General features: G+C 44.9%; 4 protein-coding genes and 1 long non-coding RNA gene across 9 annotated transcripts in view; 3 read left to right on the top strand and 2 right to left on the bottom strand.

The window, feature by feature from the left end:
* The window catches only part of RLIM (ring finger protein, LIM domain interacting), a 22,220-nt gene extending 12,734 nt beyond the window's left edge, over positions 1-9,486 (top strand). For all 5 annotated transcript variants that reach the window (XM_006136180.2, XM_006136179.2, XM_006136178.2 and 2 more), the window contains 2 exons: positions 162-245; positions 2,473-9,486. In XM_006136180.2, coding sequence (XP_006136242.1) covers positions 162-245; positions 2,473-4,013 — 1,625 coding nt within the window. In that variant the 3' untranslated portion in view covers positions 4,014-9,486. The remainder of the gene's footprint in view (positions 1-161; positions 246-2,472) is intronic.
* Positions 9,487-31,113: 21,627 nt separating this feature from the next.
* Positions 31,114-148,857, bottom strand: SLC16A2 (solute carrier family 16 member 2). The gene is made up of 6 exons (XM_006136177.3): positions 148,356-148,857; positions 54,580-54,724; positions 46,772-47,234; positions 45,254-45,397; positions 43,611-43,839; positions 31,114-42,152 (listed from the first exon to the last, which is right to left on the bottom strand). Exons 1-6 carry the CDS (start codon positions 148,840-148,842, stop codon positions 41,932-41,934), a joined length of 1,689 nt encoding a protein of 562 aa, XP_006136239.2. The 5' UTR covers positions 148,843-148,857; the 3' UTR covers positions 31,114-41,931.
* On the bottom strand, positions 96,053-108,418 carry LOC142831229 (uncharacterized). Its single transcript, XM_075940871.1, has 2 exons — positions 97,183-108,418; positions 96,053-96,926 (listed from the first exon to the last, which is right to left on the bottom strand). The coding sequence occupies exons 1-2, from the start codon at positions 97,654-97,656 to the stop codon at positions 96,762-96,764; spliced, it is 639 nt and encodes a 212-aa protein (XP_075796986.1). The 5' UTR covers positions 97,657-108,418; the 3' UTR covers positions 96,053-96,761.
* Positions 148,858-158,275: 9,418 nt separating the features above from the next.
* Positions 158,276-164,546, top strand: LOC112543568 (uncharacterized). The gene is made up of 3 exons (XR_003086796.2): positions 158,276-158,342; positions 162,015-162,142; positions 163,395-164,546. It is a non-coding gene; the product is annotated as an uncharacterized LOC112543568 (long non-coding RNA).
* Positions 164,547-186,887: 22,341 nt separating this feature from the next.
* On the top strand, positions 186,888-242,348 carry LOC102449094 (actin-binding protein WASF3-like). Its single transcript, XM_075940869.1, has 9 exons — positions 186,888-187,193; positions 219,656-219,815; positions 225,100-225,234; positions 231,012-231,165; positions 232,566-232,683; positions 235,329-235,504; positions 236,089-236,352; positions 239,659-240,050; positions 240,771-242,348. The coding sequence occupies exons 2-9, from the start codon at positions 219,683-219,685 to the stop codon at positions 240,926-240,928; spliced, it is 1,530 nt and encodes a 509-aa protein (XP_075796984.1). The 5' UTR covers positions 186,888-187,193; positions 219,656-219,682; the 3' UTR covers positions 240,929-242,348.
* The last annotated feature ends 30,440 nt before the right edge of the window (positions 242,349-272,788 follow it).

Genomic DNA, 272,788 nt, shown 5'->3' with positions numbered 1-272,788 from the left:
GAATTTCAACAAAGAACACTTAGAAATGGTCAGTATCTTGTTAGTACAGTATTTGCAGTTTAAAAAGAATGTAGGTTTAAGAACCATTAGGTTATGGATTGTTCTTGCCTTCACATATCTGCTTTGAAAATAGTTTTGGAAATCTTTGCTTGCTTCCTAAGGTGAAATTACTGAAGAAGAATTGATGAGAAGGCTACATCAAGTTAAAGAAGGACCACCACAGCAAAACGGTGATGAGAATAGAGGTATATACTGTGTTTGTGGATGCTCTTAACTTTAGCAACTTGTATAGATCTTAACTTGAATGCAGTAATTGATCAAGTTTAAGTCTAGGCAGGTGCAAGATGAGCTGTATTTGAGAGTTAAGATTTATCTGGTATGTGCCAGAGGTCAAAGTTTTGAAGAGATTTCAGTTTGAACACATCACTGCTTGATTGTGCTGCACTCAGATCACTTCTGCATTTCTCTTTGTTCATTTTTTTCTCCATTCTCTTCCCCTTTAAGGTTGTTCCCTCACATTTTCTCATCTTTTTCCCTTTTCCTCTCAAGATTGCCACATTGCCTCCCTTACATAGAAGGTTTACACACAGGTCCCACTGAATCCTGTCATTGTTCATTGTTTTTTAAATGATTTTACTAGACTAGAGAGCCAGGAACTCCAGGCCACTAAGGCTATGTCTACATTAGCACCTATGTCTGTTAAACAGTTATTGGTCAGAGTTCAAAAAAGGTCCTTTAGCGATGTAAGTTTTTTGCTTGCTCATGGTATTGGTGGGCATCTCCCACTGACATCACTACCCCTTCTCATTTAGCTGATTTTATTAAGTCACCAGGAGAGCTCACTCCTGTTGGCATAACATAACTTATGAGTGCTCTTACAGCAGCCCAGCTGAGTAGGTACAGCTGTGCCTCTGTAAGTTGTAAGTGTAGACACGTTTGTGATTTAACCGCTGGTATGCAAGACTATTGAACTGAGCTAGTCAAACATCTAGGCTGTGTCTACATTGGTGCGATCTTGCGCAAAAGCAGCCACTTTTGCACCAAAACTTGCTGCCTGTCTACACTGGCCATGAGTTCTTGCGCAAGAACACTGACGTTCTAATATATGAAATCAGTGCTTCTTGCACAAGAACTATGATGCTCCTGCTCAGGAATAAGCCCTCTTGTGCAACTGTTCTTGCGCAAGAGGCCAGTGTAGACAGGCAACATGAATTTCTTGCGCAAGAAAGCTCAATGGTTAAAATGGCCATCAGAGCTTTCTTGCGCAAGAGAGCGTCTACACTGGCAAGGATGCTCTTGCGCAGAAGCACATTTCTTGCGCAAAGGCACATGCCAGTGTAGACGCTCTCTTCTGGAAGTGTTTTTGCACAAGAACTCTTCCGCAAAAGAGTTCTTGTGCAAAATCATGCCAGTGTAGACGTAGCGCATATCCAATGTGGGGATTGGGGTGTTTTTTTTTTTTTTTTTTTTTTTTTTTTTTTTATAATTCTATTTTAACTGACTTTCCATTTAGTTGTTACAAGAAATAACTTTAAAAGGTTCAGAGGGGTAGCCAAGCTAGTCTATACAGGATAAACTTAAAAAACAACAAATAGTCTGGTAGCACTTTAAAGATTAAAAAGAACGCGTAAATGATATCATGAGCTTTTGTGGGCACAGGCCACTTCTTCAGATGACTGGAGTGTTGTGTGTCCAGAACCAAAAATAAATGGGGAAGGGGTGGGAGGGAAAAAATAGAAGGGGGGAGGAGAGAGGCAATGGATATATAAATATCAAAGGGAAAGCTGAGCTAGTATGTAACAGGTAAAATTGATGGTCTGTAAGCATGTGAAGACTGGATATTTAAAAGAAGCAGATAAGAACCATTAGTTAGCAATTAGAGAGGAAGAGTACTAACACCAGATTCTACACAGACAACCATTGGCACCTTAATTGTTAGGTTGGTTGTTAATGTCCCAGCTATGTTACTAGAATGGGAATTAAACTTGTGAATGAAATTCATAAGTTTAATTCGCATTCCAGTAGTGTGACTCGAGATACCGGATGGCTGGGACATTATCAGCCAAACAAACAACTAAGGTGCCAATGGTTCTTTGTCTGTGTAGAATCTGGTGTTAGTACTCTTCCTCTCTAATTGCTAACTAATGGTTCTTATCTGCTTCTTTTAAATATCCAGTCTTCACGAGCTTATAGAAATAACTTTAGCTTGTTTTGTTTGTTGTTTGGCTGCAATTTCTGAAGAAGCAGAATTATTGGTAGGTTAGAAAAATATCCACGCCTCCTCCCTCAGAGAAAAAGCTTCTATAGGTATAACTCTTATCAAGTTGTTCAGAATGAAAACATTATGGTGTTTAAGAGGCTTAAATATTTTAAAATTGTAACTTGCTTAATTAAGGAGTTGTATTGTTGGAAAATTTAATCCCAAAATTACCTCAATTCTCTAATTTTGGTAGTTCCCTTTTCTTTTGACAGGTGCAGAAGCCACAGAAGATGTTTCTAATAGAGATTCCATAATAGACTGGCTTAATTCAGTACGACAGACTGGAAATACCACACGGAGCGGGCAAAGAGGAAACCAGTCTTGGAGGGCAGTGAGCCGGACTAACCCTAACAGTGGTGATTTCAGATTCAGTTTGGAAATAAATGTCAACCGAAATAATGGGAACCCAAATCCAGAAGCTGAAAATGAGCCACCTGTAGAGCCCTCCAATGGTGAGGATTTGGAAAATAGCCAAAGTGACACTGAAACTCCAAGGTCTGAATCACCATCTGTAAGACAGCCTGGATCAGACAGAAGTACCTCTGAGGAGTTAGTAACGGAGGAAGAGTCTCCTCTCAGAGGCCAGAGAAGAGCAAGAAGCAGGAGCCCAGAACAACGAAGAACCCGGGCTAGGACTGATAGAAGTAGGTCACCTATTAATCCAGCAAGTGAGACTCCTCGCAGGTCTCCTAACAATATGCCATCTCAGACACTTGATCATTCCCTGGTAAATGAATCTGAGGGAAGTTCTAGAACTAGACAGCATGTGACATTAAGGCAACATATGACGACAACAGAGATGGCAAGTGAAAATGCAGTTCTGTTTTCAACCCCAGAAACAAGACCAGCTCCTCCCGCATTAGGTTCTCCAGAAACAAATGGCAGCAGTGAATCTGCAGCTCCTGGACAGAGGCCACCTACTATAGTTCTTGATCTTCAAGTGCGAAGAGTCCGTCCAGGAGAATATCGGCAGAGAGACAGCATAGCCAACCGAACCCGATCCAGGTCCCAGACACCAAACAATACAGTCACTTATGAAAGTGAACGTGGAGGGCTTAGGCGCACATTTTCACGTTCAGAACGAGCTGGAGTGAGAACTTATGTCAGTACCATTAGGATTCCTATTCGTAGAATCATAAACACGGGTTTTAATGAGACCACATCGGTTGCAATTCAGACCATTTTAAGGCAGATAATGACAGGTTTTGGAGAGTTAAACTACTATATGTACAGTGATGGTGATACAGATCCTAGTGGCCCAGTCCCAAGTCAAAATGTAGATGCTCCTGAGGTACAGAGTGGAGGTGATAGTGGTAGTACTAGTTCACGCAGTGAAAATACTGAAGGTAGCTCAGGAGAGGTATATGAAAGTAGTAATGAAGGAGGTTCAGCATCTGCTAGGCGAGAAGGGCGGAATGCTAGAGGATCAGTCACTTTTGAAGAAAGTGGCTCTTTACCATTCCTTAGCCTAGCACAGTTTTTTCTACTAAATGAGGATGATGATGACCAGCCAAGAGGACTCACCAAAGAACAAATTGACAACTTAGCATGGAGGAATTTTGGTGAAAGCGATGCTCTGAAAACCTGTAGTGTCTGTATTACAGAATACACAGAAGGCAACAAGCTTCGTAAACTGCCTTGTTCCCATGAATACCATGTCCACTGCATTGATCGCTGGTTATCAGAAAATTCCACTTGTCCTATTTGTCGTAGAGCAGTTTTAGCGTCTGGTAACAGAGAAAGTGTTGTCTAAACGAGATCTGAATTTGTGGCTGAACAGCTGGTGTAATAGTGATGGGCAACAAAGTCACTTTCATTATGGCCACTTTTTGAGTGGTGCTTCAATGTATAGTAATGAGTTTGACTGCTTCTTGCCTCCATGAAAACATTTTCTCAGATTTTAAAATGGGAATATCTTTAAACTAGCGTCTTCAAATTTATTCAGTTTCAGAGTCTGGAATTTAAAACTATTTTGTTTCCCCAAAGATATCTGTTATAAATTTCTAATTTCTTCATCCACAAGACTGCTAAGCTCCTTGCCCATCCTCTCTTCTTCCCAATGCATTGTTAATCTTGAAGACCTCAGCGCTCAGATCATCCCTATAAGGAACTTATTGGAGAAGTCATTCAAGCTACAGCAGATGTTTCATAGTGGATTTTTAAAAGCCTAGCTATCCCACTGAATATGAAATTAATTCAACTGCACCCTTAAATATAATTTTAGTTAATTTTTATATTGGGTATTTTTGGACACAAGTGCAAATAACACTAATGTTAGCCCTTTTCCCATTGTACACCTGTCTCCAGCCCATCACTATGGCACGCTGTGGAGTGAACTGATACCTTAATCAGGATATTTATCTTGTGGAAATATAAAAATTGCCTATGCTTGTTTAAATAAAAAAATCACAAGTTTTGTTTTACAATTGTAAAGCTTTTTTGTAGAAACGCAGTACTTTTCCAGTGCACTGTTGTACTAATGCATTAAGAATTAAAATTGTACCATGCTTAGAAATGAAGAGAATGCTTTTCATACGAGACCCACCACACAGTAAACTAAATACAACTGAGCTGCTTTTGTAAATGTTATTGTCAAGAGCAGTGCATATCTGTACTATTTAATTTATGTGAATAGCTACTGTAACAAGAATTAGACATCTTAATTGCATTAAAACTGATGGAAATTGAATGTTATAATTGCAATGTCTTGGCTCAGTAATGCCACCAAAAAGATGATAAAAAAAAAAGAAACCTGCTCTGAAGACTGGTTTTTTTCCTTTGTATGGTTACTGCTGTGTAATGATACAAACTTTCACATGTACCAGTTTCATTTGGTGAGGATTTTGCCCACACTTTGTATTAAACTGTATTTTAATCACTGAGGAAGCTGTATGTAAATTTCAGCAGTCAGATGTTAGCAAATTAATTTTTCTTCTCCCACCAAAGTGGCACAGTGGTCTCTGTAACATTTAGTGATCTAACACACTGGCCTCCTAAATCAATGGCAGTTACACGTGACCCATGGTAAAGAAATTAACATTTAGATGTAACCAAGAATAATCTTTTAACAGTTTCTCAAATAAGTTGTCCATCTTAAATTATTGGTTATTGGAACATATTTAAAAAATGAAATTTCAAGTTGGTTGAATTTGCAACTTATTTTCCTTCAAGTAAAATGTTAGGCATGTCTCTTTACTGTTAAAACTATCAGTTGCATTTTGAATTAAGTTAGTATGGACGTATCAATATTCAAATCTTTTAAATGCATTTATATAATTTTAAATCTGCTTTGGAAATGTTCGTACATCAGCTATCTTCACATTTGTGGGAAACCTCCTCTTCCCCTTCTCCAATTCCCAAAAGAACTTCCTTGTATCTACTCTTTAGTAGCTTTGCCTGTGCTACAAGTTTTATCAAGGAAAGCAAAGTTCTATTTCAAGTAAAAAACGTAGTAGTAGTTAACTAGGGATATGAACTGCTCTTGCTGGCTAAGTCAAAATGTTGCTTGATACTCAAATGACAAAACCAAACCTGACCTATGTTTTTTTACATTGACATCTCCAGTGCTTGAGTAGTGGTTACATAGAACATCATCTTAGCTGTTAAGCCATTCTAATTGAACTATCATCCAGTTAATTGCTGGAACCTTTTCTTTTTCTAACAGTGCATTTTCCTGTCAGTCTCAGGTCAGTGGAGAATCCTGACTGGCTGGCAAGTTCATTTTCCTCCTGGTGGAACACTCCATCACTGGAGGAGTATTCCTTACCATATATTTTTAAAGCAAAAGCATTTATAAACAAATATATGCTCTCATATGTACTCTGAGATGTGTTCATCTATAAAATTGGAGGTTAGAGATTAATGTTATTTCTTGGACTTTGATTCATGAATGTAGATAATGAATCTTAAGCCAACTCGACTTCTCAAGCATTGGACACGATGATTTTGAATCTTTTCTGTAGTGTGCACATAAGTGTATGCAATTGCTCACATTTTTCAGTAATACTCTTTGCTGACTTGGACTGCAGAATTAAAATAAATATTTTATAGTGGTATTTGCTACTGATTTCTAAATACACTTTTAGCTTTTTAAAAATAGGTTGTCTTATGAGGACTAAGGACAGTAATGCGAATAGTATGAACCCATTAGCAACAAGTGCTACACAGTGGAGCAAGGCTGTATTACCTCATTGAGCAGTTATTCTTTTGCTAATTTAAATTATAGTTCTTGGAAACCAAGAACAATACAGTTCTTTGTAGTTTTATTATGATTGCCTTAATTGTAACAACAGTTAACGTGTCCGAGGTTTCCAGAAAGTACCAGAAACCAGTATTTCACCTCAATTTAGAATGAACCCTTTGAATGTTTTAATTATAATGAAATTTATTTCAAAACATACACCAGTAGCACTAGTTTCCTTTTTTTTTACTTCAAACAGTTGACAAGATTAATATAGCTGTGAGGGCACGGCTAGACTGTGGGGTTTTTTGGGATACCAGAGAGATCCTGAAAAAACTCTGCTGTGTCCAGGGAACGCCTTTGCTCTTTTGCAGAAGAGCAAATGCACACTTTTGGAAGCCCCTATATTCCTCATTCTACGAGGATGAAGGGGACTTTTGAAAGAGGGTTTTTTCTGAAATTTGGCCCAGTCTGGACAGAAAAAGCCTCTTCCGACAAAATCGGAAAAAGGTATGCAAAATGCGGAGCATATTATGCGTATCTTTTTCTGATAGCTCCTCGCAGTCTAATCATACCTTTAGTGAGGCACTCTTAAGTAGATAAGGCATTTACCAACACAACAGTCCTAGAAATGAGCAATGGTATAATTGTGCCCTGTGCTACATCCAGTAACTCAATGGAGTTTATAAATTACTTTTGTATTTTGTGCAAAACAAATTTGTGGAAAACTATTGGCCTCATCCAGGAGCAGGAATTCTTATCTGAATAAGGTTGCTGGATCAGGCCCAGGTATTATAAGGAAATATAGTTCATTCCTATATAGTACAAGAAATTTGTGGTTGTCATTCTTTCCTTTAAAGTTATAGTAAGCTTTAGAAGCCAATATTAATTCTTCAATTTTTAATTAAATTGCAAGCTTTATAGGTATAGAAGTGTCTCTAGTGAGGTGCTCAGAATTTGCTGAAGTTAATCTCTCGAGTCAATTTATTTGAAAGTATATGAATCCTTTTGGTGCCAAGCATTCTTAATGTATTTGCATCTCTAGCTTTCGTAAGCTTAAACCTATTTCTTTCAGCATTGGAATTGTAGATGGATGTGCACTGTTTTTATCGCCACTTTACTGGATGCCTCTGGCCATTGAGAGGGTTAAAATACAGCTGTTATCTTTTTTGTGGGGGAGGGGTTATGCCAATGTCTACATAGATTCATACATTTAAAAGATTCTGGTAGCCTTGTGATACATTTGCTGCTCTCCTTAATTTACAGTGCCATCTTGTGGAAGTTTCTCTTACCCTTTTTCTGAGTTGGGGCAAATACACATCTTTGCCTCCATTATTCATTTAAACATTAATTTCTTTGCTGTTTAAGCTTTTGTGTTTGAAGGAGCTACCCTGCTAGAGCTTGTATAAAGCAAGCTGATATTAAAAACACACACAACTGCACACTGTGGACAGCTATCCTTCTGCTGGTTGGGATTACCTCCAAGGTATTTCCTGTGAACAAATCCCAAATGTGTGCATACTAAAATACTCCAGGTTAAAACATAGAAGAGTACACAATCTTTTGAAGAGTGCAGTATATAGTTCTAATCACTTGCAAATTTGTAGACATTTTTAATGGGTTTTATCCATTAAGTGAAAGAATGGTGAAACATAGTGACTGGTTTTTATTGGGTTTCTTCTTTTACTTGCACTTTTGTAAAATAAACAGCTTTTTGCAAATAGTATTTTGCAGGCAGTTAATTCATTTATGATAACTGATCCTTGTTTGGAAAATAGTGTTTGACATAGGGTAGTTGCTGCACTGCATGCATATAGAAACTACTCAAAGTTTCTTAAGGACTTTCTGTAGGAAGTATTAGTTGCATGCATAGCAGCTGCACTGACATATTGTACAAATTTTGAAGATGCCATGATTGGCCATTGTGCCAACTTGCAGATTGATTGTATCCATTAATGTTGACACAATGGGCGATAATGGCTATCAGCTATCCATGGATTATGCAAATATGTCGTGTCCAAAGGACCATTTCACTAATATAATTTCAGCAAGAAATGTATTTTACAATGTTTGCCAACACTTTGAGGTAATTCACTTTGTGATGCATTATAGTAACTAGGGTCTAATTTTAAGGTGAGGAAAAGAGCTTTCATTAAAGCTGACCATTGGTTTCCATTTTCTACCAGCGTGCCTAGGTAGTCCATAGGTCTTCCAACAGTGTGTGTGCTTAATCAGCACCTATATTGCAATATCACGGTTCAGCTGGCTGGGCTTAGCTGTTTAGCTGCAGCCTTAACTTTTATTTGCATTTTTAGTTTGAGACCCTTAATATAATTGTGATGTATTCTGTGTAAATATCTGGTGTTTCCATTCATTGTCAGTATGACTTGCTTGATTTAGGGTTACGTAATCAGAATTTTGAGTTGATTAGGTTCACAGTTCTCATGGAAATGCCTGTGCCAGATTATCTGGCTTCTCCCTGGAAGCGTTAACTTGGAGCCATGATAAGAGAATTGAGCAACATATTTTGAAATATTTCAAATTTTCACCTACAAGAAATCTTTTTATGGTTGGGTTGGGTTGGTGAGGGGAAGGAAACAGAAGCAAATCTAATGGTAATGTAATTTACTTAAAGCACATTAAATTATGTTGTGTAAAAACTAGTTTCAATCTGTTATACCAGGGCTTCCCAACCTCTTTTGTACCAAGATTTTCCTTTTTCTTGTAGGCGAATCCATTATTGAACCGTATTTGGGTTCAATATGTGGTTTTCGTCATTTAAATTAAAATCTGAAGAGTCCTTCCCGAGTCCCTATATCTGTTAGGCTATTGGATGGGAAGCCCTGTATTAAGCTGAGAATGTAACAATTTTCCTTTTTGTACAGTGCTTTAAATTGTTTATATTGGACTTTAGTACAAAATGGTACTCTTAAAGGTCATAAAACAGTTTGATCATATTTGATAGCTAACATTTAGGAGGAGTTTGTTTCCTATGTAAGATGTCATAATGCAAATTTAAATAGACTCAATAAAATGCATGAAGTGATTATTTTTGTTCTTTATCATCTCTCCTTGGGGGAGGGGGGACATTCATTCTGTAGTGGGAAAGTAATTGAAGCTATCGAGGTTAACAGCTCATGATAAATGTGATAGGAATCCATTTTTTCCTCATTTCCTGTTGTTTGAAGTGAGAGACCAGGAGAGGTATTGAAACAACCTCTGGCTTTTTGTCAAAAGAATTTCTCTTTGTATGCTAAACTGAAGGAATAAATCTCACTATATACTAGAGTTAGTAGCTGTGATTTATGGGTGTCATTTAGTAATTGAAATCAGTGACCTGGCCTCAGCAATGAAAAACAAACTAGAGACATGCCTTAAAAACACTGATTAGATTTTGTTTGCATAAATTCATGTATGGCCAGAGGCTTCCTTTTAAAATTAATCTCTGACCTGACATGAATGAGAAGGAATCTAAATACCTTTTGGAGGATGTGAGAAACTTAACACTTCACCATGCATGTTCTATGAGTATGAAGCAACAACCAATCCTTGACACAAGGGATGATCTCTGAAGCAAAGAGGGGGAGGGAGGGCTCTAATTGTATTTATTAAGAGAGTCAACAAGATGTAACAAAAAAATGGAAGGGAGGAGTAGGAGAACAACAGGTGGGATAATACAAAGGCTTATATAGACATGCAGGCTATAGGAAGAGTTGTGTGTGGGAGGATTGATGGATTGAACTGCTTTGTGCTATTTTCCTAACTTAGTTATGAAGATATTTCTTAACAAGTGGTGCCTTGTGTCAGAAACTTATCAGTATTGAGTTCAGTTTGGACCAAAAGTGGCACTCTTTGTACTGCAAAGCAAAATGGAAGCATCCTCTGAAGATGCCTTCAAGGTGATTTATCTGTTTAATTAGGGACATAATTTAATGTTTCTGAAGGTAAGGGGTTGGGAATTGGGAAGTCTTGAGTTATAATCCTGGCTCCAACACAGTGTTTATTGTTTTGGGCAAGTACCTTTGCTTCTCTCAATTGCCCTGTTTCAACAGATGAGGATCATGATCAACTGGTTCAAATATGCCTCCAGTAGGTGCCGACATTCATTATATGGAGTGTGTTGGTCTCTCTTGGGAAGTGGCAATAGCCACATTGTTAAAGGCCACCACTACAATAGGAACTCTTGCATAGAATGACCACTGAAAATGATCTCATGTCCTCAGTATTGATGTGATTGTGCTGTACCTACTCTGTAGAGGGCAGACTTCATTTTCTAAGGTGCCTTTTTACCAGTGTCAAAGTCCTAAAATATCCTCTGTATTCTAATTCTTATCTATCTTGAGTTTTTGTACCAGAACCCATCACTATAGTATTCAAGCATTTTCCATGTAAAATCAATAGTGATATCCTGGAGTCTTTGGATCTCTTTGCTTTTGGGGATTCAAAACTCTGCTTCGCTTTCGCTTGTTTGGTTTGTTGTATGCTCTTTTTTAATTGGGCAAGTGTGGGGGAGGTTTTTTGTTCATTTGTTTTTAGGATGGTATAGTCAATGTTGCGAATGATATACTTGCTATGGTGGAAAGAAGAAGGGTTTGCAGTGTTTTCTAAAGGATAGTTCAGTTCTGGATCTGTATAATGTCTGGAATTCTATTTCTAGTCAGATCTTGCCTAAGGAGTGCTTTATTCTCATCTCTCATACACTTGCTTCATCCTGTGTTTTGGGATTGGTGTTGTACCAGAGGGACACCACTATTTTAGAGGTTCACAGATTGAAATTTGATCTTTAATATTGCTGGGCTTTGATCCATGGGTTTGTGTGATTTTTCTTTTTTTGTTTAAGTCCAATGAGCTCCTCAACCTTCTCTGTAGCAGGACCTCTCCCCCACATAGTTGCTACCATAACCCTCAAGGTGGGGTGGATGTAACCCTCAGTTTGAGCAATTCTGACCTATTCCTTAGCAATCTCTTATCAAATTCATGCAAACCGTACACACTTAATTTATTTTTCAGCCCTATCTCTGCAACAATTTTGAGCTCCTTTTTCTGGTATTCAAACCCTCATGTAATGTAGCATCTCCCTGTCCATGTTCAGGCAATTACCTTAAATTTTGTCCTGTCCTTCATGTTCTCACCTTCAGGCTTGCTTCCATGTAGTCCTGCATACCTTGCAGTCTAGGTCCCCTGTACTGTAGTGAAGGAATCAACATACAGAACCATCTCTCCCTGTTCCTCTATAAGCAGGATCAGATCAGAAGTAGTGCAATTGCTATACATTTCTTGTGGTTGGAGCTACACTTAAATTTATCTACCATAAATTCCAGCATCTTTGCAAGTGACATGAAAATGTTCCTTTCAGGTATGTATGTTGTTGGTTATTTATCCATGGGCCAGTAAAAGGAGCTGAAAATCTTGTGGCGGAAATTGTGACTGCTGGGAAGGTGCACTTGTGGTTCTAAAGTGCTTTCGCCTGGCTATAGAGCATAAGGAAGGAAGCTGCTCATAGGTTTGGTAGGTGCTTTAACTGAAGACCACGTGTGAACTGAGACAGATTATCTAGGCTCTTGAGTCTGTTCATCCTTGCAGCAGAACTGTAACTTGCTTCAAAATGAAGATCTACATACAATGTTTTCTTGTAACTTCTCTAATGCAGGGCTTTCTTGAAGTGCTTCCCTTCTAAATGGAGTTTTGACTTTTAATGAGGGACTGAAAGGCATTCTGACATGCCACCTTTACTTCCAAGAGCAGTAGACTCGATGCATTCAATGATCTAACCCTAACAAACTCTGAAGAGCAAAATGATTTCTGCATTTATGCATCAGAGCAACACAAAACATCCTTGTGGAATGGGGAATAGGCATGGGGAAAAGTGAATGTTCTTTTTCCTCAGCCTGCCTGCCTCTTTGATATTATATAACATCTTTGACAAGTTCACAAACACATAGAAAATCATAGAAGGAAAGTATTTCGTATGCTTCTGCTTTTCGTGCCATTTATAACTTGGAAATAGAGCTAAGGTGAACTCTTGTCACTTGCAAGCTGTCACTCAACTAATTGCAAGGACTGGACCACAGCTAGGAATCTGCTGTATTGAAATTAAACTTAGGGTAGACATGCCATGAGATGGGTGGACACACAATATAGTATCAGATCAGTCTGTGAAAGAACAGGCATGGCTTTTAATTACAGCAGCCTCCTACCACTTTTCTTTCCAATCAATTTTGCGGGAGACTCCACTATTTACCACTTGTAGGAGAACACAGTGTGATGGGACACTTTCACACTTAATCATCCAGAGAGGGTTAGATAAGTTATTCAAGCAGCTCTCTAACTTACAGGAACCTAGAAGCAAAATTGCTACCTTCCCAACATGAAATTCTAGAATGGAAACACTTCTGACTCCTATGATAGGTAATGGCCATTCTGTCATTTAAAAACATTCGTGTGTGTGTCTGTGTGTGTCTGTGTGTGTGCAATATTGCCACTTCTAGCCACACAAATATTTGAGTCCTGCTGTGGAAAACCATGAGACATGCTTAAAAATCATAACATTAGGGCATTTTGTGTGGGTCTTTTAGGTATCACTGGGTTATGGCTTCAGAGTTTTCTTAATAGCCAGAAAGGCTAGGAACTTAAACAAAGGTTTGACTATTTTATATGCCTCCAGGAGCTGGGGTTTAAGAACAAACATCAACTACAATGAAATTCATAGTAAGATTTTGCAAGTTGGCAATGCTTTACACAGTGTGAAGCAGTTTTATAGTGATAGTGCCCTGCTACGGGTTGGATCATAAGGTTGGAAGAAAGACCTCAGGATGTCACTGAATCCTACCTCCTGCCCAAAGCAAGATCAACCCCAACTAAATCATCCCAGTGAGGGCTTTGTCAAGCTGGGACTTAAAAACCTAGGGATGGAGATTCTACCACTTTCCTAGGTAACCCATTCCAGTGCTTCACCACCCTCCTAGTGAAATAGTTTTTTTTTTTCCCTAATCTCCAACCTAGACCTCCCGCACTGCAACTTGAGACCACTGCTCCTAGTTCTGCCATCTGCCACTACTGAAAACAGCCTCTCTCCATCCTCCTTCACGTAGTCAAAGGCTGCTATGAAATCCTCCCTCACTCTTCTCTTCTGTATACTAAACAAGCCCGAATCCCTCAGCCTCTCCTCATAAGTCATGTGCTCCAGCCCTCTAATCCTTTTTATTGCCTTCCACTAGACTTTCTCCAGTGCATCCACATCCTTTCTATAATGGGGAGCCCAGAACTGGATGCAGTACTCCGGGTTTGGCCTCACCAGTGCTGAATAAAGGGGAATAATCACTTCTCTAGATCTGCTGGCAATGCTCCTAATGCACCCTAATATACGGTTAAGCCTTCTGGTCTACAAGGGCACACTGTTACCTCCTACCTAGCTTCTCATCCATCCACTGTAATCCTCAGGTCTTTTTCTGCTGAACTGTTACTTAGCCAGTTGGTCCCCTGCCCATAACAGTGCCTCGGAGTCTTTCATCTCAAGTGCAGGGCTCTGCATTTGTCCTTGTTGAACCTCATCAGATTTCTTTTGGCCCAATCCTCCAATTTGTCTAGGTCATTCTGGACCCTATTCTTACCTTACATTATATCTACCTCTCCCCCTAGCTTGGTGTCATCTGTGAACTTGCTGCGGGTACTATCTATCCCTTCATCCAAGTCATTAATAAAGATTTTGAACAAAACCATCCCTAGAACCGACTCTTGGGGCACTCTGCTTGAAACCAGCCAGACGTTGAGCCGTTAATCACTACCCATTGAGCCTGACAAGCTAGCCAGTTTTCTCTCTACCTTGCAGTCCGTTCATCCAATCCCCACTTCCTTAACTTGCGGGCAAGAATACTGTGGGAGATGATATCAAAACTGTGCTAAAGTTAAGGCTTCTCACATCCATAATCTTCCCTATGTCCACAGAGCCGGTCACCATGTCATAGAAGGCAGTTAGATTGGTCAGGCATGACTTGCTCTTGGTGGATCCATGTTGACTATTCCTGATCACTTTCCTCTCTTCCAAGTGCTTTAAAATGGATTCCTTGAAGAGCCCCTCCATGATTTTTCTAGGTCTGAGGTGAGGCTGACCAGTCTGTACTTCCCTGGTTTGTCCTCCCCTTTTTTTAAAGATGGGCAATACGTTTGCCTTTTTCAATCAACTGGGATCTCTCCTGATCGCCACGAGTTTTCAAAGATAATGGCCCAAGGCTCTGCAATCACATCAGCCAACACCCTCAGATGCATTAGATCTGGCCCCATAGATTTGCATATGTCATACTTTTCTAAATAGTTCTTACCTGGCTGCCCACCTCCTTCCCATACTGTGTTGCCTAGTACAGTAATCTGGGAGCTGACCTTGTCATGTACCCAGAGGGCCCCACAGTATGCCAACACTTATTTGGCTTACTCAGAACAACATTTTCTCAGCTCTTGTCCACAATTGTCCCTCCTCTACCTGGATTACATTGATGAAATCATCATCTGGACCTACAGGAAGAAGGCCCTTGAAGAATTCCACTGGACTGAGATCCACTTCTTGGATACTATAGTGCAAATAAGTGACGGTCACACAAACACCAGTTTATACCAGAAGCCTTCTGACTGCTATACTTACCTATATGCCTCCAGCTTTCATGCAGAACACATCACACAATCCATTATCTACAGCCAAGCCCTAAAATACAACTGGATTTGCTCCAATCCCTCAGACAAACACCTACAAGCTCTCTAACAAGCATTCTTAAATCGACAGTACCTACCTGAGGAAGTGAAGAAACAAGTTGACACAGCCAGGCAGGTACCCAGAAGTCACCTACTACAGGACAGACCCAACAAAGAAAACAATGTCCCTGGCCACTACCTACAGCCTCCAGCTAAAACCTCTCCAACACCTCATTAAATATCTACAGCCTCTCTTAGATGATGATCCTTCATTCTTATAGACCTTGGGAGGCAGGCCAGTCCTCACAAGTCAGCTGCCCAACCTGAAACACATACTCAGCACCAATCACACGCCCCACAATAGAAACATTAACCCAGGAACCAATCCCTGCAACAAACTCTGTTGTCAACTCTATCCACACATCTACCCTAGTGATGCCATTATAGGATTTAACCATATTAGCCATACTACTCTGATTATATGCCATCCTGTGCCAGCAATGCTCCTTTGCCATGTACACTGGGCAAACTGTACTATCTCTATGCAACAGAATAAATGGACACAAATCAGATATCAAGAATGGCAATGTACAGAAACCAGTGGGAGAAATGTGGACACAGTTATAGACTTGAAAATTGCCATTCTCTAGCGAAAACATTTCAAAAACAGGCTGAGAAGTAAAACTGCTGAACTGGAATTTATATGCAAATTTGATACCATCAAAATGGTTCTGAATAGGGACTGGGAATGGCTCTCATTACAAGAAGTTATTTTTCCATGTTAAGTATTCTCACCTTCTCATCCACTCTGAATTAGCTTTGATGTAACTCTCCCATCTCTGTATCCCTACTACTACTACTATTTCTTTCACTATATGCACTTGAAACTCTCAAAAGCTTAACAGAGTGTTAGTCTTTAAGGTACCACTAGACTCCTTGCTGTTTTGCTGAAACAGGCTAGCATAGCTACCTGTGAAACCTGAAGTAATAAATTGTATAACATGTGTTGTTGCAAGTGTCAGCCATTAGGGGGATGACTTGTGCAACTGTAAAAGAGATGTCACTATAATTTATTACTGATGTTGAAAATCCACTGGTTTTAACAGGGAAGATTTTTGTTGCCTTAGGACAAGTTTTCAGACACTGTGTTTCAGGCCAGCATTTTGAGATCTCAGATAGCCAAACTGGGATTCTTCTAATTTCCCATAGCAGCATAAGCACCTTTTATGAATGCCTGAATTATAAAAAAAAAAAAAAATGTTTCTGGATTGTCAAATATAAACTTAATGGAGCAAAGAGGCTGCAGTGTGAAACCTTTAAATATACAAACATTTCCAGCATTAACATCCTGCTTTTAGTTAGCTTTAATGAGTGGATGCATTGGTGTTGAATATGTTGTTTGGCAAGCTGCACTCAAATATTTTGGCTTCTGTAGTGTGCAGTATATGAAATGTTGAAAAAAATGCCCTTGTTTTGAGTTGCTTTTTGGACCCTAGAGCAGGATTAATTCTTGTGGTGTATTCTTTACTTATGGAAGCCTCCTGTTTCTCATTCTCTCATTAAAGCAACAAAATCTAGTCCTTAACAAAACAAAACCAGCACCATCTCAGCTGCAGGGTTCTGGATAGTGAGAGAGATGCCCTATACCATGTACATGAAAAAATTCATATTTGAGCTGTCTACAAACCAAAATCTCTGCTATGAGATCCAGAGGCATTCTCCAAGGCACCTAACCTAGTTTTGTCAGTCCTTTTGAACCTCAAGATGCTGTAGGAGCACAAGTTTCTACCTCCTGAGTCCAAGCAAGGATGCAGGCCAAGATCTTATTAATGGTAATAGAGCATCTGAGTGCTTTAGGGATGCTGGAGTGACTCCATAGTCCTGTTGCTGAAAATATTTGCCACCTAACGATGTTGGATAAATGACAATATAATGGCAAATGAAATGTAAAGGGAATGTCTATTGGAATAATTTGACCTTTTTGTGAGATATGGTTAGCTGATCTCTGCTCAATTTTCAATGCCAGTGAAAGTAGTAAAAGAAACACTAAGAATGGACTAGAAAGTACTACTGAAAATATATTTATGAATTGAATATACCCTTTCACTTGGCAGGTTATGTTTAGCAATGGTAACCCACCTTCCTGACACAGAGCACAATGAAAAGGGCTATAGGCAAAGGAAGGCAAACAGCAACGGCTAGGGGAAGAGAGAGGATGAAAAGAGGTCTGGTTACTTTAGGGAGGAGATGAATAAAAGGGAAATAAAAATAAATGTGTGTCTAATAGCAAAGAACAGTGACTGCAGCTTGAGTAAACAAGTTTCCATACATATAAACCAAGAGCAAGGCAGACCATTTAAAACTGGTAAACATAGAATCATAGGGCTGGAAGAGACCTCAAGAGGTCATGGAGTCCAAGGCCCTGCTAAAAGCAGGACCAACCCCAACCCCAACCAAATTATCCCAGCACTCAGAATCTCCATCCCTACAGCTTTTTACCACCTCCTTAGGTAACCCACTCCAGTATTTCACTACATTCCTAATCAAAAAGTTTTTCCTAATATCCAACTTAGACCTCCCTACACTGTAACTTGAGACCATTGTTCCTCATTTTGCCATTTGTCACTACTGAGAACAGCCTCTCTCCATCGTCTTTTGAAGGCCCCGTCCAATCCCCCATCACTCATCTCTAATCCCCTAATCGTTTTTGTTCCCCTCTGCTGGACTCTCCCCAATGTGTCCACATCCTTTCTGTAATGGGGGCCCAGAATTGGAGGCAATAGTCCAGATGTCTTCTCACAAGTGCTGGGAATAATCACTTCCTTGGATCTGTTGGTGATGCTCCTGTTAATACACCCCAATATGCCATTAGGTTACCGGGGCACGCTGTTGACTCATCCAGCTTCCCATCCACTGAACTTTCTTACACAGCATTTTACAAAGGTCAGGATCATCATCTGCATTTTTCATATGGGGAAACTGAGGCATGGATCAGTGACATAACTTGGCCATTGTCATGTCAAGGGAAGGGCCAGGTACAGTGACGAGGTCTCCTGAGCCACAAGCTAGAGTTCCAGTTAGCTACATGGAAATACTTTTTGACATAAAACCACCATTAGCCTACATAGCTGCAATATATTACTGAGATCACGAGTCTGGCATGACTTAAGGTTTGGATGTGTGCAGCCACAACAGGAAAGCCTGAGTGCAACAAGAGTTCTGGAAGGGATGGTTTTTGTGGACATGTCTATACTAGCAAATTATTTCAAAATAACTTAGTTATTTTGCGAGTTATTTTGAAGTATTTTAAAATAAGCTTATTCCCCAAGGAAAGCAGGAATTGTTATTTTGAAATAACTATCCCATTAGGTTGAAATAACGGGCATGGCAGTGTGAACACTCTGCTTGTGATTTCATAGTAAGGGGAGTTATTTCAAAAAACTCCTTAGTATAGACCAGGACTCAGGGGGTCTATAACCATCTTCTGCAAGGGTTTTGCTTGGTCTTCTAAAGCTTTTGATTGGTTACTGGAAAGATGACTGGTCTACCCCAGCATGACGATTGCTATTTGACCCAAAGGCCAGGAAACTGTTCCAAGCACAGAGGGTGAGGAGAAGAGGTAAGGAAAGTAAAAGACAGGTGCAGGCGAGCATGTAGAGGACACAAATTCCAAGCTAAAGGTGCACATTGTTCATGGAGTCTCTGAAGCATTTGGCAATAGCCACTGTAAAAAACAAGCTACTGGACTAAGAGTCTGAAGTGACTTGGCAGTTCCGATGTCGCATGATGAGCAATAGAGACGTGTTTCCTTGAAGCTTTAACTGCGTTATAGGGGGAGTGTGGGGAAAAGCAGAACACAGGAAACATCCACCACCAATTGTGATGATGTTCCTGTATCCACAACAAGCGGCAACATTTGCAAATAGTGGGAGTTGCGGCTCCTGGCCCAGGCAGTGAACTCCTTGCAGCTCCCAATCTCACTCTGGCTCGTTGCTGGGAGCTGCTGGCTGCTGCCGCCCCCTACTCCCAAGCCAGGACAGGAGATCCATGAACACGTGGAACTGCGAATCGCGTGGGTCTCCTGTAACACAGTTCGGTCTTTTGAATGACATTCAGTGGACTGAAATCCTTAACCAAGAACACAGGGGCTGTGTCTAGACTGGCCACTTTTTCTGGAAAAGCAGCCACTTTTGCGGAAAAACTTGCCAGCTGTCTACACTAGCCGCTTGAATTTCCGCAAAAGCACTGACGATCTCATGTAAGATTGTCAGTGCTTTTGCAGAAATACTGTGCTGCTCCTGTTCGGGCAAAAGTCTTTTTCCGAAAAACTTTTGCGCAAAAGGGCCAGTGTAGACAGAGAGGTGTTTTCTGCAAAAAAGCCCCGATCGCGAAAATGGCCACGGACGCTTTTGCTTTTGCGGAAAAGCGTCCTGCCAATCTAGACATGCTTTTCCGAAAATGCTTTTAACGGAAAACTTTTCCGTTAAAAGCATTTCCGGAAAATCATGCCAGTCTAGACGTAGCCAGGCAGTCAGAATTCAGACAGTAATGAAGGCATCCTCAGCTCAGCAATTTTCTGAGAGCTTGCAGGGGCAATGGCCAGGTCCAGAGGCAAATTGACTTTTAGGCACAGCAGACTCCACTATGTTTGGAAGGCTTGTTGGGACGCTGCAGGACTGGTGATATGTGTGACAGTTGAGAAGAGACAGGCCATAGGCATAGGTAGTGATAAAGCTAAGGCACTAAACTAAGCAACCTCTGTTCACTCCAGAACAATGAATGAAGATAGTATGTGCTGCTATGGCAACCTTTGCTACTCTTGTAGCAGCTAATACTACCTGGGGATTTGTTTACATCAGATTAGTGAGTGGCTAGGCAAGCTGGCAGCATACAAATCTGATGGTCTGGAGGCGGGGGGTGTTATAAAAGATGCAGATTAGAAGGGTATTTTAAGCTTGTATTGACTAAATTAGAGATGAGCATGAGTGGGGAGGCAGAGACCCTCCTGTAGTGGAGAGGTGGGACTTTATGAAAGTGAAGCAAAAATGAGCGTGTCCCTTCACGGCTGAGGGAACGACGAGGGCTGTGACTAGACAGACTTGATTTGTCTTTCAAACATCCTGAGGCCTAATTCACTATAAAACACACAAATGTAAATGAAAATTAAAAGACTCAGGACTCATCAGCCCTCCCTGCTGTCACTGCAGTCCTCAGGGTCACTCTCCATGACTTGAGTTTCTGGCTGAGATAGGAAGCGCTGGCCAGAATGGCTTCTGTCCGCTGGATCAGGCTCAGGCCAGGCTTCAGCTTTATTTTCTCCGTCCTACGTGTGTGTCTATGGCTGGTGTAATTCTGCACCCATGCTAGGTGACTAAGGCTACGTCTAGACTACATGCCTCTGGCAACAGAGGCATGTAGATGAGGCTACCAGGCGTAGGAAAATGAAGCGGCGATTTAAATAATCGCCGCTTCATTTAAATTTACATGGCTGCCGCGCTGAGCCAACAAACAGCTGATCAGCTGTTTGTCGGCTCAGCGCTATAGTCTGGACACGCGGGTGTCGACATCAAAGGCATTTGTCGACCACCCAGGTATGCCTCCTGGGATGAGGTTTACCTGGGTGGTCGACAAATGCCTTTGATGTCGACACCCGCGCGTCCAGACTACAGCGCTGAGCTGACAAACAGCTGATCAGCTGTTTGTCGGCTCAGCGCGGCAGCCATGTAAATTTAAATGAAGCGGCGATTATTTAAATCGCCGTTTCATTTTCCTACGCCTGGTAGCCTCATCTACATGTCTCTGTTGCCAGAGGCATGTAGTCTAGACGTAGCCTAAGTAACCCCAATCAGCTGATTGCAGCAGAGTCAAAACACAGCCTGCTTCCTTCTGACTGTGGAAGTAGCAGCCAGAGAGCTGCTCCTTTAAGTAAAATGTCTTCATCCTGCCGTGTCTGCGTCTTCAGTGGACCTCTTTGCTCACTTGAATTCCAAGGGCCTAATCCTTCCCTGCACTGCTTGTGAATTGTTGTTTTAAACCTGTGCAGCGTGATGGTGTGGGGTGTTTGTTTTTTAAAGCACATCAGCAAGGCAGCCTCTACCCCAAAGAGTGACCAAGCAAAATATAAGCTGAGCGTGAACACCTCGGTTCAATCAATGGGGCGGGGGAGCACAAGGGAACACTGCGAGTACTGTGGTGGGCACAGAGCGTAGCTGTGCATGGCCTTGTGCTTTCTGTTCAACCTGCAGGATGCAATTCCTTGTCTACATTCACAAAGCAACAGAATGCAGCAGCCATGAAAATAAAGAAAAACCTCATCTCATTGCCTCTTGCAGGGAAGAGCGCCCCTGATCACAGATGCTGGCCACGTCACTTACCTCATGTCTGGAAAGGACTTGGATGCTAGAGTAACTCCTTCCAAGCATGGCATCATCAGACCTGATCAGTATAGCGAGGGCAGACCTTGCAGAGCCTGGCACTGCAGGGGTGTGTGTGTTTGGGCTGGGCGGGGAGGGGGAGCAAATAGGAGGTGCAGCCATTACATAATGGTTACCGCAGAACATGTGGTCGTGTGGGGGATGCTGATGGAGGTGCAGCTGTTAACATGACAGCAAAGGACATTAAAACTACATGCTATATCTGTAAAGGCTCATCATGCTCACAAAGGAGTGAGGGTCACATTTGGTGGGTTATAATTAGAGCCACCAGGGGTATTTCACTTGCAGGCTGCAGCTGATCTGAACATACTGTGGGTAGCTGGCATGCCTCTAGCATGGTGTAATGAACCAAGGAGTAGTGCCTGTGCCCATCTGCTTATACTCCAGCCAGTAGTACTTTGGGGAGAAGGGTTCATGCACACTCCAGTTCAATCCCCTGGTGCCTCTCAGGAGACAAACCAGGGAGCTGCACAGAGACATCTTTGCTGCAGAAAATCCTTGCCTTCGGGGCTGGTCAATCACCACAGATGAAGGCATCTGTTCAGTCCTTGCTTTAAGGTGGGCTGTGATACATCTTCCAGTTGCAGCAGCATATTTAACTGCACAGGCTGAACCTCTCTAGCCAGGCACCCTCAGGACCTGGCTTGTGCCAAACCAAGAATTTGCTGAACCTCATTAGGTCAACATTGTCTAGCAGCATTAGCACTTCCCTTGCTTGCTGAGCTCGTAGAAGACATGCGTGGGTAAATTAGAGCTAAATCGCAGCACAGATCACAGAGAGCCAGAACTGATGGCTGTAAATAAACTTTATTGGACTGCAGGAAACTTGGCCACACCCATGGTAAGCAGACATCCGGGTAACTAAAAACAAGCCGGACCATGCTGCTCCAGAGATTAGACTAGACAGGTTCAACTTGTACAAAGCATTTGTTTGGCTTAAACTCAGCAGGCTGTTGTGGATGCAGTGACGTGGTTCTACAGCAAGGAAAAGAGGTTAAATGGGGAGCCTGGTATCCTTGACAGTGTCCTGTTCTAGGACAGCTTTCTTTAAATATTTAATGTTACATATGAATTAATTGAAACTAAACTAATACCAGGGCAATTTGGCATCAGTGCTACTTAAAAGGTTGGGTACCATACCAAACCTGCTGAGAGGAGGTGACAGGGGAGGTAGTTGCCCCAGGGCCCAGTGATTCAAAGGGTCTGAGGCTTCCTGCTGCTGCTACTGTGGCAGTGGCAGGCACCCCAGGCCCTTACAATCACCACTGAAGCTCCATGCTGCATGTGGCTCTCAGGGAGGTGGGGTGGGGGACTGTATTCTCTAGCCCTACGCCTTCCAAGATCATGGAGCTGCCTGCTCACCTAGCCGAGGTGCCCATGCAAGCTGTTGGCTCCCCTGTATCACACAAGTTCTTTGAATCGGCAGGGGCAGTTCTGAAAAGCCATGTGCAAGGAGGAGGGGGTTGAATCTCCCAGCTTCCGTGTTTGCTAAACACAGGGGCTACATCTAGACTGGCATGATTTTCTGGAAATGCTTTTAATGGAAAAGTTTTCCGTTAAAAGCATTTTCGGAAAAGAGCGTCTAGATTGGCACGAACGCTTTTCCGCAAAAGCACTTTTTGTGGAAAAGCGTCCATGCCAATCTAGATGCGCTTTTGTGCAAAAAAACCCCGATTGCCATTTTTGCGATTGGGGCTTTTTTGTGGAAAACAAATCTCTGCTGTCTACACTGGCCCTTTTGTGCAAAAGTTTTGCGCAAAAGGACTTTTGCCCGAACGAGAGCAGCATAGTATTTCTGCAAAAAGCACTGATTTCTTACAATAGGAAGTCAGTGCTTTTGCAGAAATTCAAGTGGCCAGTGTAGACAGCTGTCAAGTTTTTCTGGAAAAGCGGCTGATTTTCCGGAAAAACTGGCCAGTCTAGACCCAGCCAGGCCTGTGTAGACAGGCATCTTTCCAGCACACACCCGATATTCAACCCTCAGTCACACTTCTCGGCAGGAAATGTTTTTCCCCTTATTCCCCAGGATGCATGGCCCCAGCACAGCTTCTGGGGTAGAAAACTACCTGGGTGTTTGTGTGGCAGTGCATATTGTAGAGAGACTGGATGTTTTTAGCTTTCACAGTTCACAGAGATGGCTGAAAGCTGCTCATTTGATACACCCGAATTTAACGTGGAGGGGGAGGCAAACTAGCTCCTATAGGTAGGTTGACCTCAATTGTAGGCAAGGTCTTGGAACAAATTTTGAAAGGGACAGTAGTTAAGGACATAGAGGTTAACAGTAATTAGAATAAAAGACAAGCTTGTTTTACAAAAGGTAGGCCATGCCAGATTAACGTCTTGCTTGGGATGCTGAGTTTTTTAGACAAAGAGGCTGTGGTAAATCTAATCAGATTTCAATAAGGAAATTGATATAATTCCACGTGGAAATTGAGAAAGTAGTAGAAATGGGATGAAATTTAATAGTGCAAGGCTATGTGTTTAGGGACTAACATTGAGAATTCTGGCTATATACTGGGAATGTATCAGTTTGAAGTGACAGAGAAGGCAAAAGGCTGCATGATTGATCACAGGATGCCTTTGAGCTGCTACTGTGCTGCAACTGTGAAAAAGGCTAATACAGTCCTAAGATGCATCATGCAATGTATTTCCAGTAGAGACCAAGTTGTTAGAACCATTATACAAGGCACTGGCAAGACCTCCACTGGAATGCTGTGTGCAGTTCTTGTATCCCGTGTTTAAGATGACCTCAAACTGGAACTGGTGCAGAGAAAGGCTACTAAGATGGAAAACTTATGAGGGAAGACTCAAAGAATTTTGCTTGTATAGCCTAACCCAAAGGGAGGGGAGGAGTTGGAGAAATATGATTGCTCTCTATAAAGACGTCAGAGGGCTAACTTACATAATAAACTGGTGAGCAACAAGTTTAGACTCGAACTTATACGGTGGTTTTCAACCACCCAAGGAGTGATGTTCTGTAACAGCCCTATAAAGGGAACAGTGAGGGGGCAAAAAAAAAACAAAAAACCTTTAACCTGCTTCAAGACTGAGCTTGATGAGGTTATGTTAGGGACGGTGTGATGAGATTGCCTATAATGGCAGGCAGGTGCCCCTGTGGCAGCTAGTTGCAAATATTGCTACTGACCAGTGAGGGACCGGTAGCTGCAGGAGGTCTCTGTGTTACTATGGCGAAGTCTTTCCCAGGTGTCACCTGGTGGGGCTTGACACCTTGCTCAGGAGGCATTTGGGACAGGGAAGGAATTTTCCCCAAGTTAGTGTGGCAGAGGCGCTGGGGCTTTTTCATCGTCCTCTGCAACATGGGGCAGATTCAATTTAAACTAGTGTAAATGGCGACTTAGCTGCACCTTGGAAGTCTTTAAACAATGATTTGGTGACTTCAGTAACTCAGCCAGAAGTTAGGCGAGTGGGTGAGGGAGATTCCATGACCTGCAATTTTCAGGCAGGCAGATTAGATGATAATGATGGTCTCTTCGCCCCTTAAAGTTTTTGAGTCAAACATCTGGAGCTAGTCCAACCTCAGCAATAGCCCAAGGTCAATGATGTAACATAAGCTGCACCCTTTGGCAAACAGAGGCAGACTAATTTTGAATTTACTAGGCAGGGGGATTAGCTAGCTAGGGGATTACAAATACCATGTAATTCATGACCAAATGCTAGCATGTGGTTCTGGGCTCTCATGGCATGCACAGGCATTGGGCTGGGCCTAGGCTAAAGCTGAGTCACTTTGGTATCTTAATATGAGACTACACTGCTAGTAAATGTGTCATCTCCTAGTGCTTGTATAATGCCTAGTGACCTTGAAGACAGAACAAGCCCTTGCTGGGCCAAAATAAATGATAATCAGTGGCACACCTAAATGATGAATGCGTGGCTCAGTCACAATCTAGCCAGCTGGAAGACAGCACTAGGCTTTTGGCTTGCTTCACCTACCTGGCAACCGGTGCAGTCTGGCAAACCTGCCAGCGAGGAAGATGTTTGCCTCATGAATAAGGATACAATTTAGGCACACTCAGAGATTCCGTGGCTTTACCAGATCTCTGTGACTTCTTCATGGCTGCTGTGACCAGAGTGGGCATGGGGGTGGGGCTGGCATGTGGTGGGCCCCCTCCTTGCCTCCCTGCTGTGCTTCCTTCTGTGTCCTGCCTTTAGCCCCACTTACTAGTAGTGAAAGTCCTAGAGTGGTGAGAAGCTTCTGTTTATTGCCTCGACCTATCCATGCTGTTTGCTAAAAGCAACTGTGATAAAAATGTTAACCTTCCTCATGGAGAAACCCTGCTGTTGTATAGATGAGAAACAATGCTGTAGCCAGGTTCAACGCATTACAAAATCAGTCCCCTCACAGCTGGTACTCACAGGTCTCCTTTCTGATAACTTCACCAGAGGGGCTTGCAATGGGACCCTTTTGCCCCTCAGCCACAGAGGTGACCGTTCCAGGTCAAAGCACAGCTTGTTGATGGTAAGTGTGTGCAGCTGCTAGCCCTGCTGCTAGACACTTTTGTTTTCCAGCACATCCACTGAGGTAGCATAGTACAGCCACCCTGAAGTTTCTGCCAGAGGCCTAGGCATGTGAGCTGAGTTATAACAGGCTTATGGTCTTCCTCATTAGCATTTTTCTACTGTGATAATGGAGGCCCTAATTCAGGGGTGGCCAACCCATTACAGACAAAGCGCCAAACTAGTGGTGGATATAGTACAAAGAGCCAAGAAAAAAAAGTCATTGAGCAAAAAAAAAAAAAAAATTAAAAAAAGCCCCAGCCACTGCCCTTTTAAGAACAGAGCAGGCATTGCACTTTTAAGGCAGCCATTTTTAACTCTGGATGGGACACCATGACTCTGGCTCTTTCAGACAGAAACACGCTGTCCCTTTCAGAGCTGCAGGAGCTGCAATTTTTTCTTTGAAGAGCTGCCTGCAGCTCATGAGCCGTGGGTTGGCCACCCCTGCCCTAATTGCACACAAGTGACTTAGCACTACCAATGTGTGCCCCTAGGTGGTTGTTGGCTCACCTTCTCTACACCCACCATGTGTAGAACCAGCAGCAAACTTGCCTATTGCGAGCTCCACTAGCCAGCAATTTCTTTCTTGTGATCTATGTTCCACATTTTCCTAAGCTGATGCACAGATCACTGGGGTCCTGAGCCCAGATGTGGCGGGTCTAGCTTGGCCTGCTGGGTCCCCTGGCATTGCAGTTCCTGCATAACAGCAGCAGCAAAAAATTAGAGCTGCCCAACAAAGAAAGCGCTTATAAGTCACATGGGACAAGCAGGCCCGTTGGTTCAGCAAAGGATGCCAATAATTAAAACAGCAAAATAAAAGCAAGGGGGCATTATATGACAATTCTGTTCAGGAATTAAGTAACCTTCTAGGAGGGGCACAGCAGTGCACAGTGAGGCCCATAGTCCAGTCACCCATCCCTCGGGGGATGGGTAGGGAGCACCACCTAGGCCTGCGCTGTGCCCAGTTCTAACTCCAGTTGTGGCTCCTGACACCTGGCTGTGAATCTGTTTTTGGACTCAGGCCCCCAAACTGCAGCCTCAGACTTGTCTTCCCACCTTACTCTTACCTCCCTCCTCCCTGGAGGGGACAGAGATGGGAGGGAAGCATGACCCGGAAAAATCTGGGGACCACTGCCCCTTGCTGATTAAATGGTGTCACAACTTGGAGCCCAGAACAGAGATATGGTGACAATACCACTGTGGGCATGAACGTTAGCTGAGTGTGTAATGCAGCTCCGGGGTGGGTGTGTGTGTCCTCAGAAACGTAGGGTCTGGCTCTTGCTCTGCCACAGGGTTTGGTCAATCACTTAGGCCCAGGCTATCCGCACTAATTTACGAGCTTTGGGCTAGGTACTGCTTCCTGATAGCATTAGTTAGGTGCTCAGATGCCCCAGGCATTATGTGAGGAACAGGAGGCCCATAAGTGAAAGTAACTTAATTCTCTGACTAGTATAGTCATATCACAAACCCCCTCCCCCTTAAGAGAGGGGGACTCAGGGCAGGGGGTTGCACTATAACAAAACCTGTAAGAAATTTTAAGTGTTGGGTGGAATGTGGGGGGGGGGGTCTAAGGGCACGGGATTGTGGTATGTGTGCATATGCGGGGGGGCTCAGGGCAGAAAATGGGTTGGGAGTCAGGACAGGGGCTTGTGGGGATGGGGGCTCAGGGCAGCGTGTGTATGAGGGAGCAGGAATCAGGGTTGAGGTGTGAGGAGAGGTTCAGGGAGGGGTTTGGACTATATGTGGGGGCAAGGTGCTATAGGGGGCTGAAACCCCCCTAGATTCGTACCAGAATGCTGCTTGCTGTTCCCCTTCATCACTGTCAGGGAGTGAGAGGAAAGCTCACAGCATGGGTCACTCACTCATCTGCCAGGAGGACGGGAATGTAGGCACGTTGTGTGTACTTTTGTCTCAGCACCCAGAAAAACCTCATGGTTATCTCCCTCATAGTTGGAAAAACTTAAAAAACAATTAATAGTCTTGCAGCACCTTAAAGACTAACATGAACACAACCCACTTCTTCAGATGAATGGAGATATTAAAAGGTCCAATTTCGAAATAAATAGGGGATGAGGGGATAGAAGGGGAGAAAAAGGTAAAGAAATAGTCAATTAGAATCTCCATGCTACATGAAGCTGTTAGAAAAGTTGCAAATTGTTCATAAGTACCCATTATTATTTTTTTATGTCATTAGGGTGTGGAATGTAGGGGGCCATCCAGCCAATGTCTTTATTTGTACCTTTGTGTTAGGAATCAAACCTGTAAATGAAGTTAAGTTCCAAGGCTTTCCTATGTATTTGGCTTGTGGAATTGGCCTAAAATAGTACAGTGACTTTGGGATCCATGAATGAGTGTCCGGGCAAGTTTAAATGTTCCTCAACAGGTTTCTGTGTGTTACCTTTTTGGATATCTGATTTGTGTCCATTACTTCTTTCCTGTAGCGACTGTTCAGTTTGGCCAAAATACATGGCAGAGGGGCACTGCTGGCATTTGATGGCATAGATCACATCGGTGGATGTGCAGTTAAATGAGCCTCTGATGCAGAGGCTAGTGTAGTTAAGTCCTGTGATGATGTCGCTTGTGTAGATGTGTGGACAAAGTTGGCATCAGGGTTGATTGCTGGGGTGCGTTCCTGGATGAGTATGATGGAGGTGTGCTGCATAGTTACTAGAAAGAATTTGGTTGGCTGTAGGCAAGACAACTTTTTTCCTCCCTCCAACCTCCTCCACAAAACTTCTTTTGATCTATGGATAGATAAAATCTGACCCCAAATGGAAGGGTTTTCATGGGTGCAGGATTCAAAAATAACCAGACTGATTTCTCTAAAACACTGTAATATCCATTAGTGTTAATAAACCATGTACCAGCTTTCACCTGCTGCCACCTAAAACCTAGGACCCAGCAGAATAATTACAATGTTACTATATTTATTTTCCTTTCAAGATTAACATCAGGCATCTCACAAATTTAATGTTCTGCTCTTGTTACAACAGCCCCCAACAGCTTCTACTATGTTTAATCTCCCAACCCCCAGGAAAAACTCATTGAATTCTGCAATCTAGTTTGTGGCAGGAGGTAATTCAGACACACTTTCTGACCCCACCCTGCACAACAGTACAAACCCTTGGGAGGCTTTACCATACCTCAAGTTAATGCCAACGGGAAAGAAAAAGAGCACTGTCCCACATCGAGCAAGACAGGACATGTTTACTATGCATTGTTCTTAAACGACAGGAGTGGCTCTTGCAGATAGGCTGTTTGCACTTCCTTAGTTCCTCACACCAATCCAAACCCACAGTGTGTTGCTCCAGCATTTCCACATGGGTCTAACTGCCAACATTAGCTGATTCACCTATAGTTTTGGCTTCTGAAGAGATCCCAGCCCTACTCTGGTTAGACTTGCTGGGTCACTCTGTTGACATTCTGTTTAGCTGTCACAAAATTAAAGCTGAGGAAAGAGGAAATGCTAGTGTGGACACAAAATTATTTACATTGTTCTATTGGTTTTGTCTCTCCAATGCCTTTGAATTTTCCACAGGGCCATGCAAGCAGACTTGTGCAATTGTGCCAGCAGGGGGCACTGGTGGTATGGCATGGACACAGTAGAAGGGAGAAATTCTCCTCTCTTACCCACCTGATCTTCTGTGGAAATGGCAGGGGACACAGAAGTAATGGCCAGATTGCCCAGTTTGATTTTTGCAACAAATTCTCCCTCCTTTTCCCACCGCCTATCACTAAAAAGTGCTCCATTTTTCATCCATGAGTTAGCAGGCAAATCATGAAGCAGAAATTTTAGCCATTAATGCTGCTGCCTACACCCTCTGAGCTCTGCCATGGACTTGGTATGTCACATAGTTATTGACTCTGGCCTAGGTTTGGACAAGAATCCATTCATTAAGTAAGTGCCTGAGTATGCAAGTGCTCAAGGTAAGCATTGGACCCCTTTTCAACATATAGACTGTAATCTCTCTGCAGCTGAACTATTTACTAAACAGGGCTGTTGCCAGGCTTAATTCAGCTAATGGTTTGTAAGATTTGCAGAACTGTGCATAAAAATCACTCTAAATGTACAGTTAAGGGGGTAAATTCTCTGGCCTGTTCCATTCCCTTTGCACCACTCAGCCTGTGAAAAAGGGAGTGAAAGCAGCCCACATCTTCCCTGCACAGGGAGAAGCAATTGATATGCTAAGAGAAGTAGAGTAGGAGTAAAGCTTCAGTTCTGTGCTCTACAGGACAGATACAGAACAAAGAAATAATATGTGCAATCAAGGAAATGCTAGCAATTGATAGAGCAAAACAGATCACAATTGTTGGATCTTTAGCCAGAAATTCAGAAAGGCCAGTACTCAGAACCCCATGAATCCCTCTTTCCCCACCTTCACCCTCTTTTTGGTGTTGGTGGTTGAGATAGTATTTGACAGCTGCAGCATAAAAGCTGCCAAAAGGGGAGCGCAGTCACTGTCTAGTTTAAAGTCAACCTCCAAAAACGTGCTAATGCATCCGATCATCCAGAAAAGTTCTTTAGCAGTTAATGGCTGTTCTATAGCAGTGAAATCACTGTGGTGTTCCATACACATTTTAAAAGCCTAGAAAATATAATTGGGATGGAAAACTTTCCTACGGGATTTTTTTTTAAATTGTAACTCCATTCATTGCCTACCATCTGCCACCTCTTCTGAGTTGGAGTGGGAGCCTTCTCTGCATCTCCTATCATCTTAAGAAGACTTCTTGTTGACTTAGCTTTCCAAAACTGTATTTGAAACACTTTCTCCCTCTCTGCTATTACTATTGAATTTGCCAGTAAAATTATCTCTGCAAAGTGCTCTGTGTTGTTTAGTGTATATAAAAGGGTCTAGAAAATAAAAGCTGGGTAACACTGTGATCTCTGCAGTTCCTTATATTTGAAAATTCCACAATGGAATGCAGACATGTTTTGAGATCACTTTCAGGGGCAGACGCTCACTTGGTTCAGGGACCAATGGAAGGTACAAAAGAGCTATGGGTGCAGATCAGGAGGGCAAGGGAAATACCACGAGGGAAAAAAAAAGTTTTTTGCCTCTTTTAATTCTACACTTCTTTAAAACATTAATAAACATTTACAAAAATGTGCTTTATATCAACAATCAGAAGTTTACATCTGAAAAGGACAGTCATATTTTAACACACTCCCAAATACTTCACTACCAAATACAAAATATAAAACCTTTATCTGGAGGAGACCTCAAACTCTGGCCTTTAGCTTTCCTGATTTTTTTTTTTTAATTTGAATCTTATGATCTTGTAAAGGCCCAATTCTGTCAAATACTAATCACCCACTATATGGCTCTGATTCAACGAAGTACTTAAGTGCTTGTTTTAAGTTAAGCATATGTTTAAAATCCAGACATATAGGCTGCGTCTAGAGTGGCATGATTTAGCGCAAATACTTTTAACGGAAAAGTTCTTCTGTTAAAAGTATTTCTGCAAAAGAGCGTCTAGATTGGCACAGATGCTTTTGCGCAAAAAGTGCTTTTGCGCAAAAGCATCTGTGCCCAGTATAGACGCGCTTTTGTGCAGGAAAGCTCCAATGGCCATTTTAGCCATCGGGCTTTCTTGCGCAAAAAATTAAGGTGCCTGTCTACACTGGCCCTCTTGCGCAAGTATTCTTGTGCAAGAGGGCTTATCCCTGAGCGGGAGCGTCAAAGTATTTGCGCAAGAAGCGCTGAATTCTTACATTAGAACGTCACTGCTCTTGCACAAATTCAAGCGGCCAGTGTAGACAGCTGGCAAGTTTTTGCGCAAAAGCAGGTGCTTTTGCGCAAAATCTTGCCAGTCTAGAAGCACCCATACAGCAAGAGTGCATAGCACTAATTCAGCAACGCAGCTCTGTTTTGGACAGAATCGACTTCAATATTAAGTTAAGCACATACATAAGAGCTCTAATGCACAGTGATGGACTTAAGTACATGCTTAAGTATTTTGCCAAATTGGGGTCTAAGTGCCCTCTGTTTCCATTGACCTGAAGCAATTTAAATGGGTGTTTTGAATGCTCAGTGCGTTACAGATGGCACCCTTCAGATGATGAGCTGGATCCCCCAGAAAGTGAAACTCGGAGGATTTGTAAAGCATCCCTAGGACAAATAAGCATTTTATCCACTCTCCTTTCTGGTGCCGACTGCTGGTCACCACCTTCAAAGCAAGTTTTACCAGCACATTAGCATGAAAAGCTGGCTAAAGCAATTGACTCCAGCCTCCAAACTGCAAAACAGGGATGCTGAAGAGCACATCTCCCATCACCTGGCTGAGGCCTAAAAGACATTCCCATGCACATAATAACCTGAACCACCCTTTAATCGAACAGACTCATCGGATCCCACAGGGAGAGTGCCAGGGGCCATCAGTTATAGATACGGTTATGAAAATCTTCACAATGGGTTCAGAAACCCAGCTTTAACATGACCAGTCTCATCTGTGGGATAACAGTATCAATTCATCCTCTGGTATTCACACCCAGAGGAGCCTTGAAGGTGGCTGGCTTTCTATGCTAATGTTTATTTTTCCTGGATTTCAAGAGAGGAGAAGCAGCACTGGATCATTTCCAAATTGCCCAACATCATCTCCTAAGAAAAATCCCATCTCCTGTGTTGATGAATTCCACTATGTGAAACTCCTTGGTCTGGTGAAATAGGATATGCTGGGAAAGTGCAGTGCAATTTGATTTGATGTGCTCGCAAGCCAAGAAAACAACAAAACCAAATGTGTTTAAACTCCAGAAAGACCAATGGGATCTGCTGGAAAGCAGAAAACCGTTTCAAGAGCAAAAGTTCACACACAGATTGAGGAAAGGCTGGAAATCCTACAAAAAAAGAGAGTTTGGAGTCTTTCTGGGTGTGATCAATGCAAAGCTGTGTATTAAATCCAAGCAGAAATCTTACTCCAGTAAACAATCAGCCAACACAACATTTATTACAAAAACTACATCCCCCCCCAAAAAAAAAACTGTACAAAAAGTTTCATTCCTTACTAAAACAGAATGGTTAACTCTAGAGACTAGCAATACACTTAATGCTTTATATTTGTGATTGTCTTGGTAGTTGGAACTGAAAGTAGCAAAAAGCATAAACTTTGGAAAGTTCATTATAAAATGAATATAGAAAACATAATTCAAAAGCAAATTTTTCACATACTAAAACAATGTCTTTTTTTATATACTCCCCTTGCATTTGGCAAGGACTAGAGCACTGAGCACACTCTATAGGTCCTGCATTTGCAATTAGTAATGCAGATGTTTTGTCTACAGCTACATACCCTTGAAGGGAAAAGCACTTTGATTCAGAAAACTCTTTGTGAGTCAGAGGTAAATGGAGCTGGTGGGCTACTATTAGGTTACTGAATGGTAAACAAAGAGCACAGAGTATCTTTTTAAAAACATTTATTTCACAGATGACTCCATTTCATAAGACTGACTAGAAGGCTGCAAAATCTTCAAAGCAAAGGACAAAGTGTGGTTAGAGTTTGTGTTTCTGCTGTTTGGAGACTCAGAGTACATGTCGGTAACAGTAAAACAATTTCAACATTATTTACAAAAAATTACATGGGTCATGAGGGATTATTTCAATGTCACTAGAACAAAAGGCATTGGGGTACTGTTTTGCAACTCATAATACCATTTGCACAAATGCCACCCAATGAAAAGAGTGGCGTCTGACACCAACTTGGAACAGGTGAGACTCCACAAGGAGAAACACACTGCAGAAGCATGACTGCTGTTTCAAGAACACAAATGCCATCAGGACAGCATGTCAGCGATGCTAATTAATGGGAGGCAAATCCATTAACTCAATAAAAGATGAACCTAACACAGTGATAGGCAACCTAGACAAGGAGGGCCACTCATGTGGCCAAATCTCATCTCAGGGGGCCACAAGATTGTTGTAATCAAGGCAGTCTCCCTGGATAGCGTAGTTTTGCTAACTGTGATTGCATACCTAGAATTTGCAGGGTATGCCGAATGAACCACAGCAGCACTCTTATTGGATACAGAGGGAGCTCACAGCTCTCTGTCAGAGTGCAATCAGTGCGTGCCTCACTTCATGTGCATGTCACTTTAGTAATACCAGTAGGGAAACCAGATAGAAACCAGCAGAATTTGGCAACCCTGTTTATAGGCAACGGTAAACATCTCATAGGCCACACATAGAACCCTAATGGGCCACATGTAGCCTGCAGGTTGCCCACCACTGAGCTAAAAGAATGCTCTGCTCCCAAAGATGTGCTGGGATGTCCATGTACGAAGGTAATTCCTCAAGGCAGGATGCAAACCATGTCACAGGCTCTGGTTGATTAATTAGAGAGGCACTTTCTGATACTCAAAATCTTTTCTCCACTGCATAATGTCACTATAGAGCAGGGCTACTCAAAACGTGACCCGTTTGTTTGCGGCCCACAGTACAGTTTGGGTTTACGTGGGGCTCAACATGCAGCCTGCAGTTGGGATTCTTTGAACATGACCTCCATTGGGAGCATGCTCCACAATGGTGAGGTCTCTCCAGGGGCGGTGAGGATTGAAAGGCGGCAAGCGGAAGGGCTGGCTGGAACAGACGGGTACAGAGTGTCCGCGTTTCTAGCCCTCACAGAGGAGGTGCCAGGGCATTGTGGGAAGTGCTGGCTGCTTAGCCTTGTGGGCAGAGCCTGAGAGGTTCACACTGGCCACATTTGGATCTGGCACCACAGTTTAAGGCTTAATCTTTGTATTCATGCCTGTCACTGGGAAAGAAGCTATTTGCATATATTTGCCTATATATTTGTATGTTTACACAACCACATTTAAGTTGTGGCCCTCAGCATGTGTTGTATCATTGTGGACCCCGGGGCTTCTAAAATTGAGTAGCCCTGCTATAGAGGAATGTTTGCTCTATTATGCACTGGGATAATTTAAGATTGTCCTTTTGGTTTTTTTTTATAAATGAAGTTTCCCTGTAACCCAATTCTGAGTGGGCTTCTCTGGAAATAATGTATGAAACCACCTTATATGGTTTAATTGTCATGGTCTAGTACTGTTCTGTCCTTGGAAGTTTAAAAAGAGAGAGAGAGAGAGAGAGGGAAGGAAGGAAGGAAGGAAGGAAGGAACTTTCTCTTAGCAGGCAGCTGGCCTGTCACAAAATGTCTGTACCTACTGCAGGTGGAATTGTGGTTCCAGGCTCCAAATGTAAATCGATGGTAGAGATCATCCTCGAATAAGGGATTACCAAAGAGTGAATGTGTGCTCTCTGGTCTGTTGGCTCAGGGACTCAGCAACTGGCATTTCTGAAATCAAGTGTTTTTGAGGGAAATGCAAGAGCTCCAGTGAATGAATGCTGATAAGATGGGGGAAAAGACAGGAGGGGCTGATTTGCTTGAGGAATGTCTTCAGCTTTTTAAGCCCATTCATATTTTCCATTTCCAGTTAGACGAGGAAAGTTTACTCTGCCCCAGTGAAAACTAGTGAAGCTAAGAATCAAGTAATGCAATACAAAGTATTAATTTTGGTTCTGAACTGTTCCTAAGTTAGTGTTATGGTTTTGTCCAAGAGAGATTACAGGCCAAAAATGAAGTGCCGAACTCCTAGTTCAGAGGTTTTAGCTTAGCACATGGTTATTCTGAGGCACGTCAGTGGCAACGTTCAGTCTGACCAAGTCAGGCAGAGCGCAGAGCAGCAAGAATCAAACTGCATCCTCGGGGTAAATTTGTCAAACTCCAAGTACACAAGCCACAACATAGGCAGCTTGACAGGTTTGTATAAGATACTGATACGTAAATCAGGCAGCTGTAAGCACCATTATGTACTTGACACTTACCAAGATAGACTGATTGGATCCTTTTCTGCTTTGTTGTTATGATCCAATCTTAGGGTAGGCTAGACTACAAAAGTTTTTCCAGGATACCAGAGGTATCCCAGAAAAACTCTTCTGCGTCCAGGGACGCGTTTGCTCTTCCATTTTTTTTTCCAGAAGAGCAAATCTGCTTTTTCGGTAGCCCCTGTATTCCTCGTTCTATGAGGAATAAGGGGGCTTTCGAAAGAGGTTTTTTCCCTAGACGGGCCAAATGTTGGAAAAGCCTCTTCTGACAAAAAGATTAAAATAAAGCGGCATTGTAGCCATACCCCTCGTGACTCACTTTCACACTCGTAACACCACAGCAGTAACTGAGAGCAGAATTTGACTCCTTCATGAAACAACTGTAGTGTGGATGCTCCACTGCTGCTAATTTCGAAATAACTACTCACCAGAATCATTCAAAATAATTACTCCTCAGTGCTTCCTGGGGCTCTAAGTCGAGGCAGTGTATCCACATTACAGGAGCCTGCCTCAGACTAATTTCGAGGTTTCCCTGTCATGGGGACAGGCTATTTTGAAATAGTTATTTTGGGAGTTATTATTTCAAAATAATTTATTTTGAAATAATTTCCCAGTGTAGACATGCCCAAGGGTAGCCGTGTTAGTCTGTATCTGTTAGTACAGAAGGTGCCACAGGACACCTTGTTGTTTCGGAAATGAGATGGCTCTAAAAACTTCATGAAGGGTTATTGTAGGATGGCGACATTTGTACCCACTGGTTCACACTGAAGATGAAATCCAGCCCAGCACAGAAGGCCTTTGGAAGACTTCATACATTCTAAAGCTCTTATATGAAGTGTCAATGGCTTTTAGTTCCCCCCCCCCCCACACAGATCCTGTAATCCAATGGTTCCCAAACTTTTTGGCATCACACCCCCCTTTTAGATTTTTGAAAAACTCTCATGCCCCCCCTTCCAAATAGCAGCAAAACTGAACAGGGCAGCAAAACTTAATGGGGGGGGAGGCTGGGTTGCCTCACGCCCCCCCCCGGAATTTCGGCACGTCCCCCCAGGGGGGCACGTCCCCCCAATTTGGGAACCCATGCAGTGTAATGGATAGATTTCACCCCCAGGCAGTTTTCAAAAAGCGGCTTATTGAACTGAATTTTTTAATTTGTGCTTTGCGTAAATTAAGCTTCAAAAACATCTGAATGAACATAACACCTCAATATCATTGATGCTGAAATGGTTTCTCTTATGTAGAAACCTTTATTCAAGATTTATCAGTTCTAAAAATAACTGCTTTTTAATTATGGATTTCAGCAAACCAGGACAGACAAGTCACATACAAATGGTAAACCCCCAGATTTTAAAAAGAAAACTTGAGCCTTCCCATTCATGGGCCTGGTTCTATTCTGACATACAGTAATTCAGGCTTATGAAGTGGCCTTCATCTCTTTCTCTCTCTTTGTTGTGACACATGATTCAGCCTCCTCCCCCCACCACTTGATTTTCCCATGGTCTTATCTCTGAAAGAGAAGATAATTTCATTAACTGCAGCCTGAGCACTATCACTTAATACTCAAAGGTCAATACTGCTTTGGTGCTAGAGAGACTTTCACAAGCAAACTCCTCACCCCAAAGGGAACAGGAAATAGATACTTCAAGCTGTCATGGCGATGGCCTCTACTCTCACACTGACATGACCCGATTCACGTATCTGATTCAGACACAAAGTAATTGAATACAAGTATCTACTGATGAGAAAAAATAAACAGGGAGGCACACTTGCTGCCACTCTTGCAGAGTAATGACTGCAGAACAACTGACAGGCCAGGATCAAGTCTTTGCTGTCAGCTGGAGTATGACTTCACCCTGAAAAAGAGGATCCATCAAGTCATACTGCATCCTATAGTTTTTACTGTGGCAAGTCTGACTTCAAACAGGAATTCTGTCCCACTAGGAATTCCAGAACCTGGTAGTACTTCGGAGAAACCACAAAATTAGCTCCCCAGACAATGCCCTGGGGAGAGTAACTTCTTGAAGTGGGTCTGGCCCACGAAAGCTCATCATCTAATAAACCATCTTGTTAGTCTTTAAAGTGCTACATTGTCCTGCATTTTGCTTCAGCTACCCCAGACTAACACAGCTACATTTCTATCACTATTCTTGAAGAAATGAATCATAATGTCATAGTCCTGTTACATTCTAGCACATAAGCACCCCTATGCTTTAAGAGTTTTCAGAAAGTAGATTATCCCCCAGTGGGACACATTTACACATAAGAAGAGCACTGGGGCATTCAACTCTGAGACAATTCTGGATTTATTTGTAATTGGTCGCCTAGGAGTTAGAAAAGTATTACTATTTAGAATTAATCTGCAGAAACAGTGTGTCTTATTGTTTGATATCAGTATGTCTAGTCAATTGCTTATGAACATGCATCTGTTTCAGAACTGGTGTTGAGACAGCACTGCTTGTCTTACTGAGCATCAGTTACAGACTCTTTTTTAAATTAACCCCCTCCTCCCCTTCCACAGAAAAGCCTCCAAATTGAGAATCAGCTAATTTAGAGACATCATGCCCACACACACACACACAAATCACAGGACATAAAGGGAGTTGCAATACAAAGTCCTCTTCACCTCTGCTCCTAAATAGGGAGATTTACAATCAGATTGTGATGCTTTTACTCGCTTGGTAGCACCGCACTCTGTGAAGGGCCCCTTTGACTTCAATGGAATAAAGTATAAAATCCCACTGAGTTTGATGGGACTATTAGTAGAGCAAGGTCATCACAATCTGGCCCATATCAAGGCACTGATACGAAGTACAACCTGTTCAACAAACATTTATCCAGGTGATGTAACTTCCCTTGGCTCTGATATGTGACCAGTCTTGCTGTGTTGCCTGCTTCAGATGCCACAAAATAAGAAATCAGTTTAGCACATTTGTTTCATATGTTAGAATCTGTGAGTTGAATAACAGTAAAAAAGGTCACAGAAAAGCATGCATCTCTTTTGAGGAAAGGGGGCAAAGACACACATCTTGTTTAGGTTAAGTCATAAGTGCTACAAAATACCATTTACTTCTCCAGATATTACAGGGACTGAAATTTCCAAAGGATCAGAACACACGACTTTAGCTTATATAGGCAACACTGGTAAAAGCAAACAGAGCTGTCAGTCCAATGCCAAACTCCCACCAATGCAAACATCAACAGGACTTGTAGGCATGGATTGGGAATAAGTTTATGGCTCAGTTTTCGTCATGGGATTACACATATCTGCATTCACAATAAGAAACAAGAAAGGTTATCATAAGACGTCTATCTGTTAAGTTTTCACTGTTAACATTTTTAATAGTAGCTTTTTATTAAGTCCATAGCTTGTAAAAATGTTTTAGATGTACAATCACTTCATGTGTAGGACTCAATTTATCCATTTTTGGCCAGCAATTTCTCTATCTCTCTACTGAATTACTGTATTGTGGACATAGAAACTTAGAAAAATCATTTTTGCCCCACAGATTTCCTAGGAGATAATCAGGGTTCCCACTGGAGGTAGATCTGCAGGGAACCTCAGTACTCTGGCTTAACAAGCAGCTTACTGGTTTCATAAGCCTGGAGTTGCGAAAGCTCACTTTCTTTCCAGCCACATACTATATTTACCACCCATGCCTGGTGAGAACTTGCTTCTGGCAACACCCGTGCTGAGTTTTACCTTCATTCGATGCTCTGAATTTGCTTCTACCACATTTATTTTTATTGACCTTTCTCTCTGAGATCAAGATGTACTGAAGGCTTTGATTTAATGAACTCGATTCAATGCAATCCGAGTTCTTTATTTCTGCATATTTTCTCTATTTTGCTTTCTCTCTGTTGGCTCATAGGGGGACAGAAGTCACCGAGGCCTTGCAGGTGACTTTGATTTGCAATGATCCAGCTGGATAGCTGACACTACTCTTCCTACATCAAACAGAGAGCAGTTCACAGCACACAAATACTGCATCAGTGGCGTCAAGAGAGAACTCTTCCCTCTCACAATGGAAATCCTTTGGAAATACACCCAGCCAGCTCAACCACTGGCCTCTGCACAATCCTTGCTCCTCCTTAGCTGACCTCTCGTTGTGGCCCACTGCAGGGCTCCTGCATAGACACAGAGTTAAATACTGCAGCAGACTGTTTTTTTATTTTAAAAAAGGAACCATGTGGCTTTTACAAAAAATGTTCAGCCTTTTCCCACAGCTCCTGTAACATTGACACGTTGATTATTGATGAAAATACAGCGCTGGCACATGAGGGTTCATCTGCATGGCTGTGCATTACCCCTCTGCTCACATGGCACATGTTGGGACAGCCCTAGGGGTACATTAGGGAATTCAGAATTCAGAGCAAAAACCAGCCCACATTCTGCAGAGAAGTTAACCAGCTGGAATGGCTCAGGTCAATGCTGACTTGTGTAAACGTCAGGACTCCGCTCCAACTAACTGTTCCTCTTTGGAGGAGTCAATGTTTGTAATTTCATTGCCTTGCAAATTTAGCATTTTAATGATTATAGCATCCTAAGTTAGCCATTGTTTATTCACCTTACAATGGATGGCTTGGACGCCTACTAATTTAAGGACTAGTCGATAAAACACAGATGAATGACAGAGGAACCACTGGATTTCAGAACAGTAACCGTGAAGGAATGGCCATTACTGTTTCCTCTAAGCTGCAGGGCAGCAGAGCTTCACAGGTGATTAATCATCCCCACCCCCTCAGAGGTTCAAGGCTCCTGCATGGAGCTGACTGACATGGCGGGGCTGCTTAATCACCTGTGAAGCTGTGATGCCCCACAGCTTAGAGGGAACACTGCTGGCCATCAGTAGTAGCTGAGCAAAGCCAATTATTATTATTTTTTCTTCCCTTTTCCGTTCTTCTGTTTTCTCTGCCCCCTCTTTTTTCTGCAGTGACCCAATGCCCTAACCATTGGTGGGGGATCAGTGACACACTGAGCCATAGCCAGTGGTGAGAAGCACTTTTCCATTGCAATGAAGCGTTCTCCAAGAAGAGATGGAAAGGTGGGAGTACTGAGACCAGTGAAACTCATATCTGAAGTAGCCAATGCATTAACTTACCTTCACTGTCTACAGCTAATTTGGGTATCAGATTAGATAGCAAGGGGCTGTTCCCCTCTTGATGTACATTAACATGGGACATTGAGGGGAGAGTGGCAGGAATGTGAGTCTGTTGGCAGACCGTGCTACCACGATGAACTGGTAGTCCATAAAAGCATACCAACAGCTTCAGGAATAGATTCTTTGGAGGACAGGGAAACACAGAACACTCTTACAAAAGAGACAAAGGTTACCCCCACTGGAATTCTTTTGCCTTCACATGGGATCCAAAAGCAGGCTAAGAATTTGTGAATTGCCGATTACACAGTGGGGGCATGGAGCGGAATCCCCCTCCAAGGCAACACATTCAAGCATCACTGACAATCCTGCGTGATGGGATGGATCTGAAACTACAATCAAAAGGTTAACATGTTCCACCAGCAGCCTAATCAGCGGTCAACCACTGCTGTGACAAACAGAAAATTGGGGGAGGGGCAAACGGGAGTTGGAGTTCTAGTGAGAATTCTTGTTAGAAAAATGCTGGTGAAAGACACAACTTTCAATTCAAAACATTCTGAAAAATGGCGCCGGTAGCTAATGCTTGGAACTAGAACTTTCTTCGTTATCCATTTGGTGCCACTCATCTGCAGTTTGGGAGGATCCCGCTCAATGTTTCCTGTAAGCTGTGCACTTGTGTGGCCACTCAGAAGAGAGTCATGTGCCATCCAGCTGATTAACAGAATGCCCATAGATAGGTTTTTTGTTTCTATTGGTGGTACACATTTGGTACATGCCTCAGTGCACAGTGCACATACACATTTATTCTACACAAGATTGAAAAGATTAGAGGGAACACTGGCTCCTGCTCCATTTTTAAAAAGGCCCATGCTTAGTCAGGGGAGAAGATGCTGGTGGTGATAACACATATGTGTGTATTGGTGTGTGTATGGCTGAACGGGAAAAGGCTTTATACGTGTGCCTCAGTGGAAGGACAGCCCGGAAGAAGCTCTCCGTTTATGACTGTATCTAAGACCAACATCTTGTCTTTGCCAGAATCCATCTGCTGCTTCTTGAGCATTCTTTGATGGATCAGAGGAACAACAGACAGGACCAGACCCCCAATAATTGGGGGAACTCCAGCAAGGTAAAAGGCAAGGTAGTAATTCCCAAAATAATTATGGAGGTATCCTGAAAAACAGAAAGACATTGAGTATTGCTTCAGTCTGATGGCTAATCTAAGCTTCCTAAATCAAAAGAGGAGACAACTTAGTTTCTCTCCAATTCCAACCTAAATTAGACTTGGAGTGATTTGATTTTAAAGCATAGAATAATATAAATATTTAGTTCCTCAGAATGGAATCTTCCTCACTGGGATTTTAATTTTTATCAGAATGAAATTTTCAATCAAGTCTCAAAATCTCAAATGCTCATTGTTATTTAAATCAGAGTTGAACGCAGAATCTCAGATTCGCCCCCAAAATATAATAAAGGTATTCAATAATCAGACATTTCAGGTGAATTTCCTACAGTCTTGATGGACAAACAAATATGACAAGCAAAGAGCGTAACAACAATCTATAAGTACAATTACTTTGTTCTTAACTTCCTCCCTCTGCAATATTTGGATTGGTGAGGCATGTTTTAGTTATGTTTTTGGTTGGGAAGGAAATGAGCAATTACTGACATTTACCAATTATAAATGAATCCCTCCAACCCCAGTCACAAATCTGCACTTCTATTAGTTCAAAGAGCTCTGGAATGGGCAGGTTTCTGCGATTGATGCATTTACTGCCAGTCTAATTCTAGGGCTGTTGGGAATTTTCCTACATAGGAATTGCATAAATGAAAGATACCTAGTCCTGTGTTTGATAAACTCAGTACAGGATGCTTCTCATGTATGAGCGCTATAAGGCTTATAATTCTGCAGTAGCTTGTGGTTTCTGCCCGACATGAGACGATAATCAGTTTATGTGCAGTAGCCTACGAACTGACAGTGTTCATATTTTTTATTTTATTTTAGCTAGTACAACTCCAGAAGCTCTTCTTGTTCAATGGCCTGCCCTGCAGAAGTCTTAAACACATTCATCAATTTAAGACCTTGCTTAAACATGTGTCCAACTCTTTCTAGGATCAGGACCCAACTATACAATCTTCATGATTGACTTAATGGAAGGCAGGCAAACTCCAACCCTAAATTTTGGTATTAGAGCAGATTACAAGTGTTACATACAAAACTCTAAGTCCAGCTCTCTGCCAGGTTACTGGAAAGTTTACTAACAATGGTCAATTTTGTTATTAATTTGCATTGTTCAAATCTCTCTTGTGCTCAGAAAGTTAGTGATTCAATTGCATTCAAACAAATCATCCTCTGCTATTTTTTTTTCAATTATTCAGCTGCCAGATGTGAAAACCGTTGACAATCCAATAATAGAAAAAAAAAGGATTAATTGTAGATGTATTTCAGCCAAAATCAAAGTGGATACAGAATCCAATAAATGTAAAAAACTGCATCATACAACAGGTGAAGGTGACAACCCTACTCCTCTAACACTGCAACATCCCTCTCCCCTTCAATAATTTAATGCAGAACTTAAGATAGAATTCTAACTAAATCCTGGGGCCCTACCATCTGGTGGTGCTACTGACCTGCTATTGGTGGGCCAGCTGTCATTGGAATGGCCATAAGTCCCAGGAGATAGCCAATGGCTTGAGAAGCTTGCATGGGTCCAACCAGCTCAAAGGCTATGGGGGCCATGATGGTAATAAAGAATCCATCACAAAGTCCGAGAAACAGGCAGACGACAATGACGCCCTCAAACGCTTGGCATTGAGGGATCATCATGCACATGAGGCCCAGAAGCATAAAGGAGGCAACCTGGAGAGGCCAAGTAGAAGCATTACTAAGATAACTGTGACTGATGACAAAATCATGTCTTCCTAATGGAAGTTCAAGAGCTGCAGGGACATCCCCGTGCTCTTTTGTGTGAGCTTGCCTACAGGGGCCTGATCGGGTAAGCGGGCTCTGCACATACACGTTAGATTGGGCCCTGCATGTGAAACAGGTGGAGGAATGCCCCCCTCCCCTCAGTTCGTGCACTGTTCTGCAACACATATAGGCAGAGACAGAAACATAGGGGCTCAGGGCGCTTTTACTGCACAATTTCAGATGCCAAGAAAGTTCAGGTGCCTACAGGGTTCAGTGGCAGCTGAGTGGGGGTTTAATGATTACCATTTGGGCCTGTTTGTGGGATTTAGGCACCTCATTCATTTTGTGACTAGCCCATGCTGCTTCGATGGGCTCAGTTCTGCCCAAGTACAAGTGGGAGCAACACCTTTGAAATCAAGGGAATTGCTCCTCTTAGACCAAGGCCGAATCTGACCCTGAAAGAGGAGAATATACTTTTGTGTATGATCTCTTGTACTCTAGTTATCCCAAAGAACCAGTGAAGTACGGTGAAGGCAAACCTAGCAACAGCTCATAGTCATTTACAGCGCTTATCTACACAGTGTGGAAGTGCACACTACAGAGGTGTGATTTCTAAAGTGTTCTAGTGTGTTGTGCACTAATTGGGTCCATGGAGATCATGCTGACAGTGCTTTTTAAAGAGCAGTAAGGACTCTAAGTGAGCACCAGCAGGATCTCCACAAACCAATTAGCACTCAACACTATAAAAAATCACACCCGTGTAGCACTATAGAAATCACACCCCTGTGGTGCACATTGTCACACTGTGCAGACAAGTCCTTCACTATCAAAACCAGGGTTATTGGGTTTTGTTTTAATTATGAAAAGGAATACAGAACACTAGTGACACCTTCTACTGTCAACCCAATAATGCTATGAGATCCTGTTTTTCCTTGGAGAGCCACTAGATCCAAACTTTGAGAAGGACCTTTGAAGAAGGGCTATCTAATGGATCAACTACTTGATTTCAGCTGTCTGCTCACAAAAATGTAACAAGGAAGGCAGCGTATCTAGTGGTCAGGGCAAGAGACTAGGATTTAGGATTTTCTGAGTTCTAGTCCTAGGTCTGTCAGAGAGGTGCTGCAATATCTTGAGTAAATCATGTAACTTCTCTATGCCTCATCTGACCCTTCTGTAAAATGGATTTAATAATATTTTGCTATCTCTCAAGAGGTTGGGAGGTTTAATTGTTTGTAAATCACTCTGAGATCACTGATGAAAGGTGTTATGTCCAGAGTACTGATATTTGTAAAGACAAATCATCCCATGGTAGTAAAACTGTCACTCTTAGCATGCACTTCTGTGAGGAACAGGCACAGCATACCTGCAAGAAAATCTTTTTCAATCCAGGAATGCAGTCTCCAATCCGGCCAGAAACCAACCGTCCGAGCCCCGACGTGGCTCCAAGACAAACCAAGAGAACCCATTCCTTTTTGTTTTCCTTAAACTCCTCCTCCACATACTTTACCTAGTGTGGAAAATAAGGACATTATTCTCTATAACCTTATTCATTGTACACACCAAAAATGGACTGTCTGGGACAGTCGTTCATTAAAACAGGAATTTCTAAGAGGAATATCTATTTTTAGGTACTAATTATAATCATGTATAGAATTCCCCTCAGGGGACTAATTGGTGTTAGAGAACGACTGTAGAACGCTGAACCATACATAATGGCAGCCCTTACGTAACGCAGTACCACCACTGCCCACCTCAACAGTAATGTTCAGTAACTGCACAGACCTATTTTCCTCACCACTTGTTATGGCATCAGTTCCACAAAGGCCCCAGCATGATCCTAAGTTATGAATTACATGGTGGCTCTTACATGTCCTAGAATGGTTGTCTGCTTGAGCCAGATGTGTCAGTTTGATAATAACCTATTTTTATAAACTGCAGCAAGTGCTCTAACCTCAGCAGTGAAGGGGTTAAGTGAAGGCAGCCTCACACCTCCCGTGGCCCTGGCAATTATCCTGCCTGCCATGACTTACTATACAGATGAATTCCATGGGGAAGCTCAGCCAATCAGAATGTTCCATTAGTGAAACACTCCAAAGCTGGTTCCTTCCTCTTGCTTTTTCTGTTCATCGAAAAGCTTCTGCATCACATTCTACCCTCTCGTCATCAACATGCTCTGCAGCTCCATCAGTTCCTGTTTCCTTCTCATCCTGTGTCCTCCTTCACCTCTCACCTCCCTGCTCTTTCAGCCCCTCAGTTCTCAGCATGGCCAATCCCTCCCATGTTTGAACAATCATGCCACTTCTCATATGTTCTCCCACTCCTCTAAATCCCTCCACATAACCCATTTCTTCTACAAAGTCTTCCTGTGCTGACCTTCTCACCCTTAAAGCCTCCCCCTAGATTCCCAGGCCTGAGCTCCTGTTCCATTTTAAGTCATCTATTGGAGTTCCCTAAAGTCAGGCGAAAGCTCTCTGTAGCAGGGATCAGGAACCATCAGCGGCTTTGTGAAGCACTATAAGCAATGATGGCACTTTAATTAATGGGACTTTTTATCTGGAAACATGCTTGGGGGTGATTGTTCACACTTCATGGGGTTAACAAGCCATCCATCTGAGTTGTGGATTGTACCACCACCTTAGAATCTCTAGGAAGAAGCCATATCCTTAGGCTCAGCCCTCACTCCCTTGCATCTCCCACACATTTTGGTGATGCACCTTCCTGCTAAGAAAAAGCTAGAGAAAAAGCTCCTGCTGGAGCCCATCAAAAGCATTCAGAGCATAGCCAAGATATGAGGAAGAGACCAGCTACAAAAAGAGAGCGATACAAGTCATTCTCCCCTCCCCGCATGCGGTCACCTCTATCTCCCCTAGAACGTTCTCACCAGATGCACGTAAGGTACAAAGTATCCCAGGACGGCTGTAGCAATGCCAAAAGCCCAAATTCGGTATGTCTTTCTCTGGAAAACCCTCATGTTGAAATATTTCCGCATCTGAGACCAGCACTGCTGTTTCATGCTCCGACTGCCCAGTTTGTCTTGTCTATCATGGTGAGAGTCACAAGAAGGCGGCAAGATGGGCCGGAAAGTCAGAGACAAGAGAATCTGGATGAACATGAAGGCGCTGAGGACTTGGAAAGTGTGAGCTAGCCCAATGGTGCTCCCGATTGTTTTCAAAAAGAAGGGAAGGGACATTGAGAAGAGGCAGCTCCCTCCAGCCACGATGCCATTCGCCAAGCCTAGACGGCGTTTGAAGTAGTGGCCGAGGATAACCAGGGAGGGCTGGAAAGCAAAGGAACTGCCACATCCAAAGAGGATTCCATAGGTGAAATAGCGGACTTCAAGGGACCTATTGGAGGGAAAAAACAACAACAATAAAAAAGACACCCTGGTTAAAACCGCAAAGGATAAAACTGTGTATTGCTTATATTCCAACAGAGTAAAATTAGTCTCCATTCAAGATCACGACTCATTTTGTGCTGGGCGTAATACAGATACATGGGAACAGAGCTGCCATGAAGAGTTTATAATCCAGATAGACAAAGCAAAGTTTATCTCCGTTTTACCGCCAGCCCATTATATCTCATGGGAAATGAAGTCTGGCTTTGAGGGAGAATGGTTCCGTGAAGCAACTGAATTACAACTCCCTCGAGGCACTGTGGCAGCATATCTGAATTGGAATATCATGGTTTTCAGGCATCTGTTTTTTATATTTAAAAAAAATATTTTGTGTGTGAAAAGTAGAAACTTTGCAAAAAAATTTCAGTTTTCCATAAAGAAAATCCAGTTTCAATTGAAAATTTTCAACCAGCCCCATTTTAAAAATAGGAGGCCCTGACCTTGCGTGGTTAAATAATTTCTGGCACTTGCTTCAAGAACAGAATATGAGCACTACTGCTCAAATACCAGTTTGGTAATTACGTTTTGCTTCTCTAAAATCCCCTGGTAATTTCAACTGAATATTGTTTTCTTCAGTTCTGTCCTGAAGTTTTATTTTGTGCTATTAAACAGCTGCTTGTAACCCTCTCCAGAGGTGGCTACACATTAGTAGAGAATGAAATGACTGCTCAACAGACTGTGTGTCACTTCCTTTGAGATATTCTGGGATGAACGTTTATTACATTTTTTAAAACTTCAATTGCTAGTGATAAAGCAGGTGAGGTGACTCCTGCGCAGAAGAAAAGCGAACAACAGGAAATGAGAAAATGTTTACAAAAATATCATGAATTCCATTACAAGTCAGTCTCCTCAGCTACGGCAGCGGAATGTGGACTGTTATACTGTACTAACTTACCCAAAGACAAACCACCCACCGTTCACAAAAACCAAACAAGCTCCTCCAAAACCAAACCGCATCAGAGAAACCTCAGGAGAAATAGGGTGCACTGATGACCAAGAATTTCATAGCTGTTCCATAACCTTTCACACAACTGTTTCAGGGAAAAGCTCTGACAAAACACATAAATACTGCTGCAGTCTGAGACTGAGCCATTTAAAGTGGAATACAGACATTAGAAGAATATCTGGTTTCCCTATCACTCTTATAACCCAAAATTATCCATTGCTGGCAGTCTTAGCGAAGATAAAATGGTTTCCAGCTCTGGAGCAAGCTGTGTGTTTGGAAGGAATGGAGACGTAAAAACCACAGATTCTGCACAGGTATTAAAATATCCCGTGGAATGATTTGTAAGAGCAGGGGCTTGTCTCGGGATCCTTGTCCAGGACTTTCCTTTCCAACTCCTTGCAGTAAGCTGGCTTTTATCTTCCTCAGAAGTGGTTGCATTTTAGTGATGGTGTATATTTTACCAGCTTCGTATTTACAATAACCTCTCTCTAGTGATTGCCCCAGGCTCCCAACTGAAAGTGTTCTTCTTTAGCTCATGTGGTTGAGGATTGGAATTTTGGTGCCAAAGACTATTTCTATTCCTGCAGAGAAGAGTCTGGCTCTGCAGGTGGTTCTTGGAAGGTACAGTGTGTGCTTCTGGGGTCCTTTGGGATGGAAGGCACTAATGGAAAAATGATATTACCAAGAGGATACACCAATGACAACATATGACACTTGCATTCACCCTGTGTCAGAAACCTGCCTAATGACCCAATAAGAAAACATTTTAGAAAGAAAAGCAGCAGCCACAGAAAGCAAGAGAGAATCCCATTTCTTGACAAAAAAATTGGAAGCACTAAAGAAAATACTCTGCAGTTACCATAGCAACAGTAAAAAAAAATCCTCTAAAATAAAACCCGTCAACCATGATATAATCGCTCACTGGATTATTAATATTTATGATGAAAGGGAACATTAAGAGCATAAAGCAAAAATTCCATTTCTAAAGCACACAAGTAGAGGAGAAAACACTGGTGATGAAAGACTTTGATGCAGACATTGCATGAATATTTCACAATGCACACACTAGGTAGTGGATGAAGGGGACAGGAGGGGAAAGGCTGGTGACCCTGGTGGGAATGAAGTGCTCCTGGGCAACACATCTGGGTGTTAATTGAAGGCTCATTCCCTGGGCTGAGAGCAATGCAGCAGTACTGTGTAAAGAAAGCTGTTCACATGGCCCAGGAGAGATCTTCCTGTCTGATACAGCAATGATGTAATGTTGACAACCCACCCCCTGTACAAGAAGGATGACTGAAACGTAGAAGCCTAAGGGGAAGAGAAGAGGTACAGGTTTTATAGAAAAAGGATTCTCTCTGTAGGGAACTTGGTCCCTTCCAGAAAACCTCCAAACCAAACAGCCCATAGAAGGGCAGAAATTAGGGACAGAAGCATTTGCAGGTGAGGCCTGATACAGTATATGGAAGAGAAAGGAAAACCTCACTGGAATATTAAATGTTTCTCATTCGATTGTTTCCTGCCTTTGCTTTAAAAAAATCCAGCTGCGATTGAATAAAAAAAGATTAAAACACAGCTGATGTTTATCTTGTCTTGAGAGTCCATTAGAGCTGCAGCAGCCTCCCACTAATTAATAGTGTAACAATACTTGTTGAAAGACATAATTGAAAGTCTCCACTACTCTTGCTGCCACAAGGTATGCCAGGCTACTGGGCTAGAACAGGGAAGAAAATTCGGCAATTAAGACAACCACACAAAGCTTTTCTTTTAAATCACTGTTTATTTAACAGTTTTCATGAGAATTTCCAAGATTTCATGAGTATGTGGCCCTGGACACAAATAGACTCAAGCAGCAAACACCTTACAATTCAGGGATATTTGGATTTGGCATTTTAGATGAGTTCAGGTAGGGGCACTTGTAAAATTTGGATGGCTGAATTGCCATCACATTCATAGGTATTCAGAACTGGGACGCTAGTTGAGGGCCAAGCCTATCCCTAATGTTGAAATTCTTGTGTCAGCTCTGATATTTCATTGGAAGGAAGGAGAAAATGTAGAAATCCATCGATATGGGGGAGGACAAAAAAGAAGGGAACACAATGTTCCTTAAATATTAGCAAGTTCTGGCTCAAGGCATGGACCAAGGTTTGAATAAATACCTCTCTGATCCTATCCATCTGCCTGTCCCTCGTTACGATCTGATTGTGAGGACTGTCTTCTCTCCTTCCCTCTTGTACAGCTTGACAGACACATCACAGAATTAAAACTTATTGCAGAAAAATTTCAGCTTGTTCAGCAGGAAGGTGTGATAGCAAGTGACTGGTACATTTATTCCCTAGGGCAGGTAAAGGGAAGAGGAATGGCTCCTCTTTCCACACAGATAACAAAAACCTGCAAAAGGGGAGGTATGAATTGGATTTATAAAATCAACTGAATCCTGATTCTCCTCTCTGCTTTGAGAACCAAAACAAAATTAAAACCAAGCTAGAACTCCACAGGTATGTGCATTAGAGTCTTTAAACACCTTCTTCAGAACTAACATAGGACACTGCCCACAATGACACTGCTATAGGCAGTGATGGATGCCATACCCTCTTACACTTTGACCAGGATGAGGCAGGGGCTTGGGGTTCAGTGAGGGGTGCTGGCTCTGGGATGGGGTTGAAGTATTTGCAGTGTGGGAGGGGCTCCAAGATGAATCTGGGACAGAGGGTAGGGGTATGGATGCAAGCTCTGGGAGAGAGTTTGAGTGCAGAAGAGGGCTCTCATCTCAGGTAGAGTATTGGGGTGCAGGAGGAAGTATGGAGTGCTGGCTCTGGGAGGAGGCTGGGGCAAGAGACTGCGGTACAAGGGGAGGATCTCGGAGCTGGCTTGGGGGTGGAAGGCTTAGTGCTGGGTTTCTGTGTTTCTACAGCTTCAATATAGTAACTGATATGTGCAGATAATAATCTATATCACGTGTCACTTGAAACCGTGCAGTGTGGCTATATTTAAAAAAATCACATTGTTATGAAGAGTAGAATCTGGAAGTTCCACATTTCAGAACTGGACTTTACAATCCTGATTGAGCACATGGAAACTGCTTTGCTTTGCCACTCTTCCCCTGACTTCTGTCAGACTTTGCCTAAGGCAGTCCAATAAAAAGGGCTCCCTCCCCGTGACACAGCTGTAGGAAGCTTTAATTTTATCCTTACAAGATATCTGAAAGAATTTAAATCATGAGTGAGAAAGCAGGAAATATGGATTTTACCTTTGAAGTGCTCCTCATGGAAAGAACCTTTTTGTTTTTCCTTAAAACCCTTAAAAAATGGGCAGGATTTGTGGAATATCAACAAATGGGTAAAATTCAGGTCAAAATTCCTCTGTGTCCTGATCTGGGACCAACCAGCAACTGAACTTTTGGCAACATGTGGTGCCTGGATTCCATTGTCTGGTTCTGTTTAGGAAGCCAGCAATGCATGCCTCCACTTACACATCCAATGCCTACCTGAACACCACACGACCCATAGATGAAATTAGAGAGTGTGGCAGAATTTCCCATAGAGATTTCTGTCCTCTTTTAAAATGTCTGCTTCCAGGGTCTCCTTGGGGAAACCTCTGAGCCATTTCCCATACCAAAGCAGAAAGGAGACTGCAGAGTTGGGCACTAAAGCAGTTGCTGTGAGCCCCAGCTGTTTCATTGCCCTCTCCTGTCCGGGTTCTCACTCAGGCTATATCTAGACTGCAAGCCTCTTTCGAAAGAGAGCGTCTAGACTGCACGCGGAACTTTCGAAAGAGCAAGCCGCTTTTTTGAAAGAAAGCACCCAGTGAGTCTGGATGCTCTCTTTCGAAGAAGCCCTATTTACATTCAAGAACGCCTTCTTTCGAAAAAGCACTTTCGAAAGAAGGCGTTCTTCCTCGTGAAATGAGGTTTACCGCCGTCGAAAGAAAAGCCACGTTCTTTCGATTTAATTTCGAAAGAACGCGGCTGCAGTCTAGACGCAGGTGAAGTTTTTTCGAAAAAAGGCTACTTTTTTCGAAAAAACCCCTGAGTCTGGACACAGCCTCAGGGAGTGGTGAAGTGGCATGTTACAGACAAGTCACCTTCTTTGAGTGTTTTAATTTAAACTAACACCAAACCAGTTCAAAAATTGTTTATATCTATACAATCAATCCCCCCCCCCCAATTTTCAGTCTTAGATACTAAAGAGATAGGTTAGGAATAGGTGACCTTTAAGACCTTGACAGTCCCTTCTTTATTTTCCAATACATAAATGACATATCAGGTCTGAAAATTTGTGGTGCTGAAACAATATACTGTACAATCAAAGTCCATTAGCATATTTATAATGTTAATGAAACTGTGCAGTAACAGCAATCCACAGAAGTTTAAAAGTGCTGAACAAATGACTAATAATACTGTGTTGTAGAAGGCAACATGTTGTAAGCACAAAGACATTCCAATGGACTAATAAGTTCTCCTTTAAAACACATTTACAGTTCTGATTTTCCTTCTACTGCATATAGCTAAAAACCCCATGCAAACTCAGTTTGTGATTCCATTGTGACTGGTGATTAATCCCTACACATTTATTATGCCCCAATGGAAGCAATTTACTTTAAGCTATACTTGGGGCCAGGTTTGATTTTAAACATTAAGGCCTGGTCTACACTGGAACAGAAGGTTTACCTAAGATGTGAAACTTCAGCTACATTAATTATGTAGCTGGAGTCGACATATCTTAAATTGCCTGGGGCATCACTGGGAGAAAACGCTTCCGTCAGCTTCCCATACTCCTTGTGAGGAGCAGGAGTACTGGCGCCAACGGGGGCGCCCTCTGAGTTTAATTTAGCGCATCTTCACTAGACCCAGTAAATGGAACCAGGGAAGATTGACTGCAGCAGCATCAATCTTCCCTGTGGTGCAGATGTGCCCCAATTCTCTTTTAGTACCTATAGTCAAATTTTAAAAAATATGAAAGTGTTCCTTTTATGGAGATTGTGACAGTACATCAGGCAATATTCCCTTTAATCTTTTCAATTGATAGGCGGATTTTTTCCAATCAAGTGCAGAATACATTTTAATGTGCACCAAGGCATGTGCAAATGTGCACCACCAACAGAAACAACAAACCTAGATGTGGGCACTCTGCTAATCAGCTGAGTGCCATTTGAAACTCATGGGGTACGTCTACACTGGCATGATTTCCAGAAATGCTTTTAATGGAAAAGTTTTCCATTAAAAGCATTTTCGGAAAAGTGCATCTAGATTGGCAGGACGCTTTTCCGGAAAAGCACTTTTTCCGGAAAAGCGTCCGTGGCCAATCTAGACGCTCTTTTCCGCAAAAAAGCCCCGATCGTCATTTTCGCAATCGGGGCTTTTTTGCGGAAAACATTACTGTGCTGTCTACACTGGCCCTTTTCTGGAACAGTTTTCCGGAAAAAGACTTTTGCCCGAACGGGAGCAGCATAGTTTTTCTGGAAAAGCACTGATGATTTTACATTAGCTCATCAGTGCTTTTCCAGAAATTCAAGCGGCCAGTGTAGACAGCTGGCAAGTTTTTCCGGAAAAGCGGCTGATTTTCCAGAATAACTTGCCAATGTAGACACAGCCTAAGTGGCCACACAAGCACACTGCTTACAGTGTGAACATTGATGTCATAAGTGCGGTGTAAAGCTGTTCTGTAAATATGCTGCAAAGTCTCAAACTTCAAATTCCAATTCAGGAAGGTCTCAAATTCCAATTCAGAAGCATAAAAAGTTGAGAATCTCTGACAGAGGAGAGATCTAGGAACAGATTTGTGGAGAGAAATCTTGGGGACTGCCGAGCACTAAAGAAATTGAAGCTAAGGTTTGTATCTTGTTAAGAATGAGTCTTTGTCTATACTACCCCCTCCTCTCCTGTCAATCTACCCTATGCAAATTGAACTATTCAAATAGAGTAGCTGAAGTCGACATACTCAGCGCGGCGCCTTCCACACGGTACAATTGACAGAGGCTGCTCTCCCGTTGACTCTGGCTACTCTTCTTATCCTGGTGGAGTACCAGAGTTGATGGGAGAGTGCTTGGGGATTGATTTATCACATCTAGGCAGACATGATAAATTGACCATTGGTGGGATTGATTGCTGCAGTGTTGATCCACTGCACAGTGGTGAGAAGCCCAAAGATAAAGAAAAACTTCAGGAAGGGGGCTTAAGCCTGGACAGAATCTCAGTGTGTGCAGGTAGACGGAGGCAAGCACAGATAGAGCACTCTCTTCTAGTGACATACCTTATCCTTGCCAAAAGACAGCAATAAACTAACCCGAGATTTGTCAAAAACAAAAGCATGTCAGAAAGTTACACACCACCTAAAGCAAGTATCAGCCTTACTTTGTGAAAGAGCTGGAAAGCAGTCCAATAAAAGCGATGGCTGCCCCTGAGGCTGCTGTCGTCCTGCAGCCAATCCGGTCCGTGAAGATACTCACAATAGGAGAGCAGAAGAAAATCATCCCCATGGCCAGGGCTCCAACCAGCGCTAGGGAGAGAAACAAAGGGAGGTTGAGATCAGCAACTGCTCTGCAAACAATATTCCAGGGAAAGAGAGACCCAAGAAGAAGACAGTGGAGGGGGAAGAATTTTGTTGGTAGTCTTAGTAAACCGGCCCATTTCCACTGCACAGCCAATCCTTGTACTACTCTCTCAAGAGATATGGTCTCTTCTGGCCATAGCTGAGGCACACTAGCCTGGTATGTACAGAGGTTTGCACTGTCACTGATTTAGTAGTACAGTTGTATGGATAGAACAAGTAAGTATTTAGGTGTGTGATGGATGCATGTCTAGGTTTATGCTGTATCCACCTCTGCTGGATTTATGTAGTTTAGTAAAGTAACCTAGATTCCTCTCCATTTATCTAGCTTGTTTTGTAATCACTATAGTGATGTCTAAAATTGCTATGATTTCTGTTTGTAACATATTCCGGACAGGTAAGAAAAACATGTAGACCCAGGAGAGAACATCAGATCTTCCTAGTCTCTCACAGTTGTAGGCTTGGTATTGCAAGGTACTAAATATCCTAAACTCCTAGGAACCTTCCTGAGAGAAGAGGGCTTTCAGCCCTATATTTTAGCTACAGTTACTATATTCATCAATCTCTTTTTCCTAAAGGGCTAGGTATTTCTAAACTTCTTTGCAGGACATAAGGGTCTTCTAAAGTCATTATGGGTGGTTTTTAATTTAATTCAATGTTCTTTCCCATTCCAGCAGCAGCAGGTACCCTACACAGAACAAGTAAGTGAGAGATATTAATTACAGAAAACTTCAATTTTCTAAACAACATAAGCTAGTAAACAATTAATGACACTCAAATTACAAATGTCAGCCAGAAATAAAAACCAGAAAAAATAGCAAAGAGAACATGGTCTAAGCCCTACCAAGAGATGTTGGGTTGGCCCAAGAGCAGTAAGACAGAACACACACACACACTGTCTGGGGTTGTCCTCACTGACAAATTTCTTGCCAGTGTTTTGTTTCAAGTATGGCACCTTCTATTGGGTAGGGCGATGTACAGTACTGTACCTGCACAAAGCCATATTAGATGCATGCATAAGACCATTATCACAAAACAAATCCAATTTACCCTTGACTGGAAGATCTTTTGTCAGGGGTATGACCCAAAGCCCACTGGAGTCAATGGGCGTTTTTCCAGTGACTTCAGTATGCTTTAGACCAGAACCATGGTGATCTAGGATTTATTACTGCCTCATGGCCCCTGCTGGAAGGCCTTTTATATTCATCTTTCTTTACCCAAATCTGGAGGAAACTACTATTTTATTTAAAGTTTTTGCTGGTGAAAAGATTTGGGCATGTTGGGCTTGATGTCTTTAAAGGTCTCTTTAAAATCCCCATCGGGAAGGGATTGAAAAGCAATGTATTAAAAATAGTCACCATCCATCCGTGGTAAGAATGAAACAAGAAATACACTGCAAAATATATTTACCCTTGTGTAAGGAGCTCCCCTGTTTGGAGCACAGAGTTCTGAGGAAAGAAGGAAGAGAATATAGATATGGCCACTCTGACAAAGATCACATCCACTGGGAAATGGAGTATGGTGTAGAGGCGATGAAAGCCCCCTCCATAATACATGTAATTTTATAATATTTACAATCCTGGGTTGGGGGAGTGGAGTTTCTTTTGATCTTCAGCTTATAAGTAGCTTATGCATAAGGATTGTAAGAAAGTTGGTATTTTATTCTAGGCACTATAAACAGAGATGGCTGCTCTTATTTATAGAATTACCTATCAAAAGAAGTATAATGTAATATAAAATTAATCACAAATCAGGTTGGTATTATATGCCTTACTCCATAAAACATCAAGGCCGCAAAATAAAGCACTCAAAAGAGCAAATTAATCTTAATTTAGGATATTTTATGAATATGAATTATGATCTTTATTTACATAAACACATGCTATTCCTTCTGCAGCACCCCCGACCTCATCTGGTCAGATGATATACAATGAGCTAAACAGCTGTTCAAAATGGACATAAGAGATCATATTTTTAATGGCTGAGTGTGTGGTCCCCTTTCCAGTAGTCTCTACATCAGCCCCTGCCTCATTCATTGGCCAACGCACTAACAACTGAGGCAGGAGACCTGCAAAATAACAGAGACAATACTATGTACAATTATGTAATTAGAGGCAACAGGCCAGACCTTCAGCTGGTGTAAACTGGTGTAGCTTAGTTTCCTTCAATACACCTATCCCAACTCAAGAGATCTAATAGCTACATAAAGGGGCAAACTTAATGTTGTCTGGACAACACCAATATTTCGACTTCTAAGTGCTTAACTTTGTATTGTATATTCTTCATTGGAATTTCTCAAGTATTTTAAAGAGAAAATGAATTTCTACAAAGCTAAACTGTAGTATTTGACCACAGAATGATCTTTCCTGAACACCACAGAAGGTCAGTAAATGCACAATTCTGAGTGCCTTCATATACCCACACCTGAATGCTGAGTAGTATGCATCAGCATGAAGCAATGTGCATCTTATAACAGAGATCTCTAAGTAGTTGTAAGTCACCATGGCTTGCACAGAGGGAAATGAGCTTCTTTATGGTAGAGTTCAGCTTCCAGAATCATGTACTTCTGAGCACCAGACTCCACAGTGTAGCTTTTAAGACTGTAACACTGACCTCTAAACAAGGAACTTCCCCTACACAAGTGGTCCCAGTTATGCTTCAAGCCAAACTTCAGCAAGCAATCAGCATTTAAGAATTTGCTTAATAATCCTGCCATTTGGACAATTTTTTTCCGCAAATCTTTTCATCCCGGCATACAATTGAACCCAAATGAGTACAATACAACTGGAACTTCCACAGCTGTGAGAACTTCCAAAAATAACCAGGTACCTACAAAAAAAAAGTTAAAAATAGTCCCTCACCACATTCCTCTTTCCTAAAAAGCTCAATGCAAAGAGGTTCTCATAGGTGTGAGAACAGTTGACCTTTTCAAATTAATTATACGTTTTCAAGGTTTTTTATTCAAAAAAGGGTTTTGGCAACAGACTGAGATGAAGGGAAAAAACCTTTAAGAGAAGAATAACTGATGCTCAGCAGGAGTTCTCTAGGACTCATTTCAGCCTGAATGTACTCCCATCTGGCATTGGAACAAAACAAAATTAAAAAAGAGAGAGAGAGAGGAGAAACCTCCCTCTGTAGTCAATTCTCTTGGCTATAAACAAGGTGCACAGTGTAATGAAAGTTCTTCTAATAGGATTAGACGGCATCATTCCAAAGAGCTATCCAAAACAACTGCAGAAAGGATGGGGAAAAGAACTAGCAAGAAAAAGACTCATTAAATTGTAGAATATATTTCTGAAAATGTTCCTTCTGTTTAAGCCAAGGCAGTAAAACATTAGACAGTCCCATCATTTTTGAAGTTTGCTGAGTGATGTGGTTATTTTGGGAAATTAATCTGAGAATCATGGAAATGCAAGCAGAAAACCAGGTACTATAGTTGAACAGGCCAGAGTCTGAATTCCAGACTTATACATGCCTAACTGGTATCAAAATCTGGCCCACAATTCAGACGCTCATGTGCAGTTCAAAACAAACCTCACCCAGGAGAATCAACAGCCTCAGCTCTGAAGTTTTAAAAAGTGTAACTTGTAAAGGGAGGCACTGTTTAACTAAAATTTATACCAGATTTGTAACATTTTTCCTTCTTCTATTGCTCCACCTTAAAGAAACGTCTTATCCCACACAGAGGGGAGAAAAATAGCATTCTGGCCTAACAGTGAGATGATAATAATAATAATAATAATTAACATGCTTTTTTGTTTTCAAAGTGCTTTACAAATATTACCCTGGTAATTGTTACAAACTCCCTGTAAAGCAGGGAAGCGCAGTTGCTATCTCAGTTTCACAGACATGGAATGTGAGGGAGAGACTGGTTAAGCACCTTGTCCAAGATCACAATGACACATCTGGGAGCAGAACACAAGAAATTGCTCCCAGTCCTGAGGCCTATATAATGCTGGTAGTTTGTGTTTAGCAGCAAATGAGAACAGAGACAAGGGGATTAATAGTTAACTCTTAGGCTACGTCTAGACTGGCATGATTTTCCACAAATGCTTTTAATGGAAAAGTTTTCCGTTAAAAGCATTTGCAGAAAAGAGCGTCTAGATTGGCACAGACGCTTTTCCGTAAAAGCACTTTTTGCGGAAAAGCGTCCGTGCCAATTTAGACGTGCTTTTGTGCAAAAAAGCCCAGATCGCCATTTTCATGATCAGGGCTTTTTTGCGCAAAACAAATCTGAGCTGTCTACACTGGCCCTTTTGCGCAAAAGCTTTGCGCAAAAGGACTTTTGCCCGAACGGGAGCAGCATAGTATTTCCGCAAGAAGCACTGATTTCAGACAGTAAGAAGTCAGTGTTCTTGCAGAAATTCAAGCGGCCAGTGTAGACAGCTGGAAAGTTTTTGCGGAAAAACTTGCCAGTCTAGACGCAGCCTTATAGTATACAGTCACAGGATTGGTATGCACAGGAGCTTAGAAGTAGATCTGAGCCCTCTGTTGCAAAAGGCAACAACTGAATTGAGGATGACTCCTGGTTCAACTACTAAGGTGGTTTTGCTTTGTCAGTTTTAGTAAGAGGTCAGAGGACACTCCTGGTGAAAGGTCAAAGATAATGAAAAAAAGTTAAAAAAAAAAGTCTCCAGCACACTGTTTAGTTATCACATAACTGTTAATCACATTTTAAGTACATCACTAAGGGCTCTTGTGCTGGATTTGTATCTGTCCAGTGTATCAGTGTATGAGCTAAAGCAGAATTGACTATTGGAAATCCACCTTAACTTTCCACTTTCTCGCTGATTCTTAGTTGTTCTGGTCCTCTGGGTCACTGCAGCCTTGAAATGCTGATCTCTATGGCACCAGGGCAGCACCATCAACAGGAAATTCATCCTGCACTTCAGGGAGAAATAGACTGGGATCTATTAGTCTGCTTTGCAGGCCAGGATTTAACTTGGAAGCTCTCAAGAATCTTAGTGAATTTAGAACTTGATCCAGACCCCCCTGAAGTCAATGGGAGTCTTGCTTTTGACTTCAACGGGCTTTGGATTAGGTCTTTAGTTCCTACCCTCTTCCCTCAAAATCTGCCAGGTAATATATGTAAAATAAACACAATCCTCAGGACAGGAGAGGAATCTTATCAATAACAGACCATGTTCCAGCAGAGTATAAAGTACGTTGTACAAAATCTGGACAATATTCAATCTAAAGCTAGATTGGAATTTATTTAAGTATTGCGCAAAATCTGGACAGGAATTGCGTTAAGACTGGATCAGTCTCAAGGCCTTTCAGGCTCAAACATTTACTGGAATATATGTTAAAAGGGTTTATTTTGGAGACAGCCTTTGGAGAGAAGAAAAGCCTGACTGGTGGGCATTCAAAATCGTCCAAGTCTAACAGACATACTGTGAGCATCTGAAAACAAGACGGATATGTCCAAAGTATGTGTGTGAAGGCCGTGGAGAGAACAATGCGGTACTGACAGGAAGAATCTTGTAAGCTGTCATGTCCCTGGCAAAGCCCCCTGGGTGACATGTAACGTGCTGTATGGAAACACAAAAGTAATTTTAATCTATTAAGAAGTTTTCAATTATGTCCCTTGGCCTTTGACATGTAATGGAAAAGGCACAAAAGAGCTGCAAAACAGTTTTTTATGCAAGTGGTCGTCAGCTCATTAAACAAAAGATCCTGACAGTTTCTAATCTGATCCCCCTATGCTATATGAGAACAAGGTCCAGCACGCATTTTCCCAGCGTAAACTTTTGGTCAAAATCTGCTCCTCCCCCACCAGCCAAAAGGATGCCTTTGCAATTTATACAAAGCTTCTCACCAAAGAGTAGCAAGTAAGCCAACCAAATATTTTTTGGGGGGGGGATTGACTCAATTTTTTTTAACATGTGGGCAGGCCTGGCAGTATTGCATCTGGTATGGGCAGCAACCAACACATGTCACATTCTAATTGCTGACTATGAGTTTGATGCAAATGGTCTCAAATTACATACAAAACAAATCACGGCTGAAAACTCTTACCCAATAGCCACAATTGCCTCCATATCGGGGTAATAAACTAGTGTGTGCGGGTGGGGTATGTACGTGTGTGACTTGCACTGAAAAGAATAACCAAGGCTGAATTATTTTAAAAATTACCTTGCTAAAGATGCCTGCTGCTTTATCCAAGACTGAAGGTTAATGATTGGCAAAAATCATCTGCTGGGGGAAGGAGAAGAGCAGCAACATGGATAGCTGATTGGGCTGGCAGAACAAACTTTCTCTAGAGTAGGTGGGATGTTCTTAGATCAATGCCATAGCAGTCTGGTGGTCTAGGTGGGGGAAGGCATTGCCTTCCCAAACTGCCAGCCTGGCCACGCCCACACTCCGCCTCCAGAACATCTGCTATAGGCATTCTGGGGGCGGAGTGTTGTTGCCCCCAGCACCTGCCCACCACGTGTTCTGGGGAGACTGGAGCCATGTCCCGCCCTCCCTTCTCAGTGCTCTGGGGGTTGGGAAGGCTGGGGTGCACATGCTCACCCCCTCTTCTCTCTTCCTCTCCCTGTGATGGGGGATGGGGCCTCAGCAGAAGGGAGGGGCTGCAGGCTTGTCTCCCTCGTCCTAGCTGCACTGGCCGCCCATGATCAATTCACAGGGTGTTTGGTGGATAATTCACTGCATGCCCTGATGAGGTCTCTCCCTAATATGTAGCTAGTGAAGGAACACGTGGAGATATCCTCCAACAATCCAGAAATGGGGCAGCATAGTACAGAACACAGCAATGGAATTAAATTAATGGAGATTGCCTATCTCCTAGAACTGGAAGGGACCTTGAAAGATCATTGAGTCTAGTCCCCTACCTTCACAGCAGGACCAAGTACTATCCCTGACAAATTTTTGCCCCAAATGGCCTCCACAAGGATTGAACTCACAACCCTGGGTTTAGCAGGCCAATGCTCAAACCACTGAGCGATCCCTCCCCCGGAGAAACAGTTTCCCCAGAGGCCCTCTGCATTTCAAAGCAACAGAAAGACAATGCAGCACCCAACAGGGCTTCAACAGCTAACAAAAATACCTTCCCACATCAAAGCTAAGAGGAATAGAGCGGGAAAGGACCCAGGCAGAGTACAAACAACAGAGCATCACCACAGAAGGGGGGACGGACGGACAATAGAGCATCACCACAGAAGGGGGGGAGGGGAAGAGAGGAGGTAAAAAATCTGCAATGGGCACAGCAGCACGCACGGTACAGGACAAGCAGTCCCAGGGAAAGCTTCCCTCCACACGCCAATATGGCTCAATCCTGACTTGAAGTAAACACCTCTAAAAGTGAGAGTGGAGCTCAGCATCCAGGGTCTGCCAGTTCTTGGGACTGATGATCAAAAAGGCAGTTTCTAACTAGATTTGAATTTCTGTATTTTAAATGTTTGCTAACAAGAATCACAAAACCCATTCTTCTTCAGGAGACAGGGAGCTGAACATCAAGAGGTTAAACAAAAGGCTAAACTTGCTCTGCAGGTTAAATCTGCAGGGGATTTCTAAATCACATGACAGAGGGCATGGTGTTTCTTCTTCTGTCTATTCAAAAGGGAAACCCATGTTTAAAAAGATGCACATCCCTTGTTTTTTACTTAATTGAATCAGGCTTTCAATAAAAACTCTTACTTCCAGAAAAGGAATTGCAAAAGACAGAGGGCAAGGCTAGCAAGTTGCACAATAGAAAATTAGACTTAAATGATTTTTCCAGGCCAGGAAACAAAGGAAAAATATTGTAGTCATTTACAGACAAGAATCCAAATTCCTTCTGGTATGTAGTTCATTGTTTTCAAAGCTTTCTGAAAAATATCATTATGACTAACCTTAGGGAGCATCTAGTCTTTTTATTCATTACAAATATAATCTCCAGTGAAACAAAGGGAATAGGCCTCTTTTTCTGACCACAGCACGGGAGTTTAACTTCTCAAGAATTACCTGCTGACTTCAGATCCTATCTGAGGCTTTGTCCACATTAGAAAGCATGTCCCAAAATTTCCCATTTTTATCTCCATTAGTGCACATGGCCCGCAGCCCATTTGTTTGAGGCCCGCGGTGCGGTTTGGGTTTACACAGGGCTCAACACGTGGCCCGCAGGTGGGATCTTCTGAACATGGCTTCCACTGCTAACATGCTCCACAACAGCAAGGTGTCTCCCAGGTGGGGTGAGCTCTGAAAGACTCAAGTGACCGAGCTCGCTGGAACAGGGTGTTGGTGTTTCTAGCCTCCAGGGATAGGGTTGCCAGGTGTCCGGTATTGATTTGGACAGTCCGATATTTTCGCCTCTTGTCCAGTAAAAAAAAAATCAGAAAATACCGGACACCTAAAATTTTCGGTATTTTCTGATTCCCCCTCCCCCCCGACAGGAGGCGAAAATACCAGACACATGGCAACCCTACACACACTCAGCAACCAGGCCAGCCCCCGCCTCCCCAGTCCACTGTCTTCTGGCATGGAGGAAGAAAACAAGATAGCCACCAGCAAAAAAAAAAAAAAAAGCCCCAAAGGCCTTAAAGGGGCCATGCTGGTTTTATTTTTATTAACTGTTGGGGTCCCTTGGTCCCTTTTTTTTTTGCTCGACAAATTTTATCTCCCCCCTTTTTTTCTTCTCAACAGTGTTTTTTTTTGGTGTGTGTGTGTGTGTGTGTGTGCAGTATTTTTGGTTAAACCACCTGGCAACTCTATCCAGGGAGGAGATGCTGGGAGTGCCGGGGCATTGTGGGAAGTGCTTTGTGTTCATGCTCGTCAGTGAGAAGGAAGCTATTTGCATATATTTGCATATATATTTGCATGTATATGCAACCACACTTAAGTTGTGGCCCTCAGCTAGGGTTGCCAGATGGTTGAAACAAAAATACCGAACACGCTGCCCCCCCACCCCAATGGGAAAAAATTCTGTTGAAGGGAAGAAAAAAGGGGGGGGAGAGAGACCAAAGTTGTTGAGAAAAAAAAAAGGACTCCCAAGGACTTATTAAGCAAATAAAATAAAATAAAATAAAACAAAACAGCATAGAATCATAGAATCATAGGACTGGAAGGGACCTCGAGAGGTCATCGAGTCCAGCCCCCCGCCCTCAAGGCAGGACCAAGCTCCACCTACACCATCCCTGACAGATGTCTATCTAACCTGTTCTTAAATATCTCCAGAGAGGGAGATTCCACCACCTCCCTTGGCAATTTATTCCAATATTTGACCACCCTGACAGTTAGGAATTTTTTCCTAATGTCCAATCTAAACCTCCCCTGCTGCACTTTAAGCCCATTACTCCTTGTCCTGTCCTCAGAAACCAAGAGGAACAAATTTTCTCCTTCCTCCTTGTGACACCCTTTTAGATATTTGAAAACCGCTATCATGTCCCCCCTTAATCTTCTTTTTTCCAAACTAAACAAGCCCAGTTCATGAAGCCTGGCTTCATAGGTCATGTTCTCTTTAAGAGTGAGTGCAGGGATAGGAACGGGTGGAAGTTGAGCACTAAGACCCAGGGGAAGCATTGCTTCCCCTAGGTCTTTTGGCCGGCAGCCAATTTGTGCAGGCAGCCTTGGGGAACCAGGTAAGCATGGGGGCTGGACATCTGGCCAGAGGGAGTCACTGGGGAACTGTGCGGTGAACGGAGACCTTCCACTGCTTTGTAAGGAGGAAGATGAAGCCCTGTGCAGCTGCCGGTGACCGGCGAGCTGGGAAAACCCAGCCGCCAGCTGCAAGCAGGGAGCGGAGGAGAGGGAGCGAAGCATCCGGCCACAGAGGGTCGCCGGGGAACAGCACAGCTAGCGGAGAACCTCTGCCACTTTGCAGGGAAAGCCTCGCACAGCTGCTGGCCACCAGCCGGCCCTAGGGGAAATTGTGTTGTTGCAGGGACAGGTTGTGTTGTTCGAAAAATGTTCCCCCAAAAAATCGTGCTATCGCAAAAACGTGTTAAGCGAGGAATTACTGTACTAGAAATCACTACAAACATTTAACAGAGTCTTAAACACCCAGCGGTGAAAGGAACTTACAGGTTCTTAAAGATACTGTCCTATTGCAACACAGGTCCCTGGCAGATCTTTAAATAGCTCCCTTCTGGCTTTTGCCACAGCTCAGCCAGCTCTTGCTGGAGCTGCACCCCAGGGCATACCTGCTTACTTTCATCTCTGCAAACACCCTATTCAGAAACTAGTTTGAAACAGCAGCACTGTGTCTCGACTAGAACAGGATTTTCCTCCTTGGACATTCTCAGTGCAGAGATGGACCTGCTGTACAAAGCCTGGGTCTGAAAGCAAAATGCAGGACAATGTAGCACTTTAAAGACTAACAAGATGGTTTATTAGATGATGAGCTTTCGTGGGCCAGACCCACTTCCTCAGATCAAATAGTGGAAGAAAGTAGTCACAACCATATATACCAAAGGATACAATTAAAAAAATGAACAAATATGAAAAGGACAAATCACATTGCAGAACAGAAGGGGGATGCGGGGGGGGGGGGGGGGGGGAGGGGGAGGAAGGAAGGTAAGTGTCTGTGAATTGATGATATTAGAGGTAGGGAGAGTGGGATGTTTGTGAGTTAATGGTATTACAGGTGATAATTGGGGAAACTGTCTTGGTAATGGGTGAGATAGTTCAAATTCTTGTTAAGTCCTTGTTGGCAAGTGTCGAATTTTAACATGAATGACAGTTCAGAGGATTCCCTTTCAAGTGCAGATGTAAAAGGTCTTTGTAGCAGAATGCAGGTGGCTAAGTCATTTAGAGAGTGTCCTTTCTGGTTAAAGTGGCAAGAAACTGTTTTCTCTTTGTGATCTTGTCTGATATCTGTTTTGTGGGCATTAATCCTTTGGCGAAGCGTCTGAGATGTTTGTCCAATGTACATAGCAGACGGACACTTTCGGCACATGATAGCATAGATTATATTTCTGGATGCGCAGGAATATGTGTTCTTGATCTTATAACTCACTTGGTTAGGTCCAATAATGGTATCAGCAGAATGAATATGTGGACAAAGCTGGCAACGGGGTTTGTTGCAAGGGAAGGTACCAGGGTTGGTATTAGTGTGGTATGTCCTGTGGTGGTTGGTAAGAATCATCTTGAGGTTAGGTGGTTGTCTATAGGAGACTATGGGTCTGTCTCCCAGGGTCTGAAAGGGCTCTGAAAGCTTCAAATGATCTTCTTGTACCTCATGGTAACAAGGCTCAGCAAGTATGAGATACCTAGACACAGAATTTCATAATGCCACTATATAACTCCCATACCTTGAATACTGCATGCAGTCCTGATTGCCCTATCTAAAAACTGGCATATTAAACTGGAAAAAGTACTAAGAAGGGCAACAGAAATGATTAAGGTTATGGAACAGCTTCCATATGAGGAGAGATTTAAAAAGACTGGGTATGTTCACCCAGAAAAAGAGACAGCTATAGGTGGATGTGATAGAGGTCTATAAAATCCTGAATCATGTGCAGAAAATGAATAAGGAAACATTGTTTATTTCTTCACATAATACATGAACCCAGGGTCACCCACTGAAATTAAGAAGCAGCAGATTTAAAACAAATATAAGGAAGTACTTCTTCACTAAAGCACAATCATTTGTTGGAAATGTGGAATTCGCTGCCAGGAGTTATTGTGAAAGCCAAAAGCATAACTGGATTTGAAAAGAAAAGAAGTTCATGGAGGATAGGTTCCATCAGTGGCTATTAAGCAAGATGGTCAGGGATGCGACCCCAGGCTTTGAGTGTCCCTCAACCACTACATGCCAGAAATTTGGACTGGATGACAGGAAACATCCTTTCATAACTGCATTGTTCTGCTCATTGCCTCTGAAACATCTGGCATTGGCCACTGTTGAAAGACAGGATGCTGGGCTAAATGGACCTTCAGTCTGACCCAATATGGCCATTTTATGTGTTTTCTATTTGGACCTAATGAGCAAGCTTGGTTTTGCATTCAAACTTCCTCCAAGTTCAGGAATACTCAGATCTGAAGTTTTGGTGTGAATCCATCTTCAGTTCAGCATGAACGTCCGGACTGAAGAACGAAGTATCAAAAGGTACGTCTACACTGCAGGGCTACGTCTACACTGGCCCCTTTTCCGGAAGGGGCATGTAAATTTCACCAGTCCTCGTAGGGAAATCCGCGGGGGATTTAAATATCCCCCGCGGCATTTAAATAAAAATGTCCGCCGCTTTTTTCCGGCTTTTAAAAAAGCCGGAAAAGAGCGTCTAGACTGGCCCCGATCCTCCGGAAAAAGTGCCCTTTTCCGGAGGGTCTTATTCCTACTTCGAAGTAGGAATAAGACCCTCCGGAAAAGGGCACTTTTTCCGGAGGATCGGGGCCAGTCTAGACGCTCTTTTCCGGCTTTTTTAAAAGCCGGAAAAAAGCGGCGGACATTTTTATTTAAATGCCGCGGGGGATATTTAAATCCCCCGCGGATTTCCCTACGAGGACTGGTGAAATTTACATGCCCCTTCCGGAAAAGGGGCCAGTGTAGACGTAGCCCTGCAGTGTAGACGTACCTTTTGATACTTCGTTCTTCAGTCCGGTTCTACGTAGCCCTGCAGTGTAGACTTCGAAGTAGGAATAAGACCCTCCGGAAAAGGGCACTTTTTCCGGAGGATCGGGGCCAGTCTAGACGCTCTTTTCCGGCTTTTTTAAAAGCCGGAAAAAAGCGGCGGACATTTTTATTTAAATGCCGCGGGGGATATTTAAATCCCCCGCGGATTTCCCTACGAGGACTGGTGAAATTTACATGCCCCTTCCGGAAAAGGGGCCAGTGTAGACGTAGCCTAGGGGTTTTCCACTTTCTTTTGCGGAAGAGCAAACATGCTACAAGTGATAAGGGCTCCACCAAAAGAGGAGGCTTTTCTGTCATTTGGTCCCAACTAGACGGGGCCAAAGGGTGGAAAAGCCTCTTCCAGAAAAGGGATCGGAAAAAGCTACGCAAATTCCACAGTGCAATTTGCATAGCTTTTTCCGAAAAAAAAGACCTATAGTGTAGATCTAGCCAAACTTAACAAACCATAAAATGCCTGTTTAGCTAACAACAGATGTCAAACTAAACACCATCAGCATTAGACCTCTAAAGGTTACTGTGGAACTGTAATTTTTTTGGACTGCAGCACATCATCAGCCCACCCAGAAAGCAAAACATGAAGAGCTCTTAAGGCCTGATGCAAAGCCTGTTGCAGTCAGCATGAACCTTCCGCTGGCTCCAATGGGAGCTGATCTGGGCTTTTCAGAGGGAGTTATCACATTAGTAAAGGAAGCCTCATGTCCCACCTGAGAGAAGTTGCCATTGTTATTTAATACCTAAAGGGGATATTAATTTGCTTGGCTTTCTACTGAAGCTAGACCCCTGGCTTCACCAAGCACTGGAGGTTTAGTTGCATGGCCTAACTGGGAGCGGCATACTGATACTCTCAGATGTGAGAAGGGGATGGAAAACCCTCAAGAAGTAGCACAAAGACCATCTAGCTCTGACAACAAACATGCCGCATGAAGACACACTTTGATTCATTGCTTAGTATGTGCACCTGTTGCACTGTTGCTGGACAAAGAGGAAGGCACAGTCCAAGGGGATCTGACAATATACATAATACTATTTAACAAACAGAAATGTTCTTGCCTCTGTCATTGGTATTACCTGCCACTTTAAACTGAGGCTTTAGCATGAACATTTACTTTGGATTACTGCCGCTGACTGATTACTTTTTACACAGTGCTTCACTTGGCCAGTGAAAATGATCTGGTCAGCTCCACTTTTTGATTCCTCTGTCCAATGTTGAAGTGTTTGGAGTTAAGCAGGCAAGCATGCACACAGAGTTTATAAACACCCTACCTTTCATTAGGTCTAAACTATTCTCACAGCCCATTCAAAAGTTCCTAGCCTACCATGCACTGGGGCACCTCAACATGTCTTTGTTACACTGACAGTGGTCTTGTAAGTACAGGAAGGAAACTGCTTCAGTTCAGTTTCAGGCAAATAACAGCAAAATTCAGTTGCCCTAAAATTGTGACTCCCCTACGTTAAAACCAGAGGTCTCAGTGGGAAAATATGGTCCAAAAGTGGGATGACCCATTTTCAGAAACTCCTGAGTTTATAGTGCCTCTAAACACTCTTGTAATACAGATAATTAATGTTACAGCTTGTTCACTAATCATGGATTTTTTTTCTTGCAGCTTAGTCACAAATCTGCAAACAACCTATGCTGGTAGTTTGCAGCCTGATTGTTTGTTCCTCGGCAAAACAATCAAGCCCACCCTGATGGAAGTCAGCAAGAGGCCAAGAAGGATGAAAACTATTTTCAGTGTCCCATTCTTGAAGGTATTACAGCAGATTAAGGAAGAATGTGTAAGCCATAGAAGGGGTGATAATGCACTAAAAACATTAGCCATCACCATTACTACAGGATCCTAAGAAAAACAAGAATGATTAAACTGTTTCTCAGAAACTGAAATGCCAAGTGAGCAACTCATGTCCTCCAAACGCCAAACGCAGGGTTATTTGTCTAACTGCTGCAGGAGCCTATGGATTTTGAACGAAGAAGCCTCGCTTAATCCAGTTTTCAGTTACATTTCTAGAAACCAAATTCCTTCCTCTCTTGGCTTCTACCGCCCCCAAAGGAGCAGGAAATAATTAGAGATAACACTAAATCAACCTCCCAGACATGGAAGTCCCTGCATTTCCAGGCATTTGAACACTCCAGATCTAGAATTTGAGGTGAAGCCCAGCTACCAAAGACATTAAATAAGTGGGACCTCCCTCCCTTTTCCTGGCATGGGCAAACTCTGTTTCCACTTAACTCCTACTTTCCTTGGCTGTAATGTGAGCTCCTCCTCCTGTTTCAGCGTATGTTAACCACTAAGTAGAGAAAAATAAACCCAATATTAGCAAGGCTGTGGTCTCCATAAGTAGAGATGTAGGCAACCCAGCGGTTTCATTTGGTCAGAGACTGGCATAGAGGTCTTTTTGCATGAGAGTCATGCCCACTGAATTTTTCTTTGAGTTTTAGGTTTCCCCAAAGTCCCAAAGGGAAATTCAGCCCAAACCACAGTTCATATGGTTTTCACCTAAAACTATAAATCAACCCAAGTTAGTTCAAAATACAGTTCAGGCTCAAATCTGAGCTGAATTATGACGTGGGATAGAAACCTGAGATACAGGAATCTTATACCAAGTTAGATTTGATAGCTTTGGGCAGTGGGATTCTCTCTGAGGTTTAGTCAGATTCAAAAAGACCACAAAATGCAGGACAATGTAGCACTTTAAAGACTAAGAAGATGGTTTATTAGCTGATGAGCTTTTGTGGGCCAGACCCACTTCAGACTAACACGGCTACATCTCTACCAAAAAGACCACAGGTACTCCTGGGCTGTGTCTACATTGGCACCCCTTTCTGGAAAAGGGATGCTAATGAGACACTTCGGAATTGCAAATGCCACGGGGGATTTAAATATCCCCCGCGGCATTTGCATGAACATGGCTGCCGCTTTTTTCTGGCTCGGGTTTTTGCCGGAGAAAAGCGCCAGTCTAGACGGGATCTTGCGGAAAATAAGCCCTTTTCTGGAAGATCCCTTAGTAGGAATAAGGGATCTTCTGGAAAAGGGCTTATTTTCCGTAAGATCCCATCTAGACTGGCGCTTTTCTCCAGAAAACCCCGAGCCGGAAAAAAGCGGCAGCCATGTTCATGCAAATGCCGCGGGGAATATTTAAATCCCCCGCGGCATTTGCAATTCCGAAGTGTCTCATTAGCATCCCTTTTCCGGAAAAGGGTGCCAGTGTAGACACAGCCTTGGAGAATGAACCCTTCTAAAACTGACCAAAACCATTGAGGAGCAGAAGGATTCCTCTGCAGACCAAGGCCTCCCATGTACTTAATGAAAACCCAGCCCATGTGAACATTTCTGCACAGGTCTAATATCATGCCAAGTGCCAAAAGATCTTTGTTTACAGAGTTTGCGGCTAGGGTTTGTTTGGGTTTTTTTGGGGGGGGAGGGAGGGGATGTTTCGCATGTTAAGGGATTTGACCTTTTATGTTCTGGTTTTTCTTTGGTTTCAGCTTTAGCATGTGAAAGGTGAACCAGCTCTGACAAAGTTACTCGACGAACAAAACAGGAGTTACAAGTGTGAAAAAAACCCCAACACACACACACTAGCAAGTGAGGCTCGTTGCTGACCAGGCAAAGTCACTTTGTATAGATAACACTTACAGGAGAGTTCAAGAAATTAAATATATAGAATAGAATTTTTTATTAATGTGTTTGCAAAAGGGAAGTAAAAGAACAGTTTTAAATTTCTAGGATTTAAATTTCAAACATTATTCATTTTATTGAAAAATTATCATACATAGTACATTTGAATCAGAAACTCAGAAAGTTTCCATTACTCTTTCTGTAACTAATTTGAAATATTTTCTGATTTGTAACAGTAAAAATTTCCTTTCCATTAAAATGACAGTTGAATAGGTTACTCGATTTTAATTTTGTTAGCAAATATTTTTATGAACTCGACCATCAGTCATGACTTTTTTCCAATGAAAAACAAAAATAATTATTTCAACCTTTCACCCAGCATATTCTGGTGTAAAAAGTAGTTCATTCAGCTAATTTAAGTGGCAGGATTGTTTATGTAAAATTTGGTATCTGTAGGTAATCCCGAAGTATTACTTTATTTTGTACAAAGAAAGTCACAAACAAACACTTCAAATATATATATGAATTTCCATGTGATTGGTAATGCAGAACCTCTCCAAAACTCAATGGCTCAAATCCACCAGCTACCCCAAAAAGTCTTCCATCATCCCAAGCCAGATGTTTTAGGCTTGGGAGCCCAGAACTCTCCCCACAAAAGACATTATGCTGTTTGCAATTCTGTTCTGCCACTTCTCAAACTTATCTATTACTATTTTCTGGGTTAGATAACTTTCCACATCTAGGCTGAATCCAGCACACAATGGAATGACAAATGTTAACACTGGACCACTGTTTAATGATCTAAATGCAAAGTGAATTGATGTCTCCATTTACTTCCTGGAACCTGATTTATATCGTTTCCATTTATCTACTATATATTTCAGAGAATTTATCTATGTGTCTGTCTGTTTATTCAAGAACTCCTCCTAAATAATAAGAGCTGGAACCACTGAATTTGGTATACGGCTTCCTCATATCATAACTTAAAGCAAGGTCAGAGTTTGGCTGTGCCAGGAAAACGGGATGAGCCTAGAATGGGATTGCTTCTCATAAAATTATACAGACTAGAGACAGAATCACCAGGCAGGTTAAAGGGGATGGCTGGGAGCATTCCCCCTAGGTCTGCCCAGGAACATTCCCCCTGGGACTGCACCAGCCTCAAGCCTCCCCTCCCCCACCCATACCCTTGCTGGCTGTTCTCCTTTTGGAGGAAGCAAGAGGAAAGTGCACAGTTTGCTGCATTCCTCACTCTGCTTGGAGAGCACAGAGGGCAGACAAATCAGGACCTGTATTTCTTCCCCAGCTATGCCTGCTAGAGCTGCAGCAGCCATGGACAGGCACTTTTTCACCTAGACCAGCAGTTCCCAACTTTTTCCAGATGGGGACCCATTTTGACAATTCAGGAAGACTTGGTGACCCAAGACAATTCAAAAACAGGGGGAGGAGAGGGGCCAGAGCCACCTGGGGAGACACTTGGCAACTCTTTTGAAATGTAATGGCGACCCATATTTGGATCCCGACCCATAAGTTGGGAAACCCTGACCTAGACCCAAGCTGCGGCAGTGAGAGAAGACTGGGGTCATCCTCTCTCCCCAGGGCAGCCTGCATACTGAACCCTCATCTAAAGCCCCACACCAGAGCAAGGATTTAAATGACGCATGTACATTTTCATTTTAAAAAACAAAACAAAAATTAACTGAGTTAAGGACCCAAGCAACACCGAGTAAATCTGCTACTCTCAAATAAAACTGTGTGTGCTCACAGTACCTGGAAATCAGGACCCTTGTGCCTACATCACAACAAAATGGCTCCATCTGACCCTGACTAGGAATCTTAGCAGAGAGCAAACAATGAACAAACTATGAAGACTGAATGACTCTCCTGCCCTTAGAAGTGACACCAGCCCCCAATCGCCTTTCTTCGTGACAGCATGTTTTTATTAAAAACAGAAAAGTTCCACCTTCCTTGGGAAAAAATGCCCTTCTGCCACATGCTGATCTCAAGCATAAGAACGGCCGTACTGGGTCAGACCAACAGTCCATCCAACCCAGTACTGTATCCTGTCTGCTGACAGTGGCCATTACCAGATGCCTCAGAGGGAGGGAACACAACAGTTAATCCTCATGTGATCCCTCCCCTATCACCCACCTCCAGAGAAACAGATTCTAGGGACACCATTCCTACCGATTCTAGCTAATAGCCATTGATGGACCTCACCTGCATGAATCTATTTAGCTCTTTTTTGAACCCTGTTAAAGTCCTAGCCATCACCACAACCTCTGGCAAGGAGTTCCAACCTTTAATATCATGTAAAATCATGTTTATTCCTGAGTTTATCTTGGCACAAATAGGCACTCTCAAATGTGCATATATGTAAAGAATCAAACTCTGCATTTACTTCTCTCTCTTATTCCCCATGTGGTTCCCAAATCCCTTTTCAAAATATACCCACAAAGAATAAAATACAAGGATCACCACCTGAGTCATGGAAAGTAACAGGAATATCGTCTTTTGCAAGACACTAAACAAAGAGTTGGATACTGTGTATTACAATATGGGGAACTTCTATTTCTCCTGCTAATTACAAATCCCTAAGAACTTTACCAGCCTGCCTGTGTGAAGCAGATGGGGACCTGAGACATACAAGGTTGGGCAGTGGAGGTTTAATCATGTCAGAGACAGAACCAGGAACAGAATTCATCGGTCCTGTGCTTTAATCACATGCTCTGCACTAGTATTTTCTTTCCCATCATTTCTCATCACCAGACAGTGGACTCCATTCTAATCCTCCTTTTCCCATTCTAAGCAGTCTGCTCCCTAAGGGGATTCATTCAGTTATTTCCTCTCTGTGAAGACTTTGGCAACATCATCATTTACTTGTACAGTGATAGACTGATGATATCAGGAGCACTGAACTGAGACACTGCAGGATGAATCGAGCAAGAGAATAAAGCAGAGGATTTTCTGAGGCCAGAATTGCACGAGCAGCCCCTAAATACTCCATTGCAATTTTATGGGCCCAAGTTTCTGTAAACATGAAAAATTCTCCATCCCATTATAGGATGACACTGAAAACACACACACACACACAACCCCCAAAACCACACTCACCACTGTCAATTAACACAGTCGCCTAGGTCTATCATCTGCTCTGCTCTGGTTCTGCCTTGCATATTGTAACATTTCAGGCAAGACAGGATCTGATTTCTTTTGTGTTCTGTGTGGTTCTAAGCATATTTCCACTGCTCACTAAAATGTTACTGACAATTTGTGAAATAAGGCAGTTTTCTCAGCTTTAGCTCACAAAGTCAACAGCAGGCTTTCATGTTTTCTCCAAAATATTTGGAAACGCACATTATGAGTAGAAATGCCCCGAGGATGGAATGGAGCCAAGAACAAACAATGATTCAGAATGACTGCTTCCACCGTGGAAGAATGATTTCTATAGCAGCAGTGATCAAAGTGCAGTGTTTCATCAGGGTCCTAGTCAGGCAGTTTCTCTGCTGCTTGTGGAATGGAGCTGGCATCCAACACCAGGAAAACTACATGAAGCAGCTAAAGAGCAGCACGTGTTCTTGACCGGTGCGATCCATGCGTGTCATGACTGCAAAGCCCAGGTGCTGAAAAAGGTTCAATCCCACCTCCCAAGCTTGTGCTAGAATCCTATAGGGGCAGCCAGGTATATTGGCAGAGGTTCATTTTGTACTACCAGCAGCAGTGAGTGTCAGACACAGACTCATCACTCAGCAGGGCTACCAGATCCAGCACATCCGACCACAGTAACTGTAGGCCTATAGTCACTGATGCCAATCTGTCCTGGAGGAAAGAAATGGTATTTTACAGGAATTCAGTGTTATCCAATGGGATGTGCCCTGAAGGCCAGAAGGGGCTTGGAGTTCAGCTAGAATTTTAGGGTATGTGGACATAGCAAAAAAAAGACCAGTAGCAATGAGTCTCAGAGCCTTGGTCAGCTGATTCAGTCTCAAGGGGCCTGCCCTACAGCCGGCTAAAAAGAGCAGTGAGGCCATTCAGGCTCCTGCTGGATCCCCAACTCTGAAACATCATGAGGGAGGGGGGCTTCAGAGGCCAGGGTCCAGCCCAACCCCAAATAGTTACACTCTGGCTTTTAGCCTGGTAGCGCAACCCCCCGTCAGCTGATCCAGGCTTGGAGACTCTCTGCTGCTGTGTAGACTTATCATTAGAGGCTTTAGGATTGTGCCTGTCCTCTCAGCACCCACTGTGCTTGCTCAGCAGCATGTGCCCCGAGTCGTTGCCCAAAGTCACACAGGACTTAGAGCTGACCATGCCTCAGAAATAATTAACTCTGCTGTCTGACCTCCCTATCCCTTACACAACAGCCCAAGTCAGCAATAACCCCTGGTGTGAATAGCCTTTAAAAAATGATGACTTGTACAGACTTCATCGCCCTTTGACTACGATTAACCCACTATCCCCATACTTAATCTAAAAGCGCCGTATGAACTTGGCTCATTAAGATATGGTTTAGCTTGGCACTTGTGTCTGAGTATTCACCCTTCACTCAAGGGGACCTTTCATCTCCCAATTTGAGCCCAGAGTCTCCTATTGTTGCCTTTGTTTGCATGCCAAATGGATGGCAGGATTGCCCTTCTTTGCTGCAATTAATTGTTCCTAGGCAATTCCATGGGTTAATGTAGTAACTCTAGTTAATCCCAGTGTAACATTCTATGCTCTCCACCACACACGGGGAATTAAAACCTCACATCCTCCTGCTCACTGAACAGACCAGAGAGGGCAGTGTGGAGTGACAAGAGGTTATCCTCTTTGCAGACCTGAATGTGCTCTGTCTCAGCATTCCCAGCCTGGGATAGCCTATAAAAGCAAGTTCACTCATATTGGAAGCTGCACAGTAATGCAATGGGCTGGCCAGAAAAATCTAGTTCTGACTGCATGTGAGCAAGGACAGCTGTGATACAGACAAGCAGGAAACAGAGCGCAACTGGGGGTTCGGAACATGCTCTACTATTTTACTGCTCCCTCCGTAGCACCATTTAGCTCTTATAAAAGCAGATGTTACTGAGCAACCTAAATAGCAAGATTCCACAGATTGCCTCTTCAACACAGGGTGGAGAGGTGACCCAGAAAAACAGGAATGATGCTGTATAAAAAGAACAAGGTTAACATCTAATCTCTCCATCAGTTCTGCATGCATCTCTCAACTCAGGGCTGGAGAAACTCGGGCCCAGGGGCTGGATGTGGCCCCCGGCTTATCTGGATCCAGCCCCTGAGGCTCAGGGCATCCCCCAGCACTGGGGAGCCCATATTGGCGCTCCTGCTGTCCCACCGTAGGGCTGGAGCACACAAAATCTACTGATTCGCTATGAGAATTTGGGTAGGATCTTCAACCTCCCTATGGCTCAGTTTTCCCATTTGTAAATGGAGACAAATTATAGCTACTGAAGTTCACTGTGTTTCTTTAAAGAAAATTCAAAGGCTATTTGTGTTGCCAGATAGTTTCAAGAAAAATACCAGAAACAGCTGACATTAAATCAATCTACATTACATCTTATTTAGAAAATACCAGACATTTATATTTTCTCAATTTGTTTCCCAAACAGAAAGCTCAAATACTGGACTATCCAGTTCAAAACTGGACACCTGGCAACCCTAAGGCTATTTTTTGCCAGGCTGAAGCAATTATTCTGAGATATGTGTCTCTCCCTTATTGTTTTTGAACTTCTCATATTTGCAGTCTGGGACAGAGCTGACTTTTTAGAACTATAAAAAAGCCATAATCTTCATAAGTAAAAAAAATTAGGACACCATACCAGAGATCAACAAGCTGGAGTGAAACAGGCACTTCAAATTGTGCTAATTTACTTCTCAGTTCAATTTAATTTAAAAAAATTCACAGGACATAATATGGCAGTAGCGTTAAATTTAAAACACATGGTGGGGATGCTTTTTTGTGTGTGTGTGAGAGAATATTACTGTATTTTTAAAGGTTGGGTTTTTTTATTTGATGTTTGTTCCTTGTCAAGTTCTCTGAAGATCTATGGAATGGCTGTGAATTTTTTAAGTGAGTAGAGACATTTTTATTGGTTTTTGTCCAAAATGTCCTGTAATGTTATTTTTATCACTACATTTTGTGTGCTAGATGTATAAAAATATAATACGAGGCTCTTCGCACTCTATCCATCTCTATTTTGGCTCTTAGTCTCTAAGGGTATGTCTACACTACAGTGCTAATTCGAACTAACTTAGTTCGAATTAGTTAATTCGAACTAAGCTAATTCGAACTAGAGCACCTAGACTTAAAAACTAGTTCGAATTAGCGTTTTGCTAATTCGAACTAGCGCGTCCACACAGAGTGGACCCTAAACTGGAGTTAAGGATGGCCGGAAGCAGTGCCGGCAGGGCATCAGATGAGGACTTAGAGAGTGGAGCTGCTGTCTCAGGCTAGCCGAGGGCTGTGCTTAAAGGGTCCCGACCCCCACCCTGCACAGACAGTTCTCAGGGGGTTTCCCGCTTGCAAAGCAGTCCTGGCTTGGAGTGCCCTGAGTGCCCACACTCGGCACATCACAGCACTCGGACATCAGCCCGGATGCACTTGCCGCAGGCTGCCATCTGGGGAGAGGGGTCAATCGGGGGGCTGCAGGAGAGCTTCCACCCCGAGGAGCCCTCAGAGCCAGCTCAGTCCTCCCCATCGGGGGCTCGTACCCCATTCCTCCCTCACCTCCTTCCACCTACCCCTCCCTAGCCCCCCTTCCTGATGTACAAAATAAAGGACACGTGTGTTCAAAAATAGAAACTCTCTTTATTGAACAAAACTCGGGGAGACTGGGAAAAGGAGGTAGGAGAGGGGAAGAGAGAGGGTGAGAGAGGGGAGGGCAACTAAAATGATGAGGGGTTTGGAACAGGTCCCATATGAAGAGAGGCTAAAGAGACTGGGACTTTTCAGCTTAGAAAAGAGGAGACGGAGGGGGGATATGATAGAGGTCTACAAAAGCATAAGTGTGGAGAGGGTGCCTACAGAAAAGTTCTTCATTAGTTCCCATAATAGAAGGACTAGAGGACACTAGAGGAAAGGAATGGGTAGCAGGCTTCAAACGAATAACAGAAAGTTCTTCTTCACAAAGCAAATAGTCAACCTGTGGAACTCCTTGCTGCAGGAGGCTGTGAAGGCTAGAACTAGTACAGAGTTTACAGAGAAGTGAGATAAAGTCATGGAGGTTGGGTCCATGAAGTGCTATTAGCTAAGGGGTAGGAATGGTGTCCCTGGCCTCTGTTTGTGGAAGGCTGGAGATGGATGGCACGAGACAAATGGCTTGGTCATTGTCTTCGGTTGATCCCCTCCAGGGTACCTGGTGTTGGCCGCAGTCGGCAGACAGGCTACTGGGCTAGATGGACCTTTGGTCTGACCCAGTATGGCCATTCTAAGCGCAGGGCTCAGGGTCGGGGGTATCACTGGACCACCCTGATTTTCATGCAAACCTGCTCCTGGGTGGCCAGGCTGGCAGCTATGCTGCTCTAGACCGCCACTTTCCTGTGCCTAGTGCAGAGGTCGTGGACGAGGTCCACAATGTCTGCACTAGACCAGGCGGGCGCCCGCCTCTTGCGGTCCTTGGCAGGCTCCCGGGAGCCGCCAGCCTGATCCCAGGAAGAAGGGGAGGGCTGGGTGGCAGCAGGTGGCTGGCTCGAGCCATGCCAGGTGCAGGGTCTGCTGGCTGGGTGCTGGCAGGCTTGCACCTAGCACTGGCACCGTAGCCAGCCCGTGTCCCTTTAAGGGCTCCGGGGCCGGGAGGGGGGCAGTAGAGTTTCCCTGGTGTTGGCCAGAGTGGCCACCAGGGAAAGCTGGGGAGGGCTAGCCTCCCACTAGTTCGTATTAAGCGGCTACACAGCCCTTAATTCGAACTAGTTAGTTCAAACTAGGCTTAGTCCTCATGGAATGATGGTTTACCTAGTTCGAACTAAGCGCTCCGCTAGTTCGAATTAAGTTCGAACTAGCAGATCGCTAGTGTAGCGCCTATCAAAGTAAATTTGAACTAACGTCTGTTAGTTTGAATTAACTTTGTAGTGTAGACATACCCTAACTGGTTGGTCATCCCGGCATAGGGAATAATCCTTCCTGTTGACTTTTACATCATGCCTTACTTCCCATTCTAGGACCCACATTTTCACACAATAGATGTAAACACGGAAACCAGAACTGCCTGAGGTCTCACCCAGATCAGCCACTTAGCCTTTCTATTGATGCACAGTAACCTCTTTTTCTTAGTGACAGTCTGCCAGAAAAGCAAAGTCATGGCTTCCTTCCAGAAGCACATCCAGGAAAATCAAAGATGCATCTCTCGAGCCAATAAGAAAATGGGGCCATGTTACTTCTAGGCCAACAGTTCAAATCCAGCACAGGTCAGTAGAGACACCTCAGACATCTGGTGGCCAACATGCAATGAACCAACAGCCCCTGTATAGTACTTAGCAGACAACAGTCCCCACTACAAAATCCAGCAGCACCTGTAGTTTTCAGACACACAATTTTTTTTCTCGTGGAATGAGGAGTAACAGTAGTTCGGAATAGGAAGCCTAATCCGAACTACCTAGTCCGTGTCGCATGTAAGCCGCAGGGCACAGAGTCCGCACTAGCGGATATTTAAAAATGGCTGCGCCCGGCAATATGCAAATGAAGCCCGGAAAATTCAAATCTCGGGCTTCATTTGCAACTCCGGTTGCCTACATTGCCACCCTAGTTTGAACTAGGGTGATAGTGTAGACATACCCTAATATTTTAAGAAATATTTTTGAAGGTACCCAAAACAGGAGAATGAACAAACTAATACTTCAACTGCAACCATGTGCTACTGAAGTATTTGGCCAAGGGGAAAAAAAGCTGTGAGACCAGTGTCACACTTCTGTACAGTCTACTGGGTTTGGCTTTTCAATAAAATATTTTAGCAAGTAATCCCAAACAACGCGATTCTCAATCTCTTAATTTCCTCTGACCAGAACACTCTTCTCAGTAGCACTAAGGGGAAGAAAAAGAAATGGAGGAATGTGTTTATTGTGTGCAATTCTCCACTGCATGCCCCCCAGAAAAAAGCACTTCAAAAAGCTTCTGATTAATGACTTGCAGCTGGGAGGTGCTTCACTGGCTTCAAGAGAAGTTGCCGTTCAGCTCGTGGAACAGAGCAGCCACCTGTGGACCCAGGTCCAGTAATATGCACATGAGGAGGCTGATAAAGTGGGGTCCTGTGAGCTAGACTGGCTCTAGTGGCTAGCTCCTGGTGGCACCTTGATAGCCCTGCCCAAAATGAGAAAAGCAAGGAATTAATATGTGATGTTCAGATGGTTTAAAAATAAATCGCCTGCCATCCCCAAACTAGCAGGAAGGAAGATCAGTGTAGACGGGCTCGAACTAGAGAATGTAGAAGTTCACGTATTTGGGGAGCAACATGACTGGATAAGATCTGGAAAAGCAAAGCGATTAGCTTTGGAACGAAGCTAAGCATCTTGAAAACGTGTGTATTCAGCAGCATGTTGTATGGATGTGAGATATGGGTGATAACGAAAGACTCAAAGAGAAGAATATTGGCATTTGAGAGGAGTTGTTATAGAAAGATCCTGAGAATAGGATGGATGCAGAAGGTCACCAATGAGGAATTATATAGGAAGATACAGCTGAAAGAGAACTTACTGCAGAAGGTTATACAGAGGAAGCTATAGCTATTTGGGCATATCTGCAGAATGAACGACGAGCGAAAAGTCAAGACCTTAGTATTTGGCATAGTGGATGGTTCGAATAGGAGAGGCAGACCCCACAGAGAATGGGTAGATGATATAGTAGATTGGTGTGGAGCTAGTCTACAGAAACTAAGCCACTCTGCATTGGACAGGGAAAGATGGAAGGAAATAGTGAGGGAGGCATCGGACATCAACGGGCGTTGAGCCCATGGTTATTAATGAAGATGATGATGATGATCCCCAAATTGTAGTATTGGGTAGAGTGAGGGGGGAAAAATAGTCCTCTTCGACTGATAGAACATAAGAGCCAAATACTGCATGACCTGACTCGACATTCCATCTCCATCAAGTTCTGATTCCTCTCCAAAGGGAGGTGCATGTGGAAGGCACAGGTAGGGGAAGAGGAGAGAAACCAATCAATGGAAATGCCATGAGATACTGCACCAAACCAGATTTCTATTCCAACAAGCTACAGCTCTTGACAGTTGGACTGCATGGAGAGAAATGCCCCTTCTCCATCTTAAGAAGCCCTGTTCAGACAGTTACATCAGAACTTCAGGACAGAGCAAGTGTTCCCAAGCCAGTAGGGTGAGATCAGAGATGTGATTTCAATGGAAAGCACAATTAAAACTATCACTTCTCCCTGCCACTGTTGGAACAAACCCTGCCCTGCACCCCTTCCATGACTGCTTCTTTCAAACACAAAGGCTGTATCTACATTGGTACCCCTTTCCAGAAAAGGGATGCTAATGTAGACTTCGGAATTGCAAATTCCGCGGGGGATTTAAATATCCCCCACGGCATTTGCATTTACATGGCTGCCGCTTTTTTCCGGCGTGCGGATAAGCCAGAGAAAAGCGCCAGTCTAGACGTGATTCTCCAGAAAATAAGCCCTTTTCCGGAGGATCTCTTATTCCTACTTTCAGTATAACTTTGACCAATCAGTTTACTCTTGGAGGATTGTCTGGGAAGCTAAACAATCCAGCAGCTTGGCAGCAGTTTCCAGTAGCTCTCTGAAGTTGAACAGGTACATTGCTGTATGACTGAGTGGGCAAAGAAGACAAAATCCAACTTTTTCCATGCCAAGAAAGCAGTTCACTAAGCAAGAGTCTGTACCTGATTGCAAAGGGCATAACAACAAGCAGTGGGAAGGGGACATCTGTGTTGCAGCAGACTGACAGTTAGACTGCTGCTAATGCTGTCCCCGTCTAACAACATTCTTCTGTACTGCCAGAAAACACTATACCCGCCTTGTGTCACGTAGCTCTATGAAACGGGAACATGGTTTACAATTACTTATACTTCAAGCCTCAAACAGTAAATGTGAATTTCACTAATTCACCTCAGACTTAATTTTCTCTCTTTCCTGGAAGACCAGCATAGCAGCTCCTGTTGCTAAAAGAACGACAGGCAACCCCCGTATTACGACCGCTCGACCCCCTGCATTTATGGCTGCCCTGCTCCGGGAGCTGCTGGGCCGCCTATGGCCTAGCACAGCCCCCGGCTGGCTCTGGTCACTGTTTGTGCCGCTGGCTCCAGGACACAACAACTCCCAGGAGGCAAAGTGGGCCCGGAACAGAACCCCCATTCATAACATTGCCCCTGTGGGCAATAAGGGTTCGACTTACAATGGTCCGACTTACGATGGTTCTCCAGGAACCAATTAGGTTGTAAGTGAGGGGGTCACCTATAGATAAGTTCATGGAGGATAGCTCCATCGATGGCTATTAGCCAGGATGGGTAGGAATGGTGTCCTAACCTCTGTTTGCCAGAAGCTGGAAATGAAAAACAGGGAATAGATCATTCAGTGACTCCCTGTTCTGTTAATTCTCTCTGGGGCACCTGGCATTGGCCACTGTTGGAAGACAGGACACTGGTCATGGACCTTTGGCCTGACCCAGTATGACCATTCTTATGTTCTTATGTTGGTTGCAACTGTAAGAGGAAATGAGGGGCAGCTGATGGCCTCCCTTGGCTCTGCTGCAATGATACAACTGAGCTCTGACCATCAGCCATCAAAAGCATTTTAGAAAGGAGAACAGACGGGGGACATTTTTTTATAAATGCTCCAAGTTGCTACAGGCAATACATAATTGTGACCAAGCTCTGGGAATTGAAGCTTCGCAAGTTCACTCAAAGTCTGACATCTGGTTGGCATTAAGAACTGGAACATAGATCGATCAAGCTTGCTTGCTGCCGTACGTACGTAGCAATATATAACCCAATGTTTAAAGAGGCCTGGTTTTATTCCTGGCTCTGTCCCTGGCCTGCTGGGTAACCTTGGATAAGTCCCTTCACCCCCATGCCTCTATAAATTAGAGAGAATGACATTCCTTTGTAAAACACATTGACATCTCCTGATGTAAAGCGCTATATGAGACCTAAGTATTATTTGTACAGTTAGGCTACGTCTACACTGGCCCCTTTTCCGGAAGGGGCATGTAAATTTCACTAGTCGTCGTAGGGAAATCCGCGGGGGATTTAAATATCCCCCGCGGCATTTAAATAAAAATGTCCGCCGCTTTTTTCCGGCTTTTAAAAAAGCAGGAAAAGAGTGTCTAGACTGGCCCCGATCCTCCGGAAAAAGTGCCCTTTTCCGGAGGCTCTTATTCTTACTTTGAAGTAGGAATAAGAGCCTCCGGAAAAGGGCACTTTTTCCGGAGGATCGGGGCCAGTCTAGACGCTCTTTTCCGGCTTTTTTAAAAGCCGGAAAAAAGCGGCGGACATTTTTATTTAAATACCGCGGGGGATATTTAAATCCCCCGCGGATTTCCCTACGACGACTAGTGAAATTTACATGCCCCTTCCGGAAAAGGGGCCAGTGTAGACGTAGCCTTAGTATCCAGAGGGGAAAACACAGGGATATCAAAACAATGCTTTGATTTTTAGGCTGTGTCTAGACTACATGCCTCTGTCGGCAGAGGCATGTAGATTAGACACATAGGCAAAGGCAAATGAAGCCGCGATTTAAATGATCGCGGCTTCATTTACATTTACATGGCTGCTGCACTGAGCCAACAAACAGCTGATCAGCTGTTTGTCGGCTCGCGCGCTAGTCTGGACGTTTCCCGTCGACATCAAAGCCCTTTGTCGGCAGCCCCGTTATTCCTCGTGGAATGAGGTTTACTGGGGCTGCTGACAAAGGGCTTTGATGTCGACAGGGGGAATAGCCAGACTAGCGCGCAAGCCGACAAACAGCTGATCAGCTGTTTGTCGGCTCAGCGCGGCAGCCACGTAAATGTAAATGAAGCCGCGATCATTTAAATCGCAGCTTAATTTGCCTTTGCTGAACAAACAAATCTACATGCCACTGCCGACAGAGGCATGTAGTTTAGACGTACCCTTAATGTCCTGTTGTTCCATTATTTTAGATGGAGATCTTAAAACATGATTCTTCAGAATGTGTCCCACACTCTGTTAAGCAAAGCCCAGTAACTAAAGAAGGGTATGTCTACACTGCAAAGTTAATTCGAACTAACAGACGTTAGTTCGAATTAACTTTCATAGGCGCTACACTAGCAATCCGCTAGTTCGAACTTAATTCGAACGAGCGGAGCGCTTAATTCAAACTAGGTAAACCTCATTTTACGAGGACTAACGCCTAGTTCGAATTAACTAGTTCGAATTACGGGCTGTGTAGCCACTTAATTTGAACTAGTGGGAGGCTAGCCCTCCCCAGCTTTCCCTGGTGGCCACTCTGGGCACCACCAGAGAAACTCTTCTGCCTCCCTCCTGGCCCCGGAGTCCTTAAAGGGGCACGGGCTGGCTACGGTGCCCATGCCAGGTGCAAGCCTGCCAGCACCCAGCCAGCAGACCCTGCACCTGGCACGGCTCAAGCCAGCCACCCGCTGCCACCCAGCCCTCCGCCTCTTCCCGGGACCAGGCTGGTGGCTCCCGGGAGCCTGCCCGGCTCCGCAAGAGGCGGGCACCCGCCTGGTCTAGTGCGGACATCGTGGACCTCATCCGCGACCTCCGCACTAGGCACAGGAGAGTGGTCGTCTAGGGCAGGATAGCTGCCAGCCTGGCCACCCAGGAGCAGGTGTGCATGAAAATCAAGGTGGTCCACTGAGACCCCCGACCCTGAGCCCTGAGCTTAGAATGGCCGTACTGGGTCAGACCAAAGGTCCATCTAGCCCAGTAGCCTGTCTGCCGACAGCGGCCAACACTAAGGACCCTGGAGGGGATGGACCGAAACAACGACCAAGCCATTTGTCTCGTGCCATCCATCTCCAGCCTTCCACAAACGGAGGCCAGGGACACCATTCCCACCCCCTGGCTAATAGCACTCCATGGACCCAACCTCCATGACTTGATCTCACTTCTCTTTAAACTCTGTTCTAGTTCTAGCCTTCACAGCCTCCTGCAGCAAGGAGTTCCACAGGTTGACTATTTGCTTTGTGAAGAAGAACTTTCTGTTGTTAGTTTGAAGCCTGCTACCTATACATTTCATTTGGTGTCCTCTAGTCCTTCTATTATGGGAACTAATGAAGAACTTTTCTTTATGCACTCTCTCCACACCACTCATGCTTTTGTAGACCTCTATCATATCCCCCCTCCGTCTCCTCTTTTCTAAGCTGAAAAGTCCCAGTCTCTTTAGCCTCTCTTCATATGGGACCTGTTCCAAACCCCTCATCATTTTAGTTGCCTTCCCCTCTCCCACCGTCTCTCTTCCCCTCTCCCACCTCCTTTTCCCAGTCTTCCCCAGTTTTGTTCAATAAAGAGAGTTTCTATTTTTGAACACACGTGTCCTTTATTTTGTACATCAGGAAGGGGGGCTAGGGAGGGGTAAGTGGAAGGAGGTGAGGGAGGAATGGGGTACGAGCCCTCGATGGGGAGGACTGGACTGGCTCTGAGGGCTCCTCGGGGTGGAAGCTCTCCTGCAGCCCCCAGATTGCCCCTCCCCCCGGATGGCAGCCTGTGGCAAGTGCAGCCGGGCTGATGTCCGAGTGCTGTGATGTGCCGAGTGTGGGCACTCAGGGCACTCCAAGCCAGGACTGCTTTGCAAGTGGGGCACCCCTGAGAACTGTCTGTCCGGGGTGGGGGTCGGGTCCTTTAAGCACAGCCCTCGGCTAGCCTGAGGCAGCAGCTCCACACTCTAAGGCTATGTCTAGACTGCAAGCCTCTTTCGAAAGAGAGCGTCTAGACTGCACGCGGAACTTTCGAAAGAGCAAGCAGCTTTTTCGAAAGAAAGCACCCAGTGAGTCTGGATGCTCTCTTTCGAAGAAGCCCTATTTACATTCAAGAACGCCTTCTTTCGAAAGAAGCACTTTCGAAAGAAGGCGTTCTTCCTCGTGAAATGATGTTTACCGCCGTTGAAAGAAAAGCCGCGTTCTTTCGATTTAATTTCGAAAGAACGCGGCTGCAGTCTAGACGCAGGTGAAGTTTTTTCGGAAAAAGGCTACTTTTCCCGAAAAAACCCCTGAGTCTGGACACAGCCTAAGTCCTAATCTGATGCCCTGCCGGCACTGCTTCCGGCCAGTCTTAACCTTGGTTCAGGGTCCACTCAATGTGGACATGCTAGTTCGAATTAGCAAAATGCTAATTTGAACTAGTTTTTAGGTCTAGATACACTAGTTCGAATTAGCTTAGTTCGAATTAACTAATTCGAATTAAGTTAGTTCGAATTAGTGCTGTAGGGTAGACATACCCGAAGATACTGAAACTAAAGAAGATATTTCCTGAAATAAGAAAGCAGGTTATGCTGCTTTGAAGCCATGTGTTAATGACACTGTGGACAGATTAGAATGGGGCAGCTGAAGTATGAAGTAATTGAACTCATTCCTCTGTGGTTTAGAAACAGCCCTCCATGCATTTTAAAACAATGAAAAATGAAACATTTACAGAGGATTCTGTTTTTCTAGCCTGATGAAATCTATAGTTGAATTTTTTCAACAGTGGAGCCTACATTTTTGGCTGGTGTTTAGAGCATCACTGATGGTCTTATGGCACACTCTGTCATCAGACATCTGAAGCTGCAGCACAGACCCAGGATGCTGGTCTCCCATAGAACAATTGAAAATGGTTGGTTATTTTCACTGATGGCCATCTCTAAAGCCACTACTGCAGTTGGGCCCTATATGTACCATCAGTGTAACAGAACATTTCCACAATATGTGGTTTATAGCCTATTCTTTCTACACTAGCCAATTAGCCCATCATAAGATGGGATTTTCAGGTCTCTCCTCCATGTCGGTCTTCTCTCCTGAGCCTCCGGTCTCTCGCTCCGTGTCTTTCTCTCTCTCTCCTCCTCCTACTGCCTCCTCCTCTCTCTCAGCTCTCCTCCGCCTTCTGCCTCTCTCTCCGTCTCTCTCTTTCTCTACTCCCCTTTTTGTCTCTCACTCTCTCTCTGCTCTCCTCTGCCTCTGTCGAGGATGCACGCTCATCCAGGTCCCGCCCCCTGGCCGTGTGTATCACCGCCCCCCCTTCCCCTTCCACCATGCCGCTCGGCTGACTTCTGCGCTGCTCAGCCGGGCCGCCGTGGGGAAAGCAAGCGGCTGTTTGGGCCCTGCGCTCCCCATGCAGCACAGGGGTGCTGCATGGGGACCGCGGTGCCCAAATGGCTGCTTGCGCTGCTTGCTCCCCCGCGGCAGCCCGGCTGAGCGGCGCAGAAGTCAGCCGAGCGCCATGGCAAGAGGCAAAGCACATGACTCAGGCAACAGCGCCGCCCAGAGGGAACAGCCAACAATTCAGCATTACAGAGTCACAGACATTGGGCTACTATATATATGATACTGACCCCTAGAGCTACTCTAGGACATTATAGTGACAATGCATATGAGGAATAAAATGGATATAGTCCTGGATCAGAGGAAAGTTCTCAATGCCATACCAATACAACATCAAAATCAAGGTTCTTGACCCCCCACTCCCACACAGGGTCCAAGGATTGCAGCCTCCAGAGTAAATGTAGGGATCATACAAAGTTGTATTCCCAGACCTATGCAATATCTAAACACAATGAGGTGAGTTAAGGGCAGACTGGAAGCCATTACACTCTGAAGTGCCTTGTTCTGTGTCAAATGTTAATGTGTTTCCCTAGAAGAAATTTACTTTTCTTCCACTATATAAACATCTTTTTTTTCCCCCACTGTCCAAATTGCAAGGAATAAAACACCAACAAGTTTTGTTTGACCAGAGCTTCTGCCGGGTTACTGTGGGCCCCAATAAACACCAGAGGTAAACAATAAAAGTTAGTAACTTATTGAAATAAAAATACCAGACACTATCTTGGGCTTCCAGGCTCCCCCCAACTTCCTCAAGTGGAAGGGAGCCTGCGCCCCTGCATCTCTAGGCTGCAAGCAGAGGCAATGCCACTCCAGCTGAGTGTGTCCACTTTTCCCCCCCAAAGCCAAAGAAACCTCGCTGCACGGCGTTCTGTCTCCACAGACGAGGTGAGGCCAGGGCAGGTGGGCCAGCCGAGTGCAAACAATTTGCTGCCGATCCCTCAATCTGGATGCAGAGGAAGACAGTCTAAGTTGTAATGACATGACTTATGACACTTTCTCTTCTGGGGTGCAGAAAAACCACTGGGGAGGTAGTGCTCAATGGGTAGCTGTGCATGAGGGAGTCCCTGCCAGCACAGCTCTTGCAGAACCACCAGAGTCATTTGCAGTCAGTGCAGAGACAGGAGGTCTCCACATAGAAGCGGCTCATCTGTAGAGAATAAGGGGGTTTATTTAACCACTGGTTTGTGTGTGCACATGCGTGCCAACTCCTTCCTCCTTCTGCAAGAAACAAGGTGCATCTATAGCAATAAGCCATGCAATGGAAAACTCTGGCCACTAAAAAGTGGAAATGCTTTTCAAATAGTTTCCTTTTCTTAAGCCCAAACCTTTGCTTAGGTAGAACGTGTCTAGGATGACTGATCAAATGAAAAATGACTTTCTAGGTACATTTTGGGTTGGATTAAGATTGGTAAGGATAAAAAACTGGGGATGGGGACAGAGGAAGACACTCCTGCTGGCTGAAGTTAGTGTCAAGATCTGGCTGATTAGCTGGAGCTCTGAACATGGAATGATTGTTGTATTTCCTATCACTCCTGCTATCTTTGGTCAAGATCACACATCCGTGAATTTAAAAAAAAGACTAGGACTCGGCCTTATGGGACTACCAGGAAGGTCTCGGTCCATTCTGGAATTCCGACTTCTCCTTCAGTATTCAGAAGTTCACATTAGGAATACAAACGTACCTGGTTAACGGGTTATTCACTAAGCCTTAGGCTTACTGGATAGGTGACTGGTTAACCCGTCTGGGGCCGCAGCAGCTTCAACAGCAGCCCTGACAGCCCCAGCCCTGTGCCCAAGGTGGAGGTAGGTGGGATTCTGGCACAGCTGCGCTATAGAGGCTGCCTCAGCCCTAGCTCTGCCATGCCTGGGGTAGGGGTAGGTGGGATCCTGGTCCAGCTGTGCGGCAGTCCCAGCCTCACCGTGCCCCAGACAGGGGCAGGCGGGACCCTGGCCTGGCCACGTGGCAGTCCCAGCCCCACACTCTGGGCAGGGGCAGGGGCAGGTGTGACCTGGGCCAGGCAGCCCCCTCTCCAGGATCACAGTTAACCAATTAAACATTTCATGTAACTGTTTAACTGCTATTTTACATCCTTAGTTCACATAGAGTCAGCAGAGCTCTGAAATAGCATAAGCCATGTGGAGAGATTCAATCCCGCTGAACAATATTCTGAGAACAAGGCGGCAGTTAGCAGAGTGCACAAATCCCATCTGTATTGTCAGAGTACCTGACTTCAACAGAGGCATGGCAGAGAAAGAGCACCGTGTGTACGCCCCTAGCAGCCATACTAAATTGACCACCACGCGTAGGCAGATAGACTCATTTCATTTTTAAAATGTGTGACATATAGCTGTTTACAACAGACCTATCCAAAGTACTTACATGGCTTTCATTAAAAAAATACCTCAGTGCCTCCTAATCATTAACAGATTAGCCTTACAACACCCCTGTGACATAAGGAAGTGCCATTATCCCAGTATGAGAGCCCAGAGAGAACATGTTCACAAAGGAAGTTTGTGACATGGCAAAGAAGCAATGGGATTAAACTGCAGCAAGGGTATGTCTACACTACAAAGTTAATTCGAACTAACAGACGTTAGTTCGAATTAACATTGATAGGCGCTACACACGTGAACCGCTAGTTCGAACTTAATTTGAACTAGCGGAGCGCTTAATTCAAACTAGTGGGAGGCTAGCCCTCCCCAGCTTTCCCTGGTGGCCACTCTGGGCACCACCAGGGAAACTCGTCTGCCCCCCTCCTGGCCCCAGAGCCCTTAAAGAGGCACGGGCTGGCTACGGTGCCCGTGCCAGGTGCAAGCCTGCCAGCACCCAGCCAGCAGACCGTGCACCTGGCACGGAACGAACCAGCTACCCGCTGCCACCCAGGCCTCCGCCTCTTCCCGGGACCAGGCTGGCGACTCCCGGGAGCTTGCCCGGGTCCGCAAGAGGCGGGCACCCGCCTGGTCTAGTGCAGACATCGTGGACCTCATCCTCGACCTCTGCACTAGGCACAGGAAAGTGGCCATCTAGGGCACGAGAGCTGCCAGCCTGGCCACCCAGGAGCAGGTGTGCATGAAAATCAAGGTGGTCCACTGAGACCCCCGACCCTGAGCCCTGAGCTTAGAATGGCCGTACTGGGTCAGAACAAAGGTCCATCTAGCCCAGTAGCCTGTCTGCCGACAGCAGCCAACACTAGGTACCCTGGAGGGGATGGACCGAAGACAATGACCAAGCCATTTGTCTCATGCCATCCCTCTCCAGCCTTCCACAAACAGAGGCCAAGGACACGTTGCTACCCCCTGGCTAATACCACTCCATGGACCCAACCTCCATGAATTGATCTCACTTCTCTTTAAACTCTGTTCTAGTTCTAGCCTTCACAGCCTCCTGCAGCAAGGAGTTCCACAGGTTGACTATTTGCTTTGTGAAGAAGAACTTTCTGTTGTTAGTTTGAAGCCTGCTACCTATACATTTCATTTGGTGTCCTCTAGTCCTTCTATTATGGGAACTAATGAAGAACTTTTCTGTATGCACCCACTCCACACCACTCATGCTTTTGTAGACTTCTATCATATCCCCCCTCCGTCTCCTCTTTTCTAAGCTGAAAAGTCCCAGTCTCTTTAGCCTCTCTTCATATGGGACCTGTTCCAAACCCCTGATCATTTTAGTTGCCCTCCCCTCTCCCACCGTCTCTCTTCCCCTCTCCCAGCTCCTTTTCCCAGTCTCACCCAGTTTTGTTCAATAAAGAGAGTTTCTATTTTTGACCACACGTGTCCTTTATTTTCTACATCAGGAAGGGGGGCTAGGGAGGGGTAAGTGGAAGGAGGTGAGGGAGGAATGGGGTACGAGCCCCCGATGGGGAGGACTGGGCTGGCTCTGAGGGCTCCTTGGGGTGAAAGCTCTCCTGCAGCCCCCAGATTGCCCCTCCCCCCGGATGGCAGCCTGTGGCAAGTGCAGCCGGGCTGATGGCCGAGTGCTGTGATGTGCCGAGTGTGGGCACTCAGGGCACTCTAAGCCAGGACTGCTTTGCAAGCGGGGCACCCCTGAGAACTGTCTGTCCGGGGTGGGGGTCGGGTCCCTTTAAGCACAGCCCTCGGCTAGCCTGAGGCAGCAGCTCCACGCTCTAAGTCCTAATCTGATGCCCTGCCGGCACTGCTTCCGGCCAGCCTTGACCTCGGTTCAGGGTCCACTCAATGTGGACATGCTAGTTCGAATTAGCAAAATGCTAATTCGAACTAGTTTTTAGGTCTAGATACACTAGTTCGAATTAGCTTAGTTCGAATTAACTAATTCGAATTAAGTTAGCTCGAATTAGCGCTGTAGTGTAGACATACCCCAAGAGAGGTTTAGATTGGACAGTAGGAAAAAGTTCCTAACTGTCAGGGTAGTCAAACACTGGAATAAATTGCCCAGGGAGGTTGTGGAATCTCCATTTCTGGAGAAATTTAAGAGTACGTTAGATAAATGTCTATCAGGGATGGTCTAGACAGTATTTGGTCCTGCCGTGAGGGCAGGGGACTGGACTCGATGACCTCTCAAGGTCCCTTCCAGTCCTAGTATTCTATGATTCTATGGGCTTCCCAAGTGCTAGGCTCGCTGCCCTAACTAGCAGCTCAAGGAGAAATTTTCAGATTCTTTTTCCTCTCTTCCCTCCCACAACATGGAAGTGTTTCCATTACATAGTCAGGAAGAAATTTCACAAATGCGATGGGTGAGGGTGGATGCTTTAGAAAATAATGCAAAACACAAATCATTCTATTCAGTAAATCCATTAAGTAATATCTTAAAAAGCTTGGGGAACACTAAAGAGCATCCTATTTGCAGACTATTCCGCCTCAACTGTGTCCCAAATCCCTTGCATCTTTGCTAATAGAGGAATTTTGCTTTGGTTTATAAAGAATTTATCAGCTCCTTCTGGTTAAACCATGCCTGAAGTGGACATATCACAGCTATAGGATTGTGAGCAGGACCAGACAAACTCCTCAGATCCCAAAAGATCCTATCTGCAGGCAAACAGCCTTTATTCAGAAAGGGCAAGGGGAGAGGAGTCCTTCTGAAGAGTGGTACGGGTCATCTGTATTTATCTGGCCAAACAGCCAAGTATCTACAACGAAAAGAGACATTTTATTTTAACAGCCCCATACACACACAGACACACAATACAGAAACAGATCTGTAACAAAATACATTTTTTAAAAAAGCTTTCTACTAGGTGTCAGCAGAACATCAAATGGATTGGCAGAGCCACATGCCCCTGGTGGAATGATCACACTTAAAACACACATATCTTCAAAGTGCTGTCCAGACAGCCATACATTAAGGAGTGTGGGGAAGGCAGGATGGAAGGGAGCCACCCCTTCCAGCAGGAGATGTAGGGTAGTGGTGGTTGGAGACTCTCTTCTGAAGGGGACGGAGGCTTCCATCTGTCACCAAGACATGGAGTCCTGGGAGATATGCTGCCTGCCAGAGGCATGTATCCAAGATGCTATGGAGGGACTATAGAAGATCACCTGGTTATCTGACTACTACCTCATGCTACTCATCCATGTGGGCACTAATGATACTGTAAGGTATGACCCATAGCAAATAAGAAGTCACGATGTGATGGTGAAGTTGGGAGCACTGGGGTGTTCTCTTCAGTTCTTCTGGTCAAAGGTAGGGGCCCAGGTAGACAGATGCATCCTGGAGAGAATGCCTGGCTGCAAAAATGGTGTCACTAGGGGTGTGTCTAGACTACCGAGTTTTGTCGACAAAAGTGGACTTTTGTCGACAAAACTATACCAGCGTCTACACTACCGCTGAGTTCTGTCGACGCTGGTAAACCTCATTTTACGAGGCAAAACACCTTCTGTCGACAGAGTTCTGTCGACAGAAGGTGTTATTGCCTGTAGGGTTGCGTCCAGACTACGGGGTTCTGTCGACAAAGCAGCTGGCATGGAGATTTACGAAAATAGTCAGAAACTGGGGGGAGGGGAAAGAACATTGGCAGTAATAACTAAGCTAAAGGAGAGACCAGACACAAAAGGGGGGAAATCAAATCAGTACTGTATCTTAGATGTCTGAATACCAATGTGAGAAGCATGGGAAATAAGCAGGAAGAAGATTTAACACTATTAAATAAACACAACTATGACATAATTGCATCATAGAGACTTGCTGGGCTAAATACGCATGACTGGAATACTGGTATAGAAGGGTACAGCTTGCTCAGGAAGGACAAACAGGGAAGAGGTGTTGCTTTGTGTATTAAAAGTGTATACATGAGGACTGAAATTGAAATGTAAACAGGACACAGACTTGTTGAGAGTCTCTGGGAAAGGACAAAAGGGGTAAAAAACCAAGGGTGATGTCGAGGTAGAGATCTACTACCGACCAGAAAGAAGAGGTAAATGAGGCTTTTTTTAAAAACAACGAAATCATTCAAAGCAGAGGACTCAGTGCTCATGAAGGACTTCAACTATCCAGATGTCCGTTGGGAAAATAACACAGCAGGACACAAATTATGCAAATATCAGAGACAATTTTTTATTTCAGAAGGTGGAGAAAGCTGTTTATTCAAAAGGTGGGGGATGCTGTTCTCGAGTTGATTTTGATAAACTGGAAGGAACTGGTTGAGAATTTGAAAATGGAAGGCAGCTTAGGGGTAAAAATGATCATAAAATCATAGAGTTCATGATTCTAAGGCAGGGGTGGGCAAAGGGCCCTCCGTGGGCCGAATCCCACCTGCCAAGTCAGTGGTCTGGCCTGCGGCCGCCCTGCCACTCCTCCATTCCCAAGCCAATCAAGGCCTGGGGGTAGGGAGCCCGCAAAGTCTCTCACGTCCTGTCCCCAGCCTGCCAGGGGCTAGAGAGCCACGCCGGCTGTTTTAAAAACTGCCAGTGTGTCTCTCCAGCTGCTTCGCACTCTTGCAGGGGTGAGGAGCCTTTGCGTGCTCCCCTGCTGCTAGGTTCTGATTGGCTTGGGAGCAGGGGGAGCGCACAAGGTCTCCTTCTGCTACGTGCCTAGAGGGAACCACCAACTGTTTTAAAACAGGTGGGTTTCTCTCTAGGGGGCAGAGGGAGTGAAGGGGAAGATTTCTTGCACTCCCACAACCCAGGCCAATCAAGCCTTCTGTTTGAGGCCCCGCCCCTTCAGGCCAGCCCCTTTAAAAATTATTGCCCACCCCTGTTCTAAGGAATGGTAGAAGGGAGAAAAGCAAAATAAAGGCAATGGATTTCAAGAAGGCCAACTTTAGCAAACTCAGGGTATGTCTACACTACAAAGTTAATTCGAACTAACAGACTTTGATAGGCGCTACACTAGCGCTCCGTTAGTTCGAACTTAATTCGAACTAACGGTGCGCTTAATTCGAACTAGGTAAACCTCATTCTACAAGGACTAACGCCTAGTTCGAATTAGCTAGTTCGAATTAAGGGCTGTGTAGCCACTTAATTCGAACTAGTGGGAGGCTAGCCCTTCCCAGCTTGCCCTGGTGGCCACTCTGGCCAACACCAGGGAAACTTGTCTGCCCCCCTCCCGGCCCCGGACCCCTTAAAGGGCCACGGGCTGGCTACACAGTTTGTGCCAGTTGCAAGGCTGCCAGCACCCAGCCAGCAGACCCTACACCTGCCACGCCATGAGCCAGCCACCCGATGCCACCCAGTCCTCCCCCTCTTCCCGGGACGAGCCTGGCGGCTCCCAGGAGCCTGCCCAGGGCCGCAAGAGGTGGGCGCTCGCTTGGTCTAGTGCGGAGATCGTGGACCTCATCGAGGTTTGGGGGGAAGCCTCCAATGTCCACGATTTCCGCACCAGCCACGGGAACACGGCTACTCCGCATGGCTGACAGCCTGGCCACCAGAGGCCACCAGCGGACCCGGGAGCACGTCCGCTGCAAAATAAAGGACCTGCGGCAGTCCTACTCCCGGGCCTCCCTGCCAGGGGCTGACCCGGAGGCCTGCCCCCACTTTCAGGCCCTGGACCGCATCCTGGGGGCTCACGCCGTCCATGCCCCCTGGGTGGTCATCGACCCCGGGGCAGAGGGACCGGTCCTGGACACCGAGGAGGAGGAGCCGGAGGATGCCGCGAGCCAGGAGCCTAGCAGGAGCCTGCCCAGGACCCCCAAGGAACCCCACAGACAACATCTCCTGTGTCGTCCGAGGCCGGGGAGGCCTCCACCTGTGAGTACCATCATGCTCCCCTTATATGTATGGGGGGGTGGGGAGGAGAGGAAGCCCAGGGACCATGCGCCTGGGCCTTGCCCACCATGAAGCAGCAGCTGGGTGTCATGAAGGGGCCTTTGCCTTGCAGAGGGGGGCTGGGTTTCACCCACCTTGTCTCCAGGGAGAACTGACCGCTGCTGTTGTTTCACCACAGCCGCAGCACCTGGGACTGCAGGGCGCACCACCCTGTCTGCAACAGCCACCCGGGCCAGCCGGCGTGCCAGAAACCAGGAGGACTACCAGCGGCGGTTCATGGAGCAGCTGCTCCGCAACCAGGAGCACTGGGTCCAGGAGGACCTTCGGCTGTGCCAGCGGAGTGTGGATGCGCTGGAGGAGCAGGGCCGTGGCCTCAGAGGCCACCTCCAGACCCTGGTGGACCGGTTCCTGCCTCCTCCTGCTCCTGCCGCAGCTCTCGCTCCTCCTCCCACCCCTGCTGCCCCTGCTCCCTCTCCCGCTTCCTCCGCACCCGCCGTCCCTCTTGCCCCACCCTCCACGCCCGCTCCCCCACCGAGGTCCCCGCACCTGCAGTGTTGCGAGACGGGAGAGCCAGCCGGACCCCCAAGCCTGAGCTTTCCCTTCCCTTCCTCAACTTCCAGCTCCCTCCTCCCAGGTTTCCCCCTCCCCTCTCCCACCCTCACTCCACCCTCCCCCACCCCAGTTATGTAAAATAAAGAGAGGGTTTTTTTGCCAAAACAGGTGTCTTTATTTGACATTAGGAAGGGGGGTTAGGGAGGGGAAAGAGAAAGGGGGGGAGGGTGGAAGAAGGCCCCAGTGAGGCATGCAGGGAGAGTTCAGTCCTCCTCCTCCACCTGGAAGCTCTCCCGCTGGGCTTCCCGGATCTGGACGGCCCCCCGCTGGGCTTCCCGGATGGCGGCGGTGCGGGGCTGAGCGTACTGGCCTGCCATGCGGTCAGCCTCAGCCATCCAGGCTGGCAGGAAAGCCTCCCCCTTCCTCTCGCACAAATTGTGCAGCACAGAACATGCTGCCACCACAGGAGGGATGTTGTGCTCGGCGAGGTCAAGGCAGGTGAGGAGGCACCTAAATCGGGCTTTCAGTTGCCCGAAGGCCCCCTCAATGATGATGCGGGCCCTGGTCAGCCTCGCATTGAAGGCCTGGTGGGAGGGGTTGAGGTGCCCCGTGTAGGGCTTCATGAGCCAGGGCTGTAGGGGGTAGGCCGCATCCCCCACCAGGCAGACAGGCATGTCCACGTCCCCGACCCTGATGTGGCGGTCGGGGAAGAAGGTCCTGGCGTGCAGCCTCTGGCACATGGAGGAGTTCCAGTACACCCTGGCGTCGTGTGCCTTGCTGGACCAGCCCACATTAATGTCCGTGAACTGTCCCCGGTGGTCACACACGGCCTGCAGGAGGACAGAGAAGTACCCCTTGCGGTTCACTTACTGGGAGGCCTGGTGTTCCGGGGCACGGATGGGGATGTGCGTCCTGTCGATGGCCCCCCCACAGTTGGGGAAGCTGAGGGCGCCGAACCCCCGGATGACGGCGTCTGGGTCGGCGAGGCGGACCACCCTGCGGAGCAGCACCCAGTTGATGGCCTTGACCACCTGCGGAGAGACACAGCAAAGCGCGAATCAGTGGGGCAGCCGGGTGGCTGGGAGTGCTCGTGCCCTGGCAGTGCCCCGCACTCCACTCCTGGGAGCAACCCCCCCGGGCGGCGTGTAGTACGGCCAGGAGAGACCGGCCCCTCCGGTGCGGGGCACTTTTGCCTCCTCCCCCTCCACCCCCCGTTTTCCCTGGGGCGGCTCATCCCCTCCTTGCAGCCCCCCTCCCCCCCGGCCCAGTGGCCGATGAGTGCCGTACCTGCATGAGCACTGCTCCGACGGTGGATCTCCCCACGCTGAACTGGTTCCCGACGGATCGGTAGCTGTCCGGCGTGGAGAGCTTCCAGAGGGCGATGGCCACACGCTTCTGGAGGGGGATGGCGGGCCTCATGCGAGTGTCCCTTCTGCGCAGAGCAGGGGCGAGCCACTCGCAGAGCTCCAGGAAGGTGTCCCTCCTCATCCTGAAGTTCTGGGTCCACTGTTGGTCTCCCCAGCGCTCCAGGACGATGCGGTCCCACCAGTCGCTGCTGGTGTCCAGACGCCAGATGCGGCGGGGCACGCCGGTTCCGGGGCGCCGCCGCAGCTGCTCCATGGCCCCCAGGGTGGCCAGGCGGAGAGGCAGGGGGCTGACGTGCACCAGGTGGAACCAGGCAGCCTCCAGCCATTGCTGGCAGGCTTGCAGCAGCAAGTCCATAAACTGCACCAGAAAGTGCAGGGCGAGCTCTGGCTCCATGTTGCCACCTGCAGCGGCGTCCCCGAAGGGAAGCACCGACACAGACGGGCGTAGAGAAAAACGCTTTGCTGTCCCTCGGCGAGGTAGGCAAGCAAGCGGAAAAACTGAGAACCGGCTGTCCAGGGGGGTCCCTTTAAGCACGAGCCTCAGATAGCCTCAGACAGCAGCCACACAAAGCAACTACTGACCTGATGCCCTGCCGGAACCAGTTTCAGCCGCCCTTAAATGCGCCCCTGCGTCCAATCAGTGTGGACGCGCTAGTTCGAATTAGCAAAACGCTAATTTGAACTAGTTTTTAGTTCTAGATGCGCTAGTTCGAATTAGCTTAGTTCGAATTAGCGCTGTAGTGTAGACATACCCTCAGGGAGTTGGTAGGTAAGATCCCATGGGAAGCAAGTCTAAGAGGAAAAATAACTGAAGACAGTTGGCAGTTTTCCAGGAAAGACTGAAAGAATTGGTTCTATTTAGACTGGAAAAGAGAAGACTGAGAGGGGACATGATCTCAGCTTTCAAAGATATAAAAGGTTGTTACCAGGAGGAGGGAGAAAAATTATTCTGTTTAACCTCTGATGATAGGACAAGAAACAATAGACTTAAATTGCAGCAAGGGAGGTTTAGGTTTAGGTTGGGCATTAGAAAAGGTGTCCTAATTGTCGGGCAGTATCAGAGGCAGCAGTGTGGGGTGGCAGGTGGCTCTCCTGAGTGCTCTTCATTTAAAACTTGGACCAAGAGTCTGCGGCTGAACCATCCTGCCAGTTCGAGTTTTTAAATGCAGAGCATGGGTGGAGGGGAGGTGCTGTGGTTAACTGGGACCGTTGACCGATAAGCAATCGCTTATTGGTTAAACAGTTAGCCGGTGAGCTGTTAACATCCCTACTATGTTGCCCATCTACTGGATGTTTACACCTTCCGTGAGCAGTGTGCTCCCAGGAAACAAAACAGCAGCGACAGCACAGGAGCTCAAAAATATCCTCCTTCAAAAGTGGGTCAGCGTATTTGTTGCCTAGCACTGTTTATGAAGCACTAGAAAAATTCAAACAAGCAGCTTCCACTCCACTGACGCTTCACACTCAGCCTCCAGTTCTAACTTCCCAGCCTTTTGTGCATTTGGATCACACCATCAGCAGGGCCGTCACCAACTTTTCCAAAGCATCCTCTTGATGGGAACATTATTAATTATTGGTCATATTTCTAAAATCTCTCTGATGGGGTCTATTATGCACCTTTCCTCTCACACTCCAAAGCAAACATAGACAAGGAATATCCCCCTATGCATTCCAACGCCTCAGTTGTTGGTGCTCACCTTGATTATTACTGCAGCACACTATGTTTCCAGACTCCTGGTGTTTAATGCAAGTTAGGTAGCTCAGGAGAGCAGTGCAGGGGCCAATCACCCAGTTATCTAGGGTCTAATATTGTAGTGGGTAGATACAAAATTTTCCACCCTCACTTCAAGAAAGACCACATTTTACCTTCCTGTTTATTATCAGCCACATTTGGCCCTAACTGAGGTTCCAGTGTTTAAGACAAACCCAAAGCCAAGTATTCTTACTGCAGCAGACCACATAAACCACTGTAATAAGGGTAGCCCTCTGCATAGCAGCTAATCCATCGACAGAATCCCAGGGCTCAGACATCAGCTCCATCTGTCATTGCTGCAGGAAAATAGGGAGAAAGGAATGAGATGGGACAAATCCTGAGCAAAAACTAATGGAAGTGCAAAGGGGCTAAAAGGACTAGAACAGGGAAGCAAGGAAGAGAGTCAGTGGCCCTCAGACAGATGTGGCTCAAAACCTTCATTTCTAATGTTCCTGCAGCCTCACATGCAGAATGTGACTGAGATAAATAAACAGAGGCCACAAGACTCCAATGCCACTGGGAACAAAGATGGACACCAACACATGAAGGAATCAGTTAACCAGGAAGCAAATGGCTAAAGCATTATGGTGCTAGAGCAGCACACATGGGTGGTTGTAGATGACTCTGTCAGCACCCTTCCTTGGGATGAGTTCTGTGTTTGCACAGAGGATTTTATCTTCAGGGCTAGCTACTTTCTCCTGCACCAATCTGCCCTGGAATTATCTTGCCTCAAAATGGAGCATATTTCATAACAAAAAAAAAATCAACTGTTAATTAGCTCAGCCACAGAGGAACTATCGACAAGCTATACAACCTGAATTATATATACTGGTTGTACTTCAAACTTTTTACCTTTTTTTGAATTCGGTGTTCAAAAGGGTGCCCAGGAAACAGGGAACAGAGATGGATTAAAGGTTTCTGTGAAAGCACGTCTATCACAGAACATTTGTAACTTACAAGCCTTAATGCATAGACTTGGGATGTCAAACCCAACAGATCTAGGTCCCATTTTATTAGTACTCGGTGTTCAGGCGGGAGGGCAGAGGAGAGAAGGAAGCAGGATTAACCATTCTGATTTTGACTTTCCTTTCCTTTCCTTTCCTTTCCTTTCCTTTCCTTTCCTTTCCTTTCCTTTCCTTTCCTTTCCTTTCCTTCATTAACGATGAGAAAGTTCCTCACGGGTTGGATCTTACAAGCCTATTAACACAATTACAACCGGAGTCTTCTATGTCATTCCAGCTCCCTTTTTCTATAGCAGACACAGGAATTTCATTTAGGAAGCAAAGACCGTGAACATGCTTGTCATGAAAAAACAAAACAAACAAAACAATGCTCCACAGGATGACAGTGGACTCTACTGTGAAGCATGTTTTCCTCTGGCTCCCCAATACCCATCCCACAATGATCGTATTGCATCATAACAGACCAATGACCTTCCTTCCCTAGTCCATCCAATCTACCATTCAACCCTCCCTGCCATAGCAGAACTGATAAAAGTTCCAGCTAATCCCAGAAATTTGTCCAATGCTAGTTACTTTAGGGAAGGGGTTCCCAACCTGGGGTACACGTACCCCCAGGGGGTACGAGAAGCTTGTCAAGGGGTACGGGGACTATTTGGTAAATAACTAGATTATCCTAATTGAAATATTCCAAAAGTAGTAGAGTAGTGTTAGTGAAAAAAGTTGTGGATTCTAGAGTCTAGAATTCATTTCCTTTCATATTAAATAGGGGGTACGGGAAGGTTTACTAAAAGCCAAGGGGGCACGGGGACCGAAAAAGGTTGGGAACCCCTGCTTTAGGGGGAGGCAAGAAACCTACTAGGGATGTAAAAGCTGTTTTAAAATGCAACAGTGTAACCACTAAAAATCCTAGTGGTTACACGCACTTAAAAAAGCTTTATACTACAGAGCCCTGGGCAAAGTCTCCCAGAGGGAAGTGGACGTGTCCGCCACAGACAGGGGCTGCTCAGCTGGCCAGAGCAGCTCCTGCTGGAAGTGGGCCCCATCAGGCCCCATCCCGGTTAACTGATTAACCATTTACATCCCTAAAGCCTACCAAATATGCCTAGGCTCCAACTCAGCAAAGTTGAATGCCAAAGTGCTTTGCTGAATGGGGGCCCTTATAGTTAAAATGCTAACTCGGTGGACAAACTTCACTCACATTTTCAGAGCTACTCCTGCTAATGTCATTTCAGTTTACAGCAATGCAATAAGTGATTTTTTAAAAAAGTGTAAAGGAAACACTAGAAATATTTAAAACTTTTCATTATTTTCTGTCCTAAAAATCTTTGCCGAGAGGTTTTTCCTTCTCCCGCAGCTCCCTCACACAACACAGAACACAACCTCCCTAAGACTTGGAAAAACCGAATAAATAGAGCCCCACAGGGACACAAAATTGATATCCCCATCTGTATCTGTATCCATAAAAATAAGTCATGGATATCTGCATTGACATCCACATCTGTGGATGTCTGCAGATAATACAGTGGAAATCTTCAAATTTTCAGAGTTTTAGATACAAAATCTGAATCCGCCTCTGTATCTGCAAAAACGAGCCGTAGACCTTCACATCCACATCTGTGGATGCAGATGAGATACCAATAAATACACCTCATAAAAAGTCATTCCATTCCACATTTTTATGGAGTGCTTTTCATTTAGAAGGGTTTGTGTGGCTGTATAGGTGACTTGTGGTACCCCTGCCAAAATTTTAACTGATAGATGGGGTGTCCTCAAATTTCCCCTCTATATTCCTTTGGGTGGCCATCCCTGCAACTCCTACCCCTGCAGCCCTGTACGGCTGACACTGCTGTGTTTCAGGCAGCACTGAGTAAAACAGAACGAAGACACACGCACGCACGCGCGCGCGCACACACACACACACACACACACACAGAGTGTTATTTAACAGCTACATTCTTGGGAGCTGAGCAATGTGCGATGGAAATTAGAGAAGGACAATGTCAAGGAAAGAGACGGTTAGGAAATAAAAGCCCACCCCAGAAGATAGCAAATTGGCTGCCCCCTCCCCCCCCCCGTCCAACCACAGAGGAAGCGGGGGCGAGCTCAGAAACACACACAAAGGTCCAACGGGGAGAGGGGGGAGAGGAGGGGAAGAAGGATTGGGGCTGGAAATGGTGTTGAGTCACCAAAACCCAAGAGCTGTGTTTGCACTGGGCTCCAGATGGCCAGTTTGTGCAGCTGCAGCAATGATGCGTACACACCCCACAAACCCAGAGAAAGGAAGTCGTTACTTTGTAACTCTCATTCCAACCCCAACTGCACAGGATTAGGCAGGAAAAATTGCTTTTGTGCATTTGTGCACGAGAGATTAGCCAGAGAGAGACTGGTTGTGGAGCGGAGGAAGTTTCTAACACATGGGGTGACAAAGGAGGGATTCCCCTATGCTGGGATTTTTATACACGGATAGAGTTGCACTTATGCAAACCCCAAGTGTGGACATGCTGCACAGGGATATATGGTGACTGGCACCGGTGCAATTTGACTACACTCAAGGATGCATGGGTGAAGTTGCACTTGTGGCTAGAAACCGCAATGCAGCCCAGGCCTCAGTCCAGCTCTTTGGGGATTCCAGGGAAGGCCACATTATGAAAGAAAAATGATGCCTTCACAATTGCTACAAAGCAGCCAACTTGTTGGCAGTGTCAGTGCAGGGGCCATAGACTCAGCACTGCCCGCAGAGAGCAATCAAACCCTTGCTTGACCCTAGATGTTGTTCTGTAATTAATCCAAGTCTAGACACATGGAATTATGCAGACCTAGGGAGAAGTCCAGAATTCTGGCCTTCTGTAGTTCCAAAAATGCACCCCTCTCACAGTTGAGCTAATCGAGCAATCCCATTGACAATGCTGTCAATTCAAGACAAAGGTCACGACCCTCTTGAGGAATGTCCTATGGCAGTGCATGGAGAGAAGAATCAAACAGCTCCTCAACAGACTGACTCCTATGGGGCCTTTATGGGAAAGTAGGAGGCTGAAAAAACTATTGTCTGCAGCTTGCCAGAAAGTTGCTCTGCTGTTCTCAGGGAATATCTGTGTGAGCTTCACTCAGCTCTGACTAGTATACTGTTTAGGCTGCTAAGCCTAAAACATTTGAAGTGTGGTGAATTTTCCAAGCCAGAAGAGGACTGTGTGGCTTAGTATAAGCAGTTGGCTCAACTACGCAGATTCCCTGTAGCATGTTCAATGTTTTTCATATGAACAGTGTTTTGCCCAGAGTAAAAAATTTCCTCTCAAAAGCTGCTCTGAGGGCTGCATTTTAGAGTCAGTGCAGAACTTTCAGATACAAATATTACAAAAACAAAGACATAATTTACAGCTTTGCATTTTCCTCTCGCATGAATGCAGGTAAGTATTAGGTCTGGTTCTCACCTTCCCCAGTCCCAATTCAAGTGCCATTTTTAGCAGGTTTGCTTGTCGAATATTATCACATGCACAAGAGTCCTCACCTTGACAAGCAGACCTCTCTGCCCTGAGAATTGGACTGGCAAGGAGAGTTCAGAGCATGGCAATAATTTCTGAAAGTCCCTTAATCTGCATAGTATTTTATTATTTGTACTGTGGTAATGCTTAGGAGCCAAAGTAATGTTCCGGAACTAGGGGATGTAAGCAAGTAGTCAAGTACTCGACTACCTGACTACTCGCTTCTCCCCACCCTTGCTGCCTCTGTATGAGCTGGTTCCCCTCAGCACCATCTCTGTGGTGCCGCTTGCCCCTGTCCCCTGCCTCTATCAGAGGCAGTAGGGAGGGGAAGGCTGCTCCAGCAGCAACCCCTGTCTGAGGGGGGTCCCAGTGGGGAGCTGGATCCCTCCCACCCCCGGCAGACAGGGGCTGCTGCAGTGAAGCAGCCCTTGTTCATGGTGGCCTGGGCTGACTGCAGGTAGGGGCTGCAGGACCCGGTGTGAGCTGGGACTAAGCAGTCCCAGCTTGCACCAGCCCAGGACTGCTGTGCCTCTGCATTTTAAATGTAGTAAGAGTGCATTTATAATCCAGAGCCACGGCATGGATGGCTCATGTAGCCAGCGCGAGTCGGGATTGAATAGTCCCGGCTCACGCCAGTCTGGGACCGCTGCGCCGCTGCATTTTAAAAGTACTCTTACTACATTTAAAATGCACAGCTGCAGCGGTTCAGAGCCGGCGTGAGCCAGGACTGCTCAGTGCCAGCTTGAGCTGGCTTCAGGAGACAAATTGTATCGACTACACGATTAGCCAAGTAATTGTTCTTTAACAGCTTAAACTATCCCACTGTGCTGGGAGCTGTACAAATACAGAACAAAACAATGGTCCCTGCCACAGTGTTTTTTACCTAAAGTACAAAGAGCAAATGACTTACCTTGTAGTAACTGGAGAGTCTTTGAGATATGTGGTCCCTATCTATATTCCACTGTGGGTACACGTATGTACCATGAGCTGGCAGCTGGAGAACTCTTGAAAGCAGAAGCCATTGGTCCATGCATGCACCTTCACTTTCCTCGTGCCTCCAATTGAGGAAATAAAGGGTAGACGGGATGGACCATCTCCATCCACCATGATCCCAAGAAAGATCCAAAGCAGAGGGGAAAGAGAGAGGGAAGTGGACTATAGATAGTGACTGCACATCTCAAAGAACTCCAGTTATGATAAGGCAGTGGTTCCCAAAGTGGGGGTCCGTCTCTTGACTCAGGGGCAATTTTGCACCATTGAGAACAAAATGGCATCTCCCACACAGCATGACCTCCCATGCAGGGTGTTCCATTAGTGGTGGAAATGAAAGCGACCTAGGACATCAAGCCAGGTGCCAAAACGTCTGAGAACCATTGCTGTGAGGCATGTCACTTTCTTTTCTTCTACAAGAGCTGGTCCCCACATGGACTTCATTGTGGGTGACTAACAAGCAGGACTCAAGTAGGAGGAAGGTTCAAGGAAGCAGGTGGAAGAGATGTCTGAAATACTGAGTCAGTGAAGGAGTCCAGTACTCATGCATCATGTCTCACGTGTGTGGAGGGAACGTCCCGTAGCTGCTTTGCAAATGTCAAATCGTGGTACTTGAAGCAATGCCACTGACATTGATTGGGGCCCTCCCTCTCTTGAGGGGAAGGAAGATTAGACATCCAACAGCAGAGTAAGATGCAACTTGAGATCTGTTTACAGATTCCTCTGAGAGGTGATAGCTTGACCTTGAACTCTTTCCACTATGGTGGTAAACAGTCTGGGAAATTTTCTGGTGGGCTTTGTGCATTGTAGGTACAAAGCTAAGGCTTGTTGCATGCTGAGGGCCTGAACTCTCCTTCAGATGTGTGTGTTTTTCCCGATTGGTTCAGCAGAAACTCTGAAGCTACTCTGGGAGGGGGCGGTAAATTTAATATGTAAACAGAATAAAACTTTTGTCTCTATGCAGCATGGTGTAAGGCAAGTCTGTCACCAATACTCTTGCGCTCACTCACCCGCCTGATTGAGGTGACACAACCTTCATGAAGAGGAGAGACATAGAACAGGTAGTGAATGATTCAAAGGAAGTCTTAGTGAGCACTAAAATAACACAGTTTAAAGTCTCATTACAGAGCATATTTCCTCACAGACAGAAAGTTTCTGATTAGGCCCTTCCAGAATCTGGATGAGTAAAAACTGAGTAACCATGTGAAGGTAGGTGGTATGCACTGATGGCTGGCAGGTGGACCCATAAAAAGTTGATAGAAAGACCTGCTGTTTTGAGGGAAAGTCCAGAACAAGGAGAATTACTAGAGCTTCCAGGGATAAAAGTTTTTTGTGGCACTCAGATAAACACTTCCAGTTGCTCAAGTAGCATTTTCTAGAGGAATCTTTTCTTTGCATAGCTCCAGAGCATGAACGTTCTAGAATTGACATCCGACTGAGAAGATTTTGGTGAAGAACTTAGAGGCGGTAGCAAGGCCAAATGGGAGCACTCTCTATTGAAAACGATTTGGGCTTACTATGAATCTGGGAAAATGTCTGTGAGTGGGGTGAATGTTCATATCAATGTACGTGTCCCTCATTGCAAGAGCTATAAACTGCATATCCCTTTCCTGCAATGGGATTACAGAGGCCAGCATGACTATGCACAATTTCAAGTTTGTAAATAAAGCGCCTGAGATGGCAGACATCGAGGATCTCCTGCCTCCCTTCTTCTTGGATACGAGGAAGTATGTTGAGTAAAAACCATTACCTTTGTACTAAAGTATAACTGCTCTATTGCTCCTTTCTATACGGCCAGGTCGATACTAGATCCGGAACGTCAGCTTAAGGTATGCAACTCCACATGCCTCCTAACACAATACCTTCAGCACCAATTTTAGCCAAATTCAACTGTATTTAGGGACTCATGCTTTCAAGGGGTATGCAGGTGAACAATTACAGCTGCACTATGCCAACTACATGTATCCACTGTAAGACATGCCTAGGCATTGTTAGTGGGTAAATCCTGTCTCCAGTGAAGTTTCTGGGAGTTTTGCTGCTGACTTCAATGGGGCTAGGATTTCACACTTTGTGAAGGGAAGATATAGTTCCAAAAGCCACATATTAGCAGCATTGATCCCTGAAAAGGCTCCAGCGAACTATGCCCAGGTCCCAAAGAGAAAAGAGATTCTAAACATGGCTGCCTCCTGGAGCGCTACTATGAAAATTATGCCTTAGCAGCTTTCAACTTCTCATGTTAAGGGACATTTTCATTGTAGTTAGTCCTAAAAAACCCAAACGAGGGAGAGTACTTTGAAACAAAGCTGATACCCAGTAGTAGGTGGCTCTCAACCATATTTTATTTTAAATGGGTCTTTACCCATTATGAAATCTGAGAGCGCCAACACCTGTGTACCAACTGTTTATGATGCAGAAGTCACTTGAGGCAGAGGAATTGCATCTCTGGTGCTGCTGTGGACATGGAAAAGGCAGCTGAGATGCCATGCAAGGGATCCTACAAACAATCTTATGGGGAAAGAGGAGAGTGCAGAACTGGTGTCAACAAGATGAGGAAAAACAAGGTTAAAGAGTGCTGCAGACACGGTACAGGGCGGAAGAAAAAGAATAGTGAGAAAGGAAGGATTTCAGCACATCCACATTCAGCAAATTCACTGTCTTTGACTTGTGCTTTGGAACACACTTGAGGTCCATATTTGAAAGAAAAGCACTATCTGGGCTCCAGCTGACCATCTCAAGTAGTTGAAGGAAGTCTGGGGGCAAGGTAAAAGAGAGAGGCAAAAAGAAACCCATCATACATAGTCCTATAGCAGTGGTACACAACCTGTGGGTCACGACCCCCAAGGGAGTCGCGGATGTCTTCCCAGGGGGTCGTGGCGCTTAGATCCAGCCGGCTGGGGGCTGGGCCTGGCCGTTGGCAGCCGTGTGGCACAGCGCTTAGATCTGGCCAGCCGGGGACTGGACACAGTCGCACTGAACTTAGATCTGGCCAGCTGAGAGTTGGGCCCGGCAGTTGGCGGCCCCCGTATCACGGGAGTCACAGATCAAAAAAGGTTGCTCACCACTGTCCTATAGTATCTCAGGCAGGAGTTGGCAAATACTGGCCCACAGGCCGGATCTGGTTTCCCAGAATTAGATCCTGGCGGGTTGCCGCTCCTGTTGGCTGCACATTGCCGATCCTGGCCAATGGGAGCTGTGGGAAACGGTGAACCGGTCTGTGCCGCTTTTCACAACTCCCATTGGCCAGGATCAGTGATCCACAGCCAATGGGAGCTGCAATTGCCCATAACTGCAGGGACACAGGTAAATATATCAGTGGTGGTCCACTAGGGGCTAATCCTGGTGAACCAGGCCAGCCTGCAAGCTGGTATTTGGCCATCCTTGACCTAAAGTCTTGATTGCCTGGAGAAGCAAGTAGTACACAAGACTGAGAGACAGGAGGTCCTGAGTACTACTCCTGGTTCTGCCTCTACTTACTGTGTGGTACAGACAACAGCAAAGACAGACAGTCCCTGGCCCTAAGCAAGTAACTTAGGGTATGTCTACACTACAGCACTAATTCGAACTAACTTAATTCGAATTAGTTAATTCGAAATAAGATAATTCGAATTAGTGCATCTAGACCTAAAAACTAATTTGAATTAGCGTTCTGCTAATTCGAAATAGCATGTCCACATTGAGTGGACCCTGAACCAAAGTTAAGGCTGGCTGGAACCAGTGCCGGCAGGGCATCAGGTTAGGACTTAGAGTGTGGAGCTGTTGCCTCAGGCTAGCCGAGGGCTGTGCTTAAAGGGACCCGACCCCCACCCCGGACAGACAGTTCTCAGGGTTCCCCGCTTGCTTGTCCAACTCGATGAGGGACAGCAAAGCAGTCTTGTCTTGGAGTGCCCTGAGTGCCCACACTCGGCACATCACAGCACTTGGCCATCAGCTCGGCTGCACTTGCCACAGGCTGCTATCCAGGGGTATGTCTACACTACCACCCTAGTTCGAACTAGGGTGGTTAATGTAGGCAACCGGAGTTGCAAATGAAGCCCGGGATTTGAATTTCCCGGGCTTCATTTGCATCTCGCCGGGCGCCGCCATTTTTAAATGTCCGTTAGTGCGGACTCCGTGCCCGCGGCTACACGCGGCACGGACTAGGTAGTAGGACGAGGAGTAACGGTAGTTCGGAATAGGAAGCCTAGTCCGAACTACCTAGTCCGTGCCGCGTGTAGCCGCGGGGCACGGAGTCCGCACTAGCGGACATTTAAAAATGGCGGCGCCCAGCGAGATGCAAATAAAGCCCGGGAAATTCAAATCCCGGGCTTCATTTGCAACTCTGGTTGCCTACATTACCACCCTAGTTCGAACTAGGGTGGTAGTGTAGACATACCTCAGGGGGCTCAATCGGGAGGCTGTCAGGATCCAGGAAGCCCTGCAGGAGAGCTTCCACTCCAAGGAGCCCGCAGAGCCACCCCAGTCCACCCCATCAGGGGCTCATGCCCCATTCCTCCCTCACCCCCTTCCACTTACCCCTCCCTAGCCCCCCTTCCTGATGTAAAAAATAAAGGACACGTGTGTTCAAAAACAGAAACTCTCTTTATTTAACAAAACTGGGGGGGGGGGGGATTAACCTCTGGGGAGACTGGGAAAAGGAGGTGGGAGAAGGGAAGAGAGAGGGTGGAAGAGGGGAGGGGGAAACCTGGGAGGAGGGATCTGGAAGCGGGAAGCCAGGGGAAGAAGGAGGAGGGAAGTATAAAACTATGGTACGCCATATCTTCAGTACTGTGTACAGATGTGGTCTCCTCACCTCAAAAATATATTTTGGCCTTGGCAAGGGTTCAGAAAAGGGCAACTAAAATGATTAGGGGTTTGGAACAGGTCCCATATGAAGAGGCTGTGACTTTTCAGCTTAGAAAAGAGGAGACTGAGGGGGGATATGATAGAGGTATATAAAATCATGAGTGGTGTGGAGAGGGTGAATAAAGAAAAGTTCTTCATTAGTTCCCATAATTGAAGGACTAGAGGACACCAAATGAAATTAATGGGCAGCAGGTTTAAAACTACTAAGCAGAAGTTCTTCTTCACACAGCACATAGTCAACCTGTGGAACTCCTTGCTGCAGGAGGCTGTGAAGGCTAGAACTATAACAGAGTTTAAAGAGAAGTTAGATAAATTCATGGAGGTTGGGTCCATGGAGTGCTATTAGCCAGGGGGTAGGAATGGTGTCCCTGGCCTCTGTTTGTGGAAGGCTGGAGATGGATGGCACAAGACAAATCGCTTGGTCATTGTCTTCGGTCCATCCCCTCCGGGGTACCTGGTGTTGGCCGCTGTCGGCAGACAGGCTATCGGGCTGGATGGACCTTTGGTCTGATGCAGTACAGCCATTCTTATGTTCTTATGTTCTAAGCTCAGGGCTCAGGGTTGGGGGGTCTCACTGGACCAACTTGATTTTCATGCAAACCTGCTCCTGGGTTCGCATGTGGCCTTTGGTGGCCAGGCTGGCGGCTATCCTGCCATAGACGGCCACATTCCTGTGCCTAGTTAGGAGATTGTGGACATTGGAGGCCTCCGCCCAAACCTCGATGAGGTCCACGATCTCCGCACTAGACCAGGTGGGCGCCCGCCTCTTGCATCCCTGGGCAGGCTCCCGGGAGCCGCCAGCCTGGTCCTGGGAAGAGACGGAGGGCTGGGTGGCAGTGGGTGGCTGGTTCGTGCCGTGCCAGGAGCAGGGTCTGCTGGCTGGGTGCTGGCAGGCTTGCAACTGGCACAAGCACTGTAGCCAGACCGTGCCCCTTTAAGGGCTCCGGGGCCGGGAGAGGGGCAGAAGAGTTTCCCTGGTTTGGCCCAGAGTGGCCACCAGGGCAAGGTGGGAAGGGCTAGCCTCCAACTAGTTCGAATTAAGTGGCTACACAGCCCTTAATTTGAACTACTTAATTTGAACTAGGCGTTAATCCTCGTAGATTGAGGTTTAGCTAGTTCGAATTAAGCGCTCCGCTAGTTCGATTTAAATTCGAACTAGCGGTTTTTATGTGTAGCCCCTATGAAAGTTAATTCGAAATAACAGCTGTTAGTTCGAATTAACTTTGTAGTGTAGACATACCCTTAGTCTCAGCCTCCCAATTTGTAAAATGGGAGTAACACCACCGCCACCTACTTCATGGGGTTGTCCGGAGGCTCATTGCAGAGACACCCAGCTAGAGCCAGAGCAGGGAAAGCCAAAGTACAGAGAAAACACAGGGGCATTTGGACAGTAAAGAGAACAGCTTCTGTCCTTTGCGTAAAGCAGGAGACACCTTCTTCTTCCCCTGGCTTGGTAAACAGCTGGCACGGCAGCAAGCTGAAGCTAGACAAAATCAGACTAGAAATAATGACAGACAAATGTTCAACAGTCTGAGTAGTTAACCCCTGGAACAACATACCGTTCTCCATCAACTGCTGCCTTTAGAATGCATGTCTAGAGACATACTCTAGTCTAGCTCAACTACACGTTACAGGCTTAATGCAGGAATTTCTGGGTGAAATTCCCTGGTCTCTCTTATGCAGGTCACACTATGTGATCACAGTGGTCCCTTCTGGCCTTAAAACCTATGAAAAAAGAAACAGCGCTTCTCTTCACGACTTTTCCCCATCCATTCAATCTTCATTATTCACTGCACGGAGGAATTAGGAACTTAATGAAGCGAAGTTTTTTTAAACGAGCACCTGGAAACATTCATTTTACTGGGGCTTGGCTATTTCTAGTAGATAATCACATATGCAAGAGCTTGAGCATTTCAAAACTGTCATGCTTTTACCTTATGTGCCCTCCCATCTATTTATTGTAACCACCTGTTGCCCATCTTCTTATACTTAGACTATAAGCTTCTTGGGGCAGGAAGCATCTTTTTTTCATGTGTTTGTACAGTGCCTAGCGCTGTAGGGCTAGGGTATATAGCCACTATTGCAAATTTACGATGCAAATAAATAAAATAATAAATATGAATCGGCTGTTAAAGTGGAAGAGAAAAGCATAGAGATAGAAATGTAATCCAAAACACTAATAAAACAAAAACAACAAAATTCAGATCTGGATCATAATTAATGAGTATTCAGATTCATGAGCTTGTCTCAACTTTAATTTTATAATGGGCCTAGCTATGAAACTGAGATTAAGATCTGGGCTTTCCCAAATTTAGGGCTATTTGGATCAGAGTCAAGTTTTGGGCAGACTACTGGTCTGAAGGGAAGTAGAGTTTAATGTCCCTTAAAAAATTATAGACTCTTTTTTTTTTCAATCCACAAGACCTAAGCTACCATTTAATTTTATTTCTAGAACAAACACCAATCGTGTGCCACAGATCATCAGTTTGCTGTCTCAGTTGGGTTGATTTTAATTAAATAAGCCCTAAACAAATGTATGGTTTCTGCTAAGACAGTCTTTGGAAACGGTATAATAGTGTCTGGAAACAAAAACAAGATTGATCTGCAATAATAGAGGGTTTTCAAGGAGAATGCCTTTATAATGTCAAGAGTTTTGGACTCTCTGTAGTGGACACTTTGTTCATAATGCAAAGATCACTCTTATCTCTGGGCCTTGTGAATCTTTATCGATGGAACATTTAGGGACCAATGTCAAACAAACACCTCCCCTCAAAAATTAAGCCTCCAGACAAAGGCCTGAATAAATAGAAGACGCCTTCAAGATTAAAAGATTCTGGCTTTGCCATTAGACCATGCCAGGAAGTGAATTTTTGAGTTGAGGGTCTGCCAGCAAAGATATCCTGCCAGCAACCTCCAGATGTTCAAATCTGGGGAATGCAAATAAATACATCAGCTCATTTTGACTATCACAAGGGAGTAAGGGGAAGCAGACAGTTATTAAGGTAGCAAGGGTCAGAATTATGCAAGATCCAGATCAACTCCTTGAATTGTACTCTGAAACTTATGACTTGCATTCTTACTAGCTCCTTCTATCTTTCAGGGGGGAAAAAAACCACTAGCTGGCTACACAGCCTGGAAAAAATAATTGCACAACAATAAAAAATAGAATATTTTCTTCTTACAGAGAGGGAAGCAGGAGCCTCCGAGGCAGATGACCCATCAGACTAGTGCATTAGGTCCCCAAGCCACTAAATGGGATTATTAACAATATCAATGTTCAGCCAGCTTGGTAGTGATACAACACCATATGTGCACAGGCATGCATATGCTGATCTTTTGAGACACTGGCTAATATCCCTAACATGCTAAGCTGGCTGGCAGTCCAGGGATGCTTCAAAGTACAAGGTGTCAGACATACAACTCTTAAGTGATCTTTATGGCAAGTCTTCCATCCACTTCAAAATTTTCTGGCTGCTCTCTTTTTTCCCAGAAAATGTATTGGGAGGTAAACATTATGGGCATATCTACACTGGAGAGTGTCCACACTACCAACCCTGTTATTTCAAAATAATGGCTTGTTATTTTTAAATAACTCCTGCTTATGAAGAGGTATAAGCTTATTTCGGGACTTATTTCAAAATTAACGTGGTAGTGTACACATAACCTAGGAGACACTCTACAGGGCCAATACAAGGGTCTTCCCTAAACAAAATAAAGTAAGTCATGTTAACAGCCAGTCTAAACCACACAGATGGAATTGCTAATCCATGCCAGTAAACTTGTCACATAGGAGAAAAGAGGATTTAAAGAACATGAATTAAAAAACTTTCTGGAGCGTCACATTTTGCAAGGCAGGTATTGCAGAGATCAGCTGAGTCTGATCCCCTCACGGGCACCATACTCCTGTATAACATACATGTGACATGCATGGACAGGAGCGGGAATGCACAAAACTGATCTAGATATAATCAAACAAAGAGCTCAACCATTACTGATGTTTGTATAGCACCTAAAGCAATAGGGTCCTGGTCCGTGACTAGGACTCAGTGCTACGAAGATACAAACAATACAAATAATAATGAACAAACCGCTTTTTAAAGGTCTGATTTCCAAAGGAGTGAGCTTTTTTAGATTTCATGGCCAGGGTGCTATTATTATTATTCAGCGCTATTAATCAGAGCCCTTGTTGTTTGTCTTCACAGAGAAGCCAAGAATATTGGGTTACAGAAAATTATCAACTCCTTCCACTCTAACTCAGTTGAGGCATATGGGAGGAGCAGTGAAAGTGGGAGTGAAGTACAGAACTTCTGCCTATATTATAGGTATGCTGTCGAGAAACAGACAGCCTAGGTCTCCATATCTGACAACTCTGCATCCTTGGCTAGCACTAAATTATACAGTAACACACTTTTGGGGGGGGGCGGGAGGGGGAGGCTGGATTTTCATGAGAAATAGAACACTGCCTTGGGAGACAAAGAACAGAGATGAGATTTCTTATGTCCAAGAGTTTAAGGGGTTGTTTGCATGGACTCAAGCTGGAATAGGGAATGTATGTGCACCTCTGTCTCACATGTATAACCACTATCGTCTGATTTGCTCAAATACTGTGCTGCAGAAAACAGGGGGGAAATGAACCATCAAGTGCCTCATCAACTTTCACAATGTGATCACCAGAACCTGTGCAGACGGGGGAAACTTCCAGAGTCTATGATACAAGGAATTCAGAAATAATTATTCCTAGGGAAAGGTAGAAAGTATTCCACCAGGGTAATAACAAGTTATCTACTACTCTGTGAGGTGCACTTGCTAATTTTCAGTGTTACACTGGAATACGTTATTAATTCTTAGCTCTCATATTCAAAATAAACTATGAACAGCCTCACTATGCCTCTGGGATCCAAGTATTCGCCCTGTTTTCTCAGATGGGGAAACTGAGACAACAATTCTATTGAACTGGCCAGGGCTACAGAGAAATCAAGGTCCTTGCTAAGAACTTGGTGCTCCTGGCTTCTAGATCAGCACACAGCCCACTAGATCAGGCAATCTTTCTGCAAATAAACTAGAAACTGAATTGGAGTTTTGATCAAATGTTCAAGGCATCCTCTTTCACCACAAGTTGTTGAACAGTGGCAAGAGGAAAATGAAGACACCTACCAGCAGCCAGAATGAAGGATTGCACTGTATGCTGATTACTGGGCCTCCGCAGCTGATGTATTCTAGTGTGTGGTAGGTAGGGAAGGGTCATACATGAATGAAGAAAGGATGTGTGTAGATAAGGGAATCAACATGCATTTTTTTTAAAGTAAAAGGCACAAGCAGCTCATATTTTGTTGACTTGATCTTTATCTCAATTCCTATTGCATTGCAGGTACTTGACAGGAGATATTTCATTTGTGAGGGACAATTACTGCTCCAAGGCCTGGGTGGATATTCACAGATCTGCTGACTCTGCACAAGGGTTTATGGAGATTAAGCACACAACTGTTCACAGCAGGGCTTGGATGAGACCTCTTCTCCAGTATGCACATGTGGGCTCCTGGGCCATGTGCACAGGTAGGGGAGAATGGAGACCTTGGTCTGACGAAGTATTTTATTTTAGCCAAAGGATCTCATTTTATGGGAGGAAATGATTTCTCTGCACACTCCTGAACTTGCCAGCTCTCCCCACAAACGCTATGGAGGGCTCAGTAGCACAGTCACAAGCAGAACACACACCGCTCACAAACCCTGGTTATCGCTGAGATTCCTGTCATAGCCTGGCATGCACCTAGTCTAATTGGGAGAAGGATGCCAATTGGGCCTGATGCTAATGATTAGAGACAACAACCAATAACAGCCTGTAGATTTAAACGTAATGCATGAGAGAATTAAGTGTTAAGCATGCACGGGGCTAACAGAACCAGTGATTAGCTTGAGCCAGATACAAGACAGACAGGGGCTGCGCATGTTTCCCTACGTACAGCTCAGCCAGGGGCAGCAGATTTGTAGAATTTTTGGTGGTGCCTAGAACAGATCCAGGTGCATCCGCCACCTGCCTAAGCCTCTGAGAGTGAGTTGGTGGGGGAGAAAGTCAGAGTGCGGACTGTGGGCTCAGACAGGTGATTGGGGTGCAGGCTCTGGAGGGAGTTTGGGGGTGGGAGTGTTTACCTCATGCAGCTCCCATAAGTGACCTGCACTCCCCTGACAGCTGCTCCTACACTGGGGAAGGTTGGGGGGGTCTTTGTGTGCTGCTGCCTACAGGCATTCCCCCTGCAGGCCCATTGGCCAACAGGATTCTGGGGGCAGGGGCAGTGTGCAGAGTCTCTCTCCCCCCCCCCCCCCACATGGGAAAGGCAGGAAGTTGCTTCAGCCCCGTGGTGCTACTGGTGGTAGCGCCCCCTCCTCTCCCAGGGCCCTTTTATTCCTGGAGCCTGAGCACCATAGGCCTGTATAACTCTCTGCCCGTGGCTCAGGCAGTGCACCACACTCCTGATCGACAACCTCTGCCCTCCAGGTCTGGGCTCCCTAGCCCCAGCTTTGCAGAAGAATCTCAGGGCTGTCCAACCTCTGCTGTTCCAATCCCCCGACCAGCAATGCCAAAGGCACCACGTTCCTTGACGGCAAGCACCTCCACTACCCTATTGTGCCACTAGTAGCTTCCCTTCCTTTACAGCTTCACTAGCTTCATCATCTGGGCTAAGTGGAGTGCGCTGCACTCGCTTTGAGAGCAGGGAAGTTGATAACTCCTGGTCATTTGCCAGTAAGTTGAAGTGTATTGACAAGCATTTGCAGGTTTCTCACTTCCACTCTATAAAGCTGATCACAAATCTTTTGAATGAAAAGTGGCAAGAGAGTTACAGCAGACTTTTCACTTCTTGTTAAACTCCCAGAAACGTTTATTTTGTCTCCTCTCCAGCACTTCCTCACCAAGGTAGTCATGCTGTTTCAGAGTGGTCTCCATTGCTGGCCAATTTTGTTATTTTTTAAAATGACACCTTGAACCTTAAACCTGAAATCTGTGTTTGTAAAGAGCCACGCTGGCCATGCCAGAGGGCTTCTCAACGCACACAGCCAGAATATTCAACTCTCACCCCACTCCTCCAATTTCTCAATTTTCAAAGAAAAAGGGAAATGCCATTTTAAAATAACAGATTTTAAATTTGAATTGAAAAATGTCTGAGTATGTTGATTCAGTGTGATGTCTCCCCTGACCCACAGTTTTGGGTCAGGTCTTAAACAAGACCCAGTTCAAAAATAACTTCTCCTTTACTTATCTGCCATGACCAATGTTCCATGTTTTATCTTTCCACTACTACAGCCTCAGCAGAATCACAATCAGCTGAAGCAGTCTGAGCCCCCTGTTGGGCAGTAAGCTAGTGGTGGCATCAACAACTGCAGGAAACACCTAGAATCCTTAACATTGATGCTGGTATCAATACCTTTCAGACTGTGCGGTTTTATTTGGACTGTGCCAGGAACCAGGGCTGAATGGGCACTGCAGACTCTGCAGGTCAGGAAGCAAGTACGCTCTCAAAGTCATGTCAGAATTCCTTCTTGCACCGTGGACAAAATTTCCAGGGCTGTCTCTGTACCAGCACTCCCTTCACATGCGCACACACGCAAATGGGAGAGGGAGAAACCCAGCAATGCCTGCCAAGTGGAACAGGAAAAACTGTAGGGGAAGGAAACTGTATTTTCAAGCTACTAAGATGGTATTATAGACAATGGAGAGCCAAGTAAACAAATTAAAAAGCAATAAAGAAAGGGGTTAGCAACGTCCCTTTCACTCCTAGCTCCTCTCATTTCAAGCTGGTTTCTGATCAACTTTGTTTGACTGTAAGGAGAAGTTTCCTGTTTTGTTGGTGGTGCTTCTGAAAGATCTATCCGGTCCAAGAGCAGGTTGCACGTCTCTCATTTTTCCACGAGCTACTCAGCTGCAATGAGGAGGACAGAGAGGCCTGAAGAAAGAGTGAGTGCTCGTAGCATGGCTCAGCCTGAATGGAATGGGAAGAACACTGCCATCACAGATAACGGACTCAGAAACACGAAGGCCCAGCCAAGTTTATTTTTAAAAGGCTGGATGGATTTATACCCTGGCAATGTTCTATCCCAATTACTTATTTTTAATTCTACTCAATGATTAAATGAAAATGATTCAATTATCCTATCTTATGCAGTCTGATGCAGCAGAACACAAAAGTTGATCCCTGAAAACATTCTCATTGGCCGCTAGTGCAGATTTCATTTAGGGGGTGGACAACTTATTCACCCCAATCTCTACAGAAAGTTCCAAGCATAGGGGGGAAATTTTGCCTGAATTACTTCCTGTGCAATCTGAGTGATGGGGGGAGGAGGGAGAAGGGGGGCGAAATGAAGGCAGAAATTGGCCACTATATTTGTCTAGTACTTTTCTGGGTTGTTGGGGGTTGTTTTTAATGTGATGGAAGGGATTGCCCCATTCCATTCTTCCTGCCACCCCCAAAATGTTCTTTTGAACTGGATTTAACACAAGGAAAATGAGACTGAAAGAAATGAATGATGCAGTTCATTAAACCATTTCACAATTAAATAATCCAGCCACATTCACCCCAGGCAACAGCTGTGCCCCAAAGGGGAATTCATCCATAGGTGCGCAAATGCAGTGGGACTGTCAGAGCTGTTTCCTATGAATTCTACTACAGGTGAGCAGCTTTAAAAGCCAGTCAGGGTTCCACTGGAGACCCCCTTGCAAGCACAATGAATCTGCCATCTCCTGGCTGGGTTGGCTTCATACACTTTCAAAGTTGGGCTGATTCTCCTAGTGGAATAGGCAGACTTTCCACTGCCGGGGATCCAGAGCTCAGGTTCTGTCAACAGAGCCCAAGGTATAATCCAGACCCAACAGCTAAAAGGACTGCTGGATTATAAAATACCCATGGAAAGCACATACATTGAGCCAGCTGTGATGTTCATGTGATGTATTCTACTTCTTCGTCCACTTTGCTGTGCTGCTGGCAGTGCAAATATAGGAATACACAGGACCGTCACGTCAGTTGCACTGACAGCTCAGAACTATCTTTCCACATCATCTGTGCTTCCTTAACTTTCACTGAGCCATTGTCAAAATAAAAATCAACACACTTCTGTTCATGTTGACTCCCTTCTACCTTGCTTACACCATGGGACTGGAGGATCTCAGGCCAATCAAATGTGGAAGTAGGGATGGTAAATTTAGATTAATCAACCAATGGAATAGTCAATGGAATTTCCATCGACTACTCGGTTAGTCAATGAAGGTGCCTCTATCGGCTTTTGCTACATTTCAAAGGCGGAAGTGCCTCTGGTTCCCCGCAGTGCCCCTGCCCCCCACCCTGAGATGGTGCTGGGGGGAACCAGCTTTTAAGCCAGCTCCCCCCAGCACCCGCTCCTGCTCCCCCCCCCCGCTGCTGATAGAGGCAGCAAGGGCGGGGGGAGTGACTAGTCAAGTCACTAGTTGACTAGTCACTTACATCCCTATATAGATGACCTATATACGTTTCTTAAACGAACACAAAGCATTATATTTTGTTTTCTTGGAGGGGTAGGAGGATCTTTTCCAACTATCATTAAGGTATTAGCTTTGACTGCCAAGAGAGAAGTGGAAAACTAAAAGTCTTCCACCGTTAGAGTGGGATATTACTGCTATTACTTGAATGAATTGTATATAGATTCACAATATAAAAAATTCCCACCAATAGACTTGTCCCATTACTTGCCAACAAAGTTCTCACACATCTGAAGGCTGTGGGACACAAATACAAAAAGGATTTGGGTACTGGACATTTTTTGCAGAGTTCTGCTAACCTCAAACCAAGAGGAAATCAGCTTTAATTAAGAACACAGAATACCAAGCAAGGAATCATTTTTAAATTTGCACCTCAAACAATGCACTGGAGGAGACCTCTAACCTGGCAGGAATTAAGTAACTCTTATGTAACATATTCAAAGCTTAGTCCATGCTCAGAGTATTTAACTGTTATGAATTTTTTTACAGACCTCTTGCCATCTGTTCATTCTCTGAGGTTATGTCTACGCTCCAAACTTTCTCTCTGGCTCCACGACAACTTACTTCGCTAAAGATCCTTTGGTGAGTGATCTTGTCAAAGGCTTTCTGAAAATCCAAGTACAATATATCTACAGGATCATCCATATCCAATTGTTTTTTGATCGCCCTCAAAGAATTGTAATAGATTAGTGAGGCATGATTTTCTTTTACAAAAGCTGTGTTGACTCTTCCCAGCATACCATATTTGTCTATCTTTAAGCTGTACGTCAAATTTTATTAATACACAGGGGAGGCTTGGTCAATTTGCAGCAGATCACGAGCAATCGTTCTATCATCTAACTGTAGGGTAATGATATGGGAGATCTTTTTCATGCCTTGAATAGAAGCCAACAGCATTCTTTTTTTTTTTTGGTCTTTTCATGCAGTGTCTTTTTGAAGGGTGCTGATGAACCACTCAGTGCTTTTGGCATCTAATTGTTTTTTTTTTAATTTAGTTTAGTTTTCCAGGAATCTAGCATTTGTGCCAATGCACGAAAACCTGTACACCCTCAATGGCACTTACAGGTAGCATACTTATAGTGATCATGGTGCATAACAACTCCGTTACTTTTTAGCACGTTGTGTGTTACATTTTCTGGAAGTGCCAGAAACACACTGTCAGTTTTGCTCGATTTTTGCCTTCTTCTTCACATGAAGCAGAGGGATGGTTCGGCTCCAAATGGTTCATCATCGCTTCAGAGCTGTTTGCATCCCTTGGCTCTGTATTACATAGTTTACATTTAACGGTGTCTGTTATTTTTGTGAGATGATTCCAGACATTACCCCTTTTCGATCCTTCCATCTTCAAACCATGGATGTACTTACTGCTCTGGAAAAGTAGTTACCAAAAATCAAAATAACCTATGTGATGTTATTTGAAAAGTTAATGCTACCAAAATGTAGCATCAGTTTTATAGCACTGGTTTTAACAACACAGAACATATTTCCACATACACAGAAAAATACACAGGCAAGGAAATAAGACCCACATAAAATAGTGATACTTAAAACCCAATTCTCACAACAAAAATTGTTGGTATTGCTACTAATGTGTTTTTAAATTACACATTAGATATTACAATGTCACAAAATTATTTTACCAATCTGTTTTAAACATTTACTACAGTATATTAATGGTAAGACTAATACTTATTGGTTAACCATTTAATATTTTACATCCCTACTATGGACGATGGCAGACAATGCAGTTCTGTTCTGGCTACAACATATCCTGCTGTAACTTGCCTTTGCTCACAGACTGAACCTGCAAGTTCTCTATGCAGATCTATTAAAAAAAAAAACCTTCCATAAGCTATAAACATTTCCCTGAGGAACAGAAAAATTCATTTCACAAAGTAAATCAGGAACAGAGTAAAATGTAGAAAAATATTTAGTGCCAGGAGACTTTAAAAAAATAAAACCCAACATCAGCCAACTAATAAGCCAATTTTAAAAAGTCATTTCAGTGGGGTGATTTCACAAGTTAGAATGAACCAGAAAACGACATTATGGTGGGGATTAATATGTAATTACATTCTCTCACCAAAGTCGCTGTGCATTGCCCTTCCACCACTCCAATGAACTGCAAAGTGGGATAGAAAAGGTTCTAGAATCACTGAAAATTCCCATAACCTACAGCCTGAGTGGGGTTATGTGTACAGAACAGGATGTAACAGGCAAGTGGGCTCGCTAGCAAGTCATTTACTTTGTTTGCTTATCATATTTAACAATGGAATAAGTACTATCAGGCCTCCAAATTATCTCTGTGTACAGACTTGCATTTCTATGATTGTCACCTGGGTCTTTGCAGGAGTGGCCTGAGGTGGGCTGCGGCAGCTGGCGCCCCAGGCGGAACATGCGATTGGCTCCCCGACTGCAAGGCTGTCAATGGACTGACGTCATCATCGGGCGCCCCGTTGAAGGCGGTGCCTTAGGCAGTGGCCGAGTCTGTCTATAGTCATGGGCCGCCCCTGGATATTCGCTCTCTTGTTCTAGAATCATGTCATGTACTGCCTTTATTTAATAATAGAGAGGTAGCTGTGTTAGTCTGATCTTGCTAAAACAAAAGGAAAAACTATGTAGCACTTTAAAGACTAACAAGATGGTTTAATAGATGATGAGCTTTCGTGGGCCAGACCCACTTCTTCAGATCATATTCTGGAAGAGAACTGGCATAACCATATATACCAAAGGAATACAATGAAAAAAGTGAACACGTTATTAAACTGACAAATCAGATTTAGTACAGAAGGTGGTGAGAGGGAGATGGAGGGAGGGAATAGCTATTTATGGGTCAATGAATGGCTAATCAGGGATGATAAGTGGGGAAGCTATCTTTGTAATGGGTAAGGTAATTAGCATCTTTGTTAAGGTCCATTTGTAAAGTGTCAAATTTAAGCATGAATGAAAGTTCTGAAGTTTCCCTCTGTAATCTGATGTTAAAGTCTCTTTGAAGTAAGATGCATGTAATAAGGTCATTAAGACTATGTCCAGGTAGGTTGAAATTAAAAGCAACTGGTTTTTCCTTGTGAAGGTGTCTGATGTCTGATTTGTGGGCATTAATTCTTTGGTGAAGTGTCTGAGAAGTCTGTCCAATATACATAGCAGAAGGACACTGTTGGCATTATGGCATAAATTATATTTCTGGATGAACAGGAATATGTGTTCTTGATCATATAACTGACATGGTTAGGTCCAGTGATGGTGTCACCAGAGTCAATATGTGGACAAAGTTGGCAATGGGGTTTGTTGAAAGGGAAAGTTCCAGGGTTGGCATTAATGTGGTATGTCCTGTGGTTGTTGGTAAGAATATTCCTGAGGTTAGGTGGTTGTCTATAGGAGACTATGGGTCTGTCCCCCAGAGCCTCTCGGAGTGTAGTATCCTGTTCCAGTAGTGGCTGTAGGTTATTGATAATGCATTGGAGGGGTTTAAGTTGGGGGCTATAGGTGATGACAAGTGGTGTTCTACTGTTGGTTTTCTTGGGCCTATCTTGAAGTAGATGGTTTCTGGGTATTTGTCTGGCTCTTTCAGTCTGTTTTTTTATTTCCCCCGGTGGGTAATTGAGATTTACAGACGGTTGGTAGAGATCTGGAAGTTTCTGGTCTCTGTCAGTGGGATTAGAGCAGATGCTGTTGTACCTAAGGGCTTGACTATGGAGCATATGGTGTGTCCTGGATGGAAGCTGGAGGCATGTAGCAGTCAGTTGGTTTCTGTAGAGAGTGGTATTTAATTTTCCATTAGTGATTTGTACTGTGGTGTCCAGAAAATGGATCTCTCGTGTTGAATGGTCCAGGCTGAGATTGATGGTGGGGTGTAGGTTGTCCACGTCTCTGTGGAATGCGTCCAGTGTTTCTTGGCCATGGGTCCAGATAATAAAGATGTCATCGATGTAGAGTAAGTAAAGGAGGGTAAAAGGGGACGGGATCTGAGGAAACGTTCTAAATCAGCCATAAAGATGTTAGCGTACTGTGTGCCTGTATTGAGGCTCTCATTCAGGAAAGCATGTAAACACATACATATCTCCAAGCATGTGCATAAACTTCACTGACTTCAGTGAGACTTAAGCACTCTGCTGTTGAGTAATTGCTTTCCTGAATCAAAGCCTTAGATTTTACGCTCTCCAGGAGAGGGAACGTCTCTGAGCCCATGTCCTTGCACTGCCCCGCATAATGGGGTCCCAAATGAAATCTCCGAGCACAACCATTGATACTAATACCAACCTTACCCATTGTACAGTCACTCCCACCAAGATAAATTATAGCATCTTGCTGCTATGGAAATTGAGATGATCTGTACCTTTTACAGGAGAAGAATCTTCTACAGAAAAGCTATAGCTAGTAAGTTTGTGGGGTTTTTCAAATAAAATATTAGTTCATGTTAGCTTTGTACATTCCAAGTGATTGCCTGAATTAACTGAGCTCTCACAGAAATTACATTAAGGGGAGCTGGCTCTGGTAGAGCACAGTGATTTCCCCCATTCATGTGCTGTAATGAGTGTGGTTAACAAGCCCCTGAGATGAGTACACTGAATCCAATTGTAACCCTCATATAAACCCCGCCAACGTGTCTTGGCCATTTTCCCACAGAAGGCCGTGCAAATCTTAACCCTGAAGTCCCAAACTCAAAGACCACAGAGTTAGCCGGGGTATAAAAATCTTCTAGCTAGTCTGGATAATCCTACCTGAGACCCCGGGGAACCTCTTCTGTAGCTCAAAAAAATACCCCCAAACTTCAACTCCCAATCCCCACTGATGATGCCCACAGTATTGTGGTAAGTAGCCTGGCAATTTACATACACAAATTCAGACAAATCAATCACGATTAGTTAAAACATTAAGACCCACTAGAGTCCAGAAATTAAATCGAGTCCTCTACGGCTACCACATGCACTTTATTATAACACACAAAAGAAGGGCTGCCATCATTACAGTGTTCTGTACAGGCTGTAAGAAGCGTGATCCAGAGAAGTCATAGTTCCAACTATAGGAACAAGGATCTTTTATCTACTTGACATGGACAATGCAGTTCTCCCATAGCATCCAAGTAGTTTAAGTACTTCTTCAATTTGTATTTCAATGCAAAAATGATTTTGTGGCTGATTTCCACTCACAGGTAGGTTGGAAACAAAGTATTTCAGGGTATCAAATTTTATGGGATCCCTTCTCTGCTTTTTGTCTTTGTAAAAGCCTCTCAAATTCTTTCCTTGCATATTTCCAAGGTAACAAACAAATTAAACAGTCATTACCAGTACAGTTTACAGCTAAATTTTAGGGGGATTTTTGTGCATGTTAAATTTACAAAACTGAGTACAAATGCTTTCATTAATTATATTAAAATAATCACTAAAAATCACTTGCAGAACAAAAGATCATTGAACATTTTTTAACACTGAAGGAAACCCAAATCCAAGAATACTGGGCCAGCATACTTGAACAAGGAAGTGAAATTCTTTGAGGTTAGTTTTACTTATCTATCCAAGGCCCCAAAGAGAGGTGTGCAGGTGGAACCGCACCCCCATGTGTAAGCCCACTGAAGTCAATGGGGACTGGCACTGTGCTCTTAGCTATGAGCATCTTATTGCAAGATCAAGGCCCAAGCAAAGAAACAGCTTGAAGGGAAGAATATAAAGTGAATTGTTAAAATTCTTTCTGGTTTAATAATAATATGTTACAAGCATCAGTGTTACACATTTTCATCTGGAAAAGTGTCTCTTTAAGAGTCCCAATTTGCTTTTCTTGGAGATCTCATTTGGTTTTATTAAAGTTGATACAGAACAAAAATGTCCCATTTAAGTACCTTATTTTTTTTTGGTAGTTTTTCTCCTTCAACTTTAATTAAGCTCTCCCCAGGCCCACCAGCTTGGCGTGTTTAGCTTTAAAATAAGCTTAGTGCCTAAATCAGTTTCTCCCCACCCCCTAGTGCTCACAGCTTCCATTGTTTACATAAAGCTTACGAAATAAACATGCTTTTACTGAAATACATGGATTACTAGTTGACCAGTGATCAAGAACATTGTGACTGTTGACGTTCCCTCTTCATCTGGAGCCAGACAAACAGTAAGAATTTCTATGGCTCGTTTAGCAACAACTCACAGCCACTTTATAGTTCACAAATGGTGTTATTCTATGGGAACATAAGAGAATTCTCCTCTACGCAACTGATTCATTGCTCCATTCACTTAGATCAACAACCTGAGTGGTGAGATGAGGTCTTGTGTGTATGACAGACTGAAAAAAGAACAGGTATATTAGAAGACTATATGGCCTTTATAAGAAACAATGAGACTACGTCTACATTGGCAAGATTTTGCGCAAAAGTGCTTGCTTTTGCGCAAAATCTTGCCACCTGTCTACACTGGCCGCGAGTACTTGTGCAAGAACACTGACATTCTAATGTATAAAATCAGTGCTTCTTGCGCAAATACTCTGATGCTCCCACTCAGGGATAAGTCCTCTTGTGCAACTGTTCTTGCGCAAGTTGCCTGTCTACATTGGCCTCATCAATTATTGCGCAAGAAAGCCCAATGTTTAAAATGGCCATCGGAGCTTTCTTGCACAAGAGAGCATCTACACTGGCACGGATGCTCTTGCGCAAAAGCACATCTTTTGCGCAAAGGCACATGCCAGTGTAGACGCTCTCTTACTCAAATACACTAACGCAAAAACTCTTGCGTTAAAGAGTATTAGCGCAAAATCTTGCTAATATAGATGTAGCCTGAGTGTGTAGATATCGACAACAGAAAATTCATATTTTAGTTAATTAATGCTGTGCTTTATTAGTATCTATGAGGCAGAATGGTCTTGCAATTAAGGCTCTGGACTGGGAATCAGAACTCTGGTTTCTAGCTCTGCTACAGGCTTTTCACTTGAGCTTGGCCAACTCACTCAATCTCTCTGTTCCACAATTCTCCATCTATAAAAAGGGATACTGTTCCTTCCTCCGTCTGTCTTATCTATGTAAACTGTAAGCTCTTGGGGACAGGGAATGTCTTTTCCTATGTGCTAACCATGTAAATTACATAATAGGGTTTAATCTCAGTTGGGCCTCTAGGTGTTACAGATATATAAATAATTACACATAAAAACTATGTTAAAAGAAACTATTCATAGAGCAAAGTCAAGCACTCAATAATTAGGAAACATCAGGATTAAGGGTGCCCATTCAACCAAATGTATGGGGAATTAGCACTAGGGGAAACAGCTTTACAAAAAGAGAGTTCTGTTTCCATTGTGTAGACCACCAGCAGAGTATGATTAATACAGCACACGACAAGCATTGGGTGGGGTAGTACACAGACATTTGAAAATGTTTATTTTCACTGCAGGGATTGTGTGGGTGCTATTGTTCCTATATCTCAATTTGAGGCACTGTCTTAGATGCAGAAAAGGTCAAACAAGCACCAGCAAACTATGCCATGTGGAGAACACACAGGCTAGATTATTAGAACCTCAAATTAAAGAATGGACTGGCCAAGCATTTCTGGAAGCAAGGCCTTGTGTGCCATGGGCAAGGTGCTCACAGTTAGGACTGTTGTTTCTTAAAGGTTAAAAAAAATAATGGTTCCTTGTTACTCTTATGACACCTACCTGAGTTACTGACAGAATGTGTTGTGTTGGTAACATGGCTACATGACAAATGTTATTCTGGAGGGGAAGAGGAGGTGTATAATTTCTTTCCTAGCAGCTTTCCCTCCATTGCTTCCCCAAGAACCACTGGCTACCGCAGTGACCCTCCTTTCTGCCAATGAGGCTTGGAAAACATACACTGGGCAACATAGGTGCTGGAACTAGGGGTGCTACTGTACTCCCTAGCTTGAAGTGGTTCCTATCACATACAGCAGGGCTACTCAACATGTGGCTCGCAGCCCATCTGTTTGCAGCCTGCGGTGCATTTGGGTTTACACAGGGCTTAATACATGGCCCGCAGGGTGGGAGCCAAAACTAAAAAGTAGTCTATATAATGGTCTCCTGTTGATATGGGTTTTAGTAGTTAAATTCCTGAACTGTCATTGCTCATTAAAAGTGCTGCCATATGGGTGGAAATCAGGTAAATATTGCATTTTATTAATGTCGGCAGAACTGACTTAAACGAGGCCTGTGTGTTGTGTAGTTTTGCCTTAATCTTTGTATTCATGCCCGTCAGTGTGAAAGAAGCTATTTGCATATATATTTGCATGTATATGCAACTGCATTTAAGTTGCGGCCCTTGGCATGTGCTGTGAGTATCATTGTGGCCCCTGGGGCTTCCAAAGTTGCGTAGCCCTGACATATAGGGTGTGCAGTTTGGTTCAATAGCTTTCAGCACAACCCCTATATCCATGGTTCCAGCACCTCGGATTGTCACCTTAGGAAGGAAGGTGAAGGGCAGTTGCTCAGTAGTGACATATGTTCTTCTCTGTCTCCACATCTGAAAGCACCTTACCCCGTGAGCGAGGTACTTGACCTTCTGACACTGCACAGCAACAGGGCAAAACCAGTTACATCACACCCACCTGAATGGAGTCTTGGGTTAAGACGGGGTGACCAACCCATTCTGGGCAAAGAGCCAAGATATCAGTGGATCAAGTGCAAAGAGCAGGGGCAAAGTTGTCAAGCAAAAAAAAAAAGAAAACGTGTTTAGAGGCTTTTTGGCCACATCAGGCTCCCACCGGCCAACACCATCTTTAATTCTTCTTCTGTAATGACCATGCTGGATGGCTCCCCTGCCCAGGACAGCATAGGGAGCCGGGAGGAGAGGGCCATTTCTGGGGGAGCGGGGGTGGCTTCATGAGCCACTGGGGGGTAGGAGGGGGCTTCACAAACCGCACCCGGGGCGGGGGAGGAGAGCCACGGGCTGGCTACAGCTGGGTTAAGACATTCATAACCCTCAGGTAACCTAGGTGGAAGCATCCCCCACAGCCAAAGCCTGGTTCTACAAAAAGGCCTAGGACCCACCTAAAACGGAAGGGAATACCATGGCTTGTAGGGGACATATGGGCAGCGGTTGCTCTTGGAGACTGGTATGCACTAAATCTGAACCTTGACCCTTCCATGGAACAGTGCAGCTGAATCCAGTGACAAACAAATTCCTTGGTTTTGACTTCCACTGGATGACTGTAAGGGTATGTCTACACTACAGGACAAGATTGAATTAAGATACACAACTGCAGCTACATTAATTGTGTAGCTGAAGTCGAAGTACCTTAACTCGACTTTTGGCGCTGTCCACACGTCAGGAAGTCAAAGTGAGAACACTCTCCCTTTGACTTCCCTTACTCCTCATGGAAGCAGGACTACCGGCATCGACCCGAGTGCCCATCTGAGTTTGAATTAGCTGTCCTAACTATACTGCTAATTTGAATCCTGGAAGATCCACAGCAGCACCTTCAATCATTCTCTGTAGTGTAGACGTACCCTTAAGAGGAAAAAAAACCCTCCCTAGTAAGTCTCTCACTCCAGATTCCACTGCATGGGATTTTAAAGTGATTTCTACAGAAATCTGTTTGTTTCAGTCATATTAAAATTCCACAGAACTTCACCATACGGGAGCGAGGCATCTGAGCGCAAATACAATAGGGGTACTCAGTTGCACAGACCTAGCTAACAGTTCTACCGGTTATAGGTCTCGTTCCTTCTTTCCCCATACCATGCAGTAGAGACAGCTTTTCGCAGCGCTGTGTCATGTTTAATAGATTACCTCCTGCAACCAGCTTTTCAGCAAAACCCTCCTTCCTTCCCCTTCCTCCAAGGAAAGGGCTTTGATCCAGTACACCAGTTACTTTAAACGCAATGAAATTACTGGGCCTAAAGTACTGGCAGGGCTGTGCATTGCCACATAACCAGCACACACAAGTTTGATTCATGGACCTGGCTCTTATTGCTATGCTGAGGATGCAACATGTCCTACTACTGGCCTGTGAGGGCTAAGATGGGGAGATCACCCAATTCATGTCACTCAGTGGTGGCCACTACTGAAAGAAGAATAAGCAGATCAGAGCAGACTGCACCATCGTGTGTGTGCGTGTGTGTGTGTGCGCATGCATGCGCGCATACAGCAAAAATAAAACAGGAGCTGCTGGAGACAGGGTCTCCAGGGAGAGGATTGCAGAAGGAGACAGGATTCTTACCAATCCTAGGTCAGAACCTCCACTGCTGGGTCCCTTACCAGAAGGAAGAATAACTACGTGAAATGAGATTCACTGCTCTGTTTATATCTGCAGTTTTCCTGCAAGAAGACGCCATGCTACATCGCTGGAAAAACTGTGCAGCTATCTCTTTAATGAGCTGCTTGTTTACATCACCTGGCAAGACCTGTTATACTAGGTAACCGTGTGCTATTTGAAACACTTACAACTGAAAGCATGTTGTGGCGATTCAGAACATACTTAATGTGGCTTTTGCAACATCTCCAATCTACTCAGGGTGGATGAACACAAATAACCCACAGAAGCAAGTCACTCCTCAAGTATATTACCAAAATACTTTTAGTTACTGCACATACTACACTTTAGTGATAGAAATGACTTTGAGATTATTCTAAAAAGCTTGGATGAGGGAAAATGTATTCACTGTTTACACACACATGCTATATACACACATACCATACATGGCTTAATTTTCAGAAGAACTTAGTACAGTACTTAGAGCTTTCGTGTACTTCAGTGGGAATTTGGGGTACTAAACCTTTTCATAAAATCATAGCATGTGTTGGTGTATGTATTACACCTACATACACACCCAAAATGCAGCTATATATTTATAAACACAGGTATAGAACTTCAAGTTCATGAAGGTTTCCAAGGGATATCCATATCTATAACTGCAAACTCCTTGGCTCAGAGGCATTTTTGTTATGTTTTCCACAGCACCTAGCTAATGAAATCAGAGATTCACAGAAGAAAAAATAAACAAGGAAATAAGTGATAACTCACTTACGGTGAGGGAAACAAAGGTATCTGCAATTGATTAACAGGAGTGTTCTAACTTGGAAGTCCACAAACATGAGAACTGTTTTGTATAAAGGACATACATTTTGATATAACATATGTTCTATTAACTGTATGCACAATGCAGGTCACATGAAAACAAATGCACTGTTCTTGGTCCAGGGAAGGCAGTACCTCACCGACCTTGTCATTCTAGCCTTTGACATTTGGGTCTTTACCAAGTAACAATATATGAGAATCCTTAGGATAAAAAAAAGGCCCCAGGTCACTCAAGTTAGGTCTGTTGATAAAAAGGGACCTGGGCACTTTTTGATTTTAGGGATTCTCATATATTGTTACTTGGTAAAGACCCAAATATCAAAGGCTAGAATGACAAGGTCGGTGAGGTACTGCCTTCCCTGGACCAAGAACAGTGCATTTGTTTTCATATGACCTGCATTGTGCATACAGTTAATAGAATATATGTTATATCAAAATGTATGTCCTTTATACAAAACAGTTCTCATGTTTGTGGACTTCCAAAAAGGGATAAAAATCCTGTATACAAAATTCCGCAAGATACATCCGCTAGCAATAAGTATTTCATATTGAGATTGGCTCCCCATTAGCACTGGAACATAATGTTTACTGCCATTCACATTACAAGCAAGGATTTCCCTCATAACACCACAGGTTACAAAACAGACTTGGGACATTCCTGTGGGCCTTTCCAAAGCAGCTAGTGCCCTGCAAGAGAAGGGTACTTGAGCCACTGCAGCAAAATCCTTAAGCAAACATGCCGAACTTTCTAGTCCCCTTGACCTCAATAGGACTATTCTCAAGCCTACAGTCAGAAAACTGATCTGCTTAATTACCTTACTGAATCAGTGCCTTAGAAAAGAATTTACCAATTAAGGGAAGCCTTCCTGTTTCATAGGATACGTCAACATGGCTCCCTGACAGCCTTGTCCTGTAAATGCTGGTCCATAACATAACAGGAGAGGTGCTTTTCTGTGCCTTGCACCCATCAAATGCCTATAAAGCAAGGAGGCACTTAAAAGCCCACTGAGCCAGCGCTTGTCCTTATTTACATAGACACCAACTGTGCGGGTATTCTGAGGCTGCAGCATCTATGGGGAAAAAAACCACAGTGGGTGCTCATCACCCACCAGCCACATCTGTTTGTTGACAACCCCAATCAGCTGATTGCAAACTAGGGGAAGGGCTTAAGAAAAGGCAGAGAGGAACAAGTTTATGGAGGCCTCAGGAAGGGGTGCAGGAAGACGTGGGGGTGAGGGCAGGGCTTCAGGGCAGAGCGGGGATTGACCGCTCCCAGGGAAAAGAAAAAAAAACTTAGCTCATCTATACTGAATCTCTGAGGGTGGGGTTTGGGGTAAGGGTCTTAAAATGTGATTATCTGGCTATTTAATATTTGTATCGACTATATGATTTGTTGATAAGCACCTCTGCCGAGCTGCAGTGGGGGTAGCTCCAGAGGAGCCAATTCGAGCCGGAACTGAGCAGTCCTGGCTCACGCTGGCTCCAGAGCCATCCGGGCTGTGGCTCTCCATTTTAAATGTAGTAAGAGCCGGCTGGGCTCTTACTGAATTTAAATGCAGTGATCAGCATGAGCTGGGATTGCTTGGTCCCGGCTTGCGCTGAGTCCAGCAGCCCGTGTTTGTGGTGGACAACCCTGGTTGCCATGAACAGAGGCTACTCCAGCTCCAGCCCCGTTCACGGCAGCTAGGACTGGCTATGGGCAGGGTTGCTGCACAAGCAGCCCCTGCCCGCAGCCAGCCCTGGCCACCACAAACGGGTTGCTTGGTGGCAGCAGCCCCACTCCGTGGGGGGACCCAGCTCCCCACTGAGCCGCTGCGGACAAGGGATGCTTCGCAGCAGTGTCCCCTGTCCCCTGCCCCCGACTGCCTCCGTTGGGGGCAACCAGGTTTTAAGCCCCCTCAGCACCAGCTCCTGTCCCCCCTCTCATAGAGGCAGCAAGGGGGGCACCGCAAAGAGCATGGGACGAGCAGGGACTACTTGAGTCTCTGTGCTCCCTGCAGCACTTTTGCTTTAGAAATGTACCAGCCCTGGAGGGTTCTTGTACATTTCAAAAGCAGAAATACCAGCAGTGGGAACCAGCACTAGCAGGGACCGAATCAGTCTCCGCTCCTGCCGTTTCCCACTCTGCCTCTACCTCCCCTGTCCCCCGCAGAGACGGTGCTGGAGGAAACTGGCTTTACCGGTTCTCCCAGCACTGGCTCTCTCTGATAGAGGAAGCAAGGCGGGGAGGGAGGAGGGGGGAGGAGGAAGCAACTAGTCGAGTCCACTATCCGATAGTTGATTAGTCGCTTACATCCCTAGTTTGGGTTTTTTTTAAACACACACAAGTGATCAGGAGATCTTATTAAGCTGCCATGAGAATGTAAATTCTCATGCAAACTTGTCAGCATGTTCACAACAAAACCATAGCCAAAGTCAGAGGACACATGGGGCAACGTGAACCACAAACGGCAGCCTTGGCAGAACATGCAGCTGATGAACACACGTGGCTTCTGGCATGTCTTTGGACAGTACTGCTGCCCTGGGTTAACCAAGTCATTCATTAATAGTCTTTGATTACCATAAGAAGAATTGAGGTTAGAGGAGTAAAACCTGTTGGGCTGAGCATCACTTAGAGCTGTGGTGTCCAACATGCTAGCCACTGACTAGCGACATGTTACTATTTGGCTGGCTGAGCGTGGCTAGTTTGCTTCAGAACTGGTTGGACACCAGACTTAGAGGCAATGCCCTATGCCCCACCTGATTAGGCAGTCAAATGCTAAGCAATTTCCCTTTGTTCAGGAGCTGCATAATTCCAGGACTGTGCCACAGGATGGCTCCATTCTGCAGTCAAAGCTTCTGAGCTTGAGAGTTTGCTGCTCTTTGCAGAGCACAACAGGAGAGAAGGCTAGAGGCAGTAGAGGGAGGAGGGAGGCTTAAGGGACTGAAGAATATGCAAGCAGCTCTGGGTGATGTGCCTCTAACAGGCAGAGAGGAAGAGACCTGCAAACAGTCCAGACTAGTCTAAGACACATGCAGGACAAGATAATCAGTTTGGCAGACACAAGCCTTTAAAATTAAAGCCAGATTATTTTTTCAAGATGGGAATGTTACACTAGAATCTGGTCCACTGCCCCCACTTCTGGTCCACCCTACTTCTCATGTGCCCAACACCTCTTGGAGAAGACACCTGCCTAATTAGTACAAGAGCTCTGCAAGGTACAAGTTTCCTATTATAAGTCTCCCCCACAGCCAAAAACACAGATCTGGCGTTCTTGGCACAACACTCAGGATCAATATAGAGCATAGGGAACAGGCCTTGCTTAAAGGACAACTACAGAAATTTATCATTCCATTGCAGGCTTAACTGAGCAGATCTTTAAACATGCTGTAGTACTGGACATTTTTACTGAAAAACCATATTCACTGTTTTGCTACTAGACCTTTAACCCAAAACATGGTTACAGGACAAGATCAGTGACACTTGTCGTCTCTAATTAACAACACACAATTTTCTCTTTCCCCTCCTGCAGGCTCCCAGTTCCAAGTGCTTTCTGTGCCAAAATAAACTGATGCCAATAGGTGGGCATCAGTGCTAAGAGGCCTCCACTGTAAGTGCTTGGATATGGAGAATTTCATGTAACTCCCAGGCTGTAGGAAGTATAAGCACAAGAGCAGGAGCTGCAATTCCTTGTCTACGTCTAGACTACATCCCTTTTTCGGAAAAGGAATGTAAATTAGACGTATCGCAATTGCTAATGAAGCAGGGATTTAAATCTCGCCTGCTTCATTAGCTTAAAAATGGCTGCCGCTTTTTTTTGGCACGGGCCGGAAAAAAACGCCAGTCTGGATGCTGATCTTACGGAAAATAAAACCTTTTTCGAAAGATCCCTTATCCCTCTATGAAATACCATATTTTCCGGTGTATAGGGCGACTGGGCGTATAAGACGACCCCCTAATTTTTTAATTAAAAGATAGGGTTTCGTCTTATACCCCAGCACCCCTCCGCCTCCTTTGCTCCCGGTGTCCCTGGTCTGCTGGAGACGGTCCCCAGTAGACCAGAGGCACCGGGAGCAAAGCCGCAGCAGCTTTGTAAAGCCTCGGGGGAAGTAGGTGGCAGGGCATCCCAGGTGCGCCTGGGATATATACCCGGTGTACAAGACGACCCCCGATTTTTGGGGGATTTTTTTAACATCAAAAGTCGTCTTGTACGCTGGAATATACGGTAAGATCCCTTATCCCTCTATGAAATTTAAATCCCCGCTTCATTAGCAATTGCGATACGTCTAATTTACATCCCTTTTACGAAAAAGGGATGTAGTCTAGACCTAGCCCCACTGTTTCACTATCTGACCTTGGGCAAATCACTTACTGCTCCATGCGTCACTTTCCCAGTATGTAAAAGGTGGATTATACATCACTGTCCCACACAGGCATGTTATGAGGCCTAGTGCCCATGGGTCTGATCCTGCAAACCTTTACTCTCTAAAAAAGTCTCAATTATTTCAGTAGTTCTATCCATGAAAGGGCCTGAAGTAGCCAGCTCATAACTTGTGTACATACTGGCTTATACTGCTCTCCTGCCTGCGTAGGGCAACAGTCTCCCAAAGAGGACATGGTATAACACAGAGTGATTGCTAGCACAGGTCCAGGTACAAACCATGTACTAATCAAAAGCAACAGGAGCAAACAAAAGTACAATCTGCTAGTCACAGATTAGAAATGCTATCCCCATCAAACAATTATGTCTCACCAGGAACATGACAATACCCTCACACTGGATAGGTGAATATCTTCACTTGACTGGAATTTGCTCCATTGTTTTTCCTCTCAGGGACAGCAATAATGTTGAACAGATTTTGCCTTCTCTCACAAGTAGTGAGGGACATCCACACCTCAGCCCTGAACCAGCTGGCGAGACTATATTTTTAGGGGTTAACCTTCTTAAATTATCTGATGCAATAACAACAACATTTTGTCCTATCTTGCACCTTTCCTCCAAGAAAAGCACACTTCAGCTTTAACATCATCAGGCCTAATTTGCTATTGTTTTGTATAGTGCATGCGCACAGTGATGTTGGAACAACTTGTTCCAACATCACTGTGCGCATTTGGTACTAACTTGTTTGAGATACTAAGAAACTAACTTAAAGCTAGAACACAAAGTTACAGGATTTCATGGGTAGAATAGGGCTATTTGGGTTGGTAAAGTCTGAAGACAGACAACATTTTTAGCAGATATTTTGAATTCTTCCAACATCCCTGGGCTTTTTAAACTAAATATACAGCTCAGAGCTTGTATTGAGCAAGAGATTAATCAAGCAAACCACACACCCTTTAGTCATTTATACCACACGCACACAAGAGAACCAAGTAACAACTCTGTGCCAAATGTTACTTCTTGAAGGTTGGTTGACTTAGAATTCAAACCCTTTCTCTTTTCCTGGATGTTGTTTCTTAGGGTTTGCAATTCTCCTTAACCAATGATAACACCCATCTCTGCACAGGACTCTCCAAGCATATGCAATCAGGTTAAGAAGGCCCAGTACTTTGTAATAACCATGACCTTGCAAAACCAACAAGAAAGCACTGACTTACAAAACCCTCCTGGCCACTGAACAGGAACGGAACACTCATACCAAAAAAAAAAAAAAAAAAAAAAAAAAAAAGCAAAGTAATAAACCCATAGTATACAGCCAGATAAAATTACATTAGTAACTCTCAAGAAGCCAACTCCAAAAGAAAAAAAGAGACAGGTTGTGGTCTCAGTTACACCAGCGTAAATCCAATGAAGTAAATGGGTTTTACTTCAATGGAGTTATGCTGGATTCACACTGGTATAAATAAGACCAGAATCAGGCCCACTGGCCATAGGCCAAGAGTTATATGGGCTCATGGTGTCTTGGCACCAGGAATATTCCTGGCCAAGGGCTGGGCTCCATCAAAATTCAATACCTGCCTGCACTCCCTACTCCCCATCGTCCCTGTGTCTTCTGACTTTCCCACATGCCTTCCAGCCCTTCCTGCTGCCCTCAGGTGATTTAAAAAGCCCGGAGGGCCACCAGCAGCAGAGCAAGTTTAGAGAAGCTGCTGGCATGTGTGTCTCTGCTGCCAGAGGACATTCGGGGGGAGCGCACAGGGCGGTGGGGATGCAGCAGCAGCTGGAGACTTATGCCCCCCCAAGAGCCACTGCTAGAGGAGGATGTCCGCAGACAAGTGTGGACCCTTCCATCCACACACCCATACACCTTCTTGTGCACCCCACTCCCTCCAGAGCCTGCACCCTTTATCCCCACCCTGTGCCCTGCCCCCAAACTCCCTCCCAGAGCCTGTACTCAAGACCCCCACTCTGTGCCCTGGGCCAGAGCCAGCACCCAGACTCCCTTCCAGAGCCAGCACCAAGACCCCTACCTACACCAAAGCCCCCTTCAAGCTCCACCTCTTACCCGTCCTGCACTCAAATTCCCTCCCAGATCCGCCCCCCCAACCTTCCTCTCAGAGCCTTAGTCAGATGATGGAGGAAGAGTTTGAGTGGGATAGGGGTGCACGCTTTAAACATCACCAAAATTTTTGCAAACCTGCCGACTCTGCTACTGGCTTCTACCACCCAATCTAAAAGGAAAATAAATTGAGCCCAGGTTCCTTATCCCCTCTTTACTCTCAGAAAGCAACACCGTAAAGAAAGCCAGTTTACTACACTGCCACACATATCTGAGGGGTACGTCTACACAGCAGCGATATTTTGGAATAACAGATGTTATTCTGAAATAACAAAATGCGCATCTACACTACAAGCCTTTCTTTATTCTGAAATAATGTGGAGCTGAAGGACTTCTGATGCCAACTCATGTTAACCCTCATTTCACGAGGAGTAAGGGAAGTCGAAGGAAGAGTGCTGCTCTTCCTTCGACTTCCTGCTGTGTAGATAGTGTCAAAAGCTGAATTAAACTATTTTGACTTAAGCTACGCAACTGATGTAGCTGAAGTTGTGTAGCTGAATTTGACTTTAGCCTTGCTGCGTAGATGTACCCTAAGGTATTCAAAAACTTCACTGGGCTATTTGGGATTAAAGTCTTTTAGACCATAGATTTCAAGGTGAGAAGGGACCATCATGATCGCCTCATCTGACCTCCTGCACATTGCAGGCTAGAGAACCTCATCCATACACTACTGAAATAGATCCCTAACCTCTGCTGAGCTCCTGAAGTCCTCAAATATAAAATCTTCATGTTACAGAGAGTCCACCAGAACCTGTAAGTGACCTGTGCTCCATGCTGCAGAGGAAAGCAAAGAAAACCCCAACCAACAACCAAAAAACAAAAAACCAGGGTATTTTGTAGATAAGGTTCTCTCTTCCTATCTATAGTCCAGTCTCACCACTGGAGTGGAGGATATTACAAAGAAGTAGGCGCTTGTATATTGTTGGCTGGAACTAACCCTGGTACTGGCAATCATTAACACTACCAAGTGTTCAAAGATCATGAGTCGGGTATACAGTATAAAAAAAGAAATCACAAGATTTAAAATGAATACCAGGGTCCTTCCCCCCCCCCCCCCCCCCCATGGTTTCAAGACTTTACGGTATACTCAGCCCACATTCTCAGTCTCTTCTTCATAACGATGGCTAAGAACTACTTTTTTAAAATGGTAGATAATATTCTCACATAATCACTTGACTCCTTGAGCTGGGGCTTTAAGAACATCAAATATCATGAGCCTCAAAATAAGACTGTAAGAGTTGGCAGCACTGCAATATGCATTTCTAAATATCACTTTATCTGTGTCTCCTCTGCAATGAATATTGTTTTATCTGAGGGAGTAATTTGAGAGCTCTTTATTAGAAATGTTAATCCAGTAATTCAGAATTCTCTGTGTGCAACCTTCTCCTTCACAGTCTCATGCTGCAGTGCATTCATTATGGTACAAGGTTGTTTGTTATCATTAAAGTCTTATATTAATCCTGTTTCTTGCTCTTCTAGTTTTATATTTGCATTTTTAGCTATTGCAAAATAAAGAGGGAATTTTTAAAGCTTTTCATTTTACTCTAATTGCTGCAATACTGCTAACACTTCATTCGGAGTTCCTGTGAAATAAAGGCCAATATCCCCCATTATGATGATCAAATCCAAAAGACTTATGTCTACTCAATCCATTTATACTCCAAGAAGAACAGCACAGCCAAAGGCTAACCCCTAACTCTCAAAAGAGCTAAAAACTCATAGCTGTGGTTAAAAATAATTTAAAATGAGAACACTTCATGCATTCCTAATAAACTGTGATCCTTAAAACTCAACTTTAAAAATCTAGTTTACTTGTTTTTGCATTAGGGGGAATTAACAACTTGATGCAGAACCACTGATAGATCTCAGGAAAATTGAAATTAAAGAATGGGGGATTAAGAAAGGAAAGTGAAGAGGAGAATATAAAAAAAAATCAGAGGGAGTTAAGTGACCAGGTAGGTGAATATCAGTAAGACAGAGAAGACAAAAAAAACATTGGGAAAGCTGTGAAAGGCAATACAATTGCTAGGGAGAATCATTAGGAGATGCCATTTAATCTGATCATCAGGTAAAGGACCTGAGAATCAGTATAGCTGGGTTCTATCCACTGACTCAGTGTGTGGACTTAAGGAGAGCATTTCCTTCTCTGTTTACACATCTGTAAAATGGGACTAATGCTACTTCACAATAGCACAAGTTTTGGAAATATAATATGTTCAAGTCTGTACAGTGTTCTGAGGTCTTTGGGTGAAAAGCAGTCAGAAGTATAGTTATACAATAGTCTTACAGCAATTAATATAAAATGTCAAATTCATCTGAAATGAGCCTACAGCTACAGTGCCGCCTTCAGGTGAGGGCAGGTAAGATTTTTTCAAGAAACAACAACATGTAAAACCTGGAGCCCAAGTTCCATAATGTATTTGAAACATATGGACAACAACAAAAGTCCTAGAGAGTCACATCAAATGTATGTAAACTTTATTAAAATCTGTTTACTAGCCTACTGGGTGACTAAGCTATAAGCAAATAAAGGAAGATATATAGATATATAGATATGGAAATATTCTTTAGCTTTTCCTGTTTGGCTGAAGTCCTCAAAATATCACCACAAAATCCGCCCTCCCCCTCCCCAAACAGATCCTGAATTTAAATCCTAGAGTCTTGAATAGTTTTTAATTTTAAATTTACACAACAAATAGAGTGTTTTAATTACAGCAGTTTGACTCTAACACCATTCCTGTAGTTTACACAATCCTATGCAGTGAGAGATCTGTAAGAGGGTTTGAAGTTGCCAGTCCCGTGAAATATTGCTAAAATGTACTTGACTGCATTTTCAAAAAACCTTGTGGAATTTACAGTATCATTAGGGTTTTCCCCTTCCGAGCCCACAGAGCCAGCAGGGCCCCACAATGAGGTGTCCAAAGCTGATGTTTTTCTTTATGTATTAGATGAGTCAGTTCCTACTTTTTGCTCCCATTTGGCTGTTAGAACTACATTTTCTCCTCTCACTAAAACTTTTCTCCGAACTAGGATCTTAATTTGGTTTCTTTGTTCTGAGCAAACCCTGGTCCATTTTTAATCCGTAATATGCACCTGTTTGTCCCTTCCTCATAGCAGTTTTTATAAAGCAGGCCAGATGAGATAAACTAGTATACCTATCCTAGGAATTAGAGGACATAACATAGCACCAATAGTTAAGCAGAAATCCCAATAGATCTCAACAGGGAATTCAGAATAAAAAACTAACAACAAAAAACCTAACAATGACAAGCCCCATAGCCTTATAGACAAAAAAAACCAACCAACCAACCAACCAACAAAAATCAAAAAAACACCATTGTCTATCTTGTAAGCCAAAGCAGGATTGTTCATGGCTGGTTCATTCTCTGTCCTGGTTCTCCAACAAGATCAGAGAAACTATACAGTGTAGAACAGGCACTCTTGATTTTAAGAGACAATCCCTACTCAATGATGTACTAAAAAACCACCAAATGTGCCCTGCCAATATACTCTAAATTTCTTTTGCCCAGCTGCAAATGTTGGGATCAATTTAATCCTGAGCAAGAACAGCTACAGGTAAGTGTTTAACCCCATTTTTACTCAGAGATATGACTGGATCTCTATAGGGCCTTCTGGAATCTGAACCCTGACTCAGCACAGAGTTGTAACAGTGGATGTTCTTCCTTTTCAGGACAAAGTGGCAAAGTAGTCCCATCTCTTCTGCAAAAAAGCAGTCACAAGACTGCTACACAAGATAGTGAGGAACTAGAGCTGTGAGGAATAAGCTACAGAGGCACGTATGGAACTGTCTACACTAGGAAATTATTTCAAAATAACTAAATTTGAAATAACTCTCAAAATAACAAAATTCAAATAGCATGTTCCCACTACGAGGGAGCATCGAAACTAGTCCAAGGCAGGCTCCATTAATGTGGAGGTGCTACCTCAACTTAGAGCCCCAGGAAGCACCGGGGAGTAATTACTTCAAATTACTCTGGTGAGTTGTTATTTCAAAATAGTAGCAGCGGAGCATCCACACTATTTTGAAAGAACTATTCTGAAATAAACATTATTCCCTGAGGAACGCAGGAGTACAAATTTCTAAATAACCAGCCTGTTATTTTGAAATAACAGGCTTGGTAGTATGAATGCTCTGCTTATTATTTCAAAATATGGGGATGGGGGGGATTTCAAAATAACACCCTTGTGTAGATCAGGGCTATGAGGGTGTGTCTACACAGCAAAATTATTTTGGAATAATGGCCATTATTCCAAAATAACTATGCAAGCGTCTACACAGCAATTCCTTTATTTTTTGAAATAATTTCAAATTAAAAGACAGCTTATTCTGACTTCTATAAACCTTATTCTATGAAAAAATAATGCCTATTCTGAAATAGCTATTTCAAAAGAAGGCGTGTGTAGATACTCCACTTCTGCTATTTTGAAATAGCCTCTCACCAGGCCATTCTAAGTTATTTCTCCTGGGGCTCTAAATCGAGATAGCACGTCTATATTGGGAAGTCTGCCTTGGACTAATTTTGAGGCTTCCCTGCAGTGTCGACGTGCTATTTCGAAATAAGCTATTTTGGAATCACTTTTCTGGAATAGTTTATTCTGAAATAACTGTGCAGTGTAGATGTAGCCTGAGCGCGCGATGATGAAACCAGACTAACTTTACAGTTCATTTATCAAAGTGCTTGTAGTTTCTGTTTCAAGGCAAATGAAACAAACTTTAAAACAAACACAGTTAATCTGTATCTAGATTACTTTAATAAATAAAAAGGGAGGGGAAAAAAATCAATGTGGTCCTTTCTAATTGTTTTGCTAGTTCTTGTTAAATCCCTGAAACTGCAACACCTACAGTGGATGTATAAAAACAAGATACACTTTCAGACAGACAGGCAGTTTCCTGTCTCCACATGGCACATCCACAGTGGAAGTTTGAACTAGGGATGTGAAAGGTTAACCGGTTGACCAGTGGTGGCTGGAGGAGCTCCCTACCCACCGTGGGTAGGGGGCTGCTCCAGCCATGCAGGCTTGCTATGGACAGGGGCTCTCCAACCCATTTAAGCAATTAAATGGGATTTTATATCCCAAGTTTGAACTTAAGTTAACCACAAGTAATGTGCACAACTGACATTTTCTGTTAAATTAATCCCAATGGGAACAGGTGCTGCTCCTTCCAAATGCACCTTGCTGCCCACATATCAGGGACACTACTTGTGCTTGGGTGACACCAGCTGTGAATTCTTGGTTGCCTCAACTATGTCCATGTTGGTGGGACATCCCCATCTGACATGCAGAATTCAGAACTGGCTAGGGTTTTTAAATCTAATTTTCTTTAGCTGTCACATTTTAAAATGGGTCTCAGATTTAAATAAAGCTAGGCACCTCTCAGAGTCCATGTTTAAGAGCCTCCAATCTAAAAGGGTTTATTGGGGCCCTGAAGACACAGTGCTCAGTGACCCTTTAGAAGAACTGCTATCCTGGCTAGGTTTGCTTCCCCAGAAGGTAAAAGCTAGTGCATTAAGACACTGCTCCAACACCCATTTCCATGGGAAAGGAATCCCCATTTCACCCTCTTACATAACCTTTTTGCAGAAGAAGAAACAGACACTTAGGCTATGTCTACACTGCAGGATTTTGCTGGCAGAGAGTATGCTAATGAAGTGCTCATTAGCATTTGTTGCACTGTCATTAGCATATTCTCTGCCCGAGGCTTTTTGCACAAGAGGTTTTTGCACAAAAACAAGCAATGTAGACGGATCTGTTTTGCGCAAAAACTCCCTTTTGCACAAGATCCTTAAGCCTCAAAAAAGGAGGTATACAGATCTTGCACAAAAGGGAGTTTTTGCGCAAAACGGATCCATCTACATTGCTTGTTTTTGCGCAAAAACCTCTTGCCCTGAAAGCCTCGGGCAAAGAACATGCTAATGACAGCGTGACAAATGCTAATGAGCACTTCATTAGCATACTCTCCGCCAGCAAAAGCTGGCAGTGTAGACACAGCCTAAGAGGAAACTCAGCGAAGGTCACAATGTCAGTCAGTCACTTCCATGAAGCCTGCTAGGGAGTCTTTAACAAACCTAATGAGAACCGGTGTTTTTTAAATTCTCTTTCCTTTCTCTGTTGAATATTCTATAAACCCTAATTAGTGGAGGGCATTCTGCATGGAAATGCCTAACACAGATACTAGTTTGTCTAAATCACCATTACACTACCATTTTTAGGTATCCCAAAGGTACATTATTGCGCCACGCTTTTTTATAGGCCACATCTGTTAGAAGTGACTGACTTCTGCTGCTTGCTTCAGTGAAGATTTTATACTAACTTCAATTTCTCTCTTCAATACTCCTCCCCCTCCACAAACTGAAAAACCTCCAACGTGTCTCATTATAAAGTCCTGTCTCCTGCTGCATGTAGGGGTGTGCTGGATATTCACAGCAGTATATGCTGATCATCACTGGATTGCTTGTTTACATATGCTCAAGGGTATATTTCTTTAAACAAAGGAGCTATGCATTCAGTGTGTTGTTGAAAGAAGGTAGTTTTTACAACTTGACCCTAAATTTGAACTCCAAGAATTCTACATTTTATAAGATCAAAAACAAGAGAATGCAACGCAAACAAGAAATAAACCTCTATAATTACAGCCATCTGTCCTGCAGTTGCTTAGTTTGAGTCAGTACCTTTTTAATATACAGGCAGTCCCCGGGTTACGTACAAGATAGGGACTTGTAGGTTTGTTCTTAAGTTGAATTTGTATGTAAGTCGGAACTGGTACATATTGTAGGGGAAACTCTAGCCAAACATTTCTCCAGAGTTCAGTTTTATTCTCCCACACCTCACTTCCCTCAGTCCTTTATTCTCAAGCTGAGGTGTCTGCTGAGAAAAGCCGCTCCGCGTCTCCCTGGTCTGCTGGCGGGGGTGCTAGCTTCGCGTCTCCCTGGTCTGCTGGGGGGAAGCAGCTAGTGCGGGGTTGCCTCACCCCGTTTGTAAGTAGGGATCCGATGTAAGTCGGATCCATGTAACCCGGGGACTGCCTGTACATATAAGCCCTATTTTTCAGAAGTATAACTTGGCTGGAATACTACTCTGCCTTTACACCTTCAAAGAGCTCTTGAAATATTGCATCATTGTCATAAAAACCTATGAGATAGGAAAGTATTAACCCTCATTTTAGAGATGGAGACACTTAGGCAGAAAGGTTAAGTGACTTGCTCATGGCCACAAAGTGACTTGGTGTCATACCTGTATTAGTGCACACGAGTTACTCTTAGTCTTGTGCTTAATCTGTTGGGGTTCTCACACAGTGGTTTGTGGAATACTTGGTGGTAGTCTATATGGGAAGCTGTCAGGTTGCGCACACACACTTTTTGCTCTCCGTTTCTAGCTCAGAAAGGAGCTGAAATGTAGAGCATAAATAGATAGTGTGATTCTTTTCAGGAAGGCCATGACACTTAGCTGCTTTCAAATTGCTACAAATTCTTTCCTGATAATCTCTCTAAGTAAGCAGTTGCCACAGGATTGGTAATTGTAAGTAGGGAGGGACAGAGGTGATCTGTGCTAACAAGAGTGGGAGAAGGGAGGTGGCATGCAGGTAGCCCATACAGCCACATATCACTTCCCTTGTCAGAATGGACGGGAACTGAAGCTATGGGCCTGAGTCAGTGCTGCTTCTAGCAGTGTTAGATAGCAGGTATAATTCACTGAAGCTATCCAAGCATGGAGGAGATTTACAGTGGTCTCCAACCTTTTTAAGCACGAGATCACTTTTTGAATTTAAGTGCAATCCAAGATCTACCTCAAACCTAAATACCCCTGCCTCCTTCTGAGGCCCCACGCCTGCTCACTCTATCCTCTCTCCCCCCCCCCCATCCTGCCTCCTTTTCATCAGGCAGGGGCAGAAGATTGGGGTGCAGGCTCTGGTCTTGGATTAAGGGAGTTAGAGTGAAAGAGGGGCTCTGAGCTGAGCTTGGGGCAGGCAGTTGGAATGCTGGAGGGGATTCTAGGTGCAGGCTTTGGGAGTGTTTTTGGATGCAGAGAGGCTGTGGCAGAGGCTTGGGGTGCAAGAGCAGGTTCATGACAGGGGTAGGGTTTCAGGACGTGGGCTCTGACTGGGCACTGCTTACCTCAGGTGGCTCCTGGTTGGTGGTGTAATGGGGCTAAAGCAGGCTCACCCCTGCCCTGGCCCTGTACCACTCCCAAAAGCAGGCAGCAAACTCCATCCCAAGTCCTGTTGTGCCCCCTCTCTGCTCTGTGTTGATGGGATACAGGGTGGGAGAAGGGGCATCTTGATATCAGTCCCCTCCTCTCCCTCTGCTCCCGGGAGGGGGGAGGCAGTTCCAAGGCAAAGGGCAGGAGGTGCGCAGCAGTGTGGGAAGAGGCAGCTGAAGTGCTGGCACTTCATAGCCTCTTGGCCAAACCAGTCAGGATCATCTGTTAGAGGCTCCAAGATCTACCAGTAGATCACGATCTACTGTTTGGTGACCACTTGAGTAGAATATATGAAGCAGAGTAGCAGGTCTCCATCTCTACTCTCTATCCAGATGTGCCTCTTGCTGACCTAGGGAGCCCCAATTTCAAGTGTTAGCGCACAGGGATTTCAGCAGGCTGCTGGAATTGCAGGTATATGGACTTCTCTAAGCCTGTACATTTAAATGCCAAAATACCAAGAGCTAAATAAATAGATGATTAAATAAATAAATAATCCTCCATTGCATGTGAGCAGTCATTCCCTTCTCCCTGCAAGCTAGAATTTCATATGCATGTTTAGTACATAGTATATCACATACATGTCCAGTGACTGGAAAGCAAGTGAGAACAGGCATACTCACATGTAATTTTAATATTAGGCTAACAGGTAAAGGATATACATTATTAATGGCCTCTTTGCTAAGCTCATAGGCCAAAATGCACATTTGTCACATAGACAATTTAATTACAAAGTGCTGGATTGACTCAGACATCCATGTTGGCTTCTTTCTTTCTAGAGGTCTCTGTATGGATACTCACAAACACACTCTCCAACAAATCTTAGAAGAAACAGGGCCCAGATCCTACATGCCCATGGCAGAGATTTTTATCTCTTTAACCACAAAACTTCAGTTGTCAATACCTTTAGCTAGATCTTCTCTTTTGAAACTGCACTTCGGGTTTTGTTGATATGATCACAAGAAGGAAACAGATAACTAAGTGCTGATTTTCCTTAAGAATACAAATACGGAGATGCATCATGTATTCCACTATTTATAATTTAAAAGACAACCTATGTTAACGCTGTACTGTTAATGCCTTAGAAGTGACAATGCAAAGGTTATCCATACATCTTTATCTCTTCACCATGTCGATATGCACTATCTGACCATATTTAATAACATGATATTATTTCTCAACAATATCATGCCATTAATTCTAGAATCTAAGCGGTGTAGCAGCATATTGTAATTTCTTTCAATACTCAAATATTTAGCACATCAGTGTGATGTGCTCAAGAGCAGGATTTCTCATTGACCAGTGCTGGCCCTTTGAATCTCCTTGACACAGTTTAGGAAGGCAATAAGATGGTCCCTAGTATTAAAAAGATTGAGAAACACTGGCTTTAGAGCAGTGGTCTCCAACCTTTTTAAGCACAAGATCACTTTTTGAATTTAAGTGCAATCCAAGATCTACCTCAAACCTAAATACCCCTGCCCCCCGCCTCCTTTGTGCCCCTTCTCTGAGGCCCCACGCCTGCTCACTCCATTCTCCCTCCCTCCCCCATCCTGCCTCCCTTTCACTAGGCAGAGGCAGAAGGTTGGGGTGCAGGCTCTAGTCTTGGATTAAGGGATTTAGAGTGTGAGAGGGGCTCTGAGCTGAGCTTGGGGCAGGCAGTTGGAATGCTGGAGGGGATTCTAGGTGCAGGCTTTGGGAGTGTTTTTGGATGCAGGGAGGCTGTGGCAGAGGCTTGGGGTGCAGGAGCAGGTTCATGACAGGTGTAGGGTTTCAGGACGTGGGCTCTGACTGGGCACTGCTTACCTCAGGTGGCTCCTGGTTGGTGGTGTAATGGGGCTAAAGCAGGCTCACCCCTGCCCTGGCCCTGTACCACTCCCAAAAGCAGGCAGCAAACTCCATCCCAAGTCCTGTTGTGCTCCCTCTCTGCTCTGTGAAGATGGGATACAGGGTGGGAGAAGGGGCATCTTGACATCAGCCCCCTCCTCTCCCTCTGCTCCCGGGAGGGGGGGGAGGCAGTTCCAAGGCAAAGGGCAGGAGGTGCGTAGCAGCAGGGGGAGGGGTAGCTGAAGTGCAGGCACTTGATAGCCTCTTGGCAGAATCAGTCAGGATCACCTATCAGAGGCTCCAAGATCTACCAGTAGATCACGATCTACTGTTTGGTGACCACTGCTTTAGAGGTTAGGCCACCCTGAACGAGAGCCTATTCCATTCTGAGCTACTGACCTGCTCTCTGACCTCAGGCAAGTCATTTCACTTTTCTAAGTCTGTGTTTTCTCTCCCACACTTATATGTATTGTCTATTTTGATAATAAGTTTTTGGGTAGGGACTGCCCCTAGCACAATATAACCATCATCTCAGCAGGGGCCTGTAGCTGTTCCCATAATATAAACAAATAATACTTGACTTAGGTACAGGTTCTTTTCTATCTTTTCAATCCTGCAAACTTCAGCCTACTATTAACTTTTCTTACTAAATATCCCTATTGAAAAGGGATTAAAGTTACTAACAGGGGTTTTTCAGAACTCAGCCTTCCTGGGGTATAAATTAGAGGAGGGGCCAGTTAAAAAAGCTCGTTGAGCTTGGAAAAAAGACGGATGACCTATATGTGTCAGCTAATTTTCTTTTTTATTCTGTAGTATTTTGTGTAAGAAAGTTAACAGTGTACTCTTCATATAATTTCCTTTAATGGTCTACCTAACTGGCATGCATTGTTCTGCACAGATACACAAAAGACTGAAAAATACTGTTATATTTGAAAACTTCTCTAATTAATCAGCTAATGGGCATACACAAGGCACTTTACATGCGTAATCTTAACTCTTTTTGACCATTTTGTGCTTCATTGCAATTCTACAGTCTCTTAAGTTTTTTTTTTAAACAACTTTTTAGGCAGGGTTTGTTGTTTTTGTTTCTTTTCTTTTTTAAGAAAGAAGAAAGCTAGTAACAATACCTGTGTTCCTGTGATAACATGGAACTATTTGGCTGGACAATTAGTACCAGAATATTTTTAATATAAATACACAAAATGTACACTTCAGCCATCCTGTAAAAAAAAAACAGCTAAATTGTTTGGGGTTTTATTTTGTTTTGTTTCGCATATGAATGCATAGTGGGGGAGGGACAACTGATAATTTCCCAAAAGATTCACCTTTAGGTACAAAAGAAGTCTGGTACTGTAATTCAGTCCAAAGGTGTAAATTCTAAACCAATGATAAACAAAGTTTCAGAATACCTACGCAGCCTTAACACGGTCCATGCCCCCTGTAAAATATTCCCAGCCTTTCCTCTTTCTGGAAATGCTTGTTTTACTCTGGAATAGTAACCGGGCTCTATTCGATTTGGTTTTCATTAGTCTAGTGATATCTTTACAGGGATGAAAGACATTTAATACACTGATTATAACTCAGACTTCCTCTCTCCCCCAAGTTACATCTGCTACAAGGAGACTCCTCTTGTTTAAAGAGCTGCAGGTTCTGATATAAAACAACTAAAGCCCAGCAGCAAAAAGGGGAGTTTCCAATGCACCGATGCTGGCAGGAGCACTGCAGGAGTGACAGCCTGGACTGGAACTTGCTCCTATTTAAACGTGAGGTCTATTTAAACATGATACTTTTACAGATGAGTTCTTAGGGCACCCCTGTCCCCGGGGGAAGGTATCTCACTGACCCCCAAGTTACAAACGGGTCCCTTTGTGGTGCCAGGCCCAGGAAGAACTTAGATCTGGTTACGGGTGATTTATGGGCAAGCCCCCGACCCTCTGCCGCCTCCCATCAGCCCCGCTCCGCTCCCAGGCTCTGCCCCTCCAGATGGCGCTCAGGGGCCGGGGTGCTAGAAACACACCACCGGCCGCCCTCTCCCGCTCACCTGTTTTGAACTCCAGCGTGCGGTCCTTCTCGCCGTCGCCCAGGTCGCCCTGCAGCATCACGTACAGGATCCCGAAGGAGTTCTGGATGCCGAAGATGGACCCGTTGCACCAGGTGGCGGCGAAGACCACGATCCACCCGAAGCCGCCTTCGGGAGGCTGGAAGCCCGGCTCGGCCCCCTGCAGCCCCTTGGCCCCGGCTGCCTCGCCATCCTCCTCTGCCTGGGGCCCCTTCTCCTCGGACAGCGCCTGTTCCTGCTTGTGCCGCGCCATCTCGGCCGGGCTGGGGCAGGGGCTGCAGCCGCCGCCGCTACCTCGCGGATCCCGGCTGCGGATCGCGTCCCGCACTTGGTCCCATATACCCTGGCCCCCTCCCCCTGCGCTCCCCCTGTCATCCCTCGGCTCGCCGGCTCCTCCCCCGCCCGCCGCCGCAGCCGCCGCCTGGTGCCTCCTCCCCGCCTCTCCGCCCCCAGCCCGACCCTCCTCCATCTCCAGGGCGCCGCCGCGCAGCGCCCTTCCCTGGCCGCCGGCGGGTTAGTGCGTGCGGGGCCCGGCCCCAAACTGGAGGGGGCGGGGGAAGACGCGGTACAAGCTCCCCCCCGCCTCCTCTTCCCAGGGTCGGGCTCAGCCGTGCGCCGGGGGAGGGGCGTTTTCCAGCCGCGCCTGGCGGCCGGCGACACGCGGACCCGACTCGGTGCCTGGACCTTGATTTGCACGAACAGTTGGTGTTGGGGGAGGGGGGGGCTTCTTTCCAGCTTCCCCCGCCCCCCTCCATTTCCTGCCCACCCTCCCCGCCACAGTAAACAACGCAGGGAACCGGCGGGTCCCGCTGCTGGCGGGCTGGCTGGGTCCCACGCGCGCGCGCAGGGCGCAACCCCGGGACCCCCACTGGTCGCGGCCGCTCCCCCAGGGCAGGCAGCGCCCCCGCAGGCTGGGCACAATCTCCATGCAGAGAGTCCAAGGGGCAGCAGCGCCCTGGCCGCCCCCCGGGATGCAGAGGGAAGCACATCGCCTGCTCCTGCTTGGCCTGGGGGCAGGGCCGCATTATGACTTTCGTGGGCCCTGGGCACTTTTGCTTTCGTGGGCCCCTCCCTCCATAAAAAAAAATTATATAACTTTAAATACATTTTTTTTCTGTTTTAGGCAAATTTTAATAGATTTTCATAGGCCCTAAAAGTTTCATTTTTTTCTGATGTGAGAAAAAAATTAAAACATTTTCATGAGCCCCTAAAAGTGTCGTGGGCCTTAGGCCCTGTGCCTAATGACTAACTTGGCCCTGCCCGGAGGGGAGGGAAGGGGGTGAGCTTTAAAAACAACCAACCACCCATTCCCCCAGAGTGTAATCCAGCAGCCCCGGCCCGCAAACCCAGCCTCAGGCCCGGAGCAGTTCGTTGTCAGAGGCAGGCCGCTCCCCCGGCCCCTCCCGCTTTGGAAACCAAGCAGGACTTTGCTGGTGGAGCTGCATGGCGCAGAGTCTCTCCTTCCCCCCCTCCTCAGCACCACGGGGCAGCCCGCTAGGAAATCGCCCTGCTACCTGCAGCAGAATTCTTTCTGAGAGCCCCACTTCCCACCCCCGGTGCCTGGGGGCAGCCCAGAAGTTGCAGCGCCCCAAGGCAAGTGAGGTGTTTTAGGGGCCAGCTCAGCAGATGAACTTGAGGCTCGATGGCTGCCAGATTCACAGCTAGCGATGTGCCATGGTCCATACAGTGCCAGAGGTGTGCATGGCCTGTATAGACAACCAGATATTCTGTGGGCCTCATCCAGCAAACAGCTACATACAGGTGGTCCCATGAGAACCTACTCCTCAGCATGGGGATTCATAAGATCAGGCCCTGTGTTTGTTCCCATGCCTACATAGTAGGGCAAATGGAGACAGAAATTCCTAAACCTGAAGGGTCTCTCTCTCTGAGCCACTGAGCTTTCACACTTAAGCCCCTCTTCCTGCAAATGATTACAGACCTCCTGCACCAGCACAGAACTCCTTGACTTCATTGAAACTGGAGCACATGTAGGGTCTCTGGCCTTCAGCAATCTGGGCCTAAAGTGACTGTGTGACGTGAGAACCTTTTCCTTATAGACTGACAGACACTGTTCCAACTGCCTTTCAGCAAAAACATGGCCCTCTATTGTGCTCCTCCCCCAGATTTCCTGTCTGAGAAGCTGAACCATTTAAAGATACAGTCCCAATACATCACAGCTTCCTTTCCCAGGCAAATCTTGATAATGGTAACACTTAACACCTTTGTGTAACACATTATTTCAAATACTTATATCCAGCCTGCTAATTAGATTTACTAACAATGTTCAAGTGATCTCTGGGGTGCTTTATACTGTTGCTTGGACATATGGGTCTCCCTTTAAGTATCAGTCAATTTGTTCATGGAGCTTTGTTGCCATGACCTGTCTGGTTGTTGCCTGACTGAGCCCTTCAGGCAAAGTGGACCACTCAGTGTCCTACTTTCCCTCCCTACTGGAAGCAGGAAAAGGTGTTGGCCATTCCCCCTCAGCATATGTCTCTGGGGGTGACAAACATAAGACTGCTGGCTGGGCTGTGCCTTATGACATCACTAATGTTTGAAGCCTTGATTTCCAGCATAAATGAATATTGGGTTAAGTTCATTAAAAGATGACAGTGCCCAAGTCTCAAAATGTGTTGTTTTTTTAATTTTATTAGTCTCTTTATCAGTCTCTTCTTATTACAGATAGTAATTGAGTGAGCTAATATCTTTTATTGGACAAACTTCTGTTGGTGAGAGAAATGAGCTTTCATGCTTACACAGAACTTTTCTCCATAAAGCTAGTCTTTTTCACCAATGAAGTTGATTCAATAAATGATATTACCTCTCACACCTTGTCTCTATAGTATTTGGAACCAATGTGGCTACAACAACACTGCCTCTATTATCACAAAAGCTTTTGAGGGGTAGCAGAGTTAGTCTGCACAGGATAAACTCCAAAAACAACAAATAGTCTGGTAGCACTTTAAAAGGCTGTTATTACAGGCACCCTCATTCTCAATTTTCTGTTAAATGTCTGCAGGTAACGAGTCATGTTTCATTGAACAGTGCTAAGTACAGGTCAGGTTCTGACTCTGCAGTCTTTTCCAGTAGTTGGGTTTTTATATTAACACCACTTTCCAACAAATGGACTGGAGACAATGAGCTAGCTAGCACTTACATGTCTAAACCAAACCTCATGGCAAACTGCTTAAACTCATGCTCATTGAACTGTGTGGCCCATTGTCAGATGTTACCATGGCAGGTATATCAGGTTTAACAAAAACAGACTTGACATGCACAATCACCTATTTAGCTGTAGTGGCTTTAAGTAAAGCTATCTCAGGGAAGCGAGAATTATAGCGTAGAACAAGTACATAGTTTTTTCCAATCGATGTAAACAAATCTTCATCTACTTCTCTGCAGGTGGGATCAGTTTTTCCTATGCTACCAACATGGGTTCTTTTGCTTGACTTGGCCTTATTTTGGCATATGCAACAAGACTTGACAGGTTTTTGAGTGTTGCTGTTTATTTGGACAAAGAGGATGTTTCTAAAATGTTTCTATCCCTTCTAGATTTGTCAACCCCTAAATGACCTTCATGTTTCCTTTTAATTATTCTTTTCTGTAACACCATAGGGATCACCATCTTTAAACAAAGAGGGTGTCAACAAAATCCCATCTAGGCATGAGATTCCTTCCCTCCCCCCCAATGAGTAATAGGGGCTACTCTATGCTAAGAGCCTTAATCACTTGATGCAGGGTCTTAGCCTGAGCTGTTAGTTTGGCAGTCACAGATCACATTTTGTCTGAAACTGGATAGGTTTTTTAATTAGATTGATGTACGAAATCTAGCTCTGGACTTTGCACCCTTGCACTTTTGTTGAACGCTCTAGAGAGCATGTCTGCAGTCCCCTAATCTCTCCCAGATATGTATTTGATTTTGAAATCACATATTTATAGCAGAAAAAATGATCTCTGTTCTTGGGGTGGGGAGGTGTCTGTCAATGGCAATAAGTAACTGATAATCTGTTTCGGCTAACACATGCCTCCCATAAATGAAAACATTCACCTCTTTACACCGTTGGCCTGAAGTCAAAGCCTCCTTCTTTGTTTAAGTATAGTGATGCCCAGTTTTTGTTAACCTTTGTGATACACCACCCATTTATCTCCTGTTTGAGCATGCTGTTGGTCAGAGGGCCATGTTAATACCTCCTTGGAAGCATTTATGGACAACTTAGTTTTGCAGTTTCCATTATACAGTAAACTTCCGATAATCCGGCACCTTTAGGACCCAGGGAGTGCCGGATTATCAAATATGCCGGACTATCAGAAGGGGGGGCTATGAGGGGTCCGGAGTCGGGTGGGAGGGGATGCCACCCCAGACCCCTCATAGCCCCCCCTTACGATAGTCAGGCTCTGCCCCAGGAGTCCCTGATTCAGCCGCTGCTGGTCAGTTTCAGCAGCAGCTGAATCGGGGATGCCTGCAATAGGGGGCAGCGCTACCGGACCAACCCGACAGCACCCCAGCTGCTCTGCTTCCGGCTTCCCTGATTCAGCTGTTGGTCAGTTTCAGCAGTAGCTGAATGGGGGAAGCCTGTCCGGCTGCCCCAGCACTTCCGGGTTCCTGATGGTGCCAGAGCATCTTAGGACTGGGGCCTCTTTAATCAAGTCCTTCAGTTTTTCATATACTTTATTAACATTTGCAGTCTGTGTTCACTGGATGTCTTTGCATGGTAGCACTCTTAGATTGTTGATTTGAACTGCTGGATTAGGCACAATTTCCCTACATAATTCACCATGCCAAGGAATCTTTGTACCTCTTCCTTGTCTATTGGGGCAGGTATGTTGCTGATAGCTTTAACCTTATCATTCCTCACCTTTACACCATACTGGGTGTGTCTAGACTACAGGGTTTTGTCGACAAAAGTGGACTTTTGTCGACAAAACTATATCTGCGTACACACTACCGCTGAGTTCTGTCGACATAACGTCGACAGAACTCAGCAGTTTTGTCGACGCTGGAAAACCTCATTTTACGAGGCATAACACCTTCTGTCGACAGAAGGTGTTATTGCATGTAAACTGTCCTTTGCGTTTACACTACCATGTCGACAAAGCAGCTTGCTTTGTCGACAGATCTCAATGTAGTCTAGACGCTCTTTGTCGACAGAAGTTTTGTCGACAGTATCTGTCGACAAAACTTCTGTCGACAGAAGCCTGTAGTCTAGACGTACCCACTGTGTTAGCTTCTCACCCACATGTTATTTCTGTTCAACTGAATTTACATTTTTGTTTAATTGTAGCCCAGCAGCTATTGCTCTTCTGCCTGGACCGTCAGGTCAGGTGCTTCATTGTTTTTTTCCCCTCCAGAACAAAACAGCAGCTGTGCAGACTTTCGTATCTTCCCTACTATCAGAAATTTGTTATGTTTTATGGGTTGTGAAAACAAGGAGTGTTAGCATGCACAGATGTGGGCACTCTTTTTTTAAGAGTGCCACCCAGAACCCTGCTGAGGTATCTAGTATATAAAAAATATTTGGTATTAACCATCTCCTCCCAAATTTCTCCCCTGGAAATGTTCCCTTTTTACATATTTGACTAATTCTTTTGTAACCATTTTTTTCAATGACCAAGGAGTATGCACACTCTATTGGTTCTGTGATTCCCAGCGTAATGAGGTGGCATTGCTTTGCATCTCTTTTTTATCCTCTTTTTTAGGAATGGCTGGCTCAGTTAGGGCCTCCCTTAGGAAAGTGAGGAAAAATGAAACATCTCAAAATGCATGAACATGCAACTTGTGAAAAGCCTAATTTTTTCCACGGCATTTTATGGATGTGAATTGTGGGAAGTGAATGCTGCTGACAAGAAGAAAACTGAAGCTTTTGAAATTTCCTGGACAGAAAAAAAGAACGTTTGTTAGAAATATTATTGAGGAAGGCAGACTCTGATGTCAGAAGTTATCAGCTGCAAACTTATGTACTTTAGTGACACTAAGCATAGAGATGGAAATAACCATGACAAAGTTAATATTGAAGGAATGCTGGAGAGTTTTCATAATAGAAGATGATCAGTGAGGAGATCGATGGATTGCTTCAGACCACTACTGAATGTTCAAAATTAGTAATGGATCATGAAGGCTTCAAAAATTTCAGTGACACTGATATTTAGACATGAATAAATGGATTAAGATTATAGGAATTTTCTTACAGGAGTGAATGGCGGGTGAGTTGGGCTCTTTTAGGGCATATCTTCACTACCCACTGGATTGACAGTCTGCAATTGATCTAGTGGTGATCGATTTATTATGTCTAGTATAGATGCAATAAGTCAGCTGCAGAAAGCTCTCCCATTGATTCCAGTTTGCCACCAGAATAAGAAGAATTAGAGGAGTTGACGGGAAAGCATCAGCTCTCGACTTATCACAGTGAAGATACCTCAGTAAGTGGACCTAAGTACGTTGATTTCATGTAGATTAAGTTGTGTAACTTAGATTGATGGGCCACGGTAGTGTATATTAGGCCTCAGATCTGTTTTGTCTCTGCTGAGAGCTGTCTTATCCACTTGAAAATGTCTTCAAGCTCTTTCTCAATTGTTTGGTCCCTTGACACACTAATGAATGCACATGATTAGAACAAGGACTTGACACGCTTTTAACCTTATACCGGATATTCTTTTCACTAATACTAGTTGTTTTTCTTCCAGTTTATTATTTATACCTCCATCCAATTCACACATTCCTTTAGTGGGAATTGGCTCACTCCTGTAAGCCCTGAGTTTTACCTGTTTACCTTTCACTATCAGTGACTTTTCTTTCAGTGTCAATATCAGTGTTTCTGTTACCCCATTGGTTTGGGCACGTGTCCAACTTAAAATCAATAAATGTTGCACTTACTTTCAATGTGCTAGCTCAGTCATCTGCTGCAATGTTGTCTGTCCATTTCCCTTGTAAATAATAATCTGAACTTGTGCTGCCATCATCATCCTCTTTGTCCATGCTGTGCCAGCTCTGCAAAGTCTTGTAAAGTGACAATCTACTGCAGTTCTTTCATCTTTTCTCATATGCTCTCTGTGCTGTTCTTGCTTGACTTTAGCCATGTCTGTACTACCACTTAGTTAGCAAAACTTACAATGCTCAAGAGTGTGAAGAAAAGCTTCTCCTGCCAACGTAGCTACTGCTGCTTCTTCAGGTGGCTTTACTATATGGGAGAGCTCTCTCCTATCAGCACAGAGCAGCAACATGAGCAATTTCACAATGGTACACTGGATTAGTAGAGCTGAAATGCTGTAAGTTCACTACTGCAGACATGACCTTGGAGAGCCACAAGTCTTTATGCCTCAGGTCTCTTTTCTTGTGGTGTTTGGATTCTTAATCATGTCTCTAGTATCAGAGCACTGTGCACCTGCCATAAGCTTCATCCTGGACTAGGTGTCTTCCATTGCTTGGCAAATTCTAATTGCTTTGTCAAGGGTTATTTCTGGGCTTCCCAATAGTCATTAGCATTAGATCAGTCACAAAATTTATAGTTTCTTTAAATACCCCTAGTAAAAGTATAGCTTGCAATAAAAGGTTTCATTTTTGCTTGAAGTTTAGTACTCCTCACGTTTTCATAGTGAGCCTCTTGTGCCTGAGCTATCCAGAAAATCTTAAACACATCAAGCACATCAGAACTTGCTCTGTCAGAGATAAGGTCACCTGATCGGCTTCCTTTTCACTGTCATCCATTGCTTGCAGAGACAGAGCGAAGCACGATTTAACTGTCTTCCTGTTGTCTTTCCTAGTCCCAGAGTTTGTAATTCTGATGTAGTCATAAGTACCGTATTTTCCGGCGTATAAGGTGACTGGGCGTATAAGACGACCCCCTAATTTTTTAGTTAAAAGATAGGGTTTCGTCTTATACCCCAGCGCCCCTCCGCCTCCTTTGCTCCTAGTGTCCCTGGTCTGCTGGAGACGGTCCCCAGCAGACCAGAGGCACCGGGAGCAAAGCCGCAGCAGCGGCAGGGTCCCGCGCCTCTGAGGCTTTGCGAGAGCAAAGCCTCAGAAGCGCGGCACCCCACCGTCGCTTCGGCTTTACTCCCGGTGCCTCTGGTCTGCTGGGGACCGTCTCCAGCAGACCAGGGACACCAGGAGCAAAGCCTCTGAGGACGCCCCGGCAGCGGGACAGCCCTGGCGCGCCTGGACTGCCCCGCTGCCGGAGCCCCTCTGCGGCTTTGCAAAGCCTCGGGGGAAGCCAGCGGCAGGGCATCCCAGGCACGCCTGAGCTGCCCCGCCGCCGGAGCCCCTCCGTGGCTTTGCAAAGCCTGGGGGAAGCCGGCGGCGGGGCATCCCAGGCACGCCTGAGCTGCCCCGCTGCCAGCTTCCCCCAGGCTTTGCAAAGCCGCATATCCAGCGTATAAGACAACCCCCGATTTTATGGGGATGTTTTTTAACATCAAAAGTCGTCTTATACGCCGGAAAATACGGTAGTTCCATCATTCCACACGAGTTATTTCAGGGGCATAGCTATGTGTGGGCCTGAGTGGGCTGTGGCCCACCCACTTTACATCCAGGCTTCCCCCTCCTCCTCCTCCCGCCAGCCGACCAGGACCTCCAGCTAGCCAGCAAGGTTGGGGAGCTGGGGCTTATCCCTCATTCCTTCTGTCCTGCTCCCCCCTTATTCTTGCCCACCCACCTGAAGTCAGAGCCCACCCAAGTGAGCCCTTCCAGCCACACCCCTGGGTTATTTTCTGTAATTTCTCTTTATTCCTGGTACTATGTGATGTTCAGCAGTCAGTCGGAGCTCAAGGAGCCTGAAAGATCTTCTGGAGTCCATGATGCAGTTCTAGTTGTCTCTCTATAACTGAGGATGGGGTTCTGCAGCACTGATCCCACACACTTCCTAAACAAGCTAAAGCACTTAAAGGTACAGTTCCCAAGATAACATGGCCCACCCTCATGGAGCCATTTACCAGACTGGGGCCTGCAGTCTTAGTATTTTTAAGGGATCCCCTAACATGGACATTTACAGAGGCCCATTGGCTCAAAGTCCCAATGGTTTAAATTGGACTGATGATCCCTTTGCAGGGGCAGGATCTAACTAGCCCAATCTTAAGTGAAAGATTGCCATGTGGTGCTAAATTTTGTAAGTGAAAAGAACTTGCATTCATGATCAATACAGACAACAGTGGGCATCCTTAGGATATAACATTATTTTCCATATCTTTATGAGAGATCATTAAACACAGGCAAAAACTCATGTTTTGTTAGGCAAAAGATTTAGGATACATAATATTACCAGAAATATTTTCCAGGAAATGAGTACAAACAAACAAAGATCAGTGAAAACAGATTTATGTTTGGATTCAAGCATTCCCCTACTGTGTGTGCAGCCAAAACATTTCAGCCTTGGACTATGGATGAGAGCCATAAAGCAAACTGATTGTAAGCAAAAGTGGCAGTTCTGCATCAATAGACCGGAGGCTAAAATGTAACATGGGAGGTTGATTTAGTTCTTTTTTGTTTCTTAAAATAAGATTTTTAACTTGTCAGTGTCTTTTAAAACAGAAAACTTTTGTGAACGTGTTTAAAACACAAGCTGAGTGCATGTGATCATGTATCCCTCTAGTGCAGGGGCAGACAAGATCCAACCTACGGGCCAGATCTGGCCCACCAATCCTTTTAATCTGGCTTGTGGCTTGCCCCTGCGGCAGTGAGCACTCCGTGCAGCTCAAAGGAACTGACTGCTCTCTGTGGTCCTCTGCACTATGGGCAGGGAGAAGAAACTTTGCGCACTGACCCCACCTCCAGCACAATCTCTCAGCTCCCATTCACCATTTTCCAGCCAATAGGAGCTGGAAGGTTGTGCTGGGGGTGGGGGCAGCATGCGAAGCCCTCCCCCTACTCCAAGTAGCGAGCCATATAGAACAGCCTGTTGCTTTCAGTGGCCTGGAGCTGCTGGCATGCAGGGAAGTTTGCCTAAGGATCCCACTGAGCTGTTGGCCAGAGCTGCTTAGGTAAGCACCTCCCGCATCTCAACTCCCTTCCAGACCCTGTACTGCCTCCTACACCCTTCCTCCAAGCTAGAATCCTCTCCTGCACCCATACCCCCTCCTGGACCTGAACCCTAATCCCCTGCCCCAGGTCACACACACCCCTCCTTCACCCAAACTCCCTCTCAGCCCCAACACTCCTTCCTGCATCCCAGTCCCCTACTCTGAGCTCCCTTCTGCACCCATCCTCCATCCCTGACCTTGCACCCCCTGGAAAAGTGCAGACCTTGACCACTTACCAAAATCTTGGAGTGGTCCCCCTATCAAAAATTATTGCCCACACCTGCTGTGCTGGCCCCTTGCAAGGTTAAGTGCCTGCTGCTTAAACAGAGCTAAAGGAGTTATATATTGGTTCTAAGGGCTTGGACTTTTGGGATCCTATGGAACTGAGTTATTAACCTTATAGTTTGCTATTGGGTAAGTGCAAAAAATGTATTGTGTTCTGTATACATGTGTCATGGATCCTCAGGATCTGTGCTATGCCCCGGCTTTTAAACAGTCCCTTGGAGGAACTCCTTCAGTGCATCAGACATCTCCCCTCCCCCCAAGGGGTGCCATTTCTCTTTAAGGATAAGCCACACAGCCTCAGCACCTCTGAGCCAGCCCCTGGGCTCCAGCCTTCCTATTTTATGCCATGAGCACTGCCCATTGAGCCCAACTGTGTTAGAGTCTTGCTCAGAGACTTCTATGTTCTTCATGGCTCAATGCTCCTCAGCAGCTATTTACAGTGACTCCTGGCAGCCTTTCAATACAGCGTAGGATTTATTGATCAGCTGGCACACAGCAGCAGGAAGTGCTGAGGTTAGCATAGAGCAGCAGTTCTCAATCTGTGGGTTGTTACCAGTGTTCCCTGTAAGTTGTGCACTTGTGCTGCTGCTCAGGAGAGATTCAAATGCTGTCCAACACCCACATCTAGGTTTTTTACCGGTGGTGCACATCTTAGTGCACATACAAAAATTATTCTGCACATGGAATGAAAAAATCCACGGAGGGAAAAAATTAGAAGGAGCTTTAGTTCTGACCCATTTTAATGGGGTTGCTAGAGCAGGTGTTAGATTTTGTAGGACCCATGGCCCAAGCCCAAGCCTACGCCCCACCACTTGGGACCGAAGCTAAAGCTTGAGAGCTTCCGCAATGGATGGTGTGCTCAGATTACAGCCCCCCTAACTTGGTACTGGGCTCAGACAGGCTCAGTCTTTAGCTCCCTCTCCCTGGGGCCATGTAGTAATTTTAGTTAGGGACTGCGACGCAAGGAAGTTTGAGAATCCCCGGGCATAGAGATACACAGGTTGAGATACAGCCCATTCCAGCTAGGGCAGTGCTTTACCTAGCCGAGCTGCCCTGAAATCCATTTCTTGCTCTGTCTCTTCATTTCCCTGCCAGTCCCTGGTGAGAACTGCTGAGTCTCTTTGAAAAGCTCTTTCAATTAAATAGTAACACACAAAGGCATCTCTATCAAAGTAGGCCTTCAAGCTCACTTGCCTCAAGTTATTTATACTTTAATATCATAAATGCCAATCCTTGTGATTTCTTTGCCTTCCCTGTTGTGTCTGTCTCAGGCTGCTATCAGATCAAAACAATATCTTTTCAACCCTCAGAATGATCTCTCCAGGATTACTAATTAAAGATGTCTGGGACAGTAACTGGGGCAGGGTTCAGGGGCATTATCTGCTCCACAGCATCAGCTCCTGCTGCCCTTTTTTCCTGCCCTGGCAGAGGCATAGTCAAAGGCAGGGCCACGGAAGAGAGAGCAGACACTAGGGGCTCTAATGGGATCCTAAGGAGCTGGATGATCCCCCGCCCCAGGAAGTGTTTGTTTTGCTTATGCGATCCTGCCTTGATTTAGGGTTTTAAAGAGCCCTTCCTTTGGGGTTGCTGTTGTGGTTTTTGCTTGCGTGCTTGCTGAGCTGTCATTCTACCTGCCTGCAAATCAGTGACTATTGGCTCTCATAAACTACGCAATACAAATTGCTTTCTCCCAGTCAGAAGTGGATTTCTGACTCTTCCTACATTGCTCTTGAATCATGCTTGAGTGTGAGGCAAACTGAGTTTGAACACAGCATGCCAAGGCATTGTCGCTGCCACACAGGACTGGAGTGCAGCCCTCTGCACTGACTCCCATTTGCTCCACTGCTTACATTAAAATGTCTTTAAAAGGGGTGATAGTTGTCTTCCTTCCCTGAATTCCTTTTCCTGTAGAACCCTGGCTTTTGTCAGCCTCCCAGCTTTAAGATCTCCAGTTTCATCCCCTTCCCATTTGTAGAGTAATGCTCTTCTTTAACCCCATGTGTGCATGTTTGCCTTATAACATGTCGGTGTGTGGAAGGTTTGTGCATCCTGGAATGCAACTGGTTCAGAATTGACACAGTGACCAGCCTGGAAAGAGTTTATGATAAAAAATAAGCTTTGTGTTTAGAGTTCAACCTGCAAACAATCCCATTATTTCTGTATCACATTTCAAAAGTAGGTTCAATCTGATTGTGAATCATTTCTCCAGCGGCCAGCCATAGTTGTACCAGGGCTGCTTGCCAATGCTGTTGCACCAATAAACTTCCAAATGACCAGTGAGCTTCCACAGCTGATATCACATCAAAGGAGTTACAATTGTTCCTGGAACCCTTCCAATTGTGTTGTATATAAATCTCGTTGCTTAAAAATTAGGGTAGACTGTGAAGGTGGCAGCATCACAAAAGGACTGCTGATGCTGGAGAGAGTGGGTATTAAATCATTTAAATTAGGAATACATTTTAATGTTTTTATTACAGTACCAATCGGAGCTCCATTGTGCTAGGTGTTATACAGACACAGTAGCTCCAAGAAGAAATGATAATCTGCTTCATGGAACTTAAAGTCTCTTACCACATTTTCAGAGTAATGCTACAAACTTTCCAGCTCTGCAGTGCATGTTATGAAAAGCATATGAGTCACATTGGTTTTCCTGAAGACCAATACCAGTGTATTCACCATACTCTTGTCCTGGGTGATTCTAAAGCAAAACTTGGATATTTGTTTGAGTTCTTTATAATTGAAGTTAGCAAAAAACAAAAAACAACAAAAAAAAATCCAACCACCACCACCATGTAAATTAAGTGCTGCTCTTATGCAAATAGATGTTTTCCTTCATTACTGTATTACATGCAGTAACATCATACTCTCCTCTTCCATTGACCTTGAGAGCAGGTAAATTCAGGCCCAGATTGTATGTTTGGTAAAAGGCCGTGTAGCAGAAGACTGAGGGGAAAGTAATTTTCATGAGTAGACCTTGATCTTCATCTAACTTCCACAGATCTCTGCCGCTTCCCCCAGACCTGAGTCACAAATTCTTCCACAGGTAGCGGTGCTTCGAAGTCCACTTCCTCACCTGCCCATCCATAACCTCACATCACCTGTTCAGGTGAACAAATTTTGCATAAAGGGTCCCCAAGTGAAATTCCTGGAGCCATCTCTGGTTATAAAAGGCTTGGGTTTGGGCCTAGAAGGTTTTATGTGTTTTATATTTTGTTTCTCTAAGTCATTCTGGTTTTATCAAAAGGGGGTGATCTTGCTGCATGCCCCATGGGAGGCCAGACCCTTCATTAATCTCTGGAAGCTTGTTTCACAGCCAAACCCTTTCAATGGAGTATTTTTTATCTCCAGATTTCATGGACATAGACTGCGATGTCCCAGAGAGACCTGTCTTAAGAGATGGTGGAGAGTAATGCAGTCATTAAAGTAGCTGGATCCCACTGTGGGCGTTGAAGATCAGAATCAGCATCAATCTGACAGTGAGTTGACGGGCTGCCCCGAACATACAAGGGCCCACAAAGCAGGTCATAGAGTTAGGACTCCATTATATTATCAGAAAAGTCCCATGTCTCCAAGATGTTTTATTAAATTAAAACCTATTTTTATTTGGATTTAAACACACACAAACCCTTAGGCTGGATCCACACTAAAGGGGAAAGTCAATTTAAGACACGCAGCTCCAGCTGCATTAATTATGTAGCTGGAGTTGAAGTATCTTAAATCACGTTTTGGCACCATCCACACAACAGAAGGTCAACAGGAGCATTGACATCCCATACTCCTTGTGAGGAGCAGGACTACTGGTGCTGACAGAAGTGCCTTCTCAGTTTGAATTAGCAGGTCTTCACTAGAACCACTAATTCGAACCCCGGAAGATTGACTGCAGCAGTGTCAATCTTCTCCATAGTGTAGATAAGCCCTTACAGAGTTTGGCCTTGAGCTAGTACAGGAGAGCCACAAAGTGAATCTGACTAAAAAGAAAAGGGAAACCAATCATTTTTATTCACTAAACTAAGTGAAATACCAAAGAGATAGGAGATCTTGAAAGCTCCCTGTTTCTAATAATCTGACATGAATAGCACAAGTAAAGAACATTGTTTTAAACACATGGGGTGAAATTCTGGCCTCATTGTCACAGACTTCATTTGGGCCAGGATTTTAGCCTGACAGCATCCCTTTAAGAGCCGGACCATTAAATGATATGTGTAATTACAAGTGTTAGTGGATGGTCTGTCTACCCAGGTTTCTGTTCTGGCATCCATCAACATAGTGGAAATTCATCAGCCATTGTCTCAGTAGGATTTTCCAGCCACTGCAGCTACCAAAACCTAAATTTTACCAAGCGAGCAATCGCAACAGATACCCAGAAGTGGCATGTTGGCTCTCACCAGCTTCTCATGTTTTATCAGTTGAGAAAGGGTGCTGCTGAAAAAGAACCCGTCTACCACAGAGCCAACCTCCTGCATGGTACAGTCAATGGAAAGGCTCCCATTGCATTCTGTGAGAATTGGATCAGACTCAGAGAATATCCCTTAAGAACAATGGTAAATTGTGGCTATCAGAGACATGCAGAAGTCAAGCAGTTCTCCAGCCATTCTACAATCAGTATGGATGAGTAAATAATGGTGTAAACACCTTGTGGTTAGTTTCAGACATTTCATCTTCATGTGTTGTTAGAACCTCTTCTTACACCAATGTTACTGGTAGCCCCAAAATGCATTTGTTTTTCAGAAATGAAAAAATGACTACAGAGAAACATCTTCTTAGGAACCCTAACAGCATGATGTGTCTGAATAAGAGAAATGCACATGAAAAGAACATTTTGCCACATGAATTCATTTTGACTAAAGCAACAGAGTCTTGTGACCTGGAACTCGGACTTTATCCCAGCAACAGAGTTGCATTGACCCAACATAAAAAACAACATGTTATATTTGGTGAAGCAGCACAAGTTGTCAGTATTTGGAAACTGATTATGTTAGCAAGTGGCTACCAGCAGAGAAATTTGTAGGCTTGCATGTGGTTACTTTTTTTAACTGCAACTATCATTAGCAATGTTCTCTTTAGATTTCAGCTCTCAGTAAAACAGCCACTACAGCTGGCCTGACAAAAGACAACAAATACATGATCTCAGGAGACAACATAATTTCAAGAGCAAAAACGCATTCCTTGACAGGAACATTGGAACACACAGTTCAGCGAGCAAGAGCTGCTGGAGTAAAAATACCAGTAAGAATATTAGATCTCTGAATGCCTGAACTTATCCAGAGATCACCTTAGTGGTCAAAGCAAAGGTAATACATTACTGTATTGCCCTATGCATATATCATAAATAAATCATGTACTAACATGAACACCATAATATATTTATGTTTCCTGATGAATTCTAAATAGCACTGATTTTATTCAGGTTTCATAAGGTTATACAGTAATATTTTGATGCAATTTCTTCACTATGGGTATATCTACATAGCTAACATTATTTCAAAATAACTTAATCCACGTCTACGCAGCAGGCAGTTATTTTGAAATAATGTTGAAATACTGTCAAACTGGAGGACTCCTGTAACACTCATTGTACGAGGAGTAAGGGAAGTCAGAGGAAAAGTGCTCTGTTTTGAAATAAGTGCTGTGTAGACACTCCAAATTATGAAATAAGCTACGCAATTGACATAGCTCAATTTGTGTAGCTTATTTTGAGTTAAGCCCTGCTGTGTAGATGCATCCTATGAGATAAACAGACAACTCTAAATGGAGCCTACCAATTCATTTGGCCAAAGCAAGCTGACCTAACTTACAGTTGTTTGACTCTGATAAGCAATGCCCTATGGATTCTAAAGATGTAGCATTCCAAAGCTGTCAGCTAGTAGACTCAAGGTATGTCTACACTAGCCCCCTAGTTCGAACTAGGGGGGCTAATGTAGGCATTCGAAGTTGCAAATGAAGCCCGGGATTTAAATATCTTGGGTTTTATTTGCATGTTCCCGTCCTGGTGCCATTTTTAAATCCCCTTAGTCCGAACTAACTGCCCATGGCTATACGCGGCAGTCAAACGTTAACTCGAACTAAGTCCTTCATTCCACAAGGTGTAACAGTTAACTCGAACTAAGGACTTAGTTCGAGTTAACGTTTGACTGCCGCGTATAGCCATGGGCAGTTAGTTCGGGCTAAGGGGATTTAAAAATGGCACCCAGACAGGAACATGCAAATAAAGCCCGGGATATTTAAATCTCAGGCTTCATTTGCAACTTCGAATGCCTACATTAGCCTCCCTAGTTCGAACTAGGGGGCTAGTGTAGACATACCCTTAGACAGGAGATGAGCTAGGCCAATGCTGAGCACTTTGGAAAATAGGTTCATTCAGTCTTTCCCACATTAATTAAAGGCAATGGGTTTATCCCAAGGATAAATTTGACTCATATAAATTTAACCTACAGCTGCTATTGAGTAATCAAAATAGAAAAAAAAATCACCGTTCAGGAGGATTTTTAGGGCCAAGAGAGCTTATAATTGCCATAAATTTAGGTTGGCTTTAATCAAATCCAGTTGAGGCCCCTTTAAAAGAAAGGCTACCACATTGGTCTCATATATGCCGCCAGCAGGTGGAGCTATGCTAATATCCTCAGTGATAGTTACGGACACACAAGTAAATGTAGCAGAGCCATGCTGTCTGTGCTCCATTAAAAGAAACAGGGGGAAGGGGAAGAGGGCAAAATCACGGTTCACACATCAAAGGGAGGGACAGAAATGCTATTTTTCCAGCATCTGAGCAATGAAAAGTAGTAAATAAATATTAAAACAAATGAAAAATAACTCTGTTTTTCTTGAATAAATCTATCTATCTATCTATCTATCTATCTATCTATCTATCTATCTATCTATCTATCTATCTATCATAAACTCTATGGCTACGTCTACATTGGCAAGATTTTGCGCAAATATTTTAACTTAAGAGCTTTTGCATTAAAGGGATTGCTCTGGCTGATTAAGATTACATGATAACTCCACTACACACATAGGCTGTGTCTACATTGGCATGATTTTGCGCAAGAGAGTGTCTACTCTGGCATGTGCTTTTGCACAAGAGATGTGCTTTTGCACAAAAGCAACCGTGCCAGTGTAAACGCTGTCTTGAGCAAGAAAGCTCTGATGGCCATTTTAACCAAAGGGCTTTCTTGCGCAAGAAATTCATGTTGCCTGTCTACACTGGCCTCTTGCGCAAGAACAGTTGCGCAAGAGGGCTTATTCCTGAGCAGGAGCATCATAGTTCTTGTGCAAGAAGCACTGATTTCACACATTAGAACGTCAGTATTCTTGTGCAAGAACTCCCCACCAGGGTATACAGGCAGCATGTTTTTGCGCAAAAGCAAGTTCTTTTGCGCAAAATCATGCCCGATGTAGACACAGCCTATGTGTGTAGTGGAGTTATCATGTAATCTTAATCAGCCAGAGCAATCCCTTTTCTAACTGGGCCTTTCAATACTATACATTAGGAAGGCCAATTTCTGACAGTATTTCAGAAATTTAATTTTTTTAAACGAAGATGCTTGAGTTCAAGTTTTTGTTTAGAGCAGGAGCAGTATGGTCAGTTTCATTCCTCCCTACCCTCCCTTACACCTACACTCTTTCATCACTGCAAAAAAGACTTGAAAAACAATGAGTAGCCTTATAGCACCTTAGGGCATGTCTACTCTAGGAAATTATTTTGAAATAATAACTCCAGAAATAACTATTTCAAAATAACATGTCCACGCTATAGGGAAACCTCAAAATTAGTCCAAGGCAGGCTCCCTTAATGTGGGCACAGAGCCAGCCCAAGGTGCGGGCCAGCCGGGCTACCACCCAGGGTGCCCCATTGTAGGGGGTGCTGCGCTGGGCTGCCGGGCTGGGCTGGGGTAGCTCCACGCACCCGGGGTGGTGCCACACATGTGCCGGGCGCCCGGGGGCAGGGCCACGCATGCGTTGCACTCCCGCGGGAAGAGCCGCACTCGCAGGGCCCGGGGCACACAAAAGGCTCAGGCCCTGTGTGGACACGCTACCTTAACTTAGAGCCTCAGGATGCACTGGGGAGTAATTACTTTGAATGACTCTGAGGAGTAGTTATTTCAAAATAGCAGCAGTAGAGCATGCACACTAGCACTATTTCAAAATAACTATTTTGAAATGAATGTTATTCCTTGTGGAAAGCAGGAGTTATTATTTTGAAATAACCAGCCCTTTATTTTGAAATGAGAGTGTGGACTGTCTGAAATGAGAGTTATTTCAAAATAACTCCCTGGGATAGACCAGGGTTTAGAGACTAACAAAAAAAGATGCTATAGGACCACTTGTTTTTTTAATTTTTTTTTAAGTTACCAACTAACATGGCAACCCCTCTGAGACTTTTCATCACTGCAGCCATTCAAAGTGTCTATATTTTATTTTTCCAATAATAAAGTAGTGTCCCCATGAGACCTAGTAACCACTGCTACTCCAGCAGTAGAAGGACCTCTGATGACAAAGATAGGAGACATGAGAATAAAAATACAGGTTAATATTTTACATCTAACAACAATAACAATGAAAACCAGAGAGGCTAATTATAGTGATTATAATCTCATGGTATTTCAGTGGAAATCATTAATTACTTGCAATTGCATGTACTCTTCCAGTCACTCTGTAAAGGAATTGTTAATAAAAATGTTAAATGCATAGGGCCAAGAGCCTTTCCTTGTGAGATCCCACTAGTAAGAATCATAGAATCATAGGACTGGATGGGACCTCGAGAGGTCATCGAATCCAGCCCCCCGCCCTCAAGGCAGGACCAAGCTCCGTCTACACCATCCCTGACAGATGTCTATCTAACCTGTTCTTAAATATCTCCAGAGAGGGAGATTCCACCACCTCCCTTGGAAATTTATTCCAATATTTGACCACCCTGACAGTTAGGAATTTTTTCCTAATGTCCAATCTAAACCTCCCTTGCTGCACTTTAAGCCCATTACTCCTTGTCCTGTCCTCAGAAACCAAGAGGAACAAATTTTCTCCTTCCTCCTTGTGACACCCTTTTAGATATTTGAAAACCGCTATCATGTCCCCCCTTAATCTTCTTTTTTCCAAACTAAACAAGCCCAGTACATGAAGCCTGGATTCATAGGTCATGTTCTCTAGACCTTTAATCATTCTTGTCGCTCTTCTCTGTACCCTTTCCAATTTCTCCACGTCTTTCTTGAAATGTGGCGCCCAGAATTGGACACAGTACTCCAGCTGAGGCCTAACTAGTGCAGGGTAGAGCGGCAGAATGACTTCACGAGTTTTGCTTACAACACACCTGTTGATACAACCTAGAATCATATTTGCTTTTTTTGCAACAGCATCACACTGTTGACTCATATTCAACTTGTGGTCCACTATGACCCCTAGATCCCTTTCCGCCATGCTCCTTCCTAGACAGTCGCTTCCCATCTTGTATGTATGGAACTGATTGTTCCTTCCTAAGTGGAGCACTTTGCATTTCTCTTTATTAAACTTCATCCTGTTTACCTCTGACCATTTCTCTAACTTGCTACGGTCATTTTGAATTATGTCCCTATCCTCCAAAGAAGTTGCAACCCCTCCCAGTTTGGTATCATCTGCAAACTTAATAAGCGTACTCTCTATCCCAATATCTACATCATTGATGAAGATATTGAACAGTACGGGTCCCAAAACAGACCCTTGCGGAACTCCACTTGTTATCCCTTTCCAGCAGGATTTAGCACCGTTAACAACAACTCTCTGACTATGGTTATCCAGCCAATTATGCACCCACTTTATCGTGGCCCTATCTAAGTTATATTTGCCTAGTTTATCAATAAGAATATCGTTCAAGACCGTATCAAATGCCTTACTAAAGTCTAGGTATATGACATCCACTGCTTCTCCCTTATCCACAAGGCTCGTTATCCTATCAAAGAAAGCTATCAGATTAGTTTGGCATGACTTGTTCTTCACAAACCCATGCTGGCTATTCCCTATCACTTTATTACCTTCCAAGTGTTTGCATATGATTTCCTTAATTACCTGCTCCATTATCTTCCCTGGGACTAACGTTAAACTGACTGGTCTGTAGTTTCCTGGGTTGTTCTTATTCCCCTTTTTATAGATGGGCACAATATTTGCCCTTTTCCACTCTTCTGGAATCTCCCCTGTCTTCCATGATTTTTCAAAGATCATAGCTAAAGGCTCAGATACCTCCTCTATCAGCTCCTTGAGTATCCTGGGATGCATTTCATCAGGACCTGGTGACTTGCTGACATCTAACTTTCCTAAGTGATTTTTAACTTGTTCTTTGTGTATCCTATCTTCTAAACTTACCCTCTCTCTGCTTGTATTCACTACGGTAGGCACACCTTCAGACTTCTCGGTGAAGACTGAAACAAAGAAGTCATTGAGCATCTCCGCCATTTCCAAGTTTCCTGTTTAATGTTGATTCCCCATTTATAATTACATTTTGAGACCAATCAATTAGCCAGTTTTAATCCATTTACTGTGTGCCATGTTAATTTTATATCTTTCTAGTTTTTTAATCAAAATGTCAAATGCCTTATAAAAGTCTCTTAAATCAACACTATTATTATTATCAAATTTGTAATCTCATTAAAGCAGATATTAAGTATTTACTACAATTCCTAGCTTCTAATTTATATCCAAAACCTTCAGTTTACATACACACAAACATGAACTACTTCTAGGATTGGCTTCCCAGTGATGTAGAATTAGGGTGACCAGACATACCGATATTAGGGACTTTTTTTTACTTAGGCAACTATCTCCTCTCCTCCACTTCTCCCCCATGCCTCCAATAAAGTGTCCCAATTTTTCACACTTGCTATCTGGCCTCGTTAAATAGGATCAATAGGTCTTATTTTTGTAGTAGATCTCTTGTGGCAGAATTATACATCAAAGGATGCTTTCAGGTCTAAAAACCAATCTTCCCGCCCCAAGGTTCTCACTACCTCTACAGTGATTTATGAACTTGATCTGTGCTGCAGGAGTAGCTGCACTTTGCTATCCTATACTAAATGCATGATCAACAGCAAACAAAACACAGAGCCTGATAGCCACTGACACTGGTGTGTCTCTACAGACATCAGTAAAGTTCCTTCTCATTTGCACCTGAGGAATGAAATTAGAATCAAGCCAAGAAGCTTTTTGGACTCCCAACTACTGATGCTGCAGTGCAAGGCCAGCTTTTGTTATATTGCAATAGCACCATCTAGTGACACTGTACAGATTGACTTCACTCCCAGTTATGGGCCAATCCCATTCATCAGGGATGTGCAGTTTAACAATAGAAAGGCATTCTGCAATGAAACTTTTAAACATACGGTCAGCCCTGGAGCACATTTTAAATAACAATATTTCCTTGAAATATTATGCGTATCAATGATACGGTAAAGACAGTTGATTGGCATAATAACAACCAAAAAAGCTTTTGATCAAAACACAGGAAGAAATTTGGCCTGATGGATATGACAGTACAATCAGGCCATAAATATGCAAAAGCACATACTTCTGGGAGGCAGTGGAGATAAATATCAGCTTGGGAATCAGGTTCTCTGCTGTACTTCTGCCTGCTGACTTTCTTTGGGCAAATCAGGTAGCCTCACTGTGTCTCAATTTTCCCAACTTATAAAAAAGGACATTATGCTTACTAATTGAACTCACTTTCTAAAGAGATCTATAGATTCAAGAGGCGTATGTGTTATTATTTATTTTATTTTCATATAACCTTTATGTAGTCCTCTTATCCTAGTGCAGCAAGTTACAACCTTTGCCTCTGGCAGATCTTTTTTCAAACAGATGTCCTCAACACAGCCCTTCCCCCATTCTATACCGTGCTCTTACACAGTCAAAAAGTGCAGCAAGGAAGGAGATATTCTCTCTCTCTTTCTGTAAATAACATTTACATGTGCAGCTATAATTTCATTATTTATAGGTACATGTGTGTTCCTATGTATTGTAACATTACTTATATGTCTTAATTTTTATCTAGACAGCATTCCTTTCATCATCTCATATTGGCTATGTATTATGAGTCAGATGATCAAAGCTGCATGCACTCAGTGTTTATGCATGTAGTATAATTTGAGCATGCATCAGCCGTGAACATGAGTGAGGGGTATTTGCCTGTACTAGTACTGAGCTATGTGCCCTAGAAATCACTTTCATGAACTAATACCTGAACTGTGTATGTGATAATGGTAATTGCATGCCTGTCTCAGGCATGTATCTGTGATAACCTGGCCATCTATGTGTATCTGAGAGTGGGCCATTATTCTGCTTCCAAAACAAGACATGTTGGAAAAATGAAGCTACATCATATGACTTCATATCTTCTGAAGTGTTATTGCATATATGAGGCTATTCTCACTTAGGGATGTTAAATATCAGTTAAATGAATAGTCAAGTAACCTCATGAATTCCTTCTGTATCAGAGGCAGCAGCACAGGGTGCCAGGTAGGAGCTGGTCCTCGAGGGGAGCCAGTTTAAAAACCAGCTCCCCTTGCAGATCAGCTGCTTGTTGCCCCACACTGCTGCCTCTGATGCAGTTCCGGTGCAAGCTGGAACTGAGCTAGGTTGCCTTCCTGCCTGGCTCTTGATACACGTTAAATGCAGAGCTGTAGTGGGGCTAGGTCATGGACCCGGCACGAGCAAGGACTGAGCCAGGCTGCTGGCTAGGCTGCTAAAAAATTTACTGGCGGGGAAGGAGGGGGGAAATGCGTGTTGTCTATAGCATTAACTATAAGCTTTTGCTTATTGGTTAATCAGTTAATCAGCTACACTATTACATCCCCATTCTCACTGTGGCATCTGAGTGCATAAAGTCACACGGAGGCTTGACAGCTAATGAAGTTGGACTTGCAAATTCAAACTCTGTAGTTATAATGTGCATTGCAGGTAGTAATTTGTAGATTTTGTATTTTCTAGCTAGCTTGTTGATCACTGAAAAGAAAAAAGAAGATTGATATTGAGTGCAGGGAAGAGGTTGGAAACCATAATCAGGTAAGGTTAGTACAAGAGATCTGCAGATCTTCATCACTCATGTTGAGGCACCCGGACTTGGGTATTCAAAATGGCAGCACGTGGCACCGTTTCTTTCAAGAGCAAAATTTCCCAGAAGGTTTGGTATGGACATTCTCTTCTAAGGCATCTGAGAGCCATAGTTCTGGACTGGTTGCCCTGTGGAATTGTTCTGAGGCAGGTATTTCCTATGTTCCTGAGAGCACGTTTTATCTTGTCCCATTGAATGGCTGCTAGAGAGTGACGCATGTGCTGTGATCTGAGCGTTCCCAAACAGTTACAGGAGTGCAGTGTCTCTGCTGAGGAAGGTAGAGAGTTCAGTGTGTACTTCACTGAGGGCCTTTTTTCAAGAGCACTTCCTCAAGCAAACAAATAATGAAATAGATTGTTCCAGTCTGAAATCAGGAAGTTCCCTGCACAGGCGAATTCCCTGCACAAGGCCTTAATGGAAGGGCTTTTCAAAGGCATAAACAGGACAATAGGCCTTTGGACAAGGAATCAGAGTTTGCTGGTTTTGTTGATGTAGATAGAAAAGCACAAATGTACTATGGACAGACTCTGATCTCATTTGTGGTTCTAACAAAGAAGCATAGAGACAAGATTAATGTTGATACATGTATCTGAGACATTGCTTTGTGAAATGTGTAACATACATCTATGTAGGGTTTACGTACATAAAATAAGCAATGTTTGTTTTTCACAACTACAAGTAAAGGTGATCACCAGACCTTCCCAACCTGAGGCTTTTCGCCTTACCTGTAGCAGGCTTTCTCAGGCTCTCAGCACTGCCTCTGTATTCTAATGGTCTTGCAACAGTTCCACTGTGAAAATAGTGAACTGAACATAATCAGAGGCATGAGAGATGATGGGACAGATGCAAAGATGACACTACTTTAGTTACGGAGCCCCTGTTAAAATAATGTAGATGTGGACAAAATTATCACACTTGGTAGGGCAAAATTAGTCAACTATATTCAGATTTTGACACCCAAATTGATGGCTTGATTTTCAAGGGTGCTGAATTTCATGGATTTCAGTGGAAGTTGTGGGTGCTGTGCAGCTCTGGAAATTGAGCCTTTTTTTTTGCACACACAAGCACGCACACACATACACTATAGAAATCACAGTGAGAAGGAAGAAAGGAAGAGAGACTTTCCAATTCCGCTATGCAGGCAAGTTGGCAACCATGCAGCTACTGACCTGACTGCAGTGGTACTCACGGATTATAACAGCATGTGCTGTTCTGACACATCAATTACCATCTGTGCTGGGTTGCTTCTAGGATGTGCCCAGGTTCACGAAGAACAGTGCTCCAGAAATTACGCGAGGAGGAAGCTCAGAGGGTATGTCTACACTACAGCACTAATTCGAACTAACTTAGTTCGAATTAGTTAATTTGAACTAAGCTAATTCGAATTAGTGCATCTAGACTTAAAAACTAGTTCGAATTAGCATTTTGCTAATTCGAACTAGCATATCCACACTGAGTGGACCCTGAACCGAGGTTAAGGATGGCCGGAAGCAGTGCCGGCAGGGCATCAGATTAGGACTTAGAGCGTGGAGCTGCTGTCTCAGGCTAGCCGAGGGCTGTGCTTAAAGGGACCCGACCCCCACCCCGGACAGACAGTTCTCCGGGGTTCCCCGCTTGCAAAGCAGTCCTGGCTTGGAGTGCCCTGAGTGTCCACACTCGGCACATCACAGCACTCGGCCATCAGCCCGGCTGCACTTGCCACAGGCTGCCATCCGGAGGGGGGTGTCAATCAAGGGGCTTCAGGAGAGCTTCCACCCCGAGGAGCCCGCAGAGCCAGCCCAGTCCTCCCCACTGGGGGCTTTTACCCTATTCCTCCCTCACCTCCTTCCACTTACCCCTCCCTAGCCCCCCTTCCTGATGTACAAAATAAAGGACACGTGTGTTAAAAAATAGAAACTCTCCTTATTGAACAAAACTCAGGGAGACTGGGGAAAGGAGGTGGGAGAGGGGAAGAGAGAGGGTGGGACAGGGGAGGGCAACTAAAATGATCAGGGGTTTGGAACAGGTCCCATATGAAGAGAGGCTAAAGAGACTGGGACATTTCAGCTTAGAAAAGAGGAGACCGAGGAGGGATATGATAGAGGTCTATAAAAGCATGAGTGGCGTGGAGAGGGTGCATAAAGAAAAGTTCTTCATTAGTTCCCATAAAATAAGGACTAAAGGACACCAAATGAAATGAATGGGTAGCAGGCTTCCAACTAGTAACAGAAAGTTCTTCTTCACAAAGCAAATAGTCAACCTGTGGAACTCCTTGCTGCAGGAGGCTGTGAAGGCTAGAACTATAACAGAGTTTAAAGAGAAGTGAGATCAAGTCATGGAGGTTGGGTCCATGGAGTGCTATTAGCCAGGGGGTAGAAATGGTGTCCCTGGCCTCTGTTTGTGGAAGGCTGGAGATGGATGGCATGAGACAAATGGCTTGGTCTCGAAGGAGGTGAGGGAGGAATGGGGCACAAGCCCCTGATGGGAAGGACTGGGGTGGCTCTGCGGACTCCTCAGGGTGGAAGCTTTCCTGCAGGGCCTCATGGATCCTGACAGCCCCCCAATTGACCCTCCCCCGGACGGCAGCCTGTGGCAAGCGCAGCCGGGCTGATGGCTGAGTGCTGTGATGTGCCGAGTGTGGGCACTCAGAGCACTCCAAATGAGGACTGCTTTGCTGTCCCTCATTGAGGTAGACAAGCAAACGGGGAACCCTGAGAACTGTCTGTCTGGGGTGGGGATCGGGTCCCTTTAAGCACAGCCCTTGGCTAGCCTGAGGCAGCAGCTCCATACTCTAAGTCCTAACCTGATGCCCTGCCAGTACTGCTTCCGGCCAGCCTTAACTTCGGTTCAGGGTCCACTCAATGTGGACATGCTAGTTTGAATTAGCAAAACGCTAATTTGAATGAGTTTTTAGGTCTAGATGCACTAGTTCGAATTAGCTTAGTTCGAATTAACTAATTTGAATTAAGTTAGTTCGAATTAGTGCTGTAATGTAGACATACCCTTGGTCAGGCATCTGTGATTCAAACTAACTGGCCAAAGTCATCTCTGGCCCAAGCAGTTTTGTATCAAAAATCTTATGCTCCCTTCACAACATTTCAGGCTGATTTATTTCCTGCTGGTCACTCAATGAGGTAGGAGCCATAATTCATCACCAGCACCACACCCCTGGTAGAGCATGGTGCTGAAAGCAAATGGAATGCAGGTGTTTCTGGATCCCTCTTGAAGACATATCTAAATCAGGGTTACATCATTTGCCTCTTTAGATTCCATATCCATAAAGGAATCTTCTCCACTCCCATTGCTTTTGCACAGGGCAATGAGACAGTACCATACTTAAAGTGGAAAGGGGATGTCAAGGGGGCACAGAGCCAGAAATAATAATTAAAAGTTGAGCTGGATTGCTGAGGGGTGCACTTTGAGCACTGTCTTACCCAAGATGCTGCTCCCAGATTACAATACACCTCCCCTCCATCAGTGGTGCTGGAACTATTTTTAGGGGCACTCCCCCCTTTACCGCTGTTTGTGTCCCTCCTCACCCCAGGCTCGAGTCACACATAGGGTGCCAACTCTCTTGGACCAGACAGACTGGATGCCATTGCTGTAAATGGCGTCCAATCTGGGAGAGTTGGCAACCTAGCCACAGCTGGAAGTAGCAGTGGAATTCTGAGCCGAAGCCAGGAGCAGAGACCCAAGCTGGTAACAGGACCCTGAGTGGCAGTGGAGCCTCCAGGGCTGGTGGCCTGAACCCCAGGCATAGCAGTTGCAGAGCCTGTGGGGACAGTGGGGAGCGGGACCCCGGGAGGTGGCAGGGTCAGTTGGACCCCGAAGTTGGGAACCCAGTACTGGCAGAGGGTTGGCAGCAGGGCCGGACCCTAGGTGCAGGAAAGCCAAGTACAAAACCTGGAGGTGCTGCAGCAGACACCTCCATCCCCTCAATCTAAGCTTCCTGTGCCTATGTCCTCCAATTCTTTCCAACTCTCCTTAGCACCGAGTACAACTTTTGCCTAACAGAGAAATGTATCAACAGCTCTTTCATTCTGTCTTTTAGCATCTTATTGATTCCACAGCAGCATGTATATAACATTTCTCCTCTGCACATGTTAACAGCCCCATAAATATGAGTGTGAATCAAACGTGGGTGCTGAGAACTATGCCTTTCTCACCATCTAAGAAAGTAGTATCAATTCCAAATGCACAGATGGAATGTGGGTGGGAACATACTAAAACCTGCAGCCTGTTCCATTCATGCAGCACAAAGCCCAGGCCTGATCCACAGACTTTACACAGCTGTAATATAAGTAAGTGGATGAGCAATGAAATTAAGAATTTCATCACTGTTTCTAGTCAAATATCTCTGAGCAATTCATCAGTATTACTCCTCATCCAGCTCTGCAAGTAGTTGCCTGTTAATCATAGAATCATAGAATAATAGGACTGGAAGGGACCTCGAGAGGTCATCGAGTCCAGCCCCCCGCCCTCAAGGCAGGATCAAGCTCCGTCTACACCATCCCTGACAGATGTCTATCTAACCTGTTCTTAAATATCTCCAGAGAGGGAGATTCCACCACCTCCCTTGGCAATTTATTCCAATATTTGACCACCCTGACAGTTAGGAATTTTTTCCTAATGTCCAATCTAAACCTCCCCTGCTGCAGAGTGTGTATGAATAGAAACAAGCTGAATGTTTGGCACTGACTAGGTGTGCACATGTGGCTACAGGGTACAGAGGCTATGGAGTGGAGAGGATAGAGCCCTGAGACCGTTTGATTTCTGGGCACTAGATTTTCCCATTGGCAGGATACCAATAATTTCCATTGAAAACCATGGGAATTACTGGTTTCTGCACTGGGATAAATCAAACTTAAGAGACAGCCAATCCATTCAGTGCATCATGGGAGCAAAGGGTCAAATTCAGGCCTGGCACAAGTGGTCTCAATTCCATCACCCAAACAGCATAGAGACATCTGTCCCAGGAGAAAGTATCACAACCTACACAGAAAATAAAGTGCTGATGTGCTCTGCCTGAGCAGGGAGGTGCGTACGTGAGTGTGCATGGGCATTGCCTGCAATTAGAAAAGGGGATGTGGACTTATTAAAAATGGTCATGGCAGGTAAAACTGGGTCACGTCCTCATCTCTACAAACATGCATCTTCAAAGCTGTCCCAGATGACTGTAATACACCCCTTGGAAAGACAAGAGGCAGCGATTACAGTGGGGATACAGCATAGCAAAGGCAGCTGGATGTCCGAACATCATGGTGATGAAGCTGCTGTCTCCACAAGCATCGCAGTCCAAGTCATGCTAGGAAGACAGCATGGGGACTGAAAGAGAGAGAGAGGGAGACCATGGCATGAGCTCTGGAGCATGCACATAGGAACCATAGTTCCCAACGGGGATAGGATCTGGGACTTTCTAAACTACAAACACTGGTCTCCTCATTTGAACTAAAGTTGAGCTGTAAGAAAGCAGTAGACTTTTAGAGTCACTGGACTTGGCTACTATCAGGAGACATAATCACACACACAGTAAGCGAGGGTATTACACATTACACAACAGTGATTCAGCGATTATGTAAAGGGACTGTCGGCCCTTTACTAGAACTCGGTAGGGGATGGGGGATTGGTTGATTAGCTCCCACTATTGAAAGGAAGGGGAGAAATCAGGATCCTAAGACTAACAACCCCTAGGAGCAATGGGAAGAGGCCAGCACTCCAAATCAGCCAGATTGACAGAGCAGGAAGGCCAATGAGGGAATGAAGAGACTGGGGAGAGTCCTCCCCAGACCTCTGTGTGAACTGGATTTACCTGGGTCAGACTGAGTGGGACCGAGCTAAAGAGAGAGCATGTGCCTGGGCTGAGCTGGGGAGGAGCCATGCCTGAGACACAGTGGAGAAGCAGATCCATGTGGGGAGCAGGGCTGCAGCCACAGCGCCAGAAGGTAGGGTTGCCAGATGGCTGAAACAAAAATACCAAACACCCCCCCACCCCACTGGCCAGGAAGGGGGGGGGGCAAAGGGGCTAGCCAGGAGAGATGGGGGGCCAACAGGAAGCAGGGCTAGTCGTGGGGGCGGGGGGTGTCGGCCGGAACAGTGCTGGCCGCAGGATATCGGGGGAAGAGGGACCGGCCAGGAGAGGGTGGGGCTGGCCGGGAGTAAGGGGGAGGGTGGGAAGCACAACTGGGGGGGATCAGGGGCCGCGAGGGTGGCCGGGAGGAAGGGATGGTGGGAAGCAGAGCTGGGGGGGGGGGGCTGCAGCGGCACTGGCTGGAGGACATCAGGAAGAGGAACGGGCCAGCAGGAAGCAGAGCTGGGGGGGTCGGGGGCTGCAGAAAGGGGGAGCGGGAAGCACAGCTGGTGGGGAGGAGGTGCAGCGGCGCTGGCCGAAAGATCAGGAGGGGAAGTGGGAAAGAACCAGCTGGCCGGGAAGGGGAGGGGGACTGACCTGGGCACTTGCTGCCTGTCCCGCGCAGGCTCCCAGCGACGCCCAAGCTAGGAGGAGGCTTCCCCTCCTCCTCGCACTCAACCGACTGAGGGCTCCCGGCGGCAATCGTGGCCCCGCCTCCCAGCCGGGACTCCCAGCCGCTCCGCCTGCCTATGCCAGGCTTCCGTCCGGTGTGCAGCCGGAAAAATCAGAAAATACCTGACATTGGACTTGTCCGGTATTTTCTGGGTTTTTTTTTACTGGACAGAGCGTGCAAATACCGGACTGTCCAGTACAATACCGGACACCTGGCGGCCCTACCAGAGGGGCCAGAGAAGCAGACCAGGAACAGGAGGCAGCAGAGCAGAGAGTGGAGTGGGGGCACGAACACGCTGGAGTTGGATGTGGTGAGCAGCAGGGGAGGACCCTGCATAGAGGCCCAGCATAGGAGGACTCCACCAGCCAACAGGCTGTGCAGGCCAGACTGGGGGGGAAGGGTGGACGCTGAGGAGAAGGGTCCTGCCACCCAGAGCAAGTGTGTGACCTGCAGCACAGCCAGGGCCTAAGGAGGCCTGGGACCTACAAGGAACAGACTGTGAGCTGACCTTACATTAGAAAGATGTGGAGAAATTGGAGAAGATCCAGAGAAGAGCAACAAAAATGATTAAAGGTCTAGAAAACATGAGCTCTGAGGCATGGCTGAAGGAATTGGGCTTGTTTCGTTTGGAAATAAGACTGAGAGGGGACATGATAGCGGTTTTCAGGTGTCTAAAAGGGTATTACAGGGAGGAGGGGGAAAATTGTTCTTCTTGGCCTCTGACAATAGGACAAGAAACAATGGGCTTAAACTGCAGCAAGGGAGGTTTAGGTTGAACATCAGGAAATATGTCCTGCCTGTCAGGGTGGTTAAATACTGGAATAAATTGCCTAGGGAGGTTGTGGAATCTCCATCACTGGAGATATTTAAGAGCAGGTGAGACAGACACCTGTCAGGAATGATATAAACTGCGCTTAGTCATGCCATGAGGGCGGGGGACTTCATGATCTCTCGAGATCCCTTCCAGTACTAATATTCTGTGATTCTATGATTACAGATACACTGTGACGTCTCCCGTGCCATAGAGTGGAGTGATCTGTTTTCCATTAACTTTGTCTATTTTTCCCTGTTCTCTTTTCTTTACATTGATTGTTGCTTAGTAAAACTATATTTTCTTGGAACTGTATGCAATCATCTGTGGGCCAGGGAAACGTTCAATGAGAAGAGAACACTCTGGAGTGGGGACACCCTAGCCCCTGCAATAGTGGCCCTGCCTTAAAAATCGCTTTTTCGGAAAAGCATCCTGCCAATCTAGACGCGCTTTTCCGAAAATGCTTTTAATGGAAATCTTTTCCATTAAAAGCATTTTTGGAAATTCATGCCAGTGTAGACGTAGCCATACTGTCTACTTTTTATGTTACCTGGGTTGTATGAGCTTAGATATTGATTACTTATTACTTATTATCCTGTTACTTATCTGTAAATGCAAGCTGATATGTTGTCACTAGGGCTACATCTACACTGCGGAGCTATTTTGGGATACCTCCAGTATCCTGAAATAGTTATTCCATGTCTTAAGAGCACACTCATTATATTGAAATATAACAGGCTTGCTATTCCAACGACCCTGTAAACCTCATTTCATAAGGGTTAAGGGACATTGTGGAATAGCACCTTATTTAAAAATGATTTCAAAATACGCTATTTCAAGGAAAGAGTGCTGTGTAGACGTATCCTAGGTGTTCCCAGTTTTCAGTGCTTCTTTTCTGCTATGGCAACATATCCATTTTTATGTAACTAATGGCTCCTGCATATGAAGCTTTAGCCTGTGTTTATCTATAGTATATTTCCTGTCTCAAATGCACCAAAAATTGTTTGAGCTGGTTAGAATGTTTGCCCCATAAATAGAATGTCACAGTAGCAAAGTTTGTAATTAATATCAAAAGGCATCTCAGCTGGACCTCCCTGTATGAAACAGCATTTCTTTGAAGATGAAAATACTGTTACATTATAAAGTAAGTATACTTTTGTACAGCTATATTTTGCTTCTTCGTTGTTTTGCTGTTTACAGTTTCCAATTCAGAAAAGGTATTTTTTTAATAAAGCAACAAAATGAGCACTTTTTCCTTCTAGCGCAGTGATAAAGGTTGTATAAGAACTAGAACAATCTAAAATAACCAACATTTCTGCTCCTCACATTGGTGTAATTCTTCCAGCAACCTCATGTCATAGGTTGTCATAGCTACATCTCTCGAGAGGTGTGGCTTTCACCCCAAGAGTTGTAGCAATAATGAAGAAAATTCCTAGTGTAGACCAGATCTTAACTGAAGTATTCTGGATTTACATCAGTGATGTAAGTCAAGCCCTGGTTCCCCAGTTTTTCTTTTGAACGTGTTTCTGTTCCTGCACTAATCAAAATGTGAACCGCAGTTCTTCAGATTTAAAGGGACATGTTCAGACAATTAAACCTCCCAAATTAACTTTTGTGAGAGAAAAAAAGTGGGATTCCCCATCAGTAGGCATGGGGAGAAATGTTTTCGTAAAATTACAAATCAGCAAAAATATTTGGGTTAGATTTACGCTCTCACCTGCAAAGCTGGCAGCCAAGGCACAAAACAGCACCTTGCTAAGGCTAGAGAATGAGAAAGTGCACTTGATTCCACACAAGGACCTTGTGTACGCTGGCAATATTTGAATTCCTAACTTGCCATCAATAGAGCTTGACCCACAGGTGTTAGTGGTGGGGGATGCTGTAATACACACAAGGTTCAGTTGTTGTGGTCTAGGAGTTCAGAAATCATCCCTACTCAGGATATCATCTTTCCTCCCCTCCACAAGCCATTCTTTACCCCATTTATCTATGTGCTAATTTAATCTGGTTCCTGAATCCAGCAACCTGCTAGCCACATGTGAAGGGAGCTTTCAGAGGAAAACAAACATCCCCAGGTTTTGATGAAAATGAAAAGTTGGGTGCTGTCCATTATAAAGGCTAAAAGCCACACTTTGCCTTTCACTTGGATTTGTCATTAACATGGGAGAGGTTTTATTTTTGAAAAACTTTTTTTTTTTTTGCATCCTCTCTTTGGATTCAGGAATGTGGTGAGATGGATTTTAAAAAGAGATGGCAGCACTGCTCTTTCTTAGCTCTCTTCCCCTCTTTGTGCCAAAGGGCATATGACAATCCTAATAATTCAAGGGAGAGAAAGTTATGAATGCATTGCACATTTTATGGCTCTATGTAATAAAATATTTTGTAATAAAATCTTTTTTATGCACAAAAGTCTGACATTTGTCCTAGTGTACCATCCTGCCTCTGGCAGTGTCCAAATGCCTTATACTTCAGAGAAAGGTGTAAACTGCTAACATACTTAGCTAATTGTGCTATGCCGCATATTACAGAGAAAAATTCCTTCTTGTGGCTTTTGGTAACGCTTCCATTGTCTTAGTTTGCATCACTCTAAACATTATGAAAGCAGGGGTGCAAAATTTCACATAGCTAGGGTGAGAATTTATTTTATTATTGATGAGTGAATAAAATACTTAAAGCTTTTGTCATTATTATCAAGTATAGCTTGATACAGCAGGGATGTGCCTAGGTTGATAAATGTTCACAAGCATTTCATAAAGCTAATGCTTCAGATAGTATTATTGACCATCATATTAGTCAACCCTTTTATAAAATCCAGCCTTAGTTCTTGCTATGACCTCTTCTGTCTGCAAATTTCACCGGTTGACCTCACTCTGCATGAAACAGTGTTTCCTTGCATAGTTTTTACATCCACATCTCTTAAATTTTGTGGAGTGACCTCTATTTTGCATAGAGAAGGTAGGGTAAAAAATAAATACCCCCCCAAAAAACCCAAACTGACAAACCAAACAAAACTCACCTCCTCCAAAATATTCTAGCAGAAATCACCCAAGGTTTGTTTACGGTGGAGCAGAAAATGAACACGCAGTAGAATGACTGTTCTGGAATACATAGCAACTCTGAAAATCACTGTGCTTTCTCTGGATTGTAATCAAGGCTGCAAATGACTATGTGCTCTTCACTTTCACTGCTGCCACTGTTGGTGCATCAGACACCTCTACATCTAGAAAAGCCAATGCCTTTTTAAAATTGGGATCCTGTGTATAACCATTTTTAAATTGACAGAACTGAAGAGATTCATACTGGATTTTATAAACCTAATATATAGTTTCATGATAACTCAGCAGCTTTTAAAGCAAAGAACCTGTTGACCATATGAAAGATCACAGATTTATAGCACAAGATAATGAAAACCTATTAAATTATCTGGTGTGTCCCCCTGGCTGATAAAACACATCTTGGTCAAGATGTCCCCATGAGACATTTATTTGCGAGGCAAAGGGAATATATAATGGGTCCACTGTGTCTGTTGAGCCTCACATTAGAGGCCATGTTCTCTAATGCCTAGAGCAGGAAGCTCCTGTATTCTATATCGAACTCTGTTGTGGCCAGTCATTTAACTGAATTCTGACTGATTTCTCTTTCTTATTTACCTCATATGGAGATGGTGAAAGTTTCACTGATTAAAATTTGTCAGCATTTTGAGCTAGGGATGTTAGATAGCTGGTAATTAAATAGTCAAGTAACTGCATGAATGCTTATCTGTTACTCAGCTATTCTATAGTCCCCGGGAGGCAGGACTTGGAGCCAGTGCAAGCCAGCCACATTCCCGGGGAGCCCCTGCCAGCCCATACTGCTGCCTCTGTATCTCTGGTACCATGGGCAGGGGCTGCTGCTGCAAAGCAGCCTCTGCCTGCAGTGGACCCAGACTTGCTGCAGACAGGCTGCTTTGCGGCAGCCTCCCCTGCCCCACCTACGCTGCTGTATCTGGTGGAGGCAGTAGCGCTGGGAAAGGGGGGCTGATGGCACCATGCAGCCAGTGCTGGGGGGAACCAGCTTTTAAGCCGGCTCCCCCTAGCACCGGCTTCTGCTTCCCCCTGCTTGCTGCCACTGATACAGAGCCAGCAAAGGGAGAGAGGGAATGCAAGTAGTCAACTAGATTAACCGATAAGTCTGGGTTTATCAGTTAATCGCATAGTTGACTACTCATTTACATCCCCACTTTGAGCTGTTCACATGAAAAGGACAAGAGAAATGCAGACAACTTATTGTCTATAATCTGCAGACAACCCCCTAACTTGAAGCAAATTCTTTCCAGCAGACACACATCATACCTCAGACACACTCACCCAGGAGCTTACTCCTGCAATAAATCCCGTTGCCCAACTCTGTCCACATGTCTATACAAGTGACACCATCACAGGACCTAACCACATAAGTCGCAACATCAGGGGCTCATACAACTGCATATCCTCCTATGTGAAATATGCCATTAAGTGCCAGCAATGCCCCTCTGTCATATATATTGGCCAAACTGGACTGTCTCTGACAAAGGATAAATGGACACAAGTCAGGTATCAGAAATGGTAACACACATAAACCTGTAGGGAAACATTTTAACCTGCCAGGGCACTCATTTAAAATAAGCCATTCTTCTATAAAGGAACTTGGGAGAGAGAGTGTGGAATTGACCTTCATATGTAAATTTGACACTGTTTCCCTGGGCTTGAACAAATTGGATGTCCCATCATAAAGCCAGCTTTCCGTGCATTTAACACCTCATTTACATCAAAAGCTAAGTGTGGGACACTGCCAGCCCACTCAATTACCCTCATTAGCAGTGGCATTAAAATTGACATGTACTTTCCCCCCCTCCCTTCTTTTTCTGTTATAAATCCTGGGTTCTTGTTTTTTCCACTGCAGTTCATTTGAAGAAGTGGGTTTTACCCACAAAAGCTCATGATACTATATAGTCTCTAAGATGCCACAGACCTACTCATTTTCTGCAGACAAATGTTATTCTTAGAAACTGGCTAGCAATGAGGTTTCCCCCTTATTTAGATGGCTGTGGTTTGGATGGTTTTACGCACTCTTGGTCAGGAAAGAGCCTAGATACAAGCTACTTTGGGGCTAGTGCTGGACTAGCACTGGACTTTTGACAGTCAGGAGTGGTGTATACTATGACCTATAGATCCCTTATTCCTTCTTAGATGGTCACTTCCCATTTTGTATGTAAGAAACTAATTTTCCTCCCTAAGTAGAATACTTTGCATTTGTCCTTATTAAACTTCATCCTATTTACCTCATAACCATTTCTCCAGTTTGTCCAGATCATTTTGTACTATGACCCTATCATCCAAAGCATTTGCAACCCCTCCCATCTTGGTATCATCTTCAAACTTTATTATTGTACTCTCTATGTCATAATCTAAATTGTTGATGAAGATACTGAAAAGAACTGGTCCCAAAACTGATCCCTGTGGAACCTTCTATCTTCTCTAGAGGAAGCCCCATCTGTCCATCATCAAAATGGAAATAAAACAGGTCAGGAACTGTCTCCATTTTTGAATTGGTTCTGTAGCTTGATGATAGTCCTCTAATTTCTTTGGTGGAGTATTCTGCTGTAATTTTTCTCTGTGTTTTTCTTTTCTGGGTGGTGGGAGTGAATTTACCTACAATGCTTTAGTTTCATTTTTATTTTATTTTTGTTTCCTTGTCAATTTTTTTCTTTTTGGTTTTGTTTCTTCTCATCCTCCTTTTCTGTGGCTTCGTTTCCCCTTTTTAATTAGAAGTCCTAGAGCAGCAGTGCTTTGTAACATTCACCCTCAAGAGCTAGCAGATGAATTGGAAAGCCTGTTTGGAAGAGCAAAAACACCCACTGAAATTTTATTTTTTTGCTGGATCAGAGACAGTGGGAAATTTGTGCAAACTTTGGAATAAAACTATATTTCTCTGAAGATCCCAACTGCAGAATGTAGGGACTATTTAACTCTTTTTTAGGAGTTACTCTCATGGGTTAACTGTTTTTAATCAAACAAACACACCTCCAAAGGAATTGTCCCAAACTTCCACTATACCTTATTTAAGCTTTCTTCTTGCATCTTCCATTAATATGTATTTTGCAATTTGGGTCCAGGAAGCATAAGTGAATAGAAAGCAATGGGATTTTTGAGGGTTATACCACTAAAATATGAAGTTATATATTCATATTAAGATATATGTATAATGTACTATGCTATATTATAGGTATTATTTTACAGCATCACTAAGGGGTTGATTCTGCAAAGACCTACAAGCCCATCTATTGTTACCTAAAATCAGTAGCAGACTCCATACAAGTAATTATAGCCCCGATTTTGCAAAAGAGGCTGGTCGTCTATGTGGCTTGACTCTTATTTCTGTTTAGTGGAGAAGGGGTCTGTGGAACCCTTTGCAGGAGAAAGATATATTGAGAGTGGTCCAAATTCTTTGCAGGATTAGTCCCCTAGATTGTAAGCATCTGAAGGCAAGGACCAAGTTGTCTTCTGTGTCTCGTATATAATGTCCATATTGAAGTATAAACACAACAAAACCATTAACGTCACTCCTATTAGCAACAACAAACCAAGGCACCTGATCTGCTTGGTCAGTACCCTTTGCAACTGCCCCTAATATTAATACGAGTTAAGTGTGTACACAAAATAAGTAAAGGACAGCCACCCACGTCTTCATCCTGCTACCTTTACAGAGAAGGGGGAAAGATCCTGTTGACATCAGTGGGAGCGAGCTAGGGTCCACACACTGTACCACAATAAACACATGATCACAGTAGTACTGTGTCTTTTTTATTTTCGCGGTGGGAGACTGTTCTGGTGGCTCCCGGGTGAGCCAGGCTGCAGGTGGTAGTTCAAGTCAGTGATCCAGCAAAGAACATGCATAGCCAGCAGTACCCAGCATGGCTTGCAATCAGCTGCTGTCACAGCCTTGCACACCCAGAACAAGCACTTAAGGTATGAATGGGAGCGGAGGAGGATGAGCTGGCGTTTCCACTGGAGTCTGCTTCTCGGATTGGTGGCTTAGACTGAAAGCACCGCCGTGAACGTAAAATCTAGTTACTGTGAACAGCTCGTTCCGTTTCCAGACACCGGAGCCGATTATTCTGCGAAGGTTTTGCCTTCTTCCCCTCACCGTGTCTCCACCCAGATGGAAAAGTTACGAAGCTAACCCGCCCGGTGGGAGCTGCACGCGGGGACTCAGATGGGCTCGACACGGGGATGAGCCTAGTGCCTTAAGAAGGGAGAGAGGAGGCTGGTAAAATCTTACCCTTTCAGCCCGAGTTACAGGCTACGGGGGAAGAAGCAGCGGGCCGCCGGTTTACCTGTAGTAAGCAGCATTGTGCCAGCTGGCTCGTCCTCGCGCCCCGTGGCACCCGAGTCAGCACCCAGAGGGGAAGGCTACGTGTGAGAGTCCCGGGGGGCATGCACGGCGGGGAGGATCTGGAGGCTACGCGGTGGGGGGTGCAGAGAGACACAGTATTTTGTGCTTTGGGAGCAGAGTGGGCCCTGGGGAAATCCAGAGGGAGATGGGGATGCAGGGGGGAATGGGCGGGTAGCAGAGAGCACAGAGCTGGCGGGTGGGGGGCTCCGGAAAGGGGGCGCCCAGCGTCTCTTTTTGATCCCTCTGCTAATGATGGAGGCGAAAGAGTAAAGTTGGCGGGGGGCGGGGCGGGGCCTCCTTCTGCTCCCCACCTCCCTCAAAGGGGAGAGCCACAGAAGCCAAATGCTGCGGGGATGATGGGGGGGGGTGCAGGAAGATGGAGGGAAGGGGGCGGCACAGATCCGGCAGGCGGTGATGGGGAGTGAAAGCAGCTGGCTGAGCCCCCCCCTCCCCGCCCCCGCGGGAGAGCGCCAGCCCCAGCAGCCCAGCAAGTGGGCTGTCCCCAGCCAGGGGGCGCGGGGCACATGCGCCGTGAGAGCACTGCGGAGTGCCAGGCTGGGCGAAGCTCCCGGGCACACACACGCGCAGAGGCAGCCGCGGTATCTGCATCCCCGGCTCCGCACCCGCCTCCTCCTCCCGCGCCGCAAACATGCTCGGCCCGGCCAGCCGCCTTGGCTCCGCGGCCGCCCAGCGCTGAGGGCATCCCCCCCTCCCGGCCCAGCAGCACCCAGGTAAGGGCGGCCCGAGGGGGCTCTGCGCTCCCTGCGAAGGGTGGCGGGGCGTGGAGTGGGGGGTTCCCGGCCGCTGGGCATGACGATGCAGGGGCTCTCCAGCCATTTGCACAGAGGGTTGTCCTGCCTGGGCGCGGGGGATGGGAGCTGCAGGGGCGCGGGAAGGCTCCTATCCCTCTGCAAGGCTGGGATGGGAGGGCCGGGGGTTCCCACCCTATTGCACGGCGGTGGCTGGGCGCTGGTGAGAGCGGCACGTCCAGCCATGGCTGGCACGTGTGGGGAAGAGGGAATGTCGGACGGGAAGGAGGATCCCCTCAAAAATCCCCCCAGAAGGGTGGATCAGGGTGGGGCTGTGGAGGGAAAGCCCGGAGCGTCTGGATCCGCTACCGCTGGGCTGCAGAGAGGTGGAGGGGGCAGGAAGCCAAGCTGCATTTGGGGGGGTGAGGTCTAGTGACCACCACCCCCCGGGCACCGAGCCAGCACCGCACGCAGGGGATGGGTAGGCGGCTGAAGTAACTCAGCAAGAGCTGACACACATCCCGGGCAGCAGCCTGGGACATTCTGGCTAAGGTGCTGGTGGGGGCTGGAGGCTGGATAGCTCAGAGCTGGCTGGAGTATCGCTGCAAGATGCCTGTCAGAGTCAGAGGCTCCGTTCAGATCTGTGGGGTCTTGTTTAAGAACGGGGTTTCGCTCCTGGCTGCGCACAGAGCTCCGAGGGCTGGCCCAGGGCTCTGGTTACCCTTAGCTGGAAGCAGAGACTAGCGTTGGCTCCATCACTCTCTGTTGACAATCCGCCAAGGCAGCAAGAGCTGGGAGCTTGCAGGTGAAATTGACATGCTGAGGGCAGCTGACCCCCAAACTCCCAAACTCCCATCCCATTGGGTATTCTAGGTTGATGACTTCACACTTGTAGATGCGTGCCCCCCCCCCCTTCCATCTCTTGAGGGATTTGGAAGTTGAGAGACCTGGAAGATGTGATTGGATGGGAGGGGGGATGAGGGCTGGGAAAAGCCCAGCTAATCAGGAAGAAACATCAATGTTATAACAGCTGTCAACTCAGCATGAGCTCTTGACCTGCAACCAAAGTACACCTGCCCCAGGTTTCAGTGAATCTTGAGGTCATAAGTCTAGGCGGGTGTGTGCAATTTTTAGAACATAAGAATGGCTGTACTGGGTCAGACCAAAGGTCCATCTAGCCCAGTATCCTGTCTTCCAACAGTGGACAATGCCATGTGCCCCAGAGGGAGTGAACAGAACAGGTAATCATCAAGTGATCCCTTTCCTGTCATCCATTTCCAGCCTCTGACAAACAGAGGCTAGGGACACCATTCCTACCCATCCTGGCTAATAGCTGTTGATGGACCTAACCTCCATGAATTTATCGAGTTCTTTTTTTGAACCCTGTTAAAGTCCTGGTCTTCAGAGCATCCTCTGGCAAGGAGTTCCACAGGTTGACTGTGTGCAGTGTGAAGAAAAACGTCCTTTTGTTTGTTTTAAACTTGCTATTTATTAATTTAATTTGGTGACCCCTAATTCTTATGTTATGAATAACTTTTCCTTATTCACTTTGTCCACACCAGTCATGATTGTATAGACCTCTATCATGTCCACCATTAGTCTCCTCTTTTCTAAACTGAAAAGTCCCTGTCTTTTTAATCTCTCTTCATATGGGACCTGTTCCAAACCCCTAAACATTTTTGTTGCCCTTTTTTGAACCTTTTCCAATGCCAATATATCTTTTTTTAGATGAGCCAACCACATCTGTATGTAATATTCACAGTGTGGGCGTACCATGGTTTTATATAGAGGCAATAAGATATTTTCTGTCCTTTTCTCTACCCCTTTTTTAATGATTCCTAACATTCTGTTTGCTTTTTTGACTGCGGCTGCGCACTGAGTGGATGTTTCTGGAGAACTATCCACAATGACTCCAAGATCTCTCTCTTGAGTGGTTATAGCTAAATTAGTCCCCATTATTTTGTATATATAGTTGGGATTATATTTTCCAGTGTGTATTACTTTACATTTATCAACATTAAATTTTATTTGCCATTTTGTTGCCCAATCACTTAGTTTTGTGAAATCATTTAATTTCCTTGGAGTGACATTTTTACTAGTCACTGGCAGCTGTGTTTGTGTGTTGTTTTCATCAGGCCTTTCGTTAGCACGGGTTTCACTGATCGGCTGCACCTGCTGTGTCAGTGATTATATTGTGTGTAATAACATGTCTGTCCTGAGAGATTATGGGGATAGTGCAGGCAGGGGGCAGTGCAGTAGGTCAGATTTGAAACTGCTGGTTGCTGGTTTGTGACAGGGGCACTTTAGGAGGATTTCTTTTCATTTCCACCTGGCAACTGACCAGATGTAATTAGGCAAATGTACAGGCATGTATTAACTCATGGAAAGCAGTACCTTCCTGCAGGAATCTCATATAAACAAGGTGTCTATTCTGCACATTTCCAATGTGTCATCACCAGGTTTTCGGAATGCCAGGTATAAGTATAAATAGAAATATAGACTACCCAGAAAGAGCACCTAGGGTTCCAGCAGTACATGATTCAGGTTCTCTTACTTACTGGGCAGTTTTCATTTTATAAATAAAGTCTCAGAGATTCTCTGTTTCCTTGTCATTTTAATGTGCCCAAAATACTGCTGATTTATGCACTTTAACATCAATACATCAGTTCAGGCACATTTCAGTGTAATTCATATGTGCTTTATTTGTTATCTTATCTACAATAACTTTACCACCAGCTTGTCAGCCATGATGGTAATGGGTGCAGAGGAAGAACCTAGAGAACTGGTAGAGTTAATTCCTTTTGTAAGCCAGAACTTCAAACTGACCAGTGTATTTGTGAGTTTTTGGTTTAGGTTGCTTGTGTTCTGTGTATTTTGTAGAAGGAGTTGATGGTCTAATTCAATCACAATGGCAATAGACTTTCTTTCAGACAATCTATCTCCTTACCTTGTCTGCATCAGTGTGTAGTCCACTAAACAACAACAGTAGCACGGTTGGGTTCTCTAGAACTGTTTGCCCATGATAGTGCTAGTTCATCAGCACTATACAGTCAAGATTAAAGTTAACTTGTACAGTGTATTAATGCTTCCTGAGAACATACTAGTGCATACTATAAGAGAGTTTCAGTGTGTCTAGTTGATAGAGCCAGTGGGATTTACACAATGCGATCCTTGGCTGCTTTCTTCTTTAATACGGAGGTGGAGCCTGAAGAAAGATCATGTCATGGCTGAGACCAAGATGCATCTTTTTCTTGGAACTGTTGTTTATACAGGCCGCAGCTTTCAACTGAAGATGATGATAGCCAAGATGATGGAGCCACGAGGCTCCTGAGATCTTAGTAAGTTGAAAAATTGGCAGTGCTATTCATTAGTAACCACACACTTTATTTGCATAGAAAGCTTTGGGCCTGATCCTCCAAGTTACCAAATGCTCACCATTCCCAAAGTTGATGGGAGTTAGGTTGCTCAGGACATTACAATTATGTTCCTCATTGGATTGACTGTGGCCAAAGAGCTTTAATTGTTCATGCTGTTCAGTACTGACCCCAAAGAGACTGATGTTATTTTCCTCTGGGAAGCCAAGAGCAATGAAGTTTGTCTGTAAGAGCATCTAGTAGTATCATGGAAGTGTAAGGTAACCACAATGAAAGGCACTGCACCAGACAATGATCTGAAATGAGTGAAAAGAAAGGCATTTGGATAAAGGAAAACATCCGATCCAGTCACCTACTGTTCAAAGCTTGTCCCTGGGGTTACCAGAGTCCCTTGGACATTGGGAGAAAATGGGTTTGGTTCAGTTTGATAGTGCCTTACGCCCCACTGCATGAATCTTGTAAAAGATAAGAAATGTTGTGGTGCTATATAAGCAGTGACAAAGCTTAAAAGAGAAATTAAAATAGCTAACAGTTATTATTATTGGACCAATTATTGTTATTATTCAGCCAAAATAGACTTCAAGATTTGGCAGCTGCTGCTGGATTTGTATAGTACTATACATGTGCCTGTTGCTCTGCAGATAAATGAAGATGGCAGAGCCGTTTTCCATGCAGCTTACAGTCCAAATTAAACATAGGATAGGTTAATGGCTGGAGGGGGGAGGGGAAGGAAGGAGGGTGAAGTTTATGTTAAAAAATTACAGGATTCTATTACATCCTCACCTTGTTGGTTCCATGCTGTATTATGTCAGAATGTGAAGGTATTATATTTATAAGAGAACAAAGATAGTGGAGACGTCTGATCTGGAAGGGAAACTGAAAGGGCACGAGGCTCCAGGGATCTGAAGGAGAAGAATGAGATTGCATGGTGCAAAGAATCAGGCAGGAGATTATATGCCTAGTGGATGAGGTGAGAAAAATCCAGGGGTAGGAGAAATGTAGGGGCGTGAGTAGGCTAGCAGTGATTGATGGGAGGCAAAAGTGTAGGAAGTGATAAAACTACAATCTCTAGGCAGCTTGTGCTGTGACCACTGCTTATCATGTAATTCATGATCATCACATTATTTCCTTGTTCTCTGTTTGTTTCATCTATATGAAAAAAGAACAAAAAAACAAAATACCACAAAACCTAAATGCACAGAGAAAATAGCTAAGTGAAAATTTGGTCACCAATTAGGTATTAAGCTTTGGTAGCTTTCATCTGTAAAATAACATTTAATTTTGTTCTTTATGATTTAAAATAAATATATAATGAACCCTGAGGCTGCGTCTAGACTGGCATGATTTTGCGCAAATACTTTTAACGGAAAAGTTTTTCCGTTAAAAGTATTTGCACAAGAGAGCATCTATACTGGCATGTGCCTTTGCGCAAAAGATTTGCTTTTGCACAAAAGCATCCATGCCAGTGTAGACGCTCTCTTGCGCAAGAAAGCTCTGATGGCCATTTTAGCCATCGGGTTTTCTTGCGCAAGAAATTAACGTTGCTGTCTACACTGGCCCTCTTGCGCAAGAATTCTTGCGCAAGAGGGCTTATCCCTGAGCGGGAGCGTCAGAGTATTAGCGCAAGAACCACTGATTTAGTACATTACAAAGTCAGTGTTCTTGCACAAATATTCACGGCCAGTGTAGACAGGTGGCAAGATTTTGCGCAAAAGCAACTGCTTTTGCGCAAAATCATGCCAGTCTAGACGCAGTGTGAGTGTTTTGTGATAGGCATATAGTGCAAGTGGTGTCTTACAGTGATCAAGAGGTTAAGAAGCATTTGAGTTTATTACATCCCTTTTATAGACAGGCTTCTGGCTAATAGTTCCTGTGATAGAACCTAGTCTTCAAACAAATCAGTGATTTAAAATCAATTTAGTCAAGTGTCATTGCTAGATCTTGAGCATTTTTCAATGAAAGAAAGAGAGACGAAATGTAATGTTTATTAATGAGCTTGTGTAGTAATGGGAATATTTATAGTGTGATTTAATGCTACATTGAATTTTACAGGAAAATTTTCATTTGGAAAAACCTACTCTCCATTATTATCAAAGTTAAGGGTGTCAGATTTTGTTTAATGAATGACTGTAATATTGGTGGAAGATGAGAGGCTGACTGAATGGAAACAGAGGTATTCTCTCTAACAAGTGACAAAACAAGCGTAAGCCTTAAAAGTGCCTCATTCAGGCTCTAGGAGAGCTTTAAGGTTTGAGACTTGTAGCTCAAGCTTCCTGACTCATTCAGTTCTTGGATACTCTGCTAACAAACATTTAAGTGATGTGGATACCTAGGAATGGGACTGATTCTTATCAACTCATTTTGTGTTTGGAGGCTCCTGAACTGGATGCCCTTTAAATCAGTGACCAAGAAGTGAAAGGCTCTGTCTCTAGTTCCTAATCCCTTTGGCTCCTAGTTCCTGTCTTTTTTACGTTTGCATGACAAATGTTTTACAGATGGGGGACAAAGGGAGATTATGCGACTCACTCAAGGTTAAACAAGAACCCTTCAGAAGAGATGGGAACTGAAACTGGGTTTTCTGAGGCCCAGACTAGCACAGTGGGGCACATCACTGGGGATGCTGCCCAACTCATAGCTGTTCTTTTACCAGCACTAGGGAAACAAAACAACATTTAGAGATGACAAATAAATAACACACAGTTTATACTTTACTGACAATCTTTATGGTGCCGAGCTATGAAAGTGACATGTGAACTTATTGAAGACACTTATGTATTTGTCCTTCACATAAGTGGAGAACGTGTTTTATTATGTAAACCACATTTAATAAATATAAAAAAATAACTTGCATGGATGTTGATCAAACTGTAAAAAAATATGGAACTTCTGCCTTAATTGTTTACTGAATGATCAATCTTGTGGTGTTTATTCAGTCCTATTGATCAAGTGGACATGTGTCCTCATCTCCAGAATCACCACCATAATTGATGCTAATTGGCACCCTTGTTTGCAGTCTCAGCAAAGAATAAAACACAATGCTGGCCATTTGGCATGGAGATGGAATCAGCTGATCCTTCCAAGTTAGGATTGAAGCATGTTGTCAAGACGTGGTGGGGAAAGCTTAGCTGCTCATCCTGTTCTATATGTGATCTGTAGATAAGTGGAGACTGTCTGTCTGTGGGTCTGTCAGTCTGGCACTTTTCATCAGGCTTGAGATTCTTTGTGAAACTTTAAATCATGAATCTGATTTTAAAAATAAAAATCCTTTGGGTGCATTAGGTGGTTGAAGAAGAAAATATATATTGGGGTCCTAATGGAACTAAGATAATGAGCAAAGATCCTTGCAAGCAGGGGAGCCGACGGCCTGTGCAGGGGGCCAGGCTCCATGCCACTGGAAGGGGCGGAGCCTTGCATGGAAGGGGTGGGGTATCCAGCCATCCCTCCCCAGCCCTTAGAGCCATGCAGAGCAGTGCAGCACTCCAGTAGTGATTTAAAGGACCTGGGGCTCCGGCCACTGCCTTTGCTGCAGCTGGGAGTCCCGGGCCACTGTGAATCATCAGGCCCTGGTGCAACTGACCCCTTTGCCTCCACCCCATTGGTGGGCCTGCTTGCAAGATGGTAACTGGCTAGTCAACTTACATCTACCAAGCTCCTCTGACCAGCTGTTGTGACATCAGCATAGATCTGGTCTCCTGCATTGCTGCCGTTTTTAATTCATTTCCCTATTCTGTGTCTAGCAGTCTCCTCCCCTACTCCGTCCAGCTCCGTCAAGGGCCTCAAAAAAGGCTGGACAAACTAATGGAGGCTCTTCCAGTAATAATGCTACTGGGTCAATAGTAGGTGGAAAACCTAGCAGCACAGGCTGTATTTATGCATGTTGCTGTCCCTAGATCATAAAGGCAGTGGGAGGCAATCAGGGAAATGACAAAGGGTCAATACATTAAAGATTGTTATTGCTCTAGGCAATACAAAGGTTGAGGCAGCTGAGGGTTCAAGTGATGTGAGCAGTGATTCACATTAATTCAGAGGAAATGCCATTTATCTGGGTCTAGTATTCTGTAACTTCTTTTACAATTGGCTTAATTTCCCAGCTGCTCCTCCTATGAGTTGAAAACCTTTAATATTTCACTTGCTCTAGGGATCCTTTTTGTCTCTGCTATCCAGTGTGTGACCTTCCCTCAGTTTCTTTCACGAATGCTGCTGAGGCAGAGATTCCATTCAGACTCCCAAGAGCTGGTTTCATTCTCATCCCCCTCTCCTGTCCTCTCACTCACCCCACAGTCTCGCCTTTGAAGTCTTGACATATTTGAAGACTGTCTTGCATTTTTGCTTTCATTTTCAACTTTAGAGCTTGGTCCTGCAATTTATACTCACCCAAATACTCCTACTGACATCCCTGGGACTGCACATGTGAATGAGGGATGCGTGTGTGAGGCAGGGTTTTGGGATCAAGTCCTTTTATTTGCTTTCTCTTTCTCAGGATTATAGATATTCAATATACTGCTTTATTTCTTGAACTACTCTGATTTCTGACATTAGTCCAGTACTCAGGGTGTGTGTGTGTGAGTAAGATTTAACACTAGTACTGTGATTCCAGGCAGTACTCTAATATTCTGGTTCCTGTCAGCACTCTGATATTCTGGGGGCACCTCTCATAGTGGCTAGTCATCCTAGGCAGTTGCAATAATAATTAAGGATGGGCAAGCTGATTGAAACAAAAGGAGAGCGGGCCCCAAAGCTTTGGACAAAACTCAGATTGAAACCTGTACTTACAATTCTTGTACCCTCATTTTGGGGGTGAGCCAGGTTTGGGGCACTTATATGAACTTCTGAACCTCTGGAGGTTTCATTCAAAAACAATGCATGGTGCGAGCCACACATGGTTACCCAGTTGCTCCCAAAATGGAAGACATCTTGAGTTATGTTCTGTATATTTCCTTATGATGAGTTAAATATGTTTCCCTTCCTTGTTTAGAGCACATACTGAACTAGAAAACAAACTTGTACCAGGGCCACACTTGATCACATGCTCTCCGTTGTTAATGTCGTTCATCTCCCATTAAGGCTGCCTTACAAGCTGTATTATTGGGACTCCTATTCTGAAGTTTAGGGGGTGCAGTGCTTTAATGCACTAACTGTTCATCTATGGAGACTGGGGACCATATCCCAGTTCTTAGCATTGCAAATCCATTGTGCAGATTAGCGAGATCCATTGAACCTGGCTGTCTCCCTGTAACAGTGTTCATTGATGGACCAGCAGGAGGTGCTCTTGGTCATGATAAGGGGTATTGTCAGAGCTGAGTAAGAAACTCTGCATTTTGTCTGTATTAGGTGCAGCTCTGGCTGTGTGTTGCTCACTTTGATGAACACTCAGTCAAATGGTAGATTTTTTCCTCGCCACTTCTTTTTGCAATACTGGTGTAGGTTTCTAAATCCCTTTGCCAACATCTCCACTTAAGTCCACTCTATATCAGCCCTCCTGTTTGACAAGCCATCCATGAAAAATAAGGCTCAGCATAGTGATTCCATACCCCCCTGTCTCATGGGCTACATTTATCCATTGATGTTAGCAGCCAGGCTCCATGCTACACCAAAATGATTTCTCTTGCTTTACATATTTACAACATGGTCCCTTCCTTCTGGAACTGTCAACACCTTCTGTTCTTGCTCTTTCTCTGAAGAGTTTGCTAGAGCTTCATCTGTTTCCTCTGCTAGGATGGAGAGAGAGTTGATTTCTTGCTAATAGTCAGAAGCAGTGGAAATAAATGTGGGGGCCATGCTTCCTTCACAAGGAGGACTAGCTGCTTGAAAGGCCGATTAAAACATTGTCTAACCTTTAAGACTATGCTGCTAACTCACCAGCAGCTTGTGGGCTACATCTCCATAAAAGGGAACAGATGCAGGTACACAACCCGCAGGGACTACAGTTCCCACTGTGTAAGAGTGATGTGTTTTTTGATCAAGGTATAGCACACTGAAATTTATAGTCTTTGTGGTCTGCACCTTATATAGGCTACGTCTACACTGGCCCCTTTTCCGGAAGGGGCATGTTAATTTCAGCCATCGTAGTAGGGAAATGCGCGGGGGATTTAAATATCCCCCGCGGCATTTAAATAAAAATGTCCGCCGCTTTTTTCCGGCTTTTAGAAAAGCCGGAAAAGAGCGTCTACACTGGCCCCGATCCTCCGGAAAAAGCGCCCTTTTCCGGAGGATCTTATTCCTACTTCGAAGTAGGAATAAGATCCTCCGGAAAAGGGCGCTTTTTCCGGAGGATCGGGGCCAGTGTAGACGCTCTTTTCCGGCTTTTCTAAAAGCCGGAAAAAAGCGGCGGACATTTTTATTTAAATGCCGCGGGGGATATTTAAATCCCCCGCGCATTTCCCTACTACGATGGCTGAAATTAACATGCCCCTTCCGGAAAAGGGGCCAGTGTAGACGTAGCCTATCATTGTGGGCCATTCCAGGTTTGCTGGTCACATGCTGCTATCCCTTCTCTGCAAGAACAAGGGATAAACCAGGGTTTTTACAGAAGGCAAAGCTATGGTATGGGATAGCAGGAGTGAGGATATGTCTACACTACAAAGTTAGTTCGAACTAACAGACATTAGTTCGAACTAACTTTAATAGGCGCTACACTAGCGCTCCGCTAGTTTGAATTTAATTCGAACTAACGGAGTGCTTAGTTCGAACTAGGAAAACCTCATTCCACGAGGATTAAGCCTAGTTCGAACTAGCTAGTTCGAATTAAGGGGTGTGTAGCCCCTTAATTCGAACTAGTGGGAGGCTAGCCCTCCCCAGGTTTCCCTGGTGGCCACTCTGGCCAACACCAGGGAAACTCTATGCCTCCCTCCCGGCCCCGGACCCCTTAAAGGGGCATGGGCTGGCTACGGTGCCCGTGCCAGGTGCAAGCCTGCCAGCACCCAACCAGCAGACCCTGCACCTGGCACGGATCAAACCACCTACCCGATGCCCCCCAACCCTCCCCCTCTTCCCGGGACCAGGCTGGTGGCTCCCGGGAGCTTGCCCAGGACCGCAAGAGGCGGGCACCCGCCTGGGCTAGTGCGGACATTGTGGACCTCGTCCACGACCTCCGCACTAGGAACAGGAAAGTGGCCGGCTAGGCCAGGAGAGCTGCCAGCCTGGCCACCCAGGAGCAGGTGTGCATGAAAATCAAGGTAGTCCACTGAGACCCCCGACCCTGAGCCCTGAGCTTACAATGGCCGTCCTGGGTCAGACCAAAGGTCCATCTAGCCCAGTAGCCTGTCTGCCGACAGCGGCCAACCCTAGGGACCCTGGAGGGGATGGACCGAAGACAGTGACCAAGCCATTTGTCTTGTGCTATCCCTCTCCAGCCTTCCACAAACCTTGGGCAGGGACACCACTCCTACCCCCTGGCTAATAGCACTCCATGGACCCAACCTCCATGACTTGATCTCACGTCCCTTTAAACTCTGTTCTAGTTGTAGCCTTCACAGCCTCCTGCAGCAAGGAGTTCCACAGGTTGACTCTTTGCTTTGTGAAGAACAACTTTCTGTTACTAGTTTGAAGCCTGCTACCCATTCATTTCCTTTGGTGTCCTCTAGTCCTTCTTTATGGGAACTAATGAAGAACTTTTCGGTATGCACCCTCTCCACCCAACTCCTGCTTTTAGAGACCTCTATCCTGTCCCCCCTCCGTCTCCTCTTTTCTAAGCTGAAAAGTCCCAGTCTCTTTAGCCTCTCTTCATATGGGACCTGTTCCCAACTCCTGATCATTTTAGTTGCCCTCCCCTCTCCCAGCCTCTCTCTTCCCCTCTCCCACCTCCTTTTCCCAGTCTCCCCCAGTTTTGTTCAATAAAGACAGATTCCATTTTTTAACACAATTGTCCTTTATTTTGTACATCAAGAAGAGGGAATAGGGAAGGGTAAGTGGAAGGAGGTGAGGGAGGAATGGGGTACGCGCCCCCGATGGGGAGGACTGGGCTGGCTCTGCGGGCTTCTGGGGGAGGAAGCTCTCCTGCTGCCCCCCAATTGCCCCCTCTCCCCAGATGGCAGCCTGCGGCAAGTGCAGCTGGGCTGATGGCCGAGTGCTGTGATGTTCCCAGTGTGGGTACTTTGGGCAATCCAAGCCAGGACTGCTTTGCAAGTGGGGCACCCCTGAGAACTGTCTGTCCGGGGTGGGGTTCGAGACCCTTTGAGCACAGCCCTCGGCTAGCCTGAGACAGCATCTCCACGCTCTAAGTCCTCCTCTGATGCCCTGCCAGCACTTCTTCCGGCCATCCTTAACCCCGCTTCAGGGTCCACTTAATGTGGACATGCTAGTTTGAATTAGCAAAACACTAATTCGAACTAGTTTTTTAGTCTGGATGCATTAGTTCGAATTAGCTTAGTTCGAATTAACTAATTCGAACTAAGTTAGTTCGAATTAACATTGTAGTGTAGACGTACCGTGATATAGGTATGTCAAAAAATAAGCACAAGAAGCCAGGTTCTCAACTGGCATAAACTGGCATCACTCCATTAAAGTCAATAATTTACACTGGTTGAGGATCTGGCCTCAGGGTGTACAAAAATATAGTTAAGCACAGGAATTAGAGGGAAGGAACATGCCGTAGCTGTGGAAATGAGCTAATCATAGCAGACTAAATCTTGGATTAAGGATCACATACAGGGATATAAACTGAAGAGTAGGAGGTTATTTAACTGCCCATAAAGCGTTTCTTCTGGGAATTGTTCCATAGACAGCGAAGGCACAATTTTTCAAAGCTGATTTTGGGTTCTATATGCGTGGCCCATGAGACATTTTGTTTATAGTTGCCCACACAGAGGGTTGCCAGATTCTGCTGGATTCCACCTGCATAGTATTTTTCCTATCCGTGTGACCAAAATGACACGCACATGAAGCAAGGGCATATGAAATAAGGTGTGCACTGATTGCACACAACACTGACTGTGAGAGCTCCCTCTGCATCCAATCAAAGTGCTGCTTTCAGTTGGCACACCCGACACATTCTAGGTACTCAAATGCAGTTAGCAAAAACTACCCTACTCCAGAAGACCTTCTTGGATATGACAAACTTGTAACCCACTGAGATGAAGGAGGGTCACTCATGCGGCCCACTCAGTAGCTTAGATTGCTCATTGCTGTGCCATGCTCATGAGCTGTGTGTGGTTTCATTTGTAATAGCGAAGTGATCAGGTTAACCGGAGACCAGGAGCAGCAGAGCCTTGAGGGGCCAGGAGGCTGCTGCAACCAGGCTGGAGCAGCTCCCACCTGCGAGATCCTTCTTAATTGCTTAACTGGTTTAAATTTAACGTTTAACTGATTAAGCGGGATTTTACACCCTAATTTGTAAGCCTGATATGGCAGCAGGGACAGCAATCTGGCATTGCTGCATACTTTCATCTCTGCTTCTGTGATTCTTCTCTGCGGGGTTTAGAGAAATTCGGAAGGGGAGAAAGTAGGCCTATGCCTTCCATAGGGTTGCCAGGTGTCCGGTATTGTACTGGACAGTCTGGTATTTGCGCGCTCTGTCCAGTAAAAAAAAAATCAGACAATACCAGACATGTGCAATGTCCGGTATTTTCTGATTTTTCCGGCTGCGCACCGGACAGAAGCCTGGCATGGGCGGGGGGAGCGGCTGGGAGTCCCAGCTGGGAGGCGGGGACACAATTGCTGCTGGGAGCCCTCAGTTGGTTGAGTGTGTGAAAGAGGGGAAGCCTCCTCCTAGCTCGGGCATCGCTGGGAGCCTGCGCGGGACAGGCAGCGCCCCTGGATCTGCAAGTGCCCGGGTCAGTCCCACTCCGCGCCAGTCGATTTGCTCACCTCACCGGCCAGGCCCCCTGCACCGCCCCCCAGCTCTGCTTTCCGCCGGCCCGTTCCTCTTCCTGATCTCCTGTGGTCAGCGCCACTGCACCCTGCCCCGCCAGCTCTACTTCCCGCCCCCTCTTCCTCCGGGTCCCCCTTTCCTCCCGGACAGCCTCGGGGCCCCCAACCCTACCCAGCTCTGCTTCCCGCCCCCCCTTCCTCCTGGCTAGCCCCGTCCCCCTCTTGGCTGGTCCCCCCCCCATGATCAAATGTGTCCGGTTTTCTTGGGGGGTCTACCTGGTAACCCTAGCCTTCCAGCAATTTAATGTCAATATCTTGGTATCTATTCTGAAGTTCCATGATTCTTCCTTGAGAAACTGTGCTCCATGAAGCTTATAGCTTGTTTCCTCTTACTCTCAGAATCCCTTTGTGGTGGTGATCTTCACTCTGACTGTGTAGAATTAGATGTGATTCTATTTGTGGCTCAAAATATTGGCTGGTTAGTAATGGTGGGAGGGGCCATTCAAGGTGCTCTCTCCCTTTTACCCTTCCTCGGATTCTGAGTGCACAGTCTTTGCAGCACTTCAAAACTTGGGTGGGCATTGAGCAGCTCGTGGATTTTTGCAGCTTTGGAAAATGCTGAGTTTTATTTTATCCTGGAGAGATATTTGTAAAATGTGTCTAAAATCTAGTGCACTCTCTGATGTACGTGCCAGGCCCTCTGTTAGATTTAGCAAATGCAGTGAATGGGACTGAGCAAACCAAATGCATCTCCCAGAACAGAAACAGCTTGGGGAGGTCAATGCAACTGACACAGCTGAGATGCCCAGAATATTTGACGGATGCATTATGGAAGCTGAAATGTGCTACTAGAGGAAGCAGCAATGTGCTGCTTAGAAACAGACAGTTTCCAGTGAGCATCAGAAATGGTGATTCTTATCTTGTTGTGACTCTCTGTCATCAGAACTATCTTCTACACAAAACATTTTCCAATATAGGAAGTTTTCAGTTATTGATCAGTTCAACAGAGCAGTTCTAAGGAGGCCAAACCCAAAACAGCATAGTCAGTTCCTTTTCATATGTGTTCACTTTTTTTTAATTGTATCCTTTGGTATATATGGTTGTGACTATTTTCTTCCACTATTTGATCTGAGGAAGTGGGTCTGGACCACGAAAGCTCATCATCTAATAAACCATCTTGTTAGTCTTTAAAGTGCTACATAGTCCTGTATTTTGTTTTGACTCATGGAAATTCCTGTAAAATTGAGTGAGCCTGATCCTTCTCTCACATTAGTTTTATACCAGCATAACTCCATTGGTTTTATTTGGTTTACTCCTGAATTATACTGAGATCAGTGAGGAGAGACTCTGATGCAGTGGATCTTAACTAGAATATATGAAATCAGAAATTGGCCCAGAATGTCAATATATCAGAGAGAGGGGCGGGGAATTCCTTTAGAAATAACATCCCATAATTCTAACAGACTCTGGGTACTGGTGAAAGGACAAAGAGCCTTTGATCTCTAGCTCATTTCTTCAAACCCAACCCAAACCAATCATAACTAAAAGTTGTTCCCATCTGTTTGTGACTCAGTGGATTTTGTGAATGAGTTAGTGGATTACAGTCCAGTTTGTAGTGGGGAGGTGTTCAGATTGTTAAGGTGACCATCACAAGTCACACTAGTTGCCCACCCAATTGACTGTATCCTCAGATAAAGAACAAGGATTGAATGGGCCTGGGAGATTGATCTACCCTTCTGGTCAGAACTGAGGCACATGGAATGGACATGCTTTGCCTGTGAAAATGAGGCATGGCAGCAGGGCTGGACAACTTCTTCTGGGGTCCGGGGCCATTAGATATTGTGGGGTCCCTAGAGTCTGGGTGGGGCCAAAATGAGGGGTTCAGAGTACAAGAGTGAGCAGAAGGGTGAGTGCAGGGGGGTGAGGGTTCCAACTGGGGGTGTGAGCTCTGGGGGTGGGGCTGGGGTCAAAGCAGGAAGGTGGGTGCGGGGGAGAGGGGAGGTGACAGTTACAACTGTGGGTGCAGGCTCTGGGGTGGGCCTGGGGATGAGTCGTGTGGGGTTTAGGAGAAGATTCCAGGCTGGAGCCAAGGAATCGGGAGTGCAGGGGTGGCTCAAGACAGGGGTTGGAGTGCGGGGTTAGGGAGAGAGTTATGGTGAGGCATGAGGGAGGGGCCAATTCCCAGCCAATGGGAGTAGTGGGGGTGGAGCTTCCCGGTTAAGGCAGTGCTGGGACAGAGATTCCTGTCGCTTGCAGCAACACAGCTCCAGCCCGGGGGGTTTGGAGAGGAGGAACGTCAGCACACAGAGCTACCTATCCCATCCCCAACAGAAAGAGCTGGCCCAGAACACAGGGGCTTTAGTGGCTACAGTCCAGGGCACCTTAGCCTGAAACCCTGGACTGCAGCCCTTAAAGCCCCTTTCTTAATCTGGCCTTGCGTGGCAGGGAGAAGAGATGAGGTAAATATAACTCAAGTGGTGCCTACCCATTGTCTAAACACAATCTGACAGCTCATATGAGAAATATAAAACAAGCCCACCTTACAAACACTTGAGAGAGGTATTCTAGATGAATGGTCAGAGGAGGAAAGAAACAGCTAAAACTCATTAATAACTTAATTGGGACCACGGAGAGGAAAACACTGCATGCTATGGGACCCCTGCCTGGCAATATCATTCAGTGTGAGGTCAGAAGTACTAAACATAATCCTCTGCACCTATCTGTGTCCTGGTAGGGGTGAGATTAGAGTGCAAGATGCCCTGATCTGGACAGAACATCTGGCCAGGCATAAAGGCAGGCATCCAAGGTGCTATCCAAGTGTGAAATCTGCAACAAATTCTGGAAACAGAATGTAATAGAGCTACTGATACCATATGAGATTCCTGGCCTGTGGTTGGCAACAGATGGTTTTGAACTGGATAGGAGAATGGAATTTCTTATCAAGGGCTGCCAGCCCAATTTTTAAAATGCTGAGTTGCTGCACAATGTAACAAGTCTATGCTGGATTTTATTCTTCAAAGTTGTCTCTGTTGCTGCCACTGATGGGTGAACTAGTGGGTGATGTTTTAAGCACTATATTGAGTGACCCTTTGCATAGTAGGTCCATCCAATGCAGTGGTGGAAGGATTATAGTGTTGTCTGTGTTACTGCTCCCACCATTGCTAATGCCAATGAGGCAAGTAAGGAAAAGAATCTAAGGCCATATCTTCACTAAATGGAAGACCCATGCTGCCGCGATCGATCTTATGGAGTTTGATTTAGGAGTCTAGTTAAGACTCGCTAAATCAAACTCAGAGGGCTTCCCCCACTGGTGGCTGGTTCTCCTGCTTCTACAAGAAGTAAGGGAAGCTGGCAGGAGCATTTGCTCCTGTTGGCCTCCCACAGTGGGGACAGCAGGGAAACTCAAAACAAGATATGTCAGCTCCAGCTACATAATCAATGTAGCTGGAGTTACATATCTTGATTCCAAGCTCCCTTTTATTGTAGACCTGGCCTAAGAGTTAAGTCTGTGGAATCAGTGCGTGTGGGGCTTGGTCTCCCTTGGAATTTCTACCTCTTTGTCACAGGGTGCCCTACTGCTCGGGGCACCCTTCATTGCACCCCACACACGGAACAGCCTCTACTAGGCTATTTATGGCCCCTCAGGCCTAGTCACCAGCCTAGTGCTCCCCTATTGGGGTAATTACAGCCCCTCAGGCCTAGACACATATGCAGCCTCACTCCCTCAGGGTGCAAGCAGGCTTACGGCTAGTCACAGGTTAGTTCCCTCTAAATCTAGGTATCTGGTTGATGGTGGGATGGGGACGTAGGGGTACCTGGGCCCTCCCACTCCACCGGGTCCCAGCCCAGTGCTCTGTTGGCAGCAACTGCTTTCGCTACTGTGGATGCTGGGGCTGTCCAGGAGCTCCCGCCTGGCCTCCTTCCTCTCCACCCTTTCTGCTCTGAGCAGCCCTCATTTATACCCAAGCTGTGAGAGCATGCCCAGTAGGCTACAGGGGGTGTGACCTCCCTGGCCCTCAGAGTGGAGTCTACCACTTCTGGCCTAGTGCGGGGGGAACCTACCCCGTCACACACTCATAAACCCCCCTCTTATAAAAAAGCTTTATATTCAGACACATGTTGAGCTGCAACCAGTGCTTAATTTGTAAAGAAAGAGGTGCTGGTGCTCCAGCAAATGTGTGCTGGAGCTCAAGCGATTGTTTTTACATAGGCTACGTCTAGACCGCAAGCCTCTTTCGAAAAAGAGTGTCTAGACTACAACCAGTACTTTTGAAAAAGCAAGACGCTTTTTCAAAAGAGAGCACCCAGGCAGTCTGGATGCTCTCTTTCAAAAAAGCACAGTTTGCATTACATAGCGCCTTTTTCCGAAGGTTTTCCGCGGTCGAAAAAACTGCCACATTCTTTCGATTTACTTTCGAAAGAACACGGCAGCAGTCTAGACTCAGGGGAAATTTTTTCGAAAAAAGGCCACTTTTTTTTGGAAAACCCTTTAGTCTAGACACACCCTTACTGATGTAGCAAGCCTAGAGGTGCTGGGGCTTTGAACTGCCAAGCCTAGAAGTGCCAGGACTCTAGCATGAATTAATCACTGGCTGTAACCCTGGTGCTTTCCATGCTGGCAGCCACACAATGGCTTCAGGGAAGGTGTAGATCTATGGCTGCGGCATCCAAAGAACTTGAACAATTATTTAAGAGTAACCTAGTGGCAGGATCTAAGGGCAGACATGGACCCATTTTCAGTGAGGCTGCCTGCGGTAGCTGGATTCTGTAGGCAGCCCTGGATATAGTTGCCTCTCAGATGAAGCAGAAATAAAGCCTCAAAACCCTCAAATGCTGGCATGTTTCCTAATCTGAATTGCCAAATGAGTGTGAGGAGAAAAGCCAGAGCCCCAGGGAGGACTGGGATGTCCCTTTCTTCCTTTCAGTGGCGTAGGTGGCTGAAAGGCTGTGATTGTTGGGTAATAAACTGCCACTTGCTCTTGGGGAGAGGCGATTAGGGCTCCATTCTGCACTCTTCCGCAGGAAAAATGTCTGCCAGCTGCCAGCCTTTCCTTCATCTGCTTAGCCACAGCAACCTCAGCAGCAATATCCACATTTAGAGGGTGGGGGAGGCTGCAGTAATAAACACAGTCAGCTACAACTGCTGATCCCATTCAAGGTGTGCGATTCCTCCTGCCCTCCTAGCTCTGTCTGCGCTAGGCGAAAAGACACCCCAAGATGATGTTGCTTGGGACACTTCCGGCAGTGCAGCACAGAGGGGGCTCTAACGCACTGTAGTCTGACGTAGGGTACAAAGTGGTCCAGCTACTCTCCCTCTCATCCCAGACCTGCAACTGGCATGCCCTTAGTGAGAGGGGGTAGAATAGCACTGGGTGCATTGGTTTTGCACTGCTCCCCTCTTGGGTGAATACAGCCGTGGGTCAAGGCAGCTGCTTTGCATCTCTTTGTGCCACTGGAGTATAGAGGGGCTATAGCAGGAAGTGGAATTTGGCCACTTGTGTTCTCACAATACAACTCTCCCAGGCCTGTTACAAGCATTATTTATACTGTGCTGCATGGGGTACCTGTACTGGCTGAACCAGTGCTGCCAACAGTGGTTTCTGTTCAGTATGGATAGCAAATATTCCAGCTGCACTGGTTCAGGAGCCTCTCCTTAACCACAATGCAGTGCATCCCATTTGGAAATGACTCAGAAGGCCATGCCCCAGGACTTGTGCTAGGTAGTAGGTATTTCAGAATGCACTGCTGTGTCAAGGCAATACATATTTCATAGAATCACAGAAGATTTTGGTTGGAAGAGACCACAGGAGGTCATTAATCCAACCCTCTGTTCATAGCAGGACCAACCCCAACTAATCTTCCCAGCCAGCCAGGGCATTGTCAATCCAAAACCTCTAGGGATAAAGATTCCACCATCTCCCTAGATAAACCATTCCAGTGCTTCACCACCCTCCTAATGAAATAGCTTTTCCTAATATCCAACCTAGATCTCCCCCACTGCAATTTGAGACCATTGCTTATTCTATCATAAGAACATAAGAACAGCCGTACTGGGTCAGGCCAAAGGTCAATCTAGCCCAATAGCCTGTCTGCCGACAGTGGCCAGCACCAGGTGCCCCAGAGAAGATGGACCGAAGACAATGATCAAGCGATTTGTCTCCTGCCATCTTTCTCCAGCCTCTGACGAACAGAGGACAGGGACACCATTTCTATCCCCTGGCTAATAGCCAATCTGCCACCACTGAGAATAGCCTGGCTCCATCCTATTTGGAACCAAACTTCAGGCGCGGCTATCAAATCTCCACCTCACTCTTCTCTTCTGAAAACTAAATAAGCCTGGTTCCCTCATCCTCTCCTTGTAAACGTCATATGCCCCAATACTTTGCATTGCCCTCCACTAGACTCCAATTTATGCACATATTTTCTGTAGTGCGGCCCCGAAACTGGCTGCAGTACTGCTGATGTGGCCTCACCAGTACCTAATAGAGTGGAATAATCACTTTCCTTGATCTGCTGGAAATGCTCCTAGTTATGCAGCCCAAAATGTGGTTAATCTTGTTGGCCAGGAAAATCAAAACAATGCACTTGCCCTGGCAAAGAAACAAGCAAAACAATTGGCTAAGTCAAACAACTGATGACCTTGCAAAGGTTTCTTTGCTTAGGTATTAAGTTCTTAAGCCTGTACACCTGGAAAAAAGCTAATTTCTTTTTTCTATTGAACTAGTTACATATTAGAAGTGTTATGCATTTCCGCTTTCTTCTCTCTTTGGGTATTTGTAGCAAGATGAGAAGTAAATTTGAGGTACAACATATAGCGGTAAGACCATCAAGTCCGGTATTTTTCCTCTGGGAGGGACCAGTACCTGATCCTTCAGAGAAAAGTGCCTTCCCACCCTTTCCAAGACCAGATGCTCTTTAATGAAAAGATCAGGATTTTATCTTGACTGCCATGAGTGACAAGGGTATGCTCTGAAGCCTAATATTTCATTCCTTAAGTTTACCCTCTTCTGCTTTATCTTTGGTTTATAAATAATGTGGTTCCAAAGGATAGTTGTCTTGCCCCAATGGAGATGCTATTAGTTACATGGTGAAAGATGCAAAGGACTGTAATGAGTTGATTGTTTCTACGGTACAGCAGATGCTCAGAGTTGTTTCTTTCAACTCCGACAACCTGTTGGCAAAACTTGAATCCTAGCTCTAAAGGCCTGATTCATGTCTCACCTTGGTGAGAGTCAGGAGTGATTCCAGTAAGTCCATAGAGTGTCACTGGAGTAATTGAGAGGAGAATCAGAGTTTGTGTCTTTATGTGTCCTCCACTGCACGGGGCACACCAAACTGATAATAGCCATGTTTTTCATTCACTAGCCTGAGTTGGAGGCAACAGCATATAGGTTTGTTCAATCCTGTAGGCATGAAACTGCCCACAACAATGAAAGCCTCCTAGTAATATGATGCAGTTAGGCACCACATTTTTTCCACTTCTATTGATGGCAGTGGGAATTGAGGGTGTTCAAGACTTAACAGAATCAGGCCTATTGTTTCTAGATTCCCAGATGCCTGACCCTGACTCTGAGAAGCACATGTTAAGAAGCATGCTGGGAAATTGCCGTAAATGCCTGCATTTAGTGTAGCAGCTTCTGGTGTTGACTAATTGCTTCTCCATAATGTGTAATACAGTTGCAGAGCCTTTAATGAGATTCTGAAGGTAAACAAGGCCATTAAGTTAATTTGCAGGATAAAAGTGTGCAGGAACAGGCTGGTGAAATATTGAGTGTGAGATCATGCTTCCAGGCTAGGGTCCTCTCTGAAGCCATGTAATGATTGCAGGTGGAGCTGGCACTTAGTGGGCCAACTCCTTACTGGGCCAAGTAATGCCAGCTCCACCAGCAGCTGGCATAGGTTAGTCTAGTCCTATTGACCAAAATGGAATGACATAGGCAGCTGGCATATATTGGTACAGTGCCACTGACCAAAATGGAACAACACTGATTTACATCAGTGGAGGGCCTGGCCCATCATTTTTTATTACAGGTGTGCTGGGCATTGCAGATGAGAGGGCCTTGCCTCAAAGAGTAAGTCTAGACAGCGGCACTATTTTGGGATACTGGAGGTATCCTGAAATAGCGTTTTCCATGTCTTAACAGCACACCCATTATTTTGAAATGCAATCAAAATAACTGGCTTGATATTCTGACGTCCCAGTAAACCTTGTTCCATAAGGATTAAGGGACTTGTTGGAATAGCGGTATATTTCAAAATTTAGCGCCGTGTAGACCATGCCAAATTTCAAAATAAGCTATTTCGAAATACAATCCAAATAAACTATGCAATTTGCGTAGCTCAAACTGTGTATCTTATTTTGAGCTACGGGTGCAGTGTAGATGCACCCAAATAGCCCTCAGTGCAAATGATGGACTTGAGAGGCTGGTGAGGATGCAACCTACCCTAGGAGGGGGAAGGAAGGAAGGAAGGAAGGATTCAGGTGACTGAAATCAGGTTAATCAGTTTAGGTCTCCATATGATTGTGGTGTCTGAGGTGTCTTTGCTCAGTGCTGAGGGGAGACTGTTCAGGCTTGAAAGGAAATTTGGATTTTATTTTTTCCACTTCACTTTCTGACCCCTCCCCTTCCTTCTTTATTGTCCCTGTGTAAGGCAGTGTACTTGAGACCAGTAGTACCCTCTCGGGTCAGGGTTCAGTGCCGCCAGGGTCCTTGTCTCCAGCATCTCCTCCGGGCCAACTGCCTTTCACCAGGGTTCCCATGGCTCAGCCCTCTGGCCAAGTCACACACAATTCGGTCCCCGTTCAGGGAAACAGACACCTCCCATTGAAAGTTCACAAAACATTTCAACACAAACAAGTCTTCACTCCCCCTCTTGGGCTGATCCTCAGCCCATCCTTTGGGGTCAGTCTTCAGCTCCACCCAGGGCTCAATATTCTTTCCCTGGGGTTTGTACACCCCTTCTTTTGGGGCTAGTAGGGGAACCCTCTGTTCTGGCTTCCAGCTCAGTGTCCTGTATTAAGCAGCTAGGTCTGCAGTAAAAGACCCGCGTGGACCAGGTAAAAGACCTGGTGAGGACGGAGGGTCTCAGAGCCTAGGCTCTGGCCCAGACCCAGATGTTTATCCCCCTATATTTAATCCCACAACCCAAGCCCTGAGAGCCAGAGTCAGTTGAGGCTCTGAGACTCAGTGGTGCAAGTTTTTATCACAGTGCAGATGTACCCTTAGGATTTCTGAGTCCCATCTCTCTCTTCTGCTGTTTCCCTCCCTTCTGAGTTACATAAAACTGATCATACAGAGTCAGACCAATGGCCCATCTATCTCAGTATCCTGTCTTCTGACAATGACTAGTGTGTGAGGCTTCTCATGGAATGCACAGGAAAGGGCAATTTCAAGAGATCCATCCCGTCTTCCAGTCCCAGCATCTGTTAGTGGGAGATTTAGGGACACCTGCACATGGGGTTGTGTCCCTCACTGTCTTGCTTAATAGCCACTAATGGATCTATCCTCCATTAATGTATCTAATTATTTTCAATCCAGCTATACTTTTGACCTTCACAACAATCCTGGGCAATGAGTTCCATATATTGACTGTTAGTTGTGTGAGAAATATTTCCTGATGTTTGTTTTAAACTTTCTTCCTATGCATTTCATCAAGTGGCCCCTCATTCTTGTGTTATAGGAAGGGGGAATATAAAATTCCCCTATTCACTTTCTCCACACCATTCATGATGTTATAGATCTCTGTCATATACCTCCCATATCCTCTCTTTTTCAAGCTGAACAATCCCAGTCTTTTTAATCTCTTCTGGTATGGAAGCTGCTCCATACCTCTAGTCATTTTTTCACCCTTCTCCGTACCTTTGCTAATTCTAATACATCTTTTTGAGATGAGGCAACCGGACCTGTCAGTAGTATTCAAGGTCTTCTCTTGTGCTTTGTGGCAGGGCTCAGGACAGTTGGTGGAGCATGTCAGTACAGTCTAAGCAGGTTGTGAAAAGCAAGGAAAGAGGAAAAAGTCCTAAATGCCCAGGGCTCCCACTGCACTTGAAAGACTTGGCCTACACCTGCACACTGAATCATTGGCAACCTCTGTAGGTGTCACTACTGCCCAATTGCACCCACACAAGTTGCTGTGGGTAGGGGTGCCTGTGCCCATTGATGAAGAGGAATTCCAGCTGATCAAAGTATCAGGAGCTAAAATAGGGATTATTTTTCTCTAGCACCTTATAACTAAGGAGCTCCAAGTGCTTTGCAAACATCAATTAATTAAGTCTGACAAAATCTATTGTGAGTTTGGTATCATTAGAGCCTTTTATAGGTAGGCAGACTGAAGCAAAGAGAGAGGCATGTGACTTGCTCAAGGCTTCATGATATAATGGTGTGTTGGAGTTGAGAAGGGTATCCAGGATTCTGGGTTCATGGTCCTTTGGTTTTCACCAGTAAATACATTCCATCCTTTATATCTAACCCTTCTCAGAGTTCTGAGGCTGAGACCAGGCAATTTCGGACCAGCTGTTCTCCAGGTAGGCCCTTTCTTTCTCCCAATCAACATTCTGTACCCAGGAGACAGTCCTGTCAGCATTGAAATACCAAAGGATTACTGGGTGTACAGCTCTGTCCTGCCACTGACCCAGTAAAAATCCTGCTGGCTTTGCATGGTACAAATCTACAGGTAATGTTGGTGGCCTGGCTGATCTCCTAACAGGCTGCCTTTTATTGATCTTCTTGAGAGATTGACTAGCAAGATAAAAAAAAACAGCAGTTGTTTTTAAGACAATTCTCTATATTAGCTGGAACAGATTTCTTAAGAGATAAGCCTAAAAGCGAGGTGGAAAATTACTGTTGAAAAGTCCAAGCTCTATGATGGGTTCCCTGAAGCATTTTCCCTCTAACTGGAAGGCTCTCCTGTGGGGAGACTTCTATGTCAAGCATGTTGGTTTAAAGTGAGTTGAGTCTCACCAGCCTGCAGGTAGTCAGAAAAATGGTGGGTTAGGGATGATTTTGGTGGCCTATGTGAAAAAAGAATTGATAAGTCTCAGTCCATTTGCCAATGGAAAGATGCTTTCTGGTTTCCATACTAGGTTAGAACACAACCAGCTACCATGATTGGAAAGATACTAACCTCTGTCTAAACTTGGGATTGAGTGATTTTTCAGATTGTGCTAGCCATCTTGGGATTGAAAAGCAAACTTTTTCTCTAGTCTAGAGAAAAATAGTCCCGTTTTTACTGGGACTGCCCTGTATTTAAGCTGTCTTCCAGGTGTGCTGACTTTTTTTTTTAAAGGGGCAAAATGTCCAGTATTTGCACGCTCCCCTGCTGGTCCTTGAATTTCCTGGTCAGTGCAGCCACAGCAACCTCCTGTTTGTGGCTGGCGGTAAAGCAGGCACAAGCACGTGGTGTCTGGAGTTAGGCAGGGTGCTGAGGGAGAAACCAGGGAGTAGTATGTGTCTTCCCACCCTGTGCACACTAAAGAAGGGGGAAACTCTGCCAGCCTTTCCAGAATGCGGGGCTGAAGCCCCAACCACAAGTGCCCCCCTTCCAGAACTGAAACCCCTTTCTGGGTGCCCCCATCGCTGGCTGCAGCCCTGTTCCCAGGTGGCCCCCCACCACAGGGCTTAGTCCCTGTTCTTGGGTGGCCCCCGCGATGGGGCTGAAGCCCTTTTGTCACCATGGGGCTCAGTCCCATTCCCAGGTGGCCCCCCTTTGCAGATCTCAGCCCCATTCCCGGTTGGCCCCTGCTGCAAGGCTCAGCCCCGTTCCTGGGCGGCCTGTGGTGGGCAGCAAGATGAGGACAAGGCAGGCACTTCTATAGAGTGTCATTAATTGTAATTATATATTTTAATTTTGTACCTATTAGTAGTTATAATAATGCATATGTTTTTTAATGGGTGCTCGGTCAACATAATGTTATTTTGAACATTTGTATTGCATGTTTCTGATTGATTGCCATTGAATTTGCTTAAGGTTGCGATTTACCAGGTGACCTGTATTTAGCATAGGGAAATATGGTCACCCTGGTCTAGACAAGGTCATAGACTCAGAGGGCCAGATACACAGCTACAATCTGGCAGCTTTGCATCACTCTAGCGATACATTTCTCCCAATAATTTGTGATCAAGCATAATTTTCAGAAAAGCATCCAGCATTGAGAGTTGGAGAATCTGTCGCTGCCCTGGGATAGTTTGTTCCAATGGTTAGTCACTTTCACTGTTAAAAATTTGTGCCTGATTTCTAATCTTATTTGTTGGGTTTCAGCTCCTAGCCATTGGTTCTCGCAGTGCCTTTCTCTGCTAGACTAACAAGACCTTCAATACTTGGCATTTTCTCCCCGGGAAGGTACTTACAGACTGCAATCAAAATCATGTATCAAAAACGTGTCTAATAACCTAAACAGCGACTGCTCTACATCTCTCACCCTATGATACTTTATCCTGCCCTTGAATAATTTTTGTGCATCTTTTCTGGGCTCTCTCCAGTTTTCCAACATCCCTTTTAAAATGTGGCCAACAGAGCTGAGTGGATTCCAAGATTTGTCTCAGCTGTGCCACATACCAAGTAAAATCACATCCTTCCTTCTGGCCTGTTCATACAGCCAGGGATTGTGTGAGTCCTTTTTTGCCCCAGCATCACAATGGGAGCTTGTTTTGAGCTGCTTGTCCTCTATGATGCCTAAATCCTTTGCAGGACATGCTCCCCCTCCCCATTTTCTGGGCATAGCCTGCATTCCTGGTATAACTCTGCCCTTGGCTGTATTAAAATACATTGTTGTGTGAATGGACCCAGGCTACCAAGAGATCCAGATGATGCTGTGTGTCTTCCTGTCCTCATTGTTATTTACCAGACATTTGTGCATTATTTCCTCGGACTTTTTGTTGACTTGCTGTGGGCCATGGATTGTTCTTCGTGGTAGTCAATTAAGTGTCTGTAGGTACATGTCCCATGGCTGCCTCAGACCCTTTCCATGAGAGTTGCCCAGCACCAGCCTTATTTGGTTTTTTCTTTTTCTGGCAGTTTAACAAGGGAAAGTGACACTTTTTAGGATGATCCACTTCAGCAGTACTGTTACTTACTAAATAAAGTTCATTAAAGTCAATCGGAGACATTCCACTGATTTCAATAGACTTTGGATCAGGCCCAACTGTGCCTTTTATCTGCGTCCATCTTTGTAGAAACCCAGCTTCCCCTCTCATTCATTGTCTCACTGCTGGTGCTCACAGTTTGTGTCAGCGGGGCAGAAACGCTGGCTGTTGGCACTTGATCATCCTTTTCCTGGCAGATGATGAGACTCCCTCTTTGTTTCCGTCTTTTAATTGTCTGGCTCAAGCAGCTCGTTAAATGCTTTCCCCCAACCTTCCCCCCTTTTTCTTGTCCCAGGACTGGCCATGGCCCAACTGGACTTCAGACTGAGTCGAATTGAGGACTATAAAGAGAATTTTGCTTTTAGCTCACCAGCTTGAATCAAGTCAAGGCTAGCAGTGACTGGCAGCTCTTGCCATCAAAACAGCCTTTTGATGGCCTATGTGACAAAGAATTGATGAGTCTCAGTCCATTTGCCAATGGAAAGGTGTCTTCTGGTTTCCATACTAGTTAGAACATGACCATGATTCGAAGGATACCAAGCTGTGTCCGCACTCGGGGCTGAGTGATTTTTGAGATCATGCTAGCCAGCCTGGGTTTGAAAAGCAACCTTTTTCTCTAGTCTAGACAAGGTCATAGACTCAGAGGGCCAGATGCATGGGTACACTCTGACTGCTTCACATCACTCTAGCAATACAAAGCAGAATCAGCTGTAAACTAGCCATTAAACTAGGTTTGAAGCTCTTTGGCATCGCTGCAGAGGTGCAAAACAGCTGGAGGATACCAGCCAATCATCTAGAACATCCACAATGCCATTTTCAGCCCTGCAGACAGAGCCCTGCAAGCCTGATATCAGACCAGGCCAGCGCTGGCTGTGCCATGGGTCTTTTATTCCAGTGTAGATGTACCTGCTGCATCTACTTTGCACTCCCAGGTGCAGCCTTCTGTAAAATGGTTTTTCCTGTCTTCAAACCCTGGCCTGTCCTATGTAAATTACACCAGTTTGGACTGGGAATGATTTCAAAGGTGATACCTTGGGGGAGATACAAAAACCTCTTGCGCAAAAACGGCCCCTAATTAATTATGCAAATGAAGTGCGGCAATATACTAATCCACACTTCATTTGCATAGGCTTTTGCGCAAGAAGGAAGCAGTATAGACATAGCCTGTTTCTCATCTCTGCAGCTGATCCAGAGAGAGAGGGAACTAGGAAGTGAAAGTAAAATTTTAATAGTGATCCTGAACCCTTCCCCATTCCCCCTTCATTACACTAGCTCCTACAGATGAGTACAACCCCACTGGAATGCATGAAGCATGCTCATCCTTGTCACCATCAGCACTGAGATCCTACACTGTTGTCAGTTTCTTATATGGCATAGTTACAATGTTTTGCTCACATTCCTATGATTGCTGCTTTGCACTCACTATTTATAGTTCACTACAGGCCTTTTAGCCATGTGCATGTGGGCAAAAGAAAAGTGATACAAGGGTCTAAAGCAGCCAAATGCCTGGAAAATGGGTTTTGCTTCTGCTGGGGGTCATACATACCAGCAGAAAGCAATGGTCTGGTTTCCATGAAATTTGTGTTCCAGAGAAATACATTACGATTTCAGATTCCCCTATTTGAGGGAAGCCTTCTGAGAATATTTTTGAACCAAGAACAACAACAATATACCGGTGTTGCGGGAGGGTAGGAAGGGGAGCAGTGCTGTGGCTCTCGCTCTATAGCACGTGTCCCATTGGGGTTCTGTGTATGACCTATGAGACATTTTGCCCATGCGCAGGGTTGCCAGATTGCTCTGGTTTCCATCTGCGTAGCTTTTTTCCCAGCAGTATTACCAAAGTGACACGTGTGTAAAGCAAGGACACATGAAGTGGGGCTTGTGCTGATTGCACACAACATTGACTGTGAGAGCCGTGCGCTCCCTCTGCATCCAATCAAAGTGCTGCTGCGGTTCAGTCAGCACACCCCGCAAATTGTAGGTATGCAAGCACAGTGAGCAAAACTACCTTATCCTGGGAGGCTGTCTTGATTACGAGACACTGAGGTGAAGGAGGGCCATTCATGTGGCCCACTCACTAGCCTAGATTGCCCATTGCTGATCTATAGCACATTTTGGCAATCCCTGCTAATATACAGACTAAGCAGCATGGCTTTTTAGCCACCTGTAGTTTCTTTTTACCTGGCAGGAGCACAATTTGGGCCATGTTGAAATTTAGTATTAATTATTTAGAAACAGCTGTGTGGTGCTGTGCAGAAGCTGATCTGCATTTGAAAACAATGCCAGTGCCAACAACAATGTCAGTGTTGGTTCTGTTTGCACAAAAAGCAAGTTATGAAGGTGAGCTGCGGAGTATGGAGTTCATGGAAAAGTTGATCATGTCCTCCAATGGGATGCTTTTTTGCTTTCCATACTGGTGGATTAACCCCCTCCCCTGAACTTTGCAGTTTTCTGGCTTTTGAAAGAGCCAGAACTACCAGCTCTAGTTAACAGTGCCTAGCTACCCAGCCCTGAATTATTAACATCTGACTTGGTAAGCTGTTTTTCCTTGACTGCAGAAATGTAACAGGATTTAGCTAAGGACACGGGTCTGCAATGGGTTTGCACGGGGTATAAAATGGCAGGATTTAGGCTCATTAAGAACAGTGGGACTGCAGCATGGGTGTAACTAGGGAGATTTTGGACCATATGCATGGGTGGTTGGCAAGCCCGCCAGCCCCACCCCTTCTGCTGAGGCCCTGCCCCCCCCCCCCACCACAGGGAGACAGGCGCACCCCACCACCACCACAGGGAGGGAAAGGGAAGGGAGGAGGGGGTGCGCGCTCGCCCCAGCTTCTCCAGCCCAGAGTATAGGGAGGGCGGAGGGTGTGCAGCCCGAGTCTCCCCGGCCCTGAAGCACGGGGAGAGCGAGCGCTTGGGGGCAGAAACACTCCACCCCCAAGACGCCTATAGTAGGCGTTCTGTGGGTGGAGTGTGGGCGGGGCCAGGCTGGTGGTTTGGCCCCCACCTAGCATACTGAACGCCCATGACCATATGCAGAAAGCTAACCTAAATTACTTCATACTCATTAGTGCCAGTCTTTATCACAAGCAAGATAAATGATTGGGTGGAACCCTGCACAGACATGCAGCTCAGAGATTGCTTGATCCTAGCAGCAGCACTGGAGGAGGTCATATTACCTCGCCACCACCCCCACAGCAAGGAGAGGTCAACTGGGCCTTAGGGCCAGAGGAAGAATAACTCATAGCTGGATCTGCTTCTCTGGTAACTTGGGGTTGATACCTCTTAGGAGGTGTTTACAATCTGAATGATGCACCCTAAGCACCCCATCCATATGCACACACTCCTTTTAGTTCCTGGGGGAACTGTGATAACAGTCCCCTCCAGAGCAGCCTACTGTCTTTGGCTCACAATGATACCTCAAACCGTTCATAAACTTGATACAGTATGATCCCCACAGATATCGCATGCAGTTGCAACATCAATCCCATCTACCTTGGCTGTAAGTTGCACTGAAATGTGTTGTGTTGTAGCTTCTTGCTCACGTCTGCATCAGCCTGGATGAAAGTGATCACTGAAAAATGAGACTACAGAGGTCCTCAATCTTGCCATGGAGGCAAAAGGAGAGTTCATTTTCCATGGTCCGTTCAGTTCCTGGCCTCTTGGCTGACACTATCAGCATGGGGTCCAACTGGTTTCAGTAGTGTTTTAGCGTGATGGATAGAGCCCTGCACAGGTACAGAATGTGTATCTATATTCGTATTCACAAAAATGAGCCGCAGTTCTGGGTATCCGTGGATATAAAGTGTATAGGTGTACATTTGCAGTGTTCTACATTCAAAATTTGTGTCCACATCCACATCTATATCTGCAAAAATGAGCTGTGGACATCCTTTTCCACATCCACAGGTGTGGTTACCCGTGGATATTCACGGATTTGCAGGGCTATGGCTATGAATACCTTTCCACTGGGAAGAGAATTGAGACCCACCAAACTCTTTTTACTGGTCTGTTGTGCAGTGTCTTTGGGTCACTAACAACTTTGAGCTGGATTCGGATCAGTGACCTAGCGGTGAAAGTCACTGTAATGTAGTACCAATCCCTGGAGCTTCAGGGTAACGCCGTATTTAATAAATGCTGATTTCTGTGCCCCTCTCTCACATTGCTTGCAGTTGGCCCATGACTGCTCATACATCAGCAGTAGAACTGCTCAAGCAGTTTGGAATGATTTCAGTCGTATGAATTACTGCTAGCACTACATCCCCTGAGCTCTGGGCCATGCTCCAAAAGAAATGCCTGCAAGCACACCTCCCAATTGACACTTCTGCCAAGCTGTCTGTAAGTCCCCATCTCCCTCAATGTCTCCTGCCCCAGGACGGCTTATCAGACTAGCTGGCAGGAATTATTTGTTAGAAATTCTAAACTTAAAGCATGAGAGTAAAGAGAAAATGAAATGCTATTGGTCCATTATTTTACTTTTTGTTGCATGCCAATTGGTTGTTTAGGGACTAATACGCCTCTATCTGCCCTGTCCTATTACTCATTTTTGCACAACAATCAACCTCTCCTACTAATGAAGGACCATAACTGAATCCTGTTAAGGTTTTGGCTTTTCCAGTCCTTTTGTCCATGAATCAATCCCATGTTATCTCAGCTAGTCCATCGTAACAAGATCTCATCTGCATTAGCAAATTTTGAAGGCAAGAATTTATTCGGCAATGCAGAAAGAGGCCATGGGAAACAAATTCATTAGGCTTGCTTAACGTAGGGATCTCCCAATGTCTCACTGAACCTGTCAGAAAATTAAATGTCCCTTGGTTCTTCTGCTGTCGTTGGGTTGCCTGCCAGCGTGCGATGATAACAGTTAATAGAGTGTGCTCATTGCTCCAGGCTGTCACGGAACTGGCCGCCTGCGTGAGCAGGATTCATGTGCTGCTTTTCATTCTAAGCAGCTGGGCTCTTGCAACTGATGGACAATAACCCAGTTTCCATGAGCCAAAGGGGAAGTGTTTGGATTTGAAACACGCATAGAACAACTTGGAATAACCGACACACAAATGCCTTTGAAAGCTTGATTTGCTGGGGCAGGGCAGAGTGGAGACTGGCACCTTTGTATTTGGATGACCTGTATTGATACATCACACTGCCCCCAAATTGCACACAAAACTGAAAGGGCTTTGCACTCAGCTGGGGATAATGGAATTACATGCAATTGCTGGTTTCAGTTTTGTCATTTTGGTGGGAAAGGTGCCACTCGGGGGCTTTTCAGGAGTGGAAGGGAGGAAGTTGGATGGCTCAAGAGACTGGCGATACGATGTGGAGCTTTATATTGCTGTGTCTCTGGCCTAGGTCCAGCTCAGGGGAGGTAAGTGATGGAACAGCGTTGCCACTGGCAGACGGGTGGCTTATGTGAAAAGTATTGGTGGGGGGGAGGTGTCTCAATCTGGCTCTTAGGACCGGTGACTCTGCCAGCACGATTGGCCTTGTTAGCACCCTCCCAGAGAGGTGAAGAACAGCCCAAGGTGTCCTGTGGCTCTCCTCCCTGCTAGAAGCAGTCCCTCTAAGACAAGTGTGACGGTAGATGGCATTGCATGGAGCATAGCCTTACAAAGAGAAGTGCAGCCCCTAGGTCTGTGAACCTGGCTTCTTTCGCGAATGCCCAACTCACTTATGGCATGTTTAAAAATGTAGGCTGTCATGAGATGGAAAGCTTCCTTCTGTGTGTGCCCAAGCGCGCGGATACTGGGGGGTGGGCGTGCGGATACCGCGAGAATGGGGAGATGCATGTTTGGGCATCCACGTTGTCCACACACATTTAATCGCATGAAATGAAAAACCGCCTTGCTCGAGAGCTGCTCAGCAAAGCAGTGGCTACGTGCTGCCTGTCAGATGCATTTTATTAACACCTCCGTTGCCTGGAATACCAGGGCCTGCAAAGCAAGAGCATTAAAAATCCATGGGAGGATGGATGGGAGGCAGGGCTCCCTGTGTAGCAGAGATTAGCCGGGCTAAACTGCCTCTCAAGCAAGCAAATGGCAGGGACCTATTTTAAGAACTCTGCTGGAGGCAGGTAAAGAACAGTATTTCTTTTGCAAAAAAGGGCAGCTGCTAGATGAATTCCCTGCTTGGTTTGAGATTTGCAGAAAAAATGGATTTTCTTTCCCTTTCTGTTTCCTCTCAGGGAAAGCCGTGAGAATTCCCCGGAAAGATGCCACTGGTGAAGAGGAACATTGAACCTCGTCACCTGTGCCGTGGTGCTCTTCCTGATGGGGTGACTAGCGAGCTGGAATGTGTAACCAACAGCACCTTGGCTGCCATCATCAAGCAGCTGGGTAGCCTCAGTAAGTTGAAAACAGGAAGACACGTGTGGATCCTCTGTGGGGCTCTTCGGTTTTGTTCATCCTCTGCAAAATGCCCATTTCTGGGCTTATTAGGTCAAAACTTCAGTTGGTGTGAATTGGCTCCAGGACTGGGAGTGTGAAATGCTCAAGGAGTTTAGAGAGGCTGCAGACACAGAAAACCCAATAATGGGAGATTTCAGCTCTCTCATCTTGACTGGGAACATGTCACCTTGGGAGGGGAGGCAGAGATTCCATTTCTAGACATAATGAATGATTGCTGCTTGGAGAAGCTGGTTCTGAAACCAGCAAGGGGACAGGCAATTCTTGATTTAGTTCTAAGTGGTGCACAGGATCTGGTTCAAGAGGTGAATATTGCTGAACTGCTCAATAATAGGGTCCATAATGTGATTAAATATAATATCCTGATGGGGGGAAAATATCACAGAAACATAACACAGTGGCATTTAATTAAAAAAAACACACACCTGTTTTTTGGCATTTAAAAAGCTCTAGAGGGGATCTGTCAGGCCAGTAGCCTAACTTCAGTACCAGGCAAATGAATTGAGACTACAGGCAGTCCCTGGGTTACATGGATCCGACTTACATCGGATCCCTACTTACAAACGGGGTGAGGCAACCCCGCACTAGCTGCTTCCCCCCAGCAGACCAGGGAAACGTGAAGCTAGCGCCCCCCCCCCCAGCAGACCAGGGAGATGCGAAGCTAGCGCCCCCCCACCCACCCCTCAGCAGACCAGGGAGACACGGAGCGGCTTTTCTCAGCAGACACCTCAGCTTGAGAATAAAGGACTGAGGGAAGTGAGGTGTGGGAGAATAAAACTGAGCTCTGGAGAAATGTTTGGCTAGAGTTTCCCCTACAATATGTACCAGTTCCGACTTACATACAAATTCAACTTAAGAACAAACCTACAGTCCCTATCTTGTACGTAACCCGGGGACTGCCTGTACAATAAAGAACAGAATTGTCAAACACATACATGAACACAATATATTCTGGAGGAGTCAGCACAGCTGTCACCAAGGGAAATCATATCTCACCAATCTATTAGAATTCTTTGAGGGGGACAACAAACTTGTGGATAATGGTGATCCAGTGGGATATACTGTACTTGGACTGTCAGAGAGTCTGACATGATACTACACCAAAAGCTCTTAAGCAAACTAAGCAGTCATGGGATAAATGAGACGGTCCTCTCATAGAACAGTAACTGGTTAAAAGAGAGGATATGAAGGATAGGAATAAATGGTCAGTTTTCACAGTGGAATGAGATGAATAGTGGAGTCTACCAAGGATCTGTACTAGGACTTAGGCATTTAACATACTGCTAATTTATCGGGAAAAAAGTATATACAGTAAGGCGGCAAAGTTTGCAAATGATACAACATTACTCAGAATAATTAAGTTCAAAGTTGACCACAAAGAGATCACATAAAACTAAGTGAATAGGCAAGAAAATGGCAGATGAAATTGAGTGTTGATACACCAAGTAATGCACATTGTATGTATAATTGTAATTATGTTTTCCAAAATGATAGGTTCTAAATTAGCTGTTACTTCTGTGAAAACATCTGCTCGGTTTGTAGCAGCTGTCAAAAAAGCTAACAATGTTAGAAGCCATTAGGAAAGGGATAGATAATATAACAATAAATATCAAAATACTGCTATCTAAATGCATGGTACACCCATACTTTGAATACTGAATTCAGTTCTGGAATCCCCATCTCAAAAATGATATAGAATTGGTTTTTTTATTCAAAGAAGGTTTTGCAAACCCCAATTCTCCCCTCCCTGCACCTTCAATATTATTAAAACTTAAACTGGGAAGTCTAAACAAAGTTAGAAGTGATTTTTATGTACAATACTTGAAACATAGACTGAAGCATTAAATATACCTCTTGCTACAGGAATAAATGTAAGTGAATAGTCTGCACTGTCACTTATGAAAAGCTGGTTTTTCACTGTAGGGATGGCATTTTTAATGTGTATTATTATTATTAATAAACCCTGGAAGTTCAAATGATATCAGGGCCACACTGAGAATGGCACTGTCCAAGCATGTAATAAGAGAGAGCCCCTGTCCTCACAGAGCTCACACTCTAAACAGACAAGACAGCAGAAGCATGGGAGGAGAAAGAGAAACCCAGAGAGATTAAGTGACTTGCCCAGGATCATACAGCAGATCAGTATCAGAGCAGAGGATAGAATTCAGGTTTCTTGATTTATAATCCAGATACTTAAATGCTAGTGCAGGCTGCCTCTTGTAGCACATGTTGAAAGGGACTGTATATTGCAGAGATCGCAAAGGGGATTATAGGATCTTTTACCTCCAATGTTAGAGGTTGAATTTGGCCCAGGTTGGTACTCTTGCTGTTAGTGGCTAATCACTAATCTCTGCTAGATTAGTTTGGGGGCATTTTTGCAGTTGATAATATGTATCTATGTTATACAAGGCTTCCTTGCCCCCACGTACCTTCCCCAGAGGCAGTTTCAGAAGGGATGTTAAGGAGAGAAAGGAGTGTGGAGGATCACCCTGACTTGCATACAGATGAACTTCCTTTGGGGCAATTGTGAGGTGGTAAACACCTGCCGTTCTGCTTCCTGCACTGTGCCTATACAGTGGATAACCAGAGGCCTGCTCATTCCATGCTGTGTCTGTGGCCTCTTTCATCTGCATTACATTCACTTTAATTAAAAACAACATAAGTTGAGCTTCTGATCTGCTTAGAGCACAACAGCAGATAATAGTGACCACAAACAGGGCCAGCCAAGTTACCTCTCATCCCTGCCAGAAGCAGCATGGCATGTTTTATGATTACATATATAGGCTTTTTGCTAGAGTGTTTTATTGGAGATCTGTTCACTGTCGCGGCTCAAGACAAACAGTCATGACCAGCAAAGCATCCTGGTCTTACTCTAGACTTGAACTAGCCTTGAACACACATGACAATCTCCATGGTCTACTCATTACAAAGAATGGAAATAAACCAAGAGTGGCTGAGTTGCTTTGCAGCTGGATCAGATTAGAAAGCAACCAAGCATAGAGTTCCCTGTTTGTGAAGTGTGTCTGTTTGCATGAAAAACTCCTTCATCCTGAATCTGTGGGGACCGTGATATAATTGCAAAACAAAAGAAAACAAAACAAAAACTCAGAACTGTCATCCTAAAGGCATCACATTTAAAACTATATTATTTCTTGAAAGGAGAGCGAGCAAGCAATCCAATTAAGTCAAGTGTACCAGGGTTGAGTTAATATGACTCTCACCTGCAGGTGTCAGGCGTGCTTTGATAAATGTTGTGATATTTAGACCTTTCCCACATTAAGAGACTAACATAGAAATGTGATGAACTGCAAGATAAGACAAGCAGCTTTAATTCAGAGTCTTTCAGCTGCATCAAAAAGAATAGCGGAGTTTTTTCCTAAGTAGTTGAGTCAGCCCTAGTACAATTTTTGCTCATCCAAGATTGAATTATTTCAGGGCAGATTAATTTGGATACATGCTATTAAACTTCACAAGGACTGGAAACAATACTGATCATGACAGCCCTAAACATCACGCATAGGGCAGTTATCACATACACACATAGCTCGATCTGTATTCTCTCTAATAGAAAGCAGGCAGTCTGATCCAATGGATAGAGCATTGGCTGGGGACTAAGGAGACCTAGGTTTTATTCATAGCCCTCCCACTGATCTGCTGTGTGACCCTGGTCAAGCTGCTTCTTGTTCCAGTTTCCCTTCTGCCACCTTTGTTGTCTCTTAGATTGTAAGATTTGTGGGGGAGGGGCTGCCTAGCTGGGGTATGTGGACAGTGGTTGGTGCAACAGAACCATGATCACGCTAAGGGTCTCTAGGTCTATGTCTACACTGCAGAGTCCAGGGAACGTGTCTGCTCTTCCGAAATTGAGTTCAGAAGAACAGATGCGTTTTTTTGGCATCCCTGTAAACCTCGTTTTACAAGGAAGAAGGGATGTTCTGAAAAAGGTTTTTTTTCGGACATTTGGCCCAGTGTAGACGGGCCAAATGTTGGAAAAGCCTCTTCTGAAAAAAGAAGCAGAAAAAGCTACGCAAATTGCAGTTCGCAATTGCTCCACGTGACTGCAAGATACTGGCTTATCCTCAGCCTATGAAGGACCCACTGCCCACGACCAGGCACTGTTTATTTTCTAAACACAGTCAAAACATAAAAACAGCCTTTCAGCCCATTGGGGACAGCAGCTGCCAGCAGATTTTCCCCTTTGCCTGTCTCAGTGCCTTCTGCGAGCTTCTTCCTGGCCCTTTCCCCAGAGCACCGTCTCTCAGGGCTTTCTCCCACGAGACCCTTTTCCCCCAGCAAGTTCCCAGTGCATCTCCTCACTCTGACAGGCACAGCCACTTCCCATTCCTTATTGACAGCCTGGGTCTATATAGTTCCAGGTGCTGCCTCATCCTCTTACATAGCTAAACTGGGAGCATCTGTTCTGGGGAGTCAAACTTGCTTCAATTAAAGGGGCCAGACATCCAATGTCAGTCACAAATCCATGGCCACTCAGGATTTCGGTTGTCCCTGTGTTGCTCACCAAGGCCACTGAGACCTTCATGTCAATAGTAGGCGATAGAAAACAAGCTCCTGCTGGTTCAAAATCAGAATTCTTCTTTGAGCCCAAGGAGAATATCTCCTTAGCTGATAGTGGTATGCAGCATTTTTCAAAGCTCCAAACAGTTCTGATTCTGTCCTGCAGAAGGCAGTGCGATACACAAACACGTCCGCTCATTGCAATGCACCCACTTACTACACTTGGCCGGTTGTTGTACTGTTTAAACATGAAAATGACAGGCAGATTAGTTAAAAGGAAATCAGTTCCCTCAGGCCTATTCCTGTCTTTCATTATCACTTGCTTTGGCCAACAAAAAGGAACCTGGTCCTGCACACACAATGTATAGAAAGATTCTTGCAAACAAGCAGACCTGGCCTGGCTGAGTGTGAGGGCTGGAGTCTTGTGTTCCTGTCTTTCAAATGTCTCCCAGGCCCCCCAGGAGGAATGCACTACACATGCTTGGGGCTGGTTTGTGCAAACTGAAGGCTCAGCAGATCTGGGGAAAGAATGGCTGGGAATGCAGACTAAAGTCATGGAAAACAAATGGGAAGGCCAGGCCTGTGCTGGCTTTGCTTGTCTTTTGTCCCCATGGGAAAGTCTGTGCATTTATCTCTGCCTCACTCCATAACTAAATCATCCATCTCTCTATTGACCTGCCATGTGCATCCCCTTTGCCTTTTGTTCTTTAAGGCAGACATGCTGAAGATATATTTGGGGAACTGTTCAACGAAGCCAATAGTTTCTATATGCGGATGAACTCCCTGCAGGAGAGGGTGGATCTTTTGGTGATCAAGGTCACTCAGTTGGACTCGACTGTGGAGGAAGGTAAGATGGGACTGACCAACAGGAGTTGTCATTGTTCATCTCTTTTGTGTACAGTGTGGAAGTTGTAATCAGAAGGAATTTGAATTGCAACTCTGCTCGACTAAGATCATACTCAAATTTGGCCAACTCCTTCCTCGCTGTCACTTTCTCTCATGGAGAGTCATTCCAAAGGTTCAGAGGGCAGTCACAGATTGCTAGTGTGCAAGCCATTGAAAACCCTCTCATTCTTATTTCTGCTGAGGCTGGGAATGCCACAGGCAAATTCACGGGTGTTTTGAGTGAGATAGTTCCCATACAACCCAGGGAGGTTTCGAGCCAAGGAAATGGCTCTGTGCCACCCCAGGTTGGGTGGAGGAATACAGCAATTGCCATACCATGCCAGTGCACCATCTAGGCCAGGGATTTTCAAACTTGGGTCGCAGACTCCCCACCACCACAGAGCTGGGGAAGACTCTGGTGGGCCCATGACACTTTGTTTTCTCTAAAGCACCGCAGCCACAGAGCCCTGCAGCTCCGATTGGCTGTAATTTGCCATTTCCAGCCAAGGGCAGCTGTAGGAAGCAGTGTCCTGGCTTGCGTTGCTTCCTGCAGCTCCCATTGGCTGGCAAACCGCAGCCAATGGAAGCTGCGAGGCTCTGTGGCGGTGGAGCTTTAGATTAAACTAACTGTTGTGGACCTGCCAGAGGCTTTCCCTGATGGGTCCACAACCCAAGTTTAAGGCCCCATGATCTAGGCCAATATCCTGTGTCCAACCTGTGCCAGATTCTTCAGAGGAACACAGTGCAAGGAATCCTGCAGAAGTCAGTTTTGTCCTAAAGTTCTGCTAGGGAAAGGATCTTCCCTCCCCACCTCTCGCCTTAGCAGGGGGCCAGCTAATGCCATAAAGCGGGAGGATTTGTATCCTTTCCAAAATACCTTTGTTTAAAACCCTTGCTCTTCTAACCTTGGTGAGCATAAACCATGGTGCTTTAGCTATGCTGCACTGTCAGAGCAGCCATTTGGACCTATGGCAGCTGAGTATAAATTAGAGCAGCCCGGAGGGTTAAAGCAAGTTTATCAATACGATTAGGACTAGGGATGTTAGTGTATACTATAGTCGTGTAAATAATTAACCAATAAGCCTGAGCTTATTGGTTATTCATAATGACTACATACACTCCACCCTTGCTGCCTCTGTATCAGAGGCAGCAAGGGTAGGGGAGGCTGGAGCTGGTGCTTGTGGATCCTACGGAGCCACCTGCCCCCACCCCTTGTTGCCTCCCACAGAGGTAGTGAGAGGAGGCCTCAGGATGGAGCCGGTGCTCTGGGAAAGCTGGCTTAAAAGCCAGTTCCCCATGTGTGCCAGCTTCACGGAGCCACCTCTTCCCCAGCACAGCTGCTGTGGTACAGTAGAGCAGCCTCTGTCCACGGAGAGCTCGGGTTCCCCACAGATAGAGGCTGTTGCCACCCCACGCTGCTATCTCTGATACAGAAGCAGCAGCGTGGGGTGGCAGGAGGCTCCTTGGGAGTGGAGCTGGGAACACCCGTCCTGCCCCCGGGGACCATGAAATAACTGTAACTGCTAAGATTTGGGGCAGTTACATGATTATCGCATTAAATGATATGTAACATCCCTAATCAGGACCATGATGTGTTCTCTGGCCCATTCAAGTTGCCAGAGTATAAGTGGTAACAGGATTTGGCCTCTAGTGCTGAATACTGAATCCAAGTGGCTGGAACTCATTGCAGAACATGTCCTTCCTTTACAAATGTGGCTGTATATTTCTTTAAGATCTTCTCTTTACTATCTCTGAGTAATGCCACAGTTGCTATGGTTATTTGTTCACTGAATCCCTGAAATGCAGCTTGTCAGTCATGTCTAAGTGCTCTTCATGGGCAGCCTTAGGTATCTGCTGATGTGGCTGTGAACCACCCATCACTCGATATCACAGCAGCTACCCATCTGTACAAGGAGAATTGGAGAGTCTGTCACTGTCTCTCCTTCCCCCCTGCAGACAGAAGGCAGCAATCCCTCCCTTCCAAATCACACCTCCTGCTTTTGTGGCATAGTTGCTGCCTTGGTAGCTCTCCATGCACAATGGCTACGTCTACACTGGCATAATTTTCCGGAAATGCTTTTAACGGAAAAGTTTTCCGTTAAAAGCATTTTCGGAAAAGCGCGTCTAGATTGGCAGGACGCTTTTCCGGAAAAGCACTTTTTCCGGAAAAGCGTCCGTGGCTAATCTAGACGCGCTTTTCCGCAAAAAAGCCCCGATTTTCACAATCGAGGCTTTTTTGCGGAAAACACTATTGTGCTGTCTACACTGGCTCTTTTCCAGAACTGTTTTCTGGAAGAAGATTTTTGCCCGAACGGGAGCAGCATAGTTTTTCCGGAAAAGCACTGATGATTTTACATTAGATCGTCAGTGCTTTTCCGGCAATTCAAGCGGCCAGTGTAGACAGCTGGCAAGTTTTTCCGGAAAAGCGGCTGATTTTCTGGAATAACTTGCCAGTGTAGACACAGACAATATGTTAAGAGTAAATACTCCAGGCAAACACATGAACAGTTACCTTTTTTGGGGAACAGAGAGAACACCAGCAATTATTTAATCAGCTCAACTGGATGAGCTTAGCCAGAGAGAGGAGAAGAGGACAACGGGGAACAGGAAACCTGCCTAATTAATAAATATGACTGATGATTGTCAAACATATGAAGAAGCACTACAAACATCCAGTGGAGGCTAGAGACATGGGGATCTATGCCCTGAAGCACAGGCAACAGACACTGACATATAGGTACACACAAAGAGGACATAACATATATGGAACCTTTCTCCTGCTAAACAAATGCTTAACATGTCTGCAGATGAGAGCTGGGAGGGAAATGGCTTTCTCATCCTAGGAAAATGTATGAGTTACTGAAAAAATGTCCCACCCTGACTCAAAGTGAGAAATCATCCTCAAATCTTTTTACAGACTGAAAAGCCAAAGAAAACTTTTGGCTCCAGTTAATATAACGTTTCATTTTAACACTTTTAAAACTTTTTTCCAAACACTTTTAATTCAAAAAACGTGTTGAAACTTTTCATGTGAAAAGTTTGCGTTAGATGAATCAGCATTTTCTGATGTTAAAACGTTTTACTGCAAAATTCCTGACCAGCTCAGAGACATGCAGTCTGGCTAGAGCAGGCATGTCCAAAGTCCGGCCCGCGGGCCAATTGCGGCCCGTGTTCCGGTTTAATACGGCCCCCCAGGTAATTTGGCAATATCTATCTTTTATGGCCCCCAACGAATCCATATGTATTGAGATGAATACATTGTAAAATCTCAGTTAATGTCAGTTGGTCTAAATCAGTTATAAATATATTTGGACACAATATGTATACTTGGTGTTATGTTCCTGTTCATATTTTTTGAACTTAAAAGTTGACAGACAACCTTTATTACCAATAATATGTAATGTACTTTACAATGTTCCTGACATATATTTCAGCTTCCTGGATTTTTTTTTCATCTGGCCTTCAGATATGAAAGGCAGAGTGATTTAACACCTGTTTAGATTTGTCATCCATGTGACGAAATGAAAAGTATGCCGTTTGCAATAAACTTTGCATAAAATAGTTAATTTGCATTTAATTTTAATGGTTCAAAGAATGCCAGGCAAAATGGTCGGCCCTCACGCATGTTCACTTCATCAAATCTGGCCCTCTTTGAAAAAAGTTTGGACACCCCTGGGCTAGAGAGTGGATTCAGTGGATATAGGTTGCTTCCCACTTAGCAGTTTGGAAGACAGCCATGACTATGCTTGGCTATTTGATCTGACAACTTGGTTTCTTTGTGAATTGCTGGGGAGAAGAAGGCAAGAAGCAAATGCTAACAGGTCCACAAAGCTAGAGTCCTTGCAAATAGCAGAGGGGGACCAGTGCCATCTTTTTTATGAGGCTTTAGGAGTTAGAGATTAATATAAGCCATCAAGGTTAGCCTGGTTCAGAACTGCCACAAAGTTTCAGGGTAATCAGATTTGCGGAGTTGATTCAGGCCCATCACTAATAAGACTTGACCAAGAATTCAAGATAATGTGGTTACATGTAGTGCAGAATGGGCAGTACCAGTGTTTGGTAAAGTGTTACGCTGCATATGCTGCAAAGGATGTTAGAAAATTAAAATAGGACTTAGCATTGTACTAACTTTGGAAAAATTCCTCTGCACAAAGTCCCATGTTTCTTCGTTTTGTGACTTTCAGAGCAAAATTGCTGTTTTACACCAATCAAAAGGTGGATTTTCCAAATACCACTGTTCCATGCAAAGGAGACCTAACAAGAGCCAAGAATCTGCCCCAGTGTGCATGTGTATCTGACAGAATTTGTCACACTCCCTCTGTTACCTTTCCTTGGTCATTTAGCGCAACAAGAATGATTAAAGGTCTAGAGAACATGACCTATGAGGGAAGGCTGAAGGAATTGGGTTTGTTTAGTTTAGAAAAGAGAAGATTGAGGGGGGACGTGATAGCCGTTTTCAGGTATGTAAAAGGGTGTCATAAGGAGGAGAAAGAAATCTTGTTCATCTTGGCCTCTGGGAATAGAACAAGAAGCAATGGGCTTAAACTGCAGCAAGGGAGGTTTAGGTTGGACATTAGGAAAAAGTTTCTAACTGTCAGGGTAGTCAAACACTGGAATAAATTGCCCAGGGAGGTTGTGGAATCTCCATCAGTGGAGATATTTAAGAGTAGGTTAGATAAATGTCTATCAGGGATGGTCTAGACAGTATTTTGTCCTGCCATGAGGGCAGGGGACTGGGCTCGATGACCCCTCGAGGTCCCTTCGAGTCCTAGTATTCTATGATTCTATGATTTAGCCTCTGTAATATCTAGTGCATTCATACAGCTTATACTGATGTGGGGAACTTCTGCTTGCTCTTGCCTAACACAGATCCTGCCATGAGTAAAACTTCACTGAATGTAGGTCTCTTTCAATTCAGTGATAAAAACTTGCCCACTTCCCATCCAACGAGGAAAGCTCAGAGTGGTTCCTTTTTTGGCAAATTGCTGTTTTCCATCTGGTGGGAGCTCCTGCAGCACGACTCTCCGTGGAGTTGGCGTCTCAGGCAGTCAGCAGGAGAGCTGGGGATGGCTCAAATAGCTGTGCTGCAGGCTGGATTTCTGCCTCCCACTCTCCCCACATACAGCTCATCTCCTTGTGCCCACATGCAGGAGCTGCCTTGGCAAATGCTCGCTGATCGAAAGGGCTAGAGGGATTGTAAACTGCAGGGGTGGGGAGGAAATGTGAGAAATTCTGCCTGATGCCTTCCGCGAGGCCTTGATTTTAATAACAGAGATGTGGCTATATTAATCCTTAAGCACCACGGCTGCCAAAGTGACCTGGGATGAGTCTCTGGCATGCACAAATTGAACATGAGCCAATCTTTTCGTCTAGAGCATCAACGACCTGTTATGCTTTGAATAGCTGTGAATTTACATGCTGGGTATCAGGTGAGGCTGGCAGGCGTGCAGCATGAGTGTTGAGCACAGGGGAAAACTGCAGGCATGCAGTGTGAGTTTTTGATGCTGAGCCCAGATGGGAATGACAAATACACATTGTAAGTGTCAGGGTTGGAGCACTCAAATATGAGGATACAGTGCAAATGTCAAGTGTGTGTTGTTAGTGAAGGGCGCAGACAGCAAAGATCAGGCACTTGGCTTAGTGTCGGGTGAAAGGTACAGAAATTACGTTGAGAATCCAAATAGCAGGCCCTCAGCCTTTCCCCCAGCACAGTAACGTTTCTTTTTTGTGTGGTCACAGTTTCACTGCAGGACATCAACATGCGGAAAGCGTTCAAGAGCTCAACAGTGCAGAACCAGCAGGTGGTCTCTCGGAACTCCATCCCTAACCCCGTGATGGAGATGTACCAACGCTGTGACAAGCCGCCTCCCCTCAACATCCTGACGGCATACAGGTAGGGCGGGTGGGGGCTGGAACTAACCAACGTGCCTTACGCCCACTGTTTTATTGCCGTGTACTGTTCATTACAGTCTAAACTAGGGATGTTAAATAGCACTTAGGAAGCTAGTAGAGTAGTCAATGGAATTTCCATCGACTAGTTGATAAAGGGGGTCACTGTGACTCTGCTTTTTAAATGTAGTAAGAGCAGCCAGGCTGCAGAGGTGCAGCATCCCCGCAGATATGGTGCTTGGCAGAACCAGCTTTTAAGCCAGCTCCCCACAGCACTGGCTCCTGCTCCCACCCCCCTTGTTGCCTCTGATACAGAGGCAGCAAGGGACTGGAAAAGATTAGTTGAGTAGTGACTTGACTACCCGATAAGCCTAGGCTTATTGGGTAGTCGACTAGTTGTTTACATCCCCAGCCCAAACAATTCTGAACTGAGCCAAACCTGCTTTGGAAGAGATTGTTTCCTATGAAATTGGAAGGCTGCACTTCTGATCAGCCTTACACAAGTATTACTCAAATGTCACTCCATTGCCTTCAGCAGCATTACTTCAAATTTACACCAGCATTCGCTAGGTCAGAATCTGCACACTCAGTTCATGTTGCTGAAAGGAGCTTCCTCTGGAAGTCCATTGGTTGCCTTATTCTCAAGTGCTGTGATGGAGTCAGCCTAAGGTCACAGTGGTTTTAAATTCCTGGGTGGTTACGGGAGATTATGGTCTGCTGTTTGGTGATGGTTTAGTAAATGATGCTCTTTTCTCAGCTGTTCAGCTGTCTTGGCATTGCAGCTACCCTGACTGAGTCTCTTGAGCAAGGCAACCAAAACCACTCAGGGTTTATTTAATACAGACAATAATACCCTGTACTTGCCCAGCACAGCTCATCCAGTGATAAATGCGAGAAAGCATCACTGATCACTAACAGATTATAGCTAAATATGGCCTAGATCATCCAAAAAGCCAGGAACCTGATCCTCAACTCTGATGCATCTCTGAGGAGCGTCTTCAGAAAATTAGATCTCCTCCAAGTCTGCATGTCAAACAGACCTTAACAAACCACTGACTTTGAAGCCAATTGTATTTTCCATTGTTTAGCAATTCCTTCTGTGTGTCCTCTGTGCCAAATCCTTCACAATCTATGTTGTAGCAAAAGGGGAATGGGAAGAGAGCGGGGCTGGAGGTGGAACAGTGAAGGGGATGGAAGGAGGCAGCTAGAGGGAAGGGAATAGGCAACTGTAGGCATGAAGCAAAGAGGTGTTTTGCCACTTGCCAGCAGAGCTCATTGGGGTTTATTTCCCAAATGCTGAGCTCATTAATGTGCCTTTGTTCTTAGCTATTCAGCTACTGATAATATTTCATCCTGTTACTGAGAATTTCCTCTCCCCTCCCCAACTCTATTGTGGTAATCCAGAGACGACAAGAAAGATGGCCTCAAATTCTATACTGACCCTTCATATTTCTTCAACTTGTGGAAGGAGAAGATGCTGCAGGCAACGGAGGACAAGAGAAAGGAGAAACGCAGGCAGAAGGTAAAGGCCTCAGAGAAAACTCCGAATCGGGCCTAAGATGAGAATGGTCAGGACTCAGTTTGATAGGCAGATACTGTCAGGTTGTAGCAGGGGTGGCCACCCGCGGCTTCTCAAAAGTTAACATGTGGTTCCTTGCATAGGTGCCGACTCCTGGGTTGGAGCTACAGGTGCCCTCTTTCCAATGTGCCAGGGGGTACTCACTGCTCACCCCTCAGGCTCTGCCCCAGGCCCTGCCCCCCTTCATCCCTTGCCCCAAAGCTCCCGCCCCTTCCCGTCCCCTCCCCCAAGCCTGCCACACTCTCACATCTCCCCCGAGACTCCTGAACACTGCAAAACAGCTGATTGCAATAGATGAGAGCATGGGTGGGGGAATTAGGGGTGTGGTAGCACCCACAGACCTGAAGTGGCTTCCATCATATACAGGGTTTACAGTTTGGGTCAATGGCTCTCAGCACCCCCACTATTGAAATTGTTCTAGCACTCCTGGAGGAGGAGCTGATCAGCGGGGCTGTCGGTGGGAAGGAAGTGCTGGGGGTGAGCTGATTGGGAGGCTGCTGATGCATTATTGTGGCTCTTTTAGCAATGTACCTTGGTAAATTCTGCCTCCTTCTGAGATTCAGGTTGGCCACCCCGGGTTATAGCATCCTTCTGAAATGGGTGCACTCTGTCATTTATAAGGTGCACTTCACTGTACTATAGTCCTCAAACTCATGTCCAGTCAATGCTGTAAAGGAGGACGACTAAGTTCCCACCCTGGCACCAGAACAGACTGACAACCCAAGGAGCCTGGGTGTCCTTACCCCATGTGCTCAAGTTGCAAGGTTTTACAATGAGGAAACATACAGACCCTCACACTACATCTGTACTGCAAGGCTTTTCCGCAAGAGGAAATGCAAATGGGGCACTCATTTGCATATGTCGTGCTCGCATCTGCATTTCCTCTTCGAATCCCTTTTGTGCAAGAGGTTTCTGTGCAAAAAAGAGCTGTGTGGCTGTTCGGCTCTTGCGCAAAAGGGAGGTTTTGTGCAAAAAGGTGCCATCTACACAGCTCCTTTTTGCACAAAAACCTCTTGGGCAAAAGGGATCCGAAGAGGAAATGAAAATGCGAGCGTGACATATGCAAATGAGCACTCAATTTGCATTTCCTCTTGTGGAAAAGCCTTTCAGTATAGACGTAGCCTTAATGTCCAGACTGGCAATAAAAAAAATTCTGTGACAGGGGCCAAAACTTGTTGCTTGCCCTTGTTTAGGAGTCGCATGACACTGAAACCTTTGAAAAACAAATCCCTCTGGGATATTTTTGACATTGTCCTACCTTGATAAATGTCCCGTACATGCCCCTGAGCTATAAGGCACTCAAGGGATTGGCCTCCTGAAAACAGAAACATAAAGGAAATCTGGGGGGTTCTGTGGTAGTTAAAGGATCCCCCTCTGCTTTTCTTTTCAAAGGGTTCAGGGACAGAAAAGCAGATTTTAAAATAGAAACAAGCCCTGCATGTGATCAAAGAAAATATTTAAGGACTGGGTTGAAGAGAAAGAGGCGTATCCCATAAGCACCAGTGGATGCTGCTGGACCTTTTCTTGTTGCTTTGGTTAATGCCTATGGGTATGTCTACACTACCCCGCTAGTTCGAACTAGGAGGGTAATGTAGGCATACCGCACTTGCAAATGAAGCCCGGGATTTGAATTTCCCGGGCTTCATTTGCATAAGCGGGGAGCCGCCATTTTTAAATCCCCGCTGGTTCGAACCCCGTGTAGCGCGGCTACACGGGGCTCGAACTAGGTAGTTCGGACTAGGTTTCCTATTCCGAACTACCGGTACACCTTCACGAGGTGTACCGGTAGTTCAGAATAGGAAACCTAGTCCGAACTACCTAGTTCGAGCCCCGTGTAGCCGCGCTACACGGGGTTCGAACCAGCGGGGATTTAAAAATGGCGGCTCCCCGCTTATGCAAATGAAGCCCGGGAAATTCAAATCCCGGGCTTCATTTGCAAGTGCGGTATGCCTACATTACCCTGCTAGTTCGAACTAGCGGGGTAGTGTAGACATACCCTAAGTCTGATGGAAGGTGTCAAAGGAAAGGGTGTAGCAATGGCCCACAAGAATCTGAAGACTCACATGGGCTATGCAACAAAGGGCTCATGATATGAGCTTATACTTCACCCTGATGTTATTCTCTCCAACAAGTATGACTGTAGACTTGAATTTCCATGTTCTTAGAGACTTTAAGGTCAGAAGGGACCATCATGATCATCTAGGCTGACCCGTAGGCCTCGGGACATCACCCACTCTTAACTTCTGGCTGTGTTACTGACATCCTCTCTGTTCTCTGCTTTGTCAGTAGTTTGGCTCAAGTTTCCAAATCTACATGGAAATCATATGGAAAGTCTCTGGACTATATGGAGACCAATAATTCCATCCCAGTTTCCATAGCTAACTGTGCCAGTTTAGAAGGTGAAAACAAACTGGCTTTACCTGTTGGTATTCAAAGCCTTCCAGTCTATTGTACATATCCTAGGCTGCCTCAGAACCAGCCTTGGGATTGTTGTTGGTGTTTAGATCTGCACAGTCTTATTGCATAGTTGAATGAAAAGTACGCAGTCCTGCAGTCATGCTAACAGGACAGTGCTTATCTGCTTCCAGGAACAGCGGTTAGTGGAAGATTCCACCCGGGAGGTGAAGAAAGTGAGAAAAGCTCGCAACCGGCGTCTGGAGTGGAACATGATGGCATATGATAAAGAATTCCGGCCCGATAACAGGTTCTCACCATCCCCATATCACATGGCCTCATCGGAAGGATCACTGTCCCCAGATAATAGGCAGGTTTTCAGTATTACACACTTATTGTTTTTCTTTGATTTTCTTTGTTTTCCTTTTTTCTTTTTGATTTTCTGGATGATTTGGTTCCTCGTGACAGTGAAGGAGTCTTAGTGCTGGCTAGGAAGCAGGTACAGGGAAGGCAGGCACTGGGTAAACTCCTCCCCCAAGCCTGCTGCTTAGCACAGGCACCTGCATTCTGATGTGCAACACCCCTATTAAGTTGTTCCTGTACTTATCAAATCATGTCTAATTCTACATTGGTTTTGCATTCTCTGTGTGGAACTGAGGAGAGACCAAAATATTTTCATTTGGGGCCTGAGCTAGGATTTCCACCCAGCTGAGCTGAAAGGCTGTTTCTTTAGCCTACAAAGCTACTGCCGCCTCCTACCCTCTGCTTTCACCATCCCAATACTGTCTTGCATGTTTGCATCTTGGTGGCTACACATCATGTCTCCACATGTTGATGCCTTGATCCCAAATCCCAATAGGTGCTACCATACTCCTCCCAGAGCTGTCCTCACCCCTCATTCCATCCCTGCTGCTCATGCAGGAATACAACCTTTGGTATTTTTGTGTGCAATAGATCTTATGCATCAGATGCAGCTGATCACTCGTACCCGGCCAGTCCTAACCACCCTGCACAGCAGATATTGGCTCCAGCCTCACACCTCTCAACAGACAACAAAGAGATCATCCTGGTTGCTAACCAGGCCCCGGAACACATCTACAGACCCTCGGCAGCAGGAAGCCGTCAAAACAGTCTCAACCGAGTCCAGCAGCCCCACGTGCCACAGCATCCAGAGGCTATACTGAATGGACCACGACCTCAGATTGTCAAGGAGTATGGGTATGAATTCCAATCTGCTTTTCATCCATAAACCTGTTTCCCCCTTGAAAGTGCACACAGTGCTTTAGAAAGGTGTCCTATTGACAGCCATGGAAAGTCAGATTCTCTGTCCACAGAGCAAGTATAAGACAGGCACTATAGATGCTCCCCACATAAGTATGCTGCACCATTTATGGAAGTCTCCATGGCCCATTCAGTCCCTTAGTCCGACAAGAACGTCAGTTGGTGCCATCTGTGAGGGCACTTGTCTATCAGGAATCGCCCTCAGAAAGCACTGTCTTCTTCCACATCATGCCACAGCACCAATGATGATTACGAGTCCAGAACAAAATTGGTCCAAATTGAATCCAGTAGCCTCAATATGTATAGACTCCTGTCCAAATCCCCCAGTCCTGGTCCCAGCTTCCCGACTCCTCCAGCCTTCTCCTTGCTACTAGCCTTCATTGTTACCCAAAGATCAGCTGATGCCCAAAAGCCATATGCAAGCTCAGATTCTGCCCTCCATCATCCTGTGGAACCCTGTAGAGCTCTGTGCAGGGCTAGATTTGCAGGCAGTGGTCAGGACCATCCTCGCAATGTATGGGGCTCTACGGAAGTTACCTGAAGCTGCTCACTTCTCTGCCCCCTGTGGCTTCTCCTGGGGCTCTGAGCTTCCTTCGCACTGTGACGCCCTCCCCTCCCAATAGCTTCTGCCCAGGCTTGGGACTTCCTTTGCGCCCCACTTCCCATGCAGCTTCTGCCAGGGCTCGGCTTCCCTCTGCTCCGTATCCCCCCCTCAGCATGGCTTCTGCCGGGGCTTGGGGTTTCCTTGGAGCCAGCGCAAAGCCACAGAGGCTGAGGACTCCTCTCCAGCCTCAATGTGACAGGAGGGAAGCCTCAGTTCAGCAGCCAGCTGGCCAATAGGAACACATGGGCAGTGGGGAAGGAGCATCACCCTGTGGCTGATGGCTGAGAGAGCAGCTGTGGGAGGGGCTGGGCCAGAGAGAAACCAACAGATGGTGATCAGGGCCATATGTAGGCACACGAGCACGAGGCTGCATATGCCTAAGGACAGCTTTGGCAATGGGTCCTGCCAATTAGAAGTGGGCAGGATGAGTGGAAATCTTTTGTCAGTACCTTGGATGGCTTCTTGTGAGCACTTGGCTTGGGGAGACCTTCCCTTTCTCAGTGCACTCCAAGTTCATAATCCTATGGGAGATCTTGCACCAGAGTCACAAACAAAACAAAAGTAAAAAATAATTCATCACATGCATTTGAGATAGTCCTTGAAAGGGCCATTTGGGTTCTGAACTCAATTCTCTCCCTGGGTTTGTCTGCACTGCAATCAAAATTTTATGGCCAGGGCCCAACTAGCCTTCATCAGCACATGTGAGTTTGCAGGGCTCGGGCTGCTGGGCTATAAAACTGCCACATAGATATTTGGGTTTGGTTTGGAGCCCAGGCTTCGAGACCCTGGGAGACTTGAGCCGGACATGAAAGTCCACAGTGCTATTTGTAGCCCCATCGCCCAAGTCCCACAAGTCAGCTGACCTGAGCTCTGAGACTCTGCGCTGAAGGTTTTTTTATTGCAGTGCAGATGTGCCCTCTGCATGGTCAGTTTCACCGGAGTCTAACAGGACCCAATAGATTGTCACATTGCTCCTCCTCATTCCGTGTCACTTTGAATATATAAAATGGCCAATGCCAGAGGCTTCAAAGGAAGGTGCAATCTCCTCTGGACCCTCACAGAAATTAAGTTAATTGCACAATTCTATACAACAGGAAGATTTTATCCTGACCCCCGTGGCCAGACCACCCTTGATACAGAACGATGGACAGACCCTTTAACTTTGTCCTGCCTGGTGTAACTGCAGATACTATTCCTGGTATGATGCAGGGAGTTATTGGCTTTTCTGAATGAGTCTGAAGAGCCTCACTGCAACTCTATTATCTACCCTTTTGGTATTGTGCAAGACAAAGGCACGTCCCAAACAATAACTAGCATTGTTTTTCTTTTGGATGGATACACTGAGGTGTCAGAGACTGTGGACCCCTGTGACAGTGATTCTCATGCGGAGATACAATATACTGACCTAAGGATTCAGCCAGATCTCTGTATTCCTCTTACTTTTTTGTCTGTTTAAATGACCAGTCACTCAGTAGCACTTCAACAATGTGAAATACAGAGCGCTGACCTTCTGGGACATGAATATCAGAGGGGTAGCCTTGTCATTTAGTCTGTATCTGTAAAAACAAGGAGGAGAACTTTGGCACGCTAAAGATTTATTTGGGCATAAGCTTTCATGGGTAAAAACCCATGATGCAGCTGACGAAGTGGGTTTTTGCCCATTGAAGCTTATGCCCAAATAAATCTATTTGCTGTTCTTCCAGGCCATGTCAGGTCACTTTCACCAGCATCTCAGCTCTTACTCAAGCTTTACAAGTTTCCCCTGCTTCAGTTGCTGTCCCGCCCCTGCCTCTCAGCACATAAATTTCACTGGTTTTTACATACTCACTCGGTGGCAGACTGGCACAAGATAACTGTATTTCACAGCTTATGCCTGTTGTCCAATCAACTTCCACGGCCCAGGGACTTCCTTGGCCATTACACCTGCTGGGACCAGGCCCAGAGTTTGAATGCTATATCTGCTTACAAGGACCAAGTTCCCTGTATGTTTTTGTGTTTGTGGCTTTCAGGTGACACCTTTGGGTATGTCTAGACTGCATCTCTCTAATTTGCATATAAATGGCCACCGCGTTTTGCTGACTCAGCAAGGAGGTTTACAGGATCTGTCGAAAAAGTCTTTCTTTCTCAACAGATTCCCCTCTAGACTGCCACTTTTTGCCGACAAAGTGCTGAGTCGGTAAAACGTGGCGCCCATTTTTATGCAAATTAGGCACGGGATATTTAAATCCCTGCCTCATTTGCAATGGCGACCTGCCTAATCTGCATCCCTCTGCCGACAGAGGGATGCAGTCTAGACATACCCTTAGAAAACAAAACCCTGCCTGACTTTTGCTACCAAAGAGGGTTTCTCTGAATATATAAGAATCATTTCAAATGCAGCCACAGCTGGGGTGGAACATGGGAGCTGTTTGCCAGCACACAGCGGAGCTACGCAATAGTTTAGGACAGGCAGTAGAGCTAAATACCATGTCTCCTGCAGCAGGAAGGGAGCATGAGCATGTCCCAATGCTGGAATTTCTCTGGGATCTTTTGGTCGCCATGAGGTGACCCCATGTTGTGGGTCCTTGACGTCGCGGTTCATGTGTGGTATCGTTTCTGCTATTGGCATTGATTTGCTTTTTGTCCTTTAATTGTTGCAGTCCCCAGCAGATGCCCTTGGCAGAATACTTTGTGCCTCCTGCTCCCCCGCCCCCGCCTCCTGTGATACCCTCTGCTCAGACTGCCTTCGACAGCCCCATCACAGCACCTCCCGCGATGGCACCCAGCGCTGCAGCCTCTGGGCCTCACTCCTCTTACGCTCCCTCCCCACCTCCAGCTCCACCCTGCCCATATTCCACTTCCCCCCCTCAGACTGGTCCGCTGGGGCCCCCTGTTGCCCCACCCCCACCCCCACCTGGTCCTCCAACAGTTGCCGCCTCGCCGGCTCACTCGGCGTCACCCCCTGCTGTGGCAGTTGAACCTCGGAAACCTCAGATTCCTCTGATACCAATGAGCGATGCCAGGAGCGACCTGCTTGCTGCAATTCGGAGGGGTGAGTTACACACAGCCCGGGACCCTGGCACTAAAGAGCTGGGTGGGGATCTCAGTTCAGCGGAGGTGGAGAGAGAAGGTCATGTATACTCTTGGCCACACATGCTAGAGGCCTTATCCAAAGCCCATTGAAGTCAGTGCACAGTCTCCCACTGATTTCCATGGTGTGGGATCAGGTCTTACATGCTCAGCAGACCTGTGGAGAAGATATTTCTGGAAGTGTTACATGTAAACAAACATTACTGAGAGGGGAATTATTGACGGGCGGTAAGACTAGGAGCGATGGGATGAAACTGAGCAAAGGACCAGTGGTGGTAGAAGATGTGGGGATGGGGTAGAAGCCCCATCATTTGGGAGTTTTAAAACCAGATGGCACAGTGCATGAGCAGTAGGGAACAAGCTTGCCTGGGGAACTGTAGAGATGGTGGCGGACAATATGATCTAACACGTCTTTTCTGTCCCCACTCTCAGCTAATAATGCTGGGTTGAACAGTGGAGAGGGAGGCAGGATGTGGCTGAGCAAACCCACAGAGCCCATTGGTGGGCAGGTGGGTGTTTTATAGTCCTCCTCTCTCTGCCAGATCCATAGAGGATTTAGGCCAGCTACAGCACCAGTGAGGGAGCTGCAGCTCACGCTACAACAGCCAATGCTTTTCACTCTGAAGTTCTCTGGTTCACGCTTTGGAATGACCTGGGAGATTTTCCATCTTCTCTCCTGCAGGAATTCAACTCCGGAAAGTCCAGGAGCAGTGGGAGCAGGAGGCAAAGAAAGAACCGGTTGGCAATGATGTCGCCACTATCCTGTCCCGCAGGATTGCAGTGGAGTACAGCGAATCCGACGATGACTCAGAACTGGACGACAATGAGTGGTCAGATTAAGCGAGCTCAGAATGCTGTGTTGGAGTGAACTCTCCCCTCCCTGCTTGTCCACAAGAAGGTGTGTATGGCTGGGCTTCCCTGAAAGCAAACGCTGACCGCTGTCAGCAGTTAGTGTGACGTGTTCAGGAGCTTTGCTTTTACACAACGTTTCATTGTTGAAAATAGGATGCTAGTGTTGTCAGTGGAGAGTGTGCATTGGTGGGACGGATTTTAAAAGCAGCAATAAGAGTCCAGAGTCTCTCCAGGTGTGGCTATGACACTTTAATAATGCTAAGAATACAGTGGGACCAGGATCAATGAAGTCACTCTGGGTTTACACCAGGGTGACTGCAATCACAAGCTGGCCCCATCTATGTGTTTTTAGAGAAACAAAACTGCAGACAGTGCTGCTTCCTTGGCCAGATGTTAATTTCATAATGAAAAGCTCCTGAAAAAGCATCCTGTTCCCACAGCAAATACAACCTCATGGGCAGAAGTGTCTAGAGACCACAATTCACTTGCTTGTATTTTCTGCAGCTACCTAAAATTGTGGGGATTTGGACAATATGAACCAGGGAAAAGCTCCCTTCACTGCCCTGAAAGTTACATGCGGAAGATGTCTGTTTTCCCGTTAAAGTAATATTTTTAGTTTTACATTGTGACAGTCGTAAAGGAGAGTTAACTGCTGCCTCCCAGTTCTGCTTTTAAAAGCACTTCATAAAGATGCACACATGTTTGTGGCAAGGTTATATTTACATCTCTGCACTCAGATTCTCTGGAGAAGAGCATGAAAGGAAAGTTTAGTATAAACCCGCTCTTCTTTTGCCAGCAACAAAGAAACAAAGCACTTGTTACTGCTTAGAAAGGTGTAAAGTCAGTTTAAAGAGAAAAGAACCTAGCAATAGATTTAAGTTGCCTAAGAAAGATTCTGAAGGCCTAGAAATAATTGGCTGACAGTGCTGTTCTATTGTTGTATCACCTTATTTTAAATAAAATTAACCAGGCTAAATAGGACTCTTAGCTGCCCCCAAAGAACCCCATTCAATTTAGCAGGGAGCAATATTTGTATCATTGGGTTGAATTTTGCTTTTTCAGTTTTTTATACCTGAGATTTTCATGTACAATTGAGGAGAATTTAGTTCCATTGCCAGAATAGTTATTGATGGAACAATTCTTCCACTGTTACTCAGTCTGGGCAGTAAATACACCAGGAGCAGTCGTACTGTGTAGGGGTGGAGTACAGCAAACTTGACAATGGCTGAACTGGTGATTATGAGTAAGACGGGTAGGATCAGGCCCTGCGGTAAGATGCTGAAAACGCCAGTGATTGCTATTTGGTTTATTAATACAAATGGAAAGTGATTCATACAATCATTTTCATGTAGACACTCAGGCTGTGTCGAAAGAGGGATGTAAATTAGGCACTTCAAAATTGCAGATGAAGCTGGGATTTGAATTTCCCGCACTTCATTTGCATCATCATGTAATGGCACTCTTTCGAAAACATGCTATTTCGAAAGTAAACCCGCGGTCTAGACGCAGTTCTTTTGAAAAGGGATTCGAAAGATCCTGTAAACCTCATGGTCTAGACTGTGGTTTTTACTTTAGAAATAGCGTGTTTTCGAAAGAGCGCCATTATGTGATTATGCAAATGAAGCACGGGAAATTCAAATCCCAGCTTCATTTGCAATTTCAAAGTGCCTAATTTACATCCCTCTGTCGAAAGAGGGATGTAATCTAGACTCAGCCCTAGACACAGCCTCAGGGAGAAGTCCTGGGAATCCAAAGGGATCCGATGGAAATATTGAAAACCCACGGTCAGTCCTGAAAACGACAAGAGATCAGGAAATGGATTTTGACCAACAGAAAAATGTCTAGTGGCAGCCTTGAATCTACATGATATGGTCAAATCGGACTCTGGTGTTCCAGGGACACAAATGTGCACCCCAGCAATTGCACCATTTCCACTTCCCCTGTCCCCAGTCCTGTCTGACTCATGTGTGGTGACAAAGTTGGATTCTCTTACTTTCCTCCCTCTAATAGGAACCTTGAACGTTGGCTCCACCCTCTGGCTTCTTTGTCCATGCAGCTGACTGAAAAACAGCTGACAGAGGGAGAGACAGTTATTGGTCAGCCACATTAAGAGTCCCATGGGTCTGTAGGTGGGGTGCTGTTGGCTGGAGCCCGCGAGTTTTACCTTATACAGGGCCCCATATGGCTGTGCCACAATTCACTCTTATTTACTAGAGAATGCTGCTACTGAGCTGTGCTCCAGGGGTCAGTTGTTCTCCTGCCAGAGACAAATTCTTCTTGTTGAGAGACGATGAACGCAGCCTGCAGTGGCAGCCTGCCTCTAGCAACCAGAAAATATGCAGCTGTGGGAGTGGGGAAAGGATTCGGGGTGGGTTGGTTTTCACGCTGTTGAAACACACAGGCTGGTCTGTGCATGAGTCTCTGCTTCTAACCATGCAGCTTAGGCCCAATCCCAATGGCCATACTGGGTTTTGATTCTTCCCATTATTAGGCAAAACTCCCATTGACTTCAATGAGAATATTTGCCTGAGTGAGGGCTTGCCCATAAAGTCCTTGGATTTTACTTCTGACCTCCATGTTATGACAGTATTGATCTCATTAATATAGCTAGACCTCAAACAGCTATCCCTGCTCTGCTCAGTAAGGGCCTGACCAAAAGTCCACCAAAGTCAGTGACACTGTTTCCATTGACATCAGTGGGCAATGGCTGTAACTAAGAAACTATATTCTGGTTGAAATGTGGTTAACACTTAAGTGCCTAACGGATGAATATCCACAGCAGGGCTTAACTCGAAATAAGGTACGCAAACTGAGCTACATCAATTGCATAGCTTATTTTGAAATAGTTTATTTCGAAATTGGGAGCGTCTACACAGCTCTTATTTTGAAATAGAGCATCTTCCTCCGACTTCCCTTACTCCTCGTACAACGAAAGTTACAGGAGTCCAAGTAAGAAGAATTTCAGCTTGACAGTATTTCGACATTATTTGGAAATAGCTGCCTGCTGTGTGGACACGGAATAAGTTATTTCGAAATAATGCTAGTGATTCCAAAATAATGTTACTGTGTAGATGTACCCAAAGAGAGGGACATAAGACTTTGGTCCATCACACCATGATCCTGCCTTCAGCAGTAGTCCATATGGAAGGTGACAGAAAATCTCCATTTTGCAGGGAGAAGGGATGAGGGGGTTCCCTACTCAAACCAAGCAGAAAATAGTTCCCAAAAACCTGAGGCCTGTTGGCAAGTCAGACCAGCTTACAGGAAAGAAAAAGGAAAACAAGACAGCAACCAGCATAATTTCTCTGTGGCATTGACATAGGACCCAACAGCTCAGCTGTAGCTCCTGGGGCAATGGGAGTGTTAAGCAGATACAGAAGTAGCTGGTGCAGTGGCATGGAGCTGGGAATTCTTGGTGTGTGATAGTAACACAAACAGCTCTTGCTTCTACTGTTATCGTGTCTGCTTAGAACTAGCAGGCAACCCCCGTCCTGAGAAATGGAAAATACGGTGGTCGGAAGCTGCAAGCCAAACCCCAATCTCTTTACTCAGGCAAATACCGACAGTGAAATCAATGATGCTGCTTTCCTGAGTGAGGGCAAGCAAGATTTGACCCTCCTGCAAGATCAGGAAAAGCCTTGCATGTTAGAAATAGCATATAAAACAATCTCATAAGTATTTATTGTATAGTGGTGTTAATATATGCATGATTTTGTTGTGATCCACAAATGAAGAGAAATCGCAGACTGATGGGTTTGATGTGTAAGTTTAAAAATATAATATATTTGGACATAAATGCTAAAGAGATGTAGCTATGATTGAATGCCAAAGAGATGTATTAGTTGCCTTTATCTTTGGCATGATCATAAGTTCATATCAGCTGGCCTACTGTGCTAGAGCAGTGATGGGATTGGAGCCAGCCCCTGAATATTTGCCCTGTCATGTATGAGTGCAGAGGCAGGGGGATTTTGACTTTAGGGCTACATGGCATCTTGCTCTGCAGCAATGCATGCCACAAAGGAAAGTTGCAAGGAGACTTCCGCTTATGACCTTGTGTGGGGCCTGGGCACAGTCCTTGTCCTTGTACACTGAATGCGCAAGGCTTAGGGACTCTAATGTAGAGAAGGATATTGGTGTGAAGTGAGGTGTTGTAGGTACAATGCCTGAAGGAATGACCGCCAGAGCACAGCCTTCTCAGCTTTGCACTTCACTACCCTGCTCAGCTCCACACCCTCCACCACCCTTCTCAGCTTTGCAAATGTGTGCTGTGTCTTAAAGCCACAGAGCTGGAGGCTTTGTGCCTACACTGCCATGTTTTGTTGCCAAAACCTGCCTTTTGGTGCAAAACAGCAAGAGCGTTTACACTACAAATCCAACTTTTGTCAGGAAAACGCCCAGTTTTGGTGACTGAAAATGTCCACTGCCATGAGAGACTTTTGTCTTTTCCCTTCCCTTTATTGTCGACAAAGAGCCAGTGTGGACTCTGCTGTTTTTTTGTTGAGAGGTTTGGCTTCTTCCAGTATCCCACAATGCCTCCCCTGATGGCTATGGTCAGTGTTTTGTGATCTCTGCGGCCTTGCAGACGTGCCCCTCTGCTTTCAGAGCTCTAGGAAATATCTGACAGCTGAGTGAGCTGCTCTGTTTGTGGAACAAACAAAGAACTAATCATTGTACTACTCCTTCCATTTCTGCCCTGCACTAGGAGCACAGTGGCAGACAGACTGCTGCTGCAAGGGGAGGGGCTGGAGAGACTGCTGTGCTGCTGTGACATTCCTCAGCATAGAGAGCTCACAGAGTTATGAGGGAACCCCAAGAAGAGCAGGGATCAGCTCTGCCTTCCCACAACAGCTGCACTATGCTTACCCACAATGCTTTGCTCTTATCTGTCGACAGGGTGCTAGCAATGTGGCCATGAAATGTCGACAATGGGAGGCAGAAAAACTGGTTTGACTGGTTTTCACTTTTGGCAACTTTTGCATGTCAACAGCACTTTTGTCGCCAAATCTTCCCAGTGTAGACAAAGCCTGACTCTGCTCTACTAACACTGGCTCCACTAACTTCTGTGGGTTACTCCTGATTTACTCTGGCTTCTGTGACATTAGAACCAGGCACACTGTCTTGGTTCTGTAATGGGTTTGTTGTCGTTCAACAACCCAATATGTTCATTGATCATTTTCTCCAGCACTGTTAACATGGCCTTTCATAAGACATTATGACAATCAAAGTTAGGCTCTCTACCCATACTGGCACAAAGGGACATAGGGGGTTGGATTAAAATTGAAAATGATCAGGGCCAACTGGAGAAATGGTCTGAAGTTATCAAGATGAAATTCAATAAGAACAAATGCCAACTTCTCCTCTTAGGAAGGAACAATCAGTTTCACACATATAGAATGAGAAATCATAGAATCATATAAAACTCGAACTGGAAGGGACCTCGAGAGGTCAAGTCCAATCCTCTGCCCTCACGGCAGGGCCAAGCACCTAGATCATCCCTGATATATGTAGATCCAACCTGCTCAAAGGACTGTCTAGGAAGGAGTACTGCAGAAAGGGATCTTTGAGTCATAGTGCACCATAAACTAAATATGAGTCATAAGCAGGGCTTGACAATCTATTGAATCTACTCGCCCATTGGGAGTAGATGTCAGCACGGTGCCCCGTTTACCGGCTGCGCGCACATGCGCAATGCAGCTCTTGTGCATGCACAGTGCGGGGCTGGCGAGCGGCTTTCGCCGCGGTTCGTCAAGCCCTGGTCATAAGTGTCATATTTGCACAAAAAGCGAACATCATTCTGGGATGTATTAGCAATGTTGTAAGCAAGACACGAGAAATAATTCTTCCGCTTTATTCTGTGCTGATAAGACCTCAGCTGGAGGACTGTGTCCAGTTCTGTGCATCACATTTCAGGAAATTGCAGGAAGTCCAGAGAAAAGCAACAAAAATGATTAAAGGTCTAGAAAACATGACCTATGAAGAAAGATTGAAAAAACTGTGTGTTTAGTCTGAAAAGAGAAGATTAAGAGGGACATGATACCAGTTTTCAAATACATAAAAGATTATTACAAGGAGGGAGAAAAAGAGATTCTCTTTAACCTCTGAGTATAGGACAAGAAGCAATGGGCTTAAATTAAAGTAAGGGTGGTTTAGGCTGGGCATTAGGAAAAGCTTCCTAACTGTCAGGGTGGTTAAACACTGGAATAAATTGCCTAGGAGGTGGTGGAATCTCTGTCATTGGAGGCTTTAAAACAGGTTAAACAAACACCAGTCAGGAATGGTTTAATGATTACATAGTCCTGCCTTGAGTGCAGGGGATTGGCCTAGATGAGCCCGAGGTCCCTTCCAGTCCTACAAATTCTATGCTGCTGTGATTCTATGATCCTGCTGCCTTTGAGGTCTGTGGCAAAATCCTTGGTAGATACAGAAGAAGCTGGATCAGCCCTCAGAGCTGTGCCCAGGAAGATGTGGGGACAGACACGGGTGGAGACAGAGGCACAGCCCAGGTTCACAGGGCTTTATGTCAGCTTTGCACTCCCCTGGCTCTGGGCTGCTATGGATGCTCAAGCACCATCCCTGTGGCTGTCTATTGGCCACACTGCAGCCCAAAATAGTGAGCGCTTTTGGGAACACACCTTCTTACCTTGGCATGTGATGGCCAGAATAAGAAGGGGCCCTTATGTACTGAGGGAGGCAGCGTATTAGCTGCTTATCCAGATCCTGTAATGCTCTTCTGCTAGGGGCAGTGGGACCCCGACTGTTCCATCTCCTTGACAACTCCAGTCTATAGCTGGAGCACCACTGGCCACCATTGGCCCCTCTCTGTGGTATTTACAGCAGCAGTTGCAGTCTGGGCTGTTCTACGCTGCAGTAAGATGTATCAGGGCCATGCCAGGGTTAGTCCCCAGAGTATATTTCCTAGCACACAGCTTTGAAGTGTTTTCTTCTCTCTGGGGTCCCTCAGCCATCTCTCTGAAATTCCATTTGGCCACACTGTTGTTGCACAGCACCAAAGGGACAAAGTCTCTTAGATGGCAGAGTGTTTGTCGGAGGCACTTTGAAAGCTTTATCTATGGGGCCTGTGCGTGTATGTGCGCTCTTGTGCTGTTTGCAGAGACGAAATGCCACCGTGAGCCTTCTCTCAGCAGTCGAGTAGACCTGCGTTTGCTTCCGTATCTATTTACCATGCTTGTACCATATGATCCCCTCTTCTCCCACATAAATACTGCCTGATTCACAGCACATGTTGCCCTTCTTTTGGTGTAGCTCTGTTTAGAGCCATCACTCCTCCTCACACACAAGCTCGCTCCATGCAGAGTTCTGCAAGCAAAGAAGGGGAAGCACAGCTCACTTGGGCTGTGTCTAGACTACATGCCTCCGTCGATGGAGGCATGTAGATTAGATGGATAGGCAAAGGGAAATGAAGCGGCGATTTAAATAATCGCCGCTTCATTTAAATTTACATGGCTGCCATGCTGAGCCGACAAACAGCTGATCAGCTGTTTGTCGGCTCAACGTGCTAGTCTGGACGCTCCCCTGCCGACATCAAAGCCCTTTGTCGGCAGCCCCGTTATTCCTCATCGGATGAGGTTTACCAGGGCTGCCGACAAAGGGCTTTGTTGTTGGCAGAGGAGCGTCCAGACTAGCGCGTTGAGCCGACAAACAGCTGATCAGCTGTTTGTTGGCTCAGCGCGGCAGCCATGTAAATTTAAATGAAGCGGCGATTATTTTAATCGCGGCTTCATTTCCCTTTTTCGAATACACAAATCTACATGCCTCCGTCAACGGAGGCATGTAGTTTAGACGTACCCATAGAGTTTATGGGCCAGAGCCCCCTAAACTGATTTAGCCCATCTGACTTCTGTGGTGCAGCACTGAGTTGCTCCATGAGACCAGATAGGTTTTCTGTGGGTCTGATCCTACAAGGGAGTTAGCATCCTCATTTGCCATTGACTTGAAGGGCTTAGCATCTCACTGGATTGGTCTTTATGTAGTTTTGTTAGGCAGAATTAATATATATATGTGTCCTAAGTCCTATGTTATGTATCAACACAAATATATGCAGGCCCAGATCCTCAATGGGTGTATATTGATGTATCTCCATTGAAGTCAATGGTGCAATAGTAATTTACACCATCTGAGGATTTGGCCCATACACTCTTAGTTTTAAATATTGTGTATATGTGTGGCAGTTTCCACATACATTGCTAAAAGTAGGCCAGGCTGAGTTATACAACTTGAAACATCCAATCCCCTGGTGGGGTGACATAAAAGTGAATATTTAAATATTTTATCTAGCTTGTCATCTAGTAAAAAGGTACAATCCAGGTCACAGCTGATTGAATTTCTCCTCTCTGTCAAGTACCTCAGAAGCAGGCTGAGCAAAATCCACTGTACATTAAGGTGTAATGTGTCATGTTAAAATATAGCCAGATAGTTTTATTTCCAAAACACAATCACACTATGCCAAACATTTAACAGACACTAGACCTATCTAGTGAGAGCTTCTGTTTCCATTTTATGAATCTTGTCATGCCTACCAATTTATGGACATTGATTAAAAATAGTAAATAAATGATTGTCCACAGGGGAAACTGTATTCAATTTATTTACCACATGAGACATCCTGTAGCCAGTTAAAAATGAATACATTATTTTGAGCCTGCTATGGAGTATCAATTGAAGCATCTACTCCATGGAGACCACGAGGGATTTGTCTGTGCAGATCTTCCTGGGAAGTGATTAGATACTGTGGTATTGAGTATCCCAGATATAGGTAGGTAGATATACCATAAATGAGATCTATTCTCCATGGCTAATTACATTACTGAAGTCTGATCCAACTCCTACCAAAGTCAGTGGAAAATGTAATGGAGAGCAAGTACAGACATCAGACCCTGTCTGTCCCTTGACTTCCGTGAGAATTGGATCAGGTTCTTGAGGCTAGCAGCTCTCACGAGATCATTACCTGGAAGAAAAGGGACTACTTATTTTCCAACCTTCCAGAGAGGATTTGGTGAATACTGTTCTGATCCAGTGAACTGGGGATTCTCCTACTTTTGAAGATGTCCGGCCCCTAGAAAGTTTTGTTTTTGGTGACCAAATGTAATATTTAGTTTGCATTTCCTCTATCCTAATAAATCTTCTATCTTTAAATCTCTTTTAAGCTAGCTGGCAGCGTAATCAGTAACTACTTGTTTTAACTAAGAGAAGTCCCTCCTCCCCATTTTTGGTAAACTGCTGCTTTTATGTTTGAGTGATGTGTTAGCAATTTCTCTGAACAGGTGACACTTCATGGCAGGGGGCGTACATATTTTACAACTATGGACCTGGCCCTGCTGTCTTTAGTTACGCCATGGGAGCCTTGTCTGAACAAGAGGTTCAGGATCAGGCCAATCTACACGCGCTTTTGCACAAAAAAGCCCCGATCGCCATTTTTTAACCTAAAACTACTTAGGTTTTAGTGGTAAGTGTTCTATAACTACGCATTGAAAGAACCATAGCTATTAGAAATGAGAGACTTATGGGGCTTTTCTTAGTTTGTCTGTCCACCAGCGGAGGCTTGTTCACTCTTGGGCTACGACTAGATTGTCATGATTTTCCGCAAATGCCAGAAAAAAGTTTTCCGTTAAAATCATTTGCGGAAAAGAGCATCTAGATTGGCACTTTTTGCGGAAAAGCGTCCGTGCCAATCTAGACGTGCTTTTGCGCAAAAAAGCCCCGATCGCCATTTTTGCGATCGGGGCTTTTTTGCGCAAAACAAATCTGAGCTGTCTACACTGGCCCTTTTGCGCAAAAGCTTTTGCACAAAAGGATTTTTTCCCGAACGGGAGCAGCACAGTATTTCCACAAGAAGCACTGATTTTTTACATGAGATCGTCAGTGTTCTTGCGGAAATTCAAGCGGCCAGTGTAAACAGCTGGCAAGTTTTGCGGAAAAACTTGCCAGTCTAGACACAGCCTTGAAGTTATTTGTTCCTATGGGTTATTGTGGATCAAATTTTCTGACCCAAGTAAGGACTTGGGTAGTAAAATCCTGGACATGGTGGCACAGAACAAGATTCTGCTGTGCAGGGTGAATTGATGTACATACCTGACAGGCAAAGCTCCCTGCAGCACGCTTGTGAGGGGAGTTCTCAAGGTACAGCCAGTGGATCCACTGGCTAGACAGCCCCTGGTACTGCTGTTTCAGTGCATGGCAGCAGTAGCTCCCCTGGCATTCTGTGGTCCTAGGAGAAACATTCCAATCCCGTAGGACCTTCCCTACGCAGAACTCTCCAGCTTGGCACATGGTAGATGATCTAGTGCTGCAGCATGAGAGCCAATCAGCAGGATTATATTTATCATTATCATTATTTATGTCTGTGGCATCACAAGTCAGCATGGCACTTTACAAAACAAATAAATAAATAAAAGGACAGGACGCAGTCCTGGGGAGCTTGCAGTTTCACGTAGTGATCATGTAACCTGCACTGCACTTTAAAAGATCAATCATTTACACATTCATAAATTTACCATCTAATTAGATGCAATTTGTGGTCTCATTAATTACCCTGTCACTACATTGTATTTACTGAATAGTGCCTGAATAAAGCGAGCGCACAAGCAACTAAGGGATGAAGGTGAGATTGGAAACTTAGGCTTCTCCTCATCTACTGAAGAGGCAGCACTCTCCCCATGAGAAGTAATACTATGTATTTTGAAAATTGGTATCTGTGCTCCCCTACATATTGATTTGTGGGCTTTTATTTCTCTTGCTTGCATTGTACTGAATGGGGCAGTCCTGCTCTTCTTTCGCCCATCCTAGCCCAGAGTAAAAAGATATCAATTTCGCAAACACCATCATGCCTGGCACTGATTGCCAGAAGCCTCGCTGAGAGCCTCAGTAGGGAGGCTGATTGATTAGGCCCTGGAGACTGAACAAACCTGTCACCCCTAGAAGAGGTTTATCCAGGTGAAGGTTGAAACGCATGGAGGCTAAGTTAATGTTAGCACAAACACTCCTATCTTGTAGACCAGTCTTTCTCAACCAATGGTACGAGTACCCTTGGGGTAGTCTGGGGGGGTACGTCAACACAACTGAAATTTGGAGAAAGCTGAAGTTTTGTTTTAAGTTTTACAGCGCTTTATTATATTTGTACTTTTTACACCAAAAAATTTCATCACCCGCCTGGCTACCATTAAGCTGTTTAAACAAATGTTTTACAATGGAAGAAAAAAATGTGTGTTTGAAAACTGTAGGTACTGTAGGTACTTATCATTTTTTTTTTTGAATAAGGGGTACTTTATAAAAAAGTACTACAGTCTCCTGCACTGCCTTTCCAGCACCTTATAGCCACACTAAAAATGGGGTCTAGTTTAACAGGTACCATTAGCTCTTCCTTTTTTGGCATCATTACATATCTGAATCATGCCTGACTGAGAAGTAATATTCTGCATGCGGGTGATGGTGATGTCAAGATTTGTTGCCTATCCGAGAGCATTGATAATACAGGGTGTACAGCTTATTGATGTAGTAAATAATTCATGTACTTTTGATGGTTGTGTTGATATTGACATCATAGTCGAGATTAAAGTTACGGCCAGAAGACATCAGAAGTAAAAGATTCATGGCACAGACTAACATCACATTCTAGTACTGTGTACTTCAAGGGCTTTAGTACTTGGGACCAGCTTTTCAAAGATACTTAGGTGTATTATTTCCTTTACAAAGGTATTCAGCATCATACTCACTGCTAGGAAAAATAGATTAGATGTAGAGCTAGTTTTAGACTCAAAAGGTCATAGGTCAGTCTTCCCCTCTGAACAATATGAATTTTCACAGGGCCAAATATAAAAAGATAAAAAAACCAAGGGCCAGATTTTCAAAGGTATTCAGGCACTTGTAGATGCAGCTTCACGTCAAGTGAGATTTTCAAAAGCACCTACCCAAGCAAGGCACCTGACTACCTTTGAAAAACTGGTCCCAAGTGCTTAAGTCTGCTTGTTTGCTTGCAGAAATGTGTGTCAGCTGTTTGACTATATGGACTAAGCTCAGCCTGCATGCCTGCTTCCTTAAGGAATTTTCAACAATGCCTAGTGGGGGTCTCAGAGGCACAGCCTCACAACACTTAGTGGCACACTCAATATATGAACTCCATTGGCATGATTAACTCCTTACTACTATGATTTGCGCCGTCGGCTCAGCCATTGGGGTACTGTGTGTAATATATATATAACCACTCATGAAAAAGAGCAATTCACCTGTACATGTAGAGATGAAACCCTGTGTTCAGTACAATTAAATACCTGCTTTCTAGTTGCCTTTTTTATATTAAACACACACATAGCATATTACAAAAGGCCAGGATTTGATCTCTCTCTCTCTATTATTCTGGATGGTTGATAACATTAGTACATTGTGCGTGCATCCAGGATATGACAATTGAAATTACATGTTAATGTAATATCTAAGGGTATGTCTACACTACCACCCTAGTTCGAACTAGGGTGGTTAATGTAGTCAATTGAAGTTGCAAATGAAGCCTGGGATTTAAATATCCCGGGCTTCATTTGCATCTTGCCGGGCGCCTCCATTTTTAAATCCCCGGTAATTCGGACTCCGTGCCCGTGGCTACACGCGGCACAGAGTAGGTAGTTCGAATTAGGCTTTCTAATTCAAACTATTGTTACTCCTCGGCGCCTGGCAAGATGCAAATGAAGCCCGGGATATTTAAATCCCAGGCTTCATTTGCAACTTCGATTGACTACATTAACCACCCTAGTTCAAACTAGGGTGGTAGTGTAGACATACCCTTCGGGAATTTAAGGATTGCCATGGTCCGATATATTTTGCCTTCTGAGTCTGACCAGCTGGCTGTAGAATTTCACTCCATAGTTTCTAGACCTAATAAATAATTATCATGATGCATTAAATGTAACCGGGGTTTCCTATTAAGGCTGCATACCAAAAGGGGAGTGGTTCACATTGGAGTCTGTCTGTACATTCATGTTGGGTTCAGTTAGTCCGTAGAGAATGTTTCTCCTTGGGTATTATAGATAAAGTCAGAGTCGGATATAGCTGACCCCTCATATCTTTATTTAAGATTCAGAAGGATCTTTAATCAGGTATGATTTTCCCTAAGTGAGTTATCTAAGATTGCCTATCCAGATGGAGCCTCACCCAAGTGATTGATCCTGCAGTCATTTGCTGAGGCAAAGTGTTTATTAGTTTCAATAGGTTGTTTTCCCTGAGTATAGCTCTAAAGATTCCAATAGCTTGAGGTCTTAGAGATGCTTCCAATGTAAATAAGATGAGATAATCTGATCTTCCTTATTAATAGTCTCCTTCTGTGGTGTAGGAGGCTCTCATTTCATCCTGGAAAACCCAGGACAGAGGAGAATGTGTCATAGGAAGGAAGGGAAGATGAACTATCACTCCATGAAATCTGTGTAAAAAACCTGGCCAGGCAGATGGAATGCAGCATGCTGCAATGTCCCTGGGAGGCAAAACTGACACATAAGCTGGTCTAATGTCTTCTCTATTAATCAGAGTTTGTACAGAACTCTGAAGATGTAAAGTGCAAATTATTAGTAGATCAATGGATTCTCACTCTTTCCCACACAATGCACCTTTCTTAAGATGGTCATCCTCTGCTGGGTGTTTTCCCCCACCTGGCCTCCCAGAATTGATACTAAACTTCACTATGAAAACTTTAGCAGTTAGCAGCATAAGAAATTATTGGAAGGACAGAAGTAAGAGAGAAGATGAAAATAAACTTAGCTAGTATATCAGTTTGGTTGCACACACACGCCTCATTTTCTGCCTCTCCTTCTTATTTCCCTTCCCTGCGCATGAGACTTTTTTATTTAGTAGGTTCATATCCTTCTTTGGTGATTACAACCATCGCTTCTCCCAGTGGCACTGTGGTTTGTTTTTGGCCTCCTTTGTGTTTGCCTCTCCGGTTTTGATATATCCTGCAAATTTGATAAAGATTGAAACTTTATCCCAAAGAAACATCTGGCAAAAGAAGATATGGAGCATCTGCAGAGAAGCAGAGGTGCTTGGAGATTTTTTGTATTTGGTTGGTAAAAAAAACATTTATTTGGAAAGTGGTAGCCCAAAACCACTTGATGAGGCTGCAGTTTGTGAGAAATGTTATTGCTCAAAATGGGATAGGTGTTTATTAGAGAGAAGGATGCACTTTTGTGGACCTCTTGGAAATTCATCATAGACTGGCCACAAGTCACACTGTAGTAGGTTAAGGCTAACATTTGCAAAAGTGGCTACTGATTTTGGGTGGCTCAGGTTGGCGTGCCAAGTTTGAAAACCTTGAGCTTGATTTTGAGAAGTACCAAGGACCTGCCGTCCTTTCAGCGAGAGGTGTGAGTCCTCAGCCTTTCTGAAAATCAAGACTAATGAGTTCCAAGTTGGACATCCAAACACTGGACACTCATAATGAACGGCCACTTGTGAAAATTGGGATATAAATAAAGGGGAAGCAAGAATGGAGAGCGTTAAGCAGACAGCACCACGAACTGTGTTTCAGGAAGAAAATCTGTTCCTCACCATGGGATTATCTACAGCAGTGGTGGGCAACCTGTGGCCCCTGAGGGTTCTGTGTGTGGCCCACGAAACATGTTGTTTACTGTTGCCCACATGCAGTATGCACAGGTTCCACTGGATTCCATCCATATCATTTTTTTCCTACCAGTATTATGAAAGTGACATGATATGCAAGGGCACACGAAGGGAGGTGTGTACTGATTACACACAGCAGTGACAGTGAGATCCGTGCACTCCCTCTGAATCCAGTCAAAGTTCAGTCGGCACACACTGCAAATTCTAGGTGGACAAGCACAGCTGGCAAAAATACCCTATCCTGGGAGACTGTCCTGGTTACAACAGTCTTGCAGCCCATTGAGATACAGGGCCATTTATGCAGCTCACTCACTAGCCTATGTTGCCCATCGCTGATCTAGAGGCCCTGTCATGGTTGAGCAGCCTCATCTCCCACTGCAGTTGATAAGCAATAACTTTGAGGCCTGTAATCCATGCTTGCATATACCTGTGCTAGAAGCTGTTGGTACAACGAGATAACTTTTTCCACAAGGCTATTCATAAAAGAACTGGACTAAAAACAAATTGGCCATTGATTAAGCTTAATGAAGTTACCATGGGGGAAAACCGCGGTCATAAAGATTTCTTCTGTGGATTGTGGTCTGGTCATTTTAGCAAATGCCTGGGAGTTCTAATTGCAGCTCTGCCACTGATCCACTTGTTACTGTTGTAGCTCTAGGCAACTCATTTTTATCTGTGCCTCAGTTTACCCATTTGGAAAGTGGGCATGATGCTTTCTTCTCTGGCTGAAGTGTTATGAGGATTACTTACTCAAGGTTTGAGGTGCTTCAGACTCTTAGAAGAAAGGTGCTACACAAAAGTCCAAAAAATCTGAAGAAACACTGCAGTAATTAAACGCCACTGTCCCCCACCCCCTCCAGCATATTGAGGTGGGCAAAATTCTTGAATGAAGCCCGTCTATTTCTCTTGACTTTAATTTCTCATGCTCTCACAGTTGAGTGATAGCATTTCAGGACCACTTCATATTTATTGTTTTACTACAGATTTTAAATAATCTATATTTTCAAATACCATAATATTTTCAAAGTGGAAAAATACTCATGTAGAATCATGTTTTGTTCTGCTGTGGCTTTGGGAGTGGGCGAGAGCTGAATGCATGAGTGTTCAGAATGAAATTCACACAAATTCCTGTGCCCCATTTATGTCCCATGTGCATTTTCAAAACAGGGCTTAAAGGGGTGCATAGACTTAGTGAATGTCACATAGTTTCTTCAGTGAGATCCAGATATAGATCTGGTGCTGACTCATCTTCAGAAGGCTAAATTTCATATAGATCTTGCAATGAAATTCAGACAAACAGACCCCCTGAACCCTTGTGAAATCCCAGGTAAGACAATGAGGGCTCCATTTAGGCACACAGGGTGGATTCCATGTCCTGATCAGGCCATCGTAGGTAATTGTCCACAGAGAAAGAATGATGTGATCAGTGTTCTCCCTATAAGCTGTGCACTCGGTCATGCAGCTGCTCAGCAGAGATTCAGATGCCAACCAGCTGATTAACAGAGTGCCCATAGCTAGGTTTTGTGTTTCTTTTGGTGGTGCACATTTCCACATGCCTCGGTGCACATAAAAATGTATTACGTTCATGGATGGGAAAAAAATTGTGCCTGGATGAAAAAGAGTAGAGGGAACATTGGATGTAATTATAAATAGATTAAGTTCCCCTCTCAGGCAAAACTTCCAGCGAGCTAAAGGAGAGCTTTGGTTGAGACCTGCAGTGCTGGACAGAAAGGTCACTGTCATTTGTTCAAGAGAGTCTTTCTTCATGTAAGTGATAGAAATCCTTTCCCTGTCATAATCATGCATAAAGAAGTATAAGGGGACATAGTGATTATCTCTTATTGCAGTGTGTCGATGTGCACTGTAATAATGAGACTTTCTGGATTCCATCTGTACTTAACTAGACTGAAATGCTCTTCACTGTGCCTTTAAAAATGTCTTGGCAGCTCTCTCCACATCCTAATAACTTTTGACCCAGAAGCTGACAATTTCAGTGCCTATGAGGAGAAAACTACACTGTGCTGGCACCAGTTATTACTAACAAGGGTTGATATAAACTGTAGAAAACCAACGGAGAGAGGGGAGAGAGAATCTAATGAAATGAAAGCAGGCAAACAATGTGCAGCTTTCAAGGCGATACTTGCAAATGATATGGCTCACACTTCCTCCACCGAAACTGACAATAAGTTGCCTATGTGTTTGACACCTTTGTTAAATGCCGTGTGATATAGCAGAATCCCTGGATTGCAGGGAATACATGGAGTACACATATTTCCCCCCCCTTTTTTTGTCATGTCTGCATTTTTATGGAGTTATCCTTCTTTTTTAGCCTCTCACTGGTGCAGGGGTGGAGAATACAAGCTCAGTGTCCATACTCCGCTCACTGTGTGAAATTCTCTCCTGTGCAGAAACGGAAGCCAAAGGAATCACTTCACCCCTTAAGTTGGAGGTGGGGGTGTAAATGATGAAATAGGTATTGGGGCCTCCCTTTGCCCAGGTGTGAAATCTAGCCTCCCTTCATATTTCCCCCTTTGAGCATGGCAATGTGCACTCAGTACACTTCTGTTTCTTGTTGATTCAGCGCTGGGGGTGGAGTTTGCTGGTGAGTGCGTCTTTGGCACAAGGCCTCAGTGTCACTGCAAATAATACCATTGCAATGGAGTTTTTTCATAGTTATGTTTATATGGGGGATGTTTAAGATTTTCATTCCATTCTGGCCAGATTCATCACCAATACAAACTCTATATATTTGGCTTTGATCTGATATTAAAATAGCTAAAAACCTTTCAGTGCAATGCTATTTTTAGGAGTGATTTAGCTTTCCCCAAGTTAATAACCTTTCTCCATTTTTAAGCAGCTTGACATATCCATGGAGAATTTGGAAGGATGCATTCATATAGCATTAGTTTGACTATACTATGAGACTTTTCCCCACTGCTTACTCTCAGATTGAAAGCTTTCACAAGGCTTATGGTAACTAGAAGTCTTGTTTCATATTCTTTTTGTGGCAAGAAATTGGAAAAAACTACTTTTGCAAAATTCATTATTGACACAAGTGCCTTTTATGGAAATTTACGTTACATTTCCAAGGAGCAATGGGGGCAAGGGGCGGTATATGAAATCAGCAGTAAGAGTAAGGACAAGGAAATGATGTGCATGAATGTAGCTTTGCAGGGGTCTCAGCCAACCTGGGTAGGGCTGGGGTACTACACACAGAGCCAAGGTAGACCCACACAGTCAGTCTGTTTTGCTTCACCTCCCCAATGGCTGCTTTAGGCTGTGCCTACACAGAAGCCCCTCATGCAACCCTTTAAGCAAATAGGAATTTTACCATTTATCTCACTAGTACTGGCATCATATCACCTGCCTTGAGCTCAGCTTGTGACCCTGGGACTTCCTGTTATTTTTGCTTTGCCCTGGGCCTGCCTCCTTTTGCCCTTGTTAAGCCAGGGTGATGACAAGAACAAACAGAAGCTAGTAGCTTCCAGTTGGCTGCTACCCAGAGGTCCGTGGAGGCTGGGAAGAGCACCCGTTGGTGTGAAGGTGTCTGTAGTTCCAAGCAGGGTGCTGTGTTGCATTGGGAGAGCTGGTGGGCTACATGTGGTGTTGAGGCTCTATTTTTGACTGCTCCTCATTATAGCAATTCAGAGTTCACTCAGTGTAATGGTGTCCCTGGATGGGTTGGTTGTGGGGATTAAATTTGGGATCTCTCTATTTACTAGCATAAACCCTTATGTTAGCACTAGAGGACCAAGACTCATAACCCTTGGTCCAGTCACTAAGAGTCACACGTTGCTGGTGAGGGTTCCTCCACTGCTCCAGAAACACTCAGCTTTGTACCTAGGTAGTAAAGATTTCATTTTTCTTTCCAGGGGTTGCTTTCCTAGAATTTAACTTTTCCTTCCAGTACAGATGCAGGGAAGGTATCTTAGGAGGGGAGGGCAGATGTCAATGGAACTCAGCTCTCCCCCCACACAAAGAAATCTGTGCCTCACAAACCGCAACCACACAGTATAAACCAGGATTCCAGTTGCTCACTGAAAGCAAGTGTAGATTTTCCCCCCAGATGCACATTTGTGTTCCAGTTGTGGCCAGTCCAAAGCCCTCCCCATAAATTCTTCCATCTTGGAGTAGAAATCAATTACAGAGAGGACTGTGCATCCAGTCCACATGTGTATATACTCATAAACATATATTCCATGCCGCCTGACCTTTGGCCTTGAACCTCCAGGATTCCTTTACCAACAAACGTAGATCTTTCTGTCTTGAAACAGTATTTTCAGGGCAGCCCCAAAAGCTCCATCTTCCATTGTGTGACTGGTATGGATTTGAGCATTGGTTGTCTGGCAGGTGCCCATGTAGAAGATAAGCTAGAATTCAGTCCATGATATTAGTCTGGATTTCCACGCAACACGTGCAGGTCCCAAATCAAGTCAATGAATGCACTCACAAATGTTGCTCACTGCAAACAATTTATTTCACAATTATTAATAAATGGGTTGGGCTCTGTGATTAAAGGCAAAACTGCAAGCTTTTATTTTAAAAAGGTGAAAAAAATCCATTTCAGTGTCTTGGCTGCTTAGACACATACACGGTACATGGGACAATGTACCAGCCTGGCCCCTCCCAAGTACTAATGGTGTCATTTCCAAACATTGACACTCCAATGAGATGGGTGTGCGTGCAGAACTCTACCCACTCACCGCACTTAATAAATACTGACAACACTGACGCCTCACAGGAATGATGCCATAACTTATGGCAACAAGTGGATGACAGCCATAAGAACGTAAGAACGGCCATACTGAATTAGACCAAAGGTCCATCTAGCCCAGTATTTTCTCTTCCAACAGTGGCCAATGCCAGGTTGGAACAGAATGAACAGAGCAAGGAATCATCAAGTGATCAAGTAGGGCTAGATGCTGCTACTCTTTTCACAAGTAATCCCATAGACTTCAGACGGGTTGTGTGCCTAAGCACCACTCATGTGAGTATGGTCAGGCAGTATCAGACCCTTCAACTCCTCTGCTTCATGAAACTGTCTCTTACTATATGCATATGCAATGCCTTCCACGGAGGGGCTGTGATCTCAGGTGGGCCTGTTAGAACAGTCATGAGAAAACAATCAGTGAGACTAATCAGTTCCTCTGGGAAGGGGCTGGATTGTTTCTATTTCTGGTAGAATCAAATGAGGACTGAATAAAAATGAATAAGGGCCACCCCTGGACTGGACCTTTGTGGGGATCCAACAATTCTGGGAGTGAGACTGTTTCTTACAAGTGATCTGCAAAACGCTGAAAAACAATGGAAAGGAATGGTAATGTCCCCAAGTCAGTACAGTTCTGTGTGTGCACAGAGCCAAATCCCATCCAAGAGCATATTAATGCATGGTTCTTTCCTGGCCCTGCTGGGGCATCTGTTCCAATCCCCTACCCCCACCAACCAACCTCTGATGCCCTCACATGCTCTGTGCCCTTGGAGGGGAAGGGCTGGTTTCTGAGCAGAGTGCTTGGGAGCGGGGGAGGTGTACAAGAAATCACATGGAGAAGGCTTAGTTTCACACTGTAGCTCCTGCTTGTACCTACAATCACTGGCTCATCATGAACTGTTTTTTTAACACTTATACATAGTCCTCACTTGGGCCAAACTCCAGCTGACATCGGAGGGAGCTTTCCCTGAGTCAGGGCTGTGTGAAAACAGAGCTCCAATTTGGCCCTTGGTTACAGTCCAATAGATCAATCTCCAGGTCAGTTATTACATTACTTCTCTGAGGGGTGGGTAGTTACGTATTTCCCAGCTGGTCTGTGTTTCTCCCTGACATGTATCCAGAGAGAGGAGAACTTTGGAGCATTTCTAGACTCCTCAGCTCTGGAGTATAATTCAAAAATCACTTTTATCCTCTAGAACTACTGCTACGGGCTAAACTATCCTAGCGCCATGGGCCTGGCAGAAGGGGGTGGTACAAAAGTGCATTGCCATAGTGGGAGCTCCAGGGAACCTTAGCACATCCTGGGACTGGGAGCATCATGTGCACTTTACCTACAGTAAGATACAGGCTCCTGGCAGTTCAGAGAGAGGCAGGGAGCTTAGAATATATATGGGGAAGCATTGTGGCTGGTCCCTGTGAAGGTGAGCAAAGGAGGGAGAACTGCTATTTGACCTCTTGTGCATCTGAGTAAAGGCCAGTCACATTGTGTCCCTTCATGTTGGTTTAGCTTTGCTCAGCGTGCAGGTGTTGAGGTGTAGCTACACTGAACATGCAATGTGACTGTAGATTTCCCATCACAATCAAGACAGGACACTTAAGTGTAGTTCTGGGTGTGGTGTCAGCAAGTAAAGGAATGGAATGGCAGCAGGTAAGGGACGTATTACACACCAAGCCAGTGCAAGAGCAAGGCCTTGTCTAACGTGGCTCATACATTTGGCACACTGGCTCTGCATACATTGGGTTACAGGGAGAGCCAACAGACCAAGCGAAATGGGAGATCCAGCACAATTATGTTGGTGTCTCATAGGCTCACATAACGGTTTTTATTTTTTAAAACTTAAGTATTATTTTTTTAAATTGAATTTCCGTTTGGTAAAAGTGATTAACAGGAGAAACAGGAATCTCCACCTTGTGAATTTGCACATGCTTCAAGATACTACTTGATTACTGATTTGCATTATTGTATAGTTGACATAAAAATGTTCACTGTCTAATGGAGTCCTATGACCATGTGCACTTAGTCAGTAGTTCAGTATGTGTTGCTGCTTGTATCTATCTACTGTACACAGTTGCTAAATGTAAGCAAGTGTATTTTTCTCAGTGTTGTGAGTTCTACCTGTCTTGATACTATCAAAGAAAGGTATGAACTATATGGTTGCAAAGTGAATTTTCTTCTGTACAATCTATAGAGGAAAACTGTAAAGATTTGAAAACTGCTTGTAACTACATTTGTTAAAAAATGTTGTACAACATAATCCCAGACTGTTGACACTTTATGCATGTGATAATAAAAAGAAAATAAAGATTTTAAGAGTTTAATGGTTTGTCTGTTTGGGACTAGCTATTGTTTTCACATTGTTGAGTTCTTTCTGGCTGGAAAGAGATTTAAGAGTATGTTTATTTTTGGTAAAAATGGATGGATTAGCAGTCCTGATGGATTGAGTCCTTGGTATCTGCAGAAGAGGTGCAGAATGAGGAGCAAAAGGACATTCTATCACCTTAACCCTTAAACAGAGGAACCACTTTCAAAATATAGCTTTCCATGTCCTCAGCCTGTCTGCTGACAATAATAATGAGGTTGCCAATTCATTTTGGTTCAGGTGGCATTTTAGCTATAAAGATATTTGTCCACTAGGAGGTTGACCAAGTCTTATTGCATAGCCATCAAATAGCTTTCAGGTGGCACTTAGGCTGCCGTCACCACCACCTTGATCTGGAGTAACTGCAAAACCCTGAAAGCAAAATTTTCCATAAGCAAACATTTTTATTACAAAAAATAATTTGGTAGCATTGTTGAGGGTTGGATCATATTAACAGAGCTAGGCAGAAAGTAGTTTTGCAAAATGTTTTGAAATGTCAAATTTGGTTTCATTTCTAAATGTTTGAAGTGGGACCATTTTTAAGGGGCTTTATACTATTTTTTCAATATTTCTTTCAAAAATGGTTATTGATCATTTTTCTTTGGCCATTTTGCAGTAAAACTGGCATATTCAGATAATGGTTTCAATAGTATTTTCTATCAAAATTCCAAAGCAAAAGTATGGCAATTTTTTTTTCAAAATCAGTTGAAAATACCGTTTTGGGAAAAATCAGAAAAAGGCCACTTTAAATGGAAAAATCCCCAGACAAACCCTTTATTATCCTTAGTGTTTTGACCAGCCCATTAAATGGAGGGTCAGACTAACTAATGGCTGAATTATGTAGAAGGCTCCTTAAACAGAGCTGTGCTGAAATGAGTCGTTTTGCAAAGATTCCCAGAATTATCAGATGTCCTGATTTTACTCCTTTCTGATGCACATATGGAGTAACTCCACTGACGTCAGTGGACTTACACTAGTGTCTCTCTGGTGTCCAGGAAGTGAGAGGGAAATCTAGCTCTCTGCTTCCTTTTTGTAAGCGGGGGAATGGTCCCGCTATTGTGGGGAACTTTCCTGGCTTCTATACCACCCTGGTGAAATGAACCAGCGAAAGGATCTGAGTCCCCGCTCCCACTTCCTTTACCCCACGGCTCCCCTGTTCCTGAGGGCTCCCCCTCCACTCTCCTGAGTAGCAGAGGCCTTGAAACCCCAACAAGGCTGGGCCCAGGTTTCCTGGGGCTTAATCCCCGACCTTGTAGTCACTAGGGGCAGGAGTTAGGGTGTCCCCACTCCGAGGTGCTCTCTTTACACTGCAGGCCTTCTTGGCCCAGTGATCACTTCATAAGGTTCAAAGCAAATACAATTTATTAAACATCAACTGATTAAAGAGAAAAGAATAAGAAAAAATGAGAATGGTTAAATGAGAACACACAGCCCTGCTCTGTAGCACAGGGACATCAAAACAGCAGCCTGCAGAGTGTAAGGACAGTCCACAGTCTCTTCCTTAGAGGCCCCTTAGAGGTCTTGGATGTGCTGCAGGAGGGGGGGGGGGGGCTGCAGGCTGGACTCGCTTGCTCTGGCAGTGACCACACAGCCTCAAGTTCTAAGTGGCCAGACCCCTCTCCCACACCAGAGCCTCTCCCCACACTTTGCAGTTCCCAGCTGCTCACCACATCCAGCTGCAGGCTGTGCTGCTTGGCCAGTCTCTAGCTTCTTGCGTTACTTCTCTGTTCCTTTTGGCTCTCTGAGCACTGCCAGTCTGCTGCTCCACACAGGGTCTGCGCTCCTTGAGCTGTGTGTGTCTGGCTCAGCTGCTGGAAAAACTGCCCCTCAGCACACAGTTTGCACTGCTTGGGCTATCTCTCAGCTCTCTGTTTTTGCAGGACTTCTTCTGCACACAGCTTGCCCACCCCCTTGGGCAGTCTCTCAGCTCTCTGTTTGCTCAGAGAGAGCCAGAACAATCCCAGCTCACAGGGAGGATGGGGCCTGGCCTCTCCCCTTCCTCACTGGCCTGTTCAACCTGTCAATCAGGCTGAGCTGGAGTGCTGGCTGCTTTCCATTGTCTCTGGGGTCTGTCAGTCTCATGAACCCTTCCCCTTCTGAAACTGAGAGCTGGCAAACCAAAAAACTCCCACGGAGTTTTAGTAAGGGGTAACAGTCCCCTTACATTTTCTTCTTTTGGAATTCTTTAGACCTCTCTCGATAGTGATGTACATGTCTTTAAGGTAAAAGCACAGTCTGGATGAATGCTCACAGTTAATTTGCAAGTGAGAGGTACTACAGCCATCACTGGCATGATCCTTACGTTGGCATCATGCGCCATTAACATTTTGTGCTGAACAAATAATCCTCAAACCAGGCTCATCATCCCAAAAAGAGGGTATAAACCATAGAGGGTCAAATTCACCCCTGACATAACTCAACTGATCTTGCTGGAGCTGCAACAAGGATGAATTTGGCTTGTTATCTCAAAGAGACCTATCTGGAATTTGACACTCTTAATTTGACCAAGCAGGTCAGATTGTGTTTATTGTCACCTACTGGAATAAACCTGGTTTAAATTATGTGTTGGAAAGGAGCAGGATGAGTCATGAAACAACACAGAGCAACGTGCTGCAGACCTGTCAGGAACTCCTCTGCCTCTCCTCTGCAGACCTGTCAGGAACTCCTCTCCACTGAATGCACTGGAAACCCCTGTCTATGTTATACTGGCCCACACTGTCCTGTAACTGCACTGGCATTGAACAGAGCCCATTTGTCTGCTGCCCTCATTAAGGAGCAAGAAAAAAGAAACTTGAATGCAGCGGTGGTGAAAGCCAACTTTTCAGTGTGTGGTGTGCAGTACACCTCCAATCACGCCAAAATCTGAGTAATACTCCCACGGCACCTGCTTTTCCTCTCTTTTGCACGAGGATTGAAGCCTGTCTTTTAGCTACCTCCTCCCACTGCCCCAGGCTTTACTCTTGCTGAGTCAATTCACTCCCTGCCTTAACTCTGAGCTGTGGCAAGGAACCCAGGGAAGCAGTTTCCACTATTAGCTGTTTTATTTTAAGCCTCATTAACAAACCAATCAAAACCTTGCAGCTTCCTCCTCTCTCAAAGTCTGTGCGGGCGGAGTAGGCCACTCCGCAGATGCGTCCCTCCCACCAGTGACTTCGGTAGCCAAACTTTCCTGGATTTTACCACAAAGCCTCCACATGGTCTCCCTTCTGCCTGTTTGGTTTCAGCAGCAATTCCGCTCTGCAGCAACTCCAATAGCTAGCTGTTGGGAGCATGTCCCTCAGCTTTCTGGAGGGTGACACAGTTCCCCCTCCAGTTCCTACTCTTTATAAGGGTCAGTTAACTAAGTTCCAGCTCTGTCTCAGGTGCAGTGTCTTTTACCGCCACGTGCTGCTGCTTTTCTGATTACTACAGTATAAAACGATCAAGCATCTATTTATGAACAATCAAGTTGTCATGACACAATTGGAATAATAGAACTTGAGATGGGAAAAGACCCCAAATATTTCATCCATCCTGGGGCCACTTATCCTTTCATTCGCCATTGCTTTGCCTGTTCTAGTTTTAAGTATCTCAAGCACTTGGGTTTCTAACAATTCCCTTGGGCAGCAGTCTAAAAGCAAACCCATTTGCAGTTTTTTACTGTGTTAAATGATTAATTTCTTCCCATATCTTCCTAATACAATCTTGTGCATCATCCCATGCATCCCTCTCCTTCCTTTGTGTCTTCCTCCCCACTTAGGGTATGTCCACGCTGCAGTTAGACACCCACACCTGGCCTAAGATGATTCGGGCTTTCAGGGCCTGGGCTAAAAGGCTCTTTAATTGTAGTGTAACCTGCAACCTGAGCTCTGAGACCCTCCCACCCCACAGGGTCGTAGATTCCAGGCTCCAGCCTAAACCCAAACATCTCCATTGCACATAAGCAACCCCTTAGCCTGACCCCCACAATTCTGAGTCAGCTGGCTTGGGCCAGCAGCAGGTTTTGAATTTCAGGGCAGACATACATATAGTAGCCAAATAAAATAGATTGAGCTCATTTAATCTTAACTTGTAAATCAGTCTCTTTATGGGTTTGGTTGCTGCTATTGGGAGATCAGTCCTTTCTTCCTCCCAGTAGTCAGAGAAAACTCAAAACTAGCAAAATGGCACTTTCATATCAACTTGATGGGCACCTTAGAAATATGAAGACCTTATACTAGGACCTTGCAAAGAGCACAACACATCCCTATGAATGTCTGCTATGCTGTCCTAAGACATCATCTTTAGCCCTCATAAACCATGGAGACAGATGCAACTGGAATGTGAAGGTTAGCGTAAATCAAATGGATTAATAGAAGACAGCCTGCTAGCATTCACTGCCACCTGCCATCACCATTCAGAAACCTAAGAAAGTTGCCCGCGATTCTCCCAGGTACCTGGAAACAGGGATTATATCTCCCACACCTCCTCCAACAAATGCATAGAGCAAAGCTGGCGTTAATGTGCCCTGTATTCAGACTCCCATCCCACAAGCCAGCTCTTGGCAGTCACAATAAGAATAATCTGCACAGGAGAGCTGTATCCTATGTCATTGGGAATTTCTTAAAGCTCCAAAGCATAATAATGAGGCTTAGTTTTGTTGTTATTTGTGCTGCATGTGTGACTACCCACCACTGACTAGATTACCATATCCCAGAATGCCTTTGGTTCAGTATGAAACCTAGGAAAAATTCTCTGGAGAGGGAGATAATTTCTTTTTTGTTTGGTCCAACATTCCAGTTAGATATCTACTGTGGGGGTGGACACACAGCCTGCTGCTGAAACAGGAGGTGTTTGAAGACTGACAGGGAGACCACACTCCTCCACACAGCACTCAGCAATGCTCCTTCTGTGCTCCTCCTGTAACAAAGTAGACACAGAGTTTTCAGGAGTTTGCAGCATGGCTACTACCTCTGCATTTGTTCAGCACCCAGACAGGGCCTGGTCGGTGCCTTTGTTTCCATAATATACTATGTCTAGACTGGCAAGATTTAGCGCAAATACTCTATAAACGCAAGAGTTTTTGCATTAGAGTATTTGAGTAAGAGAGCGTCTATACTGGCATGTGCCTTTGCTCAAAACCATCCATGCCAGTGTAGACACTCTCTTGTACAAGAAAGCTCTGATGGTCATTTTAGCCATCGGGCTTTCTTGCGCAAGAAATTGATGTTACCTGTCTACACTGGTACTCCCTGAGAAGGAGCATCAGAGTATTTGTGCAAGAAGCACTGATTTCATACAGTAGAACGTCAGTGTTCTTGTGTAAATACTCATGGCCAGTGTAGACAGGCGGCAAGATTTTGCGCAAAAGCATCTGCTTTTGCACTAAATCTTACCAATGTAGATACAGCCATGAAGTAATAATATTTATATGGGTGTCTATCTCCAGTGTGTGCCAACAAGAGGGTGCCATTGCTGCTGCCACATATATCCAACTGGTCTCAGAGGGCTAAAATAATTCTTGGGGCAAATCCATTGCCTTCCCTGGAGGTAAGGTCACAGGCTCATTTTACCAGTGTTCATGATATTACAGCAAGTGCCTCAGTCATCTGACTCTCGGTTGTCATGGCCTGTTGGTGGCAGTAACACCATCAGAAATGAAATACTACAAAGTTGGTGGCACCAATTCCTGTAATAGTACAACAGGAGCAGCTCTCTCTGCTGCCCTCATAATACCCCTGTGCTCACTTCAACAGCTGGTTCATGAAAGCAAAGACAATTTTATCGCAATCAGTCCCACAAGGTAAGCCAAGTCCTTGTAAGGGGGCTGCATGCCCAGCCATCAGCATAGTGTTGGAATTTGAAGTAGCTATACTGATAATAAAGATGGGTTGATTTGTTACCTAAGGGCAACAAAGTGTGATAAACCCAAAATATAACCATGTAAAACAACATGCACCTGGAAAGATCTTCAGCCTTACGTTGGGTGGGCCCCTTAACAGAGCCTATGACCAGGCTTCTCCACTGTTCTCAATTGCTGTGACAGCACACACAGAGTGACAGGTGGTTCTCTCAGGTAAGCAGGTCCTATAATATAGGTGGCTTTAGTTATTGTGAGGTGTACCCTGCTGTGTATGCACTGAGTGGCAAGCATTTCCCAGCATGTGCACAGGCCGGACTTCCCTCTCCTAATTGTGGCACCCCCTCCATGTGCTGAAGCTAATGAAAAGGTCCTTACCCCTTCATTATTATTCTTTTCCACAATCGAGATGTCAAAAACATGTGGGTTAGAACGAGGTGTACCGGTAGTTCGGAATAGGAAGCCTAATCCGAACTAGCTAGTTTGTGCCGCGTGTAGCCGCGGGCACGGAGTCCGAACTAGCGGACATTTAAAAATGGCAGCGCCTGGCAATATGCAAACGAAGCCTGGGAAATTCAAATCCCAGGCTTCATTTGCAACTCCGGTTGCCTACATTAACCACCCTAGTTCGAACTAGGGTGGTAGTGTAGACATACCCTGAGAGAGTTGTAAGTTCCCCACACTTCTGAAAATCTTCCTACTTGGGTAGGTGCCTAAATGGGAGTTGATTTCTTTTGAAAATCCAGCCTAGGTGCCTAATTTTAGGCTCCCATTTTTGAAAAATCTTGGCCTTGATATCTAAGCAGCATCTGTCTTCACTTTTTGTCCTGGGCCCCTTTTGTCACACGCTATGAACCAGCTGTTGCGCTCCATTCTATAGGTGGCTGCATCACTCCTCCAGAATGCGCGTGGCCAGAGGAGAGAGCAAGAGGCCTGAGCACTATGGGCCTAGAAAATGGGAGCAACAATAGATCAGAAGAAGGAGAAATGGCTTTAGAACAGTCTCCTTCCCTGCTGGAGCTGATAGTGACCTGCAGCTAGGCTTCCCAGAGCAGCATGGGACTTGATTACATCCTTTAGTGTTGAACAAGGTTCACAAGCCTAAGCCACCCACTCCATACAGAGCTGGTTTAGAACTTCTCCCAAAGTCCTGGGATGCTGGAATCCAGGTCAGGTTTTGCTGTCAGACCATTGGGCCATTTCAGTTGCTTTTAATAAGTTCTTATCTTGCTTTTCCTAGTGGATTCACTGCTGGAGAAGGACAATGCTCTATTTACCCCCAATAGGTCCAGCTGCAGCAACAAAAGTGCAATGTGGTTCCATTCCTCCTCACAACCCGAGATTCCTGACATATATGTCACATCACTGCCTTGGAAGGATCACATCTAGGGCAGAAAGACTAGCTCAGTTTCCAGGCCCTTTATTTTAACAAGGACTATGATCTGTTTCAGCAATGAGCCCAACTCCTTAGAACATACATTAAAGACGCTGCTGCGTTTTACACTATTATTATGACATGCTGTTTGTGTTTGTTATGTTGTGTTATGTTGTGTTGGGGAGCCTGGCAAAATAGATAGACAGACTAGAAATTTCATGGTGGATATATAGAGTTTGATGTTCAAAGGCGCTGAATATGCCAGGCTCCAGCTGAAGTCATATTTCAATGAGACTCTCATGTAGGTAAATCCTATTGGGGTGAGTACAGCTTGCAGAATCAGGAGAGCAGGTAGCCTCATAGCCACCAGCTCAATTCACATAGGTCACTGAACAGGTGTTTTTAATATGTTATATAAGTGATCTTTTCTGGATTCATTTCTCTGGAATAAAAACACAGACACACACAATATGGCACATACCTGGAACAAGAGCCCAGATCTTAAAATGTTTTAATTTTCATTTTTTTCCTGTTTTGGCTAATCTTTTGACAAATCACTTTAGCATTTTTATTTACAGTAATAAAAATAAATTACTCTTAACAGATGCATGTATAATATACACAATAGAGATACAGTGCAATAACAGCATTGATTTATTGTCACTTGTTCATAAAGTGCATTGCAGGGACTTTATTTAATCATAACTGAAAGGGAGCAATAAACTTTCCTTTGAAATCAATTTACCCATTCAGTTTAAAAGAATAATGAAAACAATTACATAAAAATAATTTACTCTCCTGATTGTTTTGATTTCTTTCTTAGTTCCTAGAATAAGAAGTAAAATAGTTCTGAGACAATGTGTATGGTCCAATTACACAAGACTCTCTTGAGTGTGATATTTCCTTTAACTTCTCTGCACACAAGCGACTTGCATTATTGGGCTCTTGATCAGTCAAATGACTTTGTTCCGTCAAAAGGCTACCTTTTTGTTCATTACTTTCACCAGCTTTATACAGAGAGCCAGCATATGATCTATGCACCAGTTAGGTCTCAGCAAAGTATTTAGGCACACACTTAAGTCCACATTCCTATTCAACAAAGCAATTTAAGCACATGCTTAACTTTAAGCAAGTGGGTCCAGAGGGGCTTCAAATTCTGGTTTTAGTCCTTCTGAGGGCTTCAGTGAGCCCCTTTAGCTTGTATAGGCCTGGTGCTTGTCCTTTGTCCAGGACTGATATTTTACCCAAGCATGTGAACCTGTATACACTCACACCCCTCCCCTGCCTCTAATGGCTGCAGGTTCAAGCCCAAAGACCCAGCTGTGTGAGATGCTAAGAACCCCTTTATAAAATGCTGAATACCCTAAATGCCCCTCCTGAGGCCAGCGAAGTCTAAGGGCACTCAGCACCTTGTAGGAGGAGGCAAAAATCCAGGACTGTGACCAAGCAACTAATGCAAAGGAAATAGGGGTTTTGAAGTGATGCTCGTATGTTTAAAAAATGATTCCATCAGATTTTTAGGGCTACGTTCTCCCTTCAAATCTGTGCCCTTCCCATTGACATCAGCAGGAGCTGCCTGTACAGATTTGAGAGCAGAATCTGAATTTGGATCATTAACTTTTAGCTGGGGCTGTGCATGTGCTTCCAAAGGAAAATTTGGCCTTTAAGGCAGAAACTTTCCAAAACATATTAAATATCACAGGCCCAATTTGGCTTTCAGTTACATAGTGGCTTAATTGGATTCTCATCAGGAGCGACTCCCAGATTTTCAATGATGTAGCAGAGCAGAATCTGGCATGTATTTCTTATACCTGGATGGGCTTATCAATTTATCTTTAAAGAATAGATGTACCTTCTGGTGATTAATCAAATCTATTCTGACACTACTGTGGCTGTGGAGCTGTTAAAGCCTTATAGCCAGAAACCTGTCCCTCCAAGATCTCTCTAGATAGCGCAATTTATTCTGCTATGATCCTGATTCTCATCTCATGTTGGTATAAATCAGGAGGAGATCCATTGACATTAACTGGCTTACACCAGTGTAAAACTGCTGTAGAAGAGAGGTAAAACAGGCGCTCAGTACTGGGGTACATCAACTTTAACATCTCCTTTGTCTGTAGGGGTCTGCATTCGCTTACAGTTTTGCTCATTAGTGAAACTTTGCTCTTAGTTAAGAACTTTTTCTAAGACAACCCAGATATGTTATCTCCTTGATCCTGCAATAAAATCATAACACTGAGTTTGTGATTCCAGTCTAGTGTCAGGTTAGTGTGCTGTCAGACATGCAGCTGCCTGACCCCAGTAGGATGCACAGATTGTGAAGATTTGTCTAAAACACAATTATACTTGCCATGAAGCAGAGTTTATCAAGGCAACCATTATTATCCTTAACCTACCCAGTCAGTGAAAAAGCTGACCTCCTGCCTAATATTTAGCACTCAGCTTTATATTAACATTTTTCAGTGAATCACAATAACACTTTCCATATTGTTTTTCCAGGTCTAGACTACAGCAGTTGCAGCCAGAGATGGTTGGGTTTGGAAAATGATTTGGTTTTGCAAAACCCATGGTCAGAGCCCATTTTATCCACATCTCCAGAGGTTTGGATTGACCTCTCTAGTTATAGACTGTTCCAACCCTGCATAATTCACTGTATAACATTTCACAAAGTTTTCAACAGGAATTGCCTCTCTTCCATAGGGACACAGGAACAAAAACCAAGGCAACTACATTAGCTATTTTGTAACAGACAATTAAGTCTTTATCAGGATGATTCAAATAAAATTGTAAGAAGATCCCAACCCTGCCACCTCACCAAGAGAAAAGGACAGGCTTTAATGAGAGGAATTAGACGTAAATACTGCATGCATCCTACAATTATTCCTGACAGTTAAAGATGTATTTTGGATGCCATTAATTATTACTATATGCTGATACAATTTAAATAATTATGAAAATCAAAGGCTTAATC

Source organism: Pelodiscus sinensis, chromosome 13, assembly GCF_049634645.1.
Source record: "Pelodiscus sinensis isolate JC-2024 chromosome 13, ASM4963464v1, whole genome shotgun sequence".
NCBI classification, from domain to species: Eukaryota; Metazoa; Chordata; order Testudines; family Trionychidae; genus Pelodiscus; species Pelodiscus sinensis.
Note: the sequence above shows the minus strand (reverse complement) of the source record. Positions and strands in the feature narration are given on the sequence as shown.

Coding starts and splice junctions, on each gene's coding strand:
- SLC16A2 (XM_006136177.3), bottom strand. CDS start 148,842: ATGGAGGAGGGTCGGGCTGGGGGCGGAGAGGCGGGGAGGAGGCACCAG. Junction 43,840..45,253: donor TGAAAAAGATTTTCTTGCAG/GTATGCTGTGCC, acceptor TGGCCTCTCCAG/GTTGCCTCCTTTATGCTTCT. Junction 42,153..43,610: donor AGCTGGCCCACCAATAGCAG/GTCAGTAGCACC, acceptor TCTGTTTTTCAG/GATACCTCCATAATTATTTT.
- LOC142831229 (XM_075940871.1), bottom strand. CDS start 97,656: ATGGAGCCAGAGCTCGCCCTGCACTTTCTGGTGCAGTTTATGGACTTG. Junction 96,927..97,182: donor TCGGAGCAGTGCTCATGCAG/GTACGGCACTCA, acceptor GTCTCTCCGCAG/GTGGTCAAGGCCATCAACTG.
- LOC102449094 (XM_075940869.1), top strand. CDS start 219,683: ATGCCACTGGTGAAGAGGAACATTGAACCTCGTCACCTGTGCCGTGGT. Junction 219,816..225,099: donor CAAGCAGCTGGGTAGCCTCA/GTAAGTTGAAAA, acceptor TTGTTCTTTAAG/GCAGACATGCTGAAGATATA. Junction 240,051..240,770: donor GCTTGCTGCAATTCGGAGGG/GTGAGTTACACA, acceptor TCTCTCCTGCAG/GAATTCAACTCCGGAAAGTC.